The 285738-nt window shown below is 42.9% G+C and overlaps 18 protein-coding genes and 5 long non-coding RNA genes across 35 annotated transcripts in view; 13 read left to right on the top strand and 10 right to left on the bottom strand.

The window, feature by feature from the left end:
* The window catches only part of chrnb2 (cholinergic receptor, nicotinic, beta 2), a 16395-nt gene extending 14890 nt beyond the window's left edge, over positions 1-1505 (bottom strand). Inside the window, exon 1 of the mRNA XM_084027462.1 lies at positions 1208-1505. Within this exon, the coding sequence (XP_083883588.1) occupies positions 1208-1268 (61 nt within the window). The 5' untranslated portion in view covers positions 1269-1505. The remainder of the gene's footprint in view (positions 1-1207) is intronic.
* Positions 1506-5096: 3591 nt separating this feature from the next.
* On the bottom strand, positions 5097-12724 carry she (Src homology 2 domain containing E). Its single transcript, XM_084027463.1, has 6 exons — positions 11805-12724; positions 11191-11317; positions 9291-9545; positions 8694-9057; positions 6970-7089; positions 5097-6155 (listed from the first exon to the last, which is right to left on the bottom strand). The coding sequence occupies exons 1-6, from the start codon at positions 12249-12251 to the stop codon at positions 5963-5965; spliced, it is 1506 nt and encodes a 501-aa protein (XP_083883589.1). The 5' UTR covers positions 12252-12724; the 3' UTR covers positions 5097-5962.
* Positions 12725-13780: 1056 nt separating this feature from the next.
* Positions 13781-29618, top strand: cgna (cingulin a). Of its 2 annotated transcripts, none has more exons than XM_084027461.1 (20): positions 13781-13958; positions 18938-19844; positions 19983-20053; positions 20158-20227; positions 20324-20419; positions 21134-21255; positions 21494-21605; positions 21850-22062; positions 22411-22559; positions 23299-23419; positions 23989-24201; positions 24390-24611; positions 24706-24954; positions 25093-25263; positions 25445-25606; positions 25917-26090; positions 26177-26295; positions 27122-27230; positions 27309-27472; positions 28004-29618. In XM_084027461.1, exons 2-20 carry the CDS (start codon positions 18939-18941, stop codon positions 28137-28139), a joined length of 3579 nt encoding a protein of 1192 aa, XP_083883587.1. In that variant the 5' UTR covers positions 13781-13958; position 18938; the 3' UTR covers positions 28140-29618. The 2 variants fall into 2 exon arrangements, with proteins under 2 accessions (XP_083883587.1, XP_083883586.1); XM_084027460.1 differs by having other exon boundaries at positions 19956-20053.
* A 4776-nt stretch (positions 29619-34394) lies between these two features.
* Positions 34395-44502, top strand: tuft1a (tuftelin 1a). Its single transcript, XM_084026659.1, has 12 exons — positions 34395-34567; positions 39468-39545; positions 40457-40558; positions 40662-40748; positions 40929-40979; positions 41097-41183; positions 41918-42028; positions 42142-42365; positions 42461-42566; positions 42669-42752; positions 42961-43055; positions 43633-44502. Exons 1-12 carry the CDS (start codon positions 34508-34510, stop codon positions 43703-43705), a joined length of 1158 nt encoding a protein of 385 aa, XP_083882785.1. The 5' UTR covers positions 34395-34507; the 3' UTR covers positions 43706-44502.
* Positions 44503-44550: 48 nt separating this feature from the next.
* Positions 44551-48457, bottom strand: ltap1 (lipid transport auxiliary protein 1). Its single transcript, XM_084026660.1, has 7 exons — positions 48197-48457; positions 46701-46802; positions 46319-46418; positions 46151-46204; positions 45899-46065; positions 45525-45583; positions 44551-45413 (listed from the first exon to the last, which is right to left on the bottom strand). Exons 1-7 carry the CDS (start codon positions 48257-48259, stop codon positions 45197-45199), a joined length of 762 nt encoding a protein of 253 aa, XP_083882786.1. The 5' UTR covers positions 48260-48457; the 3' UTR covers positions 44551-45196.
* A 1429-nt stretch (positions 48458-49886) lies between these two features.
* LOC311024114 (uncharacterized protein) lies at positions 49887-55824 on the top strand. Of its 2 annotated transcripts, XM_084026374.1 has the most exons (7): positions 49887-50037; positions 51161-53964; positions 54067-54262; positions 54388-54486; positions 54577-54826; positions 54916-55032; positions 55235-55824. In XM_084026374.1, exons 2-7 carry the CDS (start codon positions 51518-51520, stop codon positions 55396-55398), a joined length of 3273 nt encoding a protein of 1090 aa, XP_083882500.1. In that variant the 5' UTR covers positions 49887-50037; positions 51161-51517; the 3' UTR covers positions 55399-55824. The 2 variants fall into 2 exon arrangements, with proteins under 2 accessions (XP_083882500.1, XP_083882501.1); XM_084026375.1 differs by lacking the exon at positions 49887-50037 and having other exon boundaries at positions 50452-53964.
* Positions 55825-55964: 140 nt separating this feature from the next.
* Positions 55965-60667, top strand: aqp10a (aquaporin 10a). Its single transcript, XM_084026376.1, has 6 exons — positions 55965-56995; positions 58357-58483; positions 58818-58955; positions 59086-59204; positions 59294-59511; positions 60133-60667. Exons 1-6 carry the CDS (start codon positions 56909-56911, stop codon positions 60341-60343), a joined length of 900 nt encoding a protein of 299 aa, XP_083882502.1. The 5' UTR covers positions 55965-56908; the 3' UTR covers positions 60344-60667.
* A 1097-nt stretch (positions 60668-61764) lies between these two features.
* Positions 61765-84430, top strand: atp8b2 (ATPase phospholipid transporting 8B2). 2 transcript variants are annotated; one of them, XM_084027347.1, is made up of 30 exons: positions 61765-61904; positions 63889-63956; positions 69904-69962; positions 70087-70200; positions 70834-70932; positions 71072-71133; positions 71231-71303; positions 71489-71559; positions 71641-71720; positions 72240-72398; positions 72529-72617; positions 72811-73007; positions 73361-73481; positions 73960-74047; positions 74476-74510; positions 74608-74767; positions 74875-75063; positions 75731-75846; positions 76075-76239; positions 76600-76711; positions 77129-77234; positions 78142-78388; positions 78489-78672; positions 79920-80143; positions 80252-80335; positions 80925-81170; positions 81268-81406; positions 81820-81950; positions 82546-83136; positions 83218-84430. In XM_084027347.1, exons 2-30 carry the CDS (start codon positions 63932-63934, stop codon positions 83305-83307), a joined length of 4056 nt encoding a protein of 1351 aa, XP_083883473.1. In that variant the 5' UTR covers positions 61765-61904; positions 63889-63931; the 3' UTR covers positions 83308-84430. The 2 variants fall into 2 exon arrangements, with proteins under 2 accessions (XP_083883473.1, XP_083883472.1); XM_084027346.1 differs by lacking the exons at positions 61765-61904; positions 63889-63956 and adding an exon at positions 66829-67194.
* Positions 84431-84938: 508 nt separating this feature from the next.
* Positions 84939-92801, top strand: il6r (interleukin 6 receptor). Of its 2 annotated transcripts, XR_014598314.1 has the most exons (11): positions 84939-85203; positions 86545-87135; positions 87481-87604; positions 87999-88177; positions 88256-88425; positions 88821-88974; positions 90646-90689; positions 90811-90868; positions 91219-91321; positions 91573-92507; positions 92693-92801. XR_014598314.1 is itself a non-coding variant. In XM_084027049.1 (10 exons), exons 1-10 carry the CDS (start codon positions 85122-85124, stop codon positions 91865-91867), a joined length of 1800 nt encoding a protein of 599 aa, XP_083883175.1. In that variant the 5' UTR covers positions 84939-85121; the 3' UTR covers positions 91868-92679. The 2 variants fall into 2 exon arrangements, 1 of the variants encoding a protein (XP_083883175.1); XM_084027049.1 differs by lacking the exon at positions 92693-92801 and having other exon boundaries at positions 91573-92679.
* Positions 92802-92893: 92 nt separating this feature from the next.
* riiad1 (regulatory subunit of type II PKA R-subunit domain containing 1) lies at positions 92894-100601 on the top strand. Its single transcript, XM_084027051.1, has 4 exons — positions 92894-93152; positions 93260-93336; positions 100255-100301; positions 100472-100601. The coding sequence occupies exons 1-4, from the start codon at positions 93069-93071 to the stop codon at positions 100534-100536; spliced, it is 273 nt and encodes a 90-aa protein (XP_083883177.1). The 5' UTR covers positions 92894-93068; the 3' UTR covers positions 100537-100601.
* A 4-nt stretch (positions 100602-100605) lies between these two features.
* otoa (otoancorin) lies at positions 100606-111554 on the top strand. 3 transcript variants are annotated; one of them, XM_084027048.1, is made up of 29 exons: positions 100606-101814; positions 102503-102579; positions 102668-102732; positions 103244-103265; positions 103374-103428; positions 103717-103765; positions 103995-104057; positions 104165-104361; positions 104446-104579; positions 104851-104969; positions 105080-105222; positions 105501-105618; positions 105716-105928; positions 106015-106176; positions 106280-106429; positions 106683-106729; positions 107092-107212; positions 107292-107410; positions 107500-107641; positions 108008-108201; positions 108285-108375; positions 108467-108587; positions 108675-108865; positions 109355-109504; positions 109594-109736; positions 109910-110046; positions 110201-110292; positions 111137-111290; positions 111420-111554. In XM_084027048.1, the coding sequence occupies exons 2-29, from the start codon at positions 102522-102524 to the stop codon at positions 111515-111517; spliced, it is 3348 nt and encodes a 1115-aa protein (XP_083883174.1). In that variant the 5' UTR covers positions 100606-101814; positions 102503-102521; the 3' UTR covers positions 111518-111554. The 3 variants fall into 3 exon arrangements, with proteins under 3 accessions (XP_083883174.1, XP_083883173.1, XP_083883172.1); XM_084027047.1 differs by having other exon boundaries at positions 102499-102579; XM_084027046.1 differs by lacking the exon at positions 100606-101814 and having other exon boundaries at positions 101915-102579.
* Positions 111555-113929: 2375 nt separating this feature from the next.
* On the bottom strand, positions 113930-121088 carry znf687a (zinc finger protein 687a). Its single transcript, XM_084027045.1, has 11 exons — positions 121016-121088; positions 118637-120535; positions 117812-118067; positions 116782-116948; positions 116478-116662; positions 116207-116383; positions 115953-116115; positions 115637-115867; positions 115434-115546; positions 114650-114752; positions 113930-114562 (listed from the first exon to the last, which is right to left on the bottom strand). The coding sequence occupies exons 2-11, from the start codon at positions 120512-120514 to the stop codon at positions 113939-113941; spliced, it is 3897 nt and encodes a 1298-aa protein (XP_083883171.1). The 5' UTR covers positions 120515-120535; positions 121016-121088; the 3' UTR covers positions 113930-113938.
* Positions 121089-122086: 998 nt separating this feature from the next.
* LOC311025045 (26S proteasome non-ATPase regulatory subunit 4-like) lies at positions 122087-126503 on the bottom strand. Its single transcript, XM_084027720.1, has 10 exons — positions 126449-126503; positions 125493-125633; positions 125296-125410; positions 124710-124796; positions 124318-124386; positions 123979-124194; positions 123642-123750; positions 123371-123508; positions 122639-122694; positions 122087-122554 (listed from the first exon to the last, which is right to left on the bottom strand). Exons 1-10 carry the CDS (start codon positions 126472-126474, stop codon positions 122384-122386), a joined length of 1128 nt encoding a protein of 375 aa, XP_083883846.1. The 5' UTR covers positions 126475-126503; the 3' UTR covers positions 122087-122383.
* A 644-nt stretch (positions 126504-127147) lies between these two features.
* LOC311024150 (C-reactive protein-like) lies at positions 127148-128714 on the top strand. Its single transcript, XM_084026432.1, has 4 exons — positions 127148-127197; positions 127603-127660; positions 127810-127912; positions 127994-128714. The coding sequence occupies exons 2-4, from the start codon at positions 127603-127605 to the stop codon at positions 128502-128504; spliced, it is 672 nt and encodes a 223-aa protein (XP_083882558.1). The 5' UTR covers positions 127148-127197; the 3' UTR covers positions 128505-128714.
* Positions 128715-128907: 193 nt separating this feature from the next.
* pip5k1ab (phosphatidylinositol-4-phosphate 5-kinase, type I, alpha, b) lies at positions 128908-140040 on the bottom strand. The gene is made up of 16 exons (XM_084026092.1): positions 139968-140040; positions 136873-136907; positions 136565-136657; positions 136231-136361; positions 136012-136129; positions 135751-135903; positions 135352-135651; positions 134160-134395; positions 133960-134043; positions 133783-133831; positions 133393-133477; positions 133084-133254; positions 132854-132986; positions 132705-132758; positions 132507-132606; positions 128908-132411 (listed from the first exon to the last, which is right to left on the bottom strand). Exons 1-16 carry the CDS (start codon positions 140011-140013, stop codon positions 132409-132411), a joined length of 1791 nt encoding a protein of 596 aa, XP_083882218.1. The 5' UTR covers positions 140014-140040; the 3' UTR covers positions 128908-132408.
* Positions 140041-141035: 995 nt separating this feature from the next.
* On the bottom strand, positions 141036-147096 carry ecm1b (extracellular matrix protein 1b). 4 transcript variants are annotated; one of them, XM_084026685.1, is made up of 11 exons: positions 146844-147096; positions 146161-146225; positions 145652-145709; positions 145451-145507; positions 145285-145323; positions 144896-145176; positions 143586-143791; positions 142423-142711; positions 142136-142335; positions 141741-141828; positions 141036-141630 (listed from the first exon to the last, which is right to left on the bottom strand). In XM_084026685.1, exons 1-11 carry the CDS (start codon positions 146911-146913, stop codon positions 141451-141453), a joined length of 1533 nt encoding a protein of 510 aa, XP_083882811.1. In that variant the 5' UTR covers positions 146914-147096; the 3' UTR covers positions 141036-141450. The 4 variants fall into 4 exon arrangements, with proteins under 4 accessions (XP_083882811.1, XP_083882812.1, XP_083882809.1 ...); XM_084026686.1 differs by having other exon boundaries at positions 145285-145320; XM_084026683.1 differs by having other exon boundaries at positions 145652-145720; positions 146169-146225.
* A 3162-nt stretch (positions 147097-150258) lies between these two features.
* On the bottom strand, positions 150259-171446 carry rorc (RAR-related orphan receptor C). 3 transcript variants are annotated; one of them, XM_084026352.1, is made up of 13 exons: positions 171189-171446; positions 171004-171083; positions 165395-165424; positions 155173-155258; positions 154327-154468; positions 153938-154237; positions 153748-153849; positions 153545-153666; positions 152591-152723; positions 152391-152498; positions 152174-152284; positions 151164-151273; positions 150259-151077 (listed from the first exon to the last, which is right to left on the bottom strand). In XM_084026352.1, exons 2-13 carry the CDS (start codon positions 171053-171055, stop codon positions 150913-150915), a joined length of 1461 nt encoding a protein of 486 aa, XP_083882478.1. In that variant the 5' UTR covers positions 171056-171083; positions 171189-171446; the 3' UTR covers positions 150259-150912. The 3 variants fall into 3 exon arrangements, with proteins under 3 accessions (XP_083882478.1, XP_083882479.1, XP_083882480.1); XM_084026353.1 differs by lacking the exon at positions 165395-165424; XM_084026354.1 differs by lacking the exons at positions 165395-165424; positions 171004-171083; positions 171189-171446 and adding an exon at positions 161184-161311.
* Positions 171447-174470: 3024 nt separating this feature from the next.
* On the bottom strand, positions 174471-179569 carry them4 (thioesterase superfamily member 4). 2 transcript variants are annotated; one of them, XM_084026355.1, is made up of 6 exons: positions 179354-179569; positions 178056-178233; positions 177225-177393; positions 176883-176993; positions 176408-176532; positions 174471-176310 (listed from the first exon to the last, which is right to left on the bottom strand). In XM_084026355.1, the coding sequence occupies exons 1-6, from the start codon at positions 179480-179482 to the stop codon at positions 176243-176245; spliced, it is 780 nt and encodes a 259-aa protein (XP_083882481.1). In that variant the 5' UTR covers positions 179483-179569; the 3' UTR covers positions 174471-176242. The 2 variants fall into 2 exon arrangements, with proteins under 2 accessions (XP_083882481.1, XP_083882482.1); XM_084026356.1 differs by having other exon boundaries at positions 178056-178230.
* An 8731-nt stretch (positions 179570-188300) lies between these two features.
* Positions 188301-193014, top strand: LOC311024238. The gene is made up of 3 exons (XR_014598286.1): positions 188301-188370; positions 191864-191956; positions 192912-193014. It is a non-coding gene; the product is annotated as an uncharacterized lncRNA (long non-coding RNA).
* Positions 193015-212526: 19512 nt separating this feature from the next.
* On the top strand, positions 212527-213756 carry LOC311024475. Its single transcript, XR_014598310.1, has 3 exons — positions 212527-213068; positions 213284-213381; positions 213534-213756. It is a non-coding gene; the product is annotated as an uncharacterized lncRNA (long non-coding RNA).
* Positions 213757-224819: 11063 nt separating this feature from the next.
* On the top strand, positions 224820-225631 carry LOC311024453. Its single transcript, XR_014598306.1, has 3 exons — positions 224820-224924; positions 225002-225085; positions 225528-225631. It is a non-coding gene; the product is annotated as an uncharacterized lncRNA (long non-coding RNA).
* An 18714-nt stretch (positions 225632-244345) lies between these two features.
* On the bottom strand, positions 244346-249748 carry LOC311024473. The gene is made up of 4 exons (XR_014598309.1): positions 249721-249748; positions 245053-245137; positions 244892-244975; positions 244346-244449 (listed from the first exon to the last, which is right to left on the bottom strand). It is a non-coding gene; the product is annotated as an uncharacterized lncRNA (long non-coding RNA).
* Positions 249749-268994: 19246 nt separating this feature from the next.
* On the top strand, positions 268995-272568 carry LOC311024361. Its single transcript, XR_014598299.1, has 4 exons — positions 268995-269078; positions 270994-271170; positions 271710-271863; positions 272538-272568. It is a non-coding gene; the product is annotated as an uncharacterized lncRNA (long non-coding RNA).
* The last annotated feature ends 13170 nt before the right edge of the window (positions 272569-285738 follow it).

Below are 285738 nucleotides of genomic sequence, written 5' to 3'. Positions count from 1 at the left end.
GTGTGTGTGGTTATGTGTGCTGCTACACAGCCAGTGACAAACAGTCTTTTTGCTTGGAGGCACTAAGCTGACCTCTGCCCTGTCACTTCTATGGATTGGCTGAAAATATTAAGGCGGCTGTAATTCAACCAATCAGCTGACGTGTTTTCCGCTCTGCTTCGGGTGAAACCCTCACTGAGCAAGAATTAACACCAAATTAGAGCCAACTTATGGAGGTAAAATATGTCCCTTGTGAAACCCTCGTGGCTTTACGCTTAACACATACGTGGTTTGCTCCAAACGTGCTGTAACAGTGGTGTTGTAAATAGGAGCGGTCCACTCGGCACACGTCCTCCATGAAGACAAAAAGAGCGTTCAGCAGACTGAAAGCAGCCAGAAGGCTTTTCCTGCACAGCTGAGCGACACATCATTTGTCCTTTGATGACAGGATGTAGAAGTTGTCTGAGCCCAACGTGTCTCTCATTAACCTGCCCACTCAATGCAAGACCTCAGTGTTAATGAGAGAAAGAGAGGAGGGGGTTAGTGGGTGAGAACATCATTTCTCCCCCCCCCCCCCCCCTCTCTCTCTCTTATATTTAGAGTAAATGTTGATTCCACAATGGCCAATAAAGGTTTTTATATTTCGATGTTTATATCCTCATTCACAGAGACTGTATCTGTCTGTTGTGTACATTTAACTGCTTTAAAACGTCTCTATAATGTGTAAATGCTACTTTACTGGTTATAAAAGTGGCATTTACCCCCAAATATATATATAGCAGTAAGCTAACTAATTAGTCCATACTTGTGAAATTAATAATAATATAAAACATGATTGTGATACAATAATAATCACATGGCGTTACTTAAAAGTGAGGCCATTAAACGCACTATATTTCGTCGAGATGCCCTGAATTAAATGGTTTCTTTTAGGTAGTAAACCGGTAATGGTGTTGGCTATTGCATCTCTTTCTACACTGATATATGGAGTGGGCAATATTTCTCCACTACATCATTCCGTCGCGCTCGCTGTTGTTGTGCAAAAGATGGTGACACAGCAGCGGAAGAGTCCGTTTCTCGTCGGCATCCAGCCGTTCCGCTTGTTTTCACACTCACAACCCCACTCCGAAGCCCTGGATGCGCGGACGCGCCGTGCTTTTGGCCCTGTAAAGGTGACGATGCACACAAAAGCGCGTCGATGGAGCCGTTAGACGGACAAGTTACTCACCACCCGCAATGGCGAGGAGAGCCAGCAGCAGCAGCAGCGGCGGCGGCCGGCCGTCCATCATCGTGCGTCCGAGCGCGCTCCGAGCCCGAAAGGTGTTCACCGCGATGGAGAGGCCACCCCAAGCACGCCCGCAGTGTTACTGCCCTCCTCCTCACGACCCAGAGCCCCTTCACTCTCCACCTGGCATGGTGACGCGAGGGCTCTCCGTCGGTCCGCACTTCTTCGCCCGGAAAGGGGGAGGGGGAATAGAAACACCTCGGCGGAGCCAGGTGAGCTCTGCGCTGGGTCGTGCGGTGCCGTCTGTCCGAGCTGAACGCCGTTCAGCGATGCGACGCGCTGGAGGGAGGCAGGCGGGGGCGGGGCGGAAGATCGGGGGGGGGGCTGATGGGGGGGATGTGGTGGCATACCTCAGAGCTCGGATCGCGATGCCAGTGTCTTCCCCGCACAAAGTCACACATCAGCATATAATATTCAGTGCTCTTAGGCACGAACAGTGTGGGGTAGCCTGCTCAATGGTGACCTTGTCCAACTTAAAGGCATCTCTCCTCTCTATCTGCTTTAGGTTTAATATTAGCAGCAGGCCAAATACTTGTGGCAGCAGAGGTAGTTTATTTCTAAAATGTATTCTCCCCCAAGCAGATGTAAAGAAATGTAGGCTACACGTATGAGAACATCTAGATCAACCCATTTATGTCTACATACAAAATAGTTTGGTGAGAAAATAATAAAATATTGAATAATTTAGACTTAAACAAGCACAATTTGGACACTTATAATTATAAATATTATAGATGTTGAGGTGTGAGTCTCTCTTTTTCTGTGTATATCTGACACACAGGACTACCTGAGCCTATCTGTGACCTCCTCTCTACTTTTCCCTTCCTGTCACTTGTCTTTTGTTCAATGTCCACTGAAGTGACCGCAAATCACCATTCACAAAGTCAAACACGCAGGAGTCAGACTGATGGGGAGGGAAGACAGACCCAGACAGGCAGGGGGAAGGAGTTGAGTAGGAAGGGTAGCCAGGTAGACGCTGGATATTGCAACATGGTTACGATAGGTCACTGAGAGTCGGGTGCCTGATGATAACATAAAACTAACGACTGATTTGAATGATGAGGGGCGGAGGGACTGCAGCAAATGAAGAGGGGCGCAGGAGGAGTCAAAAGAGCGTGGGAGGCAGGGATGGCTGGATGGATGGATGGATGGATGGGGGAAGAGTAAACTATACAGGAGTGCAGGATGGAGGGAGGAGGCGGTTGCCGTGGTGACTAAGAGAAACCAGAAAGCTCCGGGAGGAAACGACCTGTTTCTCCTTCATTTTGTCTATTTTCATCTCAGACGCATACACAAAGAATACACATGCGCAGCTGGCACACACACACACACACACACTCATGCATAAATACACACAGTGCATAAGCACACACACACGTTCATATGCATGCACATGCAGGCAGACTTTCCCACAGTAATGTCTTCCTCTTCTCATGCTATCTTTATGCACTCTTCCTCTCTGTACAGTTCTTTCCTTCCTCCCTCTCTACCTCTCCTCTGCAGTGAATGAGCTGACCTGACAGTGCTCCTCCTCTGCACTGAGTGCTGTGAGTCTCTGTGAATTATTTAAAAGCTGGGACCCCCACAAGTGCTTGTCTTCCCCTCACACCCCCTCTCCCTCTCTCCTCTCTCTGTCCCTTCCTCTCTTGCTGTCATTCTGACTTCTGGTGCTGCAATTACTTCCTGTGGTTCTGTCATGCAACACTTAACAACATAGAAATCTGATCTATGAATCACAGACTGATTGAAAGTGTAACAGTAAGGGGAAAAGCATGAGAAATAATTACTTTCACTACATCTCTGCAAATGCTGCTGTCACTTTGAAAAACTTTTCTGTATTTCCGAGACAAGTAAAGACTTTTTACTACATTTACTAGACATCTGTAGTTACTGTTCTTTACACGACCATCGAATGAAATACAACACTGTTTTTGATTGAGCAATCCGGTGGTATAGAAGTTGATTAATTTAGCTCCACCTCAACTAGATACACCATCAAAGTGCAGCTTACATGTTAACACAACAGTGAAATGTAATTACTGATATAACAACATAAAATATATTTTCATGCTTCATGCATATACTTAACTTTTTTTAATAATTTTCTGCATATTTGTCCTCTGATAATACTTTTGGAGTTCTTCTTGTGTAACTTTTTGAAGGCAGCACTTTTATTCGTATCTTTGTATTTTGGTATCACCTCTACTTACTTAAGTAAAGCATCTTGAGCTCAGACAGCAGGTGAATTCTGCTCATCATCACTGTCCTGTGAAAATCACGCATCGCGTGAAAATCAGCTATGAATTATGAAAAATGTGCCACTGACGATGCAGTTGTCAGACTTCAATGACTTAAACTGGTTTAGCAGGATACTTTTCTCAGCCAATAAAGGAACACATAATACTTCATATTATAAAACAACCCCCACTAAAAATAAGAGGGTAATAGTTTTCACTGGATGGTGCTGATGGAGACCAAGACCACTCAAACAAGCGTTAAAGATTGTAGGCTCGATGGTTACCGAACGCAGCATTCCCAAAAGCAAGAATCATGTGTCCAGCACCCTGGGCCTCAGTTTGTTTTGACCTACTTTGGGATTTAATTAAGAGAACATGAAGGACCAACCACAACAGATCACACGGATGGAAGGAAAGGTGATAGTTAGCGGTGTCTGCTGTTGTGTAACATTGCCATCGTGACACTCTGGGTACGGCACGATGGCCAAGATTAGAGACGTCTCCTCAACCGGAAAGCCCCGGTTCAAGCATGTAGAACTAAGCATCTGCCTTGCTGAAGTGTCTTCGAGCAAGACGCATATTTGATCCGCGGCCTGCCCTGCATTTGGACCCTCACAGCGGGTGTCATGTGATCAATCTATAAGGTGACAGTACGGCGAGTGTAGCCTCACGCTATTTTGCTGTACTCATTTCTGGCACTGCTCTGACATGTTGAGCTTCCATTCACAAACCAAGCAGGGTATTCTGTGGGGGAGCTACACTATGGCTCTATGGCCACGGTTATTCATAGCTCTTTTTATATCGTAGCCTGTCTCTCCTCCTTCTTTCTCTTCTTCTCTCCTCCCTCTCCGCATCCCTGTAGAGATGGCCCTACCTCACTCTAACTAATCACCATGGCAACCTGGTAATCCCTGAACAGAAAAATTCTGACTCACACACACACACACACACACACACACACAGGACTGCGTGCACACACACACATGTGCACACATGGGTGCACAATCACTCTCACACACACACACACACACACACTCTCTAAGAGAGACTCATGCAAACCAATACACTGGTGTTTACTGGTTAGACATATCTTACCGCAAACACACGCTTCCATGCATCAGCGTGAGGATAAAGCTTCCCTGTGTTGTGTGAGAAGCTTCATGTGTGTGTTGGTGAGGATTTTCTTTAAATACGCCACCAGTCGGGTTGAATAAATGCTGTGTGTGTGCACTATTCGGTATGCATTTTCTACAGGCGGCTTATGTGGGCGCACATGATTGTCTGTGTTTGTGGGCTACAAATAGGTGAGTGCGTGCGCATGCATGAGGTTGCATGTGTGTGTGCGTAACTGTAATTGATTTCACACTCAGGTCAGTGGTTTTACAGCTACAAGAGAGAAGCACACACTGAATCTGTGCTCGGGTTAGCTTCTCATCTCCTTTTCACACCTCTTCCTTTCTTTCTCTTGAACCCTGCTTTGACTTTTGCTTGCGGCACATCTATTAATAACACCGTCTAGAGTTATTATGAATTTTATTTTATTTATTGAATAAAAGTCTTACAACTCATATACAGGCCGCATCATTGTGCGGTTAATGGGAAAAAAAACATGAGACAATATCCGTTCATACACACATCATTTATGCATTCAGAAGATACATTTTAGGGTAAAGTTTTCAGTTCATTCACAATAAAGTAAGATAGCTTTTTCATATTTAGATTACATTGAAGGCACTTGAATATACCTGATATTCACAACACTTACTATTTGTACACTTACACACACAAACAATTTTGCTGACTGAGGACTGTAATGTTATGAGACTCCTCCCACTACACTAGTTCTAATCCCCTAATCAATAAAGCTCTTTCCCTTGACAGACAGAGTGGTTGGCAAATTAGCCTGATTTTCAGCATAGATCAATAGGCTGATTGACGTGTTGGATGGATGAATAAAAATACTCCAATCAGGTGTATTGACCTCACAGACCGAACCTAACTGGGTGGCATGGCGCTAATTCATGAGGTCAGCACCTCCGTGTGAGGGGAGATTACAAACTGATCAGCTGACTTCAAATATCCGGTTGGTTGCAGTAACTGCAGGGCTTCATGTGCATCGTTTCAGGCATCATAGAAATCTTTGGTGTGCATGATAGTGAGTACGGTCGGCAGGGCCAATGGTTTTCCTGTAACTATAAATACATTCAGTAGGGTTTTCAGATTGAAAACAATTAAGACAATGTGATCAATGGTTATGTTATGTATGACATGAACCACTGTGGCGCATGGAATAGATAGACGTATACTTAACAAGGTAGTATGCAGGGCGATCCAAAGCAGCATATCTGTGAGTATGTGTGCGTACACATGTATTAACTAGTTAATGTGCGTGTCCATGTGCATCTGTGCATGCACGTGTACTACATGTATGCACGTGTGTATTTATGTCCTGGCGTGTTGTTCAGTGCGGCCTGGGCACAGGATGCTGCAGGGTCATGTGTGCCGCTCCAGTGAAAGGCAGTCTGTGTGTGCAGTAGTGGTGGACCAGCTCAGGGATGCTGGAGAAGACACAGCTGCTCTGATCCAGCGTGAAGCCCAGACCCTTGACACTCTTCGTCTGGGCCACAATGATGTGAACACAACTCTGACTGGTCCTAATAGAACAAGGCAGAGCAAAATATACAGATGTATGTCAGGAGAGACAGGCTTGCAAGTAAGAGGCACACAGCAACAGCTGAAACGTGTACGATGCTGAGCAACGGAAACATCATAGAGTTGTTACTAAATAAAAAACCTGCTCTCTTATCTGTCTCTTCCTAAATGAGGCCGTGCATTTTCCGAGTTCAGTGGATGTGTAAATGGGGTTAATGATGTGGACTCTCAAATGAATGAGCAGCGTACAACAAATGTGCACTCAGGCGCATGCACACACACACACACACACACACCCATGTGCACACAATTGCACTACAGGATTTCAGCGTTTATCCAGAGAACCTGTTCCTGGCACACTTCACACAGTAGTGTCAACTCCACAAATGACACATTCTCATGCATTAACGCTTTAAGTGTTGCCACCACATCCCCAGTTACTGTAATTCCTTAAAAAGAACCAAACACAGACTCACTGTTGAAGGCAAAGTCAGTGGACACACCAACTTAGACATATATATTGTACAGTATTAAATACACTGTTTAACTTAAAATACATGTGCCATGTCCATTTGAAACGGGGCTGAAAGACATGTGGCGTTAGAAAAGGAATTATTAAAATCAGAAAAGCATATTAGTCTTTCAAGCTAAATGTCCCTGTTAGGTGTAACTTAGCCGGAGAAGAACTGAGATTGCGATGCAGCGAACCAAAAGTGGATAAAAATAGCTCAGTAAATGACGGCGTACATGTCGCACCATATAGCGTGCCTGTGTTCAACAATCACACAAATGAAACGCACACATCGGCGAACTCACTTCAGAGCGATGGAGTACTTGCTGGTTCCTGATTCGCTGTCCCTCACCAGGAAGCTGGCCTCCCTGCAGCGCTGCAGCTGAGCCTCCGCCTGTTGCCGACTCACGCTGCCATGGTACCAGCTTGAAGGGGGGCGAGCGAAGGAGAGAGAGAGAGAGACAGTGGATCACTGACATATAACACGGCAACATATGGAGATAAGTCAGATGTCAAGACAATGATAGGTGATGATGGTGAGAGAGAGAAAAACCAGGAAGAGACTGACTGGAGGGGCCGAATGCACAGACAACAGAGATTTAGAGTCTCCATAAATCAGACTGACGTATATGGTGGACCCAATGAGTTAACAGTACCAAAGGTGAACTTGAGAGGGCAAGGAGATAAATCAGATGGACGGACATAATGTATGTGGCTGCTCGGTATCTAGGGAGGCCCATTAGGACACGGCGTGGTGCTGACAGTGGTGACAGGCGAGAGCCATATATAACAGGACTGTATGTGGCCGTGAAAAACACGCTGACATTCAGCCAGAACACGAGAGGAACGAATGCTGGACACGTGCTGAAACATACGGGGACCATGCTGGGAGCATGTCAGCCCAAACTGTGGAGGGCCGTTCCTCCAGAGCTTCACACAAACACGGACAGTAAGGTAAAAGGAACGGGAAAGAAGAAATATACGTATTCTTTAGTGCCATTTACTCTACACCAGTGATCTTCAGCAGAGTTACTGCAGGGGGTCCCCGAAATGATTTGATCCCAAACTTTTTTTTCTTCCAAAAATTGAAATATGTCCAAAAATACGTCATAACATGAATGCAACCTACATCAAGGAAATATCATTTTTTGTTTAATATTATGTGAAATTGTGATGTAGAAATGCCAAAATATAATTAAAATCTCTCAGCAATTATTATTTGAATGGCTGAGCGTTGTTTGTGATCATTACAAAGTACTGTTATATACTAATATATACTATTATAATTGGCCCGGTTTAATAAGGAACACAATTTTATACGATTTGGGGTCCCTCCACCGGGTCACTATAAGCCTTGGGGGTCCTTGGCCTGAAAGCGTTGTAGACCTCTGCTCTACAGTGTATGAGAATTTTGAGAGTTAATTTTGATAGGAACTAATTATACACAGACATGACATGAAGGCGACCAGATGTCTCAACCAGCATCTCGATGTCCCAACCCTCATTCAGTCATTCAAGGTTGGGGGTCGATCACAAATCTATTAGAAGGCTCAATTATTAACAGATTGTCAGTCATTTTTTTGACTAGTCAGGGTCTATTGAATCTTATATAATGATATATATAATAATATATTCAAATATTTGCTACGTCATTATTTGTGTTTGGGGATAGGTTAATTGGTGACTCTAAATTGCCCGTAGGTGTGAATGTGAAAGTGAATGGTTGTCTGTCTCTATATGTTGGCCCTGTGATAGACTGGCGTCCTGTCCAGGGTGTACCCTGCCTTCGCCCAATGACAGCTGGGATTGGCTCCAGCCCCCCCGCGACCCTAAATACAGGATAAGCGGTAGAAAATGGATGGATGGATGGATTATTTGTGTTTGCTCAGACTATTTTTTGCTAGGTCTCTTATTTCTTGACAGTATATTGTATCTCGAGTGTCTTATTGAATATGATGTCTGCATGGTAATAAATGATGTGCATACGTCATATGCAACCTTTCCCTCCTCCTTCCTGTACATAAGTTACCTCTGCTTCTCCAGGGGGAGGCTGGGCTCCAGTTTGGCTGCCTCCACATCCAGCGGGGCACTGGGGGACGTAGGAGACGGAGGGGAGAGTTTGTTCTGAGTGGGAGTGGGTGAGAGGGGTGAGAGTTTGAGAGTGGGGAAAGAGGGAGATGGGGGCGTGAGAGGGGAGAGTTTGAGAATAGGAGAGGAGGGAAAGGAGGGAGAGGAGGAGGAGGAGGATGGAGAAGATGGTACGAGAGTCTTATGGCTCCAGTTCTTCTGCCTGAGGGTGTGCTGCTGCTGCTGCTGCTGCTGCTGCTGCTGCTGGCGGGTGGAGGTTGAACCGTTCTCTTTAGTGGGAGAACAATCCACCGCCTCGAACTGAGCTGAGGGAAGCAAGGGAGACGATATCAACCTTTCACAATAAAGTCCTAGTAAGCCTGCCAGAGCTACCAAAGTAAGCACATCTCTGGAAACTGAGTCAGAGGGATTGTTTTATTTCCTCTCTAACGCAAACACAGAATTGTTGTGGCATTGCTGAACAAATAAAACTCACGGCATCCTTCCTCCACGCCCTGAACCCCCACCCTTCCCATCATCCCTCTCTCTCTTTCTCTACCTGACAGCGCTCGAACAATGTCCTCCTTTCTCCACTCCCAGGGCAGTTCGTACTCTCCGGCGGGACGGATGTCAGACTCCGGCCGCGTGACGGGGATCCACACCCCCCCACTGTCGCCTTCCAGCCCGCCCTCATATGGCGTGTCGTAGATGTTCGGAGGTGTGGGCTTCCCCTCCTCTCCCTTCGCCTCTCTCTTTCCTCGGTCCAGGAGAACACACACTTTCAGGAGGTCTTTGGAGCCCCGTCTACGAACCTCTGCAGCACAGTGGTCATGCGGTTAGCTCACGGCATTAAGATGAAGGGTTATCACTCATGTCATAGTAGATAAAGCATTGTATTGCTTATAGGACACTGTGATCTGCACTTGTTAAAATGTCTTCTTTTAGAAGTGTTTTGAGCCCAAATAGGCTCCTCTGTGTTTTGATAAAATAACTGCGCTGCTGTCAACGAGCCAATTTGGCCTCAAAATGTCATAAAGAAGACATTTTAAATGAAGCAGCTGACAGTGTTGCGAGTCCGTGGGGAGCTTCTTTTTTTTTGGACTCAGCACTTGGACAGTATTATGTGGGTTTCATGGACAAAGCAGTCATCAGCACAATGTTGTGATCTTAGTTTTGGAGCCTCTCCTGTCTAAGTTGCCATGCTCAAATAAATTAAAATACAGAATACGGCAATAAAGAACTGTCTACATGATATTCTGCTACATTAACAATACGATTCAGTCATCTCTAGTGTAACTTTTTATATCCCAGTGTTGCCTTGAAATTATACATTCAGCTGCCAATTTATTAGAAACACAGAGCTAAAACGAATGCTGTCTAATTCAATAGTCCTGCAATATATCCAACCTTCATGAAGTACTTTGCCTACGCTTATTGATAAAAGCGTGGTGGACAAAATATTGACCTCTCATTATAGCATAACAATTCAACAGCAGCAGCATTCAAAATGAAGATTTAATAAATATATTTCTTAAAAAACGTATAAATAAAAATAACTGTGGCCCTTCATGAAGCTACAATTCATGCAGGGCTGTTATATGACACTGCATTAGTTCGGTGTACTGAATAAACGGTGTATTTTATAATGGGAAAAAGTAGCTTCATTCATTTTCTTCCAAATATTTTCTGCCAGCTTCCCAGTCTGAACTCAAACTGTGAAAAAGTGTGATACCGATACATTTTTCTTAGATTTCAGTTAATGCATGGTGTCCTCACTAGTTTAAACCGGTTTCTAGGCTTTTGATCCCTAAATTAAGTTTGGTCGATGTGTTAACTTTCAGGGGGATTTTATTTGTTGTGTTTCTTTACTGTCTGACAGGTAGCCTGTGTGTCTGCACTATTGTGTGACCAAACAATGGAGCTACAGGGAGAAAAGGTCAACACAGCTGCTGATTGGCTGGCTGACCAGGCCACTTCCTGGCTGCTGGGAAGTGATTGGGCGAGACCAGGGGGGGACCTGTAGGTTTTGGGAAGGGGTGAGGGGGGTCTTTTGGTTCTTTTCACACATAAGGGACCATAAAGTGTGTGTGTGCGTGTTAGAGGGGGGGTCGCAATGGGGCCAACTTCCTATCAAGAGAATGGGGCAAAGGAAACAGAGCCAGGAGACAGGAAGTTGGAAGAGGAAGCTGCACCCATTGTCCCTGCACAACACTGTTCCTACGGTAACCGCCAGCAGCGAGGAGGAAATCAGAGAGACTGAGGATCTAGTTTGGCCTTAAAAATCTCCTGTAAAACGTCCCTATAGCAAAAATGTGAATACAGAGAAATGTGCCTGTCATATAATGTACATAGTTTATCAACTATAATGTACAAAGACACTTAAGAGATAAATACATGTAATTATGCGATAATGCCACTTCCATAATTGTAATTGCAGAGCTAGACAAGCCTAAACTCACCTGTGATGATGACCTGGGCATCATACGGCTCCATGTACCCATCATTCACTCCTGCTCTCTCAGCCTCCCTCTGCTCCTTGGTTTTCTCTGCATCAAAAGGATCTGCGTAGTCCTCGAGGATAATCAGCTGTGAGAAGGAACTGAGCGTCAGAAAGAACAAGGCTGGGCTGCTGTAGGTATTCAGATGTTACATTTACCTGGAGACAACAGAGAGCAGGCAGGGGGACAGGGATCTGATACAGGTGAGGGTGTGTGGTGTCCATGACTTTGTGACAAATAATGGAGGGACAGGCATAAATAGTGCAAAGAGGTCAGCGCATTGTGTGTGCCTGTTTGATCTGACACAATGTAGTGAAACTGCATTGTGTTCTTTAGAGAGCGATGCAAGCTGAGTACAGGGTTATGAACGGAGGAACACAAAGGAAAGCACTGACCTCAAGCCCAAAACGATTATTAATATTATTATTGTTTGCACTCTACAGCATTGACTTTTAATCTGAATGCTGCTGTAACCTCCTGTTGGCTTTGTTTGATTCTAAATAAATAGCAGATGCAATAAAATAAGAAGTGGCACAAGAGGTTTGCATTACCTGAGTTCATCTTCAGTTACTCACCGTTGTTTTAATGTCAGACCTTCCCTTTTCGTTCTCGGGCTGCTTCTGTTCACGTATCCTGTTGAGTTTGGGGGTCTTGTCTTGTTTGTCCACTTTGATCATCCTGCTGATGTATGCTTGCGCCAAACTCGAGTTCCTAACCTGCCGGTTCTCGTCCGATGTCCCGGTCTCGATTTTGGGGTTCTTGCGACCTTTTCCAGTTGTCAGACTATCCCAGACTATCCCACCAGAACCAGCGCCGCTGCGACCCAATTCTGTAGCCGAATTTTTCCTGTTTCTCCCCGCCAGTAAACCCCCCACTCCCCCATCTTTGCGCAGATTTCCTTTCAGGCTGTCACGAGAAAACGAGGGTTTGGGTCGAGTTTGTGGACCGGATTCAGAGGCCGAGCGAACCCTTTCATTTCCGTTCTTTAGGTTGATGGGGAAATCTCTGAACCATCTCGCCATGGCTGTAAATGTATTGACACTTACTTGCAGATTTAAAAGTGAACACACCTGCTGTCTTTTAGACGTTCTCGCAACGGCTTTCCCCACCACAACTAACTTTGGAGCGTACGCAACAGCTCTAACTTTACGCACGCCTCGGTTCAATTAACTTCTTGAAATTACAAGAATCTCCTAATCGTCATATTCAGACAACCTTCGTGGTGTTAGGAAGATTCCTAGCGTCTGAAACTCCCTGGCAACTTGTGCGTCTTGGAGGTCATTAGCCTGCGGCTCTTGTTGCTGTCACGCTGCACCTGCAGTAACAACTATCCCTGCAGCTTGAAGAGTAGCCTTTGCAGCGCGTAAATTCGAAAGAACTCGAAGTTTTTCTTTGAACCCAGTAAAGATCCCATTCCCGGAGCGTGAGATGATGTGTCCAGTCTGTCGAGGTGTTGAGATGGAGAGGAAAGTTGTGTGCGCAGACTGTGGGATGTCACCGGAGAGACTGGGGAGGGGCTGTGTGTACAGGGCGGGGTAGGGGTTTCACTGGAATCATTTCAATGGATACACAATTGAAATTGTCAAACTTGATCAGAAGTTGGCCCAATGACATATAGACGCCTGTCAAAAAGCAATGATCCAACATGAGACAGTTGTGACACAGTTTGGAAAAAAGTTGAAGTTTGATTTTCTTGTGCACAATAATTTTTGTGGGAATCAAAGAATCTCTCCACATGAATTAATTTGAACGAGAACGTTTTAAGTCAGCTGTGGAAGAGTTATGAACTGGTGTTTTAGTTTTTATTTCTTCCAATATCGATTAAAAAAGGAAAGCATCAATATAAAATAATAATAATAATAATAATAATAATAATAATAATAATAATAATAATAATAATAATAATAAAATAAGCAGAGATAACAATGGATTACAGACAGCACTAAAAATGCCATAAAGTTCGAATGAAACTCGAATTAAATTGTAAAATCATGAATGACCTTTCCAGGACAAATCATATAAAATATTGCACCATAAACGAGCTAAATGTCTTCTTAAAACAACCCACCAACTACTAACTTGAATAAAGTATCTGTAAAGTAACAGCTGCACTTTGTATACTTATGTTTTCTTTACTACAGATGCATGTTATTGGGGGTCATGCACTTTCAGCAAAGGACTAAAGAGCCTCTAAAAGACTTTGTGACGCTGCGTTACCACCAGCTGATAGATAGTTGCGCCATCTACTGGCAGAGGAACAACCCCATGGAGGCTGCAGTCTGTATTCTCCTTCACTGGTCCTGAAGAATGTCTGTTATTCTGGCGCATGCCGGGTTTTTTTTATTTATTTATTTTTATTTTCTCTAAAATACTAATATGGGCTGTCGTTTTTACAGCAACAGGCCATACAGTGGTCAAGCACAATAAATGACTGACGTAGATATTTCACCAATAGTTAGCGAAGCTGATATCTTTAGCCCCGCCCATGCCAGCTCGCTAGTCCAATCAGAGCGCTCCCTGCTGAGAGGCTGGGCGGGACGGATACATCCCCGACAAAAGGTAACAGGTTGCAGTCGCCGCCTAATGAACTTCTTACTGTGTTCATTTGCGTAGGAGTTGTGTTTTCCACCCACTTTCTGGGTGGACTTTGATGGAAAACGTTTGAATCATCACCGACGGAAAGGAAGCGCGGTGTCAAAGAGGAGCAAAGAATAACTTCGGAGAAAGAGGTAACTTTACGCTTATTGTTGGACTTCACAACATATCCAGACGGCTAGAAGCAGACAGACATGACCTGTCAGACACTTACTTCTCTTGGTGGGATGTTCTGTGTTTTTTCGCGTGAGTTAGTTCTGTACACATCTCCTGTAGTGTATCTCCGAGGTTGTTTTCCTTTCTGTTCGCCAGTTTAACGTTAGCTCGGCGGCTAACGTCAGTTTGACGGTAGAAGAGGCAGACAGGTCCCAGTGCTCCCAGTGCTCCCAGCTAACGTCGCTTCAGGAGGACTCGCCTCTTTATGGTACTTGTGAGAGATGTCTGTCCATGTGCAAGTCCTCTCGGGTGAACACACGTTTCTGCATTTAAGACCTGTAAAGATAGTTTAATGCCAAAGGAATTCATATTAAAAACGGTTATATCGTCACCTGTTGCCAGGAGGATTCGTCTCGTCCCCTGGGATAGTGTTTAACACACAAGAGGCATTCAATCACATTTCAAACTCTTTAAGCCTTTCACATATATGCTTCTTTAATAATAAATAGCCTGTTGTGTAACGTTTTTCTCTGCAACCTCCCTATGAGGTTTGTGAAGAGAGCCGGTCTCAGAGAGATGCTCTTCTGTTTAAGTTTGATTCAGATGAAACTGGTGACGTGAGCAAGAAACAACTGCAGATTATAGTTTTGAAGTGTGGGGGGGGGGGATGATGATGTCATGAAAGTGAATAATCATAGCATTGCACCTGCTAACGTGACAGGTCATTAACAACACGGTTTCATTATAACGTGTGTGTGTGTGTGTGTGTGTGTGTGTGTGTGTGTGTGTGTGTGTGTGTGTGTGTGTGTGTGTGTGTGTGTGTGTGGGGTGGGGGGGGGGGGGGGGTAACCACCATTCTTAATTCAGAGATAAAGGTGAGTCCAATGTGACAGGTACAACTGTAGCATGCCGATAAGTTCCCATAAATCTATCTCTCTCACTCACACACACACACACACACACACACACACACACACACACACACACACACACACCCATACTCAGCCTGTGTGAGTGAAAAGGACAGAGAGAAAGAAGTGTCTGGAATGTAGGGTAAGGGAGGGGCATATTTATTCCTGATACGGTGTCATTTGTGTACTGTTTGGTGACTGAAGTATCCCTTTGTTATGCCAATGAACTACTTTGGATTTGAAAGGAGGAATAAATGGTTTTTGTTTGGGTGTGAAAGAGGAGCAGAGGCAAGTTTGGAAAGAGAATAACTGCTTGAAAGAGGAAGAGGTTTAATGTCAAGAATGTAATGGAGAGGGAGAATACCCAGAGGACTGAGTGTCTGTCTGTCTTATTAGGACAGAGAAGGTGTGCACTACTATTTTGTCCATCGCTGTTACACCTTCATGTTTGTATTTTACAGGTTATACCTGTATAATGTAATGATTGACCTGGAAGAACTGTTGTTTTTAAGCTGATCCTAACAGTATGCTGTATGTTATGCTGAAATGACTAAGTCAATATTCAACCAACTTAATTCTTTGTCAACAATTATGGTGATCGATTGTTTATTGAAAGTAAAGTCTCTCTGTTTAATTTTTGAAAAATAAAGGTCATTATTGACCTTGAAAACAGCAGTTTGACATAAAATCCTCTACTTACTAGATTTGACTGGTGCTCTCGGCCTCATGTCCTCAGCCATCCTCAGCAGATGCAAGAGGTCAGCTTGGGATATTGTAATGAATGATGGGAAGTTTGTTCTCACACTATAGACTAAACTGTGAATCTGTTTATTGGAAAAGAAAAATCAATCAAGGTTAATGATGGTTCATCATCAGCAGTTACCAATTTCCAAATTGTGAATACATTAAACATATTCACTACTGATACTGTGAAATACTGTTAATCTATATGATGGAAACATTTTCATATTAATCACAGAAAAGTTTAGACTCAGCCTTTAATGGTATGATTTTTTTTACCAGGGCAGAGATGATCTTATCACATGACCTATGCTGACTCTGTGAGTCAGCAGTCACTTTCATGACTCTACACTGCTGTTGTTTCATTTCTCCACGCCCGCTCTAATCTCCTAATTATATTTTCCGTTCCCTCTCGGATCTTAACAGGGAAGCGACTCCAATTCAATTTACTTGGTGGGAATTCAATTTGAGGCCAGAGGCAGAGAGCTTGTCAGCATAACTGCAGGGTAACATAACTTGCACCAGATTCACTCTTAGCTGGGCAAGCAGATGCCTGAAAATCAGATGCCACATACTATTATGATCCAAGTGTGGGTGAGAGATCTTTGCTTGGACAACTAAATAATACTTTTTTAAATGGTCCAATAATTCACCCATTGTTCACTCTATTATTTGTTTGATCTATAAAATGTTTCAACGTAATGAAAAACTATCTAAAGCCTTAGGTGATATCTTCACATCACCTGCTTTTCTGGACCAACAAAACCCCAAAGACATTCAGTTTACAATCACATAAGTTAAAAAGCAACCAATCCTTATAATTAGAAAGCTGGAACTAGAGAATAATCAAAGTTTAATTGGTAATTGATTAATCGACCATCCTTTCAGCTCTAAAGGATGCAGAGTCACACACACAGTGTTTCTTACAAAGTAAGCAACAGCATTTGTTGTGACTGAGTATGTCGACACACAGACACTGTATAATCAAATTTATTTAGAGAAGAACTTGTTTGATATCCTACTTTAGATTTGGAAAAGGATGTTTATTTTAGAGTGATTAGAAATTAGCTTTCAGGAGAAAACCTAAAAGGGAGAGTGTATGAGGACAACGATGTCAGTGTTCAAACAAACTTACTGTCATAATCAGACAACTGGTGTAAGGGGGGGAATGAAAGACTGCTTGTTTTGGCATTCTCAGAATTGCTGCCCTCATTTTCTGCCCCACATCAGCTGAACAATAGGATGGGATCCCCTTCACCCCGTCCCCCTTGGACAGCTCCAAGAGGGGCTCAGTGGCATAAAAATGAAACTGATAGATGCATGTATCAATCAACTGATGGAAAATAGAAAAGTCATGTTACTACCAATCTGTAAGTCAGTTTGGCACACTTACACCTGCAGACCACCCTGGGTCAGAATGACATCATTTCAGCCCTCACGTGGTACGCTCACACGCTTGACCTTGCTGTGAAGACAGTCGGCTACAGACTTCAAGCTTGGCTGCACAAATGTGTTGTGACGTGGTGCTTCCTCTGTGGCTCCCAAAGGGTGGGAAAAAAATCGACTAGTAGCGCACGTCCGATGCACGATGCTTACGGACCACAAGCACACAGATGTCACCAAAGGTCATTCATGTTGTGTTGCTTCGCTCGCTGTCAGCCCGGACATTTTCCACTGTTCTCGCTCCAAAGTTGTTTAATGTATTCGTTTTGCACAGCAAGGATATATAGGATTATCTGTCCTGACTCACTTTGCTGACTGTATCTTATTCTTGGCTTGGCTTGGTCGCCGCTGCGTCATACAGCCTTCAAAATCTGCATGGATATATGAAAATGTGTGTGTAGGCGTTAAATGATGTATGGGTGCATGTCTCAGTGTTATCTGTTTGATAGTTACTTTTGTAGTCAGTCCTTTTGCGTGTTTGGGGGGAGGGTTGATTGTGCACAGAACAGCTTGACTTTGGATTTTATCACACGAGGCCCTGATAAGAGAGGAAATGCTGAGGGTTTTTCTCTCTGTTCCCTCTCTCTCTCTCTCTCTCTCTCTCTCTCTCTCTCTCTCTCACTTTGCCTCCCTTTCACTCTTCCAGCCCACTTTCAGTGTCTCACCTTGGAAGCTGTGGAGAGGAAATAAAAGGTGCAGAGGTCAGGCAGGGAGTGTTTTAATGGGTTTGATGTGAGTTAAATGAACCATACCAGTGTAATAGACTTGGGGATGAGATCTCACGATGTGATCTGACACATGGCATGTTCAGTCAGTCAATGTAATATAAGCAACGTTCAGTTCAGTACTTAATAGTATTGCCAGGCAGACAGGGACCAGATCATGGCATGGGTGTGATCAGTTAAAATAGAATATAAATCTTTTAAAAACTACTCACCAAAGGCTATCATAGCTTAGGGAAAAAAGAGCAAAAGAATGAGGAGGTTCAAGCTGTTAAAAAAATAAATAAAAAATTGGGAATTTGGTTTAGTATCTGGTTGGGAAACTTCCAAAAGTAAGAAAAAGGCTTTGTTGGTCCTTACAAGGGGAAAGTGATATGTGGGTGTGTGCTTTCAGGTTAATGACTAATGGAGTGCAGCGAGGACAAAGTCCACACATGCAGTCAACAGACAGAAAAAAGTGTTGCTGCCTATAAATCGGTGTCCCTGTGTGTGTTCAAAGCGTTTTCTCTAACAAGGTTCTGACATGTCAGGGTTGCTTGTTAACGAGTGTCAAGGTATTCTTTGTTTGAGTTCCTGATTTGAGCTGTTTGATGTTGAGCTGGCCTGTATTGTATTCGTCTCTTTCTTTCCCCCCTCTGTGAACCTAAATCTGCTGTTGTGAGTATAGCCTGACCCGAGTTAAACAAAATGATCGTTTTTTTTTTCTTTTTAACAATTCTGACCAAGATACTAAGCAGGCGTTTATAATCTGGTGATTTTGAAATACTTAATTCTTCTCTCATACCTGGTCTGTCATTTCTGTGCTGCAAGTTCTCTTACTTTAGCTTAACAAAAAAAAACAATCCTGTTTTGTTGTTTTAGGGTAAATATGACCCGACCAGAAATGACTTTGATTATACCAATACATTTCTTTCAAGTGTTCTTGTGTATTTGTGTATTATCCTGCAGACAAAAGCATTTGTCAAACGAATTATGTATTTACAATACATGAATAAAAAAGCTAACATTTTGGGTATGAAAACTAGAGCAGAGCCAATATATAGCCTGTAGTCAAAGACTAGTCCAAAGCTCTCTTCTTCTATGGGATCCAAACTTGATCCCTTATTCTTGTCCTTACCCTGCTGTCTCCTTTGTTACCAGCATGAGCACACAGTCTTCAGGTCGGAAGACCCCGGTGGACTATGGTGTCCAGATCCGCTTCATCAATGACCTCTGCGATGCTACTGGGGGACAACCAGGTCCCCAGCCCAAGACCAAAACCCAGACCACCTCCAAGTACGGCGTGGCAGTCAGGGTGCAGGGTATTGGTGGCCAGCCATATGTGGTCCTGAAGGACGGAGAGAAAGGAGACTCTTATGGGGTCCAGCTCAAGACCCAGTACTCCTCTGGTTACAGCAGCCTTCCCCGGAGGAGAGAGAAGGCAGAGCTAGGAACACAGGGGGCAGAATTAGGAGGAGGAGCAGGGCAGGGAGGGGCACTACGCCGGGCCCAGTCCCATGGGTCACTGCTGGAACGGGATGGAGAGGGAGATGCAGGCAATGAGGACTTCCAGCTGTCTCGGCCACCAGGGGATGGCAAGTCTGGGAGTTATGGGAATCTGGATGGAGGAATCGGAGTAAGGGGGGAGAGAGAGCAGGTCCGGCGTGTCGGCGGTAGAGAGGGGGGTGTGGAAAGGAATATGTGGGATGGCTCGTACGAAGCGGGGCTCAACGGGTCATTAGGGTCAGTGAGAAGCCAGTCCAACCCTGACCCTCCGGCACAAACAAACCAGAGGCAGACTCCTGTCAACAGAATGATAAACCGGTTTGATGGTGGTACCACTGGTGGACAACAGAGAGGACTCCCTGCTGAACAACAAGATCCCAGAACGACATCTCGTCGCCTCAGCCCCAACCCCGACACCCCACCTCCGTCCTCCACTCACAGCAGCCTGGGACGCGGCCAGGCTGCTTTCACCAAATTCCCCGGACACGCTGCTAATCAGTGGACATCAGCAGGGAGATATGCTGCTGCAGAGACACCACAGGCCAGTCTGACCGAGCCACAAGTAAGAATACAATGATTTATGGCTGAGCAGATGACAGCTGATTTTTAGTGAGCAACAAACACTACATAGCATGCAACATTGCAAGAGTAGTTTTCTGATCTATGTCTCAAGGTGACTCCTGACCTTTTGCTGGACCAGGGTCAGAGTGCTGAGACGCCCAATGAGGAGGAGCAGGCCATGCAGACTATATACAACGTCCTGAGACAAGGGTATGGACCCACATGTTAGCACGGCGTAGCACATAGAGGTTGTATTTTCTTGTCATAATAGCATGGTTATAAATGTTTAATTGGTCATTTCCACCTTCCCTCAGGACCAGTGAGAGTGAAGTTGTCATCAGGCACAAAGTCAAGGTCATCTTTCAGAAGATTCAGAATCTAAAGGTTTGTCCTTTTTTAATTTTTAGATAAAAATAAAAATGATTACTGGTATGAACTACTACTTACCTGTATGTCCCCCTATACCTTTTTCCTCAACAGTCCAAAGAAAGACCCCAGGAAGAGTGGATGAGAGAAAAGAGGGAGCTTGAAAGAAAAATGGCTGAATTACATGCTACCCTGCAGGTGGAAAGACGGGTAAATAAAGTAGGAATAATGGTTGGACGGCATTGGGATTTGTTTATATCCAGTACTGTTCCAATACTTGCAAGGTTATTAGCAGTGCTGAATGTTTTCTATACTTTACTGACATGTAGAACTGAGTTTTTGGTTGCTACTGTAGTTTCCGTGCCTTGGATGACCCACCAAACCTTCCTAAATGTCGGCTGATTTGAGCTTTCTGCCACTAGGATGTTAACATTCAGAGAGAAACCTGCCACTTTAAGTCAGCTGTGATTACAGTGTTCATCCAGTGCCTCACATAAACACTCTTCCAGGTCTCCTCATCAGGAGAGCAACAATGACCAAGTGAAGGGAATAGCTGTTTGGTTCAGAGAAGGAAACTGCCCTCAGAGTTTTTATGTCTTCAACTAATCCCACCAGGAGGGCTCGGGGTTCTTTGGAGCCACTTCAGATTAATCCTCCCATTAATCCTTAAAGCCCTCTGGCCTGGTCAAATGGACACGCACACAATAATCTAACTTCAATAATGACTCATTATATATTGGCTTAAGGAAGGTGGGCAGGTCTTAATCTCTAATAGCTGCTAAGAACTTAATCCATTGTGCATATTGATCGGTGGGCAAATGCAAGCCCACTTTAACATATCCTAAAAGCCCACTGTTAATGCCACCACAGCTACCTGGTGTCTCATGTTTCACTCATTTATTCATCACGTCTGCTCGTTCGTAGGACTCTGCTAGCAATTCTGATCCTGCCCTGAAAGCTGAGCTGGAGTCCTGTCTGGATGAAAATCTGCAGCTCCGGGAGTTGCTGGACCGAAAGAAGAAAGAATTAAATGAAACCCAATCCGAGTGAGGACACGGTAGCATTCACACACTGAAACTCATTCACTGATAGATAGATAGACGGACAAACACACTGACGGAGGAAGGGGCATGGTACCGTTGTGTGTGAGACAGGAGTGACAAGCTCCTTACAATTCACCAAACAAGCAGTCATTGTAACTTATTCACAAGACAAACTAGTATGCCATCGTCATTTGAATTCCAAATATCATTCAGCAGTGTGCATGTCCTCTTTTCCTCGCAGGCTGACTCAGCTGCGTATGGACAGGGAGAACGCAGAGGCACGGGTCAGAGAAATAGAGGACCAGCTGGCTGAGCTTCAGGATGAATTCAGAAGAGAGAATGGCGGCAAGACGGTACGACAGAAACATACTGATAAACCCACGCAGATGCACAGGGAGAAAATGTCTCACCTCATAGTTGTATTTTCTTTTTAAAATAAGATGAGACTCTAATCTAGCATTATATGTGGAGGTTTACAAGGCTTCTTTGGTTAAAAGCCAGATGAATTCTTTGTTAAAGGCTGTATACGGTTTGTGTAAACAGCTGAGCAATCCTGTACAAACATGAGGCAGCATCAGGTTCATACTGTGTCTGCAGGACCTGATGACTTGTCAGACACAGCTGATGGAGGTGTGCCAGCTGAAACAGAAGCTGGAGGATAACCTGAGACAGAGAGAGAGGGAGCTAACAGCTCTCAAAGGAGCTCTGAAGGAAGAGGTGGCCACACACGACAAAGAGATGGAGGTGCTCCGGGAGCAGTACAGCGTTGACATGGAGAAGCTCCGCAGCAGCATGGAGCAGGTGTCCCAGGTGTGTATCCAAACACACTGATGGAAACACATCAGCAGAACTCTGAGGCCACGTGCTTGCAGAGGTTTTGTGACAATACCACATCACATATAATATATTGCATTATTGCTTTTAGCATATTTTCTACAAACACATACTTACAGTATGCATTACATACATTACCTAAGTACATACGTAGGCATATGAAGAGAATGATCTGGTGAGAGACGAGAACACAGGATTGGCTGCACAGGAGAAGCCTCATGGACAGGTGCACGTCTAGCAGCAGGAAAAACAACATTTTAAACTTCAGTAGAAAACAATCAGTCTGTCTATCTAATTATGTATTTATGTCTATGATTATTCCAGTCTCACGCAGGCATCGAGGCAGAGCGGTTGCGTGTGAACGCTTCAGTTCGCTCCCTGCAGCAGCAGTTGGAAGACTGCAGAGACGAGAGCGGCCACTGGATGGAGCAGTTTCATGCCACCAGAGACGAACTTCGAATAACCAAACAGGAGTGAGTTAACTCTAATGCGTCATTTCATTATTACAGTACCTGGATTTGGACTTTGCAATGCTTACATGGACATGGATTTTTTCACCATCTTTTGTGTTTCTCTTTGCACCTGCTGTACTACTAATGTATGTCCATCTCTTCCTTTCCATTCTACCTGGTCAATGTTTCTCCCCTCTCTGTCAGAGAGCCACCCAGCAGCCCTGAAACACTGTGAGAGTCACTAATTGCACAGCATTGGTGTTTAGATGTAGAGCTGTAGATGTGGCTAGCTGTGCTAACAACTGTCTAACTGTAGTTCCAAGGCCATCCACACTCGCAGCCCTAATTCATGACATAATCCACATTTCAATACGTACCAGGACCTCTCAAGTGCCAGGTGTTAGTACCCACTAGGACAGTGGACCATATTTAGTACTATGGTTGAGCAGAAATGTGCAGAACACCAGTCACAATTCTGTCCATACAGTATATAACTAATAGTGTGGATGATCTTAATGTCAGTGTTTTTTTCTTTCTCCTGTGTATATGTCTGAATGTTGTGGTATCAAGGAACGCTGATTTATTTCCTGATTATATAACGACTTATTTGCTTGTTGAGTTCATCAAAGTAAATTAATCTCAGTTGTCATGAATCCCTTCTACAGTCTAGCAGCTGCTGATCAGATAATCAAGCAGTACTTACAATACTTTTCATATGGTACAGTGTTTGGATCATCTGTATTTGATCTACTAATTCTAGCCTCCTGCAAGTAAGACTAGAAAAAGAGGAGTTTGAGGAGGAACTAAAGGAGGTCCAGGAGAAAGTGTGCACGATGAAACAACAGATACCGGACCCTGGCCACACACAGACTCTCAACCAGGTGAACATACACTCAGCTGCACATGACCTCTGATATGTTTTTGAAAAAAAAGGATTTTTGTCATATTTGCTCAAACTGTCACTATATCTTGACAGGAGACCGATAGTCTGTGAAAATATCAGGTTCCTCTGCCTTCTGTTAGTGCCCCTAATGGCTATGCAGGACTCCACCGCGCCTGAAGGGAAACAACCAACCAGAGCAGACGAATCACTAACGTAGCTGTCAATCACTGTGCCTGAGCTGGTGTACAGTCTATTTCTCACCTCAGATGTTTTGTTGATAACGTTTGCTCTGGTTGGTGGGTGGCGCTTGGTTGTGACTTGGGTCACAGACGTTCTCATTTTAGAGAAATAGACAATCCAGTAACAGGATATTGATTCATATTTGCATTGATATCACATCAGCACTGCCTAGTTTGACACTTTGATGGGAATTCACGAGCAGTGATTATGTTCGTTCGACATATCGTTGTACTGCAAGGATATATATTGAATGTTTGAGCCAGTATGACAAAGTCATTTTTATCATAGTTACCGACTGTAGCTTCAACCATCCATATTTCTATTTAGGAACTTCAGCGATACAATACTGATCTGAAGAAGGCCGTGTCTGAGGTGGAGAAGCAGAGAACCGCGTTTGACAAGAAGGTCATGGAGATCATCTCCATAAAAAAATCTCACCAGAACCAGGAGGCAGAACTGAAGTACGAGATTGACCGGCTAAAGGACCAATTACTGAGGGCCAGAGAGGATATTGCCAAGGCACAGGAGAAAAACAAACGGGTTAGTTAAATCTTACTGTGGCTGTAACAATATACATTAAACAAATTACCAGCTCATGCAACAAAATATGGTGATGTGTATGTGGTATTTTTGCATTTAATTGTCTAGCTCCGAATTCTCATATTTAATCTCCATTATCTCTCTTGTATTGTTTGGTCAATAACATTCCCTTTTATTTCTGCCTGTAGCTCCCAGACCCAGCCATCATCTCAGAGCTGGAGCAGAAGATTGATCAGACACATGGTGAGGCGAGCCAGCTCAAAGAGAAACTCTCATTAGCTAAGGAGGAAGTGGAGGACGGTAAGACACGTCTCAATAAAGCTCAGATGGATATTAAATTGCTCCAAGATGCCCGGCAGGAACAAGAGGAGGCCAACACACGTCTCAAAGACAAACTCTCACGCTTGGAGGTAGGTCACATCTTCTAGACCATCAGTGCGTTTGGTTCCCTGAAATCAGCAGACACATTTAAGCATAACCAGACATCCTCTGTGGCTTCCTCAGGCTCAGCTGCAGTCCAATGCCACAGAGAGCTCAGATGCAGAGATCGCCCTCCACACCGAGGTGAGAGGGTTGAGATCTGAGCTAGATGAGGCCAAGAGAAAAGCTTCCAGACTGAGCCAGGAGCACCATGCACTTATCCTTAGTGTGGAGGATGCAGAGAAAGACAAGGAGACACTCAAACAGACCATCAACCAGCTGGAAGTGACCAAACGACAGCAGGAAAGAGCTCTGGAGAAACTCAACAAAGATGTAAGGAGGAGAGATCTTTTTTTAAACCTAGTAAACAAAACAAAAAAACGTCTGCAGCATGGAGCATCCAACTGCTCTTTAGAGGATTCCCAGAGCAAGAACATTCACCCTCTTTGTTCTTTTGCCTCTCCCTGTTAGTACGAGTCTCTGACCATGTCCTCCAGAGAGGAGGCGCAGACGCTCAGGGTTCAGCTGGAGGAGCAGAGAGAGAGGGCACGCAAGGAATTGCAGGAGGCCCAACGTCACGGAAACGAGGCTCAGAGTGAACAGGAGAAAAGTCACATAAATCTAAGGAGACTGGAGGAAGAGGTTTGTGTGTGCTTGTTTGACCTGGCTGTTGTTTTCCTCATGAATGTCTGAATGTTTTCCGTAGTTGTGACACATAATATTCATGACTGCCTGTGTCTGTGTGATATAAACATGCAAAACCACACATTATTACGTGATTGTTTGTCATTACCGTTTCTAATATCTTCATTAATCTGACTAGATGTCACGACAGAAGAAGGAGATTTTGCTTGTATGCGAGGAGAGAGACAACCACCAGCTGGATAAAGAGCTTCTGTCCAACAGATTGCGCCACATTGAGGGAGAGATGGAGGCCAGCAAAAATGGCATCAGTGAGAAAACCCGGGAGATTCGTATCCTGGAGGTAAGATACGTGCAGCTGCATCTCCATGGTTCGGGAATATAAAGCAGGACTCTCATGGCTCGTTAGTGCTGCTTTGCATATAATGCCTGTATACCTTTGCATATTTCTGGATATGTTTCTGCACATTTCCTACTAGATTAGCATTTTGACTTGCACATACAAGTACAACAGTACAACAGTACAAGTACAACAGATCAAGAGTATTTATATGCTATATATATCCAAACTCACTGCCAGCAATTCTCACCCTTGGGCTAAACCACATGATCTCCTCTCTGATCATCTAATAAAGTTGATCTCATCTTGTCAGGACAAGCTGAAGCGTATGGAGTTGGAGCTGGAGGAGGAGAAAAGCAGCGTGGAGATGCTGACAGACCGAGTGGCCAGGGGCAGAGACCAGATCGACCAGCTCCGCTCTGAGCTCATGCAGGAGAGATCCTCCAAACAGGACCTGGAGCTGGACAAGAATGCCATGGAGAGACACGTATGTAACGCAGCTGCGTCTGCTGACCTTTGTAGGAGTATTTGGGGGATTGTTGACCTGCTGTTTGTCCATGTCTGTCCTCGCAGCTGAAGGAGCTGAGGAGTCGTGTGGCTGACATGGAGGGCCAGTCCCGCTCCTCAGCAGGACTCTCCCAGCTGGAGAACAAGAACCAGGAGCTGGAAGAACGGCTACGGAGTGAGGAAAGGTACAGTGCACGAGATGGAAACATGCTGCAGGATGTACAGTGCTATGCAAAAGTTTAGGCACCCCATGCTAAAGTTGACTAAAAAGAGGAATAAAAATCTTCTTTGATCAGCCTATTAGCTGGTTTGATTTGCATTGAGAAATCATTAGGCTAACTAGCATGCTATAGGCTATCTGAAAGGCACCATGCCAGTCTCCAGGTATGTGATGGGTATGTGAGGATTTGGATTTTATTTTAACTCCAAAGGTGACTTTATCAGAATGCATAGTATCCTGGATCCATGTAATAACTGGCCTTTAAAAATAAAAATCTGCCTGCCTCTATGGGAGTTTAACATAGGGGTGCCCATACTTATGCACCCTGTATTTTAATGAAGAACATTTATTTCTTTACCATATATTATTCATTCACAAAGAAAATTGGTGTCCTAAAAGGTAGGATTTTTCTCTCATTTGTTTAATTAAGGCATTAAGATCCATCCATCCATCCATCCATCCATCCATTGTCTACCGCTTATCCTGTATTCAGGGTGTAGGGGGGGCTGGAGCCATCCCAGCTATCATTGGGCGAAGGCAGGGTTCACCCTGGACAGGACGCCAGTCTATCACAGGGCAGACATTAAGATCAGTTCCCAAAAGATGATTTTTATTCCTCTTTAGCATAACTTAGGCATGGGGTGCCTAAACTTATGTATAGCACTGTATGTGCACATATATTATAAGGAGGACTCGAGGGCATTTTTGCAGTATTCCAGACAGGGAGAGTGTTGCTCATTAACATGCTCCATGTCTTATGCTCTGTTCGTCTCTTGTGTGAATATGTAAAGGGAGAAGAACTCTCTGTTGGCGTCTCAACGGCGTCTGGAGAGGAAACTAAAAGATATAAACATGACACTGGATGAGGAGAAACAAACACACACTGAACAAAGAGATCAGGTAAACACATTCAACTCCTACGTAAACACCAAACGCAGACGCCGTAAAGCCACACTCTAACCTCATGTTGCGTCGCAGCTCGCTCTGAGAGTTAAAGCTCTCAAGAGGCAGGTGGACGAAGGAGAGACCGAGCTGGAGCGGATAGACGGACTGAGGAGAAAGGCCCAGAGAGACATGGAGGAACAGATGGAGCTCAAAGAAGCCTTGCAGGCCAGAGTCACAGCCCTGGAAACTGAACTCAAGTAAGCATTTCCTTTTCTTTGTATCCCAATTTTGTCAGTCATCCAATTTGTTACTCACTGTGTGCTTATGCGAGACACTTCCTAGCAGCCAGATTATCACAGCAGTGAGTCTCCTCCTCCTTGTGTCCCAGAATGGAGAAAGCTGCATGTAAATGACTTTATTACCAGCAAACCCAAATTCCTTGTCTGTTGGACATAATTACAGACACCTGGTAGAGATTCACACCGCACCCTGAGGTGCAGTATGTCCCAATGTGATGTGTGTAAAACTAATCGGCAATCACCCACTCGTGAAAAGCTATTTAATTTAACTAAAAAGGCACATTATTCATGGACCACGGGGGAAATTAAGTACATGCTCCCACAAGTAACTAGGAAATCCATGTTGTTCCCTTGTGTTGCCAGCAGATGGAGCACTATCACCACCTGGCAGCACTAACGCTTGTGAATGAAGCAACTGATAAATAAATAACTTGTGTTTCAGCAGTTGAAAATGAACCATTGTTGATGTCTGTGATTCACGTCTCACAGGAGAAAAACCCAGGCATCCATACGGCCAGCTTTGGATTCATCAGCTCTCAGTTCAGATGATGACGACAGCCTGTACGATCCCTCCACGATCACCTCCATCCTCACTGGGAGCAACCTCCAGACCAGCTCCTGTTAGACCAGCACTTCAGGTACAGGGTGAGGGACGGTTAACTGCTTTGTAGACGGAGTAAAGAATGCCTGTATAGCATTGTGGTCTAAACTGCAGGCAGTGAGTGAGGAGTGAACGGACCTTGGGATGAAATGCTATATGGTAGAGGTTAGATGGGGAATGATTTTCCACACAAGAGTGAATGGAAGGAAACAAAACATCCCCTCCATTTCAGGGTGTTTCCTTCAGTCTACCGTGTACACAGATGTACTCCATGGTACAGTTGGAAGGACTCCAACATACAAAAACTCCCTCCCACACAAAGTCAGTAAGGGGATTGCAACTATAAATGAAAATACCTCTTTCATGTTTTGATACAAATTCAGTATGTCAACCCATTTAAGGGTTGAGGATTTTGGGTTACGGTACCAAGTCTGACTTTGACTGAACAATCAGTGGACAGTTTACATGTTTGGACTTCAGTTTCCTGTGTAGCACTGCCGACAATGACTGAACACACACATTTTTTTACGCCAGCATACAAAAATATTACATAGAACTACTAACAAACATGGACCAAACATGGAACATTGAGTGCATTGATGATTACCACAAAGAGAACCTATGAGCAATATAACACTATCATTCTCATGCTGCTTTTTGGTTAAAAGGTTTATTTTAATAACTGCAATGGAGCTTGTTCACGTAAAATAGAAATATCTTCATGTGTTTTTTCATGGAATATGTCACTTGTGTGTTTATTCCACCGTCCAGACTTTAATTTCTCATGGTAGACAGTAGGAATTCATAAATCTAAAATATAACACTAATAGCCTCTGAAATGGATTCTCTTACCACACTATTTAATTCTATAAATGTGATAGAAACCTTGTTGGTGTAAAGGTTTTGATTTGTTTTCATCTTTATTCACTGTATAACAGTTTCTTTGTTAAGGTGGAACAGACTTTTGGTTGTGGGTTAGTTTATTACGTTTGAGGACAGAATATCACATACTGTATGAAAGTGATTTTCCACTTTTTAAGCAAACTAATGAAATGTATATCCAAAATATCTTCCTGTTCAATTAAAATCTTTACATACGTATTTGTAGAAGCAGCACAATTTCTATGCATTCCCTTATAGCAAGCCACTGAGCTGTATGATCATTATGATGCCTTAAAATAATTGTTAAAAGATAGTTTTGTAATTCTCCTCTGAATGTTTTTGTACAAGTGTTTGTATTTAACATTGTAGATTATGTTTGTGTCTTGAGTTGATTTTTGTATAAAGTTTGTAAAAACCATTGGTTGATAATAACTGCATTACATTTTGCTGCAAAATGTGTATTTTCAGTGAAACTGGAAATGGTAGCACATATGATTTGTTAGACTGAGTATTAAGATGTTGAAGTTGCATATCTGGTACGTCCTGTAAAAATGCACCCTGACTGTGGTTCACCTAATAGATCATGTTTCTACTGCATTTAGCAACAATAAAACTTAAATGATTCCAGTTGTATTCATCTCTGTTTATTGTCTAACATTTACAAAATGATAATCAGCTACTAATGTTTAATTTCCTTTTTAACAGAAGGCGGTCTGTCTGCTAAATAGTAAGAATACAGTAGACCGAGCAGAACGCCAGCAGATTTCTTAAGAAGGTCATTGACTTCATTGGAAAAGATAAAGGAAGTCAACACATCGTTTCCCTGGAAGGAAAAGTGGTGCAATTATACATAATCCAACTCTACTTTGGCCAAACGTATTGAGTGGAAATCAACTTTATACATAGCATGTCAGGTTTGCTGCCCCAATAAGTGTCCAGCAATCAGTTATTGAAGAGTTAACGCTAAATAACTTACAACAATCTGCATGATAAAAACTACAACCTGGTTGTTTAGAGTTGTTAAGGATCGAAGCAGAATCACATTTGATGAATTCTGTAAATGCTACCATTCCCATGTTTTTAAGGAGCCCATTTATGACCAGAAGATCTAGTTCATGAGATGCATCATGTTTTGTTTTGGCTGCAGGGCGGTCCTTGTCTGGAATTTGAGGTAAGTATCTAATCCTGAGTTTCACAGAAGTGTGTTGCTAAATGTATGTGTGTATGTGTGTGTGGTGGGGGGTCTGATTACAGCTTTGTGTTTGGCTTCATGTTTATCCGCCTGTTTCCTCACATTTCAGATGTTGTGGTATCTCCATCCACTGAGCCTGCTGCAGCAACAACTGGGTGTCACTGTTGTTTTGCCCTCTTATCTCCTGTTGCAGAACTATCTTTGTTCATCATTACTGAGATAAGCGGTGTGCTGTTTGAAAGAGAAACATCACACTATGCAGCTGTAATGCTGGTTTTCCACTCGTGGAGCGATTTACAGAATGAAATAATGGAACTGCGATGAGCATCCTGCAGGCAGGACTCGACTAGAAGAGGCCCGCCTCCCCATTCGTGGATGCATTCGCTGATTTCTACCACTATTTTGTTCACACAGAAATACTACCATAAATGCAGAAATATATCAGCCTCTTCCACCACTCACTCAGAGCGCTGGGAAAATGCCCTCCACCTGCACACTTGATAGATTTCCGACTAATGAATAATGTCTGTCGGAGCCTGAACGGTGCATTCAGGATTATGCTGTGAGATGCAGATAGTTCCAGCCCAGTAGGGTGAGGCATGTTGGGGATAATAAATCAACCATTAAAACAATGACACTGAGTTAAAAAATAACCACACTGTTTGGTGGTTTAGTGCAGACAGGAGCAACAGATTAAGATATTTATAAGTTCTGCTATTGGACATCAGAAGACTGTGAATCCAACACATCCCTGCATCTCAGGAATATCTCTTCAAGGTCAGCAATAAGTCCAAGCCTCGATGCTTCTAGCCAGAACATTTTCATGACTTCAGGCGTTTGTTTTTGCTAAATCTGAGAAGGAGATCAAAGTCAACCCCCTGGAGGGAGACTTCACCAACTCCTGTGGTTATTTATGTGTTTACATCCCATTTGGCACATTTACGTGCTTAACAACATTGTGTTTGAGTATTTTGAGACGCCACCGCGTGTCTGCGCCTCAGAACTGTAGGTCGACGAGCCTCCTGCTGATTCTGACAGACTTACTGTTTCCTCCCGTGGTGCTATTGTGTGATTGATCTACAAAAGACCTGGGAAGCCCCCCCCCCTTCCTGGTTGCTGGGAATTGAACTTTAAAGTTTTTACTTTGGGACAAATATGTTGGCCTGGAGTCACGCCTTCGATATTCGCCGTAGCACCAGGTGATACTCCAGCTCCCATCCCCCGGACCACGCCTGTGCAGTGTCAACACGTTGCTTACTCTACCCGTTTGGACTGTGAATTATGGGTGAACATAATTCCCATGGGTGGGATGTGGTTTCCATATCATTCCAGTTCTCCAGGCACAACTTTAAAGCTGAGAGCTGATTTGCCGAGAGCTGGGCGCGGTCTGTTTTGAAATCGTGGGGTTTTGTTTGCTTGTTGCATGTGTTGTTGAGAAAGAATGCAGCCCGACCATACAAGTATTTCATCTACCTCATCCACGTGGAAATACAAGTGTCTCAATTGTTCTGCATTATTCAGGGAGCGGTTAGTGCCAGAAATATCTATCTGTGTGTTCAACAGCACATGATGTCGGGGCCACGGCCAGGAGATTACACATACTGATGACAACACAAAGAGTCTCTCAAATGTTTAGGCATTTGTATTTTGATATCTAATTTGATCAGCTAGATATTAAATGATGTATCGTATAAGTTTCTACTACTCATTCCAGGAAATTCTAAGTGTGGATCTGCAAAATAAAGTGTTGTGCTTTTATCCCAATATATTGATTTCTAAATGCTGCCAGGCATTATATTTGCATGAAAAATCAAGCAACATTAAAAAGTGTTATAAATACCCCCAAACTCCCAAACTAATAGAAAAAATAGAAAGAAACTAGAGAATGTGACCTCAGCGTCCTGGAGGAGTGGAAAGGATGGAAAGATGACTGTTCCCAGATTACATGACTGCAGTTCTGTGTCATCACTGTTTATGAGAAAGCAGCATCCATCCATCACAACATGATGTCTGTGTGTCACCAAAGTCCACTTTTAACCCACGCAACCAAAGTTTATTTTGTCATTCACCTTTTATGTGTCACATTTGTTACAGCTCCTTTATGACTCGCACTCGGCCCCTAAAATCTTAGAATTTGTAGAAGCAGCACAATTTCTATGCATTCCCTTATAGCAAGCCACTGAGCTGTATGATCATTATGATGCCTTAAAATAATTGTTAAAAGATAGTTTTGTAATTCTCCTCTGAATGTTTTTGTACAAGTGTTTGTATTTAACATTGTAGATTATTTTTGTGTCTTGAGTTGATTTTTGTATAAAGTTTGTAAAAACCATTGGTTGATAATAACTGCATTACATTTTGCTGCACATATGATTTGTTAGACTGAGTATTAAGATGTTGAAGTTGCATATCTGGTACGTCCTGTAAAAATGCACCCTGACTGTGGTTCACCTAATAGATCATGTTTCTACTGCATTTAGCAACAATAAAACTTAAATGATTCCAGTTGTATTCATCTCTGTTTATTGTCTAACATTTACAAAATGATAATCAGCTACTTGTTAATGTTTAATTTCCTTTTTAACAGAAGGCGGTCTGTCTGCTAAATAGTAAGAATACAGTAGACCGAGCAGAACGCCAGCAGATTTCTTAAGAAGGTCATTGACTTCATTGGAAAAGATAAAGGAAGTCAACACATCGTTTCCCTGGAAGAAAAAGTGGTGCAATTATACATAATCCAACTCTACTTTGGCCAAACGTATTGAGTGGAAATCAGCTTTGAACATACTATGTCAGGGTTGCTGCCCCTAAAAACACCAGGCCCTGCACCAAACTGAGACCAGTAAAGTGACACGAGGAGAGAGGAAGTGTGGACAGGATCCTGACTCACGCCAGAGTCTCAGACGTGGATCTGTGAACAGGCAGACCTCTCATCACTGTCTGATCTGTGGATCAGTCTGAGTGTGTGAGGAAACACATAATTATGATTCCTATCATGGTTCTGTACCCGGGACGCATGCTGTAGCCAGGTTTAGTGTTTGTACATGTAGGACAACCTCATTCCAAATCAACCATTAAATAAAATAACACCCAGTTAAAAATTAATTAAATTCTTGGTTAGTGATCTCAGACAGGAGTTACCTTGAACCATCACTGCAGAACAGATCAGCTAATGAATACACTATGCAACAATCCTTCATGTGTGACCTGTTTCCGTGTGTGTGTGTGTGTGTGTGTGTGTGTGTGTGTGACTTGTTTCCTTGTGTGTGTGTGTGTGTGTGTGTGTGTGTGTGTGTGTGTGTGACTTGTTTCTTGCCTTGAATACCACGAGCTGTTGTTTCCTCCTCGACAGCCATTAATGCCATTAAGGTCTTTATCCAATTTGAGGTCAGCGTCGACCTGGATCAGCTGCTGATGGAATCAGCTCATCGCCACACAAACGGGTCCTGTTGCTCGTGGTGTGTCAGCGCGTTGCCTTTACCTCAGTCAACTCTGCAAATATGCTGTTTATCGTGTGCAACATGGACGCTGTGTAAACATCTGATACAAACTTTCCCTGTGCCATAAACAAATGAGATTGACTTGACTTGATAGGTCACAGTGAACGAGTCTACATTTATTTTTGTGATTAAAGCTGTAAGCCTGTTTGTGCTTATGTATATATATAACTTATTTATAACAGACCTGAGCTAAAGTTAGTAGCACGATGTTCAATGTGGTAGATTACTTATCTCAAGCAATGTCTCTGATAATGAATGTGGAAATTAGCGAGAAAAATATAAAAAAATTAAAAATACATAAATGTTTTTTTATTCGTTTTTATTATATATATTATGTTATATTTGTAATTACTGTACAATTTCTGAATGACAAATCAATAGTTTTGATTGGAGAGGTTTGTAAACTAATAGGAGACTCTTAAACAGGGTCAGTCAGGGGTTTAACCTTATGAATGAATTATGGAGGCCTGTTGGTAAACTGAGCAGTGTGGTGGAGTTCTATCAGTCCACCTATTGGTCATCTTCAGCGTCTCACACCTTCACGAAGACGCCACGTCACGTGACCGTCGTCCCGTTCCCCCAGTTCCCTATTTGGCCGTGCGTCGGTCTGTGGGCGGGGTTGTGTTCTCACGTTCACTCCCACAGTGACGCGATGAGAAAAGTTACCACAGTGAGACTAGAGGAGGGAGCCGACACTTGAACGCACCGGTCAGAAGGCTGGAAACACACAGCAGCTCCCGAGCTTTATTAGATATACAAGTCCGCTTCTATTGATTGATTAACTTACTTTGGTTGAGGAGTTTTTCTTTCTGCCCAACATGAGCGGAGTGACGAGAAGTCTGTGCACATTTGAGGACATCAGAAATCAAGAACATGGGGTAAGTTACTCGTACTTTTCCATACTTTTAATTATAATAAGTAATAATAAAGTTGTAGTCATCGTGTATTTCCGTGTTACTTCCGCTGTGCGCGCATTACTGGTAAAGACCTCACCTCTGATTTTTTAAATTCCTTTTCCATCTACATGTATCGTTATTGTTTCTTTGACTCTACAGAGTGGATCTGTGTGATTGTGTGCCCTTTAAGCTTCCATCTCCTCTAAGTGGTATTTCCTATTAAGTCTTAGTAACTCGAGTCTAAGCCCCCCTAACCCCACCAACACACACATGGAGGCAGCAGCTCCGTATTAGTCCAGATCACATCTGTGCCTGTCAGGAGCCTTCTGCCCGCATCACCTCAGCTTACTGTAGCAGTGGTGACAGGCAGCAGGAGACGGACCTCTAAACGCCTTTTCTCCTGCACCACCTGTGTGAGAAGTGTTCCCAAACAGAGACACGTCGTAGCCCACTGCTCTGCCTGCCAGACACCTGGGATCAGTACAGGCTTCATCCTCCTCCGTCTGAGGGTTTAATCATTTACCTGAATGTGGTTTTATGAGGTGATGCTCCACTTTCACCTTATCAGCAGCTCAACACCAGCGTCAGCAGCCACAGACCCACTGAACTCACATGATAGTCTATAAAGAAGGGCATAAAGTGAAAGGTGTCCACCATGTTAACTCAAATCTAAGTGAGTGTGATTACAGCAGAATTTGAGAGAGAGATTTTACACCCGTGTCGACGGTCTAGACCTAAATACCCGTTGCTGTTGTGTAACTGTACAAAGAGGTCAGAGTGTACAAAGGGCAGCTCCACTAGCACACTTAATAAACTCATTATTTGCATTGAAGAATGTGTCATAAAGCCGTGTTTGAAACTTAATCTGTCACACGTTACTTGAACATGCGACTGATAGCACATTTGCTTGAGCTCCATACAGAGGAACACATTTGTCTTTTATCGAAGTCAAATAATCACCCACCTACAGCTATTTACATATGTGATATGGTTATTCAGGTCAGAGCTCATAAAGCAGCCCAGGTATTTCACCTCCACATGTAACATTTCATGATGACGCCCTCACGGTTTATCAGGCAGGGAGAGGTCGCTCCATTGGGATACATGGAGGGAAGGAGGCTGGTGTAGCGGAGAGAGGCCTTCAGGTCACACGGACCGAGAACTAGAGGAACAGCCGGGCTTGGCTTTGAAACTAATTGTTACTTTTAAAGTTTTAAACCCAGATATTATCTAAGAGTCATTTGAAACTTGTGTCACACAGTGTTTCTCCTCCCTAAACAACCACAGTTTATTGAGAAGATTTACTTCTACTTTTAAATGGTAAATGATGCCACCATTATCCTGACTAGACATTTTAATTTCCCTCTGACTGAATGCATTCCTCGTGTCTTTGCTCATCCTCAGACATCATCCCAGTCAGGAGTAGGTGACGTTATACGGGCTGGGACTGAGCCAAATATGACATAAACCAACAACTGGAATATACCAGATCACACCTGGTTCACACAGCAGGGGGGTTATTATTATTGAGACAACTATTATATTATTGTGGAAAGATGATTGTGGAAGGTGGCAGGTCTGACTTCATGACTCAGATCCTGGACCAGCTGTTAACCGTCTCACATGATGGTTATATACTCGCTAACCTCCCAACGCTTCCCTCCACACCTCAGCTTGTGTCTTCCCTCTAAATCTGCTCAACCCTTTAGTCTGATCAGACTTGCTGACTGACTGCAGAGCCAAGTCTGACACCTTCACTCTCCTGGGAAAGGATTTAATCCCCAAACAGGACGTACTTAAATGTAGCGCTGCAACTAACAAGAATTTACATGCCTAATAAATCTACTAATTATCTTCTGGATCAATCATCCAGTCTGTGAAATGTCAAAGTCCCAATTCCCAGAACCCAAAGTGACATTTTTAACGTTACTTCATCACCTATCTTGTAGAAGCACAACATCCTCACATTTAAGAGACTGGAATTTGCAAAAGTTCTGCATTGTTGCTTGAAAAATTAGCAAAATGAGTAAGAAATTATCTAAATAGTTACCAATTGTCTTTCAGGCAACTGATCAATTATTCAACTGTTAAGCAGTCTGCACAATAGAGTATCGGTTACTTTTGAGTATCGAATGATGGCGCCGACTGTTCAGATTCTTCATCTGGTTTGTTATTCTTTGGTCAAATACACAATCTGAGAGATTTATTGTTCCTTGTATAAGTAAGGTAGTGAACCAGCGCAGGCTTTGGTTTTAAATCACTCGGCCTGAGTCGGCTCACACCTGTTGGCTCAGAGAGTTTAATAACGGAGCTGGACAGAAGACAGAAGTGGCATCTGTGCAGCAGGTGAGGGGGAAGCAGCTCAGAGAGGGATGGAGTGATTTAAAGGCAGATGAAGTTCGTGGAATTCCTTTGAGGGAAACAGGTTCAACACCTGCAGGCGCAAGATGTACCGTTTTTATGGAGTTCAGAAATGTGAACATCGGGTACTGTTAATAAATGTCCTAGAGCTCTTGAGGGCTCCAAATACCACAGCTCTGCCGGTTTTATTATCAGCAACATTCCCGGGTTGACACTCTCATGTTATTGAACCGGCAGGATTTACAGCCTCCTGATGCCAAAGTCCAAGACAAAAAGCGTCTTCATGGCCTTTAAGCCTTTCAGCCCGGCCCCGTGATCTTTTGTGCTCTTTGTTGGTGCACCCAGCAGTGTGTGTGTGTGTGTGTGTGTGTGTGTGTGCTGGGTTTCAAGTTTCTGGCAGTGTGTACCTGAGAGTTATTGTGTGTTATACGTGTGCGTGCATATGCCATCGTCCATGAGCACATCCAACTGGTCTCTTTGTCTGTGTTCCTGGGAAGTCTAGCATTACAGGTATATTTGTGTGTGTGTGTGTGTGTGTGTGTGTGTGTGTGTGTGTGTGTGTGTGTGTGTGTGTGTGTGTGTGTGTGTGTGTGGGGATATAAAAGCGGTAATAGGCAGAGAGACTAGCGGCTAAATAGTCGACAGCAGAGTGAGGATTAGCAGAGTCTTTGTGTGCTTGTCTATGAAGAGCCAGGGAAGTCGTATAATGACGGATTCCTTCTCAACAACACTGTTCTCCCTTTCTCTCCCCCTCCCCTCGTTCCCCTCCCCTCCTCGCCGTACCAGAGCTTTCAGGTGTCTGTAATCTGAGAGGAAACATGGTGAACAAGACGCGACTCTTTTGCTTTCATTTCCCTGAGTTTTGTTAGTATAGACCTCCACCCCGACTATTAGGTTATTTTGTCTGCCTTGTTGAAGATTTCCAGTCCTCTCTGTCCCTCTCGGCTTTCTCTTCCGTTACTTCTTCCTGGACTGACATCCAGCTCTGCATAAAGGCCCTCTGTGGTCTATACCACACATGGCCTTTCTTTATAACCGCTCACTGCTCTTTATCTCTGTGTTACGCAACACAACCAAATTCATTCCCCGCTGTCTGGCTAACATCAAGGCCGGGCGGTGTGCATATCAGACATGGTTTCTCTGCAGAGGAGATACAGTGCTCACTTTAACTGCCAATCATACGGCAAACTGACAAACAATTGAGTTTAAAGATTCGATCTTTTAGTCCATGAAATGATGCGATGTGAAAAACCTGAAGATAATAAATGTATTATTACATAAGTCAAAGAAAAGCAGCAAATCCATTTGGCATTTTTTACATTTATTTCTGATTAATCAATTAATTGACTAATTTTCAAGTTTCAGCTCTCCAACTCCTTTGTTGATGATGGAATCGGCCGTTTACAAAAACTTCATTTAGCAGCTTTTCTGGAGCGTTTGGTCACAACGCATGATTATAGTTACATTTCTGTATTCTTCAGAGCACTTTAATCATAGGTTGTGGGTTCGATCCCCGGCTCCACACTCGTCTGCAGTGTTTTTGATCGAGACAATGAACCCCAAATATCTCCCTGGCTACTTTACAGCCCACCGCTCCAGTGTGACAATTATAAATAAAAGGTCAAATATGAATATCTTATTCCACAACAACTGCTGGAGATCATGAGATATGATTAAAACGCAGTAAGCGTACTAAGCATTTAATGGGTTGCTGCGTGTTTTTGTTTGAATGTGCTATCGAACAGAGAGAACATTGCAGCCGTGTCCTGTTCCGTGTCTCAAATGCATTAGACAACAGGAAGACACCATGAATACAAACGGGAAGATAAACAGCAGAAGATGGGTTTGGCTGGAGTTATATAATGTCTGACCTCCTGGCCGTCACATACTTCTACTTGCACACACACTGGCTGGGGATCTCTCTTTAGGGGGTTCCCTGTGCTGGAGGACACACGCCCAGTCACATACCGCTCCACACATTTCCTGTTAAAGCCGCGTCTCTCTGGCGACTAAAAGAAATAACTGGACAGATTTGTGTGTTCTTGCTTTGTGGGGCTGTGCATTGTTTTGTCTCTGACTTACTCCTCCCTCCTATATTGTTAACTTGCCAGATAGTTTATGGCTACTGTGAGGACTTCTGTTGCCATGGAAATGTTCTGTCTCGCTCAACATTTCATTTTCTGCCCACATTCCCAGAAATCTGGCCACTGGCTTCCAATTGGCTGCGAGCGCCAGCAGAGTTTCCGCCGAAAGTCCCTCTGACGTCTACGGCACACAATTTAATTCAAACAATCTGTCTCTGTGCAGCTGAAAACAACTTTTGCTTTCTCTCTGACGCTCGTACCCCTTCTCTCTCACTGGTTACTCCCTCTCTCCCTCCTCTGTTGCTCTCAGTGTGTATGACTCAGTCTCTCCTCCTCTTTTTCCCCTCCTCAAAACAGTCGCCAATCGGTCTCTCCATCACATAACGGTCTCTTTGTGGGTTCCCTCCATCGTCTCATTTCTTCGTTGCCTTTCACAGGAGGGGTGCAGGCGGCTGCGGCTCACACTGCACGACCAGAACCAGGCATCTCGGAGCGCGGAGCACCACAGGGACAAGGTAAGAACCTCGTACACCTGATGACTTAGTTACGACCTGGACTGTAACACCGGTGCAAAGAACAAACAAAGTCCTGGGAGACAGAACGGTAGGACAAGAGGAGAGTAGTAATGGAAATCACTGTTTTAGATGCAGGGTTTGGATACTCGAGGGTTTATTATGATTTTATACTTTTACGCTTTAATGGATGAGTGGGATTTGTTTAAACATGAGGGAGAACGGTCTGTGATTTTTTGGGGTGAGATAAAAAATAAAACAGTAGCTGTTTTCCTTAGAGGTGGAGGTGCTATCAGTCAGGCCATGTTTGGATCTGTTTACTCTTCCTGATGATCCTGATGCATGAGCTCAGAGCTGCCGTATGTTCACAGCAAATGTTCACTAGACACTCAGCAGCTGCCATCGGCTTGTCGTTTCCACGGTTTCCACACAAGGCTGCTGAAAATGTCACAAGACAACCGTTGTTCTGCCAAAGTTAGATAAGAAAAACAAAACAAAACAAAAACAGGACCACCAGAGCAGCAGCGTTACATAACACCTCCCTGCTTTTCCTCCGTGCGTCTCTGCTTACTTCCAAAGAAGCACCGCATGTTTATTGGTTAGTCTCCATAGTGGTTATGCTCAGTGTTTCTGCCTGCTGATTATACAGACTCACAGTCAGTCACACGCAAACAGGCATCAGGACTAGACTGAGAAGAAGTATGTCGTTAGTTGAGCATGCTCCTAGTGTTTCATCATTCTTGAACAGATGTGCTGCTGGCTGTTCTTCCAGATGTTGCAATATTGAGCAGAAACATGCTCCAACGCCTCTTCCAGCCGAACGCAGTGTTTGGAACTGCATCACGCTGGTGCACCCATCCTGACGCAACACTGTGCACTCCACATTGTCAACTCCTCTGCTCTCTCCTCTGCAGCCAGTCGGACGTGCCTTCGCGCTGGTCCAGCCCACCGCCGACAGGACGCCTCTGAATCCCGAGCCGGTCAAAAAAACAGAGGAGCAGGTGGAGGTCATCAAGGTGGGCGCGGCACGGCAGGCTGTTGGTTTTTTGTAGGATCAAATGGTTTGTTTGTGCGGCCGTGTCGGTGTTTAACATCGGCGTCCGTCTCCCCCTGTTGCAGGTTTATCTCGAGGCCCGCAGACAAGAGCAGCAGAAACACCAGCAGAGCCTGAAGATGCTGTCGGATGAGGTTTCCCAGATACAGGAGGTCAGTGTCCGGACACACATTTTAAACACACACTAACACTGAAGGCTCTCTCCCGGCGCTCCTGGGTTATGGAACAATTTGTATGTTTGCAGCTGTAAAATTCCTCCTCGCTTCCAGGCTTGTTTATCACTCCATATATATATGATCCCATCTCTCACTCCCGATCTGTATGTATTTCAGGTGAGGTACTGCCTGAAGACGCTGAGGGAGCAGATGGCAGCCAAAAACAAGGTAGGTGTATTTTGAGTCCTCGTCCATTGTCGACCTCACATCCTGCGTTCTCAATGGCATTTCCTCCACATCTTTCATCTCCATCTTTCCCTGCTGACTTCCTCCTTTTCTTTCCAGCCGCACACAAATGGGTGGAAAGTGGGTCTTCCCTTCAGAAAGAGCGCTCCGTCGGCCCCCAGCGGAGGGCCCAAAGCTGACACACAGGTGAGCATTCGGAGTTGTAAATGTATAGCAGTGCGTGGATCAAATCCATGTCCTCCCCTGGACGGTGTGTGTCAGTGTGACGTCTGGAAGCCGGAGGGCAGAAACAGAGATACCAGAGAAAAAAAGAAAAGATTAAAATGACGAATGGAAGTGTAAATGTGCTTATAGCACCCCGGGGTGTATGAAAGATGAGAGCGCTGTTCCAGTACACCCTGTTCCTCTCCCCACATGTGTTATTGTGTTCCCTCCTCATTGTTCCCAGCATTCCACGCATGCCTCTCCATTAATGGTTTCGCTGCCGTCTTTGAGACACACTTGAAGCAGCTACTGCAAACAGACCTGACCCCATTGTGTTTGGTTGAGTAGTTTTAGTGTTAATTATAGAGTATATCTGTGACTCAAGCTCACTCACAGAAGTGTTGCAGATATTAGGAGGGAGTCGCTGTGATCCAACCGCTCGCCTGACGCACGCTGACACGCCTGTTGTCTTTAGAGCTCAGATGAAACGTAAACAAGGTTTCACATGACCTCATCACGAACACATCTATCCATCTATCTAGTTGTAAGCCCTTACTGTGTATACAATAAAAGTACAACCATCCACAAAGTTTTACTGTTTTATTGTGTTACAACGTTAAATCAAAGTCAGGTGGTGTAGATATGGAGTCCAATCGCAAGAGTCACACGTTACAGTATCTCTCTGCTAATCTAACACTTCATTCCTCTTTATTTAGGAAGCAAATGAAGAAGCGGAAAGAGCCAAGCTGAGGGAGGTCAGCAAGCGCTTATATGCACAGCTACAGGAAGCAGAAAAAAAGCACCAAGAGGACAAAGAGAGACTGCAGGTGAGACACTTACACAGAGCTTTATTACTACATGCATTATGATTCACAACGATAAAACGGTCGCACCGAAACCACACATCAGATTAAGACCCCTCTTCCCCCCCGTCCTCCAGGCTGAGAGCAGCAAGCTGAGGGAGCGTCTCAGCGACGAGGAGGAGCAGCTGAGGCTCACAGAAGAAGCCAGCGAGGAGAAAGATAAGCGCATAGAGGAGCTCCAGAGGCTGCTGGGAGGGATGGAGCAGGAGAGCGCCAGCCTGCGGGAGGCCATCTGCAGCCGCGAGGACGAGCTCCGCGAGCTGCACAAGATCCGAGAGGACGGCCAGAAGAGGGACCAGAGGTCAGCTGACACGAACACGAATAAATCAATATTCATCCATCGCTGGCAATGGAGTCACAAGTTTGGGGTTGTAACTCTCCTGTGTGTGTTTTTAGGGCTGAGCAGCTGGAGAAGGAGGTGGCTATTCTCAAAGAAAAGATCCACCATCTGGACGACATGCTGAAAAGCCAGCAAAGGAAAGTCAGGCACATGATTGAACAGGTGAGGTGCACATGTGTGAGATTCTGTAACGCAAACACGCTGCCTCTTCATATTTGAGAAGGGTTTACAGACTGTTTGAACTGTGTGTTTCCTCGGTTTCAGCTCCAGAACTCTCGAATGGTGATCCAGGAGAGGGACCGCGTGATCAAAGAGCTGGAGGAGAAAGTAGCTTTCCTGGAGGCTGAGGTGAGTCCTGCTTATTGTCCACTAGAAATGTTCTTTTGGGCTTTTCAGTTGGGATCTAGGATGAAGAGTCAGGGGTTAAAGGCATGAGATGTGGAAATCTGCAGATAGACAGGAGATATGAAAGAGAAGTAGATGCAACCGCTTGTGGCCACATTCATTATATGTATTGCTTTCATGTGGACTGACCTCTGACCTCCGGTGTGCGCAGAACCGAGAGATGCACGACCAGATGGATTACTTCCTGGGTGGACAAAGGTCAAATTCCTACCTTTCATCAGAGCGCAACCCCCAGATTGTCTACAGGTAACTTATTTTACTTCCTTCTTCTGCATATTTCTTTCACCAAAACCAAATGTGCCAATCTTACGGGACCCGCTCTTTCCCATGCATGGAGTGCAAGTGCGACATATATTTTGATTTCAATTTTGCATATTTGATGAAACAAGTCCATAAATAGAGTACATGCAAACAAAAGTCGAAGTTTGAAAAAAAAGTCACTGGAATTTTTCATTGGATTTTGAATTTTTGCACAAAATAAGCTTATGGATTTTATAAACAAAAGTACACATTTTGTTCAGCAAGACAATCTTAACAACTGAACACTTTAATGACTTTTGAAGCGTGAATGCCAAAAGAAAAAAAACAGGGCTGTACAGTATTTACTATATTATTATACCGGTAGTATTTTAATATAATGGAACAAACATTAAAATTTCTTCAGCTTTTGTTAACCAAAGACTTTATTTCAGGCATCTAAACAAAACCCATTAAAAAACCCATTGACTTTGAAATGAGGGAACCAGAAGATTGCTTGTTTGTATACTATTATGTAATATTTCAATACACAAACGACTCATTTCTCTTCCTCTTGTCCCCTCAGTAAACCAATCAAGCTGTCCACCTCGTCCAACAAACCCCTCCCTTTCATCAAAGTCATCGAGATCAAGTCATGAAGCGACCGTGCGATCTTTTCCATGCAGACTGAAAGCAGACAGCAGCTCTGTGACGGGCTAGTTGGCGTGTCAGAGTTGAGCTTCCTGTAACTACATCAACGCTTCCACTAAAGCCACTCAACAATCTTGATGAAACAGTTATTCGGTAGCACGCACGCATCAGGCTTGTTGTGTGTCTGTAGAATGAATGTCAGCTTTAAAAGTGCACGTACTGACTATAGTTATATGGCTCATCATCCTGACTTAAATAAATGTGGTTTTAAGCCCCAAACAATAATGTGGCACTTAAGGAAACTGTGCTGAAGTAGAAGGAAATAATATAATGTTGATATTTGACGTTAATGCCTCATTAAGTGGCATTATTTGACATATTTCTTGTAAAGCATTTCAGTCCCTGTCAATATGCAAACGTTCACCTTGTTTTGTACATAATGTTAATGAATGTGATTCAATGTTCTCATTTCTACCTAACAACTTTCTCCTTTGTATTTATTTATATATAAAAAACCTCTAGACAGATTGTGTGATAGGTTTTATATGAAGTGCATTCTAATCTATTATCTGTGTTTGTCTGTCAGAATGAAATACTGAAAATGAATACAACGCTTCCTTTGACTTCTTACTGAAATCCAGCGAGCTTTGAGACTTTAAGTCGATCACTATGAAGGGAGCGCCCTCTGCTGGACAATATACACTAGAAACGACTGTATTGTGCTGACCACATGTAAGAATTGTACAACATTTTGACTGTGTCACTGTTTTATTTGGATGGCAACTTGTAAAATAAGAAAAAATAAAATGATTCACCTGACTGGAACCCTGATTAGCACATGAAACACACATTTCACACATCTGGGGGCCAGTGTACATAAAGAAAAACAAAAAAAGACTTCCCCGGATGCAACATTCAGAATGCATTAATGTACTATACTGTAAACTACATTGCACTGAGAGAACTGATTAGATCATTAAATCAAGTATGGCTTCTGTAACGCAAACGTTTAAGGCAGAACAACAACAAAAAACCGGCTGCCAGACGAACAACAGTGAAATAAATTAGATGTAAAGATAAGTGACATAAACAGTTTTTTCAATCATTAACACTGGATTTCTCTACGAACATTGTGAACTATATTAGCATGTTTAAATACAGGTGGTTACATTTAACAAGTCTGCATAGGCCTTTATGTTGTGCAATAAATACTGATTGTCTTATGCCATTGCATAGCCCCATAGCTCTGGTTTTGTTTTGGTCAAATCAACCTGACTCACTATAGTCACACTGAACATGCATTAACGCAGGATATATGCATAGTCTACACTTAGATAAAGAGCACTGAGTCTGATATGCATTATACTGTAAACTAGGCAATATGTGTTAGTTATAAGAAGGCAGCGTTTTCACTCTAAACTATCTGGTGACCTATCGCCATCTGGAGGCACTTTAATCCCTGGCAGCTCTGCCTTGTCTTTGACCTTTCAGGTGTCTTTTCAGAACGAACTGTCCAGAGTGTTGTAGTTGTCCTTGAAGTTTTTCAGCTCCAGGAAGTGCCTGGGCCGCTTGCTGCGCTGCTGCATTGAAGATGTGAGGTAGGTGGTTTGGGTGGGGGAGGAGGAGGAGCTCGCAGGCTCCGTGGTGCTGGTCAGGTCTTTGGCTGCCGACTGGTGGTACTGGCTCAGGGTGCTGCTGCTGCTGTGAGACTTGATGCTGAAACGGCAAGTGGGAGAAACAGATTGTTCCCGATGCATGATTAAGATTCCACAGTGGGATTAAACATAAGAGGAAAGCTGTATGGGAGCAAAGGTTGTGTTTACTCACACAGAGGCCAATTCAGTTAGAGCTTCTTGGTATTTCAAAAATTCTTCTTCACCAAAAGCCTACAGACACAAAGAGTATCAGTAAATGTCAGTGTTTCATTCAGCATTATACACTACACACCAGGGAGGGTTATACAGTAAAAAGTGAAATCACGCTAATCAGAAGGATGCTTTATAAGTAACAACCTGCAGAAGTGCGATGTACAGAAGGCCACAATACACTCAGTATAATGTAAACCTGATTCTGGTTCTGAATTACAAGGGACAATTAGCTCGTACGCTGTCCAGGGGACTGTGTCGCACAATATCACGATATCATCATGATGTGTTTGATAAGATGTTAAATCTCTGGTACACGAACACACGGAGACACACCTCTGCCCCATGACGCGCTTTGTTGTACCCATCCAGCACTGTGTCGATGAGCGAGCTGAGGCTGTCTTGGAACATGGACTGGGAGTTGCGTAGCTGCAGAAGCCACGTCCGAAGTCTTTTACCCGTCACAGCGGTGGATGTGCCGCCGAGTTCACGGAAAGGGAGATCTGTGGAGAGGAGGTGCAGGTGGTTTTCTGACAGTCTGACATGACAACAAAACCTAACTGGGACTAAGATGACAGCGATGCTTACCCGTGTCTCTGGCGGCGTCCAGGGCTCTCATCCTGTACAGGTAGTCATGGGAACCTGCAACACACACAGATTCCTGTGTACACATGCATGCAAATGACTTACGGTGATAGTTTCAGGACTGGTGTGTGTATGTGTGTGAGACTGTTGTGTTTTGTGTGCTTCACCAACCAGAAAGCTTTAGCCGGTCATCATCTGGGGACAGCAGGCGAGGCTCAAAGTGGATTTTCTGGACCTGGCACAGTTTGGCTTCAATGTCTTGTCTCAGCTCCTAGAAAACACACACACACACACACACACACACACACACACACACACACACACACACACACACACACACACACACACACACACACACACACACACACACACACACACACACACACACACACACACACACACACACACACACACACACACACACACACACACACACACACACACACACACACACACACACCAGAGCTCAGTGCGGTACAACCCAACTATAATATCATAATTTATCAGCAAGACACTGTGTCACACTTCTGGTTCATTATGGTGTGGGTACTACCTTAGGAGCATTGTGGCCGAGAGGAACATGTGGTCCTCGCCGAGACTTCATGGCAAATCGCATAATTTGTCTTTTGACAAAGACAAACAGCAACACAAACACCTAGAGGAAAGAGTTAGTCGATTTTTAAGCATAATGAACAGGATGCCAGTGGATGATAAACATGAACAATTAATAAAACAAAAGGCACAATATGTAAATAATTAAATTCAAAAATCAAAATAGAAAAATGGTATATTGAACTTATACAAGCAGTCACATTTTAAATTAAAAAGTGACGGAAGCAACTAATTACATTTACTCTGGTCATTTACTCAACAAAGTCATTTTGTGTAAGTTACTTGTACTTTTGGGATTCTACATTTATTACTGTTATTGTACTTCGCTACATTTCAAGTCGCAGGCAAATTAAAACAACAATAGTCACATGAAGGAGCCCTGATAAACTGTGAGAGAATGGAGCAGAAGAAGGAAGATAGCAGCTGCAGCGGTAAAGAAGCTGCATGTGTGTCATCGACCACAAGGGGGCGCAGTTACAATTGTTTGCTCATTGGTCGCCAAGTTCACGGGCATGGACGTTATTAAATTACAGGTCACATATACGTTGTGGTTATAATTAGCATTATTGTACCTCAGCACAGTTACTTTTTTCTTAGCATGTATAGTAATTAATGATTAAATTAAAGCACCGTCAATTGGCGCCTACGTTCTAGCTAACATGTTAAATGCTAAAGCTAACAGCTCGTATGAGAGCTTTTGCTGCTGTTTTAACTTTTAATCCCTGATGTGACAGTAGAGCCTCATTCACCTGAATACGTTTTGAATTGTAGGAGTGCAGCGGGACCAGAGAGCAGACTGGTTAAACTGGGACCAGAGAGGCCACGTGGACGGGCGATACTGGCACCAGAAAGGTCGAAGATATAACGGATATTACGCATTTTTAGACAGTTTAGACCGACTATGCTCAAGAACTACATTGAGCCATTGAGAAGGGCGAGTAACTCTGCTGATAAGAACTACAACAACCGCTTGGTTACCTAGCAACCTGGTTGCATATGCGCGGCGTTTACACACTGCAGTCTCCTTTGCTGTAACATGTGTTTACTCTATTGATTTTTAAAATGATTTCGCCGTGTTGTCCATTATTAATTTTTTTGTTTTCTGAATTGTCTGAGTGTTTGTCACTTTTCTAGTTAATTCCTGCGAGGCTACACTGAAGAAGCAGTTATATATAAGATATTTTAAGTAACAAATGTGTTTCCCCCAAAGTACATTCATGTATAATAGTGGGGGGGTGAGGTGATCATTAGCTGTGTTGTAGTGATGCTGTCTGTGTGTGTGTGTGTGTGTGTGTGTGTGTGTGTGTGTGTGTGTGTGTGTGTGTGTGTGTGTGTGTGTTGTGAAAATGAAGGGGGGCAGTTGTAAAACACTACATTTAGACTGCAGTCATCGTGGGATTGAACTAACAACATGGTTTCAAAGTGTAACGGACTCACCAGACTGCCGTAGGCCATGACGAGCACCACGTTAATGCTCGAGAGGAGAGAATCATTCCGCATTTTGACACGGCGCGTTTAAAGTCAAACTAACATTAACGCTAGCTAACTTAGACGACGGAGAGTAACTTTACGTCCAACACCCGACATTTGAAAGGCACGCGGTTTCATGTAAGTGCTCGTAATTAAAACGCACGACGCGACTAACGTTAAACGAAAGACAGACGGGGAAGTGACATAAAGTGCTTTTCGTTGTTACATTTCGCCGTCTGCCCGGTTTGTTGACTTCCGCGTTGGTCACGTGAACATGAGTGACGTCAGGTTCATGTTTCTCTGGCCTCTTCTGCCATCTGCTGTCATCCCAACAAAGAACCGAATCCAACAAACACCAATGACAGAAAATGAAGGCTGGCAAATCCTATAACATTCAGCTCCAACAGTCTGACACAAAGCTAGAGAACATTAAATTGCTCAATTTTCACATTCTTGCTGTTTATTTTTGTGTTGCTTGACACTGAATTGCCTGCAGACTATTTATATCTGCTGAGCTCTACTGATTAAATGCCATGAACTGCCCTTTCCCCCCTGGCCCCTGAGTCCTCCACCCTAAAGAATGAATTTACAGAACCAGTGTCTCTGTGTGAGCAAGGCATTGTTTTGCATCCATCCACTGGAGACACTGAGTGCCATTCTTCTGTCAGGGACAAGGGTGGGTGTCTGTGGGGTCACGCTTGGAGCCGTTTACGCTGACTCACAGACTTATTACTGTCCTGAGAAGACCATGTGTCTGTGTGGGGAATCACTGATTGGATCATTAAGGTCCTAAGATTGGCTGTTGATCAATACCTCTAACTTGGTTGGTTTTGATATTGACAGACACAGAGAGGCTTTAAGACCTTGTTGGCTGATGTAGAAACCACAGTTTCCGCTGTCTCACAGGAAGCAGGTGTACACATAAAAGCAGCAGTAAGAACACAAGGCTCGACATGACAAGCAAAGCTGTAAGTACTGGTATTGATTCTTTTAATGTGATGTATCATTCTGCTAACACTCTAAAGCTGTTTGACCTTCCCACTTTGCAGAATCCAAATTTTGCACAACCAATACTTCTTCTTCTGTGTGGATCTCAGTGATCTCAGATACTTTTCTCCTCCAGCATTAAAGTCCCACTGCTTCTCAGTGAATACGTCTGTAATGGAGTTCTGTTTTGTTGAACATGACATAGGAGAGGTGTACTTTTAACAATATTAATCCCTGCTGGTATTTCTGGGCCCACATGAGCTCTTTTGTGTTCTCTGGTCCCAATTAAAGGTGCTCTGTTATTATGTATTTTGATACCTGCTCAGCCCAGATGATTAAACTTAGGTTTGCCTTGAGGTGGGGTGCAAAGTGTCATTCTTGTTCTGTTTCACACAACTTTCTGAACTACATCTTCTCTCCCTTGAGCAATGAAATGTTGATAAGAGGAAGTTTAAAGTTTTGAAGTGTCTGCGAGGTGTACGTCTGTGTTTGTGTGTGTGTTCGTGCACGCAATCTGGACATTTAGTTGGTGACACATTGAATTGTAGTCAGGAATGCTACTCTGTGAGAAGAGGGAGAGAGGAAACAACAATGAAAGGGGGAGGAGAGAGAGACAGGGAGGGAGGTAGAGAGAGAGGGAGGACGAGAGGATAAACCAGTGTGGCAGGTTGGCGTCACTGTACACACTCTATCATGCAAAGCTGACGGAAAGAGAAGAGAGGGGAGTGTAGGAGCTGATGTCATTACGTAGTGATGCCTTTGCTATGAACCTGTGTCAACACAGTGGTGGAGAACAAATAAAGAAGTCCCTCGAAGAAAAGGTAAGGCACATGTGTTTGTGAATGTGTGATTAATAAGCTCATTTCTAATTAGTCAGTAAATGTGATGGATTTGTTCTTGCCTGATGTCTGAGTACATTTGTTACTTTTTTGGCGGTTCAATTGGCACAGAAAACTGCAGTGTTGCCCGGGTAACCCAGATGGGAGTTTTTTTGTGACCTCGCAGAACAGGTGTTTCTGTAAACCGACACTCACGCTCACCTGCACTAGAAAGCACCACATAGGCTGTCGCCCTAAGTTACACGCTGTAACCCACATTGAATTACAGCATCATAGGATTCTACAGGCAGTTTTATCTGACTATTTTTGTCCTGTTGTGTCTGTACAGTAAATCAAAAGCTTACAATATTTGTGTTCACTGTCAGTAAAGATGATTGGATCCTAATTCTGACTTGATAAATTATCAAAGATTGTTTCTCTGGCTTACTGTTGTGTATGGCTGTGAACTCAGATATCCCTGATGAGCCATTGTCCATCGGTAATGCTATCTACCTCCCAGCAGGCTGTATGTAAATCAGAGTGACTTTGTCCTCATTTTTGTCCATCTTATCTGATAATATCACCTGAATCAACCGTTACAAGGTTTCCATTCGTTGTCTTGCTATGAGACCAATACGCGCTGCACAGAGACTGACTGTGGCACTTTAATACATTGTTTTTGCTGGCTGGATTGCTGTTCGGTGAGTTTTTCCAGTTTTTGGTTCAGGTTTTGCTGACGGGGACTGGTAGTCATGAGTATGTTGCTTGTGTAAACAGTTGTTATGATATGTGTGTGCAACAGAATGCATTATATGTTCTGTGAATGGCCTCATTGAGCCAGTGTAGGAAAATGTCAGAATGGCAGGAATGTGTTGCAAAATGGAACATCTGAAAGGATTGAATATGTCGTGGTGTTTTGGTTCTCTTGTTACTCTTATCATTTTAAAATCTCCTCCATTCACTGTCCACTTTATGCTTCTCTGTAACATGTTGTGTTCACTGTCCTAAACCACTGTGTTTCTGTTTGACCGTCTCGAGGAGCCAGAGCAACCACAATCCACATATCATAACATTCCAGCCCAATCTGTTCTCAGGATAGACATTTGTACATTTTTATGCCTGGCAGGCAATGGAAGCTGTTCGCTGATGTGGTGCTCGGTGGAACTGAAGGCTGCAAGAGACAGGACGACAAGAGGTCAAGGAGAGGTGTCCAGGGGGGTCATCTCCAGTCTACAGAACAGAGAATCAGCAGGAGCGTTGCTGAAATATCAACCTTTTTAATGAAGGATTTAATGAGGGCAGCAGTTGTGCAGTTTTCATTGGTTTTTACACACTCACAGCTGCTGCATTCAGACAAACTGCTTCCAGATTGCAGTCTGAAAAGACAGTTGCTTGGAATCTCTTAAATATCAAGTTCACTCTTCCGCTCTCTTTTTGGGATTTGGCACTTGACAGCAGGTCATTAACTTTGTTTACTCTGACAATGGACTTGTCCACGCTCCCTACCCCAGTGAGTGACTATGACCAGCAGAGGACAGGAGCATGCTTCACCGTTCGCTCAGCTAACTCTCCCTCTTACAGTCTCACTCGCAGGCCAGGGTTTAGGAAACAAAGATCTTTTGCAGAGGAGGAGAGGAAGGGAACCGAGGAAGATGGCAAGAGAGCGAGATACAGGGAGTACACTGGGATAAATGGTACGACAAAGGAGGAGGAGGAAACATCAGGCTATATAATATCTACCAAGCTGACCCAGAATGGCACAGGAGACAAAACTATGGCAGAGATTGGCACTGACGGAAGTAGAAAATGTTACCCTGCATCTGAACGTCAGGGCCGGACAGACTGGAGGAGGTACAACATGCCAAGTAGAAGTAAGAGTTTGGATTGGAGAGCAGGAACATCAACCACTGATCGGGGCAAATTGGCTGACGTATTCGTGTTGTCAACCAAACAAGGCTTGGATGAAAGGAGGACTGGAGTTGAAGGCAAGAGGGGCAGGGTGATGTCTTCAATACAGGCCTATAACTCCGCCAGTACAAGTAATGTTCATGAGAGGAGCCCAGTGAGTCAGGTGGGTCAGACCTTGGACAGGGGTAATTCTCTCCCCACTAGATTGAGATCCCTGTCAGGACCCGGCTCTGGCCTCAAAGGGACAGCTTCTTCATATGGGCCCAAAGGAGGTCAGACTATAATCGAGCGGATAGAGAAACTCTATGGGTCAGCTGGTTTTGGTAAAACGGAAGATTGCAGCAAAATGAGGGACTTCTCTACTACGCCTGTGCCGTCCCATCACAGAGAAACAACTGCAGACGTCCTCATTTCACCACAGCAGAGGTCATATGAGAGGTCATCAGGGGGAACCTTCCCCAGGCGTTTCTCTTCACAAGAGAGATGCAGCCTCAGTCCAGTGCAAAGCAGGAAATCATTCACCGGGACACAAAAACACACTTTGGATTCTGAGACTTTACTTTCTCAGGGGGCAGTCAGGACCAGGGACAGATCAGGGGTACAGTGGCAAGGACCGATCCAGGGCAAGTATTCAGAGGTAGGAGGAGTTAACGGGGGCAGAGGGTTAGAGGAAATGGGCACACAGTCTCTGGATAGAGCAAGGAGCAGGTACTCTGTAGCAGCTCAGATTCGATCTGCAAGGCAGGCTGCAACAGGACTTACTGGACCACCACAGTCCAACACTTTCTTAGAAGAAGAGAGATCGCTTTCTTTGAGAGATTTATCCGGGTTGCTTAAAAAACAGACGACAGATGATGGATCAAAAGAAAACATGGAATTGAAGAGTAGCCAAACTGATGATGTGTTCGATTCAAACCCACAGAAAAACACAATGAAATCAATAGAGAGGAGGAAATTCCCAGACAAGTTGTTGGCCGCCTCCGCAGCCAGTGTGAGAAATAAGATCAATCAGTTTGAGGCTCTCACACAGAGAGTCCAGGGTATTTCTACAGGACAGGTCCTGATGCCCAGACGGGCCTTTTCAGTGCCCATGCAGCTCGACGAGCCTCATGATAGGGTAAAAAGGAGTGGGTCAGCAAAAGCGATAGGTGGATTGAGATACAGGTGGGAGGGATTGAAAGAGGGAGGGAAGGCAGCTGAGGAAACTACAGAGAAAGTCACAGAAGCAGGAAAGGACCTTGGGTCAAATAGATCTTTGGATGAGGTTGGGTTAAGATTAGGGAGGAAAGAGAGAGAGGGGAATGTCTTGGTTGAGAATGAACAAAAAGAAATGGGCCGTGGTAACAACTATGCCGAAGATCTTGGTAAATATTCCACAGTCAGAAGTACACTAGAAATCTCACTAAATGGAGGAGGTCAAAGACCAGGTAGAAACTTTTACATAGACGAAACAGATTTCCACAAAATCTCAAGCCCTGCGGAGGCAAGAGAGAGTCCATCGTGGCTCACTTCAGACTCCAGTGACACTTCGGCTGATCTGCAGAAAACAACGCCCCCTAGGGTCACTTCACCTGTAAGTGATGAAGACAAGACTCCGACAAACTCGCCAAACAACTCACCCTTACTTTTACCAAACACTAAACCGGAAAACGCCATTCCCATTGCAGACAGTGAGAATGAAAGTACGTCTATCCTCACAGAAGCAGCCAAAATTCCCGTTCGACATTCCCCTGGTCTTCCTCACCCCCTCGCGACTTCGTCCATCAGCAACCTCCCTGATCTCTTCTCTCCAGATGCCAACACAGCCCATCCAAATGGGAAGAAACAGCTTCTTGACCTGGATGCCTGGGTCGCTGGCTTGAGCCCAACTATTAAGGTCTGGAATGATGATGAAGATGATTATGAGGATGATGATGATACACAGAGGGACGATGATTCAAACTATGATTCAGACTCTGGAGAGTCCTCCGTGACCATCACTAGTAACATGAGCCAGATAGATCACAAGAGCTTCTGTGTCAGGTGAGTGCTGTCATTTATTATATTTTTGGTTTGCTGGAACTTTTCCTTCTAACAGTTTTTCAGTCTTTTCACCCTCAAAACTCTCACCTTTCCTTCCTGCAGTCTTTCAGACCTGTGCAACTTTGCTGGAGTGGACTATGAGTCGGAGAATGACAGCGATGAGTGGCAATCTGCAAGCCATCGGACCGCCTCGCTGAGCTCAGACATGTCGGCCCTGTCCTGTGTGTCTGTGATGCCCAGTGAGGAGCTGGACAGGCTGCTGGAGGATGTCAGGGGCATGGGGGACAGCGCCCTGCAGGTACCAACAGCAACATCAGCAACTTTTTGTGGTGCAACAATCTTAACATTACCATGAATTAGGTGACTTTGACCAAACATAGTACTTTGAAGTGTAACTCATTCTTTTTTCCTTCCCTTTTTCAGGACTACAACGATGTGAAGGTGGTGGTTCTCCATAAGGACGTAGGTGTGGGACTGGGCTTCAGTGTGGCGGGAGGCGTAGACCAGAACAAGCCCGTCACTGTGAGGAAACACCCCTTCCTATTTTCTCCCAAAAAGTATTTAAAAGCCTTATCCTCACTCTCTTCATTTGTCCCTGTTTGTTCTGCTCAGGTTCACAAGGTGTTTCACTCAGGTGTTGCAGCCCAGGAAGGCTCCATAAGGGAAGGCGACCAGGTCCTGTCAATCAACGGCACGGCACTGTGCGGCTTTGTCCACTGGGAGGCCCTGAGGGTCCTGAGAAGAGCAAAGACTCGGGAGATGGGAGTGGTGGTCCTGAGGAGGGGAGGAATTAGCAATGTCTGTAAAGGAGAAGCACATACAAATAGTCAGGGACCAACACAGACTCAGGTCACCGAGACAGGTGAGAAGTCGTACTGATAAGAGATACGTCCTAAATCTGCAGCAGGTTAAAGTGAGATACTGTAACTGTGCTTTATGTGTTGCTCTCAGGTCAGCTTTTTTGTGTGCGTCTTGAGAAGAACAGCAGGGATCTGGGCTTCAGCCTGGAGGGAGGTGTAGACTCCAATCGTGGGAACAGACCTCTCACTGTACAGAAGATCTTCCAGGGTGAGAATTCAAGCTTTTTTTTTTATCTCAATTTGTGCACAGGATCCAGGTGTAACTTGTAATATATGCAGAAAAGAGAAACATTTTTGCCATTATCAGAAACAAGATTCTATATCTAGACTCACACATGCTGCACTATGTTTTCATTATGAGCACTTGGAGTAAAGAGACATGCTCATTAAATCCACCCTTTCCCCTTCAGGAGGTCCCGTGGACAAGGTGTGTCCTGGGGATCAGGTGGAAGAGATTGAAGGTATGAGCGTGGTGGGGATGAGACGCCTGGAGGCCTGGACTTTGATCAGAAGACTGCCCCCTGGGCCTGTGGACGTGGTGCTGCGTCGCCCTGTGAAACGGCTGGAGACATGACGATTGTTGAGGTGCTTTGAGCACAGGGAAGGAACTAAAAGCCATCCATTAATTGCTACGAACTTGACACGGATTACGTGAGACATATCTAGACCTAATTTTATTAAAATAAATCAACAATTTGTAGTCATAACAAATCCTAAAGGAAATATAGAGGAGACCAACGTGTGTATTTTTTCTGACTTTATGTACATTGTGTATTACATCTACCTCAAGGCCTGGGATATTTATATACCAGCTATAATTAACGTGCACTGATGGCTCATACATTTATCAAGTCAACCAACCTTTGTAACAGATGCTTTGGTCAGCTAAAAGCTATTAATGTGGCGCCTGTAACTGAAAACACATGTTGTAATATATTGTGAATAGAAGCTAACTGCATTTAGTGTTTATATTGCTTTTTATTAAATCCACTTAAAGTGATGCTTTTCATTCGTATGTCCTGCAGAGGGAGATGGTGAGATATCTTCCTCATCTTTTTATTAGTTCCATGTCATGGTTTATGTCAAGGAGAGACCGTAATCACTTCACTTCCCCCAAATGACTATATATCCTCCCCGTCTGTTGTAGAAATCCTCACCAGTGAGGATGTAGAGCTGACATGTGTCAAACAGTCTGCATCTTATCTGATATCAGACGTTTTCTTTTCATGTCAGGTGCCTCTCAGGGAATTATCAGCAATAACACAGTTCTTTGCTCCTACACAGCAAATATTTGGGTTACATAATCCATTAGGAGTCCAGAGTTCAGTGAAGACGGGTTATTGTAACATCTTGCTCTCTGATGATGCTGACAGAGGCTTCCCTTTCATCTGCCTCACCTTTCACCAAGGAAGGTTTCACCACACCACTATAGATTTTGGATTGCACTTATTTATGGCTTTTTTTTTAATTCTATGGAGATCATTTACCAGTTGACATTTAAAATTTCAACATCCATTCAGATAAACCTACAAGTTAAAGGCACTTTTTGCCATTCTTTTGGTTTATTTTTTTATTTGTTAGGGACTCGACACGTATTGAAGATCATCAGTATAAAATACAAGATGTAAACACGCTGGAGCTAGCAAGAATGCTAATTTACATCCATAAAACAGACATGTAACATGACAATACACAGATACAAATATACACACTCTTCTTTCATATAGAAACAAGAATTATTAAGTATTTGTCAAATATGATCCAATGATTTGAAATTTTACACAATCTGTTTATGGCCTCTGTTCCTATAAGCAACCATATCAGCAACAGCTGAGGGACATGACTCTCTGCTTCAGCCAATCCTAAAGTGTGTCGATCCAATAAATCAGTAAATAAATAAATTGACCAGCTGTGGAGAAAGAAGAGGCAGATATGTAGAGGAGGTGGGGTGGAGATACAGACTGCAGGTCATCAGATGCTCAAGGGGAAGTTGTGACAGTAAACTTCTTCACCAACATCAGCTGCTGGACAGACGGACAGAAACAACAGCAGAGACGGAGTTCAGTGTGAGCAGAGAAGAGATAATGAACCTGCACATCATGAGACTGAGAGTGAAGAATGCCCTGGTACGAGAGTGCATGGCTGAGTTCTTGGGAACCTTCGTCTTGCTGGTAAGTGACACTCGTGTTTTTAACTTTGTGCTTGTATTTTGGTTTTGTTATTTTATTTTATATACTTGTAAGGTCCACACAGTTTCAGGGCATTTTTTTTAAACCACTTAAAAATGCAACAGAGATTAACTTATATGAGTAAGTTATACACAGTATATCCATAATTCTTTGAGACATGGCCTTAATTTACTACATTGTCTTGCAATTTTGTTTAATTTGTAATGCAGTTTGAATATATATTTTAAATAATTCATTAATTAATTTTGTCTTAGTTTTGGTTCCATTGGACATCTCAGTAACAGGTTGCATATTCCTTAAATTACAATTAATTTAAATGACCACTGGAAATATTACAACATCACATAGTTTGAAAACTCCCATTGTAGTTGTATTGGTAAAGCAAATAATTAAAAGATGGTATATGTTTTTATTTGACTTCAATGATCTAATTATTTTCACCACCAGTGGAGTTTAAGACTGAAGTTATGTGCAGACAACGTGCAAAAACGTATGTAATGTATGTCATTTATTAAACTACTTATATCAAGTTCGTATTGGGATTCATGCTCTCCGCAGTTTTATTATTGCTACAGATTTTTCTATATCCTATCTTCTACTTGTATTTTGATTTAGTCAGTTTGCTGCATTTTTTTTCTAAAAAAGAAAATCAGATGTATACAAAACATGAAATAAATTATAAGCAAAATATGGAAAATGCTGTAGATAAATCAACATAATCCAAAAAAAAAAAAAAATTGATTTCACTAGAACTTCGACAGAACTTTTTTTTTTTACCCAACTGCTGTTTATCCGCCTTGGCATTTGCATTCATATTATGATACCATAACTTGCTTTAATTGACCTTGAATTGATGGGTAATACAATTTCAATTGGTGATTAAAAGGCCATTCAGTCTTATCAGAAAGAATATTACTGTAAGTGTGGTATTTATGAGATGAACACATACAGTTTGTTTACTTCCTCTCATCTGTGAGGTTCAGAGTCACATTCTCTCTTATATGGCCATTTAGATAACGAGTGGAGAGTTCCATTACAAAGTTCAGTGGATATTATATCATCACATTTTAACAACCTCAGGTGGGGGGGGGGGGGGGGGGGGGGGGGGGGGGGTGTCCTTCTAGCTGAGTTTTGAAAAATGTTTTAATGTATATTAAAACAGGTATATGTTGGTTTGAAATAAGTTATATATTGATTTAATTTATTACGGTCTGAATCATGTTTGTATGTATAATGCTGATAAAACAATACAAAATGTGTTTTACCTGTATATGACAGGATTGTCTCATGTTGTGTCTCTGCTGCCTTTTCATACTTGGCTTTCCTCTTTGTCTTCTGTGAAGCTCTTCGGCTGCTCCGCTGCAGCTCAGGTGAAGACGAGCAGAGAGACTAAAGGCCAGTTCCTGTCGGTCAACATGGCCTTCTCCGTGGGCGTCATGTCAGCTATGTACCTCACCAAGGGCATCACAGGTAGATGGAAGGATCTTTTAACTCAATATCACACGATGAAGAATCCCACAGTAAAATACAGTCTTCAGTGTTCTGCCTCAGACTGCGTTTAGACTTTCCATTTACTGCAGTGATTCACAGATCTGAGCACTTTAGATTTATCACACTAATACCTGGTGCTCTCGGCCTTGTCCAGCTTTTCAAGGTCTTCAGTCTGATATCCACCAGTTAGTTGACACACGACATGGCTACAAATAATCTAGGATTGAATTACCATCCAGTCCCTAAAGGTAATTCACTTCTGTCGTCCTCCTTCCTGTCCTCTGCTCCCTCCATCTCCTGTTTGCCTCTGTAGGTGCTCATCTGAACCCGGCGGTGACGCTGAGTTTCTGTACGTTGGGGCAGGTGCCCTGGGGAAGACTGGTGCCCTACTGCCTCTCCCAGCTGCTGGGGGCGTATCTGGCATCGGGGCTGGTCTACCTGGTCTACTACGGTTCGTCTTTCTGCCTCCTCAAACACTTTATCATTGACACACAGGCGGGCGATACATTTTAGACCTAAATAAATGAGTATTACATTGGCAGAAGCGTTGTACACATTTTCAGTCTCCGTTTCTGTCTCAGATGCCATCATGGACTTTAGCGGAGGAGTATTGACTGTTTATGGCCCAAATGAGACGGCATCTATATTTGCCACATATCCTTCAGGGTATATGACTCTGGGTGGATGTTTCCTTGACCAGGTCAGTCGGAGGATGCGTCTAAACTTTAGAACAGATTTTCCTCCACTGCGCTCATCATTCACTCCTTTAACCTGTATTCTTTTCATCAGGTCGTGGGCACCGGCATGCTGATGTTGTGCATCCTGTGTTTGGGTGAAAAGAGGAACACCCCGGCTCCCTCGGAGCTGATTCCTGCTATAGTGGCCGTGATCGTCCTGGGGATCTCCATGTCTATGTCAGCAAACTGTGGTGCTGCAATAAATCCTGCCCGGGACCTGGGGCCACGACTCTTCACACTGACTGCAGGCTGGGGCTCCGAGGTCTTCACGTGAGTCTCTTATCTTGCATATAGAGCGCACTTTCACAGCTCTTAACACATACAAGTTTACAAACTGATAACCAAGAAATCCATATTTCTTATCAACAATTTTAGGGCCTTGCAGGTCAAGCTACACAATAGACTTGCACTGTTGCAATGACATTTGAAGAAGGGCATTGATTGCCATTCTTACAGATCTTTCAACTTGTGTTTCTCAGAATATGACGTATGTAGGAACATGACCTGTCAGCTTGTTACAGAATATCTGATTATAGCCTGTGTTTGTTCCATGATGCAACCTGTTGCTCTCTTTGTGATCTATGTACATCTATTTGTGCTTCATCTAATCTATTTAAAGCTGCATTAATTGATTATGCTGTAGAGGGCAGAATAACTCAAAAACATGCTGGATAAACACACATCCCTTACATGATATAGACTTACGAACACTGAGCCAAAACATTGAGCTAAAAGATGCAAAAAAAAAGGGGGTAAAAAGAAGCTGTGTAGAGCTGCAGAGTTGGGTAATAATTCTCTGTTTCTTTCCCTCTTTATGTCTAAAAGAATGTAGATTAACGCCACTTTAAATAAACAAACTCTCACCTGAACTCCTCTCTGTTTGCTCTCCAGGTGTTACAACTACTGGTTCTGGGTGCCTCTGGTGGCCCCACTTATCGGAGGGGTTTTAGGTACTTTCATGTATTTGATTTTCATTGAGTGGCAGCTGCCTGACCCCGACCCCCCCGAGAACTCCTCCACCCTCTCCACCATCAGTGACAAAATCAAGGAGCCCAGCAGCATGTGGGAGAATGGAGTTGAGGTGAAGGCCGTGTATTTCTAAGTGTTACTGTCATGAAAATATGTCGTCACGACCAATATATTATATATCAAGATTGAGAAAGTAGAAGATCATATCTGAGTTTAGCTGCTGTCGAGAGGCACACACGCATATCTCTCTTTTTCTGTTTGAGAAATAACAGGAATATTTGATATCATAACCCAGTATGACCCACCGTGAGACGTGGAGGTAACTGAGAGACATCTTGATCGTATGATAATGCTGTTTACATTTATGTCTGTATTGTTGTGTGAATGATTTGTATTACTGAGTTGCATTTAGTTTTTATGACATTTCAAAATAAATATTGAGCACAAGTTAAGCTGATTCAATGAAACCTTACTGTGAAAAAAAATCATTACAAATGCATTCAACTTTGTGTCCAGGGTTATATTATTATAATTATTATGTTACATTTTGTGAAGTGTATGATACTGTATATGTACACTTCATCATATGGACAGACGGACAGACAGACAGACAGACAGACAGATGTGTTTGTTATAAGTGTCTTCAGGATGTTTACTCTAAAGTCTCACTTCCAAAGCCTCCAACATCTGGAGGTCTACATCGTGAATGTGACCTGTGACCTTTGAAGCGTGTTCACAAAGCTCAACACCGTATTCAATTGTCTCAAACATTATGACGGCCATTCACAAGCCATAATGGACCAAGAGAGCGGAAAATGACACGACAATCTCAGCAGTGTTTAGTGTGCGCTACATTCTCTTCCCTCATAATATTATTCTTTAACCCAGGCTTCATATGACATGTTGTTCCTCCGCCCAGAGACTGTCGGTGTGATGCAGAGAACACAGGACAGAAAGCGTGAAAACAACGTTCCCTCCACCTTTCTTCCACCAGTAAAGCATTGTGTCATGCATGAGCATATCTCTAAGAGCATAACTTAATTTGAGATTTCCAGAGGGGTCTCCGGGCTACATGTTTGAATGTTTAAAAATATTAGATCAGTTTAATGGGAATATTATTATGACACGTGTTTACAATTGAATTAAAGTTCCCATCGGAATGTGACACTAATGATTGCATTATGTTGGGCATAATGCAGATGCTGTGACTTTGATCAGTGAACAGATGATGCTGAGTAGTAGCATCATCTGCCCAGTAGAGGGCAGTAGACACAAAGGAGAGAAAACACATCACTAGTGTTGAAGGGTGTTAAAGCAGTAATTAACGTTTATGTGTAGATTCAAAAAGTGTTCAAAACAGAAACATGCCATCATAGGTTTGCGTTATATAACTGTAGTAGTGAGATAGATAGTAAGAAATGTCAGCTCCTCAGTGACCGTGCTTTAAGGTCCTGAGTGCAGGAGGTTCAAGTGGACCGCCCCCCCTCCCCCTCCTCTCCCCTGGCCGAAGCCAAACCCTCCCTCACCTCGACACGGTGTCTGTCTCCATCGCATCCCGGTCCCTCCTGCTCCGCCCGCCCACCTCACCTCGGTGACCGGATCCCATCAGCCCCGAAACCTCACCATGACCTCGGCGAGAGGAGCAGCGAGGACGTCTCCGCCGGGAACCCATTTATACCGACAACTTTGAAAAGGTGCGTTTGCGTTTCCTGGACTGGTGCAGCTCGGGGTTTGTAGTCTCCTCCGTCGCTGGTCGGACGGCCGCTGTGTTGTTTTACTTCATCAGCTGGAAGGTGGTGAAGCGTTCTCCAGATGTTCGTACAGTAGCCTAGATACAGATATGTTAGTTTCGGGGCATTTTAAACCGCCCTGTAGTCCAGCTTATTTCCCCAAAGTCAAAGTCAAAGTTAGTCACGTCCCTGTGTAGTGATTTGACTCCATCGATGCTTAAACGTTGTGAGAATGATTGTAGACTGTTTGTCTAGTTTCAGTGTGTTGTTCTGTGTTTCCTTATGAAAGCATCTCACCTACAATCTTGCAGTTCCTTTGAATAGGATGTCACGTTAGAGACAGAAACCCACTCAATCAGCTGTTAGAGATTATTTAAACGACTACCTGCCTTTTGAGGCATGGCATTTACAGGAAGACTCTATTATAGTCTATACTGATCTACAGTAAACCCATAGTGCATTTAGACAGGACGTCATGCAGATATAAATAAACTACATTTGTGTATTGTGGTAGTTTAAATGAGAAATTTGAGATTAAAAACCTTATTCAAGGGATACACAGTATAATAGTTTCACTTTGTTTTTTTGTAATCTTTGAGTTCATGTAAAGATTTCATAGAAACTTGTGTTTAGTGGGAACGGTGTTCTTTTCATCAAGAGGGCATGCAGTCTATATCTGTAAATGTGGGGGTTTTCTGCTCAAGAAGACTTGCCTACAACTTCACAGCGGGGGAATTACGCAATGACCCACCGCAACCAAATTACTTTTGGTAATAAATAGAGTTTCGGTTTTGCAGTTCAAGCCTTTCATCAAGGATTTTTTTTCCTGCTACAAATCTGGTGAAACATCAGCCGGATAGAGAGATGAGAGAAATCCTGCACAGAAAGGTGCTCAGATATTCAGCGTGTCCCGGTGTTTCTCCCCAGGTTGTCTTAGTTCATAAAGGCACTGCAGGTCTATGGGTTATACATGTTGTCAGCCACAGATGGAGAGTGTGTGAGAGAGGGTGTGACAACTAACTGTGAGACTGGAGAGAGGCAAGAGAACATGGCAAACAACTCTCACTCTCATCCTCTATTAGATTCATAAAGTAGAAAACATGCAGTGAAAGGGCAGAGACGATGCTGGAAACTGTAGCTGAAAGCTGATCGGCCCGACTCGCATGGCGAGAGGCAGAGAAGATGTATTGATTGGAGCTCGCTGCCTAAAGCAGCCGTCTGCCATCCTGTGTGTACCTCAGTGTGCTACGAACCCGAGGCAGAGGTGTATAACGCCTCGCCTCTGCAACCTCATCTGCTGCCGTTACTTAGCAGAGGTGAGGCCGTAAGTGAAAGCAGCGAGGTGTCATATGAACAGGTCAGCATAAATGTGTAGAAGGGAAAATGAGACGAGGAGATAAAAGTGCTCAGAGAAAAAAAAAATGCTGCTCCATTACTCGTTCTCATCCACGGTGTATAGGAGGAGGCTGACAGTGGATCTGGCCTGAGCCACCAGTCCCCAGACGCCGTGAGAGCCACAGAGACAGATGCAGCTCTCTGCTGAATGTCATTTCCTCATTATGGCTCTAACGGACCCGGGAAGGTCTGCTGTGTGTGTGTGTGTGTGTGTGTGTGTGTGTGTGTGTGTGTGTGTGTGTGTGTGTGTGTGAGTGTGTGTGTGTGTGTGTGTGTGTGTCTAGTGGCTGTAATGCCTGATTGATTTAGCAGTTTCTGTCTTCTGTGAGAATGTTTTTCATCCCCTGAAAAAAGAAGACATGATAATAAATAGAGTCCATCACTGGAACACAGGCATGTTTGGATTTCTTTTTTTAAAGTAAAAGTTTCTCTGTCACATTTTGTTTCAGACGTTTCTCACTTCACCTCCTCTTCTACAATGCTTCAACCATCCTCGTCCCTCAGTGCTTCTCTTCTCTCTGCATCCTTTACTTGCTCTCCTTTCCCTCCGCAGACAATCCCATGGGCCATAGCAGGAGGACGCAGGCAGAGTGGAGATGTTCAGAAAGAGGCCTCCTCCAGGTCAGTACCACACGCAAAACACAATCACGTGTGCATTCAGGTAGAAGTGGTGGTCCTGACGGCTTGATGGTGGTGAAACAAGTGGCGGTATGTGTTGGCAGGAAAGCTCACAAACTCCCCTCAGAGTCTTGATGGTGGTGTTAATAAGAGTCCTTATTTACTGGATTGTAGTCAGATAGCACTTACATAACATGGTGCACATAGATTCTAATCTGATTTTCTTGAGGTGTTCATGGATGAATCATGTGTTATAGTAAATATCTTACTCTACTATACTTATTATAGGGTGAATGGAGCAGCATTATTCCCGGCTGGAACCACTTCCTCATTTTTTAGAAAGAAAAAGACAACACATAAAAAAAGCATAAGCTGCTACATCACGTTTCCCTCTAAATTGAAACAGCAGGAAAACACGTATATGTCACTGGTGTGTGAACTTGACATGAATGAATCAGATCAGATCTCAGTGAAGACCACAGACACACAGCATGATGATGCCAGCTGTTAATTTCACTGACTTGTAATATCCACAGGCTGTCTGGACACAGCATGCATAGTATTGCCAAGTGCCAATGTGAGCGCAGTGAGGTGTTGATGGTCCTTTACTTAAGGCGCCCAGCAGGGTTGGACGGCAGAGCCTCCGGGATCTTGGCGTCAGTGATGCAATTGCGGGACATTAAGTGGCCCCGTTAGCTGCTGTTTGACATGAAAATACATGTTAAGTTTGAGTCATATGCTACGTTGTCATCATAAGTTGCATGTTTATGTCTTGCACACTTTATTTGCTTAGTGGTAGTGGAGAGAGAGAGAGAGAGAGAGAGAGAGAGAGAGAAGGAGGGGGAAAGAGAGAGAGAGAGAGAGAGAGAGAGAGAGAGAGAGAGAGAGAGAGAGAGAGAGAGAGGAGAAATGTGGTGGAGACGGCAGCAAACAGTCTCTTTGCTCTAACACATGTCACATGTCTATGAGCCCGAACCACTTTAAGGTCACCATGGAAACAGTCCTGTAACAGAAACCTGTATGTGATAATGCCATCTCTCACCCATCTCCCCTGTTCTGTCTCAAGAAATACAAAGTCAGTTTCATTACACTTAGCAGGCTATTATTAACCTGGGTGATTGATTGTGACATAAGGTTGGCCCACATAGGCTAATCAAGATCCCATGCCCTCATTTCTGTGACATCACTTCGGGGGCGGGGCTAGCGTCAAACTCTTCAAGGCATGGGGTGAGAAAAATGACATCAGCTGTCATGTAAAGTAAACACTATGAAGACTCTTAGTCAGGCTGTTACCTTATTAGCATGTAAACACATGTGCTGCGTGAGCACGCATTCGTGTGACATCACCACGCCGTGACTACGGTGGCCTGTAGGCACATAAGCTTTCGCTCATTTTCATCGTACGGTCTTAAAAATAACCGTTGTTAATACATTGAACAAACCTTTGATGGAAATATGAATCTGAGGCACTTGTGCAAACAAATTGTGTTATTATCATGTTTCTATTGTTGGCATTAGGTGTTTTATTTTTTGTCAGTATGCTCGGGAAATTGCTGAAAGGCTTCACTTGCATAGAACTTGACCAAGCTTGTAATATAGAACCGTTGTTCTCTGCTCTAATGGTTCTCCATCTCTGCGTGCAGACCGCTGATCAACAACACAGTTGTTCATGGACTAGCTGGAGTTTGCTATAGCTGTTTAACTTAACTGATCTATAATTAGAATTAGGAGAGGGGGTTGTGATAATAAGGAAAGACATGCCATTTTATGTGCTGCTGGATGGATTTTTAAAATTTCAGTAATAAACTTTAACTGAAATAAACATGACACAAACAAAACGAAAATGTGCCCTTCAAATAAGGAATTAAATTGTGCAATAAATATTTTATTCTAGCCTCAATCAATGATACAAACAAAAACATTTTGTTATAAAAAATGTTTGGGTCAGTTTATACAAAAGGGATTTCCATGCTTCCTAGGAATCTGATAATAATAATAATCATAATCATAATCTAATATCTTTCCTCCTCAGGTTCATACTTAAGTAGGGTGTTACAGAAATGTATCATATGTTGGGCTATGCTTTAAAAGTAATCACCCTTAATTCAACCTATCCAATTACAGCTGACTCTTAATTGTGCACTGTGTCATTAGTGAGCATGGTGAGTATTTCAACCACACGTGCACCTGTAGTGGAATGCAAGCTGGCAGTCTCGGTACGGTTTGTCCTGCATATTTGTCCGACGCAAGATCACGGAATGCATATGAGAAGTGTGTGTGTGTGTGTGTGTGTGTGTGTGTGTGTGTGTGTGTGTGTGTGTGTGTGTGTATGTGAAAGCGTGCTGTCGGCAATCTTTAATCTGCACGCGCCTCGGCGCGCAGCACGTGCACGTGCACCTGCCTGTCCTGCCCACTGCAGTGCGCCTTCTCCCTTCAAAACACGCAGGAAACTGGGCTGCTGCACGAGCCACCTTGGCTCTAAACGCCACAACGCTCCTATCCGCTCGTGCCGGGCAGATCCAAAATGGCGCCTATTTTCCTCATCGAGCGACGAGCTGTGAGATCCCTGCAGAGGCCGTTGCCGTGGTAACTTCCACCAAACCCTGATATGATTACGTAATGCCTACAGCGGACAGTGCTCGTGTTGTGGACGAGACTTAAAAGGAGACTTTGCACACGGTCATTTAATTAATGTCGCGGTGCAGATTCATTGATTAAACACTTTTGTAGGCTACGTCATCGAAACAAACATTGTCAACAGGAAATGTGCAACCTGAACTACATATTTAGTATTTCTAATGTATAGCCACGAACTTTAATAGCCAGAGCGACAAATTAACTCTGAGGTTGCTAAGTGATCGTATTAGGTGGGGAAATGACCTCATTGTTTCTGCGGCAGGAGAGAGAGAAAACAGCAAATGATAGACCAAAGTGCGTGTGTGAGCGCGTGCGTGCACGTGCGTCTGTTTGAGTGTGTGCGTGTGTGCGAGACTGGGGGAGGCGAGAGAGGAAGCCACAGCGAGGCAGGGACGGGACGGTGCGCGGCGAGACCAACTTGACTGAAGTTGGGACCGGAGGAGATGAAGCAGCGGCCGTCTGACAACAACCTAACCGGGGACTGTTGAAGTCAAGATGACGGTCCTGAAAGACGTCACGGACAAATGGTTCCCGCTCGTTCTCCCCCTGAACACAAAGACACAGAAAGGACTTAATGGAGCCAAGTCGAAAAAGAAGCGGGCAGGTACGAGTCTGTGAGACGACCCCACAGTCATCATCATCATCATCATCATCATCATCATCATCCAGAGGTTGTTGATTGTAAACCATATCTCAAATAAACAACATTCCTTATCCTCATCCCAACTAAGTTTCATTCCTGCTTCTACACAGATGCTAATACTTTGTGTTGCTGTTTATTAGACATCCATTGATTAAACAACAGGGAAATAACAATAATTGTCATTCTTCATTAGATGCCGTTGTCTTCGCTGCCAACCAGTGTTTTGGTTCAGTCCTCTTGGTTTTTCCTCTGTTTTCTGTTTTAAGAGATGAGCTGCATAATGTGCCTCAAAGTCATCGTTGTTTTTCAGCGCTGATTATGAATCTGTCACATGTAAACAAAACTGAGTTGATCTGAATGTGAATTTCGCATCAATAAGTAGGATGATGTCCTTGTTGTCTCCGCTGGCTGAGACACTGATCAATCTTCCAGGCGCCAGCCTCCGCTGTCACTGCACTGCCTCGTCTGCACCCTTATTCCTTCAACCATCACAAATCACACTGGACGAGCACCTTCATTTGACCTCCAGTCCACCAGGCTGTCACTGTGTCACCTGCATTGTTTCCCAACAAATCAGATCGTGTGTGTGTGTGTGCACGCGTATGACTGCAGACGATTCCACCATCCCATCTTCATCTAATTAAATCAGCCACAGTGAGTGATGATCACTTCTGCGCAGAATCTGATCCTGCCTCAGGTTTAGTCACGCCAACGACAATCGCGTTTCCCAAAGCTCAGACGGACTGTGCTCTGTGGTCATCACTGTTAGGACATCCGTCTGTGTTCTTTTGCTTGTGGACACATGAGGAGACTCGAGCTGTGGCACGTGTCCTCACATGTCCAGCATGAGGGAGGGAAGCGTGTTAAAGAGACAGGGATGAAAGAAAGTGACTTAGTCAATCTGGGTAGTATTATATTAAGTGTTTGAGTATGAATCAATATTTCTGTGCTCCTTTATGTCCCAGTCGTTTATGGAAACCTTACGCTCGCAGCAGAGTAAGCCTGCAGCTGAAAGTTCCTCAGTAATGGAGCTTTATAGATTTATACAGACTTGCTGTGTAGCATCGAGTCTGCGTCAGGGCTTCTAATGCCCTTGAAGCTGTCAGAGACATTAAACACTTAATGGGCAGTTTGCTAAAGATGCTTTGCATTCAGCTTGGGTTGGTCAGCTTGCACAGCTGAGAACGACACCAGCCTGGTTCTGACGTCAGATTCTGGGATGCCTCGGCGTCTCTGTGCTTACCTGGCACAAGCATCTTGCCCTCTTCGCGGAGGGTTGCAGCTTTTGCACCGCCGTTCTGACGGATCTCTCTGGTGAACGCTCCCTCAGAAAGCAACGTAACGACCTTCAGATCGATGGCAGAGGTGCCAGAGGGACGAGAAACGAGGAGGGACGGGTTTAGATGTTTTAACAGAATATATGTTGGAGGATGGGCACCAACCCGACCAGACAAATCTGTTATACAAACTAAAGTTTAGCAGAGAGGGCATATCAGCTGGATGAACTCAAATGAACATGTTATATCACATGGGTGATATAACATGTTCATTATAACATTTTCTCTTAATTAGTAGACTTATTTTTCTGGTTTTGAGCAATGAAACAATACTGAACTTATTTTTAGAAGAGGCCTATTGTTTATTGTAACTTACAATGTGGATATGATTTAGATCTTTGGTCATATTTATAACAAGTTATCGCTAATATTTTGGGGTTTATTTGTGTCCGAATCTGTCTTCTGACCTGTAGCAACAGGAGGCCTGTGTTCGATATAGCAGAGACAAAGATAAGACCAGGCGTCACTGTGCTGCAGAAACAGGAAACCACAGGGTCTTTGTTTACATCTGTGTCTGTGATTATGGGGCTTCTGTTGTGTGAAGGCCATTTCTCTCGGTGCATTATTGCCTCTCACTCATCAGTCCAAAGTATGAGGAGGGCTTTGTGGTCAGAGCTACAGTACGTGTGGCCCTGAACCTTCTATCTTCACATGTGTGCGTGAGCAGGCATATGAAGTGACTCCAGCCTGGTGCGAAACACGCCAGTCATTTCATTTAAAAAGCAGCCTCATCAATATTAGAGGAGACAGGCCTGGAGGAGGAGGGGAACTCCCAAGCTGCTTTGCTCCAGCATAAACAGAAACCAGAAAAACAACAAGAGAATAACGAGCAGGGTCAGGAGGGGGGAGGAAGATATTTATATTCTCTAATATGGTAAATGGGCCTGAAGTGTGATGGATGTTATCCTTCGTATGTGACTTCCTGTAATGTGAACTGTTGACTCGAAACTTGGTTTCGTGTCGCATATCTGTCACAGATTTTGAAATGCACTCATTAAAAGACAGCAGATAATTCAAGATAATTGGTCAGATTATCAAGTCTGGTGTGTTTGTGAAACATAATGATTGTATTTGACCCAATACCAATGAAACAGCCGTCAGCAGACTACTCCAGCTTCATTGATTTATGAGTAAATGCACAAACATAGTAGACTGTCTGTCTCCTTCACTCTATTTCCCTGTCTGGAGGGGTTTACTGGTATTGGCATTTTTAAAGCATTGGTCCTTTTTATAACACTTGACACACAATGCTTCATGGTTTTGGTGCTTTCTGTATATTTCGGTAGTGATATCATCCTTTAATGACTCATTTTGGGTCTTGTGTTTTTCACAGAGGAGGAGAGAAGGGTCAGAGCCAATGACCGAGAGTACAACGAAAAGTTTCAGTACGCGGTAAGACCGTTCCCTCTCCCCTCCATGTTCCACGACAAAGGCAGAGAGAGAACTTTCAATCTTTCAAACACTTCAACTGAAATGTTGTGAATGACATACATTTTTTGTTTTTTCCCCCATTCAGAGTAACTGTATTATGACATCCAAGTACAACATCATCACCTTTCTGCCCGTCAACTTGTTCGAGCAGTTCCAGGAAGTAGCGAACACCTACTTCCTTTTCCTGCTCATACTGCAGGTGAGGAGAGAAGGTGGAGGGTGGGTTGAGAGAGAGAGAGAGAGACAGAGAGAGAGAGAGAGAGAGAGAGAGAGAGAGAGAGAGAGAGAGAGAGAGAGAGAATGTGTATATATAAGAGGCATATGACATCATATATACTGTTTATATAATTCATATAAATCAATACCTAATATTTGGGCAAATTATAAACGACAACATTGTTACCATCACTTTAATGCCAATAAAGCCCCATTGAATTGGATTGAATTGAATCTCTAAAGGACAGAGATGTGTTAGAAAGTGATAGCTGGCTTGAGACATCGACATTCAATTAAATTAATAGGTTATTATAAATAATTATGTCAGGGAATCAGCAATATGACAATGAGCTGTTTCTAAAACACAGAATTAGTGAGCATGACTCTGAGGGATGTGAGAGCAACATGGTATCATCCTGCCAACCGGTTTCACATGGACACCTTTCACAGTCACAAGTTGCAAGAAGCCCTTTTATTATTAATCTTTCAGTTTTTAAATGTTTTATTGCCATGCCAGATTGAAATGTCACCATCAGAGCCACTAACACTGTATGCTGTAACACTACCGTTATGTCTGTGAATCAACTAATCATCAAATCCCCTCCTCTCTGTCTAGTTAATACCTCAGATCTCCTCCCTCTCCTGGTTCACTACCATTGTGCCTTTAGCTTTGGTGCTGAGCATCACCGCAGTCAAGGATGCCACGGACGACTATGTGAGCATGTTTTTTTTATACACACACAATTTAGTTTGTGGCCAGATAACATCACAGTGAAATACCTGATTATTACTAGCAGACAATAACAAAGGGCTCTTGAATATTGTGGGATCACATTGATCTTTGTCTCCTGCAGTTTCGTCACAAGAGCGACAACCAAGTGAACAACCGTCAGTCTCAGGTCCTCATCCGCGGCTCGTGAGTCTCCCGACGTGTCATGTGCAACTAAATGCAGTTTTCCTTTGCGAGGTTTCCTAAAACCCTGAAACTGTTAACCTCTGTTTCGCTGTTTCAGGCTACAGAATGAAAAGTGGATGAACGTACGAGTGGGTGATATCACTAAACTGGAAAACAACCAGTTTGTGTCGGTAAGTGCGTGTGCACCACATCAACGTACAACGTGTACAAACCGTCTGCATATGCGTGTGATCATGATGAATATAGATATGTTTCCTATTGGGGACGCTGCCTTCTAATACACATTTTTATCATCACTGTGCTCATTCTGGTCCTGTCACTGCAGCCGATGCTCAACTCCTGTGTCTGTTTTCAGGCTGACCTGCTCCTGCTGTCCAGCAGCGAACCTCATGGACTCTGTTACATCGAGACAGCCGAGCTGGACGGGTCAGAAAACACACCACTCTCACAGTGCCTCAACCAACAGGACACTGCTTCTAAATCGCTGTCTGCTGTGTTATCTTGCAGAGAGACCAACATGAAGGTCCGTCAGTCCGTCTCAGTTACATCTGAACTCGGAGGGCCGAACAACTTGGCTTCGTTCGACGGTGAGTTTTGGGAAAACCCATCCTCTACTTTCGATGTCAGGCTTGGTTCACCATCCTCGCTGATATAAAGGTCAACAGGTTTCAGTGTTTAAAAAAACTATATTGCATCCGGGCACATTAACCAAAAAAACCCACAAACGCCTTCTTTCTGCCAGCATTGAGTGACAGCCTCTCATTACACGCCCACTAGTCTCACACAACCAAAGCACAGTGTGCCCACACACACACACACACACACTCCTCACCTGCTGCGGAAAATGCATTACTGCAGCAAATCAACCCACACTTTGCCTCGTATCAATTTACGAAAGGTCTGGGTTTCGGCCTCAGTGTGGGTGTTTGTGTGTGTGTGTGTGTGTGTGTGTGTGGAGACTATGGCCTGATGTCACACTGATGATTAATTCAACACTTTATCATACACCTAGGAAAATAAACTTAATACTGCAAATGGATTCGGTAGACATCTATGATATAGCATCTGATGTAGCCGTGTGTGTGTGTGTGTGTGTGTGTGTAAAGGTGAGGTGGTGTGTGAGCCCCCCAACAACAAGCTGGATCGTTTCTGTGGGACTCTGTACTGGAGAGACAAGAAATACCCCCTGACCAACCAGAACATGCTGCTACGAGGATGCGTCCTCCGCAACACGGAGGCGTGCTACGGCCTGGTCATCTTTGCAGGTCGTATGTGTGTGTGTGTGTGTGTGTGTGTGTGTGTGTGTGTGTGTGTGTGTGTGTGTGTGTGTGTGTGTGTGTGTGACAGAATGCATATGATGTGAACAGGTTTAACCTGCCCCTGTTTCTGTCCCAGGCCCAGATACCAAGCTGATGCAGAACAGCGGTTGCACCAAGTTTAAGCGCACAAGCATCGACCGTCTGATGAACACTCTGGTCCTCTGGGTAGGACGCCGCTAACCTCTAACTGTCATGGCTCACCCAGTCACTATTTCAGGACATGAGCTCAGGCTTGGATCTAGTTTCACATATCTCCTCTATATCATCCCAATTTGGGCTCAACTGACAAGAGATCCACATGTAAGATATCCGATTGTACTCACTGTCTGTCGTGTTTCTCCGCCTGCGTTCCTGTCAGATCTTTGGCTTCCTGGTGTGTATGGGTGTCATCCTGGCTGTGGGCAACGCAGTGTGGGAGAGGGAGGTGGGCTCCCTGTTTCAGAGCTATCTGCCCTGGGACCCTCCCGTGGACAACTTCCTGTTCTCGGCCTTCCTCTCGTTCTGGTCTTACGTCATCATTCTCAACACTGTGGTGCCTATCTCTCTGTATGTCAGGTGAGGACACTTCCCAGATATACTGGGCTAAAACAAAGTGTGTAGAAGAGGGATGCTCATGTAAACTGAAATCCAACTTCAAAAGACAAGTTTGCACTGTTTGTATATGTTGTCTGCAGATATTCCCTTTCAGGTAAGAGAGTTTTTACATTCACTGCTGTCTGACTAGTGCATGGGTGTGTGACTAATTGCTCTGCGTGCCACTACAGGCTGAAGTAATAACTGAAGAGACATATTGTTGACCTCAATCTCTGTCCTCGAGGTGTAATGTACTGGTGTAATGTACTGGTGTGATCTACTGGTGTGATCTACTGGTGTAATCTACTGTAATCATGTCCCTGTCTGCGTGTCAGTGTGGAGGTGATCAGACTGGGTCACAGCTACTTCATTAACTGGGACCAGCAGATGTTCTGCTCACAGTGTAACACGGCAGCCGAGGCCAGGACCACCACTCTGAACGAGGAGCTTGGCCAGGTGGGCGTCCACATTCATTCTAGTTGCTGTTGCTTTCCTGATGCTTTAGTTAATTCATCTTAAAAAATGCATTTTTGTTAATTTTCCATTACACTCTGCAGTAACTGAATGAACCACTCGTGTCTTACTGCCAACATGAAATGCATCTGCAGGCTAAATACAGGGATCTAAATTCAGAGGGGAGGAGGCTTCACATATTGGTCTGAAGGATGTATCACTCGCTTGGACTAATTTGTGTTCATAAGCCGTCAAAAAATCGTGAAACCCATTTCATGCATCTCAATAAAAACAACTTTTTTTTTACACTAATTAGAAGTAGAGAAGATCATGTTGGTCCAGTTGCAGTTCTTTATTTTTATTTCTGGATACGCCAATATTTTAAAACATAGCTTTAATCTCACATTTAGATTTGCAATAACTTCACAACAATTGCGTTGTTTTTTGGATTCAGTGTTAGCATTTCATTTGTTTCCTTTAGGTTGAATACATCTTCAGTGACAAGACTGGAACTCTCACTCAGAACATCATGAGCTTCAATAAGTGCTCCATCAATGGACAGACGTACGGTAAGTGCACGCACACACACACACACACACATGCCGTGGCTACTTAATTAGGTACACCTATACAGTCTATTGCAAATCAATACAATTGTTCTGCCATACTTTCTGTTTTCACAAAGTTTATATATATTTTTTGGATTATATTAATTCAATAATAAAGGTGATCAGATTATTAGAAACACCACTTTAATGCAATCCATATGACTGAATTACCATCTCTATGATGTGTCAACAAAACCTGAACATTAGAAGCATCATAAAATCAGGCTTTATGGCAGAACAGTTGTCTTGGATTGCGTAGGTGTACGTGTGAGTGTAATCACCACACACACGTATACAAATAAATACACAACAGTCTTATATGTGTTGTGTGTGTGTGTGTGTGTGTGTGTGTGTGTGTGTGTGTGTGTGTGTGTGTGTGTTCCTGTCAGGTGAGGCAACAGACCCGTTGGGACCTCAGCCAAAGGTAAGCCGACGTTTCTCTTTTGTCTTCATACACATGCATCTGTATTTTACTCCTAGTTTATGACATATATTAATCACCATTCACCTTTTATCTTCAGAGATTGGACTTCACCCCCTTCAACCCCCTGGCGGACCCGGACTTCTGTTTCTATGACGACACCCTGCTAGAGTCAGTGAAAGTGGGAGATGCCTACTCGCACGAGTTCTTCCGCCTGCTCTCCCTCTGTCACACGGTGATGAGCGAGGAGAAGAGCGAGGGTGAGCGAGGGAAGGGGAGAGAGGAACCCGGGTGCTGGAATGGCAGCAGACATTCACACCGACGGGCCATCTGTGTGTTATTAACGTCGCTCTATGTGTCTTTGCAGGAGAGCTGGTTTATAAGGCTCAGTCTCCAGACGAGGGCGCTCTAGTAACAGCAGCTCGAAACTTCGGCTTTGTATTCCGCTCCCGAACACCCGGGACGATCACCACCACGGAGATGGGACGACCTGTCACCTACACGCTGCTCGCCATACTGGACTTCAACAACATACGCAAGAGGATGTCTGTGATCGGTGCGCAGGGGTCATCATATTCACTTTACAAACACATTTGGAAATGTGTTGATGGTTTTTTTCAGTAAAACATCGGCATGGAATTAGGTTTTTAGAACACTATCTATGATGTAACGACTGCAGTTAAACCATTTTCCACACATTTAGATGCACATTGGTGCATAATATGTTTCTCTGCTTGATGACATAAGGTAACCTTGCTTATGATAGGCTTCAATGATGAGCAACTGAAAAAACAATGTTTGTTGTATCGGGATGTAAACATCTGGGATCTTGGATGATTTACTCTCTTTTCATGCCAATAACAACTGGCTTTCATTGCAGTGGAGTTGAGCTTTTCATGTTTAATCAAAAATATGTATTTAAATGCTCATCAATCATACTCCTACATATTGATAGGCTGTTAGTCATGTTTACATTTTATCCCTCAGTGAGATTTCACTGTGTTTCTGGAAACCTGCCCAGATATCACAGGTCATAAATCACCTCGGCCCTGGCATCATTTTGATCTGGTGTCGGAGCAGCGATCGGAGGCCCTGAGCACATGTCTGTGTCACCCACTGTATGCAGGGATGACGTTTATGGAGTCTGGAGAGTCTGATTACTTGAAGTGGATGGAGGAGTTGAGTATGGATTTCTTGAGGTATTTTGTCTTCCTGTCACCCAGTGCGTAACCCGGAGGGCAGGATCCGTCTGTACTGTAAAGGAGCTGACACTGTGCTGCTGGAGAGACTCCACCACTGTAACCAAGAGCTGATAAACATCACCTCAGACCACCTCAATGTGAGTAAACACACCAAGCACATTAACACGTGAGTGTATGGAGCTGTGCTGCCATCTAGTGCCTCCAAAACAGCTGTGGGTGATCAGGCCTCCACCCAACATCTACTTTTACTGGATCACATCATATGTATGAACTTGAAATGTGACTTTTTTTTAACTCAATGATAGGTCTTCATTGCTTCTGCCCATGCGATCCTCATGTCAGAATGTGTGTACGTTTGGCTGTAGGAGTATGCAGGCGATGGTTTGCGGACGCTGGCGCTGGCCTGCAGGGACCTGACGGAGGACCAGTGGGAGGCGTGGTCAGAGAGCCACCGCTGCGCTGACAGGGCCACCAGCTGCAGAGAGGACCGACTGGCAGCCACGTATGAGGAGATAGAACAAGACATGATGGTTCGTGACCTGGTCTCTGCCTCATGTTGTGCGTGTGTGACTTTGACTGTGTGGAAAACATTAAGTCTTTTTTTTAGTTTATAGAGACATCCTTCTGCAAACGGAATAAAAATATCACTTTCAAAAAGGGAACTTTAGGTTTCGTTGTGTGTGTTGTTTAACTGGAGCTCAACAACACCATCGGATGTTCTCAGTGCAGGATGTTGTTGTATTCATGGTTAATTAATGAGTTGCATTGATGGTAACTCATTTCAAGTCATAACATAGAAATTGCTTTTATGTAGTACTGAAATTTCCTGCCGGTATTATAAGTGGACTTTGTGTGTGTGTGTGTGTGTGTGTGTGTGTGTGTACCTCTAGCTCCTGGGTGCCACAGCTATAGAGGACAAGCTGCAGGAAGGTGTCCCAGAGACCATCGCTGTCCTCTCTCTGGCTAACATTAAGATCTGGGTTCTCACTGGAGACAAGCAGGGTGAGGAAAAAACACACACTTTCAGAGAATTGTTCAAAGAGCAGCATCAAGACCAAACAAACAAAGAGATACTAAAGGATAACTGCACGCCATCTGCTCTGCTATTCACCCGAAAGGTCAACAAGTCAAACTTGCAGATTTCTGCACAAGTGTCACCCATTGCGAAGCAGAAAAGCAATATCAACGTTGTGTTCCTTGGACAAAAAATATACGTATTGTCGTCGCGCTGACCAGGAGCCCATGATATACAAGGCCAGGTCCATCTGGTAGCCACATTAACATAATCGATCAGTGTTCATCACCGCAGCCTTTGAGTCATCTGATCGATCTGGCGTCTGCTCCTTTTGTCATCAATCTTCAACATGTTCAGCTGAAATGATTAAGTGCACCCCAGTAACCCTCTCCTTTCTCCCACAGAGACGGCTGTCAATATCGGGTACTCCTGCAAGATGCTGACGGATGACATGACCGAGGTGTTCATCATCGGTGGACACACCGTCCAAAGCGTACGGCAGGAGCTCGGGTCAGTCTGTCCGCCGCTACGCTGTCAACAAAAAATGGCCAAATGATCAGAAAATTACTAAGAAGTGCATGCGTGAGTAGAAGAGGTAGCAATTAGTGTGTTTCTGACCAACTCCAGTGTTTAACCCAAGCCACTACAGTTAAATCTACACTTAAAAAACACTTATGTGGTTAACAGTATCTAAATACACAGCTGTCCTGTGTCTGTTAGATATATCATCATTTATTTCAAGAAATAAAAAAAATCCACAATTTCTTGTGTAAAACCAGCACGCGTCACATATTTTCGACAGCGTCAATATTGATGCTAGTGCAACAGTTTGCACCATCCCGTCTTGTTTTGAGTTTCGCGTGAATACTTCTCCTGTACTGCACGGTGTATGAGCACACAATGCATTTCCCTTAATTGTGGCCCTGAAAACTTTGCATGGCCTTCAGATTGCGTACTAGAGTTCCAGCTTGTGTGAATTGCAAAAAGTGTTTAGTTGAGTTTAGTTGTGTTCACTTTGCTGTCAGGAACTTCCCTGGGTGAGCTCACAGCGCTACGGGAAAGACAGTACAACACGTCACAAAGCATACTGATGAAACCTCAATACCATTAAAACACTGTAGAATGAATAATAACAATAAAAAGATATATATAGATATAATATAGCTAGATAATAAGTGTGTGTGGTGGGCGGGGATACATAGAGGTAGGACGGGGACCAAGCATCAGCAACACCTTCAGGGTCCTATTTTTAATTTATTCAATCTCTTCTTTGATTAGTTTTCTCAGCTGTGGCTGTTTCCCCCATTCTCTTTCATCTCCTGTTTCCTCCTCTTCATACACATGTTGTTTTTTGGTTTCTATCTTTGTGTCGTCGACGAGCCCTGTTGATGTCCACTTTGTTTGTCTTCCTCTTCAGGAGGGCGAGGGAGAGGATGATCCAGCTGTCACAAACCAGAGATGGAGGGAAGGAGGAGGGATGTTTTGTGGCTAACGGGTTCAGAGAGGGACAAGAAGGAGACGGAGCAGCAGGAGGGAAACAGCTGCAGTGCCCACCTCCTCCTCCTCCTCCTCCTCCTTCTTCTCCTCCTCCTTGTCCTTCTTCCTCCAACCTCATGGACAACATCTCTGGAGAGTTTGCACTTGTAATCAACGGTCACAGCCTGGTATGAATAACATGCCCCACATACTCAAAACAACTGTCAAATGTCTGAACTCTTACCATTTACCCTTCAACGTCTCGGCTCTCTCTCCTGTCCCTGATAGGCCCACGCACTGGAAGCTGACATGGAGACGGAGTTTGTGACGACAGCATGCGCATGCAAAGCTGTGATCTGCTGCCGAGTCACCCCGCTGCAAAAAGCTCAGGTGGTGGAGCTCATCAAGAAGCACAAGAAGGCCGTCACGCTGGCTATAGGAGACGGAGCTAACGACGTTAGCATGATCAAAAGTGAGTTTGCAGATGGGACAGGGAGGAAGAGAAGGAGGGTTTACCAGTGTGCCAGTGTGTGCCTGGTGTAGTAGAGATGTATCTCCATCGCGGGGTGGTGTGGACATGTGTGTGACTTTAGGTGGGATGTCCTCATCAAGTTAGGAGGGATTCCTTAGCATCTTCAATGTGGTGAGAGTCCTTTTAAACCCTGCAGGTAAACATGCAGGTTGGAGACTTATTTTTAATTTCAGTGGAAAGCCAAAATATATCAAATCTGTCAGATCGTACTTTGGGGAAATGGGAATAAACTGATGAACATCAACAATAAACTTGAATATTTCCATTTGATTAAAAGGTGCAGCCATAAAGACATGCAGTCTTATGTTCACAACCTATAGCATCATTTGCAGCGTTGCAGCAAGGTGAATCATACCAAGTTGTTTTTGTAACCTTAACGCCGCTTAAGGGGAACGGAGAGGTTTGGTTAAGCCGATAACCCAATGTTCTGTTTCTCTCCGTGTGTAATCGTCTGTGTGTTGTAAGTGTTGCATCACCGCGTGCTTGTCTGTAGATATATGTCATGAGAACACGTATGCGTGCATGTTTCTTGAAATGAATTTATGCAAGTAAAAAGCAGAAATACAGCCGAAGCAGCAGTTGTGGGTGGGGTTGGTCCACATCCTGTGATTTATGCTGTGGGAGAATTAGCATTTTTTTTTCGTTTTATCTTTTTTTAATAAGGTAAAAATATAGAACTTTTAAGTCATTAATTGTCGAAAATTTTGGATTGCTAGCCTATTTCCTATTTTATGCTCAAAAAGGTATTATCAGTCTTATTACACAGACACACCAATAATAGAAACTAGGAAATAGTAACATTCTCACTGGGGTGAAATATATCATGTGTGCCACTTTATTGTCAATCTGCCTGTTCAACAATTTGTAAATCTTGGAAGCAATACTCTCTTCATGATGTTTTGCAGATTACCTTCTAATGTTGACAGTTTGGGTATGCTCACTGTCTCTACCAAACATCCAGATAGAGCCATATCTGCATATAGGTTAAGAAGCCTTTATCCTGTCAACTGTACTTGTCTTGTAGTTTTCCTACTCCGGGGACCCATGGAGTACCCTTAGATTTCAGATCTCACACCTTCCACACCGTGGTAATAAAAGGTTAAAGGGAGTGAACACTTTCTTCTGTTCTTCCTCTCACCTTTTCCAACTTTATGTGGCTCACTGTTCCCTCTCTCCCACTCCTTCAGGTGCTCATATTGGCGTTGGTATCTCAGGTCAGGAGGGCATCCAGGCCGTGCTGGCAAGCGACTACTCCTTCTCCCAGTTCAGCTTCCTGCAGCGCCTCCTGCTGGTGCACGGCCGCTGGTCCTACCTGCGCATGTGCCGTTTCCTCTGCTACTTCTTCTACAAGAACTTTGCCTTCACCATGGTGCACTTCTGGTTCGGCTTCTTCTGTGGCTTCTCGGCACAGGTCGGAGAGTAGAGCTCAGGAGGACATCTTTGTGTCAACCATCGGGATAGGAAATCGTAATTGTGATTGTTACTTAGCCTTTTTGTGTCCATTTGCTCTCTCCCGTAGACGGTGTACGATCAGTACTTCATTACTCTCTACAACATCGTGTACACATCCCTCCCTGTGCTGGCCATGGGGATATTTGACCAGGTCTGTTCGAGCATACAGGAGTACAGTAAAGAAAAATTAAAGCAGGTTTTTTGCTACAAATACAAGAGATGGCAATGTCAACAACATTTATGGTCCCCAGAGGATGAACCTTACTGCACCTCCAGTGCCACAATGACGCTAGCATTCATGGTTTTGAGTGAAATGAATGGATCCACCATGACATTCAGGATATAGTAATTACTCTGCCGATCCCATAACTTTTCACGCAGTGACATCATCACATGAACCTTTAATTTTCCCAGAACTTTGGTTTACGACCAAATACCTGCAAACTAATGTCATTAACCATGCATGCTAAGACTGTGAGCAAAGGAAACATACCTGCTAAACATTGGCAGGTTAGCATTGACAACGTGGGTATGTTAGCATTGAGCTCAAAGTACTCATGTATCAAGGTGCAGCCTCACACAGTTCCTAGGATAGCTGTAGACTCTTAGTATTGTGTTTAATAAGTCAACTTTATGTAATTATTCAACAAAAAATAACAATTCCTGTTAATTTCTATATGTTTTATTTTTTTTTATAATTTTAGTAACTGCAGCTCCTCACTGTCTCTCGTTTGTTGTAGGATGTTCCTGACCTGAGGAGTCTGGAGTATCCCAAACTCTACGAGCCCGGACAGCTCAACCTCCTCTTCAACAAGAGGGAGTTCTTCATCTGCATCGCCCAAGGCATCTACACATCAGTGGTGCTGTTTTTTGTCCCCTGTGCCGTCCTGTCCGACGCCACTCAGAGCACCGGCGTGCCCCTCGCTGACTACCAGACCTTCGCAGTCACCACGGCAACAGCCCTGGTCATCGTGGTCAGCGTACAGGTGAGAGAGGCCGGAGTCTCGGCTTTCAGCAGGTCACCTCCATGTTTAACCTGTTCCCTCACCGTGTGTTAACCTTTCCTTGTGTATGATCCTGTAGATCGTTCTGGACACGGGCTTCTGGACCGTTTTCAACCACGTGTTTGTGTGGGGTTCTCTCGGCTGCTACTTCACCATCATGTTCGCTCTGCACAGTCAGACCCTCTTCAGGATCTTTCCCAACCAGTTCCACTTCGTAGGTCGGTCCCCTCTTCTCCTTATCTGTCTTTTACACACACATGAGCACACACACACACATGAGCACACACACACACACACATGAGCACACACACACACATGAAGTTTAAGTTTCATCAAAATTAGATTCCTTGAAATAACTGTAAATATTTAGTAAACACAACAAAACTACATGATGTTGAATCAGGAAAAGGGCAAATATTAGTTCTATGATAATTAATATCTTAATCATGTTTACTGTAGTAAAGATGTCTTACCTGTGTGCAATGCTATAAACTCCTGAAACATATTTGCTGTGTGTCTGTGTGCGTGTGTGTATGTGTGCGTGTGTGTGTGTGTGCGTGTGTGCGTGTGTGTGTGTGTGCGTGTGTGTGTGTGTGCGTGTGTGTGTGTCTGTGTGTGTGTGTGTGTACAGGTAGTGCTCAGAGCACGTTGTTGCAGCCAGTCGTGTGGTTAACTATTGCACTGGCAACGGCAATATGCATAGTTCCAGTTTTGGCATTCCGCTTCCTTAAGGTGGACCTCAAACCTCAGCTCTCAGACACGGTGAGAAAACACGCGTAAACACAAATGTTTCTAGCGCTGATGTGTCCATCATCATCATTGCATCATGTGTGTTTGTCTTTGCAACAGGTCAGTTTGAAACGCATCTCTACCAATGATTAACTGTGTGGTACACACAGTTCAGTAGCGTGAGTGTAATGATGAGTTCATCTTTATCGACGCCGGCTTCATGCGTTGTAAATATTCTGCAAATATTGACCTAATCATCGTACCCTGATGACACAAATTGCTTTTACTACGTACTGTATATGAGCTCAGTGTGGATCAGTATTTATTATATTTATAAATGGTATCTCTTCAAAAGGAATGCTATTAAAGATCATCTAAAGTGATGCAGAAATTGCAATAAAATGGTCAGGAAAACCGTTTTAAAAAAGTGTGTCCCCAGTGTTTGGGGAACACTAATAGATAGGACTACAAGTTGCTCAGAAAGAACAACAAGGGGCTCGGGTGGCAAAAGAGCAAAAATAAATGTGTTAATGGAAAACTGAAAGAATTTAACGAACTTAAAGGATCAATTCCTCCTTTGGAGAAGCTCATTAGAGCACAGAAACTGAGGACACTTCTTGTTCTCCAGGTGCGCTACACTCAGCTGGTGCGGCAGAAGAAGCGGAAGCCGCTCGGTCGCAGCGTGGGAGGAGCCTGGCGCGGGGCGGGCAGCGTGTCAGAGGGCCGTCTGGGTGCTCGTGGCGGTTCTCGGAGGTCCGGCTACGCCTTCGCCCATCAGGAAGGATTTGGAGAGCTGATCACTTCGGGGAAGAACATGAGGCTCTCGTCTCTGGCCCTGGCCTCCTTTGCCTCCAGACACAGCTCCAGCTGGATCGACACACTCCGCAGGAAGAAGCACACTCACGCTCACACTCCCCCCAACGCCTCGGGGGAGAGCAGCCCGGCACCCAGCTGTGTATCTGGTTCTGTCCCGCCGCTCTCCAACTCCTCCTCTGTTCTGAGCGGCTCACAAGATGCACCCATCGAGGAGGAGACGGGCTCAGCGCCAGCACAAGCTACACAGACTGTTCCTGCTTCATCAACACAACCGGTGTCAGAGGCAGCAGCTCCTCGGGGTTCAGCCCCAGCCATCAACGCTGGCGCCCTCGCCCCTGCAGCCGTGAGGTACCACGGAGGAGACTCGCCCGGAGGCTGGACCATCACTCTGGGCGCCGTGCAGGTGAGCTGGTGTTTCCTGTTTCTTCTCAATAACAACATGTAAAGTCATCAAACATGACACAACTCCTCCTCTCTCCAACAGGAAGCTCTGTTTAGTTGGAAAGCTCGGCCCACCGCATCCAGCAGCCCAGGCCCACCCTCTGTTGCCAAGGAAACCAGCCAGACTGAGTGAAACGTTCAGAATAAATGGAGGAATAACTTCACTACTGTCCATCACGTGTTGGCACACACACATGGGATGTGTTGTGTGCTTTGCTGGAGAGATGCCAGCAGACTCCCCATCTCTGAAGCTTCTATAATAAATCAAATAAATCCATATCATCAGAAGGAAAGGCGCATCTTAATGACATTTGAATTGGGATATTATGATGATGTACATTTTCCCACAGTATACGATAACGGTGTTACTGAATGGCCATAACATCATGATATTTACAGTGTTTAACCGAAGGAAAGCAGCGGGGTGCAGAAACAGATTACTATGATTAATGATCTAAATGATTGTTTCCGTTATTTCCACTTTAGCCTCGCTCACAAGCAAGCATCTCTCAAAATCAACAGTGGGTTGAATGCCAACACTGTCATCAAGTGCAGGCATTATTATCTATAAAAGTCTTTTTGTTCACTATAGTTCTCAGTGAGAACGGTGGTTTTGTTACAGGACACTGCAAGACTTTATTTTTTTACCTTTACCTTACTTGTTATACCTCGACTTCACAGGTTTTCTTTCTTTTTTGCATCATATTGATGTGTTTTTATAACGTTCTAGTTGAGTTGCACCTTAAAGCTCGCAGTGCTTTTTCTCCTCGTGGTTGTTTTTGTCTGACAAAGGGCCGGATGGGTCGGATCATGTTCACTTTAGGTTCCACCTGGGCAAAGTGCAAAGAAACTCTGTGAAAACAAGAAAGGCAGTATCAAGCCATCTGTAGTTTTCAGTCAAGTGCTTAAAATGTTTATTTGTTCACAATTAAAGGGAAAGGGTTTGGTTATAAAGATGCCTTAACAATGCCAACATGTTGGTCTCTCAGATCTTTCAGGTTCCTGATTCATCAAAGTACAGAATAATACCTGTCAACTACTGACCCCAGATTGGAGTAAAATAATAACTACCCTATTGTTTTACCCCAATCTGGGGGTCAGTAGTGGAAGAAATGATATAAACCTGTTCCAGGATCTAACATGAGCTGCAACTCAACACCAGGGATGAATGTGCTGTAGGCGTTGGGCCCCATGAATTGTTTAAGCATATTGGAGCTGTTGAACGGTGGTCAATAAACATGTTGTCTCTCTTTCAAATGAGAGCAACAAACTGTGTCCATGCGAGTGTTATTTCAAGCTGAGGTGTAATGACTACGCTGTGGTGGGGCATGAAACGAGGTGAAGTGGACAAAATAGCTGGGAGTTTGTTTAGACACCTACAAAAAACAGAACTGTGTGTACTTTATGTGTACTTATGTCAATGCATGCTTCAGTGTGTAGTTATTCATGGTGCACCATCACGTTGGGAGGTGAAAATATGAGTGCAATGAGATGTTTAGAGTAGTTTTCTTCTCTTTGGAAAAAAAATAAAATGCAACTCACAAAACAAAATAGTCCCACACTTAATTAGCTAATTCATATAATTTATATGTATTATATAATAATTCGGATAAGGAGCTGAATGGTGCTATCTGATAGAGTAAGTTAAGTATGACAGACTTCCTCAGTCTGACACCTTTAAATTTAAATATGATTATGGCAGGCCTATTTTCAGCTTTATTTTGACGCTGGGGAGGATTTCCTCTATAACGGGTCGACCAAGGGGAAGAGCGCTGGGATTTCACAATAACGGGTCTTTCTGCCAGCAGACTGCTGCAACCAGAGGAACCCGGTGACTGCTTACACGACCTCGTCTGCTTGAAGACCGACAGTTGTAGTTGTAATTGTTTGTTTGAAACGTTTGATGGGAGTCACAACAACCTCCATCTGGTGCTGTGCCGCGCAAACATGCGGGGATCTGTCCCATTGCTGTGCGTTCTGTGCGCCACGGTGGTCAGCGGCATCTTCGACGGAACCTGCCCCAGAAAGGGTAAACTAAACCGGGGTCGTTCATTCTGTTTGCTGTTATTCATTTTTGAAAATGTGGAATATATTTGGACTAACTTTATACTAACTATTTAACTATCCTGTTATAATTATAGTCAATTTGAGCCTATTCAATGTTAACGTCTCTAAAAAGAGGGCCAACTTTTTTTATTTATTTCTTTGCTTGATATTTTCATTAACTTTTCCTAATTGCTGGGGTCAAATTGACCAGGAGAATAAAATGTTAGAAAAACAGGAGGGTTAAAGAAGTAAAGTTATTCAGAGTTATTCAGATTGTTCTAATTCTTTGATTTGACTGGAGATAAATCCCAGCAAATAGAAGCATCTCAAATAAAATAAAAGTAAAAGTAAATCTGTGCTCTGTAACAGCCTGCTTTGTTTGTAGTCAGAGCAGGGCAACTCAAGTTTGTTCGTTTATTTACAGAACTTGTATAATTATGAGTATGGTTATTTGTTAACTATGAATATAAACATAATTGCTTTACATTATCCGTATCGTCATTCTGTGTGGTTTCATATCCAAAACGCTGTTATGTAAAAGCTTTTGTTGGAAGCTCAGAGAAACGTTCTGAAGGATTCAAGTTTTTGAAGTTTTTGTTTTTTTCAGAAGTTCAGAACCAGATTTTTCTTTCTTAAATCAGGGTCTGTCTTCTTTGCAGCTTGTAATAACTCATTTATTTGTACAAGCCCACAAATCAGCATCTACCATACTATAAATGTGTTTTAACCTTGGTTGTGTTTGTTGTACTGGACTACACTGCTGGAGGGAGGAGGCGACCCCTGCACATCTATTATCCAAATTATTTATGGGTTCAGAGATATTCAAAAGTTAGAATCCATGTAAACCTAAAACCAGTTCACAGTTGTCGATGTGTCGTTTTCTGCCTTCTCTGAGCCGCAGAGTCTCTATTTTCCACATTTGTTTTCTAGACAAACAAGACGGGGATGTCGGAAAGTGGGAGTAAGGCAGAGATAGTGTGTTTGCACTGAGGGCAATGGTCTTCTGACGTCAAGCCAGTCAATCCAAACAGTAAGGCTGTATACACAAGGCATTTTCAAGTCACGACTGATTTGACAGGGACGTAAATATGTGAGAGGTGACACAACGACGGCATGATTTAGGACAGAAAGAGAAACGGAAAAAGAGAGACCTATTAAAAGAGGAAGTTCAGGAGCAGTTGGTCATATGCAGCGATGCGTCCTATTTGTTGGATGGTTGACAGCAACCGATATGCAAAGATGAAAGAACGTGTCACGTTGTCCAGCACTCACAAAGGTTTTTATTTGATAAATGATGATGTTTGTTGGTTGCCTTTCTGTGCAGACCCTCCCCCCGGTGTGTTGGTCTTAAGCCCCGGCAGTAAGTTGGTTTTGACCTGCAGCGGTCATGTGGAGGTGGACGGAGTAAAGGTCAGCGTGGCCAGAAACGGCTCAGACACCGACAGAAGAGGGAGTTCTTCTGTTGCAGCTCCAATCAGTGAAAAGAGCAAAATGAGCAACGCTGGAGCTTCCATGAAAAGTGACAAACGTGCCACGGAGAAAGCTGTAAAGCGACCTGAGGCGGGGGAAAACAAAAGCCTCAGACATGCAGGTTCAGGGTCCACAGCCTCTCCCACCACTCACCCCAGCGTGAGCAGACTGTTAAAGGGGGAATCCGACTGGGAGGATGGAGAGATGGACGACGAGGGCGATTACGAGGAGGAAGGGAGCAGAGTAACCAGGGGCATAAAGTCAAAGCTGCAGTGGAAGTGGAACGGGAGGGCCGTGGGAAAAGGAGGCAGAGACTGGGGAGGAATCACATCGGAGAGGAGAGGAGCTGCACTGTCTCTGTCCTCAGTGAGACTGACGGACTCGGGGAGATACTCGTGTTATCACAGAGGCAGAGAGAGGTTCTCCTTAAAGGTCATCGTGGCAGGTGAGTCACAACAGCAATGAAGTTTATATATATATATATATATATATATATATATATATATATATATATATATATATATATATATATATATATATATATACACACACATATAAATATATATAATGAAAGCCTCAACATAACATTTTATTCACGCTATCGATTGTTTTTCTCTGATTCTGTCGACTTAATATCTTGTTTTGGATTGTTGGTTGTGTCATGTTGGATTCTGGGATAGTGTTATGTTCATATTTCATTATTTCTGAAACAGCTGGGGTAAAAGTAATTGACAGTTTAACCCAAGAGACAACACATGACTGCATCCCTGCATGTCTTCTGTACGGTTAGATCCTCCAGAGAATCCCAGCCTGTCCTGCTACAAAAGGTCACCCAGCAGTAAGATTCGCTGTGAGTGGACGCCTCAGAAGCCCGTCACTATTTCACCTAACTGTTACCTCTTACTCAGCAAAAGGTAAGACACGAACACTGTAACACCCCAAAGAAAAACTAAATGTGTGTGGAGATAGTGATACATTCTGTGCAACATCCTGTATCAACTGACCTGTCAATCACAAGAAACCATCCCTTTGTAACACCTAGTCATGGAGTATCCACATACACATTTAAATATATTATTGTTGAATGTTTTAGAGTACAAATTCAAAGGTTAACCAGAAATGGTGACATTCTGTTACCACACTTCACACCTTTATTATGTAGCTGACAGTAGAGAAACGACAGGAAATGAGGTGAGATGTTTTCTCATGTGAAGTTCTTCATGTGGGCGGGAGGACACGTGTAAAACTACAACAGGAACATGGCAACTTCTATTGAAACTGTTCTTCCTGTGTCGTTCCCTCTCTCAGCCCGACCGAGAGCTTCCTCCGGCTGCAGTGTTCCTACTCGTCTCGCCGCTCCTCCTGTTGGTGCGCTCTGGACCACAACGAGGACGAGCTGAGGGCCCTCCACATGGCCTACCTGTGCGTTACCAGCATCGCAGGCAATGCCACCAGCGCCTTGGTGCACTTCAACCCTCTGGGCATTTGTGAGTTTGTGTGTCCACTTCATATTTGTGTTTGTTCTGATGCAAAAGCACTCACTAGATCCCTCCTTGTTCTGGCAGTGAAGCCCGACCCTCCATCAAATGTGTCGGTGCAACAGGAGGAGGGGCACGAGAGGAGGATGAGGGTCACCTGGGGTTGGCCTATCTCCTGGAAGTCTCATGACAGCTACTATGAACTCATCTACGAGATCAAGTACCGGCCTCTTAAGTCCTCCCTTTATTATTGGCAGGTGCGTGCTGGGAGACAAACGCCGGTGTGTGTGTGTGTGTGTGTGTGTGTGCGTGTGTGTGTGTGTGTGTGCGTGTGTGTGTGTGTGTGTGTGTGTGTTTACTTTTTCGCAGTTCAGTAGATCCGTAAATGGTTGGCTTATCTGAATCTAAACAGTGAAGGTGACGGCAGTGTGTTCACCATAATAACTCCCCACGCATACACACTATTGAAATTGTGACCTCACACACACACACACACACACACACACAAATGAAATACTCTCACACAGACTGAAAGAAATGTGCGAGGTGTTCAGTAGTGAATGTGAGAGTTGTGTGTGGGTGGGGACAAAATTGTATTATGTATTGCGCGGCCCCTCACATTGACCTGGTTGCCCCCCTGTGTGTGGATTAGATCCAGACGGTGAAGAGTCTGCGCTCCTGCACCATCACCGACGCCATGCCTGGTGTTGAGTACCTGATACAGCTCAGGACTAGGGATGAGTATGACGGTCAGTGGAGTGACTGGAGTTCACCTGTCTATGCCAGCAGTTGGTTGTTGACAACAGGTAAACACACAAACACGAGGGGTGGTGGTGGTGTTGGGGGGGGGGGGGGGGGGGAATGAGTATTTTCCATTGCTCAGGGTCCAGCAGCCAAAATAAGCACCCAAGACGAGGAGGTGATGTACATTACATGGACCTGTTAATCATTGAGCTTTATTGCCTCGGTAATACACGATCCACTCTGGACACAGACAAAGGTAGTCATGACAACCAGACAAGGAGGGCCTCCTGTTTCCTTCCTTGGGCTGCTGTTCACAAACACCCTCCCATACAGGATTTTACCTCTTCCAGTTGTGTTTCCCTTTCTCTCATGTTTACTCGTTGTGCACTGCATGCAGTATTCTGGACCCCGAATACACGATCATAAAGTTTTAAATATTTAGAAGTAGTTTATGAATGCTTATGTTCTTTCTTCTTCTCCAGGGACATGTTTTATCTTGGTATTTTAAAACATATCTCTTGATACACGTCCCATTCTCTGGAAAACCTTCATATCTAATGGATATCACATTATATTATATCTCATTTAGCTGTCGCTTTGATCCAAAGCATCTTCCCATCAGTGCATTCAACCGTGAGGGTACAAACCCAGAACAGCAACAATCAAGTATTTATTTGACTATATGGAAAGTTCATTCTTTCTTTCAGTTTTCTTTTATTTTAAGAAGCTGACTGTGTGATCACTTTCCTATCACCTTAAATCAGGGGTCTCAAATTTAACTTACCTGTGGGCCGCCGGAGGTAGAGTCTGGGTGAGGCTGGGTCACATCAAGTATTCCACAAAAAAAGGGACCAATGTTAGTGGGTGCAGCTTATATTCAGGTGCGCTCAATAGTCTGGAAATTACGGTACAAGTGACCTACGTTGCTAATTTGTGTTGTTGTCACGAGCCTGAGCTATGGTCCACAAGTGTTAAAAAATACAAAACGCACAGGGCATAAGGTGAAGAAAAAAAAACGTGCGGTCCACACTAAACCAAGCTTTGATTTCAGGTAGGGGGGCCGCAAAATATTGTGCCGCGAGTCTGAGACCCCTGCCTTACATGGAGGTCATTTGGAAAAACCACAGAGATTTTGACTTTGAACGCATCACAGAACAGAAAAAGTCAGTAATCAGGAAGTAAGCATTGACAGACAGGCCCGACTTGTGATTGGACGGGTTTTTACAGTCCTGCCACGGCCACAGATGACATTTTTTTTTATTGTTTTGATGAATTAATTTTGTCATTAAATGTTTGAATGTTATGAGGATTTCAAGTAATATAACAGAAAGTGTTTCTGAATAGAATCACCTACTCAACCTTTAATCAATAAAGACAATCACTCACCCCAAAATATGTTTATTCTGTCTCTCACTATATGCATAACAGCTCCTCTGATTTATGATAAACACGTTTACAATCATTTCAGAAATCATCAACAATATTTTATGAGCATGAGTTTCTTTTCTTTTCTCTTAAAATAACTTCTGTAGGTTTAATAAGTCTGGATTTGTTTTTAAACAAACTTGTAAAATAAATATATACAATAACAGAACTTGTGCCTAGATCAGTAGTTCCCAGCCTGTTTTTACTTGGGATGAAAGTCTGAAAAACATGAATTGTGTCATTCAACCTCCAGATTTTACAAAATCATAGTTGTTGATAACACATCATCTGTGTGAATGTCTCCTCAGCTAAAGGGTCAGTCGAGCTGCTGAATGAGGATCTCTCCCCAACAGTAAGAGTCTCAAAGCGTCATTGAATAAGAAAAACAACATTCATGCTGCTGCTACAGTATTCATTGTTTCCCGACTCCAGTATCTCACGCTGCCTCTTCGGTTATCTTCTCTAACTTGCAGTTTCCAGCATACATAGACAGCGAAGGCAGCTCTGGTACAGATGACGATTTGTTTGATGGTAAGGTTTTTCAGTTAATTAGATGTGGCGTGTTGTGTGTGTGTGTGTGTGTGTGTGTGTGTGTGTGTGTGTGTGTGTGTGTGTGTGTGTGTGTGTGTGTGTGTGTGTTATAGATGGGGGAACTCTTAAATATAGTCAGTACTGAAACCCCTCTGCACCACTGGGTTTCAACAGGAAGCCATGTCATTATAATAACTGAGGCTGAACAACGAAATAAGCCACAGGAAACATGGCTCAACACACCTATCTGTCACACACACACACATTCACTCAGACCCGAACACACGCTTGGATGGAGGTTGTTCATCTCCATTAGGATGACTCAGAGTCTCCCCCTGTCTATACTGCAGATCCTGAACCAGTGAAAAGGGGAGCGGAGGCGTTACATCACGTCCTGTGGATCTCCGGTTTATTTGCTCTCTTGACGGTCATTTTGGCTGCCTACGTATTCAGGTAGTGAATATATATTAAGTATATACATATATATACATATATATATATATATATATATATATATATATATATATATATATATATATATATATATATATATATATATATAAATATATATATAAATATATATATATACAAAAAGCATGGATACATTTACATCATGACCTAAATAATAGCCAATGGTTGGCCGTCCTTGTTTTCAAATCTCAGGACATTTTTCAGTCAACTTCTCTTTTTTTTTATCATTTCAGACACAAGAACAGATTTATGTCTAAACTTCAGAGTCTGAGCGTCATCCAATGTGGTGACTCTGCTCGGCCTGCTCCGCCCACCCCAACACCTCCAGAAGGGCAGGCGCTGGTGACCTTTGCCCCGCCTTGTTACAAAGAAGCCCCACCAAGCGAAGGGGAAGGAGGGGAAGAAGAAAAAGAAGAAGAAGAAAAAGAAGAAGAAGAAAAAGAAGAAGAAGAACAGCGGCTAAAGGAGAGGATAGAAGCCGTTCACTTCAACAACACAAGCTATTTCTTTCTCCACAGTGAGGGATGAGCAGGCAGAAAGGGGAATAAAACTATTCAGAGCCAGTGTCACAGACGACAAAAGGATAATAGACTTGAAATTGTTATGGTTCTCTCCAAACAACTGCTGTTCAAAGCCAACTCAGGAACTGCTTGTATTCTGTTTATCGTTCTATCTTTAACTAATGCCTAAAATACCTCTAAAATACTTTGTTGGTGTGTTTGTCTGAAGAGCAGCTTTCTCACTCTCCCATGTCTTCGCCAATTTAAATTGTGTTGCTAAACAGTCGACTCGATGTAGGTCTAAATGATAGGCCTGCGTCTAGCACATCACCTCATGTTCTGTTTGTATATAGTTTTTATTTCAGTTTCATCAAATATATCACTAGCATGGTCCCAATTCAGTTTCCACATATTCTTTATGCGGTTTGAAAAATAATTGCTTTTGTTAAGCATCATTGATTCATCTATTTTCCTTCCTTTTGGACTGATTGTCCAGTGTAAGGTTGTATTTTGCTCCAAAGAAAGATTGTGGAATCAAAAAACGACCCTGGAAGTCTGGACTATAAACTGTGCAAAGTGGCCAGCTGCCCCCCAGAACTCAAGCTTTAGGACTGTTAACCACGTAAGAATAATAGCAATTGATATAAGACACAGGCCTTAAAGATAGAGTAGGTCATTCTATTCAGAAACACTTTCTGTTATGTCTTGAAATCTCATAATGTACCGATAGCCATCAATACATTAAATGCTCTGACATAAAAACATTTAAAAAAAATGTAAAACCCAGGGATGCTGGGATACATAAACACATCTTAATTGACAATGTAGTTAAATCCAAGTGGCCTCCAGAAAGTCATTTATCAGACAATCAAAAAGGATGTGTGTAAATGTGGTAAATAGTAAAGTTTCAAACATCATGGTGGTTTGTTGTTCTTGTAGGCTACTTGAGGCTTTTTAAGAGACAAAACGCTGCTGTTTCCCATCGTGTATTTCTCAAAGTATTTAAACGTAGATTCATTTGATTTCCAAAACATAAAGAATTAACTTTTTTCTTGTCCTATGCTGCCACCTCCTGGCCGCAGCTCTGAATTGTTGGAGATCGTTTCCATAGCAACAGCTGTCACTCGCCCGCAGCAGCTGTGTGTCGGTAACAGGTGGTATTTGTGCGTTATATAGCTTCAAACGTGTTTCCTGTGGGCACTGTAAGGTAAATAATTAGACGAGTAGAGATGATGGCTGGAAAAGGAGGTTCGACGAAGCTGGACGTCGGTGAATTAAGTGCTGAGCAGCAGGAGAAGCTGCGACACTTCAAGGTAACATCGGGGGGATTTTACGAGGTTAAAAGCTAACGCTAGCGCTATTAGCCAGCCACAAAACGCAGCTTAATTCACCTGAAATGAATCGTCTGTGCCATTCTCAGATCAAGACGAGAATCGACAACGAGAAGTATTTGAGAGCCCACCCGGAAGTAGAGGTCTTGATTGGCGACTTTCTGAGGTGAGTAAACGTGAACTCATCTGCTCTGCTTTACTTACTTCCCTTTTTACTTTTCATGTTTAAGCTAACTTTAATCCCGGTGTCTACGGGTGAACCTCACTGATGCTAGTTGTGTTAGAGACTGATATAGTCCTGATATCATGCTCCCACGTGGTTAAAGACAACAATCCGAGGCCGACAGGTGTCGTGCCAAAAAGTGATCGTCTGCCAGAATTTGATTTCCGGTCGCATTCATTACAGTCTAATTCATAAGACAGGGCTAAACAAAGGCATCAGACATACCCAGCACAGAGACATGTCTACAGGGGTGGACTGGGACAAAAATTTGGCCCTGGACTTTTTGGTCCAGACCGGCCCACTACAATCCGCGCGCAGATATCGCCCCGTTGATGTACAAACACATAAGTTCTTAATAACACCACTATACTAAACAATATCCCTTTATATTCTGAAGCCTTGAATAAAATAAATGATAACTACGCATTGTGTTGCTCACTTGCTCTTAAGAAGGATACTGGAGAAAGGATTTAAGATTCAAGAGTGTTTATTTATCACTCACTCATACAGACAGGAGATGATGTACTGGGCCTGTCGCCTATCACAAACCTGGACATGAAAAGTAGAGGAATAGTGTCGAATAAGTTAAGTCTGAACAAGATTACATGCAAATAATGAGTCTGCACGCAATCAGAACTTTGGTTAGTTGGCTAAATTATGGAAAACAATAGTATATTGATCTGAAAAATGGACAAACACTAATTTTATTTTAGAAAGATAGTACAGCTCAACATAATGTATAGACAATGAAGCATGACATAAGAGGAAATACTTGTAATTTGTGTACTGCATCATGAGTAATATGTATGCAGATGTTTTACTGTAATATAGTTAATCAGTGTTTTATTAATTTGAACTGTATGTTAAACTGTTGAAGGACAATCAACCATAAACACTGACTGAAAAAAATGTGTAAAGCATACATATTTGTTAAGTTGTAAACACTTTAACTCTGGTGACCTGATTTGGGGGATGGCATTATAGGTGAATATGGTTATTGTTTTCCAATACTTTAGATAACTAGATTTAGTTGTAACACACCACACCATCCAGAGTTTGCTATTTATTATGTCAAGTAAAGTTCATAGACAGTTAAGCAACCGTTCTGAACTATTTATTTTATGAATGTTTATCCACACTATTCTGGAAGGCACATACCTGCTACCTCCTTCACATGGAGTCTCTTCTTCCTCAACATTTCTTTCAGCCTCCTCCTGCACCATAAGGGCAGTGATGGGAGCCTCACTCTCTTCAGCCTCTCTGTCACTGTCAGACTCACGTGAAGGACACGGACCTGCTTCGGTGCTGCTAGCTCCGGCCAGGCCGGCCCCTGCTGCAAACATCTGCGTGATAGTTAAACTTTTAGCAGCCTGTGCTGCTAGAGCTTTTCTTTTCTTTTCCCTCAATTTTTCTGCACCGCCTTTGCGTTTTTTACTTTCCTTCTCCATTTTTGTTTTTCGTGTGGTGTTATGTTGTTGTTGTTGTTTTCTCTCGCGCCGTCTCTCATCATCGACTCCTCATCATTAAAAGTGATTGGACGAGGGGGGGTCTAGAACATGCGTGGGTGGGACTCCTGGGCCTCTAAAGCCTCTCATAGGGCCATTCTGTAGACAGACAATCATCACCTCTCACCTCTCTGTCTGCAGCTGATCACTGTGGGCCGAGCTGGTGCACGTCTCTCTCCCCGGGCCGCCCGGGAGAGTTACACTAGTTATCAAAGCAAGGCGAGGCATGGCAAAAAATAAATAAATAATAATAATAATAATAATAATAATAATAATAATAATAATAATAATAATAATAATAAATAAATAAATAAAAAAACGGCCGTCCATCGGCCCATTAGTGACCGGCCCACCGGGAAAAGTTCCGGTACTCCCGATGGCCAATCCACCCCTGCATGTCTATCACGTAATTGTCAGGGCTGATTTCGCTACAAACTACACTTCTTTAGGCCACAGTTGTGATAATTACGTAACAACAAACGTTAAACTTTCTAAGACACATACCTTTGCTATAATTGCGGACGTACAGTTGTGTGTATCCGCATATTATGACCGTTTAATCCAGAGAAAACCAGACGTTTAAACGCTACCGCTCAACGGGCTGCTGTGCGCGCTCCCGCGACCGGAAATCAAATTCTGGCAGACGATCACTTTTTGGCACGACACCGGCCTTTTGTAAACGTAGACAGGTAACCAGTCTATCACAGGGCCGACATGTAGAGACAGACAGGTAACCAGTCTATCACAGGGCCGACATGTAGAGACAGACAGGTAACCAGTCTATCACAGGGCTGACATGTAGAGACAGACAGGTAACCAGTCTATCACAGGGCTGACATGTAGAGACAGACAGGTAACCAGTCTATCACAGGGCTGACATGTAGAGACAGACAGGTAACCAGTCTATCACAGGGTAGACATGTAGAGACAGACAGGTAACCAGTCTATCACAGGGAGACATGTAGAGACAGACAGGTAACCAGTCTATCACAGGGCTGACATGTAGAGACAGACAGGTAACCAGTCTATCACAGGGCTGACATGTAGAGACAGACAGGTAACCAGTCTATCACAGGGCTGACATGTAGAGAAGACAGGTAACCAGTCTCTCACAGGGCTGACATGTAGATACAGACAGCTAACCAGTCTCTCACAGGGCTGACATGTAGAGACAGACAGGTAACCAGACTATCACAGGGAGACATGTAGAGACAGACAGGTAACCAGTCTATCACAGGGAGACATGTAGAGACAGACAGGTAACCAGTCTATCACAGGGCTGACATGTAGAGACAGACAGGTAACCAGTCTATCACAGGGCTGACATGTAGAGACAGACAGGTAACCAGTCTATCACAGGGCTGACATGTAGAGACAGACAGGTAACCAGTCTATCACAGGGTAGACATGTAGAGACAGACAGGTAACCAGTCTATCACAGGGCTGACATGTAGAGACAGACAGGTAACCTGTCTATCACAGGGTAGACATGTAGAGACAGACAGGTAACCAGTCTATCACAGGGTACACATGTAGAGACAGACAGGTAACCAGTCTATCAAAGGGCTGACATGTAGAGACAGACAGGTAACCAGTCTATCACAGGGCTGACATGTAGAGACAGACAGGTAACCAGTCTATCACAGGGTAGACATGTAGAGACAGACAGGTAACCAGTCTATCACAGGGTAGACATGTAGAGACAGACAGGTAACCAGTCTATCACAGGGCTGACATGTAGAGACAGACAGGTGACCAGTCTATCACAGGGCTGACATGTAGAGACAGACAGGTAACCAGTCTATCACAGGGAGACATGTAGAGACAGACAGGTAACCGGTCTATCACAGGGCCGACATGTAGAGACAGACAGGTAACCAGTCTATCACAGGGCCGACATGTAGAGACAGACAGGTAACCAGTCTATCACAGGGAGACATGTAGAGACAGACAGGTAACCAGTCTATCACAGGGAGACATGTAGAGACAGACAGGTAACCAGTCTATCACAGGGCTGACATGTAGAGACAGACAGGTGACCAGTCTATCACAGGGTAGACATGTAGAGACAGACAGGTAACCAGTCTATCACAGGGAGACATGTAGAGACAGACAGGTAACCAGTCTATCACAGGGCCGACATGTAGAGACAGACAGGTAACCAGTCTATCACAGGGCCGACATGTAGAGACATACAGGTAACCAGTCTATCACAGGGCTGACATGTAGAGACAGACAGGTGACCAGTCTATCACAGGGAGACATGTAGAGACAGACAGGTAACCAGTCTATCACAGGGCCGACATGTAGAGACAGACAGGTAACCAGTCTATCACAGGGCCGACATGTAGAGACATACAGGTAACCAGTCTATCACAGGGAGACATGTAGAGACAGACAGGTAACCAGTCTATCACAGGGAGACATGTAGAGACAGACAGGTAACCAGTCTATCACAGGGCTGACATGTAGAGACAGACAGGTAACCAGTCTATCACAGGGTAGACATGTAGAGACAGACAGGCAACCAGTCTATCACAGGGCTGACATGTAGGGACAGACAGGTAACCTGTCTATCACAGGGTAGACATGTAGAGACAGACAGGTAACCAGTCTATCACAGGGTAGACATGTAGAGACAGACAGGTAACCAGTCTATCAAAGGGCTGACATGTAGAGACAGACAGGTAACCAGTCTATCACAGGGCTGACATGTAGAGACAGACAGGTAACCAGTCTATCACAGGGTAGACATGTAGAGACAGACAGGTAACCAGTCTATCACAGGGTAGACATGTAGAGACAGACAGGTAACCAGTCTATCACAGGGCTGACATGTAGAGACAGACAGGTGACCAGTCTATCACAGGGTAGACATGTAGAGACAGACAGGTAACCAGTCTATCACAGGGCTGACATGTAGAGACAGACAGGTAACCAGTCTATCACAGGGCTGACATGTAGAGACAGACAGGTAACCAGTCTCTCACAGGGCTGACATGTAGATACAGACAGGTAACCAGTCTATCACAGGGCTGACATGTAGAGACAGACAGGTAACCAGTCTATCACAGGGCTGACATGTAGAGACAGACAGGTAACCAGTCTATCACAGGGCTGACATGTAGAGACAGACAGGTAACCAGTCTATCACAGGGCTGACATGTAGAGACAGACAGGTAACCAGTCTATCACAGGGCTGACATGTAGAGACAGACAGGTAACCAGTCTATCACAGGGCTGACATGTAGAGACAGACAGGTAACCAGTCTATCACAGGGCTGACATGAAGAGACAGACAGGTAACCAGTCTATCACAGGGCTGACATGTAGAGACAGACAGGTAACCAGTCTATCACAGGGCTGACATGTAGAGACAGACAGGTAACCAGTCTATCACAGGGTAGACATGTAGAGACAGACAGGTAACCAGTCTATCACAGGGCTGACATGTAGAGACAGACAGGTAACCAGTTTATCACAGGGCCGACATGTAGAGACAGACAGGTAACCAGTCTATCACAGGGCTGACATGTAGGGACAGACAGGTAACCTGTCTATCACAGGGTAGACATGTAGAGACAGACAGGTAACCAGTCTATCACAGGGCTGACATGAAGAGACAGACAGGTAACCAGTCTATCACAGGGCTGACATGTAGAGACAGACAGGTAACCAGTCTATCACAGGGCTGACATGTAGAGACAGACAGGTAACCAGTCTATCACAGGGTAGACATGTAGAGACAGACAGGTAACCAGTCTATCACAGGGCTGACATGTAGAGACAGACAGGTAACCAGTTTATCACAGGGCCGACATGTAGAGACAGACAGGTAACCAGTCTATCACAGGGTAGACATGTAGAGACAGACAGGTAACCAGTCTATCACAGGGCTGACATGTAGAGACAGACAGGTAACCAGTTTATCACAGGGCCGACATGTAGAGACAGACAGGTAACCAGTTTATCACAGGGCCGACATGTAGAGACAGACAGGTAACCAGTCTATCACAGGGCTGACATGTAGAGACAGACAGGTAACCAGTCTATCACAGGGAGACATGTAGAGACAGACAGGTAACCAGTTTATCACAGGGCCGACATGTAGAGACAGACAGGTAACCAGTCTATCACAGGGCCGACATGTAGAGACAGACAGGTAACCAGTCTATCACAGGGAGACATGTAGAGACAGACAGGTAACCAGTCTATCACAGGGCCGACATGTAGAGACAGACAGGTAACCAGTCTATCACAGGGAGACATGTAGAGACAGACAGGTGTCCTGTCTGTGCAGTTTTGTAAATGGACATGTTCTCATCTTTTCCTCCTAATCAGCATTAGCATTCAATAATATGATTAAGGAAACCAGGAAATAAACAATAGCCTATAGGCAACCTAAATTACAGATAGCAACTATATTACTGTATTTAGACTACATATGTGACCTTTGCAAATTGACAAACTTCACCTACCGTAAAAGAAGGCTTTAACAATTATATGCTTTAAAAGTTTAAAATGAAAGCAAATTACTTTTAAATGAAGTGTAAACTGAGTTTGATATACAAATATCTTCAGGCAAACTATTCCACGTGTAGATGTCAAAGACTCCGGGAGCGCTACAGCGCGTCCTTTCTGCCTGAGGCCATCAGGCTTTATAACACACATGTAGCCTCCAGACCTGTGCATTTTGTAACGCTATGTAACACTGACATTTAGCTCTTGACTTTTCCTGCTGAGCTAATTTGCCTGTATGTGTGGGCCAAAAGAGAGAGATGGCCATACTTCCAAAAATATATTCTAAGCTGCTCTGTTTGTGATCTATTGTATGCAACACAATATATGACTGCTTGTTATGTTTGGTGGAGCCGGCACCCAGTGTTGTCTCCAAGAACACGTTGCTTCATTTGATAGGAACCTGACGACGTGTATATTCATTCACAAACAAATGAAATTTGTGCTGCTTTTAGGTCAACACATCTCAAGCCTCCATGGAGCTTTCTGTTTCTCGTTATTCTTTGGGGTCAATTTGACCCCATTCAATGTTTAACATCTCTAAAAAGACGGTTAACATGAACCTACTTGAGCCACCTGATGTTAGGATTTTTCCGGTGATTTGCCTTTTTTTTGATGGTCACATAATACGTATTCTGTATGTAAGAAAGGGTAACAGATGTTAGGAAATTTGAGGGTAAGAGGAGGGTTTCCTCAGAATATGCATCTATCTGAAGAATATCCACAGTTGATCACCTTTCAATGTGAACTTTTAGTTTTAAAACATTCAAAGGGCAAAGTCTCAGTTAATATACATCATATTGTACTATTTATATTCATATTATCCCCCCTCTCACAGAGATGTACTTCTGAAAAGGCCGACTGACATCCAGGAGTTTGCTGCGGGTGAGTTGCATGCAAGCACACACACACACACACACACACACACACACACACACACACACACACACACACACACACACACACACATCCTTTAAATGGACCCCAGGTGTTGCGTGACCAAATGAACAACGCTGTTAACTCGGACACTAACAGGTGTTGATGGTCTTTTTCAGATCACTTCACCAACCCAAACCAACATGAGGTTATTGGCTCCAACATGGAGGGAAACATGGAGTGAAACGGTCACGGTGCTTCTCCTGTGTCTTTCCCTGTAAGAGCAGCACATGAATATATTTTAGTCCCAGTAAATGTTCAGTTGATAAAGTTAATGTCAGATTTGCTGTCATACACACACACAGGAAGCGAGCTAACATATGGTGATGGTTGTTCCTCATGAGACTAAAGATTAATGAGCAATGTGGGGTATGGGGCCAATATTGTAGAAAAACTATTTGAAAATACGTGGTGGGATTTTGTGTGTGTGTGTGTGTGTGTGTGTGTGTGTGTGTGTGTGTGTGTGTGTGTGTGTGTGTGTGTGTGTGTGTGTGAGGATTTGTAAATGTGTAGACAAATCTGTAAATGCGACAATAAATCTGTAAATGTGTCGACCACTGTAAATGTGTCCACAGATATTCTTATTCTGTGAAAGTCTTAAGTATTAACAGGTAATCCGTCCTCGCTGGGCCTCGTTAGCAATAGAGCCACATCCCACCACTCGGCGGTAGCACCCAATGGTGCGAGCAAGACTGGCCTGTAAACATGTGACTATAACGTTTACATATCTCAACCAATTTAAAGGAGTCATTTTTACATTCAATGGTTTATAATCGTAATGAGTAGAAAAAGAGTTGTAGCATCTAGTCGGGATTACACTAGAACCGTGACCTTCTACCGTGGCCCTCGAATTAAAATGTGCTCATTGTCCTCTTCCTTTCCGTACTTACTTTGTTGTTGGATACGTCAATTTATTTGGATAATGCAGCTCTGAATTTGGTTGCGGTCGTGTGTATTTTCATGAGCCAGGCTTTTATGTGAAATGATGCATTGTCTGAATAATAATCGTGACATCTCTTTACACAATGTTAAAAATATAAGTTTAATAGCCTATCTGATGGAGACTTGTTCTTTTATGATCTGTTGTCGGATTTCTGTGACTTTCTGTATCATTGTATTGGATTTGTTAGTTTTTTTTAAAAGATCAGAATAAATGCTTGAAGAGAATCCTTCAACAACTTTTACAGGATTAAGTCACTTTTTGTCTAACTAGAGTGACGGATTATCTTGTTTGACATCAGAATAATTTATAGCTGTGTGTCCTTTACTAGCTCACGGACACACACACACGCACGCACACGCGCACACACACGTGCGCGCACACGAGAGCGTGATTTAAAACCATGCGCCTGCTTTGACTGAGCAGTCAGACGGGAGAGAGGCAGAGGAGCAACACCCACACCTGCATCCTGATTTAGATTAAATTGTTTCTCAAATCTACCAGGTAGCAGACACACATCATGTAAGTACAACTACTTCATACATAATACCTTCTTTGTTTCCCTTTTCAGACTTTGATATGTTGATATTTCAGTTATGTGATATTTGCTGAAACTTACAGGTAAAATAATGTGTGTTTTTGTATGTTTTAATGGTTATAACTCTTGATGAATATTTACAATTATACACCCAGCAAATAAATAATTAACCATTAAAATGTTGTCTGACTTTGCAATATTCTATACAATGTTTTGGGTTGGTTATTATTTTTGCTCTTCTCTTTTCCGGTAATGATTGTCTGTATATTTAAATACAAAGTCAAATGAATGGAAAGCAAATGTACCAACATGCAAATGTTTGAGAGACTTCTGTAGAAGGCGGGACGCAATCAACTTTCGTGTTTGTGCAAAAGTGATGGAGGCAGGGGAGATGCTTATGCGTACAGCGTGTACTTAACCCAACATGTTTGTCGTCCTCCAAATTCCTCGGAGTCTTCCATAAGATGAGTAACAAGGGCGGTAACTGGATCCCAAATCCTCAGAGGCTCCATAACAACTACAAGACAACCTAACGAGGAAACTTAATGACTCGCTGTTCTAGAAAGAACGATATCATTACAAGATGCAAAGAATCCAAATCTAAGCCAAACATATTTGTGATATGTGTTGATATTGATTCCTTTTAATCATGTTGTTACGTTCACCAGACAGACAGGCAGGTCTGTTAACCATGGCCCCGAAAGGAGCAACACTTTTATTTCTGCTCATTATAGCCGGTGCAGCATTGGGTAAGCAAACATCACAGATCTCAATAAAGCAAGAAATGCTTAAATGTTGTAAATGTCTACATACATTTGTCCTTTTCTACTTATTCAGCTCAGCCTCCAGATGGGAAGCCTGAAAAGAATGATTGTGGCTTCAGATACATGGTCGCAAAACTGGTAAGTCATAGTACTTGTTTGTATTGTTCCTGTTCCTGAAGTCCTTGTAATGTTAGGCAGGGTTGGGATTATATTTAGATGCAGTCGCTAATGGGAATCAATCACTTATTAGTAATAATTAGGCTAAAAATGTCACCCTCTTGGTGCAATGGTGCAAAAATGACACGCAAATGACATGTATGATTAACATTTTTTTTTTTTTTTTAAAGACACAACATACTCAAATGGTTTAGATGGATGGCTTTTTATCTTAAATCATCTTATTATTAGTAAAAAAAACACTTTACCCCTTTTAAACTGGAAGCATCAGTACCTCAATCATCACAGGCCTCTGTGAAACCAGCAGCATCCTCGTATCATTATTATATTTACATACAGTATATAGAAAACGCACTCTAAATAAGAGTTGTTTACATTTTTTTTCGAAACATGTACAGGGATTTTAGACAAATAAATATCTTACCTCAACGATGACCTTGATCTTATGTCTGTTTTTTTTCTTTTTCATCAGACGAGGAAGTGCCTGAAGATGGGTGAGGGATTCTCTCTCTCGCTCTCTCTGTTCATTAAAAAATATATATAAATACTCCAGCCCCGATGTGCTGTGCAACATATAAATACAGAGGGTTGCTATGTTACAGGTTACCTGCCTGAGACGACGCAGCTGAAACCTAAGTTACAAATCTTTAATAACAGGTAATTATTACCCCCCTGTGTGTGGTTCATTTCCTGAGGAGGCAGAATATGTCTCAGCTGCATGTGTTTAGATGCATTTTTATAGAAATATGTGTTGGACTCCAACAGCTTCAGAAGAGCAACAGTTGAAGGCATTGGGTGTGTGTATATGAACCAACGTGTTGCTAAAAAAGTGAAAACCGTCTCAGTTGATTGGAGCTGAAGCGAGAAATAGAGAAACAACACCCTTATATTTAAAATAATTTCTCCTCGCCAAAAAAAATTATTGCACTTTCATTTCTCTCCCAGTGATTTGCCCCCGGCCGACAAAAACAACGACCCACAAGTCGATAAAATGGTGTGAACACACACACACACACACACACACACACACACTTAAACCACATTTGATTTCTTCTTATGAAAAAAATATTAATAAATCTAAATAGATAAAGATTGGTTAGTGATCATTTGGAGCATTCACACTATTGTCTTAATGGTTGATGGGTCATTGTATTCATTATTTGTTTTAACTTTATTAGGAAGCACACGTCAATTGTCTTTTTTCCTCCTTTATCTCTTTTTAGACAAACGAGATGTGGAATATCAGCCAGATTGTAAACACGATCAAGCGGACGATGAACTCCTCTGTCAGTACTAGAGTCTCCACTAATGCCAAGATCTGAGGAAAAGAACACATTATCCATCAGCCAACGCAGCCCTCTCATGATTAATGCCATCTGTCTCCTCCCGTCAGGCGGCCGCTGTGTGTTACATGCAAGCCTCCGTGGCCCCTCTGTCCTGGGCGACTGTGACCACACACAGCGAAGGCAACATGACATCAGATGACTATGACACGCTGCTGTCAGCCTCCAAACCTCTGCTGCTGAATATGCCGCATGCAAGAATGGACCTTCCTAACAAATCATTGAGGTGTCAAAAGTTGGAAAAGATGTGAGTGTGCTTTTATGTACAGTAATCCTGCCTCCACTGTCTCTCTTGTTTTCTTAATATTGTTACATCGGTTGTTTGTTCCAGGATGAAGATGCTGAAGGAAGTGCATGGTGGAATATCTTCATACCAAAGGACTCAGGTGGTAAAATGGGTAAAACAGCAGATCACTGACAAGAACTTCAACTGCACAATGAAGCCGCCGTCTGACTCAAGACCAAGTAAGAATTGAGTTCAGCCCTTCAAGTCAGAAACCACTTATCAAACTCTTAGTTAAACATTCAGATATGGTTTACATTAAGTATTCGTGAGGAAATCGCGTACATTCGTACTTTTTTATGAAACAGAGGAAAGAAAGAGGGTGGAGAGGCTAAAGAAAGGGGACAAGAAGGGTGGAAGAGACCTTCTGCACAGAAAACACCCAAATCTTACGATGCCTCGTTTCCTGCCTCTAGGAATGTGACTTGTAAATGCTTAATTTCCACTCTTTAGTGACGACGGAGCGCAGAAAACCTTCACATCAATGGCTGAGCTTGAAGGCGTTGATGTTATTGGGACCTTACATCTCCGATTTAGCACCAAACGAAGTTGACTTTTCTCTCAAAGACCAGGTGAGACGGCCTGCAGAGACGGATCAAGAGCCAATGAAAACAGAAGCAAACGACAAGATTATTTTTAAATTATAGCTCTGTTGATTTGTTTCCTTCACTTTCTCTTCTAGCTGTGTACATTTTTCAGCTCAGGCATGTTCAAAGACGCCGTGAGTATGGCCTCCAAGATGAAACCTAGCCTGGGCAAGAAGTTATTCCAAAAGTTTCAAGAGTGCTTCAGTGAAAAGGAGGAGTTTGCCAAGAATGTGGACAAGTGTGTATTCAGCATATTCCTTCATATATAGCACCTTTCAAAAACAACGTGACAAAGAGTGTTTTAAAATGAAAATGTTTAAACGTGGGAGCTTTGGCGTTTTGTAAGCAGGAAAAGTCTCAACAGAAACGTATTAGTATTATTGCACTCGCTCATTATAAGGGTGCACATAATACATTAATAATAAGAATTCTGTATACAAATGACCCAACATTATAGGGAGCCGATGTTCAATGTCGAGGTTTGATGAATCACTGCATCACGTTTTGAACCTCCAGGCTCGGCGTACTGGCTCGTCATTATCTCGCTGGTCCAGACTTGACCCCTGAACTCAGCATGAAACTCCTCTCTGAGCTTAATGACTGCGATGACTGCGACGGCCCCAGAACAACACGGGTATCGCTCACCTGCTCACACTCACCCAACCTCCAGCTCTTCCTCAGCCAGCACACGAGTAACACGTTTTTCCTCTGTCTTTTTTCACCTTCTCAAGCTGAAGAAGCTTCTTGTCATGTCTGTGATCTCAAATACAAGTCGCTCTGAAACACTACGCAAGCTGGGCAGAAATGTTGCCCTCTTGCCTCCCAAACGACTGTCTGGGATCCCGAAGAAAGACCTCAAAGAGTTGCTCAAGAATCTGGGACCCACCGTCAAATGGACCCGGGGCCAGCAGCGTGTGCTGGTCCAGGGTCTGCTTTGCCAGGAGGTGAGGCTGCAGGAAGCCTGTCTCTCGTATGATCTCACTCTATACGTATATACGTATATACTATATCTCCTTCTGCTTTCCCTTAGTGTAAAAATGTATCCACTGAGGAGCTGATGGCCTTCCAGTCACTTGTAGAAGTTTTGCCAAGAAGTTTTCTCAAACGCAAGGCGATCCTGAACGACAGAAAGACTCTGCAGATCATGTCCATGCGGATGAGGAAGTGGCAGCTGATGTCCACGGTGGAGGGGGTGAGCGAGGAAATAAAGCTTTTTGATGTCGCTCTTTTGCTCTTACGTTTTATAAACACTGTGAAACATGATTTTGTAGAAAGAATGGAATGTTTCCCTGTAGCTGTTTAAAGATAAGGATCCCTCAGAGATGGTCCAGGACTTGGATGGCCCTTTGCTTTCCAGCCTTCCACTGAACAAACTGGAACAAGTAAACCTCTCTACCTACCCGTCTTTGGACCAAATGTTGGATAGAAAGTGGTCGAGGCGACAGGTAACACCTCCTCTCTGCCCACTGCACTGAACTCTTATCATATTTCTGTACATTTGTAACATACTACGTGAAATATCTGGCTTCTTGTTTGTTGATGGGGTTTTTTAAATCTAATTTTATATTGTTTTTTGATGAATTCACCTTTAATCTGTAATCCAATCTGGATTATACTATTTTGCATAAATGTATCAGTTAATTGTTGTATTTGCTAAATGTTGGTGTGATGTTTCCTACTTTGGTGTCTTTTCTCCAGGCAGCTTTCCTGGCAAAACGGATACCTGATCTCAAGACTCTTAAGTGGTGAGATATAGAGCAGTGAACAAAATCACACTTCAATTAAATGTGATACAACGGCCTTCAAGGACTAGTTTCTACTGTGATCGGCAGCTGTCAATTGAAATTGGTTGTCATTTTGAAGGTCATTAAAGAATATGAAAACATGGTTACAAATCTTTAGTATGTCTCTATGACATTAAATATCAAGATTAATACTAAAATGAAAAAGAAAAGTTATGAGTTAAATTACATACACACACACATAAATATATTAATGGGGAAATATATATATATATATATATATATATATATATATATATATATATATATATATATATATATATATTTATGAATTTGAGAGATGTTTGGTTTTCTGGCCGAGACAGGAGGCTGCGTTCAGTCCTTAAGGGAGTAACCTGTAAGATGATCAACAAAGTAGCAGACGATGATGCGGAGGACATGGCTCAGGCCATAACGGAGACTCCACGGTGGCTGTCCAAAATGCAGGTACATACAGTTTGTACACACGTACGTAAAGGAAACATTTGTGGAGATTTGTGGATTAATAATAAATATACCTTTTCAGGCAGGATGCGCTGCCAGAAAGCTTTTTGGGGCCAAAGAGAAGGAGAGAGCTGACTATTTCAAAACCATCACCGAGGAGGAGCTGAAACGCATTCCCACACACTTACTTCTTCACCTGCCGTAAACAAAGTGTTTTCACTAGCTCACTTTATTTGAAAGTAAATACCACAATGCAACGTAACGGCTCTCTGTCATTTACACTACCCCAGGCCTTTGAAGGTGAAGGGGTTGCCTGACTCCGTGTGTCCCGTCTTCCTGGACAAGATGGAAGAGGCCGACCTGAGCTCATTACCTCGTGTCTCCCCTACTCGCCCCGCGCTCGTCCAGAGAGCTCTGCTCTGCCTGACCACAGTAAACACACACTATACAGACAGATGACATTAAAGGAAAAGCCAACGTGCACACTCCACCATCAGCTGTTAGAGCGGCACAATGCTTCTTGGTGTAGATGGTCCAAGTGTCTGTAAGATGCTCCTTCCTCTGGTGCTTTGATGGTGTTGATGGTGGGAGTCGTCCACATCGGCACACAATGTTTCACAGCTGTTTAATTGGGTTGAGATGTGGTGACTGCGATGACCATGTGATACACTCATCAAGGCGTTCAGTAAGCCTCGTACGCCCTGTTTCCTTTAAATTGTCCCCTGCCACCGATTATGATCACGTTCTAGAGTGAAGTGTGTGCAACAACGGCCTAAGATATCTACTGGGTATTTGCAGGGGACGGACTTTTCTGAGCTGAGCGATGAAGACATGTCCAGGCTTGGACTGCTTTTGTGTGAGCTTCAGGCTTCCCAACTGTCCAAACTGGCCCCTGCTGTCCTCAAGTCCAGCCTCCAGGCGATGGCGTCCTGCCAGCATATTCCTCGACGCCACAGGGCAGATCTCATTCAGCTGGTCATGCAGACTTTTGGGTAGGTAGGCTCCTTGTGGACGCTGGAGTCACTGCAGAGAAAGCAAGAGTATGATGCATTTTTATTTTTGTAATCTTCTGCAGGGATCCGTCTTCTTGGTCAGCTGAGACGATGGAAGAACTGGGTTGTTTGGTTCTTTTGGATGATAAAGCCACATCTGCTCTGCCCTCTAAGGTGTATAATTTCTCTTCTCCTTCACATGTGGACAGGGATGCAGCTCATTGTGTACGTTTTCTCATGATTCCCCTCCCTCTCTCTATCTCAGCCTTGGGTGAAAGATGTTCTCCAATTCCTGAAGTCGGGCGGCTGCCGCACTTCTGACGCCCTGAGGAAGAAATTATTCGATCTCACCACCGCCGCATCAAATGCAGCACGTAAAAAGAGAGGTAACGATACTGTGCGAGAAATTGGTGATGCATTGTTCCTCTGTACTTTCCTATTCATCACCTGCTACGTGTCTCACTGCCTCTCAGCCAATGAAGAGGATGGAATCGAGTTGAAAATGGAGTTGATTGAAGAGCTGGGAATGGACAATGTCTACTGGACTGATGCACAGCTGCGTCAAATGTCGAACCAAACCTTCCACGCTACTGTAGAGACACTTGGGGCCGTCCCAGACTACAGTGCAGACCAACAAGAGGCGCTCACTGAAAAAGCAACTGAGGTAAACTGCAGACACTGATCTTGGTTCTGTGCATGAAGGGAGCAGAGGACTCCTCTGGTGCAGTGATGAAGGGAGAAAGTCAAGTACAATTTTCTGTCATTCTAACACTTCAGTTTTTGTTTATGCTTTGGCTTTCATTGTTTAGGTTGAGGTGAGGTCCCTGCAATGAGCGACTTTATGAAAAATATTGTTGAGAACGGTTGAAGCTTCACTTTAAAGCAAAATATTCAATGGATCCTCTCCTTTGAAAAAACCCTCTTCCACACCCTCTCTCCTGATATCTCAAAAATAATGATAAAAACCCAAAGTGCATAAAGAATTGAGAATTAAAAGAGGACAACAATGTCAGGCTGCCTTCCCTTCAGTGAAAATAAAAATAGAGAATAACATTGGCACAGTCCCTAAGTTAAAAAAACAAAACAGATATTATTGCATGAATTGACATCCATCATTTTGTGAATTAAAGTTTGATCAGTGTTGTTTCTGCAGGCCTTTGGCCCCGTGTCACAGATGGATGAGAACGTGGTGATGCAGATGGGATGCATCCCTCAGGGTTACGCTAACACAGACCTGGAGACGCTCCCCTTCTCACTGGACAATCTGGAGGAAATTGGGAAATGTGGCTGGAAGGAGTCACAGGTGCAGTATGAAAGCGGCTTCCTGTGCTGGTGAATAGCACGCGTGCTGATAATCATGACGTCACTCATCCAGATGAGCTGTCTCCACAGATGCGGCCGGTGTGGAAGGCCGTTGCTAAACATAACAACCTGACAGCGCAGCAGCTGGGAGCTGCAGACATGGCAGCCCTGAGCCAGTTCATCTGTGGCCTGAACACCAGCGAGTTCAGGCAGCTCAACATGAGCGCCTTCAAGTTTGTGCACCATACACTTCCCTTCATCTCAACTATCTTATGATTGAATAGTTTTGTAGCAAGTCTGATTTCACCATGATTGTTCCTGTTAATTTCATGGATGTTGAATTCTCGAGAACAGAATCAAACACTTTGACTGCGTTGCAACGTGTGTGTGCTCGTGTGGGTCACAGGGACGCCGTGGGCGTAGTGGGTGCTGCTCGATGCTCCTCCACGGCTGCCCAGGAGTTGAAAAGTCTTGCTGTGTCCGCATTTGGAAATCCCAACACCTGGACCGAAGCACGAGTGTCTGAGCTGGGCAACATCGTTGGTTAGATAAACTCTTCTACATAATCTGTTCTCTGTTCCATGCTGATTGTGGAAGTACTGTAAACTCTTGACTTGTGCAGAAATGAGGTTTAGCTCTTGTTCTGTGCTGAGCTGCTTCTTACAAATGACTCCCGGACTCTCTCTGTCTCCCTCAGCCGGGTTGAGCCCAACTGAGTTTGCTTCTTTAGACTCGTCAGTCTTCTCATTCCTCAGTACGTCCAGCATCCTGCTCATGCCACACTTGGATGTAAGTACATTTCTACATTGTCTTTCTGCTGGGAGTCAATGATTCAGTGCATTTACTCCAGCACTATACTTAAGTAGAGGTATTGGACTTATTCTGAGCATGTGTGACTGTAACTAATGATACACTTTATAATGACTTTTTAACATATTACTGTCACCTTTTAATTAAGGACCGTTGGGTATTAATGGAATAGACCACCGGAGGAAAATACGGGGGGTTATGTCTTAATATTCTTTGTTGAGGGGTGGGTCACCCAACAATTTTTAGTCTGAGAGACGACATTGTATAAAGAGGGCTGCAGGGCGGATTCAAACCCGGGACCGCTGCAGGGAGCCTCGGTACATGGGGGGTAACTCTAACACTGAGCTATCAGCACACTTATCACATTCATTTAATCAGATCTAGTAGTGCTCTTATGACTGGGCAGTCACATTATACGTCTATTAACTTACGCATTGCAATGCATAAAGTGATCAGGTCTGAAAATCCCTCCGGTGGGTCTTAAGATAAATAATGAACAGTCCCTTACTTATGAAAGACATAGTACTGTATCAATTTAATGGAATACTGTACTGTGACTTATAACATATTTAAGATATTGACCCATTTGTTTTTCTAATGAAACACTAAACTTTTACACACTAAACCATTACATTTATTTTTTAATTATTTTTTATAGTATGACCGTTTACTCTGACTTCTTTATGACATTATACAATGGCTTTTGACATTTAATCACATATAACATACTATGCTTTGACTTTTTTAAATTCATAATATTTTATTTACATTTTTTTACACATACTTAGCCAAATTGGGTGATTCTATTCGGTTTTCCTTCCAGGCACTCTCTGTTGCTCAGCTGGAGGATCTCGGACCCGACAACGCTGCCATGGTAACCAGTGAACAGCGAGGTGCCCTGAATAAGGATCAGATCGCTGCTCTCGATAGGGCTGTGACCGGGTCACCTGACCAGACACAGAAATCTGGCCAGTCAGGTAAGAACATTCCTACACTGTTGCAAACTCACGTCAGAAAATAGTGATTATCTGTCAGTCCTGGTGAAAAACTGATTCAGAGGTTTCCATAAACCTTAAAGTAAGAAAATCTTTATATTGTGTCTTCAGATATCTCTCCTTCAGATGCTCCGTCACTGAGTGTCAATGGGATCCGGGCCTTCATGAAGCCCGTCCTGTTCCTCCTCACCGGCGTCCTGCTGCTGTGAGAACAGAGCAACACATCCAGCTCAAAAACTAGCAGGAGCGTTGAGCTAACCACATGGAGCTCCATTATTATATTGTAATCTGGATATTTAATTCTTAGGTCCATTTTCTTGGATTTAGACACATTTCTCATAATCGGAGACTGAGATCATTTCTGTGACTGTAGGCTAGTCTTAATATTAACATAAACATATGACCCGTTAAGTAATTGATGTCATGATGCTGTTTTTTTAAATAATTTCTTCCGTATATCACCCGTGTCCGATTGCCTCATTGTGTCTCCCTCCAATCACCCTTCAGCCTGCCCTTATGTTGGACCACATGTGACTAGTTTCCCAAATTAGGCCGCGTGTGTTTAGTCTGTTTGGTTGTCGGTGTGTCCCGTGTGATTCAGTTACTTTTCCAGTTTCCCTGCCACTTGGGGACTTTCTTTCAGTCACCTGCGTTTGTTTTTGGACTATTTTCAGTAAGTGTGTTACCTTAGTTTCTAAAACCTCCTTGCCTGTTTTCTGCATTTGGGGCCTATATCACAGTTCCAAACTGTGTAGTGCAAGGAATCTTTCATTGTAGATTTTAAATATTCTGTTTCTCTATATAAGAAAGTATATTTTAAGACAACGAAGAGGAATATTTTAATGTCACTGTGATGTATTTCTTACTGTTATGACAAATTGGAAAAATAATTAAACACAATAAAGAGGACAATGTGCACTTGGACTTATTATTTTATACGTTTTCGGTTAGAAATGTTCTTGTCAATGCAAAATTAAAAGTTAAATTGTGGTAAAGCAATGGATAATCTCCTGAGAAAGCAAACACTGATTACTACAGCACATTAATAGGGATTTTTTTTAAACAATGATGCAGATGTATAGATATTAGCTATGAAATCTGTGGTTACTATATTTTAGACCAGATATGGACAGGAAAAAAAAGTGCCACTTGAAAAAGACATTAAATGAAAACACATCACTCTAAATCTTTTAAGCACCCACGCCAGGACAGAATATGGCATTTCTACAAACTTTCCACACGTGTTTATATCGGCAATAACTCTGTTAATTAGTTCCATGAGCCTCGCAGGAACATCTGATTATATCCATATATTTAACAAAACCATTTTTTTCTTTTCTTTTTTTAAGCAGTGCAAAGACAAAAATGAAATACAAGGTTTAACATGTTATCATCTTAAGAAAGCAAACTGAACAAACATTTTATAGAGACTGACTTGTTAAAGTAATCTCAAAACAAGGTTTAGAAAAACTCATCCCACAAACCAAACTTCCACCTCTTGCTCAGTTAATCTAATGTAAATACAGTACATTCAACAACAACAAAAAACATTTAACAGTCATTTCAGTTTTACCCCATGAATTACAAATTAAATTCACTTCAGATTATTGCTGACCATTTCCCAAAGCAAAGTTTTTAATTATACATTTTGATCTACATTAATTTTAGTACAATATAAATACAAATACATAGAGGCTTAAAATTGCTTAACAGGTTATCATTAACAAGAACCATTTAAAGGATAAATTAGGATTACATTTTTCAAAAGTCTGTCCTGAAACAATATCAACATCCTGCAGTAAATTGAAAGAGTAAATGGTCAGTGAAGACATTCCTTCGCAATATGATCGGGGCAAAATTCACAGTCCTCACTCAAAAATATATGCAATATATTTCCCACTTTAAGGTTCAGCAGTTTGAGTTAGGCAAATTAAGTGGGTCCGAAGCTACTCTTTTTAGTACCAAATTTCCTCAGTGAGTATCCTGCTCCATGCAGCTCAGCAAGGAAACACTGAGCTGCACTAGGAAATGAAAAGTCTTTGTAAATGTGTTTTTGAAAATGGCTGGCAATAAGAAAGTATACACACTTAATAGTAAATTAACTGATTCAACATTTTCAAACCAATGCAAATATTATTCAAAATAATGTAAAAAAAAAAGAAAAGAAAACTTGACAGACTTCACAGAAAAACACCTGGGTTGCCGTTCAAGTGTCTTCTCAGTAGGATGAAAATATATATATATATAAAAATCAAAACAGACACATTGCGTTGCTGTCTATTAACATTCAATGAAACAGTAGGATCACAGTTCTCCATGGGCACATCATGTGACCGTGGTCACAGCAGTGATCTAGTCAAACTAACTGTTGACTAATGAAGAAGTAGCTCTAATATTGTTAGTATCATAACTGACCACAGAAATGCAGCATTCGACCCTGAGTGTCAAGTAAAATCTGTTTGTTTTAGAATCTATTCACAGCCAAAACTCTGTTACACCATGTTCTTTGGTTAAATTTGTGCAAAGGTGTGCTAACCCACACTTACACTGATAACAAGCCGACAGGAAATAAGGCACTTATCAAATAGTTTCATCACCTACCGACACGTGATCCCCATGTACTTGCCGTCTTAGGGAGTTTTCCCGGTGTTCCTTGCGTTGATGAAAGCCATCCCGTGAGTTCTGAAGTGCGTGGTCAGATCCGTTGCCTTCTCAAACTGTTTGCCACACACCCTACAGGCCAGTGTGCCCTCCTCTTCCTTACCCTGAGCCATGGAGGATTGGAAGGAGGGCGATGCTGGTGCAGAACCATCCAGAGAGTTCTTGTCATCATGATTCCTGCTGTTGCCAGGAGAAGTTGCTGGGTGCACGCCGAGGGATTGCTGGTTGTCAGTGGATGTGTCTCTCACTTTATGGGTGATGAAGCGATGGCGTGCCAATGAGGAGATGGATGTGAAGCAGGCCCCACACTGCAGACACTGCTGACCGCCACCCTCCGTCACTCCTCGCCGGTGCTGGCTGATATGTTCCAGGAAGGATGCCTGGTCCTCAGTGGTGAAGCCGCAGGGGGCACAGCGGAACCCAGACTCAGGGGGGGAGTTGAGGGCAGAGGAGGAGGGCCGCAACTTCTTCACTGGAGTCACTTCATCTGCGGATTCTTGGTCCTGCTCCATCTTCACAGCTCCCCTCGGTCTGCGGCAAGCTCCCGAACTGCCGTCATGTTCTGAGGAACTGTCGGCCTCATCTCCACCTCCCTGTGACCAGAGGCAGCCGACTACAGTCAACAACATCTTAGTAAAAATCTGACATGTTTGAATTCTTGAAAGAGAAGAGTGGCTTACTGTCCCTGTGTTCTGGCTCACTGAGTCCATGCTGTGTCTCTGCTGAACATGTCTCTCCAACATCGCTCTGCTGCTGAATGTGTTCTTACCATCACTACAGAACCTACACAACACACAGGCACACAATAGAAATGTCATCAGTCCAGTTTTTATCACAAGAAGTCAGCATAGCATACCATTAACATCACCATAATAACGTCTTCGTATGGTATGTCAAAAATCATAAATTAGTCATATTAGAGTATCGCATAAATTGTCTAATTGTATAGAATCCCATAAAACAGGTCATCAAAATGTCCCAAAAATGTAAAACACAAAAAAAGTAAGACAGATAAAAAAATGTCCTGTAGTATGTCATAGTATAGTATGCTAAAGAATGTCATAAAGAAGTCATAGCATAGTACTCCAGAAAATTTGATTTAAAAAGTCATAGATTAATATGTCATTTTATTTAAAAGAAACGGCATAAAAGGTCATGGTATAGTATGTTGTGTAAAGCCATAAAGTCATAGTACAGTATGCATCTAGAAAGTCAAAGTCATCATATAGTATTTATATAGTATAATGTACCTTAAATAATGAAAAGTCATAGTCATAAAGAATATATCTATAATCGTACGTCATATAAACCTTTCTAAATAATAAGTTTGTATTGCAATAATTAATAATCATGTAAATCTGGGGTTGACTGTGACCCGCCGGGGAGCACCGTAACCCTCATCGAGTCGGGAGGAGGGGCCAACTATTAAATTGTGTATTAATCATACAGAAATCAGAAACTCACTGGCAGCGAAAGCAACGATTCACCACTTTGTGTTTGTCTCTGATGTGACGTCTCAGACTGGAGGTGGTGGTGAAGGAGCTCTCACACTTGTTACAAGGAAACTTCTTCAGATTCTACACAACACAAACATGTACAGCTGGATATAAGAACAAAATGAATGGAGTCAATTTATACACGGTAGAGAGCAGGGTGTATGGCCAGACCTTGCTATGTTGTTCTGCCATGTGGATAATGTAGTCTTCCCGTTCTGTGTAGCGGGCATGGCAGGGTGCACACCTCCACCCTGAGGGCGTCTTCTTCTTCTCCGTCTTCACTTTCTCTTCATCCATCCATTCCTCTCCATCTGAGCTCTCCAGCTTCACTGACGGCCGTGAATTAGAGGAAGCAGGTGCAGGTGAAGGCAACGGTTGTTTTAACGTTGGAGTCTTATGGGCCTGAGGAGCAGGGGGAAAAGGGTGACGTTATAAGGCTGTCTCTACACAAACTGAACTGAGAGACACTTCATGAGCATGCATGTACCTTGAAATGGTCCAGAAGGGAATTCCTCTGAGAAAACAACTTGGTGCACTCAGGGCATTTAAACACGTGTACCTTCTGATTGGTCAAATGACTGTCAAAGTGGACGTAGAGCAGGGACTTGTTTGTAAAAACTGTGTCACACATGACACATTTATAGATTGACCTGTAAAAGGATTTAAAAAAGAAATAATTGAAAGGAAAGCATTTGTTTTCATGAGGAAAAATCTGTGTGTACATGGTAATATAATATATACATTGTCTGTCCGTCAGTGAGCGTTGGATGTTGGGCACTGATGTGGTTCTGTATGCTGGGAGCAGATTTGAAAGCCATTGGACAGCTGGGACATTTGTGGAACATATCACAATGAGCCTGTTGGATGTGAGACTTCACTGCGTTCAGGCCCCCAAACACCACAAGGCAACTGGAACATCTGCAGAGAGAAGGAGTTTATAAATGGCAGACACAAGCGGGAAACATGGGTGTATAACAAATCATTTATGTGGGTTTCCAAAAAAATATCACACCTGTATCCGATGCGGCGGGAAAAGTGTAAACAGGTCTCGCCAAGGTGTGTCTGAAATATGGGTTGCTTGGCGGTGCCCCCACACTCTGGGCAGACGTGTGGTGGGCAGCTTTGGTGGATGCGTTGATGAGCTGCTGCACTGCAGCTGTTGGGCAGGAGCATGGGAGGAGAACACTCTGTGCATGACTACAGAACAACAGACAGGAAAGGAAGTGTCAAAAAAAGGAATTAAGTCAGGGTTCATTTTCATATTGAAAAAACAATTCAAGTTATTGTTCTTTTCCCCTCAAACTCAAAAGACTCACAATCGTTTGTGCTGGTTTGATTTCTTGGAAATGCTCGGCCACCTCTTCTTTGCTGTGAAGCTGAGCCTGACACTCAGGACATTTATTACTAGTGTAATGCACTGCCTCTGCTTTCTTCTTGGACACCGCTTGTTGAACCTGGGGTGTCGGGTTTGGGGTGGCCTGGTCTGAACAAAATGACAAAAGAGACAGAAAAGGCACATCTCAGCAATCAGTGAGGAATATGCAAAGAAACATAATCATTAGTGGTGTAACAGACCGTAGTTAATCCGTCTGGATCCCCCACTATGTTTACACATGCACATGAACCCTGGATTAATTAAACCGTTTAACCATCATCATGTGAATTTGTTAGGAATAACAAATTGACATTGACATTGGTGAAGATGAGGATTGGGCGAAGGTAGATTATAACGTTATTATGGAGTGTCATTTTTGGCAAGAAACTTGAATAAAAACAGTAAATACAGTAAACAGTAATATAGTCAAAGCAGTACCGCATGGATATTAGAGGGAATTATGACCAATTTAATTTCCTAACTCTAGCCCTAAACAGCTTATAATACATAATAAAAACTACTAATGACAAGGCTTTTTTAATCAATCATTCCTAATCAAACCAATTTGTGTGTTTTTATGCAAATACCCACTATAGATGACTACAGCAAAAGTGAAAGGATAACGTTTCAGATTTTTGACAGTTTATACTAACATTTCAAGGATATTAGTGTTCGAAAACAGCTGCTTAATAGCTGTTTGTTTTTTTTGTAATTTAAACAGAATTAAAAATGATTTATATCGGCTGATAAGGCTCATCGATGATCGATAATCAGTATTGGTGGCAACCAACACCTTGAAAAGGAACCTCGGAAAGTTATATTTGCTGCCCCTTTTTTTCTAGTGATCTGATCTATGAATGAAAACCGTGATACAATCCAAACCATCAGTTTTGTGATCAGTTGCAACCCAAATAATCACACACAGGAATCCCATCCAAAAAGGACATCTATGGAGCTGAGACAGAACCAACCAGCTGCTGTGGGTTCCTGGTGGCCAATCATCTGCTCCACAGGTACAGGTTTCATGACCAGGTGTGAACACTGCATGATCAGGCCTTTCTCCTTGTGCTCTCTGGCGTGTAAAAGCAGGCTGCACTTGTTGTAGAAGGCTAACCGTTTAGCGCAGTGATTACAGGTCACCTCAATCCTCAGCGAGCGCCGATCGTAGTGACGGGCCAAGCTCTGCTTCAGGGCAAAGGCATCACCGCACTCCAAACAGCGGTAACCCTGCAGGGGATCAGACATTCACCGTTTTAGACATGGGAAATAGTATGAAATAGAACTATGTAAAACCATCCGTGAGCTTGTCATGAAATAATGATTAAATAGACCCATTAAGCCTTGTTTAGTTAGAGGAATTCAGCCTGCAAGGAACATTATTGTTCCTTGAAAACGTTTTAACAATGACACAATGTTCATAATTATATGAGTTATACTGCACACGTCCTCGTCCTGTATATTTATTATTCTTTATCCTCCATCTTTAACAGTTGGCCTGCTGTTCATGACCAGATTTAACTTTAAATGCTAAGCAAAACAGCTCCATCAACTAGATCTACTGTTAATGATCATTTTGATTACCGATTAACTGCAAATTCTTTTCTAAAATAATCAATTTGTTGTTTTCACCGTAAGTTGTCAGAAAATAGTGAAAATGTCCATCAACATTTGTTTAATGTCATGCCCTAAAAATGCTTGTTTGATCAGATAAACACTCCAAAACCCCAAAACATTCAGTTAACTATCATTAAATAAATCAACTAATTGTTTGAGTTCTGTACACAATGACGGCTTACCTGTGCAGGGAGAGGAAGGCCCCACTCCGCAGGAAGAGGTGAGCTCAGATCTGGTTTATAACTGGGCAGAAGGTTCTTGTTGTTGAGGATCTTGTTGAAAGCTTCTACCAGGTTGGTCTGAGTCTTGGATATGATTGCCCCCGTGCTGTTAACTATGGTGGCTGGCCTGCTGCTACTTTGAGGCGTAAGCAGAGGTGAAGGTGCAAGTGTCGTCCCACTGTTCAGGGTTTTCTGACCCAGGCTGCGAGGGTTTATCCCACCTGGGGTGACTCTGGGAGCGGAGGCAGAGATGGAGGGCAGGGCTGCAGTTTTGGTGACGCTTACAGCTGTGGGGGAAACTTTAGGCTTTGCGTCCACTGCAGTTTTGTCTTTGACCCTACTGGCACCTTCCAGCGTTGCAACACAGGCATCCTGGAGCATCGCCATTGCAGGCAATGCAGATTGGTGTGAAAACTCCCTCTTGGATCTTGGGTTATGACAGTCTGGTGAAGGTTTTGAACCATTTACACCCTTGGTAGTGACTCTTCCACTTCTTTCAGGGGTAACACCAGTCCCAGTCCTTGTGATGCCACCTGCAGGAATTTTGATTTTAACTTTGATGGGACGCAATGGAGACGTTTCTGCAGCAGTCACAGGATCCTCAGTGCTAGCACCACAGCTCTCCTTGTTTAAATTGTCTCCATCTCTAGCCACCTTTTCACTCAGCTCCTCTTCTTTAGGCTCAACTTCCATGAGCTCCTCTTGGTGAAGGAAGGATTTCTGGTTTGCCATTGACTGGGCTGAATCAGGGCTGCTGCTTCTCTTGGGAACTACAAGACCTGTCTCACTAGGAGGTGGGCTCTCAGGCGAGTCCCTCTCATCAATCACATGCTCTGGGTATTTCTCCATTTGGGCTGATACAGAGCCCGTGCTGAGAGAGGGGAGGCGGCCCTGGGGGAAGCACGGTTGAGGAGCCGTGGAGTGAGAACTGGGGGTGGAAGATCGTCCCTCCTCCTCGTGTTGGGGTTTAGGCTTTTCAGGTGCCAGAGAAAGCAGACGAGGAGGATGAGAAACTAGCAGGGAATGGGTTTCAGGAGACCCTAGAAGCTCAGACTGTATTTTTGATCTGCGTTTAAATTTGGGAGGGGAGGATATTACAGACTCCGGGCTCTCCTGGATCACCAGCGGACTTCCTAAGTCTGGCTCTGAATCCTCGTCATCTGAGTGCATAACTTGCTTAATATTAGCCTTAAAATTCCCGTTTTGTGGTAAAGGGGAGGATGATGGATTACTGAGGAGACCCGTTTCCTCCTCCTGTGGGGAGTGAGGAGGAAGGTGAGGACTGACTGAGTGTGGGGACAGAGGAGTTGAGGACTTAGGCCCAGAACTAGTTGAAGAGTGGAAGTAGAGGAGGGGCTTTGAACTGTTCATGTGCTGGACTGATCCAATCTCAACTCCTTTATCGTTCTCACCCTCATTAGCATTCAGTGTGGACCTCAATGGTGAACAAGGGTGCCATGGCTCTGCGTTGGACTGTCCCTGATGCCTGAGGGCAGATGCCCCGAAGCCATTAGCAATCTGGGGATCCACAGAGGCATTGGTGGGCATTTTGGGAACAAGCTGTGAGGTGAGGTCATCCACAGTGACAGACTTCTCCTCTTCCAAAGACTCGGACCGTACTGTGTTCTTCACAATAACACTGACCACCGGCGGGTCACTGTGTGAGGCAGGAGGGCAGGGAAAGCATGAAGGAGACCCGCTCTCCCCGTCATCTGCGTCGGTCCCAGCCTCATCACGGTCCTCCTCTGGGCTCGACTGAATCGCCTCTTTGGCATCGATGTCAGGAATGTCAAAAGCTGCCAGCAAATCATCGAAGTCTGGGGTCTTCATGTCCCCCATTGCCAGCACAAGGCTCGAAACCTACCGGGGCAAAACATGAGTCCAAGCAATATGACGTTAATTTAGTCATGACCCGTAGAGACAGTTGAACTGCGAAAATGTATTTCGTATCTTAATAAATGTGACACTTGGCATCACAAGAGGTTCTAGAGTGTTCGGTTTAATAAAAATAATACGATTTATTAGTTATTAATCTGCTCCAGAGTTAACTGCTGCAAAAAGAAAACATGTGTAAACGAACAACCTTCGCACATTAAACTTAACTGTCAAGCTGCAACAAGTGCTTCTTGCTGCTAACAGCTAGCTAACTTTAGCATTTAACTAGCTGGCGTGCTAACGTCAACCGCCCAACCGTCCCCCCACGTAGTCAAAAAATAAACAGTTTAGCTGGATACGTGTAACACTCAGCGGACGTGGTGCTGCTATATTTTATGTGTGATGTGTGTTGTGCTCTCTCTAGCTCAAGTTTAAACTGACTCGCGTGTGTTTAATCTGAGTTACCTGCTAGTTAGCGACGCTGGTTCCTGACTTTCCTCTCGGACGCACAAGTTCCTCGTCAACAGACGCGACAGAGACTTCAGAGTCCAGAGAGTTGAGTGTCACGCAAAGTCAGCCGTAAATAGTAACATTTAAAACACTATCTCAGAAAATACACTTCTTCGTTTTGGACAGTGGTGTAGATAGATTACAGATTACAAATAAACGTCATGCATTTATAATTATTATTTATATATTTATTTATTTATTATAAAAGTATTATCATCACAATATACTTAAAAATACCAAAAGCAAAAGTAATGATTTTGTAGATTTGCCCATTTATAGATTGTGAATATTGATGTATATTGATGTATTAAATTGTACATCACTTTATTATCCTAACCCGGCCAGTTTTTTTTTTTTTTTTTAAATATCATTATTTGCTTGCAGATTATATTTTGTGATCTTAATCAGAATCAGGTGAGTAAGTAGTAACTAAATCAAACAAACGTTTTGGAGTAGAAAGCAAAATACTTGCCTCTGAGATGTAGTGCAGTACAAAGTAGTATTAAGTAGCAGAAAAGGAAATAGTCAAGGAAAGCAAAAGAGTCCCCAAAATTACACTAAAGTACAGGACATGAAGACATTCATTTACCAGTAGTTACTTTACAGTTTTGTGAATCTATAAATTGGAGAACTTGCTGACAAACTTAAAACCAATTAAAAAAAAACTTTTTGTTTTCACATATAAATAGTAACACAATCTATTATTTTTAATCGAGTATTGAGCAAGAAAATGTATACACTGATGTTTCTCATTCTCAAAAGAGCCATATGAAAACATTTCAGCATAAGACAAAGGTCTCCCCTAGGCTGTGCTCATTTATGTACATGATGCGCCTTGTATTACTGTTTTGTTTAATATCACCCAGTAATATTAATAACAATATTGCCATCTTGCATTTTTAAATGGAAGTTTAACTGGTGCTAGCTATTTAATAGCACTGGCGTTCGTAATTTTCAATAAAACACCCATTGATTTCCTAAAATGGTCTAACAATTTGAATACATTGCAAAGCATCAGATAGTGTCCAACTTGTATTCTGTAAATTTATTGAGGAAATCAGCCCATGTTACTGAGTAGTTATATTAGAAAAGATTCAAAAGAAAGCATTTCTGCTGAACACACAAATGAAATCAGAATAGGCCTTTGACCTGAAAAAATAAACAAAAGCTTGTTTACAGTTTACACAGACACATTAACAAAAAAAGAAATTAACAAAACGGTTCTGTATGGATGAGAGTAATAACACTACTGTGAATAACACATGTGGTGCAATTCTCAGGTCTTTTTTATTTGTCATATATTAAGTTCCTTTCTTTGGGTGTTCATTTCTTTTTCTCCTCATCCTTTTTGTTGTCAGGTTTAGAGCCCGTCTGGGAAGCCAGAGAGCCCATGGCGTTGCGGATGGCCTCATTGTTGGGGTCGACTCCAGGAAGGTTTTCCAGGACACTCTGAAGAAACTCTGGGTCCTGCATGACATCGTAGTCCTCTTCATCCTGGAGACAGAACATTAACATTTTTAACACACTTCAATCTGATGACAAAGACAAATCTTAAATTAAAAAAAGGCCTGTGGTTACCTTAGCCTTACTGGAGTCCATGTCTGCTCCTGTGTCCATGTCCTCGGCACCAAATTCTGCAAGAAAAATACAAATGAAATGTTGTTTGAGTAGGACAAATTTTGGTCATTTTGGCAAACACATTTGGACACTTTGAACTGTATCCAGTATGTAATTACTACCAAAATTATAACATAATTAGGTGTGTTATCTTAAGTAATAAGAGGAATACGGTGCTTGTACTCTCATGTAGGATTCCGTGTACATAGAATACTGTGTCCACATTTACAGAATGCTGTAAATATGGACCTTAGACTAGAACAAACTATTATTACACATGAGTAGGGTATATGGGAACTTTTTTCAAGCTCCGAAGTCTCTATCAGAAATGTTAATGCCAATCCAAACAGACCAATAACCTTAATTTCAACAACACCAGGTAATCATTATCCAAATAGGCAGTTAGATACACACACACACTTCTACAATCAATCTTACTTACTGTAATTAAAGGCAGATATAATCTATATTCTGGAGTTTGACCTTCCCTTACTTCAGATTCAAGAATACAAGTAAAAGACATACAAGGACACCTGCAAACCAAAAGAAGGTCTCTCCTGCTTCCTCTAACATACCTTGAACAGGATTTTATATTGTGGATGTGATGCGTACTGAATCTCAGCTTGTATAAAAAAAAGGTTATCAATTCTCCTGGCCAGGGAAATTTCAGAAAATTAAAAATCCATATTTAACCTGCTCCTTCTCCCTGCATAGACATCTGCAGAGCATAGGCAATCTGTTCATCCTCTGTCATGCGGCTGAAGTCTGGTAGAGCAGGTGTGGATGACTCTGTATGGGGAACAGACATCTTCAACAGGGCATCCTCAGACTCTGCAAGAGAAAAAGAGAAAATAATGCGGTGTGAGCACACCCATGTTGAGAGCTACAAACCCTCTACTGAAGAGCGATGGGCAGAAATTGTCATCCGTCGTAGCCAATCAAATAGTTGGGACATTTTTCTCACCGTCTGCAGCAGGAGAGGAAACACCAGCTTCAGCAGCTGATGCAACAGCAGCTCTGCGAGCTTCATCCTCCTGTCGTTGTCTCTGCTCCTCCATAGACACTCTCAGAGCCTGAGGAGGAGATGAGAGAGGAAGAAAACAGGATGTAGCATTACACAAATATACCATGAAAAAGAGATTTAAAAAAAGGTTGTTGCAAAGAAAACGTCAATATAGAATAAGACAATAGAATAATCCAGAAGATTTTAGAGTCAAAAGACACGAAAGGTTGTGATTACAATGAACTACATAAACAACACACTTAAGTGACCTATCGTTAGCGTTCCCATGCTCTCTTACCAAGGCCAGCTCTGGGTCCGCGCTAGGATCCACACCAAATTCAAAGTCACCGGCACCCAGGCCCAACACTGCACCTCCCTCTCCAGCCAGGATGGGGGAGGACAGCAGTGCATCAGCTAGACTGGGACCAGGTGGGACTGTGACCAGGTGGGAGCCTGCTCCCTCTTTGCCATTCAGTGTGTTGATGAAGGCCGTGAGCTTCTCTGTGTTCATCTCCTACAGCAGTGAGAAAGAACGAGGGTAAACATGTGGGCCGGACAACAGCTTAGACACACACACACACACACGAGCACATTTGGTTTTCAAGATGTATATTGTGGAGCATTGATGGACAAATACCTCCTCTCCAAAGTTAATGACATCCACATTGACCTTTTCCTTCTTTAGACGCTTTGCCATTTTGACCAGCTAGAACAAAATAAAATACTTCAGTGACACATAAAATACATGTTTAAACCACAAATAATAGCTATTCTCTTCAAGCCATATTCTATGCCTTTCTCCACTTTACTCAGCAATGTTATCCAGATAACTTAATCCTCCTTTTTGAGGGAGGCTTCAGCTGTTGACCGAAAATGGAATGGTACAATTTGCAGGGGAGAAAAGTAGAGAGGCTTAGCGTGAATAGTTACAGGTTAGTATTCAATTTGATAATATTATAGTGTATAGAGGCAGCAGTGTTTAAAGTTTACTCGAGTGAACACATTAACATATGTCCGAACATAGCTCACTTCTTTTTCGTTGTCTTCCACTGGGCTGCCAACAAATGCAATAATGCGCATTTTGTGGTTTTTGCCCTGTCTGTGCTTCAGCGCCAACTACAGAGAGAAACATAGCAAAAAACAGAAAACTTATAAAAGTGACAAAATGCATTTATGTGACAAAAAGAAAATAGATCTTCATGGACATTTTGCCATGCAAAGCACAGGTGTTAAATACTTTAATGGCACTTAAGTATTAGTATTTTGCACTCTGTATCTTAGCACTTACTCTGTTGTATATCAGTTACGGGTAAAATAAGCAATTGGCGTGCTTGAAACTTGAAAACCTTACTGTACTGATAACAACATACTGCTGCACTTTCTTCTGACAAATGTACTTATTGTAAGTTGCTTTGGATAAAACTGTCTGCTAAATGCCCCAAATGGAAATGTCATTAATGAAATCTGCATTGCATTTAGATAAGCACGTTCTTTAATTAACCTCTCCATATGTTTTAATGTTCCTAATTTTGACTTCACACATTCATCTACTCCATTATTTTCCTGCAGAAAGAACAGGAGAAGACTCGCTGTGTCATGAGAATCACAAACTCACATGTGCAACCCTGATGCCGGTGCAGAAGCTGATGTTTCCAATAGGCTGCACAGCATGCAGCTTGGATAGTATCCTGCCAGTGTCTGGAGTCAGTGTGGTCAGCACCTCACAGTTGCTGCACGGGGACGCAGCACAAGTGTTATTCTATTAACATATTTTGAATGCCAGTAAACTTATTCAAGCACTCTGCCTCTTACTTTGCCATGGTGATGAGGCCCACGTTGTTTTCTGGGTTGGTACGGGTCTTGGAGTGACAAACAATATTAACTGCGTCCTGCTGAGCCTGCAGCCTGGTGGGCAGGAAGTCTCCATTGCGCATGTACTCACTATTGTCCACACTAACAACAACAAAAAGCAGTGTTAAGAATGTAAAATCACACAGATTGGACTATTATTGGTATAGGCCAACAATTATATAATGATCTAATAAGAATATTGTATATGATGTAAACGGGGCAGCCACTGACCGAAGTAGTTCATAACATAAAAAATGATTAATACATGTTTTCCTATGTAAATTGAGACTGATGGTTGGACAAAATAAATCAATATAAACACGTTGCGTTTGGAAAACGTGATAAAAAATGGAACTATTTTCGGACGTTTAATAAACAAAATGAATAACCTGATGCCATACAATGGAAACTAATGCAACAGCCCTGCAGTACTACTACCTATGAAAAACGGTGTTATTGTTGAACATTGTGTAACATTGTTCTCTCTGAATGCACCCTAAATTGACAAGCAACGTCTATGTGACAACTGACTTTTGTTAGCTAGCTAATGCTAAAGCGTCAGTCAAAGCTATTTTTATTCAACTTGAGGCGCAAGATAAATCCATAAATGTAACATTGCAACACCTATTACACTGGCTGGCGCGAGTAAACATATAAAGTGTTAAAAGGCTATGAGGTGATTGAAAAGGCGTTTGTCAGTTGTGTGTTGGAAGCTCCTGCTAGCTAACGTTAGCTCGGTTATGGAGTGACTCAGGGAATAGCTTGAGCATCCTAAACCCCAAACGAGACTAATTCACTGCAAACAAGTCTCGGACGAATAACATAAGACGCATAATTAGTATAATAAAATTATAACAAATTTTGAATAAAGTTAGTCCTCTCCATTTTCAACTTTAATCATATTTCTTATTCCTTACCAGACCATAGTACTTTCGAGCACCATCTTGATGTCTGTGGTTTACTACGTCATCGTGAGGGTTTATGGGTAATGATGTTTTTTATTATTTCTTTTGTTTTGAAAAAAGAAAAAACACTAGTAGGCCTATGTATTTCATACGTTATGATAAAATGCTACGGAGGCTTAATACCCCTTTTAAAATGTTGGGATACAATAAGTGCTCAATGTTTGAATGAATCCATACTCATAAAAACGACCAGCCCATAATAATAATCATCATAACTTCTTCCTCTACATGTCTTGCTCTGTGGACCAGTGGTGTGCACATCCTCTCAAAGCCCAGTAGCAACAATGAAAAAGGGGCATTTATCGGGGTGTGCATGCAACATGACAACAAAGCAGAAGGACAGTGTTTGTTCAATGAGAATAATAAGATATGTCTAAATGGGCAAGTCTCTAATAGTGAAGACACACACACACACACACACACAAAAGGACATCTGTGTATACAGTTTTACCACAGGTGTTCACATGTGAGAAATACTGTCAGTGTCCTGTGAAAAAAATATTTTATAGGACAAACATGCATCATGCAAGAATCCATACATATGCCCCTTGAGATCCCAAAAGAGCTCTATTTATCCTGTGGTTGGGTAATAGTCCACAGTCCTCGATGATGAAAGCAGATCAAACAAGCTCTCACAGATAAAAACAGTCCGATATCTTGAAATGGGGGCATTGTAGAAGCTGACACATCCAGGCCACAAGGTAAAACATACTCTATACATCTCAAACTTAATCGTTTTTTACTCTTTTTTCCATCACAACTCAGAGTTTTCAGATTCATTTTCAAGTGGTTTGCTACATGCATCTCATATATGTATCTGTTGATTTGTTTAAATTCACTGGCATAATTATTAAATATTATAATAATATTATAATATAATAATCATAATATCAATTGAATGAAGTGATATTTATTAATTTGTTGATGGAAAACACTGTATAAGTTTACTTCCCTTTATAAATAAAAAGTAAAGAAAAAAGTATAGAGCTTAGAACCTGCAGATGCTGCCAAATGGTGTTGAAGGCATTAATGAGTTAAAGTGATGGTATGACCACAAAATTACTGCAAAAACTAACTTTTTTTCACTGAAAATCTGGAAATCTCAGATGCAGAAACTCTTTCTTTTGATGGTGATGTTTGCAACATGTAGTGCAAAACCCCAAGGTATGTCAACCTTTCTTCAATCAACAGCTTGAATACTTCTGTTGGTTTCACTAAAACTTTTTTAGTTAACATAGTCAGTATTCTTGCTTGCTCTGCTCCTCTGAAAGAATGTCTCTTTTGATTTTTGGTTTGATTTTCCACTTGTGCAGATCTGTCTGGCAAAGTGTTTGTCTTCACAAAGGAGAGCATCACAGACTATGTGAAACTAATGACATCTCAAGCCACATTCAGCTCGGTGACTGCTTGTCTCAGGTAACTAGTGGTGTAATCAGAATGCGTCTATGTTTGAAGAATTGTTTGCCCCAGTTTCTCATGGCTGGCACTTCTGTTCAGATTCAAAACAGATCTCAGCAGGAATTATGGGCTCTTCTCTTTGGCTACCTCCACGCATAGCAATGCCTTTGTGATCTTTAAGGCCAATACAGGCAATGTTATCAGGGCTCACGCTCGGGACGGAGGCACGGACTTCCTGTCGTTGTCATTACCGCCAAACAACTGGCACTCTATGTGCACAACGTGGCGCTCTGACAATGGGTTGGCTCAGCTGTGGCTGAATGGCAAGTCGACCATCAAGAGATTCATCCAGACTGGACCCATCACTGGAACGCCCATCACCATCCTCGGCCAAGAGCAGGACACATATGGTGGGGGGTTCGATGCGAGTCAATCATTCATTGGTATGATAACCGAAGTCCACATGTGGGACCATGTGATCCCTGCAGCTGAGATCAAGCGCTATATGGATGGCAAGCACTTCACCCGAGGCAACGTTTTCAACTGGAGAGCCCTGGAGTATGAAATCAAAGGGCAGGTTTTTGTGGATGAGGAATCTCAAATTATGTAACCCGAAACGTTTCTTTTCTTGCCGCTAGTATTTGGTCCTCTCTTGGCAGGTTTGTTATGGTGATATATTCTTTCCATTTTTGTAATCTGTGAGATCATGTGACACCAAGACTTCATTGAAATACTTGAGTGAAATCTGAAAGTATTTGGTAGCACCAGATCTTAGTTAGGGCCTTCATATGTCGGTGAATACATAAGATGAAATAAAAAGATATTTTTCATTTCACTTCATTCACTTCAAATTCTGACTATATTGTGTCAGCCCACTATATAAAATCCAAGCAAAAAATATTTGTATTCTAGGTTTTAATGTTTAAACACAGGAAAAACACCAAAGGTGGTGAATGATATCGCGAGGCACTTATTTGGATAATTCACATCAACAAAAGGGATCAAAACCGAGATTTAGAAAATATGTTTAATCCTTTAAAATCAGACATGAAAACATCACCACCACATAACTGAAACATGGCAGGAGGGACAGGCAGCACATATTGCATGAGAAGGCATTTCCGTGACTCCTATGTACATATACACATTTTATACACAGTAAAAATATAGTAATTGAAGCATAATAGGACAACCAGCAACATTGGCTCGTAAGCCGTGTGGAAACATTCATGTAGAAAAAGTGTGGGAGATTAACAACCCAGAATCATCATGGAGCAAATATATCCATCATATCACAATCTAAACATGAAATATAAAAAGTGAAATTGTCCAAATAGTCCCCCTTCATAGGCAATGCACACTATAAAGTTTCAGACATCCTTCTGTCAGTATACAGTATACGTACAATCATCTAAACATACATTATAACATTTTTATCATTTCAGCCCACAATCATATTAATAAATATACTTCTTAGGGCTGAAATGTGGTAGAGATTGTGGTTCATATATTGCATTACTTCAAATATATTGTAGTGTCTACACTGAGTGCACCGCCCTATAAGCACCGTAGGATGATGTTTCTCTTGTGCCATGGTGTAGTACGTAACAACTGTGATGAGTCTGCATCCAGTGATTACATCGTACCACCCATTAAAAAAAGGTTACAACAAAAAACATCAAAATCCAGGTGTCACAAAATATAATCTGGATTATGGAGCATGAGAACAACGAACTCCTGGAGTGTTTTCTTTGGTGGCTGTTTGACTATCAACCAACTAAATACAACTTCAAATTGATCTGTTTGAAATAATTGACAATAAATTTCAATATATCAGAAATAATTAATTTCAAGTACATCATCCTGATAACACAAAGGTGGTAAATAATAGTCTAAGAGCTACCACCATTGTAGTAAATTTAAATTGAATTTCACAGGAATGTGGAGTTGAATCTTGAAATGTTTCAGGCCGCAAAGTAAACGGATTCTGTGATAAAGACACTATGAATTTGTCAGATACATCATATCAGACTTGAAATTATTTAGGAAAAAAAACCCATCCAGTTTAATAATAAATCCTTAAAACACAGGTCAGCCCAGTGTTATTACCATGTATAACATATCAGCCAATGCAAGGAGTGTGATATAATTTTCATGTCAACTTCACTGGATCCTGAACATTTGCAGGAAATTCCCACTCTTTTCTTTGGTGCCACGGCTGGCTTATAATACAAAAGACTCCTAAATCCTCAACTGTGCATCGATGAACACAAGTAGTTTTCCTTCCTTCTATATTCACAACTCACATGTCCCCTTCTCTGCTGCATAGACCAAATGTGCCTACAAAACATAAACATAAAACAATTCCTTAACTGAGATGATGTCCAATATCTTGAGTGTTGCTACAGTCACTTAGTAGGTGATTCAGATTTCTGTATCAGAAATATATCACAGGGGTAAAACATAATCTGCAGCTTGTTTAGTGTCCTGGACAACATAAAAACACTTTGTGAAAATTAAGCACAATTGTTATGAACAGCCGAGCAAAAGCAGAGTAAGACCACACACGAAAAAAAGGAGAGAAAAAAAAACACACAGATATTAGTTCTACACGTGGTAATTAGTATTGGTCCAAGAGTAGATGGAGGGTCATTTCTGTAACCAGCAGAAACGAATAAAAAGAGACATCCTTAGTGTGTGATGTCGGGAGTTACAGGCTTAGCTGAGCTGATGAACCACAGTGACTGAGCACCTGACATACACGTGACCAAGATGGATTGTACTAGTGTTTGCATTCAAATCTGAAAACCTATAAGCCCTGATTGTTGGTCCAGACATACAAATGGCAGTTTGATGACTTCAGCTGTAGTGATAAGGCATGTTTCACTGTGTTACTACAACACTAACCTGTTAAAATGTCAGTTATACATCACGTTAGAGAAGGGACAAATATATATATAGGCACGGACATGACAGACGAATGACAGTAGCTAGAAATTATTAATTTTCTATGAGCTTAAAGTCGAGCTGAAGTGAACTGTGGCTTTTTATCCCCTTTAGAGCTCATCCCCGGTTATTTATGCAGTTATTTAACAATAAATGCAGAAAAAAAACAAACATACATACATTTCTTCTTAATTTTATATAAAAATCCAATGTTTCTTTCTTCCTGGAAAAGAAAACATGAAGCATGCTTACATCAGCTAGTGCCAACCAATTTCAACCAATATGACGTCTATTTATCAATCAATCGGCACCTTTTAGTGGAGAAGGTTAGAGAAGGTTGTGAGCTCAACGACCAAATCAAATTCCTCCCAACGTGTCCTGCCAGCCTATCCCGTTTCATTCTGAAATATGTCACGGTACGGAACATAGAGACTCTTGAAATGCTGCTTCAGCTCGACTTTAAGACCTTCTTAATATCGCCTTCATTTATCAACATCTACTGTCCAGCAATGCTGTCGACAGCTCTCTTCGTTGTATTTTTTATAGCACACATCGTCACATCAGAGGGGGAGGTTTTCAGGGTTGAACAAATGCGGTCTGCCATGTTAATAAGACACAGTCTATGTAAGAAAAACTTTGTAACATTCAGCAGTGGCGAGATCGAGTTGGATCTCTCAGCAGCACCACCGTAGCCTCCAGCGAATAACTTATAACAAAACATGAGACAAAATGACCATATAGGTCTGGTTTAACCCATCCCTCCGCCGTTTCAAAATCAGATTTCAGACAAATACTGTTCATCCACAAGCAGTAAAAAGAAATGCATACATGATTGCGGAGTCAACAGCAGCAAGTGTTGATTTGAACAAGGACGTCGATAGCTCAGAGCCAGGAGGCTCATGAGGAACGACAACGGGGGAAATGGATGTGCGGGAATCCTAACACGAGCACGAATCATGGAAATGTGAACCCACATGGACTCCACATCAACACCGAGGCAAATATTCACTCCTACAAATGCAGGCATCATGTGCTCTTAAGGGTGTGTTCCTGCTGAAATGCTCTCTGTGCCATCTCACAATCACACGATGACCGTCTCTTCATGGAGAATTTGAATAACGTCACCATCCACTGGTGACTGGGATTTGAACAATATACAAACGAATTATTTTGTTTGTTATGTCATCGACGCATCCTTCTTGTCAACGTGAAGGAAACTATTTGTTTAATCAATGTAATGCTGGCAGAGCTACTAAAGAGCTTCAAAGTGAGGGCCTTAAGCCTTTTCCCCCCCAGGTGTACATAAAGGGATTTAGGATGTCGATGGCTGGGAAAGCTAAAGCCTAACGCATACAGTCGTCTTCTTCATGTTCCCCACCACTGCTTTCGTCGTTGTCACAACCTCCATTGCACCTCGCTGCTTCATCCAACGATTGCTGTATGGGTGAGAAAACAACAAGAGGTGCAACGGAAGGTCCACGGTGGAGGGGTGACTTCCACTCGGTCTCCTTACTTCTACCCACCTCACCTCGTCCAGAAACGCCTCGTCTTCAGATGTCCCGTTTTTTTTACTGGGAATATGAGATGAATGTCAATACCAAGAAGTGTACAACTAATACTGGCTGCTTCAACAATAAAAAAGTATGATTTAATTGTTTAGACTTACAAAACATATGTTGGTCTCAGGTATGATGTCTGAGAGTGAAATTACGTCTTCGCCTCCAGACAGGTTGCCTGAATTATCGACAGCTCCTTCTGCCCCCAAACTGAAAATACGAGAAAAAAGAAGAAAAAATAAAAAAAATTAATAATTTCTTCACTCTGATGAGGCCGTAAGTTCATGACCGATCATTGCCTTCTGTACCTGTAATGGTCAAGCTCTGTGTTTGCTGACTTGTGCACTTCCACGCCGACAGACCTACGGAGAAACATCAGAGCGAAGAAATTTAAAACGGAGTGTGAAAGTGGAGGAAGAAGAAAAGATCATGCAGTATTATCATGGCGATACTTTACCGTAGGGGAGGCGAAGTGGAGACAACTCCTGTGCTGCCTAGTGATGAAGTGGATAGGTTGGCCTCGTAGTCAGCAGGGTTTTCTCCCAGCGGAGGGGTCCTCGGAACAAGATCTGGTCTGCCCGACTGCATGCCTGATAACAGAGTATCATTAGGAAACCAAATTACAACACCATCATCTTATCTGAGCCATGACAAAAATGGATCTACTTGTGACATCTCAGTTCTCACCACAGTCTGCCTCTGAATCTGTGCTTTTAAAGTGGCTGTGGTAGACGAGTCTGGAGTCCACTGCTGACTGTCCTGTTGCGTGGGAGAGTGGGGTGGGAGCTCCCAGGGTGGGGGCCCTCCTGAGACCTCCCTGACCTCCACCGCGACTCTTCTTAGATGGTGATGGTTTTACTGCAGAAGATGGAGGACATAAAAGTAGAAATTATCAATACGGCCACCTAGAGTTTGCATCCCTGGGATTTCTTTGCTGTCAATGCATCAGACTATTAATTGGCGTCGCCTTAATAATACACACATGTGATAACTTACGTGGAATTTTCTTGAACACTGTGTTGCACATGAACTGCTGGAAACGATCTGCATAGAAGCCGGGTCTGTGAACTGAAACTGTGTCCTAAAGTGGTAAAAAAAAAAAAAAGAAACAGAGTCATTAGATACTAAGACAATGTTATCATAATGGTCCTACAAACAACAGTACCTGCTATTTCTTTATTGATTGCGTTTGTATTGTAACAACTATTGGTTAGTTTCCCATTTTTTTTTTGTTAATCAAGTAAACTAGTGAAAATGTATAATGTAAAATGCTGTTAATCCACTTATCAATTCATTGACTAACTGTTTCGTTGTAATTTATAGACATGCATGATTCGTAGTTTAGCTTTATAGAATATAGAGTAGTAATATAGAGTTGGCTCTTACCCCATCGTGGACCAAGGCCTTCCAGGAGTGCTCCAACTTCTTAATAAACCTAAATAATAAGACATAATAGAACTATTTACTGGAAGCTTTATAAAAAGGAAATGTTGGTGGGAAGCTTGCTCATGAATCCAGAACGAATGTTAATTCAAGAAACTGATTTGGCTGCTCTGAACAAACCTGTAGGACTGGAGGATGTCAATGATGCCGATATAGATCAGCAGCCTCTCTCCTCTAGTATTACGAGATGGAATACCGCCCATGCTGGAAGGACAACGCAAGAGAAAAAAAAAAGGAGGCAGCAGATAATTTAATCATCATGTGTGAGATGACACTCATTAGTTCAAGCTCTGCTTGTGGTCAACTAAGCAGTGACTCACTGATCTTCTGAATCCAAAGCTCCCTTCCCTCGAGCCTCCCCCTGAATGGACTCCATGGCAGTACAGTACAGACTTTTCTGAATTTGTGGCCGGCGCTGATCTGGGGTCACTGCTCCCTCCGACGCCCCACTGTCACCGGAGTTTCCCCCGCTACGTTCCCGCTCTCGACTTGCCTGGTCCATGTTGTGAATGCCCATCAACAGACTGTAATCCATGATCTTGAAACTCTGCAACAGCTACATAAAACACAGAAATATCATAAATGGAGTTGACATGACCATCAATCCCTCATGTCTTAACATTCACAGCTTCATAGACCCACAACACCATTGTCATTATTTGTTATTTGCTTGCTTTGATGGTTGGTGGTTGACAGTGACAAGGAAGTGGAGGTGAACCTTCACAATATGATATATTGATGTATATACGTGAAGAATATTTTTGTATGGTGGAGGGCATTAATGCCCTAAATGAGGTGCATTTGCACTATAAATAAAATATTGATTTGGCCTGTCCCCCATTTGACAATGCTATACAATAAACATAGCAGGGGTTTCTGATAATTATGATGAAGAAACTGGTACTTATACAACAAACTTTGGGTGAGATAAAAACAAGCAAAACCAACAGCAAATCAGACAGCAATTAGCTTGCGCAGTGGTAGACCCAGTGAAAATAACAAATTGACAGAGAGTGGTCATTGGCGGTGGTGAGAAGTCGATTTATACCACTGTCATGTAAATTTAAGTGGGCTGGAGAAATAAAAGTAACAGTGACCAAAAATCAACCACCAAGACAGATTAGCCTCCAATAGAAACATATATTTTGGATATAATATGCAGCCTTTGTTATACAAGTTGTTTGGCTTTCCCAACAGCAATAAATCAACATTATACACAACATGATAACATCCTGTTTTAACTGCAATGATGAATGCCACCAGTCTCGTGTTGATTTGTTTCCAATAAGCTTAACTACCTGTTGCATAGTCAAACTACTTGCAGAATATCTCAGATGTGTGAGGTTTTTTTACATGCATCAATTTGGTAGAAAATACAGTCTCTTTAATGAGAGGGCACTTAGGAATTCTACTACGTTTCCACATATTGTAACAATGCACACAAATGTGTCCTGAGAGGCTTGAATAAAAACCTAATCAAGTCAATGAAAAACAAGCGTCTCCGTGACTCACCAAACAGTCCCTCTGAATAGTCTTGCACAGGGCATTGTAGTTGTCCGCTTCCAGCAGCAGACCATCAGGCAAGTCCTGGATAAAGTCCAGGTCTTTGTGAATGGGCACGGCCTTTTCTCTCTCCTTAGGGGAAGCTCGTCTCTTATAGGTGGAGCCCTTCAAGTCGTATTTGAGGTGCATGGGGATGATCCGAGGCAGAAGATTGTTCATCACCACAATACGGATATTCTTACCCCCTGCCTGAACGCAATACAGGCCGTAGAACTTGGGCAGCAGGGTGCGCTTGTTTTGGTTTATGTTCTGGAAGGGAGAAGGAATGTGGAAAACGGATATATAACTCACTTAAATTAGAAATTATACACGCTCCCACTTTCCCTTATGTTTATTCGTTCGGCTCACCATGAAGTATCCAGGCAGGAGCTTCTGAAGGAACTCTGCCTCTTTGTGTTGAACAGTCTTGATGATGAACTCGTCATCACTGGAGACATAGAAGACGGATCCGCTGGCTCCGGGGTTAGACAACTCAATCAGTCCGTCGTTACACAGAGAATACTTCAAGAGGAAGAGGACTCGGGATTATTATTTAATTGAAACAAACAAAACAGTCACTGAAGGCATTCAAAAAAATATTGTAAACATGGCAGTGGTGTATGTACTGACCAGGTAGTCATCTGGGCGAATGCCGAAGAGTTCTCTGAAGTAACGAAATGCAATAGGAGCATAGGTCTTAAAGCGAAAGTCAGTGTAGTGGTGAGCAGGAGTCAGGTTACTGCCTTCACTGAAAATCCAGGAAAAAGAGAGACCCAAAGGCCATTAACTACATTAAATTAAAAAAAGACACACATTCACAATGTATATTCAACGACAACTGTTATCAACCTTGGGAAGAAGATGCTTTCGACCACCACAAAGTCCTGCATGAGAACATCCCTCTCCGCCTTTTGGCTTAAGCTGCCAACCGTGTGAGTGATGCCCAGCTGGATGGCGCCTTTTAGGGCAGATGACGTGGTCTAGAGTTCAGAGGTCAGAGAGTAAAACACATTAAGTTACCTCTGACTTTTGCTGTTTGAATCAGTATTCATGGAACGTCTAGTGAAAGGAATCCCCAAACTAATTTGAGAACATTATCACCAAACCCCTTTTACACTTTTCACCTCTGCTGCTTAGTGTTGTGGGTGTCCACTGGTGTCACCGGCCCCCACCCTGTTCTAACCTTTTTATAGGTGGTCTCTCCTGTGGTGGTCTCAACCCCCCGGTGTCCGATAGTCTTCTTCATACTCTGAGTTGTACCTGAAGAGCCTGGCATCTGAGGAGAGGGACAGAAGGAAAACACTAAATATGGTCTGGCTTCTGGACAGTAGAACAGTCTCTGATTTCTAAAGTGTATTATGATGCTTGAACTCTCTAAGCCTGTTCATCTACCCTCCCGAGGGCTGAATGGATAAATTATGTTTTGCTTGGGAGTCGACATAAAACAGAGGTATTTTGGCAATTTAGTATCACAATGTCTGACGTCCTTACCTCTGAAAGGGCCATTTTTCGGATGCCACTGGTCCCTAAAGACAGAAAAACAATTTCAATTGGCATTTACAATGTAAGAATGCCTTAGAGGAGCACTAGGCTACTCCTGTTATTCAGACTCAACTTCACAAAACCTATGCAAATGTCAACCCATGCAGTCAGTGTAAATTTGATGTTTGAAATCATCTCATTTACAGCTTTTAACATGGAAGAATTTTAATGACCCTCTGCTGGTTAATTACCAGGGCTATTTCCAGCACTGGCTGATGACTATGAGGCCAAAGATGAGCCCAGACCCAAATGTGACCACATTAACTAGTCTAAATGCTGCCCTGGATACACCAGCACTCTGTGAAGTGGAACTACTTCTCCCCTGAGCTGGGTGCTCCAGATTCATCTGGTCCCTGAAGATGTGTGTCTACAGTCTCAACCTCCTTTAAAAAACCTGCAATTTCTAACTTGTTCTGAAACAGCCTTCTTTGAGTCTCACAGTGACTTGGCATTTATCATCCAAAATGCAAATATCATGACTACATATATTTTTGTAAAATTAACCCATTCAGAAAACCGATAAGCGTAGCAGTAGTATTTTGAGGATGAAGAGGAAAGTTTGAGCCATAACCACGGAAAGGCCTCTGGGTGTGTGTGAAATGTACTGGCTTGAAAACCAAAGATAAGAAGTAAAATAGTAAGTACATGATCCAGAGACATGGATCTATCCTCCTGGGTAAGCATGATAACACAGTAGAATATGTAAGAAAGCCACACAGTTGAAAGGAAATAAATACTTAACATGATTTCCTATGTCCTTATATAAACTTGCTGTTTAAACTCGCCCACTCTACAAGCAACTCAGGCCTGTAACCAATGGCAACATGTACTTCAATGCTGCAGTGCCACAGGTCAATATAAAGGATATGTTGGGAAGATTATACACCTGTAGTAACAATCCTTTGTGTAAAAAAATCAATCTACACCCAGCAAATTCAATACAGGAGATGCACAATAAGTGGACACCCAAGAAAGGTGACAGTGTTAATAATAGGGCAGACTCACTGAATGCCATGCATCTCTTCTCAGTTAACAAGGATACACCACATCCTTCTGGGAAACAATGAGCATCATTCTGCCCACATTCCCTCTCATTATGTAAAACAACACACTATATCATCACTACTCATGCAGTTTCTGCTCACGCACAAGGAAACACTCACGCACACCCATGCGAGTACCTCGCTGAAAAGCTCTCCTCCAGAACTGAGTCCTAATATCTGTGGAGTAGGACATGGTCAGCCTAAACGGCTTAACCTGGTAAAGGAGCAACACTGAACACACATACTGACTGTGTACAGGTACAATAACATGCGTTTCATGTAGAGCTGAAATGATTAATCAATTAGAAAATTAATTAGCAACTATTTTGATAGGAGACGAATGAAACATTTTCAAGCAAAAATGTCAAATAGAATTAATATCTTTGGGTTTTGGACTGATGGTCAGAAAACAGAGCAATGTCTTATTCTCTGGCAAATCATAATGGATAGGCTTTTTTGAACATTTTATGCGAAGACAAAACAATTCATTGATTAATTAAGGAAATTATTAGCAGATTAAAGCGATACTGAGAACGTTGCAATTTTTCCAAGAATTGATGTAGAACAATAACACACACACTGTGCAGCAGAAGAATTACCCAACTCAACCCAATTACTTAAGAATGACTTTAGCGTGTCAGCGGCAAGCCTTACGACAATAGGCAAACCATCTGTCCCTCTCTGTATACTAAACAACTCCCTGCCACCCTTGTTCACATGTAGCCTGCAGCCCACACAAAGCAATAATATGGGACACGAACACTTTCCTAACATCGTTTTCTGCCTGTTAAGACTCCATAAATACACTGGTTCCTGCCTCGAAGAGAAAACAAGGCCAATAAGGGCTCGAATGCCAGATACCACATTATGTTACTGTCACTCAACTGTCTGTGAGTGTGTGTGTGTGTGTGTGTGTGTGTGTGTGTGTGTGTGTGTGTGTTTGACATATTGCTGTATCTTGTATTTGTACACTCACAGGCTCTCAGCCATGTGAGAGCCACCAGAGTGCTACTATTTTTATTCACTGATTCAGACTGGGTGGTGACCAAGGGAAGAGCAACTCAGCTAATGAGTGACACAACTAAATGGATTAGCAAGATGCATCGCCCCCATCATCTGCCCTGTCCTGTCTAGAAAAGAAGACCAACATGGAAGCACTTTATGGGCAACACCCATATTTATCTGTGTGGCACTGAAATCTGAGAAAGACCAGTTCATGTGTGATTCACCATACATAGATCTGAACTTTTCACCAGCTGAACGGGGACAGCAGAATAAAATAAGTCTGATCATTAACTAGCTAAGAATGGCAAGTCTGTGTCAATAACGAATGAAAGAATGTAGGGAATCTATAAGATCAATATTTGTTTTCGACAGTGAAACTTTGGAAAGTAACGCAAACTGACAGGGAGAAAGTGTTGATGGTACAAAATAGGTAGCTTTGCCACAAATCTGGACAGACAGGGAAAGGAGGGGTGTCAGCGGCGAGAAGGAATAGCGGATAACGGTGTAGTCCAAATGGAGGGACCCATTTTAAACAGCAGCCACATGAGGCGCCCCGTATGTTGAAGAAGCAAAAACACACCGATACCTTAAACCACATAGTCCTCTTGCGTCCAGCTAACCCATTAGCATACAAACAACGTTAGCGAAATTACCGGCTTGCCAGTAGCGTGGTCCGGGAATTATTCCGTTACATGTTATTTATCCCAATATATAATTGGATGTACACTCAGGCGGCTAGCTAACTAAAGCTTCCTGTGTTTAGCACCAACGCCAACTAAGGTTTTACCAACAAAGCAGCTAAACAAGCTAGCCACTGCTTGATTCATTTGTTAGGTTGAGAGCCTCGATGCTAATTAGCTAACTGGCTAACCGTGACATGAGAAAGCCACAGTCAGCGAGTTACACTATTACCGTCGCCACAACACGTCACAAAGTGCTGTCTGTACATGTGTACGTTGTAGGACAACAAAAGAGGAAGATTTATCAACTAAATACCTGTCGGGGCTGCTGATCCCGAGTCTGCTACTCCAGCAGTCGCCATTACGATTTGACTGTTCTCATCACAGACAGCAGCACCGACAGTTGAGCTCTGATGCTGGCGTTTCAGCAGCACCACAGCGCCCCCGGTGGACTGAAGTGGAACAGTTTCAGTTTCAGTTTTACTGTAGTGTTACTACATATTAATCATTTATTTTCATCAAGCTTAAAAGTGTAGAATAAGAGTCAATCACAGGCAAGCCAATACTTTTAAGGCATTATTTACAATGCAATACGTTTTATTTATTTAATTAATAATAATTAATTAAGGCCCGGGTTCCTTCTGTGTGCATGTTCTCCCCGTGTAAGCGTGGGTTCTCTCCGGGTTCTCCGGCTTCCTCCCACAGTCCAAAGACATGCAGGATGGGGATAGGTTGATTGATGACTCTAAATTGCCCGTAGGTGTGAATGTGAGAGTGAATGGTTGTCTGTCCAGGGTGAACCCTGCCTTCGCCCAATGACAGCTGGTATCGGCTCCAGCCCCCCCCGCGACCCTAAATACAGGATAAGCGGTAGAAAATGGATGGATGTGATCCAAGACGCTTCACTGTGATTTCCAGTGTGTATCCTGTGCTATGCTTCAGTTTATGCATAACACCTTGTTTATGTTACATTATGTATTGCTTGCATCTTTATATTTTCAGTCTTTGCATGTCATTGTTCTATGTTGATTGAATCTGTATCACATGCTGTTAAAGACCGAAGATTAACCAAAACCAAATAACTTATCTGGGTTTTGTAATGCCCACTGATCAACAGTTGAAACTGTTAAATGGGCAAGGTTTGGCAAGATGGCTCATTTTCATCTAATTTTCCTATAGGCAGATGTTAAGAAGCTCCTTTGAAATCATGTGTTGCAATGGAAAGTAAGAAATGGCGATTAAATGACTGTGATAATATCCACCTATAGGATCCCCCTTCATCACATATTTACATAATGAAGAGAAAACAATTCTCAACAAATACAGGTTTTATTAAATCTCAACTTGCACACAACATAACATGTAAGAAGACAGTAAACCACAGTACATTTTAATTTTTTTTTATTGTTGTTGATATGATCTTAACCTCAAAACCATATACAAAGAAGAGAACTGATCTTGCAGCTCCACATGAATCAAGGAAATGTATTCATAATCAAATATGTAATGAGCAGTCTATAAAAATAGTGGTACAGTGATACAGACCACAGTCTGTTTTACAATCTAAGCATTTAACATTATTTCTGCTTCTTTATAAACGTATTCTTGTGATAACAATGTTTCTCATGCGATCTCAGATGAAAAGATGCAAATAACATAGGCAGTAGATTAAGCTAGAATTCAGACCATGTGTGTCTAATTGTTCCCATTCAGTGATTGGAGGACACCTATGCTGCTAGCTTGCCATTCCCCTGAATGGCCCAGCACCAGTAGGGTAAGCAGCGAAGGGTTGTAAGCGTTTAGGAGAGAGGGCACCTTTTCTTCTTCTTTTGGCGTAAGACGTTGTTTGCTTTGTTGATGGCATCCATGAGAATTTTGGAGATACACTGTGCAGGCTCTTGCGAAGACGCACGGCAACAGCGACGGATACCTGGAGGAGAATTCTTCTTCGATGAACACGCCTTTGACATTTCCTCAAGCTGATTTCATTGGGAGAGAATAAGATGACAAAGGAGGAAAAGCATTAAAACATTTGGATCTGATTTGTCCTGCTATATTTTGTACCGACTCGCTTTCCTTATGAACTCACAGTCTGTAGGAAACAAGCGGTCTTGTCTTCTTCAGACAGGGGGCAGCATTGGTTCACAAAGCTCTTGAGAGGAAAACCAACGGGGAACCTAAAGCACAGTGACAATTTCCTGTGTTTGTAACGGTACATTGTGACCATGTGTTCACATCCATGACACTGATAACACTTAACACACTGTAGGTAGTCAGTGTCAGCACAATTCAAGATATATTTCAGCATAGGTGGCTTTTAATATTCATTCTTTCCTGCGATAGAAGAAATTATCAAAAAGCTTAAAAAGAAACAGGAACAAAAGAGAAACTGCACCAATGACAAAAAAAAAAACAAGTGAAAGAGGAAGAGAATGAAGATGGCAGACAGAAAAAACAGATCCCAGGCAAGATGTAGGAACTTACTTCTTCTTGATGATCTTGTGAGTGTCACAGATGTCGTGAAGGGAGAGCTCTTTAGTGGCGGACGTCATATTATAATGTGGGTCAGGAGAAACACTTTGGAAGCAGTTGAATCGATCGTTTGCCGCGTCGCCCAAACAACACTGGAAATCCGTCTGTTCTCCATTCTCGTCCACACAATACTTGTTGAGCTCCTCACGCCACTAAAATGCAAAAGGATGGCCATGAGAAAGTGCCAAAAATGACTTAATGAAGTAAAATACTAATGTTTGTAGGTATTTCTGCTTTACCTTCTGTTCAGCACAGTTGAGCGCATCCCGCTTCTTTTTACAGCACTGTTTGAATCCCTTCTCTATGCGATTACTGGCCTTCGCCTGACGAACCAGCCATTCATAGCCTACAGCTGGCAGGCATTTGACTTTGTAGAGGGGGCGTAGCTTCTGGTTGCGACACAATGATTCAATGGTGTTGGCGGTGGGTCTTCCAGGAGGAAAATCTATGTCAACTTTCTGGGAAGCAGGTGTTTTCTTCTCCTTCTTTCCTCTGATTCCTTTGGCGCTGTGTGGAGTCATCACTGTCCTGGAAAGAACATGAGGCAATAAGGTCAGAGCCAAAGTTGACCTGCTTCTTTCTCTTCAAGATCACTTTCTTTCCTTTGTCTTGGATTATAAGGAATTTACTTACTTACTTATTCTCATCAAATCCCTTGGAAATGCCAAAACCAATGTGTCACTTAGCAGCTGGGTCTCAGTGCAATAAAATGCGTGGTCATCCAGCCAAACGTTGGACCTCAACTGTTACTGACCGACAATGCAGCATCATACAGTAAGCTGCTGTGATGGCTAATGATGTACATGTAAGCGTGCAATTTAAAATGACTGCCGCCAAAATAACTATCCAGAGCAGTAAAGTCCTTCCTCTATTAATAATATATATTATGTCTTATTAGCCTGCAAACTTATGTTACTCAAAATAAATTATAGTGTAAATCCGCATTGTAATGATTGTTATGGAAATATGTATGAGTCAAAGCAAGGAGACCTCTGGAGACAGATGTCTTATGCAGAAATATTTATTGATGCCCGATGGCCATCGTGAGAATCAAGGTTTGAGCAGTACAACAGTTATGAACTCAACAGTGCAGTGTCAACCTCAAGTCTGTCTACTGTCCCTGGAAAGCATAAAAGCCTCAGTTATCTTGAGGAAGTAGTCACTTAATAACTCAGATTAAATGTGAATTTATGACATGTATTAATGTTACACTGAGGGAATCAGGTATAGATGATGATGGAAACGAGCAGAGCAGAAGCGTTAAGTTCCATTTGGGCCACTGCTATGTGAACCCATATCATTACTCTTTAATTTCAGGGATTTCAAGCAATAATAATACACAATGATTTCTGAGGCTAATTGACAATACATGATTGTCAATATTAACATCATATAGTTCTACCTTTGGCAAGTGCTGGGGTCGAAGCTGAAGCCGGCGGGGGAAGGAAGCGGTGGCACCGGCAGCTCCTCCGTTGCATCGTAGTTTGGGTTTGGAGCCTCGTTGTGGAAGCAGTTCTGCCTGGTGCTGCCCGTCCATCTGCAGCAGGGGTATTGACGATCCTTCACTGAGGAGGTCTCCTCACAGAAGGACTGGATGGACAGCTCCCACTGTAGTTGGTACAGAACAACGATGCAGGCAGTCAGAGTGTGCATTAAATCCTCTAATGCTGACATGAAGTCTGCCCCCCCCTCACAGACTCACAGACTTTGAGTCAGCATCGATGCTGACTTTGCCTGAGGGAATTACCCACAGTTCATAGCATTGCGACGTGAAACAGAGGAATAAAAAAGAAAAGCTAAACAAAGAAGACGCCGCATGTGTGGAATATTACATTTACACAGAAACATTAACATTACAGATTTTATATGGAGCGTAAAACACTTGAAATCATAGGAATGTCATCATAGGCTACACACCTGGTTTACTTATCAACCAGTTATTTGAATTTAACTTATTGAAGCCGATTTAACTAAAACAAGTAAATAAATGATTTGATAATTATGTCCGGTCTGGGAGGATAAGATCCTGGAAGAAGTTCAGATCAGGCTGTAAAGAAATTGACATCATCAAAGTAAATTTACATGCCGAATGCTGTCCCATTTGCATTTCCCATTTCAAGCCCTCACAGCCTCTCACACTCAACCATTCACCAGGTGACATCAGTTAAGTCCCTGAAGGTTCAGGGTTTAGACTTTAGGGGGGACATTGGGATTTGGCCGAAGTGAAAACTAGTTAAAGGCAAACTTAACCAATACTTGAAAAGTGACGCGGCAAGAGGAAGTCGATGAGATTAGAATTTCAGGCAGGATGATGCTTTCCTTCAGACAGCTCCAGCAGTGCTCATGCCAAGGCCTGTCTGTTGTGGCAGGCTGGACTGCATATAAAGGGCTTATCAACTGGAAGCGCCCAAGGCCTTCAACTTTGTTTCAAATATGCAAGTACCATCATCTCAGTAATGTGAGGAATGTCCTGCCTGTTTTTTATGTTCGGGGGTGGAACAAAAACATGCACAATGATTTACTGCTTCTCCTTGGTTTTCATCATGTTTCCTAAGAGAGACGGATAAGGCGACGCAAAAACTACATCAACAAAGCTGAATAATTAAAGAGAAGCAGAATTAGAGCCAGAACATACAGGATGTGGAATAATTATTTCTACATTTATACAGAGTGATAAATTACTGAGTCGGCGGTAGGTAATGAAATAGTTACCGCCTGTGTGGCGCAACACAGCGTCACTTCCCCCCCCCACGTCTGGTTCCCTTTACAGCATGTGGTAAACCAGGACTCGGCCTTGTTGACCGCACTGGCCTGTCGCTTCAGCTGGCCAAAACCAGAGACAGGAAAGTAGGAGTCTGAGTAGCTGGGACGACTGTCTCCATAGAGACAGATGGCTTGGAGATTGTCAGAGGTCGGTCGGCCGAGGGGGAACTGAACAGGATAGTCCAAAGCGGGAGGGCCACCAATGGAACGGGGACCAAAATTTGGTCGACCTGAGAGGGAAAGACAGCAATCATACCGTCACTTGATGGTTTAGCAGCAGTACAAAGTGCGCATAAAGTCAATGAAAACCCAAAAGAGAGAGGAAAATAAATACGCACGTCCTCTTGGTGCAGAGCCTCCTGGTCTGGAAATCCCTGCTAGAATAAAGGCTGTATTATCAAACAGTATACTTTTAAAGGTTTTTCTTTGTATAATTGATGCCTCACTGTGTACAGGATGTAAGCAAGACAATGGATGGATGGAGAGACAGACAGACAGGCTTACCTCCATCAGTCAGGAAATCAAATTCTGGTGGAGACACAATCACCTGCTCCGGAAAGTCTATGAAGAGAAAACAACGACAAAGGAGGATGCTTAGGACACCTGTGAATGTATGATTCATGACGAAATGTTTCACATGCACATGCAGCTATGTAGTCACGTCAAAACGAGGTCCAACTAAAGATACACAGAGGAGCAGCATACCCTTAGGATCAAAGAGATCTGCCAAGTCTGCCTCTTTTTGCACAATGTAGGAGTCTGGCTGTTGCATCTCTGAAAGGCAAACAGATTTTTAAAAATAATTATTTACAAAGAAGGACATTATTATGTCCAAACATAAAAAGCACCAATGGACAGAAATACTCACGTTTTATATGTTCTATACTTGAACCTATCAACTATAGTCATGATAACCTACAATCTTATCCTTAGCTTAACCTAAACTTAAAGGGGCTCTCTAGTGATTTAGTATGTCGGTCCAGAGCCACAGAAGACATCACACAGCCATTTTCAAACGGCTAAGTAGTACATCTCCTCGTGACAAGCGACCTGAACGTCATCTGTGAAATCAGCAGAGGACTCCTAAAAAACCTCAATCTCCTCCTGAAGTCCTTCACCTCAGAATAGCCTCTTGAAGCAGAGAGGAGCCAAATGCCTCCAGACATCTGCCCTTCTAACTGGTCCTTACAGAGATACTGCATGAGTATGTGAACACACGCACCTTGCATGATTTTGTCGATGTCAAAGGTGACTTCACGCTGCTCGAAGTGGCGCTCATCTGGAAAATCATACACACGGAGGGAGAGAGAGAGAGAGAGAGAGAGAGAGAAAGAGAGAGAGAGAGAGAGAGAGAGAGAGAGAGAGAGAGAGAGAGAGAGGCAGAAAGCCAGACAAAGTTATGCAACTCTTAATGCACTAATTATACCGTGAGACAGCCTGCGATGGAATAAGTATGGCTTTATAGCAATACCACAGTGAACAATCCTGCTTTTAAATATTGTAAAACTCGGAAGTAAAAGTAAGGAGTCACTCATTAGACGCTCAGTGTTGTATCATTTAATAATACACAATGTATTATTACTGATTTTAATCATTGCAGCATATTATATCACCTCGCATGTAAAATATGAATGTAGCAATAAGGAACATAGAAATATTGGTTGTACGTATGTACGTAATCAGTGACGTTGCACCCCTGGAGACATCAGATCAAACAGTAGATGTAAAAGAATTGGAAGTCTGTCCAGGATTGATGTCAGTGGGTCTACAGGCGAAACAAGCGCACTTACAGCAGTTCGGACGAACAAAAATGGAGTCAGCCAAGAAACAAACACATTAACTTCTGAGACGAGACAAGAAGAAGAAGAAGAAGAAGACGTGAAACAACAGAACCAACCGTTGGACGCTGAGCTCAGTAAGACCAAGACGAAGGCGGTGGAGCAGACCAGAGTCCCGGACGACCCCATTGCAAACTTGGTGGCGTCTGTGCTGCGCTGTTCGTCCCGCTGCTGCTGCTGCTGCTGACTGTCCTGGCACGGAGAGCAGAGGCCGCCCAGGAAAAGACGCTCGGCGGGGCAGCGCGCAGACGGGCCCGGTAATTGGTCCAACAGAGGCCGCCGTGCTGTCCGTCTGGGGGCGAACCCGCAGGAACCGTTTTTATGGTTGTTGTGGCGTTTAGGGGGGAAGAGGGAGGGGAAGAAGTTTTTTCAACATGACTCATAGGTGATGCGTTCAAATCCACGGTGCTGTTATGTGGAGGTTGATGAACTCGCTGAGTAAGAGCGCAAGTGTGAACAGGATTATATTCAGCAATTCTCCCGTCACTCATCGCTCTGCCATTAACACAAATGATCATCTATTGGACAAGTAATTACTGGACTAATTGTGCTATTTTAATTATTATTATTATTATTATTATTATTATTATTATTATTATTATATTATATTATATTATATTATATTATATATATTTAATGTATTATATTGTTATTATTATTGAATTACTTAATAATAACTGTAAACTATCATAAATAGATTTAGAATATTTCGAAATAATAATTTTATATATATATACATTATAATATTTATTATTCTGGAAAAACAATTAGAGATGAAATTGCTACCATTTACCATGAATCAGATGTTTTCTTGGCCTTGATGCCTTTACATAGTAGCCTATGTGGACACACGTGGACCACAGTTCCTGTGTCAAGATCAATGCTGATACCAAACTGTCAATGAGACTTCAAGGGAAAACGCTTTATAAAATGTATAAAAGAAGAATTCTAATCAAAGCCTCAGAGCCTGGTGTATCCTGTCAAGTAAAGGTCAAGAAACGTCAGGATTCTATAATAATGACTAAATAATTACCCATAATGCAACATCCTCCTTTAGTTACTGGATAGCTATAGGATTTAGGATATTTTAGTAAAAGACCTGGGGGGAAGTTGTAACAAGATGAATAATGTATATGAATATAAATATGTTTTAAATAAAAGCTTGTATCATTATTAAGATAATTCTGGTGTTTTGAACATTAATTTAAATTTTGTCCATCTGACTGTGTCTGTAAGTTATTTGTTTGTCGAGAGAGAAATATAAAAGACGTTAGATTCCTTGTTATTCCACAGAGTTCGAGTCCACAGGGTTATTGTGGCCTGACAGATTCCAGGCTGAAGGACTGACTGTAACCTCTTCACCATCCCTCCCACCATGTTCTCAAAAACCAAGCCAAATCACACCAGAACTCCCTCCGGAACTGTAGCTTGTAATTGAACAGAGTTCCACTGTGCTCTCTATAGGTCACACTTTAAACGAGAAGGATCATCCTCCCTTTTGCTGCTCTGCCCACATGCCTTCTCCTCTCCCATCATAAACAGTAGATATCAGGCTCGACATCTTTGGCTGGTGGTGGTATGTGATGGGAGTCCGGAAACTCTACAGAAGTGTTTGTCCTGCGTAGAAATCCCCCAGAGATGTCAGAGAGCATAAACAAACCCAGACTCTCATACTCACACTGGAAAAAAGAGGTCTGTGGTTTGTCGTGAAAGTACTGAGACTATTAAATGCAACACAGTTAGCTTCCTGTAAGGCTACTGAAAACGGGTTTTATGGTCAACATATGTGAATGAGTTGGCAGTGTGAACAGTTTCTGGTTGTTTTCCTCCACTTTCAGGAGTGAAACATTGTGGCGTCTAGTTTATTTGCTTGCTCACATGTGATGTCTCTACTTAACAGGTCCAGAACAGCAAAAGTGTCATAGAAAGAATGAAGAAACCACAGGACATGAAATCAAAGTGAGATTACTGTGCGTGCAATAGCTGCCTGCTAGATTATTGTTTACCTGATGTCTTTCCAAACCAAACTGAAATATGAAAACAAAACCAAAAGAAATCACTGCTTGTAGAAAGTTGCTTTTTTGGAAAACACGATAGCTTTCTAACATGACTGGAGGTACATTTGTCATAAATTCTTTGTGGCTTTTTGTAGGAAAATTGTCATATTTATACCACATTCAACTGACGCAGTGTTTTAATTTGCTTCCTCTTAACTTGATTAGCAACAGTTGTTGTCTATGACAACCCGATAACTTTCCACTGCCAGAATAAGGCCCAGCCGCAATGACTAATATTTCCTTTGTGTTGAATGCTGCATCGACAACTCTACATGCCGTGATGTTCTATGCTGGAGAATGATCAACCATGCTTATCACTTCAGAGTCTGCCATCAATAAACCTGGTTTCCTTGAATCATGCATTATCATACTATAACAGGATATTTTTCCCCTTCATGTCTCAGTGTTACATAAAAAATAAAGTTTCCACATCTGTTTGGTATCACAGCGTCAGCAGTTTATTAGAATATTTGAATGGAATTATCTTCATTATAAGCTCAGCCGTTCCAGGGACAGAGAGGGCTGTATCCGGACGCACAGTACTAATGCTGAGACAATCTCATCATTTCCTCTGTAATCATGGCTTTATTCAAAGATAAGTAGAGAAAACTAAACACATACAGCATCATCTGGGGGAAAGTTTGCACACAGAGGAATAGACTTCTACTGAATCTCTCACATTTTAATTGAATTCCTACAGAAAATGCGACAGCCCCCCAAAATATAAAAACCTGTGAGGATGTATTTGAACACGGAGGAGGACATTTTAAAGGTACTGCTGCGTTGCAGGATGTATTTGTCAGTGTGTGACAACATCAACCTGAGGAGAGACAGTTCTCTACAGACATACAGGAGGCAGGTTGCCTCTTGTTGTCTGGGTGTGTTTGTTGACACACATCAGTATTTGATGTTTCGTAGAGAATACTGGTTATGTAATATATTAAAGAGGTACTGCACACTTAAACGTGTTTTTAAAAGTTGTAAACTAAATGGTATGGTGCTGCGATGAAACACGTCAATGCTGGGGAACATATTGACATTTCTTACCAAATTTATAAAAAAAAAATCTGGATTTCATGGGTTGAAATGGCTCAATACGGCCTCTGAACCTTACAAGGCAAACGCTGTTAACGGCTTCTAATCCGAGGCCAGGCTGTCACTGTGACAGTCCATCTTGCATCAGGGGGAGTTAGGCTCACTCCACAAACTTTAACCTTCAAAACATGTATACAATATGAGGGTGCAGAGAGTACCTCTGGCTAGTTTGGAAAACAACTGATTGTTACTGCGGGTCATCAGAGATAATTATACAAAAACAAAACGTTGTCAGTTTCCCCACGTGCACTTTTACAGGAACAGATAGTGGGTTGCGTAACGTTAATTATGTTATGGAACCGGGTCAACATCTGTAACAGCGTTGCTGAATCAGGAATGATATATGAATGCCGTTCCGATATTTTGCTCCACGATTGGGATTTACTTCTCCCTGGTAGACGTGTGATAATAAGCCTCCTGTTTGTTTGTTTGTTTTTTGCTCTGCCTGCACATTTGTTGTTCCTGGGTGATTCATTCTTTGTGTCTTAACTTGTTCAAATATTTTGTCTTCATTTTATTTTTCTATCCAGCCTATCCCTGGGTGAATATGGAAGGCATTCGCCAAAGGACAAGTTACAAAGTCACCTTTTGGGTGGACTACCATTTCAAATTTCCGTTGATGTTGATCAGCCTCTAATGTGACACACAGTAACTGTGACTGACAACAGCACCTATCCTGAGGGTAAACGAATGATGTACCTCACTCCCAATGTGCTGTCAAACTAAATGTTTCCCTGGAATCAAAACACTTTTATGCTATCAAAATATTGAAATGTATGTTTGACACATTCAAAACAGCTAGAATTCATGTAATACTTAACATGCTACAGTTACTGTGCTTTTCTCATTTATTTTCATTATTAGAAAAATAGATTCTGTCAGGAAGTGATGATGATAAAATAATATGCGTTTGTGTGTGTGTGTGTGTGTGTGTGTGTGTGTGTAGGACTGTGTCTTTGCATATTCGAGTCAATCATCAGTGCGTGGTCCCCGGCAGCTGCTCTGCCTCGGAGGCGAACAGCTCCTTGTAGAGTGGAGGGAACAGAGAGTGAGCAGTGAGCGGGTATCGCTGACTGAACCAGTGCAGTTTCTCCATGTGCAGACTGCACAGTGAACGCAACACCGCCATCCTCTGGTACAGCTGCAGGGAGGACACAGAGGCAGTGAGACGTCTGCACATGCACGTCAAAGAACAACATGTTTGAGTAAAGCAAAATACAAATCCACCTTGTTCATGAGACTCTCTTGATTGTCTCGGTGTAAAATGTGCCTGAGTCCAAACTCCACGCTTCTCTGCACTCGCTGAACTCTGCCTCGATCCTCCAGACATGGACGGTCTGCAGGGAAAGACAAAAAAAAAAAAAAAAAGCAAATGTATTTGAACACCTTTCCATGGGTTAAAATCATTCTACATCCATTTGAAAAAGTCCTTGTTCACTGTGTGTCATATAACCATGTCTACTAACGGCCACTGGGGGGCAGAGAGGCTAAATGTGTGGAAATGAATGAGGGAAAGTATGAGGCAACATGCAGGGCTCTCAGGTGGGCGTGAGACTCACGCATTTCAACCTGTTCACACGCCACACCTAGTATTTCTCAAGCAAGGGAAATTACACCACCGAATCTTTTTAAATGTGACAGCGCCTTGCTTTCAGTGACGAGGTGGATGAGCTGGTTCGTTGATATTTAGGATGTTTGTGGGCTCTGAGTGGCCAAAAAACTTTCGCCACTTGCGTTTGACTGACAATTTCTTCTGACAAATGCAGAAAATCAAACCTGTTTCGGAAAGTTTTTTCACGGATGAAAGTTTCGGAGCCGGTGTGCAAACGTGATTGACATAACGTGAGGTCGTAATTTTGTTTTAATGTGCGAAAATGGATGAAAAAAATGGACTCAGTGTGCAAAGGCCTTAAGTCATCTCATCTTTTGATTTACCGTATGCACACACACACACACACACACACACACACACACACACACACACAATCTCCCACTAGGGAAGGCAGATAAGCAGCCCTGCACTAAGAAGAAATCCATCCATCCATTGTCTACACTAAGAAGAAATGTTGAATTAAATAAATAATGAATCTGAAAAAGGTAAACGACTGTAAATAATGAAGAACAAGGAAAAAAAATCTGCTTCCTAGAGGTAAACAAATACGAATGGATGCTCACTGACAGAAGTCACTAGTGTCATAACAAGCAACACAATTGAGGGAGTGATGAGCCGATCTCACCTGTGCTGATCAGCACCAGAGCACTGAAGAGAGCAATCTGCTGCTCGGTGAGCTTGAGAGCACACAAACCGTGAGCAAAGTCAAACACGGCTGTGATTAAATCGCCACACGCTGCAAGAAAAGAAACCACAGAGCATTGACGCACCACCGTATTGATTCATTGTGCTCGCTGCACGAATGGTTGCAGAGCTGAGACAAGTTGGAGAGAAACCCTCACCCAAAGACTTGAAGACGTCAACTCCAGCAAACTTCCCATCGAAGAAGACGGTGTTGTTCTCTGTGTTGAAGAAGCGACTCATCCTGACCAGAACCACTTCCATGGAGCCTGAGCGAGGAGGGAAGAAATAAAGGATCTGTTAACAAAAGAAGACTGGCTGACGGTGACGTGACTTCTTGCTAAGTGATGGGTAAACTCACCGGTCTTCAGGAGAGCGATCTGATCGTTCTGGCTGAGCATACGGAAACCTGGGATGTGTTTCGCAAACTCCACCACATACTGAACGGCATCAGTCAGTCGGATGGCGCAGTGCTGCCACATCTCGTCCACCGACTGGGAGACAGAGTGATAGGGAGTAAGAGAGACCGTTTATTTATTTTAATTCAACGTAACATTCAAACCAACCAGAAGAGACTGTTTAACTCATCCCACATAGACTCATCCGTACTGTCCAGTTTACTGCTCTTTGTTCTTAGTAAGCAGAGAAAGTTTCTGTGTTTTAGCTCTTTATTTACTATAATTAAAAACAATTGAAAATAATTTTTTGGAGAATTAACAAAGTACGACGCCGTATTAGGGCCACTGTAGGAAAAAAAAGCTAACAACCGGCATCTGTGATAGGTAACTTCCTATGAATGTACGCATTTATTTTTCTAATTAGACTTGTTGTCATAGCAATGGCAAATATCCGGTCAACTTGTTAACTTCCTATGACATGAAGTGAAAGCTACCGCTAGCATCATAGCCCAACCCCCCTATCAATAAACACCCAGAAGATGACAATTTGGCCCATAAAAAAAATAATAACCATCAACATCCATCACCCTAAAGACCTTAACGAGGTGTTGTCACACGTTGTGATGGATTAATTAGAAACATAAATGTGACTGTCTGGCATATGCTGGTTGTTAGCATCGTAATAAAGTTTCAAATTTGCCACTTTTTGTCTCTGAATATTGCCCACCTCTCGGCTCCATTTTTTTTCCTACAGCGGCCCTAATACACCGTCGTAAGTAATTCAAGTTTCTCATGGGATCAAAAATGGAGAAGCACCGAAGAGGCAAACTGATAATGAATCAAAAGCAGCCTCGGCCTCAAGACCATCTGAAATGCCTTGTTATGGTTGTGAGAGTAAGGACATCGGGTCGGCGTACTTTGCTCTGGTAGGCTTGGATCTCCTCTCTGCTGAGCAGTTTCCACTTGAGAGCCTGCAGCTCCTCCACTCTGTACTGGCTGGTCTCTCTGTGAGAACGCACAATGCTGGCACAAAGCTCATCTGGAAAAAAAAAGGAAAGAAACACTTGTAAATATAAAAATACAACACATCTAGAATCACGTGAGCCCACCGTCTGCTCACCTATGTTCCTCAGAGAGTGGGGATTAAGGCTGTAAGGATCCTCCAGAGAGTTGAAGGGATGAATCGCCAACAGATTGTGAGATGGCTGTCTGGAGTCAAACCCTGACACGTGGACCAGAGAAGACGAATGAGGAATGAGCAGAAAGGACAACAGGGATGTGTACGTACATAATTCACACATGTGCCTGACCTCTTATGTCAGCGTGTCCGCTGTTGACGCCCCGACCCTGCGACTCGTTGGGGGAGCACGCCAGGTAGGGGTGGACATCAGCTGGGTAAGACAGCAGCTCGGCGTCCCCGTGGAAGTTGTACTCCGAGGCCATGGGCTGAAGGAGCTGTGGGGAGCGGTCTTGACGGGTCTTGGGGGGGAAGGACGAGAGAGACCGTGCATCTCCCTGAAGCTGCTGCTGCTGCTGCTGCTGCCGATGCCTCTCCACTTCAGCGATCAGAGTGTCCCGCTGACGTTTGGACATCCGTCCGAACTTCACAGCTGAGGAGGACAACAAAAGAAACATGAACGCATGACAATAAAGAAACGCTCCGAGCGAAGCGTATGTTCTGTCTGCCGGTGCGTCTCACCGTCTCTGCTCATGCCCTGCGCCAAGCACTTCTGGAGACGGCAGTGTTGACAGCGGTTGCGGCTGGCTCGGTCGATCTGACAGTTGTTCTGTCTGGAGCAGGAGTACGATACGGTAGGCAGCTGGCTGCGCCGGAAAAACCCCTGAGGGATGGGTGCAACAGGATTATTGTATTTAAGCAGATACATATACGTATAGTATATACACTCAGTCTTGTCCTCCCTTGGTCTAGTTTTTGACTTGGTCTTGGTCTCAACCCCTCAGAATCTTGATCTTGTCTTGGCCTTGATACACTCTGGCCGTAGCATAACATCTTCGCCCAATGTCAGCTGGGATCGGCTCCAGCCCCCCCGTCACCCTGAATACAGGATACGCGGTAGACGATGGATGGATGGATGGATGGATGGATGGACAAACTATGCAACGCAACATCGTTTCTAAATAACCCTTAAATATATCTCCGACATTTCGATGCTCACATTTTTGTTAGGAATAGTTCAAAATTTAAGGATATAAGTTTATTGATTTCTTCCTGAGAGTTAGACCTACCATAAAACCACATTGTGTCCTTTTTACATCTCAGGTTTTTGTACTGAGTAAACAAAAAAGATATAACATGTTGATCAGTGAGCTTTAGAGGTGCTGCTGGGAGGATTTCTTACATTGAGACAGAGCTACCGCTAACATGCTGCTAGCGGTAGCTTCATATCGAATGGACAGACATGAAAATGGTATCAATCTCCTGATCTAACTCTCTGAAGGGTGTTTTCCAACATGTTGAACTGCTCCTTTAATACCCAGGAGTCTTTGGAGTGTTTGCACAGCAATGTGAATGCGGTCGTCTCACCTTGCAGCCCTCACAGGTGATGACTCCATAGTGCACTCCAGAGGACTTATCACCGCAGATCTTACATGGGATAACTTCAATCTGGGCTGCAGAAACACAAAAGTAAAAGCAGACATCTTAACATTTTCAAATGCAGCCTGATCTGATGATCTGGTTTCCTCCATGCAGGTGCCGCTTCACATTCACTCAGATAACAAACCAGGAGGGAAACGTAACTTGATTTTCAGTATCATAACTGCACTCCATCCAGCAACAGAACAGGATATGAAAAGTGAAAATGCCACAATACAACAGTTTATGTTCTTTGAATAATGTTAAAGAAGTCCTTAAATCCTTTTAATAGCCAATAAACCATCATTCTTAACGTAATGACATTGCATATTCTACCCAAAGAAGGCAACTGGAAAGCGATTCCCACGAGAACTTGGGTGTGCTGCTGTACTTCCCCTCCAACATTTAGCAGTTGCTGTGTGGCCAGAGTGAACCAAAGGTATTTTCCTCTCGCACACCTCCTGCCTTAATAATAATGATCACAATAACATCTAATATGATGAGGAAAGGAGTCTTCTGAGGACGTGGAATATTTGCAAATGGAGAAAGGCGGAGAACTCAAAGGTGTCAACCTCAGAGTCCTTTCAAGTGGTTGACTGGCTTCTCTTGCATTCTGACTGTCCCTCTTTCATGTCATGTCTTTCTTTGTGAATCCTTCTCTGTCTCGCTCATAAAGGACACAGCTGCCAGTAATGCACTCTCTCTACCTTCATCACTGCCAGTAACGGTCCACCCCCCTCTCTCCCCTCTCCCCCCCAGTGCCCCTGATCTTCGTGAGCTCTCACGCCCCTCAGTCTTTTACTTCATTAAAATACCAGAAATACCAGTAAAAAAAAAAGAAAGAAAAAAAGGCATGCACTGGTGACGGCTGTGAACAGTTTTATAGTAAGTCCTGTCAAATATATCGCTACTAAAGTGATGGGATTGTGTGAAGAAAACACTTAATGGAATGAATTCATCTCATCGTATTGAGGGAGCACAGCATAGCGTCAATTAAATCATCTCCTTTTATCTCTTCCTGTCATCTCCCTCCACAAATGCAATGATTGTTGGGTTTTTTGCATGACGAGCGTCTGATTCTTCTCCACAGTAGTATCTGCGTTTCCGTGCATAACTGTGTCAGATTTCCTCACGAGTGTGTGTTAGTGTGTCAGTGTGTGCCCTCTTTATCTGGTGCCACAGGGATTACCTGAAGACTCCCGAGGAGGACGGCCGGTCTGAGGGGAAATACGCTTCGAGGACAATGTGTGATGAGGCAGAAGCACTTATGAGTTTGCTGCTGACACCATTAGCGCCGATAGGCTATCCTCAAGATTCACCATGATAGAGATCGGAATATTACACCAATTCAACATGCTACTGACACTTCACAAGGTGACTGGATGATTTGGGTCAAATGAACTCAGAAGAAGCTAAATATCACATACTGTACACCGTCGGCCTGAAATTGTGACTACGACTGCATTTCTGTAGTGCAGGATAGGGCGAGAGAACACGAGTGGTCTGTGTCTTTCTTTTTCCACTATTTCACTTCAGGTTCAACCTCAAACAAACAGGAAATCCACTGTGACCCACAACCTTTCACTGATCACACACACACACACACACACACTCAGCCATCACATCTGCTGCTGCTCCTCCAGCTCCTGTGACGACCTAACCACACAGCGCAGTATCTGTTTCTTTTTGTCCTTCTTAAACGTATAGAAAAGCACCAGCAAAACAAGGAATCTGCATCTAGTAAGTGGACATTAACTCACCAGCAGATAACACTGAGCATCCTTATATATATATATTTTTTTTTTGGCTCACCTGTTATCTCCAGCCACAGGCTTACATCAATCAAACCCAGCGTCTCCTGGCATGTGTGCATATGTTCATGAGAGAGATGAAATACTGAAAAGCCTAAACCACCTTCATTTCTTCTATTAGTGCCTTTGTCAGTGACATTGGGTCCAGCTTGCAATATGGCTGAAAAACAATGCTTGCAAATACATTTAGGAATAATCTTGAATTGCATTTTTTTTCTCTGGCAAATGTCTTAATAACAAATTGGGGCATCCTCGTGTGGCAGCCCTCAATCACTCAGCATGACCTTATGGTGAAAAATCTTATTCATAAGGTCATGAATAAGGTGAAAAATCTTATTCATAAGGTCATGAATAAGGTGAAAAATCTGTGCCTACTGTAGATCACATGTGCTCAATAAGTAATGATGATTCATTTTGTTTTCCAGCATCCAAGCAACACTATTTAGTTTAGTTGCATTATGTCATAAATCACAATATCTCAAACCCTCATTGTTTTAGATTTCCACTGCGTTCCAGTAACGCCGTACAATGTGAAACCAACCTGAGCACACCACACAAAGCCGTATTTACATACTCAAATGGAGTCCTTTAAACTAAACGGCCGACCCAATCCATTTAAGTTAGTCATCCTAAAATCGATCCTCACACTCTGTCTGAGAGGACGAAGATGTTTAAGTTACAGTCCATGTGCTGAGGTGGAAATGCTCAGTTTGTCTGGCAAAATAAAAGAGTGCCACCTCCCACGCATCCGCAAACAAAGTGTACCAAGACGCTGCGACACAGAGTTAGATTATGTCTTTTGATCAGGTTTTGATTACTAAAAAAAGAACATTAGTTGCCTGTGTGCGTAAAACAGTTTGCAGGTTTCTCGTGAGTGTGATGACTTCCTGCTGAACGCTGGACAAATATTTGGGTTCTCAATTTTTTAGACAAGCGGAAGAGTGTTATTTACTAATATGATAAATTACACCTGAGTCTGAAAGGCAAAAAAAAATATATATATATATATATATATACTGTATATCATCAATACATAACACCTGAAATGTAGTGAGAAAACCATAAGGAGGAAAATAAGAAAAACGTAGGAAAAAGGTTTGATCTATGGATATAAAAGAGTATATTTCAGTGCTCTCATCACCTTCGTGTGAAACTATGTGTGTGTGTGTGTGTGTGTGTGTGTGTGTGTGTGTGTGTGTGTGTGTGTGTGCATGCAGGGGGGGGGGGGGTGTTTGGACTAAACAGATTGCTCTGAACTCTTCAGTCTGCCTGAAATCACCCCCGTCAGCAGTCTTCTTGTCTGTTCTTTGCACTGTAAACGGACAAAAAAACCCTCAACTTTCCTCCGACGGAAGCTTACCTTTGTTACTTGTGCAAGCAAGAGTCAAACAAAGTTTGTATACACACACCTCACACCCTTACACACACACACACACACACACACACACACACACACACACACACACACGTATATAGTCACACAGACTACCAAACTGATTGTGTGAGAGATAAAAAGGTTGTTTTATTTATTAGTTTAGGAAGATTATACACAATTTATGAGAATTTTATTTATCTGCAACATCAAGTTAAACATTTTAAACAAAGTTTAACGGGCATTTTTTTACAATATAAATAAATATTATTTTCATAATGAATTATAATAATTAACATTTTTTAACCGTATCACAGTTAACTGTAATTCTACTTTAAAGATTTTAATTTAGAATCATGCTGAAGCAAGACATTTAAAACATTCACCATCCGTCGGGTAAACACCAAATGATATTTTAGATTTTAACAAATTTTGGGGTGGAAAAGATATCTTTGTAGTTCACAAAAGAAAAAAATGTATACTTATATATATATACAGTATATATATATATATATATATATATTATACAAATATATAAAATGCTTGCCCTTCTCATTTCAAAGTGATGTCATACCAAATCCAACTTTACATTAATTTGTCTTGCCGTGCAAAAAAGAGAAAAAGTTCTGCAAAAGCACGAACAAATGACTAAATGAAAATATGCCAGAATAGATTTTCTTTACGAGAAACCATGATTTAGGAATTTCTCAATCTAACTGAAATTGGTGTTAAAGGATCCTTGACTAAATTTATAAAAAAAAAAAAAAAAGACACAGAAAGAATGTGACAAACTGGGATATTGTAGTAAGACGTCTTTCTGACTACATTTTACTACTAAACATTTCTGGTTACTTATATTTCAATGCTGACTGCAGATCTACAGGGATTAAAATCGTCACGCGACTTTCAGTCATTAACTGACAACAAAGTGAGAATGTCTATCAACAGCAGCTTATCTGAGAAAAGAGGGAATTATCAAAGCTGATCTGAGCACCGAAGCATCCGATTTAGCATATTTGACGTTTGAAGTGCAGACTGACTTTGGGGCTGAAAGAGGTAATGTTTTGACACGAAGGCTGTGAATCAAGTGTTGCGTTTCATTAACCATATTTCGGGGGGAATGTGTCACCTGCGACTTAGATGTGAGCTTTGATCTAAAGCCGACTGCTTTGGAAGTGCTGTTCGCAGGAACAAGGACATCCTTTCTGATAAAGAAACTGTTAAAGATTCTAGACAGGAATCCCCCGAACAGAACAACAAAGCCGTGTGAAATTTGTGTGTGCGTAAAGTTCTGATGGCATCGAGCCGCACTGTAAGGGAAATGGATGACTAAATGTTTATTGCTGTGAAGTGAAGATATGATGGGAGCCTCCTTTACCCTCTTTCATGCACACATTATCCACACACAGCTGCAGGGCTGAGATGCGCTATATCTAGGCGCCATCTAAAACACAGCTGTGGATCTGTGTGCTTCTGCATCTATACGTGTGTGTGTGTGTGTGTGTGTTTGCAAGAGATGCAAGAGAGAAAAAGAGTGCGTGAGCAACTTGCATAGAGAAGATTCATCATTTCTCATTATTTCTCTCCTCTTCTCCCCTGCATGTTGTGTATATTTATTCTACCCATTTATGTTATTTTGCACAAGAAATCACATTTTCTTATCACATTTTCACAATAATAGCATTTCCTCTGCATCCTGTCTACAGTAATGTGTGTGTGAAGTCAGTCCATTCAAACTGATGCACTGCGGTCGTGAAGCATCCTGTTTTCCTGTCTATTCAGTTTTTACTTTGGTTAGATTTCGGTGGAAGTGTTTGCAAAAAGGCTTTTGCACACACTTCTAATGTCATATTGCAACCCGGTTCCTTGAGACTAAGTTTAGCGTCATTTTTTAATCAAGTACTCATCGTGAAAATATGGCAACGCCAAACAAAAGCTGTTTTGCAGGTATGGAATTTGTTTTAAAAAGTAGACATTGTTTAAGGTATTGCACTCTGATTCTCGACGTCTTTAGTCAGCTCGGCTTCGTGCCTGAGGTGTGTGTGGGAAGGAGAGAGGGAAGAAATATCTGAGACATGATTCAAATCTTAAATCCATCAAAGGGAGCTCAAAATTGAGTCATGTTACCAAACCCCAAAACTGAAACACACACATATCGACGTGAACGTACACAAACAGTCGGCCAATGAAGAACTCTAATTAGATAATAAGAACGTTGGCCTTCATAAGGTGCACTTTAAACCGTACGTACGCATGTGTGTGTGTGTGTGTGTGTGTGGGGAGTTAAAAATATGGCTGATTAAATCTTAAACATCAGATAAAACATTAAAAATAGCTAATATAAGAAAGTAAAATTTTGACTTTTTGTTGTGTTAAACACAGCGTTACATCAGCGAAGAAGAGTGGAACACATCATCACACAGCCTGGTCAAGTCAAAAAAATAAGAAGAGGTTTGAAGCCAGAGGTTACAGTTATTTCAGGGATTTGATGAAAGCTAAAGAATTAAAAAAATAAATAAAACCTAAACCTAAACTGACATTATTAGACGTCTGAATAACAAGATGCTGCATCAGAAGCATCACGCTGCCGTCTTTAACACTTTCAATAAGTCAGCATGGATTGGAGAGACCAAAAGGCATGCAAGCAATCTAATTGATAAAAAATATCTTTGATAGGACTGTACACACACACACACACACACACACACACACACACAAACACACACACACACACAAACAAACACAGACAGACAGACACCAAAGAACTTCTTCCCTACCTCGCATCATCCTCACTCCTCCACTTGTCTCAGATGTTTGGCCCACTTTCACAAACTTACTTTGTCTGACAGCACTCTCTCTCTCTCTCTCTTTCTCACTCTCTCTGTCTCTCTCTCTGTCTCTCTCTCGGTCTCTCTCTCTCTTTTCACAGACTTTTCTTTTACACGATCTTTTCTTTTCGTCCGTCCTTAAGCGTGCCGGCTCGGTTTCTCACTGCACCTTCAGCACACTTATTCAGACTTTTGAGTGTCAGTCGCCTCCTCATCTTCCTTGTTGAGTGTGTGTGTGTGTGTGTGTGAGAGAGAGATAGAGAGAGAGAGACAAAGGAAAGGAGGGACTGTCCCTTGGCCTGTCTGCTCTGTCAAGGTACTTTTTCCTGATGTCTTTGTTGTTATCCTTCACCCCCTCACTCTACACCACATGTTAAAAACAAATCAGCTTTATAGTGTCAGACTCCATTCACACCTGAGGATTTAAATCAAACCACTTTCAACAGGCGGCAAGCAAATCAGTCACTCACTGAAAGATCTTAGTCAAGTAAGATTTTATAAACTTTTCAAAGGCTGTTTGGTTTTTTATGACACACATGGGTGTTTATTGGCTGCATGGTGGTGTAGTGGGTAGCACGGTCGCCTCACAGCGAGAGGGTTCCGGGTTTGATTCCCAGTTCTGGTTCAGGTTCCTTCTGTGTGGAGTTTGTATGTTCTCCCGTGTCAGTGTGGGTTCTCTCCGTGTTCTCCGGCTTCCTCCCACAGTCCAAAGACCTGTCTGTCTCTACATGTCAGCCCTTTGATAGACTGGTTACCTGTCTGTCTCTACATGTCAGCCCTGTGATAGACTGGTTACCTGTCTGTCTCTACATGTCAGCCCTGTGATAGACTGGTTACCTGTCTGTCTCTACATGTCAGCCCTGTGATAGACTGGTTACCTGTCTGTCTCTACATGTCTCCCTGTGATAGACTGGTTACCTGTCTGTCTCTACATGTCGGCCCTGTGATAGACTGGTTACCTGTCTGTCTCTACATGTCGGCCCTGTGATAGACTGGTTACCCGTCTGTCTCTACATGTCGGCCCTGTGATAGACTGGTTACCTGTCTGTCTCTACATGTCTCCCTGTGATAGACTGGTTACCTGTCTGTCTCTACATGTCAGCCCTGTGATAGACTGGTTACCTGTCTGTCTCTACATGTCAGCCCTGTGATAGACTGGTTACCTGTCTGTCTCTACATGTGATAGACTGGTTACCTGTCTGTCTCTAAATGTCAGCCCTGTGATAGACTGGTTACCTGTCTGTCTCTACATGTCTCCCTGTGATAGACTGGTTACCTGTCTGTCTCTACATGTCAGCCCTGTGATAGACTGGTTACCTGTCTGTCTCTACATGTCAGCCCTGTGATAGACTGGTTACCTGTCTGTCTCTACATGTCTCCCTGTGATAGACTGGTTACCTGTCTGTCTCTACATGTCGGCCCTGTGATAGACTGGTTACCTGTCTGTCTCTACATGTCGGCCCTGTGATAGACTGGTTACCTGTCTGTCTCTACATGTCTCCCTGTGATAGACTGGTTACCTGTCTGTCTCTACATGTCAGCCCTGTGATAGACTGGTTACCTGTCTGTTTCTACATGTCTCCCTGTGATAGACTGGTTACCTGTCTGTCTCTAAATGTCAGCCCTGTGATAGACTGGTTACCTGTCTGTCTCTACATGTCTCCCTGTGATAGACTGGTTACCTGTCTGTCTCTACATGTCAGCCCTGTGATAGACTGGTTACCTGTCTGTCTCTACATGTCAGCCCTGTGATAGACTGGTTACCTGTCTGTCTCTACATGTCAGATAGACTGGTTACCTGTCTGTCTCTACGTGTCAGCCCTGTGATAGACTGGTTACCTGTCTGTCTCTACATGTCAGCCCTGTGATAGACTGGTTACCTGTCTGTCTGTCTCTACATGTCAGATAGACTGGTTACCTGTCTGTCTCTACATGTCAGATAGACTGGTAACCTGTCTGTCTCTACATGTCAGCCCTGTGATAGACTGGTTACCTGTCTGTCTCTACATGTCAGCCCTGTGATAGACTGGTTACCTGTCTGTCTCTACATGTCAGCCCTGTGATAGACTGGTTACCTGTCTGTCTCTACATGTCAGATAGACTGGTTACCTGTCTGTCTCTACGTGTCAGCCCTGTGATAGACTGGTTACCTGTCTGTCTCTACATGTCAGCCCTGTGATAGACTGGTTACCTGTCTGTCTGTCTCTACATGTCAGATAGACTGGTTACCTGTCTGTCTCTACATGTCAGATAGACTGGTTACCTGTCTGTCTCTACATGTCAGCCCTGTGATAGACTGGTTACCTGTCTGTCTCTACATGTCGGCCCTGTGATAGACTGGTTACCTGTCTGTCTCTACATGTCGGCCCTGTGATAGACTGGTTACCTGTCTGTCTCTACATGTCAGCCCTGTGATAGACTGGTTACCTGTCTGTCTCTACATGTCAGCCCTGTGATAGACTGGTTACCTGTCTGTCTCTACATGTCAGCCCTGTGATAGACTGGTTACCTGTCTGTCTCTACATGTCAGCCCTGTGATAGACTGGTTACCTGTCTGTCTCTACATGTCAGCCCTGTGATAGACTGGTTACCTGTCTGTCTCTACATGTCAGCCCTGTGATAGACTGGTTACCTGTCTGTCTCTACATGTCAGCCCTGTGATAGACTGGTTACCTGTCTGTCTCTACATGTCAGCCCTGTGATAGACTGGTTACCTGTCTGTCTGTCTCTACATGTCAGATAGACTGGTTACCTGTCTGTCTCTACATGTCAGCCCTGTGATAGACTGGTTACCTGTCTGTCTCTACATGTCAGCCCTGTGATAGACTGGTTACCTGTCTGTCTCTACATGTCAGCCCTGTGATAGACTGGTTACCTGTCTGTCTCTACATGTCAGCCCTGTGATAGACTGGTTACCTGTCTGTCTCTACATGTCAGCCCTGTGATAGACTGGTTACCTGTCTGTCTCTACATGTCAGATAGACTGGTTACCTGTCTGTCTCTACATGTCAGCCCTGTGATAGACTGGTTACCTGTCTGTCTCTACATGTCAGCCCTGTGATAGACTGGTTACCTGTCTGTCTCTACATGTCAGCCCTGTGATAGACTGGTTACCTGTCTGTCTCTACATGTCAGCCCTGTGATAGACTGGTTACCTGTCTGTCTCTACATGTCAGCCCTGTGATAGACTGGTTACCTGTCTGTCTCTACATGTCAGCCCTGTGATAGACTGGTTACCTGTCTGTCTCTACATGTCAGCCCTGTGATAGACTGGTTACCTGTCTGTCCCTACATGTCAGCCCTGTGATAGACTGGTTACCTGTCTGTCTCTACTGTGATAGACTGGTTACCTGTCTGTCTCTACATGTCAGCCCTGTGATAGACTGGTTACCTGTCTGTCTCAGTAAAGAAAGACTCTTGTCAGAACTTTAATCATATTACTGGATTCTTATTACAAGCAGCATTTAAATGTTGCAGCATGTTGAGTTGGAGCTACTTTAACTACTTTACTGTCGGTCAGATCTCTGCGTGATTGATGTTAAACAATAATTCCCTGTTAAATGTAGTGGAATAAAAATAGAAAGCAGAAAGTGGAAATACTCAAGAAAACTACTTGAGTTTGTTTCCTTCGTGATCTTTCTCTCCCGTTATCATCCTTCCATCTAGAGCACCTGACTGATGCGCCGAACAGCACAAGACCACCACGGCCCTCTGTATCTACACACATCTACAACAATCAATAACACCATCACTGTTTAAGCTCAATTTGTTTGTCATAACGCTCAATGACACACCCAGGTGTGCTTGTGGCAGAAAGTGTTAAACCAAAGAAGTTAAAAAAAGATCAGATGTTATCGCTGCATTCAGATGCCAAAGTGCCATCACTGTGTGTGTGTGTGTGTGTGTGTGTGTGTGTGTGTGGCAGCACAGGTGCAACACAAACAAACACACACGCACACACAGCGTTGCTAATAGCCCAACTTCAGCGACACCACAGTGTGTGTGTGTGTGTGTGTGTGTGTCTTGCTGTACAGGTGCAATGTTGTATGTTCACTCACAGTGAAGGTAACCACAGTGCATGCACAAATATCTAGCACAAACAAAGTCATCACCACACTCACACACACATACATGTGGACACGGTATTTCAGAGAACTCACTCAAGTGGGTCTTCTTGGACGCGGCTCCTCCTGAGGGACAACAAAGACGGAGTTAGTGATTCAAAACTACGTGACTCTTGCTGTCAATCAGAGTTTTACTTCAAGCTTCATGTCAACAGTCTGGGTGAGATGTTTTAGAAGCAGAAACACAACATGCAGTGAAATCATGAGCTTCACAGATGAGACTTCAACTGAGACTCGATCCCAAACTGATTCCAGGATTAAACAGCACACTATTACGCATTAAAGTGGGTTTAATGTTTGATTTAAAAAAAAAAAGAAAACAAGAAAGACTATAAAATAGCTAAGTACATTATTACAGATATCTGGTGCCATTATTTATTTATAATTGTATACTTGTATAATTGTATACTTATATATATTATTGTATAGGACTTGTCACACGTATACAATGTCTATAGGCCTTGTATTTATGAGTGGAGGGATTAATAAAGTATTCTGATTCTGATTTATTAACACAAGAACAGTTTTTGCATACTTGTGCTTGATTTTCTGCTGCCTTACGAAACTGATCTGAAAACTTCAACCACAGAAACGTGCACTGTAGCAGCAGCGTTAGCTTGGCAGTGAAATAAAAAATGTGTTTGGATCTGTGGGACCTGTTTTCAATGTTTGCTCAAAGAACAATGATACAATTAATACATTTTTCAGAGACGCACTGGCCTTGGCTCATTTTCTGTGAAGAACACATAACAGAACACATTTTCAATGGTTACCTACTGTGGACCCCCCCCCCCCCCCCCCCCACGCATTTACATGACATATCTGGTGTTCTGTGTACTGCACCTATCTGGGCCTGCTGTCAGTGTGTGTGTGTGTGTGTGTGTGTGTGTGTGTGTGTGTGTGTGTGTGTGTGTGTGTGTGTGTGTCCACATGGGCGTTGGAAGGTATTTTAGAAGAGGGAGATGGAAGAGAGTGAAGAGGGCTATTCATTTAGTATTTAGATATTTCAGAATTTCAGTATCACATTTCAGAGACTGACAGTGAATTAGAAAAGTGGGAGGAACATCAGCCGCCCCCAAAACAAACCCGTCAGCAGGAAGACACAGGTATACATGCATCAAATGCAAGAAAGTCATATGCAACACACACACACACACACACACAGTAAAACTGTGCCCCTCATGTGTTGTATAACCTGGCATATGTTTATTTAGGACTGCATGAAATATATTCAATCTGTTAATCTGTACACTACATCTGTTCACTACACATCAGTAGTGATGAAAAACCTTGTTTCATTTATATGTGTTCAAGATAAACATAGTTTATTTCACTCTTATTTCTTTTTTTCTTCTTCAAAAATTACATTTCAATCACAAAAAACAATCGGCATTTTTATTTATAAATGTGATCATACAGAGGTAAATGTCAATTATTGACCATATTATCTATAGTTATCTTTTTTTTAAGAGCTAATACTACAGTAGGTCCACCAGACCTGCTAACATTGGCTGTGTAACAGAAGTATGAACACCACACAAGGGTTAATCAAGGGATTGAATGAAACTATAGCATGCAATGTGAGAGTAACTGAGCCAGGCTTCCAGTAACAGATTCAGCTGATAAACCCTTTCAAATCCTTAATGGCAGTTTGGTTCAGGGTTTTTACAGAATTCACTGCGTTTTTCACTATTGTTTGCAATGTGCAAACTCCTGTGTACAGATAAGAAGCCTCACTGATAACAAAGAGCTTAAATTATAGGACTCCTACTTATTGCTGCTAGGTGGCTATGTTACACACACACACACACACACACACACACATGGGAGATACAGGCAGAGGAAGATGGGTGTCTATGAAGCAATAGGTCCTCGTTTTTTGTTTGCCTGTTTGACCGCAATTGTGAGAAAGTCAGAATTGCAGTGAGTGTGAGTGAACACACAGAGGGTTTATTTCTGGCGTTGTATGTGTGTGTGTGTGTGTGTGTGTGTGTGTGCGTGAGACACAGAGAGGTCTGAAGGCAGGGGAGATAAGTATCAATGGAAGACGTAGAGCTAGCTGGTCTTTGTCTGACACCAGATCAGGCCCTCTGTGGTTTCCACTGTTTTCCTCCCCTCATCAAATCAAGTTTTGCTTCATAAGCAGAAAGCATGGAATGAAAGCAGAGCACGGAAAATGTAAAGACACGTTGAACGCTACCTGAGCAGACGTCTGAAGGGGGATTGCGACATGTAAAAGAGTTGTGTTGAATGAAAACACACTTTTTTAACCTTTTCATTTCCAAATTGAGAGCTATGATTTTTTTTATTCTTTAACATCTTTTAAATGTCTTCAAAGTTAATGTTAAACAATTATATACACATTGCATTAATAAGGAGTATAAAGACTGATTGTCCTTCTTTTCATTAGTCAGCTATAGAAATACACAACAGGGCCTTCTTCTCCTTCTTTTCCATCTGATCATCAAATTACTGTGTTGATTTATATATTTGATATTGTCATACTTTATAGTATATAGTTTATAGTTCTACTTGTATATAAACTTATTACATATTTGTATCTTTACAACTGTGTTCTCTTTTAATTCCACCTATCTACAATAACTTGCTTATTTATAATTAATGTTATGTTTAGGTGTTGCTTTTGACTGAGAATACTGTATATTGAGGATTGGAGGGACGGTGTTTGTGGATGTTTATTCTGTTTAATAATATGAACAAAAAGCCAATAAACTTACACGGCTTTCCAAATCGCATACTTTTACTATTTACTCCTAGTACATACTGCAACTGCCCTTACAAAGTACATACTGTTGCATGCAGCACGCTTTCAACTGGGACATACTTCCTCATAACGTTGCACCTTGAACTTTGACCCTCTTGCTCATAGATCTGCTGCACACAGGATTAGGGGTCAGAATAGTCAGAAAAGCATATTGGCTTACATACTGCAAAAATGCGACAAGATGCAGTACATCCTGGTATTTTGGACATAGTATGTATTGGGACATATTAAATATGTTTCTGGCTTAATAATTAATAAGGTAGTTACCGGACAGCACACATAATGTGAGGAAGCTGTCGGTTGGTTTTGTTCTTTTATAAGTCACATACTTATCAACAGAAATGAGCCATGTTAAACCATTTAAAGTCACCTATGGACCACTGGATTTCATGTTATGCCACTTTCTGAAATGTGGTATTAAAAAAAGATCGAATGCAATCACCAACATCGACTTCGGCATGAACAAAATGTGACACAGCATGTACACATTCAGCAAGACACCTGTCAGCCAGGCCATAAACGCACCACCAAGTCCACACACGCACACACACACACACACACACACACACACACACACACACACACACACACACACACACACACACACACACACACACACACACACACACAGTGTGCATGACTACATGATTACAGAGGCACAAACATCAACTCTGCTCATCAGTCAAAATCTCACTAACATCTAAGCTGACTGCTGAAGTGACAGTTGCTGCGTTACATAACAGGCCTGCAGACCATGAACCTAGTGAGTAGGCTGACAACTTCGCCTGAATACAAAAAACCATGACACACAGAAAACACACTAAAAGTCAATATATTTAAGTCGGATTACCTTTATGCCAAAGTCATGTAAAAGAAGCCAAAAAGGCAGATGGTGTTTCATTTTATTGGCAGTCGTGATAACTGGTTAAATAAATAAGCAAGTAAATCACATAATGTATAAATGTATAATAACAACATAATGAATAATTGAAACAAAAATGCATAATTAGGAATGAAGTGAAAAGCAGAGCTGATGAAACAGGTTTGGATGTTGTTTTCCGGAGCCTTAAATCTTTAATCTTTAGTGCTAATGAAGCCGTCTGAGAGCATTGCTCATAAATGATAATGAAGTCAGAAATGTGGCTCAGCTCACAAAACCACAAAAAATCACGATAGATTTGAATCTAAATTTGGAGCAGAATGCTTTTTTTTTTCTAAATTAGAAGTGTCAAGGTGGGGAAAAAAGAAAATAATTTTGAAGAAAACAATACATCTGTTTGATGAAAACAAGTTAAAAACGACTGAGAGTATTCTTTCTTCTTGATCTATAAATTATTTTGTAGTTGACTTAGTTACCACTTTGGTTTCCAGAGACACCACTGGTTGTCACCACGAAGACCGATTTTAAGTTCACAAATAACTGCAGAATAACATAAAGAGTATACGGAGACGAGGATCAGACTATAGACACCTCAGACGGTCTGCATCCAATAATAGGAGCAGAGTTTCACCCTACAGGCAGGAGGAAATGCAATGTGGAGCAGCAACAGAGACTCAAAGCCAGCACTCGACAACAATGAGAAGACACCCACAACAGCCACTAAAACCAAGACACTCGTCGCCTGAAGAAGAGCCATCTCAGCAGTACGAAAAACTGTTCAACCACACTGAAACTCCACTTTAACCAGATTGAAACACCATTACAGCAGTTCCAGTATCTGGTAAGTTAGCTGATGCTGTTCTTTTACAAAAACCCTTTAACCCCTAAACCCGTACCCCCTCTGTAGCTGATTCAACAATCAAAATCAACAACAAAGACCGTTCTGTCGGACAAAATAATATTCATGATGTTCCAGCTGTCTTGTGCATTATTTAAGACAACATTCCCAAAGGATATCAGAGATATGGTACATTTGGAAACATTGGCACCACGATATTGCTGGTGTTGGTGAACCGTCCATCTGCGAAATTTAAATGCAGGACATTGACTTGTAGTGGAGAAAGATTCAACTGTGATCCTGCTACGTTCACAAGACTAAGGGGTAAAGATGCTGTTCCATCGCTGCAAAAATCACTCCCGACTCGTCAAATACCGATGCTTGGTCAGTGTCATTAATGCGATCTCATTCACAGACGCTCAGAGCAGTGTTATGTGTCTGCTGTTCGGGTCCCATTTGTCACCTGCCACCTATGTGGTGTTTGTTGCCTCAACCGAACTTCTTGTGAAGATGGAAGTTTATTTACTCATTTGAATCACATATCATGCATGATGTAGCCGTCCCTGACACGTCCCAACCTGATGCCAGAGCGGTGACAAAGCGTTGGGAGTGAGAATGTGTTGGTGTCGCCACGCCGTCAGAGGACAGGGAAGTTGTGCGGTGGGTTTCTGTGGCGGATGAACCAGGTGTCTTATCTCAAATGACTTCCAACAGTTTGATCTCAGCGGGAAGGAGGCTTTGAATAGGAAAGCATTGACCAAAAACAGGAGCAAAAATAAGAACTAATCCCCAAGGATTACTCCGGCTTACTGCCATTCTTACCCACTCACAGCACCTTAACCACACACAGTGAAAGGGATGAGGAGGGATAACGGGGAGAGATGGATGAGAGTGGAGGGAAAGGAGATAATAGTGACCACCGTGACAGGGAGACAGAAACGAGAGAGAGGCAGCGGGGAAAGGTGAGCAGGAGGAGATAATGAGTGGGGGGAGGAAGCATGTGGGTGGGAGTGAGCAACCGCACGGCTTGCTGGGAAAAGACTAAATAACCCAATAAGAGCACCAAGTTGAATGCTACTTGCAGAGGCTTTTACAGTTTGAACACGTGCTTCAGAATAAACCTCAGTGATGGATCCTCTTACCTCTTTTGGTGGGGCTGTCAGCGGGGGGCGCGTCGGGCTCCTCATATTCCATTACTGTCCTGTCAAAACACTGGGTGAACCTGCACACACACACACACACACACACACACACGAGGTCGCACGTCAGTCGGGTTTTGAACGCCACTCTGACATTATAAGCGAGCAGAAACCGGAGCTCGTCCTACCTGTCGGTCGGTCTAGCGGCCGGGCCGGCGCAGGCACTTGAAAACGTGCACTGCCATGTCGCCTGCTTTCTCTCCTTACAGCGGGTCCCCGAACCCGGTCTTCATCCTGCACCCCTCTCCGTCCGTCAGCCTTCCTTGGGCTCAGCAGTTCACCTCCTCTTGTGGGGTTGTTTTTGAAATAATTTAATTCCCCCCGAGGCAGAGAGAGAGAGAGAGACACACAGAGAGAGACACAGAGAGAGCAGCTGGCCGTTCACAAGCCGTGCGCACCGGTATCCCCCCCCGCGCTCTCCGTGCGCCCTGACCGTCCCAGGCTGAAGAGTTATGTCACCGACTGTTACGTAAGAGCAGCGGATCGGGTTTTGCTTTGTAGTGCTCAGTTGAGAAATGTAATCCCATGTTGTTGCACAAAGCTCCGCCAGACTAATCGAGAAAAACGCGACGTATAGACGAAGGTTTTGGCCTTTTCACTTGACGACCACAGCTAAACAACATGGAGGCCTACACAATCCCTCTATGTGAGTCCGGTGGCTTGTTAAAACCACCTGCAGGACTCTGCACATGCGAGCAGCTTGGGTTGATACCTCAAAAGCTCATATTTATCTGAGGAAGGAAAACAACAGCAGACACAAAGAAAACGATGAATAATCGATATGTCTTCTCGGTTTACCTCATTGTGGTAAAGGCTCCTCTAAGACATGGCGCTTACACACATGCTGAACAGCCACTGGTGCATTTAGCCTACTCAAGTTTTTACCTTATACTTCTGCTACATTAAACTCTTAAGAAATTAAGAATTCAGGGTGGTTCTAATCTGTTCCACCTCAACATGCCAGGTCACAGGAAGACCCAATAATATATGTAAACATGTTTCCCCATTACTCATTACATCTAAACACAATATGCCCATTGAAGTCACCAGAGACCAGTCATTTCTCTAAGCTGCTCATTAGTCACTTAATCCCCACAGAGAGGTTGTGAACAAGTCTCTTTTTACTTGATCCACATTCACAGTCGTCTTTTATTATTTTCTGTGAAATTACACCACACAACATATTTTGTTAAATAAATTGAACCCAATTATATCTTTAAGGATGCAAAAAAACTCCTCTGCCAAAGCCGACACAAAGACAACTGTTCACTGTTGAGTCACTGACAGACACTTCGCCATCCAGATGCTTTCAATGGGATTCCTTGTTTGAGGGTCAAATAAAGCTGTGGAAGTTTCACTATCTGAGACCGGAGAGGGCTTATTGCAGGTGGTTTAAACTGAAAGTTGAAAACAACTGGCCCCCCACCTGCTTCCTAAAACCCAACTTGACCACATGACTAAAAAAACAACTGGTGTTCATTTGTCCCGCATCCGCCACACACACACACACACACACACACACACACACACACACACACACACACACACACACACACACACACACGAGACACTAAGGTAGCATTTCCATCTGCACTTAGCTGAGGTTAAAGATGTGAGGGGCCCTCAGAAGACCACCAGGCCGGTACTGCGATGAGCAAATGCACTCAGAAACCACACATCAGACCAAACGGTGTGAGAACTGAAGTTAATGCGTGCAGGTTTTGTGTATTTGTAACCAACGATTTACTACAAAACAACAGCTCACTCAACAGTTTGCTGTATTTTAAATGGATTAGAGGTGTAACGATTCATTGGATGAATCCATGAATTGATTGTCAGTCCTATAGATTCTACTAAATCAATCTGCTAAAATAAATAAATAGAATGAATCGTTTTGGCTTCACCAATAATCGATATAAATGCGTTTAATCGTATGAACCGTGATTCTTAATTATGATTAATGTTTTAATACGTTTAAGACACTCTCTCCTGCCAGCATGTAGTCTATTGAAAAATGTTAAAAATAACTGAAAATACATTTTTGTATTTAGCATAAGATATTATGCAGGACTACTTTTTTAATAGAATAAATATGTTTAATAAGTAATTCTCTGGTCTGTTTATTTTTTCACCTTTCAGAAGAATACTGATAGTCTCACTAGCATTATTGCATGTTTATTTCATGGATATAGAATTTTGGTTACAAGTTACTGAATCGAATCGTGGTTTACTGAATCAAATCGAATCGTTCCAAATAAAAATCATCCTTGAATCGAATCACCAACTACTGTATCGTTAATCGAATCGCTGTGAAGCCAAAGATTCACACCCCTAAAATAGATGCAATATGAATTAACTTCATAACTATCACATTCAATTATTATTGGCCTTTAACTTAAAAAGAGTGATATGAAGAAATGCTAGAGAGTAATATAAGCTGTATGTCACATACTTCGCTAGATTTGATCAGAAATCATTTTTTAAACATACATTCACATTCAGATGTTCAATAGTCCAATACACAAACCAAAGAATGCAATGACTTTGTTTTATGGATAGTACAGTTTGTGTGTGTATAACCTCAAATAGTGCTCCATATGCTTTCAGGCCTGTCATGAGTGCACTTTTTCACCATTAGGCCAAAATACATTTCTGATCTTCTGCTTAGCTACGAACCATCCAGACCTCTCAGATCATCTGGGACAGGTCTGCTCTGTGTCCCCAGAGTCAGAACCAAACATGGAGAGGCAGCCTTCAGTTTTTATGCACCACATATCTGGAACAAACTTCCAGAAAGCTGCAGGTCTGCTGCAAATCTCAGCTGTTTTAAATCAAGACTGAAGACTTATCTGTTTGCTGCTGCCTTTCAGTAATCAATACTATCTGTGAACTTCTTGTGCTGCACTGTATTTTCTATTCCTTGATATTCTTGTTTTTAATGATTTTTTATTTTATTTTATTATTACATTTTAAACTTTATTTTATTATTGGCAGGTTTTAATGAGGGTTTTTCTATGCATTTTGATTTTGCCTTTATTTTCTTTTAATCCTTCTATTTTTTTTCACTTTATTGTATGACATTTTTATAATGTGAAGCACTTTGAGACTGGCTTGTGTATGAAATGTGCTATACAAATAAAGTTGCCTTGCCTTGCCATTGTAGTCGTCAGTAATGCCTGAGCAGCACAGATCTCTGTGATGTGTGCATTTACTTATGGTATTTATGACAGTAGAAACATGTTGGAGTCGGAGGGACAGCCTATGAACAAGATGACAACTGCCATGATTTTAGGTTTGGAACTCCAATGTAAGTCATATTCTCATGGTCTGTAAACCTGGACCTCGTATTCAAATATAAACACATCCAGCACATGGTGGGGTAGCAGGTAAAAAAAAACACCTTAATGAAAATGTGAAGAAGTCTAGATGTCTCATTAGCGTATATTAAGGATAAATCTTTCATCTTCTTAGGGCATTAATTACAAACAAGCAAAAAATCTGTGCAAGACACTCTGCATTCATCTTTGAATCAACTGGCAAGTTTAGTACAAAATCTTGGCTTTTATTGAATGTATAAATATAGAGTTAAACTCTCAAATGTGATCAGAGGATAACATCTATGAGGATATATGTACAATATTGAAGAAAACGTTATCACACAAAGCAAAAGTTAACATGTTCCATTTAATGTGCAAAATTCAGAATTCAGAACAAAGTTAAGGAAAACAACAACATTTTCCTCCATGTTGCCTGCGTCCCTGTTTAAATTTGCCAAACAAATAAACACATGCCTTGCTTGATTCATTTAATAACAATATGCAAGGCTTTGTGTATTCAATTGAGTACATTTTGATCAGTTTGAGCAAAAAACTGTCACCAATTGTGACCTAAAATCATGAATATTGTAAAGGTTACAATCAATAACCAGTGAATGGTTTCTAGATATGTACTGTTGGTGTGTTAGTTACACTAACCAGAGGTAGACAATGAAAGGCTCCTTCATAAACTTTACAGTTTGTGACATACCTTTCCCATGGGCCAAAACAATGGCCCATGGGAATGTACTAATATTATATGATAAAAGAATGTCTTGCGAGGTTATTTTTTAAATAATGTGGTGTGTTCCAGAAAGCAGGTTTGGCTAAAACTCTGAGTTTGTTAACCCTGAAAAGTGGGATAGGCTACTAGAGAGGGAGTTTTCAATTACAGAAAGACTTAAAAACTTTATGTGAGTTACCATGGTAACCGACTCTGTGAACCTAACCTGCTCGCTGGCAGGTATTCTTCAATAAACCCTGAGTTTCTCCCTACATGTCTCCATCCTTTTGTTGATTCTGAACCAGCTGTGGAAAAATTGGATGTCCTTTCCTCGTCAAGCCATCGATATGGAGGCAGAAGTGATTCTAGCAGCCTGCCGTCGGGAGAAGATTTTGATTACTTAATAGAATATTACCGTTTTCCTTACAATCTATCACATCTGAACAATATTCTCCAGCCTTACATTTATCGGACATAATCTGCGACCATAACAGATTCTTTGCATCGCTCTAGGATTTTTTGGCTAACGGGAGTTTTCTGAAATGTTAAGGACAATTCTGTGTGTTGAAATGGACACTGATATTTTCTCTGTTTAAGCTGTGAAATATGATTAAAACCATATGTTTTAGGCTACCTCAATATTTATATGCTTAATTTTCAACTGCAGCCACATTGTTTTTGTGCCTGTGGGAATAAACCTCAATCAAAAAGAGTGACATTTTAGTACCGCACCAGGGGAAACAAACTCCTGTCACCTGTGCACTAGCCAGCATTGCAAACCATTACACCACTGTGTCAGGCAGTATATGCCTCCCAGACCAACAGTCTTTACTTTGCTGCAGCTGTGTTGCTCCACTTTCTAAGGATGAGCTCGTTTTCCCCCTAAACACAAAGTAATATCTCTAACTCTCTCCCGGTTGCCATGGGGAACCCAAGTATCGGAGCTCCGATGATGGCTTTGTAGAGTCGGCAGGCACGCGCGTAACTCAGAGTTTGCGTAACTAATTCAGAACAGCTGAGAGTTGGTCGACTCAGAGTTCAGGTTTAGGTTCAGAGTTCGTTGAAGCTGCTTTCTGGAATACAACAAATAAATACACACACATTTAAATAACAACAAGCGCACGTTCACACACACACGGTGGCCTCAGCTTGCCGACAGCGCTTGTGTTGGTTGCAGGATGGTGTGGCTGCCGCTGATGGACATGAACAGCGCTGTATGAAAGGCATGAAAGAAAACAGGTGACAATACAGTAGATTGACAAACTGATGTGACCCACCACGTCCCATTAAAGGCTGTATAAACATGTACCTGTTGTTTCTGCGTGCAGCTTGGAGCCGTCGCTACTGGTCACTTTACACGTAGTGAATATTTTTTTGCCTTCCGTCTTATCCAGCGAGGATTCAAGCAACACTGTGTTTCCCAGGAGGATGGGGCTGAGGAAACGGCAAGTGTTTGTCAGGGAAAACTGACCACAAATGATAATATTCATATCACACAACATACAAAATATGTTCCACAGAAACATACAGACCCATCTCAAGTATCTCCAGTAATACTGAGATAAGACAGAGGGGGGTAAAACTATTAGCTATCATTATACTAACCAATGAAAAAGCAGCATTTCTCATCAGATATAAATTATTATATATATTTATCATTTTATATATAATATTTTAACAAAGCTACAAACATAATTCTGCTGGTCTCTGTGGGACATAAAACCAAATCTATGTAGACAATAAATTCACCTTTGCATGCGTTTAACAATATATTCTTCCTGTACCTGCGGTAGTTGATGTTGAGGTTGGCAGTCATAGTAGATCCAAATAGTAATGTAACAAGAGTCCCTTGCAGAGTATCAACCATAGTGGCTATCGCCCCCCCGTGGACATATCTGGAAGTACACAGCATTTCTATGAGACGTCGCATCCATTTTTTTTGGCATTTTGCCTTTACTGGAAAGCTGCTAATATAAAACTCATACAGGAAATGTGAGGGGTACGAGATGCAGGGTGACATCGCCCCAAACTAGCACATTTCAGACCAAGCCATGTTGTATGGAGTACAGTACAAAATGCAACAAATGCGTACATTTATAGACAAACAACATGGACAGTCATCTCACCCTACAGCTCCCTCCAGTAGGTGTCCGGGCTGGAAAATGCACACACACTTCTTCTCCCCACCGTTAAAAAATGTGGCGTACTCAAATGCTGCCCCCGGTTCTCCGTCGTTCCGGGTAAAAAAACGAGCTTTCGGGGAGATCGTCTTGCTAAAAATCATTCCATGTTCTCCTGGGAAAACCATACAAGTGAACAGCAATTTACAGAACATCCTGGGGGTTGTGAGTTGCAGTCACAGTACAGTTTTTACATAGTGTATAACCTTATACATTATTGAAATGTTCATAAAAGCACTTCATTGTGGTTTAAAATAGACTATATACCATAAGTCTAAGTGTATTCAATTCAGTTGATCAGTACATATGCAGTCATATTGCTTCACTGATCATATATAGCTGGTTACACTTCAGGGCTGATAGGTGGGGGGTGTGGACTGTTTTAAGTGATACTTGGGATAGTTATGCCCTGCTATAACCATGTTTTGCCAGTCGGGGGCAGCAGACACAACTAGTGAATACAACACTGACAAATCGTCAGTCATGTTTCTGGCCCACCATATGTTTAACATTCAGTGAATCAAATAAGCACAGATCAGACAAATTAACCATGTCAGTAGGGTAATAAATATATTCAAGTCGAGTTTGAGATATTAGGTGCTAAGTCCAGTCGTGTCCTAGAAAATAATTACAACCAAAAAAAAGGATATCAGACACAACAAGAATGTATTTTACCCTCAGAGCTTGATAACTCTTGTCGCATCATCTCTACTTCATGAACAAAAGAACAAGCAGAAAGACAGACAATGAGACAAACGTCATAGTCTGCACTTTTACCTTTAGAATAGTGGATTAAGCGATTGAAGCTTGGCAGTCTCTCCCACGGCTCTTCCTGTTTCTCTCCTCCCTCCGTTTGCACCTCACACAGGCCGTTATAATGATTGTGCAACCGCATCATTTCTGAGCCCCATGAGGAGTTGGGCAGGCTGTAGTCCTGAGGCGATGACTCCCCCTGCTGAATAGAGAAATGCTTTACAACCTGGTTCTACAATCGAATCTGAGAGACTTTTGGCAAAGTTAGCAGTTGGACTTACAATTAAGTAAGCTGGTAAAATCGAATGCAATCCGATACAGCTCAGCAATATATTTTACCTTTACAAAACATAATAATGTTCAGTTTTGATTGACACTATGTGCTAAAAAATGTATTGCACTTGTACATTTTGGAATCATTGTAGTTAAAGCGTCTGTTTAATAACAACTCAACTCGTACAAATGCATTTGTCCATACAAAGATTAGTCTTGATTGATATCTTAATAATATGATGCAAAACAATCGTAATTGGCCTAAAAATATATATTTTTTACTGAGTATGACAGATGCTTAAACATTTTTAAATGAAACAAGTATTTCTATAGGTCCTAGTAAGAATGGGCGCCCCTTTCATCCCATTGTGGGTGTTTTTTTTAAATGCATTAATTTCATATTGCACCAACAGAATAGGCCAAGAGTCAGGGTGAAGACACAGGGAGGGGTCTGGTAGATCCTGGGTGTATGAGAGGGCATTTCTTGGTGTGACTGTCAGAAACACACGGATCAAGGTTGCAGCAAAGGCACACTAACGTTCATTATTCAGATACTGCAGGAGGGCAGAGTCCAGTAGGGAGGTAATTCAAGGACACGCCGCATCCCTTTAATCTATGAAAGGAATTGGTCTTTTAAAATGTTCATTTAACTGTAAATCATTCCATATGATTGGAAGCAGGTGTTTCCATGTGTCCGAATAGAAAATCCCAACGCGCTTCGTTGATTGTTAAGACATATGTCCAAGTCCAAGATAAAGTCATGTGTTTCCAATTAAGAAGGACGTTGTGTGACGAAAACAAGAACAACATGAACAATGCAGGTTCATACCCGTGTTTCTTTCGTCCCAACCGGATAAAAACAGCTACAACACGACCACATTAATTTCTGTCTGTAACGTTATCTTTTCAAAATGTCGTTTATACTGGAAAAACGAGTGTTTCAAGCGTCCCGTGAATACCTCACGGAACCGAGAAACATCTGGAAGGAGACACCCGCGTGTCCGCGATGCGAGCGGTGACCTCGCACGGTTTGTTGTTGTTCTACCCACCACCATGTTCCGTAGCAGGCTGGTCCTGTCTTGGGGGGTGGTGAACGAGTGGCCGAGCCGAGTCCGTGGAGGGGAGAGACGGCCGAGGCGTTCAAAGACCCTGCATGTCCGACCGAGGATCCGCGCCATTTGTAAACGCCGTTTAAAGCGACGAGGATGTTGGAAAACCAGATCAGCTGGGGGTCAACCTGCTGTCAACCTTCGGCACCGTCTCCTCACAGGCTCGAGAGCATTCTTCTTGGTGTTTATGGCGGTTGACAAACAACCTTTGGTGCATTACCGCCACCTACTGGTATGGAGTGTGAATCGGGACTTTATACACTATTAATACAAATAAATAAATATATAAAAAATGGGAAAAAATATAAATATTCCTCTTCTTCTTCTTCTTCTTCTTCTTCTTCTTCTTCTTCTTCTTCTTCTTCTTCTTCTTCTTCTTCTTCTTTAGTGTTTTACGGCAGTTGGCAAACTTGCATTACTGCTTCCCTCTGGTCTCATCCGTTACCTATTTCTCTAGACCTTTACAGTCTTGAAATAAGTCCAGTGTCTTTCAAACAAATGAAATAGCAGCTTTCTCCCTTCCACAGTGCGTCCACTATAGAGCACATCTTTGATCCTGCTTTCCACTTGTCCTACCGTCCGTAACATGAGCCTTCTCTCCCTTACTTCCTGCATGAACTCAGGACATGCTCCACTGTCTCCTTCTCTTCACACTGACTGCAGTGCCCAGTTGCATGTTTTCCTATCATAAAAAGTGTATTGTTTTAGTTTGCTGTGACCAATTCTTAATCTACTAAAAATGACTTTGCTCCACTGTTTCTCACTCCTCCTGCTTTATTTTGTATTTCATGTTTGTTGCATCATCCTAGTATTGTTGCCACTGACAGTTTAATATTCATACATATTCTTTCCTGATAGCCTCCTTTGCTAGCTTATCCACTTTTTCATTTCCTGGAAATCCTGTGTGTAACATCACTTCATTTTACACTGTTCTTATATTCTATTCACCAACCCTGTATTTAAAAAAAAAATTGTAATAGTGCCTTTCTGGTGATTCTGATCTCCCCTCCTTCTCCTTCTGTTCCCAGTGTCCCCATCAGATTCCACTCCCACACTACCTTCTCTGGGAATAGCCGTCTTTCCACCTCATACATGCAGTGCAATATGACATGTTCAGCATTTTCTTTAACCCCACAGTTTTCACACTGTTCACTGTTCCTTTTCCACATTAAAAACAGAGTACCATCCACCAAGTATTGGAATGTGTTCAGAGATCAGACAGCAGCCTCGCCCTAAAGCATACCCTGTTGTCTATTGGACTCTAAATGGAACCTTCATTTACCAAATGAACATCATGCTGTATTGAAGACATTTATTTATAAAGCACATTTAAACAACAAATGTATACATTAAAGAAGCCATTGGTCGCACTAAAGCCATTTACTGATGTTAACAGTTTACATCAAAGCTTCAAATGCAACAGGTTGCCCTCTGTGCACTACTACTGCCATCTAGTGGGCTATATGGCAAACATATCACATCAAATTAAACGGCTACTGATTTCAACTTCAACAGGCCATCTGAGCACCAATACCGCCATCTAGTGGGCTATTCGGCAAACAAACCACATTACATTTGATCGCCAACTTAGGCTTTGAAAGACCTTGCATATTCAAAAACTGACTCCGGCTGCTGTGTTAGACACACGTTACACACATAGTTGTGTACATTAATCCTAATTCATCCACACATATCTCCACTGGTATGTGTGCTGGTCTGGCTTTACTAGGCTTGCCTGGTTCTAGTTTATATACTATCACTCTTTTGACAGACTACACCATCACTTTTTAAATGTTTTGTATAAACAACACTGTGGCTTCTTTGGACTGTTTTTATACCAACTCTTCCATTTTTATTTGACTATTTTTTTTACCAACTCTACTCTGACTTTTTAACCTACTTTACTAAGAATTATTTGACATGACATTTTTTTTATATATTATAATGTGAATATAATATTCTTTATGAATTATTTCAAAATGTTATACTTTAACTTTTTTTAGACACAATACAATGACTTTATGAATTTATTTGAAATACTTTAATGGAACACAATGTCATGGCTCTTATAAGACTTGTTTCAACATACTATATCGCAACTTTGTTGTCCTGCAATATAATTATTTTTTCACATTTTACACCATTGATTTTTTAAAGCCATATTATAATTTGACTCTTCCATAACATTTCTTGACAAAATAAACTATGATTTTTTTGTATTACTTTTATCATCATACTATACTACCACTTTTTTTCAAGATGCTACACTATGTCTTTTTGAGATGTACTATTCTGTGATTTGTTTTCCCCACATACTATACAATGTCTATTTCATGCATATTTGACATACTACAACTTGTTTTGACATACTATGAATATGAATATGCATGCATTTGTTCTAGATTATTCAATAATGCATACAAATGGTCTCCTTAATTTCTGAACACAGATGCAAAGAGTTTGTTCAATTAAATTCAAAAAACTTTATTTGTCCCCGAGGGCAATAACAGGCACACAGAGTAGCTGTACAATAATAAATGTTGACACAAAACAAAGCAATACTGTACAGATTGAGATGAAAAATATATATTTACACAGACAGATATCTACTACAAAATAAATAATAATTATATAAACATTTTGTTTCAATGGAAACTTAAAAAAAAAAAAAAAAAAATAGATATATATAAAAAAAGTATATAAACTATAAATAATCATGAATAGCTTCCTGTGTGTGTGTGTGTGTGTGTGTGTGTGTGTGAGGAGCTTCCCAAAAACAACAAAAACGTCCTCTGTGCTGCTCGGTGTACAGATTGAGATGAAAAATATATATTTACACAGACAGATATCTACTAGAAAATAAATAATTATATAAACATTTTGTTTCAATGGAAACTTTAAAAAAAAAAAAAAAAAAAAAAAAAAAAAAAATATATATATATATATATATATATATATATATATATATATATATATATATATATATATATAAAGTATATAAACTATAAATAATCATGAACAGCTTCCTGTGTGTGTGTGTGTGTGTGTGTGTGTGTGTGAATGTGTGAGGAGCTTCCCAAAAACAACAAAAACGTCCTCTGTGCTGCTCGGGAGCCGCCTCACCCTTTGGCTGGTGGGTGAGGCGGGTGGTGTCGGGGGATGGGCGGAGGGGCAGGGAGGTTGGAATGGCACACACTGGGTCTCGGGCTCACTAAGGTAGGGGAGCAGTTCAGGGTCTGCTGTGGTGCTGGGTCTTCATCGGTTGATGTGTTGGTTGACGTCCATTCTCAGCTGCCCAGGAGAGCCAAAACCATAGAGGAGTCCTGACCTATGAACCAGAACCACCAGAGATGAAAACCCATGAACTCAACTAGACAACATTTACATGGTTGCTAGCAAGAGTGTTGAATATGACCACCAATTATGAAATTATGAACAATGGAATACTATTAGGCTCCTATAATAAATACAATCCATTTTTATGTCATTACTGGTACTGTAGTTTTAGGAGATTACATTAGTCTCTGTAGGAGATTACTCACTCAGCCCACTGGTCCTGTGGTCCTCCATCCTTCTCATCTGGTCCTGTGGTCGTCCATCCTTCTCATCTGGTCCTGTGGTCCTCCATCCTTCTCATCTGGTCCTGTGGTCCTCCATCCTTATCTGGTCCTGTGGTCCTCCATCCTTCTCATCTGGTCCTGTAGTCCTCCATCCTTCTCATCTGGTCCTGTGGTCCTCCATCCTTCTCATCTGGTTCTGTAGTCCTCCATCCTTCTGAGGAGGTCAGTACTTATGACCTTACCTCTGTCAGGAACAGCCACCAACACCTAAATTTAAAAAATAAAAAGACAGAGTGAGTAAAAACAAACAATCTTTGAATCACTTGTAAATTAGGAGACTTGTGTTACTGTGTAATTAAATGTTAACTTACCTTTGTCTTATCGCCATCTACAATTTCAACACATACAATACATAACACAATACAACACAACTATGACTCAGAAGGTAAATCATTTAAAAAGAGACACGCTATATTGCCATGAAATCCGGTGTTCCAATCACTTCCATGGCCACAGGTGTATAAAAGCAAGCAAGAGGCTGTCTGGGGCTTTATCAGTCCTGCCAGACACAAAGGATTTACAATCCTGCAGAAGACAGGCCGTCAGTCTTCATCCGACTCGCTGTCATCTGGCCACGCACGGTATCTTGTGAAGGTCACATAGTCACCGTCCTTGGAGCTCCTCTGCCTCTTCATACTTACCTCCCTGTCGTCTTCTCTGCTTCTCATCTGGTCCTGTAGTCCTCCATCCTTCTCATCTGGTCCTGTAGTCGTCCATCCTCCTCATCTAGTCCTGTAGTCCTCCATCCTTCTCATCTGGTCCTGTAGTCCTCCATCCTTCTCATCTGGTCCTGGAAGCTGAGTAGGTCTTCCACATGGTCTCTTCTTGTTGGGAGGCTGGTGCAGTGTCTGTAATCCTGAAGGTCTGCTGCTGCCATCAATACCTAAGTAAAAGAGACTTGGAGACTTGTCTTCAGGTTAGTAATTATGACCGTACCTCTGTCAGGAACAGCCACCAACACCTAACTTAAAAAAAGAAAAAGACAGAGTTAGTCAAATAAACAATCTTTGAATCAATAGTAAATTACACTTTCAGGAGACTCGTGTTACTGCTGTAATTAAATGTTAACTTACCTTTGTCTTATCGCCATCTAATTTCAACACATACAATACATAACACAATACGCCTCACCCAGGTCTGTCCAAAGGTTTCCCCCACCCTCTGACCGACAGAAGTCCAATAACAAACGACCACTCGGATTTAGATCAGGGAGGCTGATCTCCCAATCACGCTGCTGGAGGTATCAGAACGTCCTCCTCTTCATCAGAATAAAGAAACATGAAGTTGAAGCCTTCATCCTGAACGTCCTCCTGGTCGCTGTCCTCATCTTCGGAGAAGTCTCCAAAAACAGCCCCACCCTGACCTACCTCATCCACAAGTTCATACTCACCACCACCTCGTGCAGGACGGCCGATGACGTCCTGCACGAGGCTGACAGGAAGGTCCTGCTGAGGTCTGAAGTCATCATCTGGCCAAGAAAGGTATGTTCTGAATGCCGAGGAGTGGGGGCCTGAAGTCGCAAGTATCTCTTCATCGCTGTCCTCGGAGATCCTCTGCCTCTTCATACTTACCTCCCCGTCATCTTCTCTGCTTCTCTTTGTGGACGAGCTGCAGCCTGAGGTTGACGGAGCGGAATCTTCTGGTGTCTGAGGAACCAAGGATGGATCTTCTCTAGGACGGACCACACCAAAAGGTTGGGACATCAATTCACGAAATCCATCCCAGAAGCTGGGAGGAGGGAACTGCTGAGCTCTAAAGTCATCATCGTCCTCTTCATAAGAATCCTCAGACATGAAGCTGGAGCCAGAATCTTCGCTCGTCCATCCTTCATCCTGAACGTCCTCCTGCTCGCTGTCCTCGTCTTCGGAGAAGTCTCCAAAAACAACCCCGCCCTGACCTACCTCATCCACAAGTCCATACTCACCACCACCTTCACCTCCACCTCGTGCAGGACGGCCGATGACTTCGTTGGCACCAACTGAGGGGGAAGAAAATTCAAAGTATGAGGATTTCTCATTGATTTAAACAAAGCAATAATCCTGTTTAAATTAGGCAAGAAGACAGCATATCTATATCCCAACTATCGCTGCACTACGTCTGTCACAAAGCCACCAACACACGGGGCTTTTATAATAATAATAATCATTAAAACAAAAGTGTAAATATTAATGTTGTTGTTATATAGCAATGTAAATAGCCTCAATAATACTATAAATATTATTATAATCATCAATAGTGATTACTTTGTGCAAAGACATGTATTCTGTACCAAAGAATAGTGAGGACTTCAGTTTGTGAAACGATCAGTGGTTTCTGATCAATGTATTAGTGGATGGATTAGATGTCGCCTGTACGTCATTACGCGCAGTGAAACGTAGCTTCTTTCATCCAAAATGACCACAGCGACCTCTTTACCCCAGAACTCATCATCATCACCCCGTCTATCATTTGCAGGTCGCAGCGCGTGCAGAATACGGTGTAATCGTGGAGGCGGCACGCGCACACGCAGTCTCACGCAGTGACGTTCGACCCGAACATTCATATCGTTTCCATGGTGCAGACCGAAAACACTCTTTGGGCATTTTCTGAAATATGGCGTCGGCGCAATGTTTTTTGACAAATCTCTATGTAGCCTAAGATGTGGACGTTTTGACGCCCTCAAACCAAAGTGTTTCCACCACACTTCCTCGTAAGACACGCCACGGTTCTCCCGCCAAGACATGCTGGCCCACAAATCATTATTTTAAACGGAGAACCGTCGAGTGAGGGTCTGGTTTCACCAAATGAACTGTTCACCTTCAAACTCCAATAGTTTCACTGATTTCTGGACTTGGGGCGATGTTTAAGGTTCTAAGGCTATGAATCAACAAGTATAACACTAAAATAAATATAAAAGTTGTCTTACCATCAAGGTCCAGGTCCAAAACAAGGCCCAGGGGATCCTCCAGGATCCATGGATCCCAGTGGGCCATCGTCGTCGTCGTCACCGGTCTCTTCTTCCAAACAGTAGCTCGTTGACGATCCTCTACGACTGGTTTTCCAAAAATGTGTGTTATCGATTGTTTTTCCTCAAGCGCTTTGAAACTTGTCACAGGTTGGGTCAACTCTCAGTTTATCCAAATAGTGTGTAGTCCAAGTGCAAAAAGAGAACTCCAGATGGTGGACAGCGCTTTTATACCTGCTCGGACGGGTTCAACATTCTGTTTCCATGACAATTAGGCTACTGACGTGCGTGCGTGCGCTTGAGCAAGTCCAAAGAGACAGAGATTTTTTTTTCTCATATTTATCCAGCAATTTTGGAAGGAGGTAACGAAGATATTACTTTTTACATCGTCATTGAAGGTAAGTCAAATGTAGAACAAATATTTTAATATGTTAGATATAAAAATAGTCCAACTGTATTGTTAAGTTTGTTAAGTGTTTAGTAAACTGACCTGACCAAACCAGCTATCATTCAGCCATGCTAACATTAGCGGTGTTAGGTTAGTAGTTTACGGGCGGGACTCTCTTGTTTTAATATCGTAACGTTAGCTTAAAGTTGTGTATTCATGCAGTGTGTTGGTGTTGGTTTACTGTTAGTTATTCGTTAGCATTAGCACATTATAGCGGCAAACCGGGCCGGGGTTCTCTTCAGACTACGTTACTTCGGGCGCGCGCATTTATACATGAGTGTGTGCATGTCTGTCGGCGCGCACAGTTCATGCGGTCACGGTCACGGGTGGTGTGGGAGGTAAGGTTAACTAAGCTCAGTTTGTACTGATAATAACCACAAATTACTCTGATCACCGCCGACTTCATTGTTCACAAGTGAGGGAAACTCATCCGCGGCCCCAACATGCGGCGCGTGTGTGCGCGCGCGCTCAGCGGTCAGTGTGTCAGGGCGTCGGAAGCGAGAAGTAGAGCTCACCACAATATGCATATTTTGTAGGATTTCCGCCGATCTGATCGGCTATAGCTGATCCGTTTTGAGCCCTGTCACTATGTGACGGACAATAAAGTTTTTTTGAATCATTAGATGTCGGATACAAACAAACATGTCGGTGCCGTGGAACTTCTTCGGAGTAAATGAGACAGATAAAACACAAGCAATCTGTAATCTATGCAACGGGAGCATCTGCAAAAAGTTTCAACGCGACAGTGACGTCATTGATCGGATCGTGATCCGTTATCGATTTATTTAAACAGCGAGACCTGCTGATATCAAAAGACACTGTCGGTTGTAGCCTACAAATGAAACCAAACGGACTCGTAAAAGTGTATTATTACACTTAAGACCAGCGTATATGATCGATATATATATGATTTCTTTCTTCCTTTTTTTCCATGACTGGCGGTGGTCTCAGGCTGTACACTCATTTGGACCACCTAAGGTAAGTTGCACTGCTACAGACCAGGCTGAAATGTGGCTGTACGTAACTTACAGGATGGTGTGTTTTGAAGTGAAAAAAATATTTGAAAAAATAAATACAATTTCAACACTTACAGTAATTGTGAAATGCAGGTGATTGTTGAATGCTTTTAATGTGCATAGTGCATACGGGCATTTGGGTTTTGTTTTAAACTTTGGGTTTTGAACTTATCCCTTAAAATCTAATTAGAGAGGGCTGGCTACATTTGATGAATACATTTTGTGTTTAAATGATTTGCTTTGTGTTGGGCAATGTGGCAAAAAAAAAAATCACATCACAATCGTATTCATGATATCCAAAAGCTGAGATGAGATCTAGTCTCATATCACCATATTGATATATTGTAATATTGCCCAACCCTACATCTGTGTTTTTTTCAAATTATTTCTACACACCCAGTAAAGCGCATCTCTTTGTTTCTCCAGTGTTACGCTTCACGTGGAGATGTAAGGACTGTGGGACGACATTAACAAAAAGATCTGAACTGCTCAAGCACTAAAAACTGATTCAAAGGCATTACGGAAGAGGCCACTCATATCCATGCACTTGTTTAACCAAGAATGCAGGGACAGATGGCCTGCACTCTTCACACAGAAAGAGGTAAGAATGGAACTGAAGTGATCAAAGTCTGTATGCTTCAGGATTTATTGCAGTTAACTTTCATGAATTGGTCATAACTTGATCTGGTTGAGATTGTATAACACTGAACTTAATGACAGAATTTACATTTTGAATTTCCACGTAGACATTTTGGCATACAGGATGAGATCGGTTGCATTTTGTTCCATAATACAATATCTACCGTCATTTGTGTTTTGTTTTTAGATAAATACAGAGTTCCAGAGGCTCGTGGCTTTTCAAAGTCATCCGTGCCAAAGGAGGAGCAACACGCCGAAAGACTGCAAACATCATGGACACATTGGACCAGGTAAATCTGTACTAGGGATGCAAATTATCGAGTAATTCATTAATCGATAGTTGTTTCATCTTATCGATCCATTAATTGATAAGCGGCAATTCTTCTGAGAAGCTGAATTTCCCTCTGAATAGGTTCCATCTACTGTATACGTAACATAAAATGCTATTTTCCTTATGATATAAAAAAAAATGCAAATCATGTTTTGAATAATTTCATTTTAATGCATCAATTTGGGGAATTTTTGAGAACAAAAATATGACGTATCGTTTCCTGACCAATTTCTTACAAACTGCTGGTACTGATCCAAATGTTGACATACTAAATGGGGTTGAGGAGTTTAAGCATTCAAGAAAAGATGAAAACAAAAATGACTAAAACACAGTGCTGAGCCTTTATACTATTAGTTTATTCTGACTATTATTAGGGCCACGGGGCAATCGCACCGAGCACTGGTCCCTACAGCTATAAGCTGAAGGAACCGCCCCGAGCACTACTGCTATTCATAGGATTTTTTCCTAGTTTTTATTATTATTATTTTGCCAAATTTCGAGTGGCTAAAAATCCTACAGCTTTAAAAATTGTAGGACAAATGATATATCAAAACGTGCGGTTCGATCGGGATCGGCGTGCTATTGCTTTTCTTAGCCGAACACGAGTTTTTCGCGACGTAAGTCGCGAAAAACCAACGAAATTTTCCCATTGAAATGAATGGGACGAGCGAAAAAAAAAAAGCAGAAATTGTAGCTTTTCAAACGCCTGCTACTCAGGCATACTTTCAGTATCATATAGTTTCAATAGGTCATATAGTTTTTGACCAATCACTGTTCAATGACCATGAACGTTTTGGGAGAAATCATGAGTTTATAATGGGTGTGTATTGCGCGGAACCTTCTGGGCTAGAGTGGATGACATCATCGCTTAGAGTGTGAGGGCTTCTCAGACTTTTTTCCTTTCCAAACTCCTCCCGGCCACAATCTTCACTCTACAGACGTGATATTTTCCAATTTTGTAGAGAAACTTGTCCTGTCTCTCACAATGTGCTCAAAATCTCTGTGAGATTTACACAATTTGAACTAGCAACCTCTAAGCGCGGCCAAGTCAGGTTTTCTCGTCATCCGCTCCAATGTTAATTTAGAAGCAGATTTTCAAAGAAACCTGATCTGAACAGCATTTCTAACTCGCCCTAGCGTCCACATTTCTGACACTAGGAAAAAATAAAAGTCATCAGTGTCTTCAGCCGAGTCTTGTGGCGCTAACGGTGCGAAAATTTTGGCGATAGGAGTTTCGGTGTGAGCGTGGCATGCTTTTGTTCGGACCCATGCGCAGAGGGGGAATTGAGCGATAGAGAGAAGCGGAGAGACGCTCCAAAGCAGTCATACACACGCAGCAAGGGCCGTTGCCATGGTGACAGCACTGTGTGGCACTGATCTTCATAACTGACAGCAGGTGTGCTCTGATTGGAGGACAGGAATGTACTAAAACTACATTAGTAGTGGGATATGTAGTTTTTTTAGTCAAACCTCTTCAGCTCAGCCATACTTTCACCTAGAAACTCCATTTAAACTTTAAAATGGAGTACTCGGTAGTACTTGAGTGACAGCTGAGTTCAGTGACCTGTACCTAGTAGTTCTCAGTACTTGAGTCTCAGTACTACTCGCTAGTACTCGCTAGTACTCGGTAGTACTCTGTAGTACTTGAGTGGCAGCTGAGTTCAGTGACATGTACTGGGAAAAAGTTGAGTGCGAAGCACTCAACTGTTTGCAAGTACATAGTACCTACTAGTTCTCAGTAATTGAGTCTCAGTAGTACTCGGTGGTACTTGGTAGTACTCGGTAGTACTTGAGTGACAGCTGAGTTCAGTGACATGTACTGGGAAACAGTTGAGTGCGAAGCACTCAACTGTTTGACAATACATTGTACCTAGTAGTTCTCAGTACTTGAGACTCAGTAGTACTCGGTAGTACTTGGTAGTACTCGGTAGTACTTGAGTGACAGCTGAGTTCAGTGACATACTGGGAAACAGTTGAGTGCGAAGCACTCAACTGTTTGACAACTCATTGTACCTAGTAGTTCTCAGTACTTGAGACTCAGTAGTACTCGGTAGTACTTGGTAGTACTCGGTAGTACTCGCTAGTACTCGGTAGTACTTGAGTGACAGCTGAGTTCAGGGCATATTTTCACCTAGAAACTCCATTTAAACTTTAAAATGGAGACACGAGTGGTGTGCTCTGATTGGTGGACAGGAATGTACTAAAAACTACATTTAGTAATGGGAAATGTAGTTTTTTTAGTCAAACGTCTTCTGCTCGTCCATACTTTCACCTAGAAACTCCGTTTAAACTTTAAAATGAAGACACGAGTGGTGTGCTCTGATTGGTGGACAGTAATGTACTAAAAACTACATTTAGTAATGGGAAATGTAGTTTTTACAGTCAAACTTCTTCTGCTCGGGCATACTTTCACCTAGAAACTCCATTTAAACTTTAAAATGGAGACACAAGCTGAGTGCTTTGATTGGTGGACAGGAATGTACTAAAAACTACATTTAGTAATGGGAAATGTAGTTTTTTTAGTCAAACGTCTTCTGCTCAGTCATACTTTCACCTAGAAACCCCATTTAAACTTTAAAATGGAGACACGAGTGGTGGGCTCTGATTGGTGGACAGGTTTTGAAGTACATCACAATACTCAAAACGGACTACTCTGACAGCTCAGTCAGCAAGCAGTCTCTGTATTTGCCTCTAAAACAACTCCGTCTCGTTTGAAATCTCGAAGAATCTCAGCGTAATGTATATACACTCCGGCAGTAGCCCCCGTGGCCCTTTCAAAATTTCCCGGCGGGGGAATTTTCTAGTTATTATTATTATTAATATTATTATTATTATTATTATTATTATTAATTTAAGTGGGTGACTATTCCTCAGCCTTCCTTGGTGTTTTGGGTTTGACTGAAGCCTCGTTCACATACGTCGCCACTCGCCCATCTCTGAGCGACAACTGTCAATGAATGTGAACGTGTTCTAGCGGACTGTGGCCAGGACAGGCGATGCGATGTGGGCGGGACGGAGATCATATAACTTTAACTTTCTGCGATGCGAGTGAAGCGAGTACCAATCGGGATGTAGAATAGAGATGATTGACAGTTGACGTCAACAGAGAGTTGCCGCTTGAAACTCGCCGTCGGCGGCAGTGAGTTTTTGCATCCCTAATCTGTACCATCAAACGAGACACTTCGTAACTAAGAGGGCTGTCAAAATATATCTGAATCCTTATACATTAATATGGGCAGGCCAATGCTAATCATTGCTTTCATATGCATGAATGTTTTTAATGACTCAAAAACTACACCACTGAACTCATCCCCTTTGCTTTCTATAATTAATCTCTGGGCTTGCGAATTACTGTTTTTAAGTAAAGTACATGTAAGAGTTAAGCAATAAGAGTAAGGATGTCTGTCTTATGAAATTTCAAACTTAAAATGAATCAACATTTGTTGTTCTAGACTGTGGACATTAATCTTCAGAGGGAATGTGTGCTGAAAGCCCTCACCATCTTCCTGGGAGAAGATGCAGATGACCTGATCAAGGAATATCTTGTAAGTTTCAACAGTTTATATGTCAGTACATCTTGTCAAAGGGACACAAAAAAACTGTTGGAACAAACATAACACCTGAACCATAGTTGGAGACATGTTGTATTTATTATCATGGCCATATTTCTCCTCCCCATCTCCTCTCTTTTCCTTCTCTCCTCTCCTTGTCTCCTCTTCTTCTTCTCCTCCTCCACTTCTCCTTCCCTCTTCTGCTCATTTCCTCTACTTCTCCCCTCTCCTCCTCCTCCTTCCATCTTCTCCTCCTCGTCTCCTCTTCTTTTCCTCCCCTCTCCTCTCTTTGCTTTCTCTCCTCTCGTTGTCTCCCATCTCCTCTTCACCTCATCTCTTCTTCTCCAACCCCCTTTCTCCTCTCTTAGCCCTCTCTCTCTTCTCCTCCCCTCTCCTTCTCCTCTCTTTTCCTTCTCTCTTCACCTCCTTGTCTCCTCTTCTCCTCCTCCATCTCTCTTTGCCATCTCCTAGACTAAAAAAAAGAGAGATTTTTGTTAGTTGTTTGTTGGTAGAACAACCATAACACCTGAACCATGGTTGGATTGCTGACCTGTATTTATTATCATGACCATATTGGACATTATGTAATTCCCAGCAACAATACACACCACACTTTATCCTTCTCTCTTCACTGCCTCACATAGGTTTGGCATGGCTATATTGGCGCTCGACGGCAGATTTATGCGGGTTGAACGATGTTGTGTGCACAATGTTATTTTTGAAAACAGAGCGGGGGGGGGGGGGGGGGGGGGGGGTAAATCTTATCTTTCTTGCTTACAATTAGATTGTCAGATTGATACACCTCTCTCTGCTGTTTCTGGTGTGTGATGACACCCAGCCAAGAAATAGTCTAGCACATAACACATATTGGTACATCACCCAAACACTTCATCACAGTAAGAAGTGAGGCTAATGACGATTTGTGTTTGTGTCCTGTACCTTTCTGTAGGACTGTGGAGCAGACGATGTTCAGAGGGACCTGGAGAAGCTCACCATGGCAGTGTTTGTGATTCGGAAGGAGGGGGAATTTCCCTCCGTTTGTAGGGAAAGGTTGCATTTCAGTTTTGATGTGTTCAGTTATACAACAAACTCTTGTGACAGTGTGTAACTCTACAAAATTACAAACAAAACTCTAAAAGAAGTGTTCATATTTTTTCATCCCCATTGGTCAGCTAAACTGTTCAGATTCATAATATTCATTGGCTATAGCTAAAGAGAAGTTTCTGTATACTCTTGGGGCACTTTTTCATAGTTGTGATAACACTGTATGTGTTGAGATTGTTAGGCATATTTGTATAATACTTTGTTGCAGTATTTCACACTTTGCTGACAACTTTTTGGTCCTACTAAAGGCGAGTCCACACCGGACCGAAAATCGTCGTCTTTGAGAGAGTCGGCGTCCGTGACATGAGTCTACTTGGTGTGGTCGCTTGAATCGGCCCACGTCGGCGTTCATTTCAGCCGATTCAAATGTATAATCCGCCATTCGAGTCGGTCATTCTTTTACCATTCTGATTGGTGGAAGCTAGCAGCTTGACTAGCGAATCAGTGAAGCCCGGAAGTGACGATGGTAAACATACCAGATAAACAGTGGAATCGGGTTACATTTTACATTTTAGATTTTTCCGTTCAGAGAGTAATCACAACTACAGTCTACAACCTCACTCTGCTGACAACAGTGACTGGTGAGGACAGCGTGCTCTGTGTTTATGGTCTAGAGAGGACCGGCTACTTCCGGTTTTCATGTTTTTTGGCCCACAATACAGATTAGCGCCGCCTGTTGTTTTGGAGACATTACATCTCGCGCAAGCGCGGAACGTATGGCGTCGGCTGTAATTCCGTAGGTGTGAACCGCCCATGTCGTTGTTCGAGTCGGCCAAATTAAGTAGCCGACTTCATTTACCGACGCGAGTCGGGCAGTTCTTCCGGTGTGGACTCGCCTTAACAGTTACTTGTGCATTTTGTGCATATGTGTTTTTAAAAAGGACAAATGTGTTATGTGGTGGCCCAAAAGCTGTGTTGGTGGCCATAAAGTTAATGGTTTGTTACATTTATACAATAAACTATTTAAAAGAAACATTGGATTTTGATTTCGTTTTTATATATATATATATAGCTGAAACTATATATATATATATATATATATATATATATAGTTTCAGCCAACTTAAAATTGTAATTTTAGTTTTATTAAACAAAATTTTATTTTAGGGTTACTCCAAAAAGTAATTTACACTAAACCATATTATTAGGTTAGAAAAGAGCAATATTTTACTTCTGGGTTATGCTGGTAAAACTTTAAGTTGACCTGCCTTAATTTTAAGTTAGATTAATGCAAAAATGTTGATTTGAGTACAATTAATTTATTAAGTACATGTGACTAAATCAATTGTGTTAAACTAACTTATTAACTTAATTTCAAAGAACTTAATTCATTTAGGTGTTACCAAATGAAACAATTCAATTAAGTTGGTTCAACTATTTTCTTTTTTCAGTGCAGGACATCAAGCATCTTCTTCCTCGTCATGAAATAAGGTTTCTACTTCCTGTCCTCCATAACAACCATAAACTCCACGGAGTCGGTCCACAGAAACCAGAACCAGCTCAGGCTTCTCGACTCCCCTGTTAACCCCAGAAACTTCTGGGTGTCCGAGAAAACACCATAAGAAGAGTTTTGTTTTCTTCATGCTCAATACATTATTAGTGGTTTGAATGATGAATACTGCTGGACAATTCAAGCGTTTGAACATTTTTAAGGCTTTTCCCCCCAAGAAGTTATACTTTCACCTTTTTGACTATACTATGAATTTAATAACACACTGCAATATTGCTTCTAAATTACTTTTTTGACATATGATATTAGACCTTCAACATACTTAAGTGTTCAACCAAGACTTTTTCATGACTTTATTTGACATCATATACTGAGTTTTTATTACTTCTTCAATATACAATGCCGTGACCTTTTTTGTCTGGACCGTAGACGGCCAGTCCAATAAGTGGCTCTGTGGCTGAGTAAGTAAGTAACTGAGTGATCAAGTTGCACCATCTGTCAGTCAAGTGACGTTGACCTACCACATCACCACGGTGACGGTCACAAAGCTGCACGGACAGGGACTTAAAGTTGGACATAACACACAAACATAAAGCAGAACCTATCAAATGTCTACACAAGTCTAAATACTGAATTAACTACAAGTGAGTCTGTTTGGTCCTAGTATTGTTGCCACTGACAGTTTAATATTCATTTCTACATATTCTTTCCTGATAGCCTCCTTTGCTAGCTTATCCACTTTTTCATTTCCTGGAAATCCTGTGTGTAACATCACTTCATTTTACAGTGTTCTTATATTCTATTTTTAAAATTGTAATAGTGCCTTTCTGGTGATTCTGATCTCCCCTCCTTCTCCTTCTGTTCCCAGTGTCCCCATCAGATTCCACTCCCACACTACCTTCTCTGGGAATAGCCGTCTTTCCACCTCATACATGCAGTGCAATATGACATGTTCAGCATTTTCTTTAACCCCACAGTTTTCACACTGTTCACTGTTCCTTTTCCACATTAAAAACAGAGTACCATCCACCAAGTGGCAGCCGTAACATTTTCATCTATTTAATGGTCTTTTAAGTTACAAACAACACCAACAATGGTGATTGATCCCATGAACCACTAATGATAGTGCTTGTACTTGCTGCTTTGCCCAGAAATAGTGTCCCCATGTGTGCATGCTGTATGCTCAGGGCAGCCACACCTGAAAGCCAGAATAAGTTTATGTCCAAATGAGTCAAGATTATAAAGCCTGGTATTGGAATGTGTTCAGAGATCAGACAGCAGCCTCGCACTAAAGCATACCCTGTTGTCTATTGACTCTAAATGGAACCTTCATTTACCAAATGAACATCATGCTGTATTGAAGACAATTATTTATAAAGCACATTTAAACAACAAATGTATACATTAAAGAAGCCATTGGTCGCACTAAAGTGTTGCCATTTACTGATGTTAACAGTTTACATCAAAGCTTCAAATGCAACAGGTTGCCCTCTGTGCACTACTACTGCCATCTAGTGGGCTATATGGCGAACATATCACATCAAATTAAACGGCTACTGATTTCAACTTCAACAGGCCATGAGCACCAATACCGCCATCTAGTGGGCTATTCGGCAAACAAACCACATTACATTTTATCGCCAACTTAGGCTTTGAAAGACCTTGCATATTCAAAAACTGACTCCGGCTGCTGTGTTAGACACACGTTACACACATAGTTGTGTACATTAATCCTAATTCATCCACACATATCTCCACTGGTATGTGTGCTGGTCTGGCTTTACTAGGCTTGCCTGGTTCTAGTTTATATACTATCACTCTTTTGACAGACTACACCATCACTTTTTAAATGTTTTGTATAAACAACACTGTGGCTTCTTTGGAGTGTTTTTATACCAACTCTTCCATTTTTATTTGACTATATTTTTTTTTACCAACTCTACTCTGACTTTTTAACCTACTTTACTACGAATTATTTGACAGAGAACGTGTATGACCCTTTTTTGATATATTATAATGTGAATACAATATTCTTTATGAATTATTTCAAAATTCTATACTTTAACTTTTTTTAGACACAATACAATGACTTTATGAATTTATTTGAAATACTTTAATATCACTTTTTAATGGAACACAATGTCATGACTCTTATAAGACTTGTTTCAACATACTATATCACAACTTTGTTGTCCTGCAATATAATTATTTTTTCACATTTTACACCATTCATTTTTTAAAGCCATATTATACTTTGACTCTTCTATTAATATTTTTTTATTACTTTTATCATCATACTATACAACCACTTTTTTTCAATATGTTACACTATGTCTTTTTGAGATGTACTATTCTGTGATTTGTTTTCCCCACATACTATACAATGTCTATTTCATGCATATTTGACATACTACAACTTGTTTTGACATACTATGAATATGAATATGCATGCATTTGTTCTAGATTTTTCAATAATGCATACAAATGTTCTCCTTAATTTCTGAACACAGGTGCAAAGAGTTTGTTCAATTAAATTCAAAAAACTTTATTTGTCCCCGAGGGCAATAACAGGCACACAGAGTAGCTGTACAATAATAAATGTTGACACAAAACAAAGCAATACTGTACAGATTGAGATGAAAAATATAGATTTACACAGACAGATATCTACTACAAAATAAATAATAATTATATAAACATTTTATTTCAATGGAAACATGTTCTTCCACCTTTAGCTGGCTCAGAGAGGTCCTGACTCATATCAAACTTGAGAAGGTTAGATTTTCTCTGGCGGGCTCTGACAACACTTTTAACAAAACCGGCCAGCCCTTTCTAGAGTATTTGGACAAAACCACAATCCACCCAGAGAGTGACTAGACTTTAAATCGTTGATTTCAACATACACTGTACAGTACAACTAATTGTTAACCTCTACTCCTTTTTTTTATAACATTGTATGTGTGAAAAATTGTTGTACATGAACAAAAAATCCAATAAAAAGATTTATATTAATATTATATAAACTATAAATCATGAATAGCTTCCTGTGTGTGTGTGTGTGTGTGTGTGTGTGTGTGTGTGTGTGTGTGTGTGTGTGTGTGTGTGTGTGTGTGTGAGAGAGAGATCCTGAAGGTCTGCTGCTGCCATCTAAGTAAAAGAGACTTGGAGACTTGTCTTCAGGTTAGTAATTATGACCGTACCTCTGTCAGGAACAGCCACCAACACCTAACTTAAAAAAAGAAAAAGACAGAGACGCCAATCACGCTGCTGGAGGTATCAGAACGTCCTCCTCTTCATCAGAATAAAGAAACATGAAGTTGAAGCCTTCATCCTGAACGTCCTCCTGGTCGCTGTCCTCATCTTCAGAGAAGTCTCCAAAAACAGCCCCACCCTGACCTACCTCATCCACAAGTTCATACTCACCACCACCTCGTGCAGGACGGCCGATGTCCTGCACGAGGCTGACAGGAAGGTCCTGCTGAGGTCTGAAGTCATCATCTGGCCAAGAAAGGTATCTTCTGAATGTCGAGGAGTGGGAGTCTGAAGTCGCAAGTATCTCTTCATCGCTGTCCTCGGAGATCCTCTGCCTCTTCATACTTACCTCCCCGTCATCTTCTCTGCTTCTCTTTGTGGACGAGCTGCAGCCTGAGGTTGACGGAGCGGAATCTTCTGGTGTCTGAGGAACCAAGGATGGATCTTCTCTAGGACGGATCATACCAAAAGGTTGGGACATCAATTCACGAAATCCATCCCAGAAGCTGGGAGGAGGGAACTGCTGAGCTCTAAAGTCATCATCGTCCTCTTCATAAGAATCCTCAGACATGAAGCTGGAGCCAGAATCTTCGCTCGTCCATCCTTCATCCTGAACGTCCTCCTGCTCGCTGTCCTCGTCTTCGGAGAAGTCTCCAAAAACAACCCCGCCCTGACCTACCTCATCCACAAGTCCATACTCACCACCACCTTCACCTCCACCTCGTGCAGGACGGCCGATGACTTCGTTGGCACCAACTGAGGGGGAAGAAAATTCAAAGTATGAGGATTTCTCATTGATTTAAACAAAGCAATAATCCTGTTTAAATTAGGCAAGAAGACAGCATATCTATATCCCAACTATCGCTGCTCTACGTCTGTCACAAACACACGGGGCTTTTATAATAATAATAATAATTAAAACAAAAGTGTAAATATTAATGTTGTTGTTATATAGCAATGTAAATAGCCTCAATAATACTATAAATATTATTATAATCATCAATAGTGATTACTTTGTGCAAAGACATGTATTCTGTACCAAAGAATAGTGAGGACTTCAGTTTGTGAAACGATCAGTGGTTTCTGATCAATGTATTAGTGGATGGATTAGATGTCGCCTGTACGTCATTACGCGCAGTGAAGCGTAGCTTTTTTCATCCAAAATGACCACAGCGACCTCTTTACCCGAGAACTCATCATCATCACCCCGTCTATCATTTGCAGGTCGCAGCGCGTGCAGGATACGGTGTCATCGTGGAGGCGGCACGCACACACGCAGTCTCACGCAGTGACGTTCGGCCGAACATTCATATCGTTTCCATGGTGCAGACCTAAAACACTCTTTGGGCATTTTCTGAAATATGGCGTCGGCACAATGTTTTTTGACAAATCTCTATGTAGCCTAAGATGTGGACGTTTTGACGCCCTCAAACCAAGGTGTTTCCACCACACTTCCTCGTAAGACACGCCACGGTTCTCCCGCCAAGAAACGGGGGTTTTGGTCCATGTAGCTCATAGTCTATGATATTAATGTGGGACAGAGGCATCATTTGTGTTTGAAAAACGTCTCACTTCAGATTTATTGATCCCGGAAGTTTGAATCTGTGAATATATTTCCAACTTTACCGAAGTGGCTGGATGATGTCCACCGAGTTGTGCGTCGGTGCTTGAAGTAAGTGTCGGTGGAATCAGCTCATCCATCAGATTCATGGTTTTTCATTGATTTGAATGAACTATTTCTAGAAATGTGTTTTCGGCTGCTTTTGACTGTGACTTTTAAGAGTTGGTGGTGACAATTTATATTTCAGGATGTATTTTCTTCCAGAAAGTCCTTTTATGATGAAAATGTTGATGGTATTTTCATTTTTAAATGCAACAAAAGCTTAAAGGTTGTGTTTGTTACTGTCCTTAGACTGTTGGGCGCGTCACCTGGACTTCCGTTGTTGTGAAAAAAACAGTAAGCTTGAATATACGAGGAGAGTCTATGGGTTATATCAATAACAGCGCTTTATTAGCACAAATATCAGGAAAACATATTCCGGCAGTTATACGTGCACGGACCTAGTAGTCAACTCAATATAGGGTTGAATTCACTCAAAAAGGCGCTTACAACAGAATGGGCAGCTTATTTCATGAGACTCCACATGAGTCTGATTGGCTCAGTCAATAGATGCAGGCGGAGCGTAATTTTAGCATGCCGCGGCCTGGTTGGAGCGCTGGGTATCTCCACCCACACTGGCTCATACGATCCATCCCTCTGGGTGCTGTCATCTATGTATGTGTGTGTATGTTGTCGAGATGCACATATATCATATACTCCTCCCCTGTGCGGCTTCCGCTAAGGAATGTATCCTTGGTATGTTGTTTGACCCCCACTCTTGCTGCTCTCTTGCCTGTGCCTGTGTGTGTGTATGTGTGTGTAGTAATTTAAAACATGTGTGATTAGCTCATGTATTTACATTTTTCTCCACAAATCCCCCTTTTCACACCAACTAGGTGTGAACATTTTGTTTAAAGGTACTCTTTTCCTTCCTCGTCTTCCATGTCCAGGCTCCCATCCTCAAGTTCCTCATTAGCTAGTAGGGGCATCATATATTTTGGTGGGTCTTTTTCTTTAGTCAGTGCAGTTTGCACTAACCTGGAAACCATGGTTCTCAGACATGGAATGCAGCAGCACCCACAGGTGACTAGTATGGCCAGGAAGATGGCTATTGAGGCTGCTAAAGATATTATTACCGCTTTCCATTTTCCAAACACTACTTCCATCCATTTGGTGAACGGGTCATCGACCCCTGATGCTTCGTGCATTTCTTTGGAGAGTGCTCTTAGGTTTTCTAATGCTCGAGTGACTGAGCCATCTGGGGCCGTGTTATTGGGGATTATGGTACAGCAAAGTTTTCCGAACATGGCACAGACACCCCCTTTTTCAGCTAGGAGCATGTCTAGCGCCATTCTATTTTGCATAGTGATGATCGATGTGGGTGCGAGCTGCTCCGCCAGCCCTTCTACTGCATCCCTAGTGGCATTAGCGAGGCGCAAAAGATTATAGTGGATATAGTTAATGCGGTCTACGTTTTTATTGGGGAGTATCCAGAGAAAGATCGATTCGAACCCTGCCCCTACTTGATTGGCCAATTTATACTCGTCTGGCACGCCTCGAGGGATACCTATAGCGTCCACGTATGTGGTCCCTCCAAATGGGTCTTGCAAGCTTGTGTCCCTTTTAGCAAGTATATGTCTTCTTCTTCGCCGGACGAGGGCGTTAGGTCCTGAGGGTTTTTTTATCACTCGACTGCCTATTAACGTAAGGGGCATCCCTAGTCTGACCATGGCGCAGGTGACTATGGTGGTGTCGGCCTCTACTCGAGAATAGAGACGCAACCCTCCACAATAGTAAAACAGTCCCGCTCGGGCCCATGGTCCTATCACATCCCCAGATGTTGTCCTATTACACCAATCTGAGGGTATGTTTCCCACATTAACTTTTGGTTTGCTGCTGGTGAAGTTGAAACACTGATACCTGGGATCTTTTCCTTTTATGGCAGTAAAATAGCCGGCCCTAGTTTTATTATCAATGGGTGGGAAGACTGATGCCAGGGATTGGCATCCTGAGGGTGTGGCTTTTCTGGTTAAGTTCATCATACATTCATAACCTACTTTGTCTTTGTCTGGATATAAGGGGGCAGGTTCGACGAACATGGCAGGACGCGCAGCCGCGCATGCTACACATCCCGTCATGTTCTGGCGCTTAGCATTATCCGTAATCCACCTCAACCAAATGTTACTTTCTCCGAAGCCTGTAGCCATTTTTACGACGTCTAAAGGAGTTAATTCTGTGTAATCCTGGGTCATCACTATCGGACTGGTAGTGGGTGGCTTAGGGCAGTGGAATTAGCTGTGGTCGTATTCGTTGCACTACCTTTACTAGTGGGGGCGTATTTGGGCGGGTATATGTTTACTTGTATTCCTCGTGTCTGGTCTTTTCCGGTGACGTCTACTCCTAATGCGATCCATATGCGATTTTTTCCCGTGGAGCTTGCCTTAATGTTATTGATAGAGAGGGTGAGCGGATTGCCGGTTGGACTGAAATCTCTTTGGAACGAAATGTGGTCCCAAAACTCGCTGTGTGGGAATCGGGTAAAACCGGACCAAGTCCCAGTGAACTTTGTTACTAGATACCACTCGGGACAAAATGGCTGTGAATCCACCGAGAACCCAAACCCACGTTGGTAAGCATTCCCAGTGGCCTCGCAGCTCTCCACTATTCGTGGACTATGACACAGATAGACATCGTAGCCCCGCCAACTTGCTTGGGATTCCCCGCAGTCTATCACGGAGCATAGGTCGAATGTGAACATTGTGGTATCCCCAGCAGTATAATTTAAAACTATTTTAGCACCGCACGCGACTTCGGGGATCTGGAAAGTTTTCGTTTGTTCCCTTTTGGGACGGGTTAGGTAAATGTTGGTGGAATTGTCTCGCTCTTTGTTTATTAGTTCGAGTCCTAGTAGAAGGAGTATTACCGCCACCCCGGTTACACCCATGATCACGGTGCACATCGTTTTCCCCCTTGGGAGATAGTCTGCATATCTCCACCTCCGTCTTTCCTCCGGTGCAACAGACGGATCTCCGGAGAGTCTCCTAAAACTCCTCGGAGTCGTCATTTTGGGCCAAATCTGTTCTCACTTCCTGGAGTGAGCGAGTAGGTGGTGATGCTGGGGCACAATGTGTCAGGTGGTGCCAGGGAGCTCCTGCTTTTCCCTTGACCTGGACCGAGTGTGAAGTAACCTCCTTCACTTCGTACGGACCAGTCCACCTGGGGTCTGTCCACTTTCTTTTGTGAACCTTGACCCTGACCCAGTCTCCTACTTTGACTATCGTCCCCTGCTCTTCTGGATCCTTCTCCTGTGCCTTCTGCACCTGTATTGAGAGGGCTGAGACAAGAGATATTAGTTCTCTCATGTAGTCGGATTTCTCTATCTGACACACATCTAAAGGAGGTATATGTCCTCCATCACGTGGCGGGCAAGGCATTGGCCTTCCCGTCAACAACTCATGGGGCGACAGGTGCGTGCCTCCCCCTTTTGAGGTTCTCATGGCCATGAGAGCCAAAGGGAGGGCCTCCAACCATGTCATCTTACTGCCCGCACATACCTTGGCTATTTTAGCCTTCAACGTTTGATTCGCGCGTTCCACCAGTCCCTGGGACTGTGGATGGTAGACCGAACCAAAACTGTGTGCAATCCCCAGGAATGCCTCCACTTCACTCAGCATCTGATTGTTAAAATGTGTCCCGTTGTCTGATCTGATACGTTTCGGTACCCCGTATCTGGGTATTAGCTCTGTTTGCAACCACTTTATTACTGTCTTCCCGTCTTCTCTATTTGTGGGGATTGCTTCTACCCATCTTGAAAATCTGTCTACCATTACCAACATGTACCTCTTTCCCTGTACTACGTTCTCCTGTCCCATATCTGTATAATCTATACTAATATCTTGGAATGGTGCGAGAGGTACGGGGTAGGATCCCATGGGCGTTTTGAATGGTTTTCTTGGGTTGTGGTTTTCACAGACGACGCATTCTTCGCAGTATAGTTTTGCCATGCTGTCTAGGTGTGGGTGCCACCAGAGTGCTGAAATGTTCAACAGTGTTTGTCTTTGTCCTTCATGGGTTGGTCCATGGGCTTCTTTTAGTAGGGTCGCTACTAGTTTTGCTGGTGCCACTATCCTTCCATCATGTGATCTCCAGAGACCTTCTTTCTTTGTGGCCCCCTTTTGTGTCCATGTCGACCATTCGTACGGGCCTGCTTGTTCTTGTATCTTTTTTAGGTCCTTTTCGGTGAGTTTAGGTTGGGGGGGCGTCAGCCTGAGTACCATTTGCTTTGGCTGATATCCTCCTGCCTTTTTGGCCGCCTGATCTGCAGCCTCGTTTCCTTGACTGATCCTGGTGCCTGTTTTCTCATGTCCTTTGCACTTCATTATGGATACTCCTCTTGGTATGGTGATTGCTTCCACCAGCTCTTGTATTTCTCTTTGGTGTTTGATTGGGGCGTTGCTGGATGTTACGAATCCCCTCCGTTGCCACATGGGTGCATCTACTTGTGCCGCCCCATGTGCGTAAGCAGAATCTGTAAAGATGTTCACCGTCTTTCCTTTGGCCAGTTTCAAGGCTTCGGTGAGCGCCTTGACTTCTGCCATTTGCGCTGAAGCGGGTTGTGGTATTACTTCTGCTTTGAGCGTCTCATGTCTTCCATTGGGGTGTTGCTGAACCACTGCATATGATGCCTGGTTCAGTCCGTTTTCTCCTCGATAGCAGCATCCGTCAGTGTAGAACCAGAGTTCTGCTTTGGGATCTATGTCATTTTTCAGGTCTTGTCTGAGCTTACTTTCCTTGACCGCAAGTTCTTCACATGAATGTGGGGTTCCTTTCCCAAAGTTTCCAGCCATGTTCCTTTCGGCTGCGACAAAGGTTATATGTGGCCTGGTGCATTCTCTTTGAATCTTGGTTTTTCTGGCCATGCTGAAAGTAAACTCCTTACTTGCCAAAAACGCTGCAACTCCATGTTCAGTGTGGACCTGTAATGGGTGACACATCACTACATGTGCTGTTTTTTGGAGAGCTTTTGCTACTGCTGCAACATATCTGGCGCACATTGACTGTCCGGTTTCCACTGCGTCAAGTTTTGAAGAGTAGTATATCAACACATTCCTCTCTCCCCCTTTTTTCTGATACAAAACAGCATTTAAAAATGCATTTTGTTCAGAAACATCCAAATGGAACACTTCTGTGTAGTCCGGTGAGGTGAGTGCAGCAGCTTGGGAGAGTACTTGTTTCATGTCAGTGAATGCTTGTTCAGCTTCAGAAGTCCAGGGTAGTCGTTCTGTGAGGTTTCGAGCCCCTACCTCGTTGATCATTGTCCGCAAAGGTTGTGTCCGATTGGAGTAATCAGGTATGTGGGATCGGCTGTAGCCCGTTAGTCCCAGAAATGACAGCATGTCTGCCACCGTGGTGGGCTTTGGATGGTGTAGGATTGATTCCCTGTGGGCCGTAGATACTCCCAATCCTGATGCCGAGATTTGTCGGCCTAGGAATAGGACTTCTTCTCTGCATAGCTGCACTTTTTCTCTCTTGACTTTGTAGCCCTTTTTGTGCAGAACTGAGAACAGTAGGGCAGTGGCCTCCAGGCAGAGGGTAGATGTTTCTGCTGCCAAGAGAAGATCATCTACATATTGGATGAGCACAACCCCTGGTGGCCATTGGAGTTCTAGTAGGTGTGCTTTTAGTACCTGATTAAAGAGACCCTGAACCCCTGTGGCAACCGATTGTAGGTGTACTGTTTGCCCCCAAACGTGAAAGCAAACATGGCTTGTGATGTTTGTGCCAGTGGAACACTGAAGAAAGCGTTTGCCAAATCTATGACAGTGAAGTATCGAAATGCTGGGCTTAAACTCGTGAGTGCTACGTGTGGGTCTGGTACTGGATGAACATCTGGAGTCGTTACATCATTTATAGGGCGGAAGTCTTGTACCATTCTCCAGCCCTTTCCCCCTGCTTTCTGTACCGGTAATATGGGAGTATTCCATGGGGAGTGGCACTCGTATATTACCCCGACGTCCAGAAGGCCCTGTATCGTGGGGGCAATTCCCTTCATTTGATCTTGGGTTAGAGGATACTGCCGTCGATAAATAGGAGGTGCATCTGGGTCTTTCAGGGTGACAATTACTGGTTGTGTTTCCAGGGCTCCTACGTCATGGGGGGTTATAGTCCAAAATCGTGAGTTCACCGCATTCAAAACCGCTGCGGCTCCTGGGTGGTCCGTACATGGGAGTCCATGTTGTCTTGGCAGTGGTATGTGTTCTGGGAGGGAGACATCCGTGGTATGGGGGCCCGTGAAGCACCACATATCTTCCTCTGGTGGGGCTTGGGCTCCTTGGCGGGGTTTTTGGACTTGGAGCGGCCATGTTGCTTAGATCGATCAATTGAGATATGTCTACCCCTCCTGTGGGGAGGCCAAAGTGGTCCTCGTTATCTCTCATGAAGTCCCGATCGTATCCACATGCCGCTGATTTAGGGTTGTATCCTCCAGCCGCTCCCCGTTCCTCTTCCTCTTTCTGGCCGCCAATACTGCTGGCAGGTGGCTTTACTCTGGTTGACCCCTCCTTCCTTGGGTCGATATGGTTTCCACCACTAGGTGGCTTCGAGGGATTTTTTGTGAGGGGTCCTTCTGGTTCACTTTCTGACCAGGTCTTTTCTGAGCCGCCTTGACTCCTTGATCTTCCAGGGGGCTCCAGTGCCGTTATTCGCTGTTGCAGTCTTTCCACTTCTCTCTTCATTTCCTCTCTGTCTTGGTCTTGTACGAGGACTTCCACGCCGGCCAATGTTAGTACTGGTGCTTGTACTGCTGTGTCTGTGGTCTGTGCAGGCATTAATGAGCTTTGGTGGGTGTAGGGAGGTGGGGCTGTTGGGGGAGGTGTCGTTTCTGGAGGCCCAGTTGTTAACTTCTCTGGCAGGACTGGATATATGCCCCCTCCCCCTCCCTGTGTCTCTTCATGTTTGTCTCCCCTCTCCATTCTTCTCTGCTGAAACAGGTCTTTTAGCATTAGATTTGTTACTCTTGTCTCTTCTTCTTGTTCTTCAAACATCTTTTTGAGTGGTTTGAAAAATGATCGCTTGTCCTTTTCAGCCTCCATGTTCTGTCGAGCTCTCTCTAATCTTTGTTTGACATCATTCACCATTATATTCATAGCTTCTCTTGATGGCAGCCCGTCCTTGGTGATCCATCCCTTTATCTCCCACCTTTTCGCTACTGATTTAACTATCTTCCCATCTCCCTTTTTACTTCTATCCTCAGTCATAACTCTAGCCTTCAAGGTCTCTACGAAGTCTTCCATTTCCCCCTCGTTCAATCCCTCAATATAATCAAAAGAATCGCTCCTAACGTTACCCAGACCAGCCCCAATCCCACTAGGTTTATTTAACAGACTCGTCTTAATAAGTTTTTCTAGTTCTAGTATCTGTCTACTCACTACCGTTATCGTTGGTGTCTCTGCTGTTGCTGCTGAGTGGAGAGTGTCACTTCCCAGAGCGTGCAACAGGGTGTCGGCTGCTTCCTCTTCTTCTTTGTTATCTATCTCTCTGAACTCTTCTATGTCTATGTCATAAAACTCCATGCCATGTCTAAATTTTATTGTATTACAACCACTGCCTACGCTTCTCTACTCGACAGCGCGGTCCCGGAGGAATTGTATCGATCTCCAAATTACAAAGTACTATAAATTTCTATTGTATTACAACCACTGCCTACGCTTCTCTGCTCGACAGCGTGGTCCCGGAGGAGTTGTATCGGTTTCCAAATTACAAAGTACTATTTATGCAGTCTGTTGGTTAACCCAAAACACGCTATGTTCGTTAATAGAGTGACTTAATTATGTGCAAGAATTCTCATGCTTCACGGGGTGTGGTGGGTCCGCTACTTCACGATACTGTACACATAAAAGCCCTTCTATTCGTCCTTCATCTCGTGTTTTCTGTTAGGTTCAGTCACACATGTGTACACACAATGGCAGGTTTATTTTTATCACTTTTGCAGAATATGCTTTCCTTCTGTTCTTTTAACATTTTATCCTTTAGTTAAATTTTGTCTAAAGTATTCATACTCACACTCGGTAGTTGTTGATCACCTAATTTATATTTTTCAATATACAGAATTCAATTAAATAGGTTTCTGCTTACCTTTTCGGTTGAGCGCTCAGTGACCAACTTTCCCGAGAATGGATGAATCCTTCTGGCCTCCACTTTCTTTCAGGAAACCCCCCTCCTTCTGCAAGACAGGAGGTAGTCGTTAAAATTCTTTCCTCCTCAAGCTTTTCTCCCAACCATCCTCTGCTACCAGACTTGTTGTGAAAAAAACAGTAAGCTTGAATATACGAGGAGAGTCTATGGGTTATATCAATAACAGCGCTTTATTAGCACAAATATCAGGAAAACATATTCCGGCAGTTATACGTGCACGGACCTAGTAGTCAACTCAATATAGGGTTGAATTCACTCAAAAAGGCGCTTACAACAGAATGCGCAGCTTATTTCATGAGACTCCACATGAGTCTGATTGGCTCAGTCAATAGATGCAGGCGGAGCGTAATTTTAGCATGCCGCGGCCTGGTTGGAGCGCTGGGTATCTCCACCCACACTGGCTCATACGATCCATCCCTCTGGGTGCTGTCATCTTTGTATGTGTGTGTATGTTGTCGAGATGCACATATATCACATACTCCTCCCCTGTGCGGCTTCCGCTAAGGAATGTATCCTTGGTATGTTGTTTGACCCCCACTCTTGCTGCTCTCTTGCCTGTGCCTGTGTGTGTGTGTGTGTATGTGTGTGTAGTAATTTAAAACATGTGTGATTAGCTCATGTATTTACATTTTTCTCCACACCGTCCTGCTGCTCCCTCCGACCCTCTTCTTTCTCTCCGCTTCCTCTTCCTCTTCAAGCTCCTCTGCTGCTACCTGCTCCCTTGCCTCCTGAGCTCCACCCATTCTCTCCCCCGTTCCCCCCCGAACCAACTCTTCCCCAAGCTCCTCCCCCGGCTCCCCCTTTTGTTCTTCCCCGATCTCCCCCCTCGACCCCTTCTCTGAGCTCCACCCCATTCTCTCCCCCGTTCCCCCCCGAACCAACTCTCCTTGGTCCTCGAGCTCCTACCCCATCCATCCATCCATCCATTTTCTTCCGCTTATCCGGGACCGGGTCGCGGGGGCAGCTGCCTGAGCAGGGACGCCCAGACTTCCCTCTCCCCAGACACTTCCCCCAGCTCCTCCGGGAGGACCCCAAGGCGTTCCCAGGCCAGCCGGGTGACATAGTCACTCCAGCGTGTCCTGGGTCTTCCTCGGGGTCTCCTCCCAGTGGGGCATGCCTGGAACACCTCCCAAGGGAGGCGTCCAGGGGGCATCCGATGCAGATGCCCGAGCCACCTCAACTGGCTCCTCTCGATGTGGAGGAGCAGTGGCTCTACTCCTAGCTCCCCCCGTGTGACGGAGCTCCTCACCCTATCTCTAAGGGAGCGCCCCGCCACCCTGCGGAGGAAGCTCATTTCGGCCGCTTGTATCCGGGATCTTATTCTTTCGGTCATGACCCAAAGTTCATGACCATAGGTGAGGGTAGGAACGTAGATTGACCGGTAAACCGAGAGCTTCGTCTTTCGGCTCAGCTCTCTCTTTACCACGACGGACCGATACAGCGACCGCATTACTGCAGCCGCTGCACCGATCCGCCTGTCAATCTCACGTTCCATCCTTCCCTCACTCGTGAACAAGACCCCAAGATACTTAAACTCCTCCACTTGAGGCAGGAACTCCCCCCCGACCTGGAGGGAGCAAGCCACCTTTTTCCGATCGAGAACCATGGCCTCAGATTTGGAGGTGCTAATCCTCATCCCGGCGGCTTCACACTCGGCTGAAAACCGCCCCAGGACATGCTGGAGGTCCTGGCTCGAAGAAGCCAACAAGACCACATCGTCCGCAAAAAGCAGGGATGAAATCCAGTGGCTCCCGAACCAGATCCCCTCCGGCCCACGGCTGCGCCTAGAAATCCTGTCCATAAAAATAATGAACAGGACCGGTGACAAAGGGCAGCCCTGCCGGAGTCCAACATGCACCTGGAACAGGTCTGACTTACTGCCGGCAATGCGAACCAAGCTCCTGCTCCGGTCATACAGGGACCGAACAGCCCTTAGCAGAGGGCCCCCGACCCCGTACTCCCGAAGTACCTCCCACAGAATGCCACGAGGGACACGGTCGAATGCCTTCTCCAAGTCCACAAAACACATGTGGACTGCTTGGCCAAACTCCCATGAACCCTCGAGCACCCTGCGGAGGGTATAGAGCTGGTCCAGTGTTCCACGGCCAGGACGAAAACCGCATTGTTCCTCCTGAATCCGAGGTTCGACTATCGGCCTAATTCTCCTCTCCAGCACCCTGGAATAGACTTTCCCGGGGAGGCTGAGAAGTGTGATCCCCCGATAGTTGGAACACACCCTCCGGTCCCCCTTTTTGAATAGAGGGACCACCACCCCGGTCTGCCAGTCCAGAGGCACTGTCCCCGACTGCCACGCGATGTTGCAGAGACGTGTCAACCAAGACAGCCCCACAACATCCAGAGACTTGAGGTACTCAGGGTGGATCTCATCCACCCCCGGTGCCTTGCTACCGGGGAGCTTCTTAACTACCTCAGTGACTTCAGCCCGTGTAATGGGTGGATGAACCTCTGAGTCTCCAGCCTCTGCTTCCCCAATGGGAGACGTGTCAGTGGGGTTGAGGAGATCCTCGAAGTATTCCTTCCACCGCCCGACGATATCCCCAGTCGAAGTCAGCAGCTCCCCACCTCCACCGTAAACAGTGTTGGTGGAGGGCTGCTTCCCCTTCCTAAGGCGCCGGATGGTTTGCCAGAATTTCCTCGAGGCCGACCGATAGTCCTCCTCCATGGCCTCCCCGAACTCTTCCCAGACCCGAACCTTTGCTTCAGCGACCGCCCGTGCTGCAGCACGCTTGGCCTGCCGGTACCCGTCAGCTGCCTCGGGAGTCCCCCGAGCCAACCAGGTTCGGTAGGACTCCTTCTTCAGCTTGACAGCATCCCTTACTTCCGGTGTCCACCACCGGGTTCAGGGATTGCCACCACGACAGGCACCGGAGACCTTACGGCCACAGCTTCGAACAGCCGCGTCAACAATGGAAGCAGAGAACAAGGTCCATTCGGACTCAATGTCCCCAGCCTCCCTCGGGATCTGGTCATAGCTCTCCCGGAGGTGGGAGTTGAAGACCTCCCTGACAGAGGGTTCCACCAGACGTTCCCAGCAGACCCTCACAACGCGTTTAGGTCTGCCAAGTCTGTCCAGCTTCCTCCCCTGCCAGCGGATCCAACTCACCACCAGGTGGTGATCAGTTGACAGCTCAGCCCCTCTCTTCACCCGAGTGTCCAAAACATACGGCCGGAGGTCAGATGACACAACCACGAAGTTGATCATTGACCTCCGGCCTAGGGTGTCCTGGTGCCATGTGCACTGATGGACACCCTTATGTTTGAACATGGTGTTCGTTATGGACAAACCGTGACCAGCACAGAAGTCCAATAACAGAACCCCACTCGGGTTCTGATCGGGGAGGCCGTTCCTCCCAATCACGCCCCTCCAGGTAACACTGTCATTGCCCACGTGAGCGTTGAAGTCCCCCAGTAAAACAATGGAGTCCCCGGTTGGAGCACTCTCAAGTACCCCTCCCAGGGACTCCAAGAAGGCCGGGTACTCTGCACTGCCGTTTGGCCCATAGGCCGAAACAACAGTGAGAAACCTATCCCCGACCCGAAGGCGCAGGGAAACGACCCTCTCGTTCACCGGGGAAAACTCCAACACATGGCGGCCGAGCTGGGGGGCTATAAGCAAGCCCACACCAGCTCGGCGCCTTTGACCGCGGGCAACTCCAGAGTAGAAGAGAGTCCAGCCTCTCTCAAGGAGTTGGGTTCCAGAGCCCAGACTGTGTGTGGAGGTGAGCCCGACTACCTGTAGCCGGTAGCGCTCTACCTCCCGCACTAGCTCAGGCTCTTTCCCCCCCAGTGAGGTGACATTCCATGTCCCCATGGCTAGAGTCACTGTCCGGGGATTGGGTCGCCGGGGCACCCGCCCAGGACAGCCACCCAAATCCCACCGCACCGGCCCCTTCTGAACCCTCCTGCGGGTGGTGGGCCTACAGGAGGGCTCCTACCCCGGCTCCCCCTTTTGTTCTTCCCCGATCTCCCCCCTCGACCCCTTCTCTGAGCTCCACCCCATTCTCTCCCCCGTTCCCTCCCAAAGCAGCTTTCCTTCTTCCTCAAGCTCCTCCCCCAGCACCTCCTCGTGTTCTTCCTCCTTCTCCCCCCTCAGGCTCTTCCCTGGTCTCTCCCCCATGCTCTGCCCCGTGCCAGAAAAGGAGTCCCGGACTCCTCTAGCTTGTGAGCCTCCAACGAAGATCACACTTAAAACAGCTTTAGCTAGTTTAGCTGCGACAGCCTCAGCCCCTAGCTCGACACCTGTCTCCTCCACCTCACAGCCCCTAGATAGTCTTAAAGAATTTAGGCGGATCTCAGCGGGCCCTGAGCTAAACGACAGCTTAGCATAGGGCGTAAAAGAGCTGCTGGACAGCTGGGAGGCAGCCCTCCTAAGAAGCGCCGGGTGTTAGAGTTTGATAGTTTGTTTTGGGTGACCCACTTAGAGGCCATGCTTCAATAACAAAATGGCCTGTAATGTCCCGTCCCGTCCTGTCCTGTCCTGTCCTGTTCTGTCCTGTCCCGTCCTGTCCTGTCCCGTCCTGTCCTGTCCCGTCCTGTCCCATCCTGTTCTGTCCCGTCCTGTCTTGTAATGTCCTGTGATGTTATGTCCTGTCCTGTGATGTCTTGTTCTGTGATGTCCTGTCCTGTGATGTCTTGTTCTGTGATGTCCTGTCCTGTGATGTCTTGTTCTGTGCTGTGATGTTGTGTCCTGTCCTGTGATGTCTTGTTCTGTAATGTCCCGTCTTGTGATGTCCTGTCATGTGATGTCCTGTCCTGTGATGTCCTGTCTTGTGATGTCCTGTCGTGTGATGTCCTATGATGTTGTGCCCTGTCCTGTGATGCTGTGTCCTGTCATGTGATGTCCTGTGATGTTGTGTCCTGTCCTGTGATGTCCTGTCCTGTCCTGTGATGTTTTGTTCTGTCCTGTGATGTCCTGTCCTGTGATGTCCTGTCCTGTCTTGTGATGTCCTGTCCTGTGATGTCCTGTCGTGTGATGTCCTGTCCTGTGATGTCCTCTCCTGTCCTGTGATGTCCTGTCCTGTTCTGTCCTGTCTTGTGATGTCCTGCTCTGTCCTGTCTTGTACTGTTCTGGACATCGCAGGCCATTACAGGACAGGGCAGGACACAACTGATCAGATGTCACGTGTGTCCTTTGTTGAGCCGTTATGTCCCGTCCAAACAGGACAAATGAGGTAAGTAAGAATGTCCCTCCTAGTGGATTCTAGTCGGGGTCCATTCAACAGGTAATAGTGTCCTCTGTGGTGGACTTGAAGGATCAAAAGGTGAGTTGGACAGCTACACAATGTATGATTTGTATTCTTTATGCACCTGGCCTTGAAACTAATTACATTAATTTTGTATGCAGGATTCCATTTGATTGTCTTCAGCACTGCCTTGGATCCAAATTGGCAAGAAGACCCAGAGGAACACCAGGACCCTCAGGACCCTCAGGACCAGACCACAGAGACGAGGGAAGCAATGCCTTGATCCTGAAATGGAAGAACCAGGTAAGGAATAACTGTATTAAGCTGCTATTATTATTATTATTATTATTATTATTATTATTATTATTATTATTATTATTATTATTATTATTATTATTATTATTATTATTATTATTATTATCATTATTATTATGCTTGATCTAATACATTTACCTTTGTTTTCTTCATGAAGTCAATTTAAGAAATCAATGAAATGTTGTTTTTTTTCATTCATAAAGAAGCCAAAGGATGAGAAAGATGAGCAAGCGCCCAGAGATGAAGATGAGGGAAGCGACGTGTCCACAGAGAACCTGGACGAGCACAGCGAGGCATCAAAGTATGTGAACTTGATTATGTTGCAGTGACTCTATGTGAGCACGCGTCTGTAAAATGTCTCTCTAGATACTGTAAGTTTCCTCCAGAATATAATAACGTTGCTCCCCACTGCTGCTCTAAGTGTTTTCTGTTCTTCGTGTCCTTTCTCTTCAGGTCCATCAGGTCCAGGTCTATGAAGTCTGTCTGTCTCCTCACCAGCAGCAAAGCAGCAGAGCGTCTAAGCTCCAGAGAAGATGCTCTCCTCCAGAGACGTGTCCAGACTTCTGCTTATGAGAGCTGAGCAAACAGCTGACCAGTCGGCAGAGAGCATTCTGGGAAGTGCCAGCTGAAAGACATCTCCAGTGTCTACAGTACATCATCAGACCACCCAAACAGTTCCTCCAATAAAAAGACAAAAGTCTGTCTATGTTTACGATTGGTCTCTGTCTTTAATGTTGGATGTAAAAAAAAAGATAGAAGCTGAAAACATGGAGTGGACTCAAACGTGTAAAATCATTGTTCTCAGTCACTTTGCTGCAGTTATCAAATTCAAATAGTTTCACATCAGATCATCATGGAATCAGTCTTGAACCACTTTGAGTCACTTCTATATAGAAACAACCTTAGAATGTATTCTAAACATACATCCTACAGATATCATAAAGCCCTCAGATAACTTCAGATAGCAGTGAAACAGCACCATCTTGTGGTGGCCGTGTGTTGCTATAAGTCCAACCAGAAGCCTCCGTAAACACTGTTGTTACGGTGTGGTAACTTTCCAGCTTATCGGCCCTGAACCCTAGTTGGGAGCACGCTGTGGATGCTAACGTGACCTTTGCTCGTTCAGCTGGTGACCCGCATTTCTAGTGTCCGGGTGACACAACCAGAAGAATGACAGGAGAGATCCTTCACCGTCCAACCAGAGGCTTTCATTGAGTCGTCTACAAGAGGACAAACGCTGCAGTCTTGTGAGGCTGTAATCTTGAGCTCATCTAATACACTCATTTGTGTCACTCATCCAACAGAAGTCCATTGAACACACCGTGTGTCCTTCGTCCATAAAGTGGACCATGTGTCCATAACATAACATACTTCTGCAGACTGAAAGGTTCAATACTGCTAATGCAGCGTTTAGCTCTGGTGTCGTGTGACATCACCCTGTGGTTTTCTCTTGTTTTGATGTACTTTTCCATTTACACACATACCCCTCTACTGGAATATCACTTAAGGTGCAAATATGGAATCATGTAATGCAGCAAGTATTGAGATTACTCTACAGTTTACCATCTTAGACCAAAACATAGAAAACAATTTCTGGAGCTTTTTTCCCTCCTCATCCTAGAGGGGCACTGTATCTGCCAAAACCCCAGCGCAGGCATCTGAGGAGGGCAGCGTTGGGCGTACAGCCAGCCTCAGGTAAAGTGGCGGTCTCACAATGCTCAGTGACCGACACAGTCACCAAGCAGGTCTGGTGCTCTGCGGACCCTCCTCCGTCTCAGTAGAGCTCAAAGGTGGGCCAACAGTCTGCTCCCCGACAGGATCCTGGGTCCCAGCCTCATCCAGTTGAGGCTGAGGGAGGATGTCAGGAGGCCGGCGGCCGCTCGGTGAGGACGGTGGCGAAGAGAAGACACCCTGCGGTGTTTCAAGTTTAACATCAAAGTCAAAGAAAAGCCACAAACCCGGAGAGGAATGCTATCTGTAGTGAGCTCAATCTAAGACCCTCTTGGGTTCTTGTCCTCCTAAACACCGCCTGCGAAGGGTCTCCTCCAAGAACTTTGTAAACAAAGTCATGGCTGGGATCAACTCGTACACAAAGTGACATCTGAAAAATGGCTCAATGGAGCAATGGACTTCTGATCTTGTCAAGTAGAACGCTGCATTAAGCCCATACACTTTGGGAAACCAGTTCATGCCCAACGACATCATTTTTCAGATGCAGCTACGGCTACTGTCCAGTCAGCTACCTTCCACCAACTAACAAAAGAGAGGTCACCATCCCAAGAATGGAACTGACAGCTGCGTTGTCAGTCCAAGTGGACAAAATGCTCAGAGCAGAATTGCAGTTGCTACTGAAAAAATCTGTTTTTTGGACTGATAGTCAAGCAGTAATCAAGTATTGCAAATGAGTCAACAGTCAGAGATAACACAAATGTATCAGGATGGAAGGATGTGGAGACGACGTTAAATCCAGCTGACGATGCATCGAGGACTAAGTGCTGGAAGATTTGTGGATGGAAAAAGACTTTCCTGTTGAGGCCAGCCAGTGAACGGCCAAATGCACCATGAAATCCCATGCACTTAATCCAGATGACCCTGAGGTCAAAGTCAGGTTGGTTGTTTTGAAGGAAACAGAGACCCTACCACCCAGCTGCTCTCTGATGCCTCCTGTTGGCTGAAGAAAGGCTGTGGCATCATGGGTATTAAAGTTAAAAAGGCTCTTAGAATCTCAAGCAAAACAGAAAAAGGAAAAGGAATCCTTTGTCGACCGCCCGTACACAAGATCACAAAGTAAAGTGACTAACTCAGGCTTTTTTCAGCTTTTTACTCATGAAGATATTTTTATAATTATCCTCATAATGGAAATTCACCACGATCATCTTATTGTGAGTTCATGATGGAGGATTTTCCCATTCCTAATCTGGGGTATAGTTGCTCTTTAAATTGGCAGTTCACATGTATAAGTGTTTATCTCTGGAGTTTGGAGACTCCGTTTGTTACTCCAGCCATCAGATGAAGGGTGATAAATACAATATTTGCCTGTGGAAAAGCAGATATTCAAGTAAAGTACTTGGACCTAAAAACTGTACTTTAAAGTACTTGAGTAACTGTTATTTGCAGCCGCAAAGAAAAACCATATTAAAGTCAGAATAAACTCAAATCTCATTCTGTGTTGTTAGACCAAAGACGACATGATACTCTGATCAAAGACTCCACGTCAGTGTGCAGGTTGTTATCATTCCTGTACCCGCGGTTACCGTGCTTTTGAATCCCATTAAAACTCTTCCTCCTGGTTTCCAAAGCAGCGGCTGGTCTGGCTCCACAGAACATCTCAGACATGAGTGTGAATTGAGTTTTTGTGTCCCATGCAACGAGAAGTGGATCACTCGGTGGTTTCATGGACTACCATTCTAAAGCCTCAAGTTCATAATCTGCTTTCTGGTCCATTTGACTCTAAATGGACCATCATTTACCAAATGAACATCATGCTGGAATGTTTTATTTAAATGGCATAAAAGTAGCCAGTGATTGGACAATATAGGATTTTATTGCTTAAAAAAAACAAAAAAACACTGACAATCCCACTATCAGGATGACGGTAAATATCATCACGTGAACTGAAAAAGCTGTCGTGAAGAGAAATGAAAAACAGAGCCGTACTTTAAAAAAAAAACAGGCTTTGGGGAATGATGAGAAAGAACAGACTCATATTGTTTTAAAATGTGTCCAAAGTATTTTACTCAACTGGAAGGACAGATCAAAACTATCAACCCACCATTGGCTTAATCTATGAACCGACCATGCAAATCTGGAACAGCTTACCTCACTGTTGGTACTATTACTTGTTAATACTACCACTACTGCTAATGCTGCTACTACTATACTACCACCAACACCAAATACAGTTGGAACCCAAGGGCCCAGATTTCTGCCTGAAAGCCCATTACATATTATTACACTGTGGCTGTAACGCTCCTGGTGATGTTGGGACTTTGAAATTGTATTGACTCTGGAGCGTATTCTAGTCCTGCTCCATGTGTTAAGATGACTTCTGATGTGACACTATAAATAACATTGAATTGAATAAGATTGAATTGAATCATCGATAAAAGACAATATGACAGCATTCAATCAAACTTGGTTTCCTTTTCTCTTTACTTTCACGTTTGTTTTTCTTCTTTGGTGTTTGTTTTGGTTTGTAGCTTTTCTTGTGTATGTATTACTATTTTGTTTGTAGTAGCCTACTAGTATAGTTGCAAATACTGATATGTCTATGTAAAAAACTCTATTTCGTTCTCTTGGTTGTAAATTCTTGTTTTGTCACCAATAAATAAATAATAATAATAACAATAACAATAATAATAAATGGTCATTTATAAATTTTATTCTACTTGTGTTCTCTCTATATTAAAAGAAAAACATCATGCCAAGTATTTTTTTCTAGAAAAAGGGGAATAACACCTATCTTATCTTTTCTATTTTAAGTTACATTAATATCATTTATGGATATTTAATTTACTTGGCTTCCATTTTTTAACAGTTTTATTATTCCATCCTATTTGAAAACGCACGTGTACATAATCAAATACAATTACAATTTAATGGAAAACAATCAAAATGGTTTAATTGAAAATGAATGATTGGTGATTTATGAGATGAAAAGTTCATATTTGACCTTGGAAATAATATTGACTCAAGATCACCTTTGAAAGCTCTTCAAAAAGATAGTAAGTGGACATTTTGTTGCGATTATACGGATAAAATGGTAAATTATTTGTAACTTAATTTACATGAAAGAATCTCACCTGGCAACCACCGTCTCCGCTCTAAAATCTCTCCGGCTAACAACCTGACTTATTTATTTGTTGTTTTTGATCGACTTAAATGATTTGGAGCAGACATAAAAATTTACATTAATAATGTGTATTTCATCAGGACCATGGTGTAACAGCTTGTGTGCCAGATTTCATTGTCTGGTTTATGCTAGTAGCATATCTGCTGGACAAGGGAGGTTTTCTACGTAAATAAACGTGATACAAATCCACTTAGTTCGGCATATTTCCGTGTGTTAAAACTTGATGGAGAAACATCAATGTATGCAGTTGCCTAATTTGGCCAATAGACGGCGCTGTTTAATTGTTTATGCCCTCAGGCGTTACGCGATTGTACGCGATTGGTGCTGTTTGTGCTTTACCGGACACGTGTTTGCAGCTATTTGCTCCGCGGGCAGCCATGTTGGTTCAGTGTTTGGTTATGGTTTGCAAGGTAAGCACAATAGATATCTCTCCACATCTTAGTAAAATATCTTGACCATACATCGTTAATTCGCTCTTCCATTTAAATTATGTGTTTATTGAGATGTTTGTCTACCACCATGATGAAGTGTTAGGATTTATTGCCTGGTTTTATACGAGTATGTCGGCCGTGATTATGGCTAGCTTTGTTAGCTGTTTGTGTGCTAGCTAATCTTGGGTTTTCTCTCATGCTCTGTGTTTTGAGCTGGAACCTTGTTTTAAGGGGTTTAATAGCTGTGAGGGCCCATCGCTTTATTTTGAATACTGTACAATTACTTTATGACTTCATGACATATGACTTGACTGACGTCAGTGTTTGTTTATGGTTTGCGAGGTGGAGCCGCCAGCATCGACACTTAAAGGAGTCATCACCTGGAAATCGCAATTTCTCTTGTTAAAACATGCATATCTGTGTTTGACCTCAGTTGAAACTTGCCTGAAAGGCTGGAGTTTGAAAGTGGCGCCGTTTTTTCGCTTCTGCTCTTTTTCCGAACAGGAATAGCACACAAGGGTGTGCATTCCTAAAGCACGAGATTTTGATTCTGCGCCTTCGGTGACGTCACCGTGGCGGCTACTTGCATAAGCCCACCCCTCTTTCACCACCCAACCCCGCCCCGTCCGCTACCTGAAATCGCCGAAGCGCCGCCATTATGTTTTGGAGTCTGCATGCAGGCAAGCCCCCCCGGCTCTGTCCTTCCTGCGGCGAATCAACGCGCGCCTCATTACATATTATACAATGCACATCCGGACCAGTCAAAACCTCGCGCGTAATCTCGCGTGATAAAATCGCGGTACGAAAAAGGGTCAGAACAAGCTCAATGTTTGATTAAAAATTTTTTTTTTTTTTCTAATAAGTTTTACGAATTGATCCAAAGCGATCCAAGGGGGGCTGGATACGTATAAAACCAGTTGATGACTCCTTTAATAAACCGCGCGGTCTCAGCCACGATCTTGACCGTCCGTGTGTCCGACTCGTCCCTCGCATTGACCCAACAAAATCACACATCAACACAACGCAGAGTCTCCGGGTGTAGAGAGGCACCATCTCACACGGGCTGGGTTACATCTTTGCTGCCGTGACCCGGATGGTGGCGCTTCGAGACCGAAGAGGAAGTGAAGCTGTCGGCTGTCAGACTGGGCAGAAACCTCCACTACGCTGCTGTATTGAACCGTTATTCTCCAAGTGGATCGTGTGACGAACTGAGCTACTAGTATGGAGATGCATTGCCAGGATTTTCATCCTCTCGAACATATCCTTTGAAGGTTGAAGTGCATCTTATTGTGTTGTGTTATTCATTTGAAGAAAAAAAGGAGAACATTTAAAGTGACTTGAATAGTGAATGAGTTTATTCTGTGTGGAACATTTCCATAAGGACAATCTGTGATTCATATTAGCAAGTGTTGCTGGTTTATCTCATCCATATTCTCTGTGCTGAACATAGCTGTGTTATGACGTTTTGAGTTAAATTTCAGTTTAACGTGAGTTTTTGGGGTATCAAGTGATAATTGTGCCACACATTTTATTTTGGTTAACGGGCCCGTACGATACACGCCATCACATCCAGAGCTGTCTGTCTGTCTGCTGCAGTATTTGTACGCCTTCAACATCATCCCCATGAAGTCCATGGATCCGTCGGAGCTGGTGAAGCAGCCGAAGGACGGGACAGAGAACCCGTACAGAGCCTCGGCCAAAGACAAGACCGACAAACTGAAGGTGGACTTCAGCGCCGCACAGGAGGAGGTACCGAGAGCTTTCATGCCTTTCTTATGAATATCAGCTGATCAGCCACTGACTGTTATCAGCTGGTAGTCGTTCTAAACCGTCTGATCGGTGAGCCGATCTGATGACTCGTCAAATCTTTGTGGAAATGTTTTCAAAACTCGTTTGTCTGCTTTGAAGCCTGCTCTTTAATTGGCTCTCAGAGGGGCGTGTCCTGTCTGAACCGCTCAGGTTCTTAATAAATACACGTGAACTAACCTACCTCATTTACATGTATAGGGTTTTAAATCTAGTAGCATTTTATTATTTCCAGCTCTTATCATGACTGCCAGTGAGATTCTTTAAAAAGAAAATGACACTCCAGGTCACTTATAGGTGCTGAATGTGGTCATGTGATCCATTTTTATTCTGTGTCTGTCCTTCCTGTCGTCTGTTCAGGAGCCGGCCTAGTTCTTCTTCGACCTGAGCCAGAAGCAGGCGGGGGGTTTCCGGGGCCGCGGCAGGAAGAGACATCCAGACGGACGAGGACGAGAGCAGCAGCGTGAGCGAGGGGACGGGGGTCCTCACGGACAGACCAAGCAGCCCCGCAGGCACCGTGAGTCCAGCCGGTCTGGGAGAACAGCTCTAGTGCTGCGTTTTCTAAATGGGGAGGGTTTCCAGTCTAAACACTGGACCCTGCATCAGATCAGGACACAGTCTCAAAAACCTCAGAACATGAGGAGGGTCCGTCTACCAGGAACCACCGAAGCACCATAGAAGGGTTCAGAATTAGACAATAATTAGAACATAGTTATTCCCCATGGCAGAAATGCACTACGACGTTTCATCAGAGCAGTGCTGCAGGAGAAACGCTCATAATAGTAAAAAGTCATCAGCAGCAGATGATGGTGTTTGTTGTGATACTCATTTTGGCCACAAGAGGGTGAAGAGGACCACGACTGACACGAAAATAATTCATGTTTTAAGTAACATAATTGACTAAAACACAATATGTGCACCTCGTGTTTGGAGTTTTCCACCTGTTTCAAAGATGAAAAACAACCAAGGAACTGAACAAAATCTTTTTTCAGCTGATTTTAAGTCATTAACAGAGGAGAACATTTAGATCAGGCGCTTTTACACAGAGGTAACGCTACAATCACGCCAAAGGGTGCAGTCCAATAGTCTATTTTCTTAGGAAGGTTCCTAACTGAAGAAGTGACCCGGAAGTAAACAAGTGGCCGCCATGATAAGAGCCATGTGGAGAAGTGGACGACGCGTTTTTTGTAGTCCATTATTGTAGTTTCTCCAGCGCAGACGCACGTCAATCGCCGGCGCCGATCATCAGCTGTCACTCATCAGTAGCATTATAATGACGTAGCTTAGTGAAAGTCCGGTCGGATTCTCTTTTCCTAAATCCTTTTAAGTTCTCCTATCGCCTTTCCTTGACCCTTTGACGTTTCCTCCAGAGGTCAAGGAATAGGAGTTAGGAATAGGAGTTAGGACCTTATTTTTTGACTATTGGACTGCACCCAGAGTGAAACTTTAATTTAACTGGACATCCAGAGCAACAGATTGGTTTCTGACCATCACCTCTGATCATGTGACCTCTGATCATGTGACCTGCTTTTCTCTGTCTCAGCTGCTCCTCACATTTTGTCCTTTCAGTGCTGAAATGATGAATCATGGACTGTAGAGTTGATCTGTTGACTTCTATAGTTTGTTAAATTAAAGTCCATTTTTAAGGTAAACATTAATAGTTTCAATAACGCACCACGTTAGAGCATTAGTTCTGTGAAAATCTATTTCATAACCAAGACATATTGGTATTGAATCTGAGTTGATCTGTTGACTTCTATAGTTTGTTAAATTAAAGTCCATTTTTAAGGTAAACATTAATAGTTTCAATAACGCACCACGTTAGAGCATTAGTTCTGTGAAAGTCTATTTCATAACCAAGACAAATTGGTATTGAATCTGTAATCTTTCTAAATTAGTCCAAATCAAATCGCTCATTAGGGATTCCCTGCACTAGTAATATGAAAAGTGAATTTGTTTTCAATTATGATATCCAGTGTGGTATCGCTCTCTTCAAAGCAGCTCATCTGTAATACATATTGTTTTTTAAAGCAACACTTAAAGTGATGGTTCGGAGTAAAATGCACCCGAGGTCATTTCCACCATGACATCCAGCCAAATACCCCCTCGGAAGCATTTTTAGCGATGGTCAACATTGGTCAAGATAGGGCGATCAGCCGAATGGCTTAGTACTAGCGCTACGGTACAGAGGGTATATCTCGTAAATTACCCCACTAATAATGCATGGAATGTTACCAAACTTCTCCAGTTGTACACATAGGGTCTGTACTCACAAAACGAGGCATTTGAAAGTTTGTAAGTACATCAGGAGTTTATTTAAAAGAACACTTGCCTGATAGGGTCTATCCTCTGTTGCTATGCTACCGCAGCGTAGACGCCACTTCCATGTTTACCCAGCCGATGCCGTGACGCGAGTTTCACACCAGAGTATGAAAAAGTTTCGCTGAGTTTTTATAAATGCTTGTATTATCAGGTCAACACATTTTTATAAATGCTTGTAATATCAGGTCAACAAATGTTGACCTTTTTAAAATGTGTATTTCATCAGGACCATGGTGTGACAGCCAGGGCGTCGTATGGCAAGGTATGGCAGCTGCCTCACCTTGGCTCCAGGGGAAAATGTAAATGCTCGTTTTTTTTAATACATTTATGGAATTACTCTGTATCAATTTGTATTGGTTATTATATTATTTAATACATATAAATGAACTACAAATGTACATCAGAACAACACAATCGATTTCTCTAGATATTATCTTTCCCAACACTTGTATCCCCCCTTCATATCTTGAAATGTGGTATCTCCCAGCCCCCCCCCCCCTCAGAGCTGGGTCATTATTGTTGTTGTTGTTGTTGTTGTTTTGCTAAGCTAATTAACTAAAATGTAGAGGAAGCAGAGAACTTTAGAATCTTTTTTTTTTATATCAAAAACGGCAGGTGATGGGTCCAATGTTGCCCCAGCAGCGGAGGGAGGAGGACCAGGTAGTGAAGGTGGGATTCAGGCTGTTAACGAGGCTGTTAGCCACTCCAGCACCTGCGCCTGGGATGAAGATGCTAACAGGAAGACGGAGACTACATGCATGGAGGCTGAGAACTCGTCCACACTGACTTCTCGAATTGAATCCTAGTCTGAGTCTCCACCAATTTCTCAGATTGAAAGAGCTGGATCAGACTTGGACAGCGATAAGGAAGGTCAAGGCCCGGGTGCCAGTACAACTACAGCAGTAGCAGCCTCTGGGTCAACTGGAGTAGAGAAGAAGGATATAAGTGGATGTAAAACAGATGGACTCAGGCATCCTCATTTGACCCACTTCCAACTAAAAATGGAAGACGCTTTAATGTCAGTGTGTATCAGGAATATGACTGGGTTGAATACTCTATGCAAGAAGATGCAGTTTATTGCTTTGCATGCCATCATCTTGGAGGAGCCTCAACTTTAACAGGTGACAGGAATGGACTGCGTGTGTTCATAGACACTGGAAACGAGTCAAAACCTACCTGCGGACCACTATGGGCGATGACAGGCTCACACACCTTATGTTAATGGCTGTTGAGCCTGCTGTCGTAAAATCACTGGACCCAGATGAACTTGTCAATGACTTTACCGGTTTGAGGCCTCGGCGTTATCCACTGATGGATTCTGAAAGTTCATCTTAAGGTAAGATACACTACCCGAACATCTTATTAATCTGTTTGAAAAAATATGATTTCTCTTTTCTTCTCCCTCCCTCCCTCTCCTCTTTGCATTTGGACTTTAACAGTTTTAAGTTGACCTGGTATGTTCACGTGATATTGTTGCAATTACATAGTGAATGAAGTGAACAGAATGAGTGAAATTGTGTTTGTCAGAAAGGCTACTACTGCTCTTTACTGCCGCTTGCTATCCATGGTGCTGAAAACGGATGCGTAACGGCGCATTTGACTGAATTGATTGATGGACGTGCTTAGTTAAGTGTTTGTGTCCATAGTTATGTTAGCCCGATGTGAGTGAGGCTGCATTTGAAAAAGTTAAAATTTTCCTAACCACAGAGATAAGCTACATAGCAGACTTGTCACTTTTGCTGTGATTCTTTGCTGGGCATGTATATTGATTGATACTGTAGTTAAGTCATGTGACTAGTAACCTTGCCATACCTTAGCTTTGGCTGAATTGACGCCACTGACAGCTTGTGTGTCAGATTTCATTGTCTGGTTTATGCTAGTAGCATATCTGCTGGACAAGGGAGGCTTTCTACGTAATAAACGTGATACAAATCCATTACGTTTGAATGAACCCGATAAGAAGCGATCACATTCACCGAACCTAATGGAAAAAGTGATATTATAAAGTCTTGTTGCTCATCGGCACATTTCTGTGTGTCATAAAACTTGATGAAGAAACATAAACAACATCCGTAGTGGGGACTGAACAATTTGACTTACATACACGCCACCATAATACCTGAGTATGCATATTATTTAATTTTCCAATGTCCATATATTGGTGTTATGTCTGCCGAAGTGAAACGTTGTCTTCAATATGCAGCTCTACATGCTAACCAACGAATACGATGTCAGTCTTACTTTTTCGGACACGCTGGAAGCAGCCAGTTATTTGTCTTCTGTGTTTCCTTCCTCTTCATGTCGGTTCATGTGTTGTTGGACTAAAGTATCAACGTGTCTGTTTGCAGCTTGGCGTGTGGAGACGTTGAAGGGAGGCTGAACTCTCTGTTCAGTCGAGTCCAGGCCATCCAGAAGAAGACGGGCCAGTTTGATGTGAGTTGGTGTGACGTTTAAGTTTGAAAGTTGCAGAAAACACAACGAGTGTGATTCTGATGTCCGGTGTCTTGCAGCTGTTGCTGTGTGTCGGGGAGTTCTTTGGGACGACGCCGGAGGCCGAAGCCGAGTGGCAGCAGTACAAAACCGGAGCCAAGAAAGTGAGAACCGGCCGTCACACCCACTTCCAACCTTTCCTTTTAGGAATTCACTACACGTTTGGATTCAAACTTTACTGCACAAGTTGTATGGAACAATTGCCCCGTGTTGGACTGTATTCTCACCCATCATCAGTTTGTACATGACGTTGTTGCTAAGTTACGTTATTTGGTCTCTAAAACAAGTGAAGGAAAGGTGAAGAACCTGACGTTTAATAAGTGAAACACATTTACAACCCAGCTGAAGAGAAAAGCAACATTTTCTTTGAATAATTCAATTATTTTAATTCCTCATGAGTTTTGCCACGAGGATTTCCTTTTAGCGTATCCAAGACAAATGATTTATTTGTATTAAACCGCTGTAAACCAGGCTGATACATTTTGGATTCCACACTTTGATCAGCTGATGAGTCAGACCTGAAGTCTTTGTTTTGTACCTCCCCAGCTCCCATCCACACGTACATCCTCAGGGCAGCGAGCCAGGAGACGGTGAAGCGTCTCCCCAGCTCTGATGGCTGCGAGCTGGCCGACAGCATCACGTATCTGGGTGAGACTCTCAGGGCTCGGGGCTGTGCATTGGACACACAAGTTCCCCGTCGCTGAACCATCTGTGTGTCTTTAGGTCACCGCGGCGTGTTTACTGGCGTGTCGGGGTTACAGATCGCCTACGTCGGCGGTCGGGAGGCCTCGCAGGAACCGGCACGGTCTCACTGCTTCACATCCAAAGACCTGTCGGCCCTCTTGGCGCCGCTGACCAGCAGCTCCAAGTTCAGAGGAGTCGACATCCTGCTGACGTCACAGTGGCCCCGCGGAGTGTCTCACTACGGAAACAACCCGGTAACCAGACTCACAATATCCATCACAATATGCTTGAAACACATTTCACATTTTGTGAAGGAAAACTAATATTTTTATTGCGTCACAGAACAGACACATGATCATGAAGATATTTACAATCCTCCCAATAATGGCAGCTCACCACTATCAACTTATTTGAGCGCTTTTTTATCGCAATCCACGATGAAATCTGGATCGGTAAACAATGTGTCAACGTTGGATGTTGTTGAATTCTGGTTAAAAACATTAAGATTTAGGTGATAATCAATAAAGGAGCTTTTAATCAAGAGCTCAGGACTGTCAAACATTACTGTCAAATGTTTTGTTTTCCAAAATTTCACAAAACACATAAAATATTATATTGAATTGTTTAATTAATGGTGGAGCTTCTTTCAGGTTCCTTGAACAGAGTAAACAGACAAAACATCCCACCTTGCTGTTCGTAGATCCACAAATGTCCATCTTTATTGAGCTCAAAATGCAGAATTAATTCATAAATACAGAAATGAACCTTTTTTAAACCAACGTGGATGAAAAGTTCTTAAAGAATTTGCAAACTGTATCTGTTGAAGAAGACTGTGTGATATATGCCGGCGAAACGCCGTAACTGCCTAGCTGGTATGAGTGATAAACAAGGGACAAAACGGTGACCGCCATCCAACGAATCAGCCAGACTTTTATTTGCTCCATGTCTAAAAAATAAATACATTGACATGTGATTTTGTTATTCTGTTTTTTTATTTTTTTTTTTGCCAGTGCCATACAGCCACAATGTTTGCGGATATGTGGTATTTTACATATTTGAAAAGAAACTATTGTACTGTCACTTTCATAGAATCGGCTTCTTTATTTTATAAAATATCTACAACAAATATTAACCGTAGAATCGAATCGTATCGTTCTTACACTGTATGGAATCGATTCGAATCGAATCGGTCTGTAATAAAAGGATATCGTTTTTGAATCGAATCGTAACCTGTGTATCTAGATGCATATCGAACCGTTTATCACAGAGAGATGTGCAACCCTAATATATATATATATATATATATATATATATATATATATATATATATATATATAGAGAGAGAGAGAGAGAGAGAGAGAGAGAGAGAGAGAGAGAGAGAGAGAGAGACACAGAGACAGACAACACATTCTCTATTTTTCACCCATATGTAAATGAAGGTGTGCCTTGAAGGCGTCACTTAGCAGCCATTTGATAATCAACATAAGGATATTTATGTGGGTAAATAAAAAAGGTATACAGATAGGGACAAAAGCTGTTATAAAAGAAAATATTATATTGGGAAATATTAAATGTGAAAATAAATTAATATTAAAATCTCAAATTACCAAAGCCATTCTTAGTGGTGATGGTTCCCGGAGAGGAAAAAGATCAATTTGACATTGAAATTGATATAACGACCATTTATGAGTAGAGATATAGGGCTAGTTTATGTCAGGTGTCACGTAATGTGTATCGTGAGCGTCAGCGTGATTGCCTCAGTGATTTTTTGGCCAAATTGTCATATCGGCCTAATTTTATTCTCCTACCACTGCCACATCATCCTGTTTTTCTGCCTATGCATGAGAAAGAGGGCTCAGCTGTCCACATTTGCAGCATTAGCTCTTCTCTTTGATTCATTTTCATCTGGTAAGAGTTCATATTTCTTCAGTTTTCTTCAACTTGTATTTATTAGGCAATTGATGATGGGTCTTTTTCAAGAGACAAATACAACGTCATCATCCAAACAACGACGTCTCTTTTTCACGACATCGTCAGTTGGACCATTTGGAGCCGCTGCAACCTCCTGATACAGCCGTTTAGGATGCTCTGGAGCAGCGTCATCATCCAAACAAGGAAACACAATGCGTCCCAAAGCTGGGTGTTTCTTTTTCTGCCTCCTTTTACAGGTGTCACGTAATGTGTATCGTTAGCCTCATAGCATGATTGCCTCAGTCATTTTTTGGCCAAATTGTCATATCGGCCTAATTTTATTCTCCTACCACTGCCACATCATCCTGTTTTTCTGCCTATGCATGAGAAAGAGGGCTCAGCTGTCCACATTTGCAGCATTAGCTCTTCTCTTTGATTCATTTTCATCTGGTAAGAGTTCATATTTTTTGGCCAAATTTTCATATCGGCCTAATTTTATTCTCCTACCACTTCTGCATCATCCGGCCTTTCTGCCTATGGATGAGAAAGAGGGCTCGGCTGTCCACATTTGCAGCATTAGCTCTTCTCTTTGATTCATTTTCATCTGGTAAGAGTTCATATTTTTTGGCCAAATTTTCATATCGGCCTAATTTTATTCTCCTACCACTTCTGCATCATCCGGCCTTTCTGCCTATGGATGAGAAAGAGGGCTCGGCTGTCCACATTTGCAGCATTAGCTCTTCTCTTTGATTCATTTTCATCTGGTAAGAGTTCATATTTTTTGGCCAAATTGTCATATCGGCCTAATTTTATTCTCCTACCACTTCTGCATCATCCGGCCTTTCTGCCTATGGATGAGAAAGAGAGCTCGGCTGTCCACATTTGCAGCATTAGCTCTTCTCTTTGATTCATTTTCATCTGGTAAGAGTTCATATTTCTTCAGTTTTCTTCAACTTGTATTTTTTAGGCAATTGATGATGGGTCTTTTTCAAGAGACAAATACCAATGTGATTTTGTTTTTTTCCAAAAACATTGAAATATGACTGGCAACTTTCTTCAAATGAAGTCTTACTGAGACATAAACAATATCACAAAACAGCACATCACTTAACAACATAACACCCAGCCGCTTGCAAATGCTCACCTATGCCCAACAGTCAGGGGCCCAGGCCGCTACGTATTTAGCTCCCATACCCAGACCCCACCCCACGGGGTGAGCACCGGCAGCATTGCTGTGCTTTTACAGTCGATTGCACATACATATATAGAGAGATAAAGATATACATATCTTTATACATATTTATATCTCTGTTTAGGTCGCTTCAGAGCAATCTCATGCTCCAAACAAGGAAATGCAACATTTCTGGATTAAGGGTGACTTCTTTTAACTCCCACGTCTCTTGTTTGTGTTTTTTTTTTTTTTTTTTAATGGGAGGAAACCGGAGCACCCGGCGACAACCCACACAAGAGAACATGGAAACTCAACACAGAGAAGACCTGGGACAGATTCAGGACCTTTCACTGTGAGGCTGCTTCTTTTAATTTGGAGGCAGTGGAACTCCATGATACAGCTGTTTAGGATGCTTTCGAGCAACGTCATGATGCAAACGACGACGTCTCTTTTTCACGACATCGTCAGTTGGACCATTTGGAGCCGCTGCAACCTCTTGATACAGCCGTTTAGGATGCTCTGGAGCAACGTCATCATCCAAACAACGACGTCTCTTTTTCACGACATCGTCATTTGGACCATTTGGAGCCGCTGCAACCTCCTGATACAGCCGTTTAGGATGCTCTGGAGCAACGTCATCATCCAAACAAGGAAACACAATGCTTCCCAAAGCTGGGTGTTTGTTTTTCTGCCTCCTTTTACAGGTGTCACGTAATGTGTATCGTTAGCCTTATAGCATGATTGCCTCAGTCATTTTTTGGCCAAATTGTCATATCGGCCTAATTTTATTCTCTTACCACTGCCACATCATCCTGTTTTTCTGCCTATGCATGAGAAAGAGGGCTCAGCTGTCCACATTTGCAGCATTAGCTCTTCTCTTTGATTCATTTTCATCTGGTAAGAGTTCATATTTCTTCAGTTTTCTTCAACTTGTATTTTTTAGGCAATTGATGATGGGTCTTTTTCAAGAGACAAATACCAATGTGATTTTGTTTTTTTCCAAAAACATTGAAATATGACTGGCAACTTTCTTCAAATAAAGTCTTACTGAGACATAAACAATATCACAAAACAGCACATCACTTAACAACATAACACCCAGCCGCTTGCAAATGCTCACCTATGCCCAACAGTCAGGGGCCCAGGCCGCTACGTATTTAGCTCCCATACCCAGACCCCGCCCCACGGGGTGAGCACCGGCAGCATTGCTGTGCTTTTACAGTCGAATGCACATACATATATAGAGAGATAAAGATATACATATCTTTATACATATTTATATGTCTGTTTAGGTCGCTTCAGAGCAATCTCATGCTCCAAACAAGGAAATGCAACATTTCTGGATTAAGTGTGACTTCTTTCAACTCCCACGTTTCTTGTTTGTGTTTTTTTTTTTAATGGGAGGAAACCGGAGTACCCGGCGAAAACCCACACAAGAGAACATGGAAACTCAACACAGAGAAGACCTGGGACAGACTCGGGACCTTTCACTGTGAGGCTGCTTCTTTTAACTCCCACGTCTCTTGTTTGTGTTTTTTTTTTTTAATGGGAGGAAACCGGAGCACCCGGCGAAAACCCACACAAGAGAACATGGAAACTCAACACAGACAACACCTGGGACAGACCCCGGACCTTCTTACTGTGTCTACGTCTCTCCTACGACTCCTACGTTTCCTGTTGTTTTTTTTTGGAGGTGCTGGAACCTCTTGATGCAGCCGTTTAAGATGCTTTGGAGCAACGTCATGATACCGACGACGACGTCTCTTTATCATCACATCGTCAGCAGGACGATTTGGAGGCAGTGGAACTCCATGATGCAGCTGTTTAGGAAGCTTTGGAGCAACGTCATGATGCAAACAACGACGTCTCTTTTTCACGACATCGTCAGTTGGACCATTTGGAGCCGCTGGAGCCTCCTGATACAGCCGTTTAGGATGCTCTGGAGCAACGTCATGATCCAAACAACGACGTCTCTTTTTCACGACATCGTCAGTTGGACCATTTGGAGCCGCTGGAGCCTCCTGATACAGCTGTTTAGGAAGCTTTGGAGCAACGTAATGATGCAAACGACGACGTCTCTTTTTCACGACATCGTCAGTTGGACCATTTGGAGCCCCTGCAACCTCCTGATACAGCCGTTTAGGATGCTCTGGAGCAACGTCATCATCCAAACAAGGAAACACAATGCGTCCCAAAGCTGGGTGTTTCTCTTTCTGCTTCCTTTTACGAGCAGCAGCAGGTGGAGGACTTGGAGGCAGTGGAACTTCATGACTTGGCCGTTTAGGAGGCTTTGGACCAATGTCATAAGTTTTCCAAAATACATTTTCACACGATTTTGGGTGCATCCATCCAGCAGGTGGAGGACGTGGAACCTCACAAATTGAGAGGCTGCGGAAACGGGAAATCACATCATCAAGCAGAGAAGGAAACCCTATGGTTTTCTTTACATTTGAATTCATCTTGTCCTTGAACAAAAAATGATCCACAATGCAATTAAACCAAGAACTATTTCAATCTCTATATCACCAAAACTTGCAATTCACTGTTGAGAGCCATAAGCTATAGTGCTTTGGACTCACTTATATAGGATTCTGGACCAGTGATGTCACACCTTTTGGCTTTGATCTAGATCAAAGGCACAACATCAAAGGAATGTCACGTTTGGCTTCTTTTTTTCATGTTTACAACATAGATGCATAACATCTCCATGACAACCAGAAAGAAAGAAAGAAAAAAAAAAAAAAAAAAACTTGACTTTGGGGACTATTGCACCCTATAATGTATAATTCCTGTAGCACCCTATAATGTAATAATTCCTGAAAATGTAAGAAAATTTGCACTTAAAGCAATTCTTACCTTTCTGGCATTTTTACACTTTTCTTCTGTAATCTTAAAATGCTCCTAATAAGCGTATGGTACACTAAAATGTAAAATAAATCCATCAGGTGTTGAAACTCATCAATGTTTAATTCTCATATATTTCTGATAAAAGTCTGACCAATCATTTTATTCCGACCAATAAACGGATTGACCGAGGTTCCTGCCTTCATCCGTTGCAGCGTCGCCTACGCGGTCACGGCTTGCTAGTCGCGCCTTGCTAGTCGCGCCTCTCTAGCAGAGCGGTAGAGCGGCCTGTGAGAGAGAGCACGGACCAGCGAAGAACTGACAATGACGACCAAGCCAAGCCGCCACTTCCACCCCCAGCTGCTCCCACAGAGAAAACTATCAGCAAAAAGACGACTATTTCGCAAAAAGCTGCGTAAAAGAAAACACTTGATGAGTCGAGAGGCAGGACGCGAGTCAACATCGGCTCTGCTTTCCAGCGATGGCGGAGGCTAATGCAGCTTCATCCGGAGCTCAAAAGAGATGAGATGGTCGCGGAGCTTCTGCTGGACAACTGGTACTTTTAGTTTGCTTAATAGAGCGCAACATTACGCAACATTGCATGTGATAACGCAGCATCCAGATGCTATCAGTTATCAGAGTTACTATAGTTCTGTTATACTGGTAATGCTGGTAACGAACCTGGCTGTGTCAAGTCTGTTTGTTTACACTACCGGCGACGTTAGCTTCAGCATTAGCATCAGCGCTAACGTCGTCTCATAGTAGTAGTAGTAGTAGTAGTAGTATAAGTAGTAGTATAGTTTAAACAAACTGTCACAGCCTGGTTTATTTACACTACCAATGACGTTAGCTTCAACGTTAGCATCAGCGCTAACGTCGTCTCATAGTAGTAGTAGTAGTAGTAGTAGTATTATAAGTAGTAGTATAGTTTAAACAAACTGTCAGCCTGGTTTGTTAACACTACCAATGGCGTTAGCTTCCGCGTTAGCATCAGCCTGGGGAGCATACGTCAGTCCGACGGCCCAAAAGTCCCACCGCCCATCTCTCCGACTACCCATTAATTCGACTTTTCTAGCCCCATTGGCCCGACTGCCCATTGCTCCGACCAAAGTAATCTCTGTATTCCGACCAGGGCTAAATCCGACCATCCAGAATTCCGATTTTGGACCGAACCGGCTCTGAGTCAGTTTGGAAAGGCTCGAGGCGAAGGAGATTCACAGTCATGGTTTAAATGTTTGCCTCTTTTTGACCATCACTGGCCGCGTTTCCCAGATTTGATCGTTCTTAAGGACTTAAGAAGGCTCTTAAGAAGGGTTCGGCTAAGAAGGAGCGCTAAGATACGGGTGTTTCCCAGACGCGTTCTTAACTGCCTTCTTAGGAGAACCTTAAGATCAAGCCAAAGAAGCTTCTTAAGAAGCTCTTAGTGGGAGCTGTCCACCGCGGTGGTGCTGAAACTGAATCAATGGATGCCAGGTAAATCGATCACCCACCTCTTTATCAGCGCATAAGTCACACACAGCGCCCCGTGGTCCCCCCGACACAGGTGCAATTAGGCTACACATGTATCGGGTGCGGGTGGGTGGGTGTGTGGGGAGGGGGTTGTGTGTGTGCCAACAGGTGTATCCAAGTAGTAATCAAGCCCATTAGTGCATATATACCCCCGTGGATATAGGCACACACATGTGAGAATGGAAGAAAGCAGCAGCAAGCGAACCAAGCGGGCACCGGCGTTCACCGCGGAGGAGATGGGCGTAGTGCTTCCTACCGATCCAGCATGGATCCACCAGGGAGGGATTGTGGATTGGAACGAGGGTGCCATCCACCACACCGATCACCCGGGGGATCTCAGCCACTGCGTGGAACCCTTGGTGGACCTGGCGGACCTCGTCTCGTGTGGTGGGCATCTTTATGTGGGTCCGGGCATGACGCAGGAGAATCGGTGTCACAGCTGCCACACTCCGTGACACCGATGCCTTGCTGAGGCCGGTGCCGTCCCCCACCACCTCCAGGAAGCTCCCCACTGCGTAAAAACGCAGCGCAGACAGGAGCTGAACCTCAGGGCTGAGGGCAAAGTTGCAGCGGGTTGCTCTCTGGATGTGTGGAGACAACAGAGTGATCAGCCGTTGGATCTCCGCACGGGGCAGCCGGTACTTTGCCTGGACAGCCCGGTCTGACAGCACGTCCAGTGGCGAGAAGTGCTGACGCACGTAAGCATTTATATAAACTGTCTGGCTTCGCACACGGCGACGCTGTTGGTTCGCAGCGAGAATGTGCTGTATTGCAGCCATGGTTTCTCACACGCGCGGACTTTGGCAACACCTTTATATAGAGTAGCAGGTGGAGCCTCTCTGGATGAGGTTCAGCTGAGTTCAATTACATCTGTTTCCTTGATATCTGTGAAATGCCACAGGGTTGTTGATGTGTTTTTATGTGTAGTACTATAAACTCATATATGCAGATGTGTGTGGAAAACTTAAACATTGTAATTCAATGAAACGTTTTTTTTTTTTTTTTAGCGCATTACAACATTGAGAATTGTTTGTTTTATTATTTCGAAAAGTGGAGAATACAAATTTCCCAGACGCGGCTTGATCACTGAGCATTTCGTCGCTAAGAAGGCTGTTAAGAGTGGGTCAGCTCGATCTTACGTTTCCTTCTTAGTGAAAGATCTTCTTAGGCTAAGAGCGACTCTGGGAAACACATCCTTCTTTCACATCGTTCTTAAGAGCGCTCCAAAGACGATCTTAGCACTTAAGAGCTTCTTAACGAATCTGGGAAACGGGGCCAATTTCTTTGACTTGTAATAGCCTTATAGCCTTTTTTGATACAAATTAAGTGATTAATGTGCATTGGAGGTCCTGAAAGAAAAACAAAACAACAGCGCTGTCCATGGTGCTGTGATCGACCCCTGAACCGACTAAGCCCTGATGCTCATGGCCCCACCCCCAGCCCCCACCTCTGCTGTAAAGGCTAATAAAATCATAGAAGGTCATATGACCGTTGTAGATAGAAGGAAAAAATAGAAGGAAAAGACAAATGTGGGTTATCTGAGTGGTTAATTGTAATATCCATTACTAGTATGATAATATTTTTGTTTAAAATATCATAATATAATTTCCTCATTTATTGATGCAGTCATTTGGGTACTTAATGATCAGTAAAACAAAATGCCTCGAGTCCATATTTATGTTTCTTCAGTACCTATGGCTGATGGTTTGACTAATTTTAGATAAAATATTGCCCACCCCTGTGTTATTACAGTAACACTGGTGCACGTTGTGCGCAAATGATGCGCTGAGGTCCGGGTTGTTAGCGGAGCTGTCCATATTGCTGATCGGCCTCCATGACGATGCGTCGCAACAGGGCTCTGGGTCAGAGAGGCTTATGTATTTGCCACTTTCTTTTATTTTTGCCACCTGATTCTCTGTTTGTGTACACTTTTGTTATCGTGCTTATGACACGCACTGTCCCCTGCAGATTGGCAGCCGACTTTGACAAAGAATTACCGTAAATTACCAAATAATAGCCGGGTTTCAATTAACCGCCGGGTTCCCTTTAAACGCCAGGTGCAGGTGTATATTTTGATAAATAACCGCCGGTTCCAAATAAATGCCGAGTCTAATTATTATTATTTGTTTAAATCAAGGAAGAAGACGTGTCCACTGACACTGCACGTTTTTCTTCGCCTTTTTCACGTATTGTGCTTTCTGTCAGTCAATATCACACTGATGATCGCCATGGCTCCGGTGCAGCAAAAAAGTACGACTTGAAATTCAAACTTTCTGTCTTAAAATATGCAGAGGAGGAGCAGCCACTAGACGTTTCTCTGTCGACCAGAAGAGAGTGAGACATTGGCGAAAAAATTAAACGGAGCTTCAGCGTCTGTCCGAGGAGGACAGCAACAGGGCCAGGCTGCCTGGTGGAGGTGAAGAAGGCTAGCGAGGAGCTGGAGATAAACATGTGGGGATGGGTTATCAGCAAACGGGTACGCCACGAAAGAGTGTCCCGCAAAATGATCAGGGCGATGATGAAACAAATGTACGCCACCGTGAGTGACAGCAGAGATGAGGAGTTTGCCGCGAGTGCTGGTTGGATAAATCGTTTCCTCCGCCGCAACAACTTCACTTGCAGAAGACGAACAACTATTGACCAGAAGGATGCCAGAGAATTCACCGAGAAGCTGGAGAAGTTTGTGACATTTTCATCCAGGATTTTTGAGAGGAAGGAATTAAACGCCTGGTCCAAATAAACGCCTGGTCCCAAATAAACGCCTGGTCTGTTAAGTGATTGAAACAAATAAACGCCTGGTCCCAAATAAATTTAAAATTAGCAAAAGCGAGAAAACTTATCGTCCTTAAGTAAATAAGTGAATCTGTCAAGGCATCATGCCGACAATGCAGCCTGTGGCGTTTGAACGCACCTCCAAGACACAAAAAAGCGACTGTGTGGTTCTTTTAACGGTTTAATTTCCCAAAGCAGGTGAAAACACAGACACACTTGATTACATAATAGTAATACATTTCAAAAATAACGAAAAAGCCATCAAATTAACAAACTGAATAATCCAAAATCCATAAACAACAGTGGCCGCGTTTCCCAGGGCCGCGTTTCGCAGATTCGTTAAGAAGCTCTTAAGTGCTAAGATCTTCTTAGGAGCGCTCTTAAGAACGCTGTGAAAGAAGGATGTGTTTCCCAGAGTCGCTCTTAGCTTAAGAAGATCTTTCACTAAGAAGGAAAAGTAAGATCGAGCTGACCCACTCTTAACAGCCTTCTTAGCGACCAAATGCTCAGTGATCAAGCCTCGTCAGGGAAATTTATATCCTCCACTTTTCCAAATAATAAAACAATGCTCAATGTAGAAATACGCTCATAGCTGCGGACCACTGGCGCAAGAAACATAGGCTCATAGTAGAGAAGAAAAAACAACTTTTTATTGAATTACAGGTTTAAGTTTTCCACACACATCTGCCAAAAAGCCAAAGTACATGGCTGCAATACAGCACATTCTCGCTGCGAACCAACAGCGTCGTCGTGCGCGAAGCCAGACGGTTTCCATAAATGCATACGTGCATCAGCACTTCTCCCCACTGGACGTGCTGTCAGACCGGGCTGTCCAGGCAAAGTACCGGCTGCCCCGTGCGGAGCTCCAACGGCTGATCACTCTGTTGTCTCCACACATCCAGAGAGCAACCCGCTGCAACTTTGCCCTCAGCCCGGAGGTGCAGCTCCTGACTGCGCTGCGTTTTTACGCAGTGGGGAGGTGGTCGGGGAGGGCACCGGCCTCAGCAAGGCATCGGTGTCACGGAGTGTGGCAGCTGTGACACCGATTCTCCTGCGTCATGCCCGGACCCACATAAAGATGCCCACCACATGGGACGATGTCCGCCAGGTCCACCAAGGGTTCCACGCAGTGGCTGGGATCCCCGGGTGATTGGTGTGGTGGATGGCACCCTCATTCCATTCTCACATGTGTGTGCCTATATCCACGGGAGTATATATGCGCTAATGGGCTTGATTACTACTTGGATACAGCTGTTGGTACACACACACACACACAATACATGCGTAGCCTAAGTGCACCTGTGTCGGGGGGACCATGGGGCGCTGTATGTGACTTATGCGCTGATAAAGAGGTGGGTGATCGATTTACCTGGCATCCATTGATTCAGTTTCAGCACCACCGCAGTGGACAGCTCCCACTAAGAGCTTCTTAAGAAGCTTCTTTGGCTTGATCTTAAGGTTCTCCTAAGAAGGCAGTTAAGAACGCGTCTGGGAAACACCCGTATCTTAGCGCTCCTTCTTAGCCGAACCCTTCTTAAGAGCCTTCTTAAGTCCTTAAGAACGATCAAATCTGGGAAACGCGGCCAGTGATGGTCAAAAAGAGGCAAACATTTAAACCATGACTGTGAATCTCCTTCGCCTCGAGCCTTTCCAAACTGACCCAGAGCCGGTTCGGTCCAAAATCGGAATTCTGGATGGTCGGATTTAGCCCTGGTCGGAATACAGAGATTATTTTGGTCGGAGCAATGGGCAGTCGGGCCAATTGGGCTAGAAAAGTCGAATTAATGGGTAGTCGGAGAGATGGGCGGTCGGACTTTTGGGCCGTCGGACTGACGTATGCTCCCCAGGCTGATGCTAACGCGGAAGCTAACGTCATTGGTAGTGTTAACAAACCAGGCTGACAGTTTGTTTAAACTATACTACTACTTATAATACTACTACTACTACTACTACTACTATGAGACGACGTTAGCGCTGATGCTAACGTTGAAGCTAACGTCATTGGTAGTGTAAATAAACCAGGCTGTGACAGTTTGTTTAAACTATACTACTACTTATACTACTACTACTACTACTACTACTATGAGACGACGTTAGCGCTGATGCTAATGCTGAAGCTAACGTCGCCGGTAGTGTAAACAAACAGACTTGACACAGCCAGGTTTGTTACCAGCATTACCAGTATAACAGAACTATAGTAACTCTGATAACTGATAGCATCTGGATGCTGCGTTATCACATGCAATGTTGCGTAATGTTGCGCTCTATTAAGCAAACTAAAAGTACCAGTTGTCCAGCAGAAGCTCCGCGACCATCTCATCTCTTTTGAGCTCCGGATGAAGCTGCATTAGCCTCCGCCATCGCTGGAAAGCAGAGCCGATGTTGACTCGCGTCCTGCCTCTCGACTCATCAAGTGTTTTCTTTTACGCAGCTTTTTGCGAAATAGTCGTCTTTTTGCTGATAGTTTTCTCTGTGGGAGCAGCTGGGGGTGGAAGTGGCGGCTTGGCTTGGTCGTCATTGTCAGTTCTTCGCTGGTCCGTGCTCTCTCTCACAGGCCGCTCTACCGCTCTGCTAGAGAGGCGCGACTAGCAAGCCGTGACCGCGTAGGCGACGCTGCAACGGATGAAGGCAGGAACCTCGGTCAATCCGTTTATTGGTCGGAATAAAATGATTGGTCAGACTTTTATCAGAAATATATGAGAATTAAACATTGATGAGTTTCAACACCTGATGGATTTATTTTACATTTTAGTGTACCATACGCTTATTAGGAGCATTTTAAGATTACAGAAGAAAAGTGTAAAAATGCCAGAAAGGTAAGAATTGCTTTAAGTGCAAATTTTCTTACATTTTCAGGAATTATTACATTATAGGGTGCTACAGGAATTATACATTATAGGGTGCAATAGTCCCCAAAGTCAAGTTTTTTTTTTTTTTTTTTTTTCTTTCTTTCTTTCTGGTTGTCATGGAGATGTTATGCATCTATGTTGTAAACATGAAAAAAAGAAGCCAAACGTGACATTCCTTTGATGTTGTGCCTTTGATCTAGATCAAAGCCAAAAGGTGTGACATCACTGGTCCAGAATCCTATATAAGTGAGTCCAAAGCACTATAGCTTATGGCTCTCAACAGTGAATTGCAAGTTTTGGTGATATAGAGATTGAAATAGTTCTTGGTTTAATTGCATTGTGGATCATTTTTTGTTCAAGGACAAGATGAATTCAAATGTAAAGAAAACCATAGGGTTTCCTTCTCTGCTTGATGATGTGATTTCCCGTTTCCGCAGCCTCTCAATTTGTGAGGTTCCACGTCCTCCACCTGCTGGATGGATGCACCCAAAATCGTGTGAAAATGTATTTTGGAAAACTTATGACATTGGTCCAAAGCCTCCTAAACGGCCAAGTCATGAAGTTCCACTGCCTCCAAGTCCTCCACCTGCTGCTGCTCGTAAAAGGAGGCAGAAAAAGAAACACCCAGCTTTGGGACGCATTGTGTTTCCTTGTTTGGATCATGACGTTGCTCCAGAGCATCCTAAACGGCTGTATCAGGAGGCTCCAGCGGCTCCAAATGGTCCAACTGACGATGTCGTGAAAAAGAGACGTCGTTGTTTGCATCATGACGTTGCTCCAAAGCTTCCTAAACAGCTGCATCATGGAGTTCCACTGCCTCCAAATCGTCCTGCTGACGATGTGATGATAAAGAGACGTCGTCGTTGGCATCATGACGTTGCTCCAAAGCATCTTAAACGGCTGCATCAAGAGGTTCCAGCACCTCCAAAAAAAAACAACAGGAAACGTAGGAGTCGTAGGAGAGACGTAGACACAGTAAGAAGGTCCGGGGTCTGTCCCAGGTGTTGTCTGTGTTGAGTTTCCATGTTCTCTTGTGTGGGTTTTCGCCGGGTGCTCCGGTTTCCTCCCATTAAAAAAAAAAAACACAAACAAGAGACGTGGGAGTTAAAAGAAGCAGCCTCACAGTGAAAGGTCCCGAGTCTGTCCCAGGTCTTCTCTGTGTTGAGTTTCCATGTTCTCTTGTGTGGGTTTTCGCCGGGTACTCCGGTTTCCTCCCATTAAAAAAAAAAACACAAACAAGAAACGTGGGAGTTAAAAGAAGTCACACTTAATCCAGAAATGTTGCATTTCCTTGTTTGGAGCATGAGATTGCTCTGAAGCGACCTAAACAGACATATAAATATGTATAAAGATATGTATATCTTTATCTCTCTATATATGTATGTGCATTCGACTGTAAAAGCACAGCAATGCTGCCGGTGCTCACCCCGTGGGGCGGGGTCTGGGTATGGGAGCTAAATACGTAGCGGCCTGGGCCCCTGACTGTTGGGCATAGGTGAGCATTTGCAAGCGGCTGGGTGTTATGTTGTTAAGTGATGTGCTGTTTTGTGATATTGTTTATGTCTCAGTAAGACTTTATTTGAAGAAAGTTGCCAGTCATATTTCAATGTTTTTGGAAAAAAACAAAATCACATTGGTATTTGTCTCTTGAAAAAGACCCATCATCAATTGCCTAAAAAATACAAGTTGAAGAAAACTGAAGAAATATGTACTCTTACCAGATGAAAATGAATCAAAGAGAAGAGCTAATGCTGCAAATGTGGACAGCTGAGCCCTCTTTCTCATGCATAGGCAGAAAAACAGGATGATGTGGCAGTGGTAAGAGAATAAAATTAGGCCGATATGACAATTTGGCCAAAAAATGACTGAGGCAATCATGCTATGAGGCTAACGATACACATTACGTGACACCTGTAAAAGGAGGCAGAAAAACAAACACCCAGCTTTGGGAAGCATTGTGTTTCCTTGTTTGGATGATGACGTTGCTCCAGAGCATCCTAAACGGCTGTATCAGGAGGTTGCAGCGGCTCCAAATGGTCCAAATGACGATGTCGTGAAAAAGAGACGTCGTTGTTTGGATGATGACGTTGCTCCAGAGCATCCTAAACGGCTGTATCAAGAGGTTGCAGCGGCTCCAAATGGTCCAACTGACGATGTTGTGAAAAAGAGACGTCGTCGTTTGCATCATGACGTTGCTCGAAAGCATCCTAAACAGCTGTATCATGGAGTTCCACTGCCTCCAAATTAAAAGAAGCAGCCTCACAGTGAAAGGTCCTGAATCTGTCCCAGGTCTTCTCTGTGTTGAGTTTCCATGTTCTCTTGTGTGGGTTGTCGCCGGGTGCTCCGGTTTCCTCCCATTAAAAAAAAAAAAAAAAAACACAAACAAGAGACGTGGGAGTTAAAAGAAGTCACCCTTAATCCAGAAATGTTGCATTTCCTTGTTTGGAGCATGAGATTGCTCTGAAGCGACCTAAACAGAGATATAAATATGTATAAAGATATGTATATCTTTATCTCTCTATATATGTATGTGCAATCGACTGTAAAAGCACAGCAATGCTGCCGGTGCTCACCCCGTGGGGTGGGGTCTGGGTATGGGAGCTAAATACGTAGCGGCCTGGGCCCCTGACTGTTGGGCATAGGTGAGCATTTGCAAGCGGCTGGGTGTTATGTTGTTAAGTGATGTGCTGTTTTGTGATATTGTTTATGTCTCAGTAAGACTTCATTTGAAGAAAGTTGCCAGTCATATTTCAATGTTTTTGGAAAAAACCAAAATCACATTGGTATTTGTCTCTTGAAAAAGACCCATCATCAATTGCCTAAAAAATACAAGTTGAAGAAAACTGAAGAAATATGAACTCTTACCAGATGAAAATGAATCCAAGAGAAGAGCTAATGCTGCAAATGTGGACAGCCGAGCCCGCTTTCTCATCCATAGGCAGAAAGGCCGGATGATGCAGAAGTGGTAGGAGAATAAAATTAGGCCGATATGAAAATTTGGCCAAAAAATATGAACTCTTACCAGATGAAAATGAATCAAAGAGAAGAGCTAATGCTGCAAATGTGGACAGCTGAGCCCTCTTTCTCATGCATAGGCAGAAAACCAGGATGATGTGGCAGTGGTAGGAGAATAAAATTAGGCCGATATGACAATTTGGCCAAAAAATGACTGAGGCAATCATGCTATGAGGCTAACGATACACATTACGTGACACCTGTAAAAGGAGGCAGAAAAAGAAACACCCAGCTTTGGGACGCATTGTGTTTCCTTGTTTGGATGATGACGCTGCTCCAGAGCATCCTAAACGGCTGTATCAGGAGGTTGCAGCGGCTCCAAATGGTCCAACTGACGATGTCGTGAAAAAGAGACGTCGTTGTTTGGATGATGACGTTGTATTTGTCTCTTGAAAAAGACCCATCATCAATTGCCTAAAAAATACAAGTTGAAGAAAACTGAAGAAATATGAACTCTTACCAGATGAAAATGAATCAAAGAGAAGAGCTAATGCTGCAAATGTGGACAGCTGAGCCCTCTTTCTCATGCATAGGCAGAAAAACAGGATGATGTGGCAGTGGTAGGAGAATAAAATTAGGCCGATATGACAATTTGGCCAAAAAATCACTGAGGCAATCATGCTGACGCTCACGATACACATTACGTGACACCTGACATAAACTAGCCCTATATCTCTACTCATAAATGGTCGTTATATCAATTTCAATGTCAAATTGATCTTTTTCCTCTCCGGGAACCATCACCTTACCGCGGTGGAGAGGTTTGTGTGTCCCTATGACCCTGAGGGCTGTGTTGTCTGGAGCTCCTGGTGGGGTTTCCCATGGCAAATTGGTCTCAGGTGAGGGGCCAGACTAAGAATGGTTTTGGTAATTTGAGATTTTAATATTAATTTATTTTCACATTTAATATTTCCCAATATAATATTTTCTTTTACAACAGCTTTTGTCCCTATCTGTATACCTTTTTTATTTACCCACATAAATATCCTTATGTTGATTATCAAATGGCTGCTAAGTGACGCCTTCAAGGCACACCTTCATTTACATATGGGTGAAAAATAGAGAATGTGTTGTCTGTCTCTGTGTCTCTCTCTCTCTCTCTCTCTCTGGTTGCACATCTCTCTGTGATAAACGGTTCGATATGCATCTAGATACACAGGTTACGATTCGATTCAAAAACGATATCCTTTTATTACAGACCGATTCGATTCGAATCGATTCCATACAGTGTAAGAACGATACGATTCGATTCTACGGTTAATATTTGTTGTAGATATTTTATAAAATAAAGAAGCCGATTCTATGAAAGTGACAGTACAATAGTTTCTTTTCAAATATGTAAAATACCACATATCCCCAAACATTGTGGCTGTATGGCACTGGCAAAAAAAAAAATAAAAAAACAGAATAACAAAATCACATGTCAATGTATTTATTTTTTAGACATGGAACAAATAAAAGTCTGGCTGATTCGTTGGATGGCGGTCACAGGACAGTGTCGTGGACGCTACCCGTGCTGCGGCGCCTCTTGTGGCGCAAGTTGAGACACAAGCGATTGACATTCAAAGCCTTCTGTCTCTCACGTGCGGTCGTGGAGTGCCTGCGGTCTCACGGCAGCGTCGCAGCCGCCTACCTGTGCTGCGCCCGCCTCTCCACCTCCACCTCCTCCATGTTCCGTTTTGTCCCTTGTTTATCACTCATACCAGCTAGGCAGTTACGGCGTTTCGCCGGCATATATCACACAGTCTTCTTCAACAGATACAGTTTGCAAATTCTTTAAGAACTTTTCATCCACGTTGGTTTAAAAAAGGTTCATTTCTGTATTTATGAATTAATTCTGCATTTTGAGCTCAATAAAGATGGACATTTGTGGATCTACGAACAGCAAGGTGGGATGTTTTGTCTGTTTACTCTGTTCAAGGAACCTGAAAGAAGCTCCACCATTAATTAAACAATTCAATATAATATTTTATGTGTTTTGTGAAATTTTGGAAAACAAAACATTTGACAGTAATGTTTGACAGTCCTGAGCTCTTGATTAAAAGCTCCTTTATTGATTATCACCTAAATCTTAATGTTTTTAACCAGAATTCAACAACATCCAACGTTGACACATTGTTTACCGATCCAGATTTCATCGTGGATTGCGATAAAAAAGCGCTCAAATAAGTTGATAGTGGTGAGCTGCCATTATTGGGAGGATTGTAAATATCTTCATGATCATGTGTCTGTTCTGTGACGCAATAAAAATATTAGTTTTCCTTCACAAAATGTGAAATGTGTTTCAAGCATATTGTGATGGATATTGTGAGTCTGGTTACCGGGTTGTTTCCGTAGTGAGACACTCCGCGGGGCCACTGTGACGTCAGCAGGATGTCGACTCCTCTGAACTTGGAGCTGCTGGTCAGCGGCGCCAAGAGGGCCGACAGGTCTTTGGATGTGAAGCAGTGAGACCGTGCCGGTTCCTGCGAGGCCTCCCGACCGCCGACGTAGGCGATCTGTAACCCCGACACGCCAGTAAACACGCCGCGGTGACCTAAAGACACACAGATGGTTCAGCGACGGGGAACTTGTGTGTCCAATGCACAGCCCCGAGCCCTGAGAGTCTCACCCAGATACGTGATGCTGTCGGCCAGCTCGCAGCCATCAGAGCTGGGGAGACGCTTCACCGTCTCCTGGCTCGCTGCCCTGAGGATGTACGTGTGGATGGGAGCTGGGGAGGTACAAAACAAAGACTTCAGGTCTGACTCATCAGCTGATCAAAGTGTGGAATCCAAAATGTATCAGCCTGGTTTACAGCGGTTTAATACAAATAAATCATTTGTCTTGGATACGCTAAAAGGAAATCCTCGTGGCAAAACTCATGAGGAATTAAAATAATTGAATTATTCAAAGAAAATGTTGCTTTTCTCTTCAGCTGGGTTGTAAATGTGTTTCACTTATTAAACGTCAGGTTCTTCACCTTTCCTTCACTTGTTTTAGAGACCAAATAACGTAACTTAGCAACAACGTCATGTACAAACTGATGATGGGTGAGAATACAGTCCAACACGGGGCAATTGTTCCATACAACTTGTGCAGTAAAGTTTGAATCCAAACGTGTAGTGAATTCCTAAAAGGAAAGGTTGGAAGTGGGTGTGACGGCCGGTTCTCACTTTCTTGGCTCCGGTTTTGTACTGCTGCCACTCGGCTTCGGCCTCCGGCGTCGTCCCAAAGAACTCCCCGACACACAGCAACAGCTGCAAGACACCGGACATCAGAATCACACTCGTTGTGTTTTCTGCAACTTTCAAACTTAAACGTCACACCAACTCACATCAAACTGGCCCGTCTTCTTCTGGATGGCCTGGACTCGACTGAACAGAGAGTTCAGCCTCCCTTCAACGTCTCCACACGCCAAGCTGCAAACAGACACGTTGATACTTTAGTCCAACAACACATGAACCGACATGAAGAGGAAGGAAACACAGAAGACAAATAACTGGCTGCTTCCAGCGTGTCCGAAAAAGTAAGACTGACATCGTATTCGTTGGTTAGCATGTAGAGCTGCATATTGAAGACAACGTTTCACTTCGGCAGACATAACACCAATATATGGACATTGGAAAATTAAATAATATGCATACTCAGGTATTATGGTGGCGTGTATGTAAGTCAAATTGTTCAGTCCCCACTACGGATGTTGTTTATGTTTCTTCATCAAGTTTTATGACACACAGAAATGTGCCGATGAGCAACAAGACTTTATAATATCACTTTTTCCATTAGGTTCGGTGAATGTGATCGCTTCTTATCGGGTTCATTCAAACGTAATGGATTTGTATCACGTTTATTACGTAGAAAGCCTCCCTTGTCCAGCAGATATGCTACTAGCATAAACCAGACAATGAAATCTGACACACAAGCTGTCAGTGGCGTCAATTCAGCCAAAGCTAAGGTATGGCAAGGTTACTAGTCACATGACTTAACTACAGTATCAATCAATATACATGCCCAGCAAAGAATCACAGCAAAAGTGACAAGTCTGCTATGTAGCTTATCTCTGTGGTTAGGAAAATTTTAACTTTTTCAAATGCAGCCTCACTCACATCGGGCTAACATAACTATGGACACAAACACTTAACTAAGCACGTCCATCAATCAATTCAGTCAAATGCGCCGTTACGCATCCGTTTTCAGCACCATGGATAGCAAGCGGCAGTAAAGAGCAGTAGTAGCCTTTCTGACAAACACAATTTCACTCATTCTGTTCACTTCATTCACTATGTAATTGCAACAATATCACGTGAACATACCAGGTCAACTTAAAACTGTTAAAGTCCAAATGCAAAGAGGAGAGGGAGGGAGGGAGAAGAAAAGAGAAATCATAATTTTTCAAACAGATTAATAAGATGTTGGGGTAGTGTATCTTACCTTAAGATGAACTTTCAGAATTAATCCATCAGTGGATAACGCCGAGGCCTCAAACCGGTAAATTCATTGACAAGTTCATCTGGGTCCAGTGATTTGAACTCTACAGTCCATGATTCATCATTTCAGCACTGAAAGGACAAAATGTGAGGAGCAGCTGAGACAGAGAAAAGCAGGTCACATGATCAGAGGTCACATGATCAGAGGTGATGGTCAGAAACCAATCTGTTGCTCTGGATGTCCAGTTAAAGTAAAGTTTCACTCTGGGTGCAGTCCAATAGTCAAAAAATAAGGTCCTAACTCCTATTCCTAACTCCTATTCCTTGACCTCTGGAGGAAACGTCAAAGGGTCAAGGAAAGGCGATAGGAGAACTTAAAAGGATTTAGGAAAAGAGAATCCGACCGGACTTTCACTAAGCTACGTCATTATAATGCTACTGATGAGTGACAGCTGATGATCGGCGCCGGCGATTGACGTGCGTCTGCGCTGGAGAAACTACAATAATGGACTACAAAAAACGCGTCGTCCACTTCTCCACATGGCTCTTATCATGGCGGCCACTTGTTTACTTCTGGGTCACTTCTTCAGTTAGGAACCTTCCTAAGAAAATAGACTATTGGACTGCACCCTTTGTCTTAATGTTAGTGATCGCCACTTCACTCATATGTTAGCGAGTAGCTAACACGTAGCGTGGCACGACAAGCAAAAGTTCACCTCCCCTCCAGCTGATCGGATCTCTGACCCTCATTTAAGACGTCACGCAACCGGCGACGGCGACTTGTTACACGTCACGGCCTCTCTGGTTCCACAAAACCGGCGTGATTGTAGCGTTACCTCTGTGTAAAAGCGCCTGATCTAAATGTTCTCCTCTGTTAATGACTTAAAATCAGCTGAAAAAAGATTTTGTTCAGTTCCTTGGTTGTTTTTCATCTTTGAAACAGGTGGAAAACTCCAAACACGAGGTGCACATATTGTGTTTTAGTCAATTATGTTACTTAAAACATGAATTATTTTCGTGTCTGTCGTGGTCCTCTTCACCCTCTTGTGGCCAAAATGAGTATCACAACAAACACCATCATCTGCTGCTGATGACTTTTTACTATTATGAGCGTTTCTCCTGCAGCACTGCTCTGATGAAACGTCGTAGTGCATTTCTGCCATGGGGAATAACTATGTTCTAATTATTGTCTTATTCTGAACCCTTCTATGGTGCTTCGGTGGTTCCTGGTAGACGGACCCTCCTCATGTTCTGAGGTTTTTGAGACTGTGTCCTGATCTGATGCAGGGTCCAGTGTTTAGACTGGAAACCCTCCCCATTTAGAAAACGCAGCACTAGAGCTGTTCTCCCAGACCGGCTGGACTCACGGTGCCTGCGGGGCTGCTTGGTCTGTCCGTGAGGACCCCCGTCCCCTCGCTCACGCTGCTGCTCTCGTCCTCGTCCGTCTGGATGTCTCTTCCTGCCGCGGCCCCGGAAACCCCCCGCCTGCTTCTGGCTCAGGTCGAAGAAGAACTAGGCCGGCTCCTGAACAGACGACAGGAAGGACAGACACAGAATAAAAATGGATCACATGACCACATTCAGCACCTATAAGTGACCTGGAGTGTCATTTTCTTTTTAAAGAATCTCACTGGCAGTCATGATAAGAGCTGGAAATAATAAAATGCTACTAGATTTAAAACCCTATACATGTAAATGAGGTAGGTTAGTTCACGTGTATTTATTAAGAACCTGAGCGGTTCAGACAGGACACGCCCCTCTGAGAGCCAATTAAAGAGCAGGCTTCAAAGCAGACAAACGAGTTTTGAAAACATTTCCACAAAGATTTGACGAGTCATCAGATCGGCTCACCGATCAGACGGTTTAGAACGACTACCAGCTGATAACAGTCAGTGGCTGATCAGCTGATATTCATAAGAAAGGCATGAAAGCTCTCGGTACCTCCTCCTGTGCGGCGCTAAAGTCCACCTTCAGTTTGTCGGTCTTGTCTTTGGCCGAGGCTCTGTACGGGTTTTCTGTCCCGTCCTTCGGCTGCTTCACCAGCTCCGACGGATCCATGGACTTCATGGGGATGATGTTGAAGGCGTACAAATACTGCAGCAGACAGACAGACAGCTCTGGATGTGATGGCGTGTATCGTACGGGCCCGTTAACCAAAATAAAATGTGTGGCACAATTATCACTTGATACCCCAAAAACTCACGTTAAACTGAAATTTAACTCAAAACGTCATAACACAGCTATGTTCAGCACAGAGAATATGGATGAGATAAACCAGCAACACTTGCTAATATGAATCACAGATTGTCCTTATGGAAATGTTCCACACAGAATAAACTCATTCACTATTCAAGTCACTTTAAATGTTCTCCTTTTTTTCTTCAAATGAATAACACAACACAATAAGATGCACTTCAACCTTCAAAGGATATGTTCGAGAGGATGAAAATCCTGGCAATGCATCTCCATACTAGTAGCTCAGTTCGTCACACGATCCACTTGGAGAATAACGGTTCAATACAGCAGCGTAGTGGAGGTTTCTGCCCAGTCTGACAGCCGACAGCTTCACTTCCTCTTCGGTCTCGAAGCGCCACCATCCGGGTCACGGCAGCAAAGATGTAACCCAGCCCGTGTGAGATGGTGCCTCTCTACACCCGAAGACTCTGCGTTGTGTTGATGTGTGATTTTGTTGGGTCAATGCGAGGGACGAGTCGGACACACGGACGGTCAAGATCGTGGCTGAGACCGCGCCGTTTATTAAGTGTCGATGCTGGCGGCTCCACCTCGCAAACCATAAACAAACACTGACGTCAGTCAAGTCATATGTCACGAAGTCATAAAGTAATTGTACAGTATTCAAAATAAAGCGATGGGCCCTCACAGCTATTAAACCCCTTAAAACAAGGTTCCAGCTCAAAACACAGAGCATGAGAGAAAACCCACAGGAAGATTAGCTAGCACACAAACAGCTAACAAAGCTAGCCATAATCACGACTCGTATAAAACCAGGCAATAAATCCTAACACTTCATCATGGTGGTAGACAAACATCTCAATAAACACATAATTTAAATGGAAGAGCGAATTAACGATGTATGGTCAAGATATTTTACTAAGATGTGGAGAGATATCTATAGTGCTTACCTTGCAAACCATAACCAAACACTGAACCAACATGGCTGCCCGCGGAGCAAATAGCTGCAAACACGTGTCCGGTAAAGCACAAACAGCACCAATCGCGTACAATCGCGTAACGCCTGAGGGCATAAACAATTAAACAGCGCCGTCTATTGGCCAAATTAGGCAACTGCATACATTGATGTTTCTCCATCAAGTTTTAACACACAGAAATATGCCGAACTAAGTGGATTTGTATCACGTTTATTTACGTAGAAAACCTCCCTTGTCCAGCAGATATGCTACTAGCATAAACCAGACAATGAAATCTGGCACACAAGCTGTTACACCATGGTCCTGATGAAATACACATTTTAAAAAGGACCACATATTCATGGTATTTTAACAAGATTAAGTGCCATTGAAGTTTATATGAAGTATTTCTACAGTTAAACTTACACTCTCACTGGTTGTTCCGCCATATGTTGTTTTTTGGAGCTTGAAAATCTGGTTCGTCGCTAATAGTGGTCGATCGATATAATAGCGGAACCTTTCTTTTTTCTTTTCCTTACAATCTATAGTTGCAAAATGTGTTTTAAAAATACGACATATGTATTAAGTATTAATGTAGATTTTTATGTCTGCTCCAAATCATTTAAGTCGATCAAAAACAACAAATAAATAAGTCAGGTTGTTAGCCGGAGAGATTTTAGAGCGGAGACGGTGGTTGCCAGGTGAGATTCTTTCATGTAAATTAAGTTACAAGTAATTTACCATTTTATCCGTATAATCGCAACGAAATGTCCACTTACTATCTTTTTGAAGAGCTTTCTATCACAATCTTCAAAGGTGATCTTGAGTCAATATTATTTCCAAGGTCAAATATGTACTTTTCATCTCATAAATCACCAATCATTCATTTTCAATTAAACCATTTTGATTGTTTTCCATTAAATTGTAATTGTATTTGATTATGTACACGTGCGTTTTCAAATAGGATGGAATAATAAAACTGTTAAAAAATGGAAGCCAAGTAAATTAAATATCCATAAATTATATTAATGTAACTTAAAATAGAAAAGATAAGATAGGTGTTATTTACGGAAGCCCTAAACGGCCATGCATTCATACATTTTATTTCCTCCGTTTTCCCGTGATAACGAGATAATTCCTCCGTTTTCCCGTGATAACGAGATAATTTTCCTCCTTTTTCCCGTGATAACGAGATAATTTTACTCCGTTTTCTCGTGATAACGAGATAATTTTACTCCGTTTTCTCATGATAACGACATCATTTTAATCCGTTTTCTCGTGATAACGAGATAATTCCTCTGTTTTCCCGTGATAACGAGATAATTCCTCCGTTTTCCCGTGATAACGAGATAATTTTCCTCCGTTTTCTCGTGATAACGAGATAATTTTCCTCCGTTTTCTCGTGATAACGAGATAATTTTACTCCGTTTTCTCGTGATCACAACATAATTTTACTCCGTTTTCTCGTGATAACGAGATAATTTTACTCCGTTTTCTCGTGATAACGAGATCATTTTTCACCCGTTTTCCCGTGATAACAAGGTCATTTTCATCCAGGCGAGATATCATGAGTGACATCCCCTTGAACACAGGTAACATTAAGCGTAGTTCTGTTTGTTTGTGATTTGTATTTTGTGCAAGGAATTAATTCATCCGGGTATTTTGTTTTCTGAGCCCCCCAGAATGAATAAATTAATGAATGAATGTATTTCAAACATGTGAATGATACATTACACTTGATGAACTAGTCGATAAAAGCCGTATGTTTGACAAGGAGTAGCAAGAAGCATTTAGCTTATTAATTCCTACCCCTTCTCCACTTAGTACCTAAGTATAGGTTATCTTACTTCCTGTGTATCCTGTGTAACACTTCTGTCATTCATTCAGCTGTGGCAAAATGGATGATTCGTTCCTTGCTGCCTTGAGGGATAGAGGGATACCTGATGCAAACCTAGAGAAAATGTCACAGGACAAGGTAAATAACATCAACATAACACAATAACAACACTTCCCAACACGCTATCATGACATGGGACCAATGGATGACTTGGAGGTCTAGGTGTTGATGATGATTTTGTTATTAAAAGATCATAGGCTACTTACCTGATGTTTATGTAAGAGAAATATTAATAGATGAGAAACGTTTTTACTTACCTGGTCAAGCTGTAAAATGAGTAAGACTGATGATAAAGGGGAAATTACCTGCTTTGATAAGGAAATATTTGCTGTCCTGGTAAATTGGCTGTGTTGTTGTGTTATGTGCAGTGAGCTAATTTCTTTTTCACTGTTCAATGATTATCTACAAGACAGCCAAAAGTCCTTCAGCTCATGTCAAAAACCTTTTTGGGTTTTGCAGTTTTGCAGTTAATTGAACAAAAAAAGGGAACATGTAAATATTGCATGCTCGACATCAATAAGGATGCTGTTGTTATAGAAAGAGAGACATATTTCTGTTTAGTTTTCTTTTTCTCACATAGCCTAAACTAAATCCTGCTAAAAATGCTGACAATCCTCATTGCCCCAGCGTATTTCTCATAATGGTTTGCTTATCCTTAGATATAAGTGATGGAACAGCTATTTAAATGTGTCATGTTATAATTTGAAATTCTTAGAATTGGAAAATACTGTAACCCAACGAAATAGTAATGAAAATCCTTCTGAAAACACAAACCCCGAATCTTGCCAATCGGTTGTGAAATACCCCTAATTGGTCTACAGTAAAGGAATAGTTCACGTTCATGTTAATACTAATGCGTTTTTTATTGTTGTTGTTTTTTAACCTGGCAGGTGGACCAAGATGTTGTCAGGATGCTGGATGAGGAAACCCTGTCAAAGTACCTTCCTCATTTTGGAGACCGTGTGTTTGCCAAAAATTGGACAGGCTCAGCCTCAGCAGAAGCTGGGAGCAATGCAGATAAGAAAAAGAAACTTATAGAACGCATACGAGCTAAAATGAAACTTCCAAGCTCTGGCCAAGCAACAACAAGCTCCTCAAATCCTCATTGCTCAGGACTTGGTTTGGGAAACAAGAATGCTACACGAAAAACAAGAAAAATTGAACTGGGTTGGATGAATTTTCAAGATGGTTATTTCAGGCAGGTTAGAAGACCAACTGGTGGGGGCACAAGAGAGATCATTGCCAGGAAAGATGACACTGTGAACAAACTTCTAGGAGATGGGAAGAAAATATTCTTTCCCAAGGGGAAATCGTCAAAAGGAAGAGTTGAGGACTTTGACTTCACACTTTGTGTTATGGGCTCAGAGGAGCCCTTAGATGACACACTCACAGTTGGGGCTTTGTACGATACAACTCATCATAAAATACTCAGGTTGTACATTTGCTCAAAGAAAAGACAAAGTGATGATTCAGATTTGAGTGACTCATCAGCACAAGCCAAGTCACCAGAGAGATCCCAGGCAGCAGAGGCTCCCACCTCATCAGATCTTTCTCCCAAATCTTCCCTTCATACCATGTCACCTGAGTGCTCTTGGAACTCTCTGTCCTCTCTGTCCTCGGATGGGCCTTTGTCTAGCTCCAGCCCTATCATGCATGCATGTGTACCATCAACCTCGATTTCTGATTCTACCTCAACTTCTCAGACATCTGAACCATGTATGGCCCAAACATTTAGTCTATCTCCTGATAATGAAGTTATTTTCCTTGATGATGATGGAAATATTTCCTTGGATATTCTCTGTGACACATTGATTTATCAGCCTCTCCATGCTTCTGAGCAGCAGGCATCAGATAATGACATTGAACTTCAAGTGGATTCCAACCCTGCCTCCAGTACCAGAGATTGCACAATGATCCAGCAAGTAATAGAAATCGAGAATCCTCAACCAATAAACTTGCCCATAAACAGCGAATGTGACAACTCTGCTGATAGTCAGCCTCCATTTGAAGTCATAAATCAGGAAGCAAGTTCAAACCACACCTCAACAACCAGCTCATCTGTCAATTTCTATGAGAATCCAGAGAACGTAGTTGAGAAGCAGACCATTATTATTCGCACAGTGCATTGTCTGTCTGACATGATTGAGGCATTTTCAGATGAGAATATACTAGATGCCAATATTGGATTTAGGCGTGTGCTTGAAAATGGTGAGTTGGAGACTGGAGTTGGAGGTGGGCTTGTTATGGACTGCCTCACTGATTTCTGGAACCATTTCTATGCATCAAGAACCTCTGGAACCACTTACAAGATCCCCACATTGTATCATGCCTTTCAAGAAAGGGAGTGGAAAGCTGTTGCCCGTATTCTGGCATTTGGATGGCAGAGATTTGAATACTTACCAGTTCAGCTGGCTCCGCCATTTCTTCATGAAGTCCTTTCCATATCTTCAAAAAACTGCAGCCTTATGGAGGTATTTTTCAACTATGTCAGCCCCACTGAGAAGGATGCACTTACAGAGGCTTTGACTGATTTCAAGGGAGCTGATATGGAAGAGCTTCTCACCATTCTGAGCAGTCACAACTGCACCACTCTACCAACAGAACAAAATTTACCAAGATTGTTGGAAGAAATTGCACACAAGGAGTTGGTACAACAGCCATCATTTATAATAAAGTGCTGGAAGCCAGTCCTGGAAACTATTGGAGAGTCTTTGAGTGGTGGAGTGCTGGACAAGATCCTTGCTGATCTTCAACCAAAGGCAAGAAGTATCACAAAAAACATTCAGTTTCCAAACTCAATGTCACCAGTAGAGAGGACCACCTCTCTTCATCTTCTGAGATTTGTCAGAGAAATTGATCAGAGAGAGATTGGACAATTCCTTAGGTTCTGCACAGGGTCTGACCTTTTTCTGTCAAAAACCATCAAGGTTACATTCACCAACATGTCTGAGTTCTCCAGGCGGCCTGTGGCACACACCTGCGCTTGTGGACTGGAATTTGCATGCAACTACAGCACTTATTCAGAATTCAGGTCAGAGTTTCTGTCTGTGTTGCAAAGCAGAATATGGGTGATGGATATGGACTAAACATGCTATGTGAAGTGAAGACCTCAGAATGGTCATGGTTGTGATGTTCTTAAGAAATTGCACTGATCTTTAGCTATGAACCTGCACATGTATAGATTATACCCCTTAACTACAATCAGCCACTGGGTGTCAGTATTTCATGTACATCAGTGTCATGAAGACCATAAATGCTATTTTATGTACAAACATTTCACTAAGGGCTAATAATTTTCAAAAAATTCAACATATTGTTCTTAGAGGAGCAATGTTGTGTTTGTTGTGATTTGTAAATATTGAGTGTGTTTTCACTGCAAAGGTGAAACGGTGGCTCACCTAAAGCCAACAATGTCCGAATAACTTCATAATGTTTCATGCTTGAAGAAACTTTAATTTTCTTTACAGAGATAATGCATTTTGATACATTTTACAGTTTTGCCCAAAAACTTGAAGTTGTTTACAAAAAGGTTAAGAAACTTAAGTTATTTTTGTTGAACCTATATTGTACCAGATAGCAAATTCTAAAGCAAAGTTATGCATTTATGTTTTGAATGCACATGTTGGTCCTTTTTGTTGTTTTAAACTGTTGAATTTTATCCAGAGGTACTGTTAGAGAATTCTAGGGCGTACCCACCAAACGCGATGAAACGCGATTTAATCGCGCGACAAATGAAATCGCGTCGCGCTAGACGCTCCAGTTTTGACGCCGGTCCAATATGCCAAAAAACGCCTCATCGCGGCATCGCGTCATCACGTCGCGCGACGAGCCCGCCCAAACAACAACATTTCTTCCGCCATTTCATTCTCTCGTCGATCATGGCTGAGATAACCACCATCGCTGCACTGTATCTACTCTGGAGAAGTTCCCAGCTTCGTCTGCGGGCTAGGCGCCGACGTCGGTTCTGGGTGCATGCTACCCTACGGAGGCGGCGTGAGCTCGGCGAGTTCCACCGTCTCCTGCAGGAGCTGCGCCTGGACGACGGCCGGTTCCAGCGGTACTTCAGGCTGACTGTTGCCCAGTTTGAAGACCTGCTAACCAGGGTTGGTGCCAGGATCTCCCGCCTGGATACCAACTATAGCTCTGGGTGAGCGGTCACGGCGACTATCAGTGTCTCCTCCATCTTCTTCACTGGAGCGGCAAGCCGGCAAAAAGCGAGGGAACACCAGGACGTCCGTACGTCAGCACGTCGGTGACGATCTCAACGCTGATAGGCTGTCGCGGCGCGTCTTCACGCGAATTCGCCGCAAAAGTTCAATTATTTCAACTCGAGCGATGGCGCGATGAAGCGATGGCGCGATGAAGCGATGAAGAGATTTTTCACGTCCATCGCGTCCATCGCGCCGCGCTATCGCGTCCATCGCGTCGCCCGGCGCGATGAAGCGTCTAATCGCGTCTTTGCATTGACTTTACATGTAATCTTGTCGCGCGATGAAGTTTCATTGCGTTTGGTGGGTACGCCCTGTTACAGTTTCATGAATATTGCATTATTCCGGAACATGCACTTTAACAGGGAGCAGCAAAGTCTGGTAGCTCTGAGTATTTCTTGTCAAAAATTCTCATTACGAATTACTGAGTTGTTGCAGTGTGATGAGAATAACAGAGGAAATATTTTGTATTGTATTTTTGCAAATGTTTTGCATTAAACTGATCCTCAAATTTAAATATGATGTTAATCTTATTATTTCACAGTCAAATCATATTTGGTGAGAGAATACTGATTTCCAGTGCTGGATAAAACAAGGTGGACCAGAGAGGCTACTTATAGTGCACACCTTTAGTGTATCAGTAAAGTATTTGTTCTTCTTTTGTCTCTATACTCATTTCAAACAATTACTGAGTTTGAAGTACAGATAGTCATTATTTTACATGAAGTGATTTCCTGGAGCCTGACCTGTCAACATCACCAATTTCCATATATTATTCAAAATGTTCATCCAAGACAACATGGCAGTTTCAATTTTACAAAACATAATTTCAAACCAAACCACTGCTTCTATTTCAACGAATCTGACTAATCATCTGGCTGTGACAGCTGTGCTCTTATCAAGGGCCTCAGCAGTCTGTATAGTCTGATAGCTTCAACAGCATTATGACCTGGCTCAAGATTATGCTCTTCCATTGTCAAAACACAGAGCTCATAAAGGTCTGAATCACAGGTAATGTCAGTTTTCCAAAGGCAAGCATCCTCTTCTAGAATGATGTCCAGTCTTTCATAGTCCACTGGGTGGAGGTAGTCCCGTGCCTGGTAAAGCTCTGGTGCATGATACATTAGGAAAGGTTTTCCGTGATACAAGTCACGACCATTTCCACCTGGCCGGATCCGATGGGTGTTCCACATTCTCACCACGGTGTCTAACTCCTCCTGTAAAATAAAACACAAATTCAAATACATTTCTCAAAATGGAGATGTCAGCCTGTCAACATCAAGCTATTACCATTGACTAAATGCAAATAATGTTAATTACCGGCAACTCCATTACATTCAAAATTACAAGCAATATTATTGTTTTGCATATTCACATGCATTGTGTGTGTGTGTGTGTGTGTGTGTGTGTGTGTGAGAGAGAGAGAGAGAGAGAATGAGTGACTGTGTGTATCTGTGTGTGTGAGTGAGTGAGAGGGAGAGAGAGAGAGAGAGAGAGAGAGAGAGAGAGAGAGAGAGAGAATGAGTGACTGTGTGTATCTGTGTGTGTGGATGAGTGAGAGGGAGAGAGAGAGAGAGAGAGAGAGAGAGAGAGAGAGAGAGAGAGAGAGAGAGAGAGAATGAGTGACTGTGTGTATCTGTGTGTGTGAGTGAGTGAGAGGGAGAGAGAGAGAGAGAGAGAGAGAGAGAGAGAGAGAGAGAGAGAGAGAGAGAGAGAGAGAGAGAATGAGTGAGTGTGTGTATCTGTGTGTGTGAGTGAGAGAGAGAGAGAATGAGTCAGTCAGTTAGAGAAAGAGGGAGAGGTACCTGAATGACATCAAGAAAGCAGAACTGAATGAGTCCCTTGTCTAACATATCTCCATTGAAGTCGCCCACTGACTGGAACTCCTGGAACAAGTCTCTCCAGTATTCTGCATTCTGTCTTCGATAGTTTCCCCACCAGCTTTCAATTCTTTGATTGGCAGTACTTCTTCCTTGAAGGACACACGGTCCATGAACTGTGCCATTTTCATCCTCACGCAGAAAACACTGGAATCTGTTCACATGCACATTCTCGGTACCGAGATCCGATCTGATTATTTTTGGGCAGCCCCCCCGCTCACTGACAGCACCGATGAAATAAGCTGCAACAACCTCAGGTTTACTGTTTGTTACGTTCGCTTGCATCCAGATGATATGGCATAAGAAACCATCAATGCAACCATTAACTCCGATGCCAAAGGGTGTGAGTTTATCGTAAGAGTCCATGTGCCACATGTAGTTTGGTCCCGGAACACTGTAATGCCTTCTTCTGAGTCTCCTAGCTCTTCTCTGTTGTATTCTTTCCGGGTCCAAAACGGATTGCACTGCATACACTAGATTTCTAGTGACCCGCAATCCTGCTGCTCTGCATCTCTCAGTCATCATCCGGTATCCATGGAGACGCCCGGGGCCTCGCAGCTGGTCAACTATGTAGTTAATGAGGACATCAAGCGCACTTAGATTGCGCCTCCGATAAAGCTGAAGCCTTGCTAACCTTCTTCTTAGATGACGCACACTAATGTGTACATTATCTGTAATAGCAAGGCATAAAGCTATTTCAGCCTGTGTCAGGCCTTGATTGAAAAGATATGTGATGCGGTGATCGATATTCTCCTGCTCCTCTGACATTGCTACAATGAATGATGTTTCCTGCAATGATAGACTACACTATCGTTTTGTTTTCTCGAGATCTCAAATTAATTATCTCGTTATCACGAGAAAACGGGTGAAAAATGATCTCGTTATCACGAGAAAACGGATATGATTATCTCGTTATCACGGGAAAACGGATTAAAATTATCTCGTTATCACGGGAAAACGGATGAAAATTATCTCGTTATCACGGGAAAACGGAGGAAAATTATGTCGTTATCACGAGAAAACGGAGAAAAATTATCTCGTTATCACGAGAAAACGGAGGAATTATCTCGTTATCACGGGAAAACGGATGAAATAAAATGTATGAATGCATGGCCGTTTAGTACGGAAGCCCTAAACGGCCATGCATACATATATTTTATTTCCTCCGTTTTCCCGTGATAACGAGATAATTCCTCCATTTTCTCGTGATAACGAGATAATTTCCCTCCGTTTTCTCGTGATAACGCGATAATTTTACTCCGTTATCCCGTGATAACGAGATAATTCCTCCGTTTTCTCGTGATAACGAGATAATTTTACTCCGTTTTCCCGTGATAACGAGATAATTTTTCACCCGTTTTCCAGTGATAACTAGATCATTTTGAAGTTCGGTAAAGTTGGAAAGATATTCACAGAGTCGAACTTCCGGGATCAATAAATCAGAAGTGAAACGTTTTTCAAACACAAATGATGCCTCTGTCTCACCGTAATATCATAGACTACGAGCTACAAGCACCAAAACCCCGATTTTTTACATAAATAAGCCGTCCTGCGAGCTGAACGGAGAACATTGATCTCCATGCGCAACCGGCAGCCGGGCGAGTGCGCAGGGACCGTCTGCAAATTGCAAGACAATAAATAACTCCACTGTTATACAGTAGGCCTACAGAGACCCCAAAATCACTACACACATCAAGGGTCTCTTTATGGTCAGTTCGAATCTGTGAATATCTTTCCAACTTTACTGAATTTGAAATCTCGCCTATCACGTTTCATTTGTTATCTCGTTATCACGGGAAAACAGAGGAAAATTATCTCGTTATCACGAGAAAACGGATGAAAATGATCTCGTTATCACGAGAAAACGGATGAAATAAAATGTATGTATGCATGGCCGTTTAGGGCTTCCGTAGTTTAGGGCTTCCGTAGTTATTCCCCTTTTTCTAGAAAAAAATACTTGGCATGATGTTTTTCTTTTAATATAGAGAGAACACAAGTAGAAAAAATATATAAATGACCATTTATTATTATTGTTATTGTTATTATTATTATTTATTTATCGGTGACAAAACAAGAATTTACAACCAAGAGAACGAAATAGAGTTTTTTACATAGACATATCAGTATTTGCAACTATACTAGTAGGCTTCTACAAACAAAATAGTAATACATACACAAGAAAACCAAAACAAACACCAAAGAAGAAAAACAAACGTGAAAGTAAAGAGAAAAGGAAACCAAGTTTGATTGAATGCTGTCATATTGTCTTTTATCGATGATTCAATTCAATCTTATTCAATTCAATGTTATTTATAGTGTCACATCAGAAGTCATCTTAACACATGGAGCAGGACTAGAATACGCTCCAGAGTCAATACAATTTCAAAGTCCCAACATCACCAGGAGCGTTACAGCCACAGTGTAATAATATGTAATGGGCTTTCAGGCAGAAATCTGGGCCCTTGGGTTCCAACTGTATTTGGTGTTGGTGGTAGTATAGTAGTAGCAGCATTAGCAGTAGTGGTAGTATTAACAAGTAATAGTACCAACAGTGAGGTAAGCTGTTCCAGATTTGCATGGTCGGTTCATAAATTAAGCCAATGGTGGGTTGATAGTTTTGATCTGTCCTTCCAGTTGAGTAAAATACTTTGGACACATTTTAAAACAATATGAGTCTGTTCTTTCTCATCATTCCCCAAAGCCTGTTTTTTTTTTTAAAGTACGGCTCTGTTTTTCATTTCTCTTCACGACAGCTTTTTCAGTTCACGTGATGATATTTACCGTCATCCTGATAGTGGGATTGTCAGTGTTTTTTTGTTTTTTTTAAGCAATAAAATCCTATATTGTCCAATCACTGGCTACTTTTATGCCATTTAAATAAAACATTCCAGCATGATGTTCATTTGGTAAATGATGGTCCATTTAGAGTCAAATGGACCAGAAAGCAGATTATGAACTTGAGGCTTTAGAATGGTAGTCCATGAAACCACCGGGTGATCCACTTCTCGTTGCATGGGACACAAAAACTCAATTCACACTCATGTCTGAGATGTTCTGTGGAGCCAGACCAGCCGCTGCTTTGGAAACCAGGAGGAAGAGTTTTAATGGGATTCAAAAGCACGGTAACCACGGTTACAGGAATGATAACAACCTGCACACTGACGTGGAGTCTTTGATCAGAGTATCATGTCGTCTTTGGTCTAACAACACAGAATGAGATTTGAGTTTATTCTGACTTTAATATGGTTTTTCTTTGCGGCTGCAAATAACAGTTACTCAAGTACTTTAAAGTACAGTTTTTAGGTCCAAGTACTTTACTTGAATATCTGCTTTTCCACAGGCAAATATTGTATTTATCACCCTTCATCTGATGGCTGGAGTAACAAACGGAGTCTCCAAACTCCAGAGATAAACACTTATACATGTGAACTGCCAATTTAAAGAGCAACTATACCCCAGATTAGGAATGGGAAAATCCTCCATCATGAACTCACAATAAGATGATCGTGGTGAATTTCCATTATGAGGATAATTATAAAAATATCTTCATGAGTAAAAAGCTGAAAAAAGCCTGAGTTAGTCACTTTACTTTGTGATCTTGTGTACGGGCGGTCGACACAGGATTCCTTTTCCTTTTTCTGTTTTGCTTGAGATTCTAAGAGCCTTTTTAACTTTAATACCCATGATGCCACAGCCTTTCTTCAGCCAACAGGAGGCATCAGAGAGCAGCTGGGTGGTAGGGTCTCTGTTTCCTTCAAAACAACCAACCTGACTTTGACCTCAGGGTCATCTGGATTAAGTGCATGGGATTTCATGGGTGCATTTGGCCGTTCACTGGCTGGCCTCAACAGGAAAGTCTTTTTCCATCCACAAATCTTCCAGCACATGCATCGTCAGCTGGATTTAACGTTGTCTCCACATCCTTCCATCCTGATACATTTGTGTTATCTCTGACTGTTGACTCATTTGCAATACTTGATTACTGCTTGACTATCAGTCCAAAAAACTGATTTTTTCAGTAGCAACTGCAATTCTGCTCTGAGCATTTTGTCCACTTGGACTGACAACATAGCAGCTGTCAGTTCCATTCTTGGGATGGTGACCTCTCCTCTTTTGTTAGTTGGTGGAAGGTAGCTGACTGGACCGTAGCCGTAGCTGCATCTGAAAAATGATGTCGTTGGGCATGAACTGGTTTCCCAAAGTGTATGGGCTTAATGCAGCGTTCTACTTGACAAGATCAGAAGTCCATTGCTCCATTGAGCCATTTTTCAGATGTCACTTTGTGTACGAGTTGATCCCAGCCATGACTTTGTTCACAAAGTTCTTGGAGGAGACCCTTCGCAGCGGTGTTTAGGAGGACAAGAACCCAAGAGGGTCTTAGATTGAGCTCACTACAGATAGCATTCCTCTCCGGGTTTGTGGCTTTTCTTTGACTTTGATGTTAAACTTGAAACACCGCAGGGTGTCTTCTCTTCGCCACCGTCCTCACCGAGCGGCCGCCGGCCTCCTGACATCCTCCCTCAGCCTCAACTGGATGAGGCTGGGACCCAGGATCCTGTCGGGGAGCAGACTGTTGGCCCACCTTTGAGCTCTACTGAGACGGAGGAGGGTCCGCAGAGCACCAGACCTGCTTGGTGACTGTGTCGGTCACTGAGCATTGTGAGACCGCCACTTTACCTGAGGCTGGCTGTACGCCCAACGCTGCCCTCCTCAGATGCCTGCGCTGGGGTTTTGGCAGATACAGTGCCCCTCTAGGATGAAGAGGGGAAAAAAGCTCCAGAAATTGTTTTCTATGTTTTGGTCTAAGATGGTAAACTGTAGAGTAATCTCAATACTTGCTGCATTACATGATTCCATATTTGCACCTTAAGTGATATTCCAGTAGAGGGGTATGTGTGTAAATGGAAAAGTACATCAAAACAAGAGAAAACCACAGGGTGATGTCACACGACACCAGAGCTAAACGCTGCATTAGCAGTATTGAACCTTTCAGTCTGCAGAAGTATGTTATGTTATGGACACTCAGCTACCTTTATGGACGAAGGACACACGGTGTGTTCAATGGACTTCTGTTGGATGAGTGACACAAATGAGTGTATTAGATGAGCTCAAGATTACAGCCTCACAAGACTGCAGCGTTTGTCCTCTTGTAGACGACTCAATGAAAGCCTCTGGTTGGACGGTGAAGGATCTCTCCTGTCATTCTTCTGGTTGTGTCACCCGGACACTAGAAATGCGGGTCACCAGCTGAACGAGCAAAGGTCACGTTAGCATCCACAGCGTGCTCCCAACTAGGGTTCAGGGCCGATAAGCTGGAAAGTTAACACACCGTGACAACAGTGTTTACGGAGGCTTCTGGTTGGACTTATAGCAACACACGGCCACCACAAGATGGTGCTGTTTCACTGCTATCTGAAGTTATCTGAGGGCTTTATGATATCTGTAGGATGTATGTTTAGAATACATTCTAAGGTTGTTTCTATATAGAAATTACTCCAGAGGTCCAAGACTGATTCCATGATGATCTGATGTGAAACTATTTGAATTTGATAACTGCAGCAAAGTGACTGAGAACAATGATTTTACACGTTTGAGTCCACTCCATGTTTTCAGCTTCTATCTTTTTTTTACATCCAACATTAAAGACAGAGACCAATCGTAAACATAGACAGACTTTTGTCTTTTTATTGGAGGAACTGTTTGGGTGGTCTGATGATGTACTGTAGACACTGGAGATGTCTTTCAGCTGGCACTTCCCAGAATGCTCTCTGCCGACTGGTCAGCTGTTTGCTCAGCTGACCCTCAGTCCTGAGGGTCCTGAGGGTCCTGGGGTTCCTCTGGGTCTTCTTGCCAATTTGGATCCAAGGCAGTGCTGAAGACAATCAAATGGAATCCTGCATACAAAATTAATGTAATTAGTTTCAAGGCCAGGTGCATAAAGAATACAAATCATACATTGTGTAGCTGTCCAACTCACCTTTTGATCCTTCAAGTCCACCACAGAGGACACTATTACCTGTTGAATGGACCCCGACTAGAATCCACTAGGAGGGACATTCTTACTTACCTCATTTGTCCTGTTTGGACGGGACATAACGGCTCAACAAAGGACACACGTGACATCTGATCAGTTGTGTCCTGCCCTGTCCTGTAATGGCCTGCGATGTCCAGAACAGTACAAGACAGGACAGAGCAGGACATCACAAGATAGGACAGAACAGGACAGGACATCACAGGACAGGAGATGACATCACACGACAGGACATCACACGACAGGACATCACAAGACAGGACATCACAGGACAGGACATCACAGGACAGAACAAAACATCACAGGACAGGACAGGACATCACAGGACAGGACACAACATCACAGGACATCACATGACAGGACACAGCATCACAGGACAGGGCACAACATCATAGGACATCACACGACAGGACATCACAAGACAGGACATCACAGGACAGGACATCACATGACAGGACATCACAGGACAGGACATCACAAGATAGGACATCACAGGACAGGACATCACAGGACAGGACATCACAGGACAGAACAAAACATCACAGGACAGGACAGGACATCACAGGACAGGACACAACATCACAGGACATCACATGACAGGACACAACATCACAGGACAGGACACAACATCATAGGACATCACACGACAGGACATCACAAGACAGGACATTACAGGACAGGACATCACATGACAGGACATCACAAGACGGGACATTACAGAACAAGACATCACAGGACAGGACACAACATCACAGGACAGGACAAGACATCACAGGACAGGACACAACATCACAGGACAGAACAAGACATCACAGGACAGGACATCACAGAACAAGACATCACAGGACAGGACATCACAGAACAAGACATCACAGGACAGGACACAACATCACAGGACAGGACATTACAAGACAGGATGGGACAGAACAGGATGGGACAGGACAGGACGGGACAGGACAGAACAGGACAGGACAGGACAGACAAGGACACAACATCACAGGACAGGACATTACAAGACAGGACGGGACAGAACAGGATGGGACAGGACAGGACGGGACAGGACAGGACAGAACAGGACAGGACAGGACAGGACGGGACATTACAGGCAATTTTGTTAAATATACCACCCATAGCCAGGAATTATTGAGCAAAGTGTTTTTACAGTAGCTCAAATGTGGGCAAAGATGCAATCTCAGGTATAAATATGGGACATTTATATTTGAATTTCTCCACATTGGTACAGTAAGAATGCTTGATTTCCAGTATGTATGTAGTCAGAGATGTCCTGAACACAAATCTATCAGGCATTTTCTGAAAAAAATTTAAATTATCTTTTCAGCAACACACATAATGAAGAATTTCCTCACAATGAAGTGCCAATTTCTCATTGGTGACTCTAAATTGCCCGTAGGTGTGAATGTGAGCGTGAATGGTTGTTTGTCTCTACATGTCTCCCTGTGATAGACTGGCGTCCTGTCCAGGGTGTACCCTGCCTTCGCCCAATGACAGCTGGGATCGGCTCCAGCCCCCCCGTGACCCTAAATACAGGATAAGCGGTAGAAAATGGATGGATGGATGGATGAAGTGCCAATTTCCTGTGAATTTATAAGAGACATAGACAATATGTTTGTAGTTAATGTGAATAAAAACTCAAATTCATATATAAAAATGTATTTGCTTCTTATACAGTTTGTTTGGCTTCATTTTGAAACCGGAAGTTGTTATTTGCTTCTTTTAATATACGATTTGTTTAGCTTTTATCTTGAAACCGGAAGTTGTCGCTCTTGGTTCCTTCCGCTAACTTTGTAAAGTTCGACGCTCGCTCCCGATCTGGGCAATCTGCATGCGTCTACCGTCAATGTGAGTATATGGGGGCACTTCCATTTTAGTGTCGGCTGGCTTGACAACGGAGATTTAAGTGTCGGCTGGCTTGACCGCAGTCGCCAAGACATGCTGGCCCACAAATCATTATTTTAAACGGAGAACCGTCGAGTGAGTGTCTGGTTTCACCAAATGAACTGTTCACCTTCAAACTCCAATAGTTTCACTGATTTCTGGACTTGGGGCGATGTTTAAGGTTCTAAGGCTATGAATCAACAAGTATAACATTAAAATAAATATAAAAGTTGTCTTACCATCAAGGTCCAGGTCCAAAACAAGGCCCAGGGGATCCTCCAGGATCCATGGATCCCAGTGGGCCATCGTCGTCGTCGTCACCGGTCTCTTCTTCCAAACAGTAGCTCGTTGACGATCCTCTACGACTGGTTTTCCAAAAATGTGTGTTATCGATTGTTTTTCCTCAAGCGCTTTGAAACTTGTCACAGGTTGGGTCAACTCTCAGTTTATCCAAATAGTGTGTAGTCCAAGTGCAAAAAGAGAACTCCAAATGGTGGACAGCGCTTTTATACCTGCTCGGACGGGTTCAACATTCTGTTTCCATGACAATTAGGATACTGACGTGCGTGCGTGCGCTTGAGCAAGTCCAAAATAGACAGCAATTTTTTTTCTCATATTTGTCAAATGTATGTTAATTTTCTTGAATTGTTTCGTCATTAATTGTTCAGGACACTGTGACAGGACATCAAGCATCTTCTGCCTCGTCCTGAAATAACGTTTCTACTTCCTGTCCTCCATATCCCTTTGTTCACAAGTCAGTAAAAAAATTCACTCCAGAGAACAATCCCATTGACAACAATTCAAGAGGAGCTACAAACAAGCCATAGGGCTGAGAAACTACCGGCGATGTACTCGGCCAAGTGCCAATAGCCTACTTTCCTCCAATCTCCCAACGCTAACACTGATAACAAAAGAGAGCATGCTTTAAAGGCTCAGACTCCAATGAGAAAACATACACTTATAGGCCGATTATTTTACCTCAACCAAATGCTCACATATTATTTCTGGCTAAATAGCAGAGTATTTCTTTTATTATCCAAATCTAACTTGTTGAAGGTCATTCGGACTGCAGGTTTTAACTGAATACACACTAGGCTTTTCTTTCCTAAAGGTTTTTTGAAGGCATTAATAGTAGTGTTTAGTCAACTATATATAAAAAAAGGAAATCCACAGTCAACAAAAAGATCCTTCTAAAGCTAATGCTGTAAACCTCATACATGGACCAAATGGCTGCTCTCTATTGATTGCCACCATTAACAAGCATATGGTTCCAGCCACAAACATAAAGCAGAAACATAATTGATCAAATGTGAGTATGATCTACACAAGTCTAAATACTGAATTAACTACAAGTGAGTCTGTTTGGTGAGCCACACTTTGCTGGGGGACATTAAAGGGAAGCTAAGATGATACATTGATTATAATATGCAGTTGAGATTCTGTTTCTTTCAGCTGGCTTTGATCTCACTACTTCATTGAAATGGAATAAATGTCCAGAAAAAAAAACAATCACATTTCTAAAAACTGGGTAACAATACTGAACACATGGCAGAAAAAAAACAAAGAAATCTGAGCAGAGAAATTATGGTGCAACAGGTAATTTGACATAAATCATTGGATCAAAAACAAGGAAAATAGAAAATAAAGCTATTGATCACATCAAATCAAATCAAATCAAACTTTATTTATAGAGCACATTTTTCACGACCAATGGTTGACCAAAGTGCTGTACAGTTCAGTAAAACAAATACAATACAATACAATGAGAATAATAAAAATAAATAAAAATATACACAAAATACAGTAGACGGGTGTCATGCTCAGCCTGAATTAAAAGCCATGGAGAACAGGTGGGTCTTCAATAGGGACTTAAAAACCTCTAGGGTCTGGGCTGATTTAATATGCCAAGGCAGGCTATTCCAGAGCTTCGGGGCAGCTGCCGCAAAGGCTCGGTCCCCTCTGGTTTTAAGTCTGGTCCTGGGGACTTTCAGGAGCAGTTGATCTGCCGACCTCAGTGCTCTGGCTGGATTGTGACTGTGTAAAAGTTCGGGTAAGTATAGTGGAGCCAGTCCATTTAAAGCTTTAAAAACAAATAGCAAAAGTTTAAAATCAATCCTGAAGCGGACAGGGAGCCAGTGTAGTGAGGCCAAGACTGGTGTAATGTGGTCGCGCTTTCTTTTTCCAGTCAGAAGACGAGCGGCAGCATTTTGCACGAGCTGCAGGCGACGGAGCAACGACTGGTCGACACCAACATACAAAGAATTACAGTAATCCAGCCGTGAAGAAATAAAGGCATGGATCACTCTCTCTAGGTCTTTGGGAGGAAGATAGGCCTTAATCTTGGCTAAGAGTCGAAGCTGGAAGAAACTTGTTTTGACAACAGAGCTGACCTGCCTGTCAAATTTAAAAGCACTATCTAGTGTTACTCCAAGGTTCTTGACATGAGTGCAGGAGTTTGGAGTAAGTGGGTCCAGAAAACCAGCAGAAAAATCCTGAATATTTTGCCCAAACATAATAATCTCAGTTTTGTTTTCATTAAGGTTGAGAAAATGTATGTCCATCCAAGTTTTTATATCAGATAAGCAATCAAGCAATGGCTGCAATGTATCCTTACTCTTGGATTTTAAAGGGATATAGATTTGTACATCGTCAGCAAAACAGTGGAAAGAAATGTTGTGTTTCGCTAAGATGGATCCCAGGGGCAACAAATACAGTAAAAACAGGATAGGGCCCAGAATAGAGCCTTGAGGGACTCCACAGGTGAGAGGGGCAGCGGTAGAGGAAAACTCCCCCAGGTGAACTGCGAAACTCCTATCAGAAAGATAAGACTCGAACCATTTGTGGGCAGTACCTGTGATGCCTACGCACTGTTCTAAACGTAACAGAAGGGTCCTGTGGTCCACAGTGTCGAAGGCAGCTGACAGGTCTATGAGCACAAGGACAGCAGAGTTACCTGCATCAACAGTTAAAATAAGATCATTAAAAACTCTTAAAAGGGCCGTTTCCGTACTGTGGCGTGGTTTAAAGCCAGACTGGAATTTTTCATTGATGCCATGGAGAGTTAAAAACATGAACTGTGATCCACTCACAGTATCAGTGGGCTTTTCTGCATACAGCTTTCGATATCAAACAACTTCAGTAAGAAATGAACTTGACTGCTGCAAAAATACAGACTTACTCCATAATCTCTAAAATATTGTGATTTAATGTCCCCTATGTTGTGTAACACTTTGATTACCTATGACCATGTACATACATGTAAAGGTTCGAAACTGTAAAATAGTTTTTCGTATTTACTGCCAATATTTGCCTAATCATATAATTTTGATATATCTATATACTGTATGTGTGTGCCTGCATACATATATCATGCCAGTAGGTGGCAGTGTCACTCGATGTAATGCATTCTGATATATGCAGCACTTGTTCTGACTCCTGTGAAGTAAACAAACACCGTTGCTCTGAAGTAGCTTGCCTGCTAGCTTTCTTTTTCATTCGTACAACACAACAGGATGGCTCTGCTTGGGACTTCGCCACCTCCGGCATTTTTACAAAGCCCAGGTGAGCCTACGGTGCCTTTCGGAGCATGGATTCGCAGATGGGGGTGGCAGCTCCCAGACCCACACTGGCATTCAGAAGCCCCCGGACCTCCTGGAGCAGAGAAGGGGTAGAGATACCTGCAGGACTCCTCATGGTTCATTTCCACAAAGATAAGCCATTGTGTGTCTGTGTGTGTGTAGTGCGTTGTTACAACTTTACCTTGAGTTAACTTTGTGTGTTTTGCTCTTCAGCTCCTGAGGTACAGAAGGTGTTACAGCCAGGTCATGAGCACGGCACTCTTGAAAACCGAGATCCAAACGAGCGTCAAGCAGGTAAGTAGTTTTGCCCCGGGCCCTTAGTAATACCCATTTACACACTTAAAGGAGAAATCCGGTCATTTTTGACCCCATTTTCGTTGTCCCCAGGGTCATCCCGACTTATCCGAAGCAAAAAACCAGACAAAAATTGACGTTGCCTAGCCCGAGATCTGTACCTGCCTGGCAGCCTTCCAGACTTGCAACATAGCAACGACTGCTTACAGCTAAACAGTAGCCGGGAGCCAAAAAGTCTCACGCAAGTTCCCGTCTGCCGTCCTCACTCTGGAGCTGTTTTCAAGCCAGTACAGTGACAAATCTTGGACAGTCGCGCGATGGTCACTTTGATCTCACTCTGTTGATGAGGGACTGCAGTCTGCACACGCGACACGCGACTCCCACTCGTGCTGTCAACACAACTAGCCTACTGAGACTGCGCAAGATTTGTTGTCTTTGTAGCAGGTTCAACTGTCACAAAGGCTAAGCAATCTTACTATGTAGGCTAGCGCTAGTTACACTGTCATATGGACATGACGGCACTGCTCGATGGAAAGAAGTTTGTCACTGTATTTCCTTGAAAACAGCTCCAGAGTGAGGACGTCAGGAGAAGGGAACTTGCACGAGACTTTTGGCTCCCGGCTACTGTTTAACTGTAAGCTATCGTTGCTATGTTGTAACATAGTCATACATATGGACATAACAGCTTCATGGATTTATTACAGACATGCGCTGCTCGATCGTTTCTTTATGGATACAAAATCTACAAGGAAAACGTTTTCGTTTCTGCGTTGACTGGGACGGACGAGCGCCCGGCACGTTACTAGCTGAAGCTATCGTTGCTATGTTGTAACATAGTCATACATATGGACATAACAGCTTCATGGATTTATTACGGACAGGACGACTGCACAGCTCGGTCGTTTCTTTATGGATACAAAATCAAAAGTACGAGGAAAACTTTTTAGTTTCTGCGGTGACTGGGAGGGACGACAGGCGCTCGGCTATCTACTGCTAATGTCTACAGGGTGATTTGAGGTGAGTAACTCCACGCAAAAACACACATTTATGTCGTTTTGCCATACTATTTGAGCTAAACGAGCGCCATGGTGTCTCGTACGGACCCAACCTGTGTTGCATAGGTCTTGGAATTGTTTTCTGAGGCCCAGGAAAGCAGATAAAAGTTGCCCCAATGGGTTAGCATTGGGGCAAGTCTGGAAGGCTGCCAGGCAGGTACAGATCTCGGGCTAGGCAACGTCAATTTTTGTCGGGTTTTTTGCTTCGAATAAGTCGGGATGACCCTGAGGACAATGAAAATGGGGTCAAAAATGACCGGATTTCTCCTTTAATTACATTCACCAAAGTATTATTACTTTTAAAGTGATTTGTTTTATTATTTTATTGATTTGTGCTCACATGGTGACTGTTTTATTCAACCCTCTGAGACATCGACAAAATAGACCGGGGGTGTCGGGTCATAAATACATTGTGCTATAGTATAAAACTAGCGTAACAACGTCCCAATATGATATATATGGATGTTTCAGAAGAAGAAGAAGCTCAAAGGAAGCTCAAAGGTAGCTCAAAGGCAGCCATGTCTCCTCAGCAACAGCTAGTGTATGTGTGTGGGTGTGCGTGGGTATGTGTATGTTTGTGTGTGTGGGTGTGTATGTCTGTGCATATGGCTATGTGTGTGCGTGAGTGTGTATGTCTCTGTGTATCTCTGTGTGTATATTTGTGGGGGTGGGAGGCTTGGGTTTCATGGTGTTCTTTGTTGTTCATATCTTTTTTCGTTTTTGTTTTGTTCGCTTTTATTTTCTGTGAGGCATTTTGTGCTACTTTTAAGTATGAAAAGTGCCATATAAATAAAGTTTGATTTGATTTGATTTCTCCTTTGAACGTGGCTGGATTTTAGTTTTCCCCTATTATTTGCCAGCTGCTGCTCAGTCCAACCGCCGTGGCCGTGGGAGAGGATACCGCAGCAGGGGCAACATAAACCTGCGTAGGGATGGCACCGTGACGTTTGAAGAAGACTTTGACTTTGAGACTGCCAACGCCCAGTTCAACAAAGATGAGACTGACAAAGAGCTCCAGAACAAGCTCAAACTGAAAGGTACGACTTCAACACACATTCGATGGGACAATGACTAGAAACTTTCCAGAACATAAAAACCTCTTTTTCAGACTTTTCTCATGATAACACACTGACACCTGCTACAAGGTGTAAAAAAAACGGGCACTGCATTTATAGTTCATCCGTTCCATTGGCCTGATGGTTTAAAACCCAGATGCCCTGGGTTGAGATGCCGCATGTCATCCAAAATGTGGGAGTGAATCATCAATTCATTCACTCAGTATGAGGTGCAATTATTGGTATTTTTAAAGCGCAGGCAATGGTTTGAATTATTTCTCCTATGGCCAGTTTTGCCTGAGAAAAAATAAATATAATGTTGAATGTTTGTGCTAAATCTCTGAGAGGGACCCAAATATACTGAAGTTTAGTCATTTTCGATGTAGTCGCCATACGGCAATACAAATCCCATCATCATGTTTCAAAAAAGATTTCCAGCCCGGATGGTTTCCTTATTGTTATTCGGTTACTCAGCCCTTCAGGTTTCTAATGTTTAAAGCTGTCATCCAACATGATTACAGATGACAAGACTGAAAAGCCACTGAATGGAGAAGTAGCTGCAGAGTCAGAACTTCCAGCCAATGAGGGGACCAATGAGGAGGAGGAGGCTGAGATAAACACTTACTATGACAAGTCCAAGTCCTTCTTTGATAACCTGTCTGCTGATGATTTAAGGTACCTCAATATGTCCACAGTTCAATTGTAGGACTCTGTGTCATTTTATAAATACTGTGAAATTATTGAAATGCTCAATCCTGCCAGAAATCCACACAGCCAGTTTATAAGTAAAATGATATAATACAAATATGAACCCGGATATGGGCATAATGTCTCCTCTACATGAAACTGCATCTACTCTGATAGCAGACCGTCAGAATGCCTTACAGTCTGTATTCATGCTAAAGGCCTTTATAATAGCACTGCTTCAAAAAGGGTTCTGTGTCGGTGCTCTTTAAAAAGGGTTAAATACACACCAGGTAGTCTAATTTGAAGATGGGATTCTGGGGTTGGGACTCTAGAAAATCATCAGGGCATCAGTCGTTTGCCCTTCTGTCTTGACACCTGTTAACTACTAGAATTAGTCCATTATTTCCCACTCAACAGTTTTCTAACTGGACATGAGTTTGCACCAGTATTTTGGCCAGACTGCACTGCTTTTTTCTTCTTTATTGAAACAAGTCAGTGAGCTCTGTTTGACAGTGCTGTTGTCCGTCTGAATGGTGTCTGTGTGAAATATTCTCTAATCTCACTATATCATATTCACGATGAACATAAACCCTAATTAATGTATAAACATAGGACTTGAACTGCATTTATTGCACTGAAAAACTTGTTTTTATCTTTTTCAGTAAAGGGGGTGAAAGAGGCTATTCGAGGTAAGTTACATACTTCTTAGCTGCAAAGTAATGCAAAACACAAACTTTTGGATTTATTTGGTTTTCTATCAATACTATCTGTTAAACACACAGATGGAATAAATGTTGCATATTGGATTTTTGTTAACTACAAATGATAAAATATGCCTCATTGAATATAAATAGATTCCACCGTGTTCTGGTAAGTTCTGTACGTTGATAAAGCAGCAACACAGACATAGATTTGAACTGAAACAGCTGTTTTTGTAGAGATAAACCAATATTTAGGTTGTAGATTGATATCAAATAGAGAGTCAAAATGACTCGGGGAACAAAGAACAACCTGGCAGAAGAGCAACGAATGAATTCTGAGACATTCGGCATCCCTCTGAGGCACACCAATATATATTATAATATTCTATAACACTAATGTTGGCTTAATGTCTTTGCAAAGCAATCAAATAGTCTGATGAAATGAGAGAAATGCAATTTAGATATTAAGTAATACAACCCTGCCACAAACGTCTCCTTGAAGCACTTTAAAATATCCTCAGAGGAACAGTGTATTTGAAATGTATTGTTTAATCGCCTCCATAAATCTCAGTTCAACGACTGATGGGGTTCAGGTGAAGAGCAGGAAACACACAAGACAACATGCAGCTGCGCTCTGTTCAGCAGGAATCAGGCGTTTATCCAAATTTCCCTGAGACTCAAGATGCTTTGCTTACACGGCTTGTTTGAAAAATGTTCAGTTGTTTGTGTGGTCATTATATGATTAGGCAAATCTTGGCAGTAAATATGAAAAACAATTTTACAGTTTCTAACCTTTACATGTGTGTACATGGTCATAGGTTGTCAAATTGTTTTAAAACAGAACTAGAGCTAGACAACATAGGGCAAATTAAATCACAATATTTTAGAGATTATTTGTGCATCTTGCTTTTCATTTATTCAAGTACAAAAATCAACTTGTGTCAGCCTCGTCACTTGAAATGTATTAATTTTTGTCACAAAACGTAAACAAATATCAGCATGTGGGAACAGGATCCATCTGGACAGCTCCTGTCTGTGGTGCATGCTTTAAACCCATACAGTGAATGAACCAGAACTACTCCTTACCTCCTGCTGCAGCAGATCCAAACTGCTGAGCTGCAAGGGGTGCAACACCAAACTGGCTGTATGGTGGGACAGATACCTTGCTGAGAGGAGCATAGGAGCCAGCCGACTGGAATGATGATCCTGCTGGAGCATTGCTGGTTCCAAGTGACGACTAGAAAACCAAATACTGAGTCACCTGAAAAACCCTGATGACGACTGCAGAAACAGTACTATCACATACATTCACACGGGGTACACGTAGTATGACAGTGTTTCCCTTGAATTACCCAGACTGTGGCGGCCCACTAGGGGTGGGCAATATGGCCCCAAGAATATCACAATATTTCAGGGTATTTAGGCGATAATGATATATTTGACGATATGACAAAATACTGAAAAATAGGTTGTTATTAATTTCAAGAACATACAATTGGCCTTGAAATATTCAGTAAATACTAAAACAAATAAATATTGCTCAGTTAAGTTTCAGTTTAGTCAGTAGTCTAGTTTGTAAACAGCCTTAACCCTCTGAGACACACATAGAGAACTTTAAAGTTTTTCAAATTCAACTTCAGAATGTCTTTTGAAAATTGATGAAGACTTCATGAATTCAAAATGCTGATTTTCAAATCAATATGATGTTTCAAATTATTATTGCAACCATTTGCTTCCATAGTTATGTGAATATTAGCAGCACACAAATGATCATGGCAGATTATGTTGATTGATATCAAACCAGTCCAAAAACCATTATTATATGAGATCATTTCAGTGCCGCAGTTAATTTTAGGCCCAGATTTCTGTTTCTGCTTTGAATCTGAAGTCATGTTATGTTCCTGTTCCTGCCTTGCACTTGTGGTAATGAAACAGCCGCTCACTTTTTGAATTTGCAGCTCTGAACTACTTCATGAACTTGATTTATGAACTCGTTTTTGAAGCTCTGGTTTTTGAACCTGTGTGTTTTTGCATCGCCTCATCCCTCTCTGGGCTCCATTTGCCTTCAGATCCTGCCTGCCAGGTGGCAAACTAACTTCCAGCCTGCCTACCCACTCTCCAACTCGCCTTCAGCCGGACTCAGCTCCACACCTACGGACACCACCTGCCTGGAAACCCCTGAACTATTCAGTGCATTCATTCAGTAATCCTTTCCCTTGTTTAAACCATAATATTTTACAGTAGAAACTGTAGCATATATCTGTGTAAATATTCTATAATTACAATACAGAATATAGTTCCTGAAAGCCTGCGCTGCTGTTTTGTTTTAAATATGAAATAATTAATTAATTCCAGCAGGATTATGTAAGTCCATCCACTAGAGGGAGCCACAGGAAAAACCTGCATAAAAGCCATTATAAACCTTCTTATTGTCCAAGTGACCAAAGGTGTGAAGTCATAAAGAGCATGCAAACAGTGCTGCTGTGTTAGACATACGATACACACATAGTTGTGTACATTAATCCTAATTCATCCACACATATCTCCACTGGTATGTGTGCTGGTCTGGCTTTACTAGGCTTGCCTGGTTCTAGTTTATATACTATCACTCTTTTGACAGACTACACCATCACTTTTTAAATGTTTTGTAGCCCATATTAATAAGTGCCTGGATTCTGATGTTTTTAATTGTCCACCTACCTTTTTTTTAATAAACGACACTGTGGCTTCTTAGGACTGTTTTCCACATTTATACCCTGATTGATTTTTATACCAACTCTTCCAATTTTATTTCTCTTTTAACTCTACTATGACTTTTAAACCTACTTAATTCTTTGACATAGAACTTGTATGACCTTTTTTTGACATATCATACTGTGAATATAATACTCTTCATGAATTATTTCAAAATTCTATACTTAAACTAAATAAATAACTAAACTTTTTTTAGACACACTTTTTAATGGAATATGTAATGACTCTTATAAGACTTGTTTCAACATTCTATATCGCAACTTTGTTGTCCTGCAATATAATTATTTTTTCACATTTTACACCATTGATTTTTAAAGCCATATTATAATTTGACTCTTCCATAACATTTCTTGACAAAATAAACTATGATTTTTTTGTATTACTTTTATCATCATACTATACAACCACTTTTTTTCAATACGTTACACTATGTCTTTTTGAGATGTACTATTCTGTGATTTGTTTTCCCCACATACTATACAATGTCTATTTCATGCATATTTGACATACTACAACTTGTTTTGACATACTATGAATATGAATATGCATGCATTTGTTCTAGATTTTTCAATAATGCATACAAATGGTCTCCTTATTTCTGAACACAGATGCAAAGAGTTTGTTCAATTAAATTAAAAAACTTTATTTGTCCCCGAGGGCAATAACAGGCACACAGAGTAGCTGTACAATAATAAATGTTGACACAAAACAAAGCAATACTGTACAGATTGAGATGAAAAATATATATTTACACAGACAGATATCCACTACAAAATAAATAATTATATAAACATTTTGTTTTAATGGAAACTTTAAACTTTATACTTTTTATATATATATATATATATATATATATATATATATATATAAAGTATATAAACTAGAAATAATCATGAATAGCTTCCTGTGTGTGTGTGTGTGTGTGTGTGTGTGTGTGTGTGTGTGTGTGTGTGTGTGTGTGTGAGTGAGAGGAGCTTCCCAAAAACAACAAAAACGTCCTCTGTGCTGCTCGGTGTACAGATTGAGATGAAAAATATATATTTACACAGACAGATGTCTACTAGAAAATAAATTATATATATATATATATATATATATATATATATATATATATATATACACGGGTGGTGTCGGGGGATGGGCGGAGGGGCAGGGAGGTTGGAATGGCACACACTGGGTCTCGGGCTCACTAAGGTAGGGGAGCAGTTCAGGGTCTGCTGTGGTGCTGGGTCTTCATCGGTTGATGTGTTGGTTGATGTCCATTCTCAGCTGCCCAGGAGAGCCAAAACCATAGAGGAGTCCTGACCTATGAACCAGAACCACCAGAGATGAAAACCCATGAACTCAACTAGACAACATTTACATGGTTGCTAGCAAGAGTGTTGAATATGACCACCAATTATGAAATTATGAACAATGGAATACTATTAGGCTCCTATAATAAATACAATCCATTTTTATGTCATTACTGGTACTGTAGTTTTAGGAGATTACATTAGTCTCTGTAGGAGATTACTCACTCAGCCCACTGGTCCTGTGGTCCTCCATCCTTCTCATCTGGTCCTGTGGTCCTCCATCCTTCTCATCTGGTCCTGTAGTCCTCCATAGTCCTCCATCCTTCTCATCTGGTCCTGTGGTCCTCCATCCTTCTGATCTGGTCCTGTGGTCCTCCATCCTTCTCATTTGGTCCTGTGGTCCTCCATCCTTCTCATCTGGTCCTGTGGTCCTCCATCCTTATCTGGTCCTGTGGTCCTCCATCCTTCTCATCTGGTCCTGTAGTCCTCCATCCTTCTCAGGAGGTCAGTACTTATGACCGTACCTCTGTCAGGAACAGCCACCAACACCTAAATTAAAAAAATAAAAAGTCAGAGTGAGTAAAACAAACAATCTTTGAATCACTTGTAAATTAGGAGACTTGTGTTACTGTGTAATTAAATGTTAACTTACCTTTGTCTTATCGCCATCTACAATTTCAACACATACAATACATAACACAATACAACACAACTATGACTCAGAAGGTAAATCATTTAAAAAGAGACACGCTCTATTGCCATGAAATCCGGTGTTCCAATCACTTCCATGGCCACAGGTGTATAAAAGCAAGCAAGAGGCTGTCTGGGGCTTTATCAGTCCTGCCAGACACAAAGGATTTACAATCCTGCAGAAGACAGGCCGTCAGTCTTCATCCGAGTCATCTGGCCACGCACAGTATCTTGTGAAGGTCACATAGTCACCGTCCTTGGAGCTCCTCTCCCTCTTCATACTTACCTCCCTGTCGTCTTCTCTGCTTCTCATCTGGTCCTGTAGTCCTCCATCCTTCTCATCTGGTCCTGTAGTCCTCCATCCTTCTCATCTGGTCCTGTAGTCCTCCATCCTTCTCATCTGGTCCTGTAGTCCTCCATCCTTCTCATCTGGTCCTGGAAGCTGAGTAGGTCTTCCACATGGTCTCTTCTTGTTGGGAGGCTGGTGCAGTGTGTGTAATCCTGAAGGTCTGCTGCTGCCATCAATACCTAAGTAAAAGAGACTTGGAGACTTGTCTTCAGGTTAGTAATTATGACCGTACCTCTGTCAGGAACCGCCACCAACACCTAACTTAAAAAAAGAAAAAGACAGAGTTAGTCAAATAAACAATCTTTGAATCACTTGTAAATTACACTTTCAGGAGACTCGTGTTACTGCTGTAATTAAATGTTAACTTACCTTTGTCTTATCGCCATCTACAATTTAAACATACAATACATAAGACAATACGCCTCACCCAGGTCTGTCCAAAGGTTTCCCCCACCCTCTGACCCAACTCACCACCAGGTGGTGATCAGTTGACAGCTCCACCCCTCTCTTCAGCCGAGTGTCCAAAACATGCGGCTTCAGATTCGACGAAACGATCACAAAATCGATCATTGACCTTCGGCCTAGGGTGCTCTGGAGCACGTACACTTAATAGCATCCTTATGTTCGGACATGGTGTTCGTTATGGACAGTCCATGACTAGCACAGAAGTCCAATAACAAACGACCACTCGGATTTAGATCAGGGAGGCTGATCTCCCAATCACGCTGCTGGAGGTATCAGAACGTCCTCCTGCTCACTGTCCTCGTCTTCGGAGAAGAAAAACAACCCCACCCTGACCTACCTCATCCACAAGGTCATACTCAGCACCACCACTACTCTTCTGGTCTCTGATGAACCAAGGATGGATCTTCTTCATGAGGTCGGGACATCAATTCATAAAATCCATCCCAGAAGCTGGGAGGAGGGAACTGCTGAGATCTGAAGTCGTCATCGTCTACATCCTCTTCATAAGAATCCTCAGACATGAAGCTGGAGCCAGAATCTTCGCTCGTCCATCCTTCATCCTGAACGTCCTCCTGGTCGCTGTCCTCATCTTCAGAGAAGTCTCCAAAAACAGCCCCACCCTGACCTACCTCATCCACAAGTCCATACTCACCACCACCTTGTGCAGGACGGCCGATGACGTCCTGCACGAGGCTGACAGGAAGGTCCTGCTGAGGTCTGAAGTCATCATCTGGCCAAGAAAAGTATCTTCTGAATGTCGAGGAGTGGGGGCCTGAAGTCGCGAGTACTATCTCTTCATCGCTGTCCTCGGAGATCCTCTGCCTCTTCATACTTACCTCCCCGTCATCTTCTCTGCTTCTCTTTGTGGACGAGCTGCAGCCTGAGGTTGACGGAGCGGAATCTTCTGGTGTCTGAGGAACCAAGGATGGATCTTCTCTAGGACGGATCACACCAAAAGGTGTGGTCCATCCTTCATCCTGAACGTCCTCGTCTTCGGAGAAGTCTCCAAAAACAACCCCACCCTGACCTACCTCATCCACAAGTCCATACTCACCACCACCTTCACCTCCACCTCGTCCAGGACGACCGATGACTTCGTTGGCACCAACTGAGGGGGAAGAAAATTCAAAGTATGAGGATTTCTATTTGATTTAAACAAAGCAATAATCCTGTTTAAATTAGCCAAGAAGACAGCATATCTATATCCCAACTACCGCTGCACTACGTCTGTCACAAAGCCACCAACACACGGGGCTTTTAACAGGAATATCACACATAGTGCTGTTCTGTCTGTGTGAAGGAGGATCAATTCATGCAGCTGTCATGTGACAATTAATTTACTATTAGCATTATTTCAATATGTTAAAATTTTAAAAAGAAAAAAAACGTTATGACTTCACCCATACATATTATACGTTTCTTCAATATGTGACTTAAAAAGAGTTTAAAAATCAATACATTTTTCTGATCGGAAACTAAATGATTGAAAATATGAGGCTGTTTATTGTTCAGTTATTGCACAGAGATGAAAACAGCATTAAGATTAATTAAAACAATAATAATAATAATAATAATAATAATAATAATAGTAATAACAATTACTATTATTGTGTTTATATTAACATATTATGTATACATTATTATAATAACCCAATATAAAACGTACCAATATTAATAACATAATATTAAATATAATAAAATAACAACATGACTGCAATGATATGTGGTGTTATTATTATTATTATTATTATTATTATGATTATTAATAATCATAATAATAATAATTAAAACAAAAGTGTAAATATTAATGTTGTTGTTATATAGCAATGTAAATAGCCTCAATAATACTATAAATATGATTATAATCATCAATAGTGATTACTTTGTGTAAAGACATGTATTCTGTACCAAAGAATAGTGAGGACTTCAGTTTGTGAAACGATCAGTGGTTTCTGATCAATGTATTAGTGGATGGATTAGATGTCGCCTGTACGTCATTACGCGCAGTAAAACGTAGCTTCTTTCATCCAAAATGACCACAGCGACCTCTTTACCCCAGAACTCATCATCATCACCCCGTCTATCATTTGCAGGTCGCAGCGCGTGCAGGATACGGTGTCCTCGTGGAGGAGTCTCGTGTTCAACCCGGAGTGAATGTGGTGAAGAAGAGCAGATGTTTGGAGAAGAAGTGGAGCTTCAACATCCCAACAAAGACACTCAGGGTCGGATCGAGCCCGGCTCCACTGCACCTGTACACCGCGTCCTGACGTCGTGACGTTCGGCCCCCGTTTCCATGGCGCACAACTAATAATAATACTTTTTGGGCATTTTATGAAATATGACCCCGGCGGCATCTTTTTTCACGAATCTCTAGATGAGGACGTTTTGACGCCCTCAAACCAAAACGCCACACTTCCAACTACACCACTAAATGGTTATCCCGCCATATTTAAGACATGCTGACCCACAAATCATTATTTTAAACGGAGAACCGTCGAGTGAGGGTCTGGTTTCACCAAATGAACTGTTCACCTTCAAACTCCAATAGTTTCACTGATTTCTGGACTTGGGGCGATGTTTAAGGTTCTAAGGCTATGAATCAACAAGTATAACATTAAAATAAATATAAAAGTTGTCTTACCATCAAGGTCCAGGTCCAAAACAAGGCCCAGGGGATCCTCCAGGATCCGTGGATCCCAGTGGGCCATCGTCGTCGTCGTCGCCGGTCTCTTCTTCCAAACAGTAGCTCGTTAACGATCCTCTACGACTGGTTTTCCAAAAATGTGTGTTATCGATTGTTTTTCCTCAAGCGCTTTGAAACTTGTCACAGGTTGGGTCAACTCTCAGTTTATCCAAATAGTGTGTAGTCCAAGTGCAAAAAGAGAACTCCAAATGGTGGACAGCGCTTTTATACCTGCTCGGACGGGTTCAACATTCTGTTTCCATGACAATTAGGATACTGACGTGCGTGCGTGCGCTTGAGCAAGTCCGAAATAGACAGCAATTTTTTTCTCATATTTGTCAAATATATGTTGTACTATAACACATATATATGTATATGTACTCGGCCAATTGCCAAGTGTCAATACTTTCCTCCAATCTCCCAACGCTAACACTGATAACAAAAGAGAGCATGCTTTAAAGGTGGCTCAGATTCCAATGAGAAAACATACACTTATAGGCCGATTATTTTACCTCAACCAAATGCTCACATATTATTTCTGGCTAAATAGCAGAGTATTATTTTTATTATCCAAATCTAACTTGTTGAAGGTCATTCGGACTGCAGGTTTTAACTGAATACACACTAGGCTTTTCTTTCCTAAAGGTTTTTTGAAGGCATTAATAGTAGTGTTTAGTCAACTATATATAAAAAAAGGAAATCCACAGTCAACAAAAAGATCCTTCTAAAGCTAATGCTGTAAACCTCATACATGGACCAAATGGCTGCTCTCTATTGATTGCCACCATAAACAAGCATATGGTTCCAGCCACAAACATAAAGCAGAAACATAATTGATCAAATGTGAGTATGATCTACACAAGTCTAAATACTGAATTAACTACAAGTGAGTCTGTTTGGTGAGCCACACTTTGCTGGGGGACATTAAAGGGAAGCTAAGATGATACATTGATTATAATATGCAGTTGAGATTCTGTTTCTTTCAGCTGGCTTTGATCTCACTACTTCATTGAAATGGAATAAATGTCCAGAAAAAAAACAATCACATTTCTAAAAACTGGGTAACAATACTGAACACATGGCAGCAAAAATCAAAGAAATCTGAGCAGAGAAATGATGGTGCAACAGGTAATTTGACATAAATCATGGGATCAAAAACAAGGAAAATAGAAAATAAAGCTATTGATCACATGAACTGTGATCCACTCACAGTATCAGTGGGCTTTTCTGCATACAGCTTTCGATATCAAACGACTTCAGTAAGAAATGAACTTGACTGCTGCATACTGCATACTCCATAATCTCTAAAATATTGTGATTTAATGTCCCCTATGTTGTGTAACACTTTGATTACCTATGACCAAGTACATACATGTAAAGGTTCGAAACTGTATAATAGTTTTTCGTATTTACTGCCAATATTTGCCTAATCATATCATTTTGATATATCTATTTACTGTATGTGTGTGCCTGCATACATATATCATGCCAGTAGGTGGCAGTGTCACTCGATGTAATGCATTCTGATATATGCAGCACTTGTTCTGACTCCTTTGAAGTAAACAAACACCGTTGCTCTGAAGTAGCTTGCCTGCTAGCTTTCTTTTTCATTCGTACAACACAACATATTGGCGACGAGGACGGCTCTGCTTGGGACTTCGCCACCTCCGGCATTTTTACAAAGCCCAGGGGCCTCATGTACAAAGACTTCCGTGGATTTCCTAATGAAACATGGCGTGCTCAAATCCAGAAAACGTCGTACGCACAAAAACATCCAAATGTGCGTACGCATGAATCGAAGCACATTTCCTTTGTACATCCCAATCAACGTGGAATTGAGCGCACATCTTGGAGTAGGCCTACCCGACCCCTCCCTGTCCACGCCCTCATTTAAATACGCAAATCATATTTAAATGGACCCTGCACCTGAGATCCCCCTCTCTGCACGATCAGGAAATGTAAACAAAATAATGAGTAAGACGGAAAAAAGAAGAACTTCACAGAAAGCGAATTGGAGACGATACTCGGGAGATTCCTCCACCGTCCCCGGCGTGGGACATTCTGTGTTTCACCTTGTTAGTCAACTTATTTTTGGAATATATGGTAAACAGACCTAATTTACATAGCACTGGAGTCATCATCTGATCTCAACCGGGGTAACTGAGAAAGATTTCCTTCCTCAGATTCATTGCCTCTGAGAGCCAGGCCTTGTTTGCCTAGGAATTGCACACGGCTCATGATCTTCATCAAACATGCCCTTGCCTTTTGCTGTGATACTGCCGATGCCGATGCACCAGAAAGCTGAGAATTAATTGGATTTGCTTTTTGTAAATGTGTAGTAACTGCAAGTTTATGAGACTTGCTTTTTGTATAATCTGTAAATTTCTTCACAGCCTTTTTCCAATTTCTGAACCAAGCAGAGACAAATGCTGAATCAGTGTTTTTCACCAGTGAAGACTTGTCAAGTTGAAATGCTTTAAAGCACAGGACTCCATTCACACTATGACTGTAATGAATCCAAGGAAATTCTTTAAACCATTTCTCTTGGAAATGTGGGTTCTGTTTGCAAGTTTTTGAACTATTTCTTTTGGATTGGGCTGATATGGCTCAGTTTTCTGATCTGGCCCTGCTCTTTCATCTTGTACTCCTTTACTGCCTGAGCATCCACTGACCCCTGCTGCGGCTGATCCAGCTAAGATAAACATAACAAGAGGTGGAATATCTATGAGCAACTTATCATTTAAGTAATTCCAATAATGATGAAAAATATTGCCAAATAAACGAGTTTATGCCACTCCCTCCCTACTGTGAGTTCCTGAGTTCATGAACTCACTGCTTAGTCGCTACTATTTCTTACCAACAAAATAATACATTTAAACATTTACAGACTTTTTAGTACACCGGCCTCAATATAAAACCTGGCCAGTTTGCTTGTTTCATCTGACAAAATGTATAGATGCATGGTGTTTGAACTTTGAAATCTCTGATGCAGATTATCATCACCCTAACATTTGTCACAATGCTTAATCTTGTGACTAACATGTTCATTCTTTAAACCTCACCTGTGAGCCTCCAGCTTCTCCTCCTTTACCTCCTCCAGCCTCTACTCCACCTCCTCCAGCCTCTTCTCCTCCATCTCCTCCTGCCTCTCCTAATCTCCCTCCACCCGCCTCTTCTCATCCATCTCCTCCTGCCTCTCCTACTCCAACTCCTCCAGCCTCTTCTCCTCCATCTCCTCCTCCTGCCTCTCCTACTCTCCCTTCACTGCCTCTTCTCATCCATCTCCTCCTGCCTCTCCTACTCTCCCTCCACCCACCTCTTCTCATCCATCTCCTCATGCCTCTCCTAATCTCCCTCCACCCGCCTCTTCACCTCCATCTCCTCCTGCCTCTCCTAATCTCCCTCCACCCGCCTCTTCTCCTCCATCTCCTCCTGCCTCTCCTACTCTCCCTCCACCCGCCTCTTCTCATCCATCTCCTCCTGCCTCTCCTAATCTCCCTCCACCCGCCTCTTCACCTCCATCTCCTCCTGCCTCTCCTAATCTCCCTCCACCCGCCTCTTCTCATCCATCTCCTCCTGCCTCTCCTACTCTCCCTCCACCCGCCTCTTCTCATCCATCTCCTCCTGCCTCTCCTAATCTCCCTCCACCCGCCTCTTCTTATCCATCTCCTCCTGCCTCTCCTAATCTCCCTCCTCCAGCCTCTTCTCATCCATCTTCTCCTGCCTCTCCTACTCTCCCTCCACCCCCTCTTCTCATCCATCTCCTCCTGCCTCTCCTAATCTCCCTCCACCCGCCTCTTCTCATCCATCTCCTCCTGCCTCTCCTACTCTCCCTCCACCAGCCTCTTCACCTCCATCTCCTCCTGCCTCTCCTACTCTCCCTCCTCCAGCCTCTTCTCATCCATCTCCTCCTGCCTCTCCTAATCTCCCTCCACCCGCCTCTTCTCATCCATCTCCTCCTGCCTCTCCTAATCTCCCTCCTCCAGCCTCTTCTCATCCATCTCCTCCTGCCTCTCCTACTCTCCCTCCTCCAGCCTCTTCTCATCCATCTCCTCCTGCCTCTCCTACTCTCCCTCCACCCGCCTCTTCTCATCCATCTCCTCCTGCCTCTCCTACTCTCCCTCCTCCAGCCTCTTCTCATCCATCTCCTCCTGCCTCTCCTAATCTCCCTCCACCCGCCTCTTCTCATCCATCTCCTCCTGCCTCTCCTAATCTCCCTCCTCCAGCCTCTTCTCATCCATCCCCTCCTGCCTCTCCTACTCTCCCTCCTCCAGCCTCTTCTCATCCATCTCCTCCTGCCTCTCCTACTCTCCCTCCACCCGCCTCTTCTCATCCATCTCCTCCTGCCTCTCGTAATCTCCCTCCTCCAGCCTCTTCTCATCCATCTTCTCCTGCCTCTCCTAATCTCCCTCCACCCGCCTCTTCACCTCCATCTCCTCCTGCCTCTCCTAATCTCCCTCCACCCGCCTCTTCTCCTCCATCTCCTCCTGCCTCTCCTAATCTCCCTCCACCGCCTCTTCTCATCCATCTCCTCCTGCCTCTCCTAATCTCCCTCCACCCGCCTCTTCTCATCCATCTCCTCCTGCCTCTCCTAATCTCCCTCCACCCGCCTCTTCTCATCCATCTCCTCCTGCCTCTCCTAATCTCCCTCCACCCGCCTCTTCTCATCCATCTCCTCCTGCCTCTCCTACTCTACCTCCACCTGCCTCTTCTCATCCATCTCCTCCTGCCTCTCCTACTCTACCTCCACCCGCCTCTTCTCATCCATCTCCTCCTGCCTCTCCTACTCTACCTCCTCCAGCCTCTTCTCATCCATCTCCTCCTGCCTCTCCTACTCTCCCTCCACCCGCCTCTTCTCCTCCATCTCCTCCTGCCTCTCCTAATCTCCCTCCACCCGCCTCTTCTCATCCATCTCCTCCTGCCTCT

The sequence above is a fragment of the Eutrigla gurnardus genome (assembly GCF_963514095.1).
Source record: "Eutrigla gurnardus genome assembly, chromosome: 14".
NCBI lineage: Eukaryota > Metazoa > Chordata > Actinopteri > Perciformes > Triglidae > Eutrigla > Eutrigla gurnardus.
Note: the sequence above shows the minus strand (reverse complement) of the source record. Positions and strands in the feature narration are given on the sequence as shown.

Bases quoted from the DNA above. Each gene is read 5' to 3' on its own strand.
- ltap1 (XM_084026660.1), bottom strand. From the start codon at position 48,259: ATGCGGAATGATTCTCTCCTCTCGAGCATTAACGTGGTGCTCGTCATG. The intron at 45,584-45,898 runs GTGTGTCTCCGT...TTGTGTCTGTAG, and splicing joins AAGCGCGTCATGGGGCAGAG to GCTTTTGGTGAAGAAGAATT. The intron at 45,414-45,524 runs GTGAGTAAACAC...TTGCCGTTTCAG, and splicing joins CTAACTGAATTGGCCTCTGT to CATCAAGTCTCACAGCAGCA.
- aqp10a (XM_084026376.1), top strand. From the start codon at position 56,909: ATGAACCTGCACATCATGAGACTGAGAGTGAAGAATGCCCTGGTACGA. The intron at 56,996-58,356 runs GTAAGTGACACT...TCTTCTGTGAAG, and splicing joins TGGGAACCTTCGTCTTGCTG to CTCTTCGGCTGCTCCGCTGC. The intron at 59,512-60,132 runs GTGAGTCTCTTA...TTTGCTCTCCAG, and splicing joins TGGGGCTCCGAGGTCTTCAC to GTGTTACAACTACTGGTTCT.
- them4 (XM_084026355.1), bottom strand. From the start codon at position 179,482: ATGGCGCGGATCCTCGGTCGGACATGCAGGGTCTTTGAACGCCTCGGC. The intron at 178,234-179,353 runs GTGGGTAGAACA...TTCTCTATTCAG, and splicing joins GCCTGCTACGGAACATGGTG to CAGGGGGAGTCATCGCCTCA. The intron at 176,994-177,224 runs GTGAGATGACTG...GTGTACTTCCAG, and splicing joins CTACTGGAGGGAGCTGTAGG to ATATGTCCACGGGGGGGCGA.
- riiad1 (XM_084027051.1), top strand. From the start codon at position 93,069: ATGATGGCTGGAAAAGGAGGTTCGACGAAGCTGGACGTCGGTGAATTA. The intron at 93,153-93,259 runs GTAACATCGGGG...TGCCATTCTCAG, and splicing joins AGAAGCTGCGACACTTCAAG to ATCAAGACGAGAATCGACAA. The intron at 100,302-100,471 runs GTGAGTTGCATG...GGTCTTTTTCAG, and splicing joins CATCCAGGAGTTTGCTGCGG to ATCACTTCACCAACCCAAAC.
- LOC311024114 (XM_084026374.1), top strand. From the start codon at position 51,518: ATGGACTTGTCCACGCTCCCTACCCCAGTGAGTGACTATGACCAGCAG. The intron at 53,965-54,066 runs GTGAGTGCTGTC...TCCTTCCTGCAG, and splicing joins CACAAGAGCTTCTGTGTCAG to TCTTTCAGACCTGTGCAACT. The intron at 54,827-54,915 runs GTGAGAAGTCGT...TGTTGCTCTCAG, and splicing joins GACTCAGGTCACCGAGACAG to GTCAGCTTTTTTGTGTGCGT.
- il6r (XM_084027049.1), top strand. From the start codon at position 85,122: ATGCGGGGATCTGTCCCATTGCTGTGCGTTCTGTGCGCCACGGTGGTC. The intron at 85,204-86,544 runs GTAAACTAAACC...CTTTCTGTGCAG, and splicing joins CGGAACCTGCCCCAGAAAGG to ACCCTCCCCCCGGTGTGTTG. The intron at 87,136-87,480 runs GTGAGTCACAAC...CTGTACGGTTAG, and splicing joins CTTAAAGGTCATCGTGGCAG to ATCCTCCAGAGAATCCCAGC.
- LOC311025045 (XM_084027720.1), bottom strand. From the start codon at position 126,474: ATGGTGCTCGAAAGTACTATGGTCTG. The intron at 124,387-124,709 runs GTGAGCTATGTT...ATTTTGTTCTAG, and splicing joins TGGAAGACAACGAAAAAGAA to CTGGTCAAAATGGCAAAGCG. The intron at 124,195-124,317 runs GTATTTGTCCAT...TCACTGCTGTAG, and splicing joins TCATTAACTTTGGAGAGGAG to GAGATGAACACAGAGAAGCT.
- ecm1b (XM_084026683.1), bottom strand. From the start codon at position 146,913: ATGGGGTCGTCCGGGACTCTGGTCTGCTCCACCGCCTTCGTCTTGGTC. The intron at 145,177-145,284 runs GTGCGTATTTAT...TTTCCCTCTCAG, and splicing joins AGGCTCTGCACCAAGAGGAC to GTCGACCAAATTTTGGTCCC. The intron at 142,336-142,422 runs GTAAAGCAGAAA...TTTGCATTTTAG, and splicing joins TCAACTGTGCTGAACAGAAG to TGGCGTGAGGAGCTCAACAA.
- znf687a (XM_084027045.1), bottom strand. From the start codon at position 120,514: ATGGGGGACATGAAGACCCCAGACTTCGATGATTTGCTGGCAGCTTTT. The intron at 116,384-116,477 runs GTGTGATATTTT...TTCTCTCTGCAG, and splicing joins TCCCGCCGCATCGGATACAG to ATGTTCCAGTTGCCTTGTGG. The intron at 115,547-115,636 runs GTCTGGCCATAC...TGTGTTGTGTAG, and splicing joins TGGCAGAACAACATAGCAAG to AATCTGAAGAAGTTTCCTTG.
- she (XM_084027463.1), bottom strand. From the start codon at position 12,251: ATGGCGAGATGGTTCAGAGATTTCCCCATCAACCTAAAGAACGGAAAT. The intron at 9,058-9,290 runs GTAGAGAAAGAG...TGCTTCCCTCAG, and splicing joins CATTGTTCGAGCGCTGTCAG to CTCAGTTCGAGGCGGTGGAT. The intron at 7,090-8,693 runs GTAACTTATGTA...CCCCCCTTCAAG, and splicing joins CTCCCCCTGGAGAAGCAGAG to CTGGTACCATGGCAGCGTGA.
- rorc (XM_084026352.1), bottom strand. From the start codon at position 171,055: ATGGAATATGAGGAGCCCGACGCGCCCCCCGCTGACAGCCCCACCAAA. The intron at 155,259-165,394 runs GTGAGTTCTCTG...GTGTTTCTGCAG, and splicing joins GTCCAAGAAGACCCACTTGA to CCCAGATTGAAGTTATCCCA. The intron at 152,724-153,544 runs GTACGCCGACCC...TCTGTCTCCCAG, and splicing joins TCCAAGCCTACCAGAGCAAA to TCGGTGGACGAGATGTGGCA.
- LOC311024150 (XM_084026432.1), top strand. From the start codon at position 127,603: ATGCAGAAACTCTTTCTTTTGATGGTGATGTTTGCAACATGTAGTGCA. The intron at 127,661-127,809 runs GTATGTCAACCT...CCACTTGTGCAG, and splicing joins ATGTAGTGCAAAACCCCAAG to ATCTGTCTGGCAAAGTGTTT. The intron at 127,913-127,993 runs GTAACTAGTGGT...ACTTCTGTTCAG, and splicing joins TCGGTGACTGCTTGTCTCAG to ATTCAAAACAGATCTCAGCA.
- pip5k1ab (XM_084026092.1), bottom strand. From the start codon at position 140,013: ATGGCGACTGCTGGAGTAGCAGACTCGGGATCAGCAGCCCCGACAG. The intron at 132,759-132,853 runs GTAAAGTATCGC...GTTTCTCCGTAG, and splicing joins TCCACTTCGCCTCCCCTACG to GTCTGTCGGCGTGGAAGTGC. The intron at 132,607-132,704 runs GTACAGAAGGCA...TCGTATTTTCAG, and splicing joins ACAGAGCTTGACCATTACAG to TTTGGGGGCAGAAGGAGCTG.
- otoa (XM_084027046.1), top strand. From the start codon at position 102,480: ATGTTGTTACGTTCACCAGACAGACAGGCAGGTCTGTTAACCATGGCC. The intron at 105,929-106,014 runs GTGAGGCTGCAG...GCTTTCCCTTAG, and splicing joins AGGGTCTGCTTTGCCAGGAG to TGTAAAAATGTATCCACTGA. The intron at 108,588-108,674 runs GTAACGATACTG...ACTGCCTCTCAG, and splicing joins TGCAGCACGTAAAAAGAGAG to CCAATGAAGAGGATGGAATC.
- atp8b2 (XM_084027346.1), top strand. From the start codon at position 67,086: ATGACGGTCCTGAAAGACGTCACGGACAAATGGTTCCCGCTCGTTCTC. The intron at 76,712-77,128 runs GTGAGGAAAAAA...TTTCTCCCACAG, and splicing joins TCTCACTGGAGACAAGCAGG to AGACGGCTGTCAATATCGGG. The intron at 78,673-79,919 runs GTGAGTTTGCAG...CCACTCCTTCAG, and splicing joins CGACGTTAGCATGATCAAAA to GTGCTCATATTGGCGTTGGT.
- tuft1a (XM_084026659.1), top strand. From the start codon at position 34,508: ATGAGCGGAGTGACGAGAAGTCTGTGCACATTTGAGGACATCAGAAAT. The intron at 39,546-40,456 runs GTAAGAACCTCG...TCTCCTCTGCAG, and splicing joins CGGAGCACCACAGGGACAAG to CCAGTCGGACGTGCCTTCGC. The intron at 40,980-41,096 runs GTAGGTGTATTT...TTTTCTTTCCAG, and splicing joins AGATGGCAGCCAAAAACAAG to CCGCACACAAATGGGTGGAA.
- cgna (XM_084027460.1), top strand. From the start codon at position 18,939: ATGAGCACACAGTCTTCAGGTCGGAAGACCCCGGTGGACTATGGTGTC. The intron at 20,054-20,157 runs GTATGGACCCAC...ACCTTCCCTCAG, and splicing joins TACAACGTCCTGAGACAAGG to GACCAGTGAGAGTGAAGTTG. The intron at 20,228-20,323 runs GTTTGTCCTTTT...TTTCCTCAACAG, and splicing joins AGAAGATTCAGAATCTAAAG to TCCAAAGAAAGACCCCAGGA.